Raw genomic sequence first — 282,350 nt, 5'->3', positions numbered from 1 at the left:
ATCCTTGCGTCTCCCTAAAATGGTGTGTGTCTTCACTCACGAGAGTATGTCAGAAAATAGCTCTACCAAATTGGCTTTTGAGATCCTGGTAGTTTGAATTGGTAATGTGTTCTTTTTCATTCTTTCCATGTATGTATGTATGTATGTATGTATGTATGTATGTATGTATATAGATGTTTTATCTGCATGTGTGTGTGTGTGTGTGTGTGTGTGTGTACAGTGTACATGACTGGTGTCTGCAGAGGCGAGAAGGTGTCAAATCTGGAGCTGGAGTTAAAGCCAGTTATGAGTGTAGTTAGTTGCTGGGAATTGAACCCTTGTCCTCTGGAAGAGCAATCAGTGCTCTTAACTGCTGAACTGTCTCCAGACCTTGTTCTTTTCTTTCTTTTTTTATTGTTTGTATTTTTGGCATGTAGTGTTTATATCCATGGTCCTGTGGGTGTGTACGCACTCTTGGGCAGATGCTTGTGTATGGATGTATATGGAATCCAGAAGACAAAGGAGTCAGCTGTCTTCCTCCTCAATTGTGCTCCACATTAATACTACTACTATTTATTATTATTATTATTATTATTATTATTATTTAAAAGATCTTACAGATTCAGTGAGACTGGCTGGCCAGTGAGCTCCAGGGATCCATTTGCCTCAACCTCCTCTGCACTGGGGATTTATAGACACACACTACTGGGTCTGTTTTTGTTTCTTTGTTGTTTGTTTTTTGTGAGTTCAGGAGAGCCAAATTCAGGGCCCCATGCTAAACTCAGCAAGTACTTCACCAGCTGGGCATTCACCCGCCCCGGAAGACTGTTCTCTAGCATGCTTTCCAAGAATTATTTTAAAACAAATACACACACACACACACACACACACACACACACACATACACACACACATATATACATATACATACACATATACATACACACACATATCACACACACACACACACACACACACACACACACACACACACACACGTCTCTCTGCTTAGCCCCGACTGTCCTGGAATGAGCTCTGCAGACCAGGCTGGCCTCAAACTCAGGATCTACCTGCCTCAGCCTCCTGAGTGCTGGGGTTAAAAGCGTGCACCACCAGGTTTGGCTAAAACTGGATATTTAAAACACTCATTTCAACAGCAGCTAGAGACGAGTTCATTCTTTATTGTGTAAGACAGGTTTGCATGTAGAGTCCTAAAATGCACTGTTGAAATAAAGCGATACATATATTCCCAGGATCACTGTGACCAGGATCAGAATTAAGAATGTCAGAAGACAGAGTGTTTGGGAATCCGAAAATATGGCTGTCTGCTCAGGTTAGCTTTGAGAGAGCAGCGAGGAGAGTCAATGTGTATGCAGTCTAAGTGGCCCTACAGCCGGAAATATCTAGGAATGCAGTCAGGGTGCAAGCGAAATCTCCAGAAACTGGAAGAATTAAACATTAAGTTGAACAAATAAATAAAGCAGGCAGAGAGATGCCTAAGTTTGGTTCTCAAGGCAAGAGAACAGTGCCCGGTGCCTCTCATAGACTTCCCAATAAAGGAAAGAAAGGGAGCCTGAGGGGAAGGGTTAGAGCTGTAGAGATGATTCATACTTCCCACCTCACCGTGGGCCCCAGGCTCCACAGTACTAACCATCCCAGAATCCCAGACTCTCCCCCAAACTCTGCCCAGGTGCCCCTTCCGCGTCAGTTCTTCCTGTTTGATAGCTTCCAGATCTGTCGAGGTCACTACCTGACTGCCAGCCCGCCCCACGGGCAGGCTGCTGATGTGTGGGGAAGAAAGGTCCCTTGGGATGGGAAGGAAACGTGGACCCCCGTGTTAGGGGGTCCAGCCTGATTCTAGTACATGGCAGTCCACCAACGCTGGCTTCCTTGGTTAGTGTCTCAGTCTCCTCTTCAGTAGAAAGACCAGGATCCCAGTCTGCCTCCCACAGGGCTGCATGAGGAGTAGGGGAGTAGATAATTAGTGAAGAGCTCACCAAGTAACAGCTCTGTGAACATTAGCTACTGTGGCCAGGAGGGCTCATTGTCTCTGCTCCCTCTCCTTCCCTCTTTCCCTCCCTCCTCCCCCCTTCCCTCTCTCCCTTCTTCCTTCCTTTTTCACTGCTGGACCAGGAACCCAGGGCTTAGTACTTGCTAATCAAGTCTTTGTAGCTGACTTACAGCCCCAGTCCCTTCTTTATTCTTTTCCTTCCTCCTGGAAATCCATTTTCCTAAAGCAGTTGATTTAAAGTCAGCTCTGCTTCTAATTCTTTCCCTCTGAAAAACCGCTTGCAAAATGCTTGCAGGTGGCTTTTAGGAGCAGCCCACGTCCCTTAAAAGGCCTCCAAGAATCCGCATCCTCCTTGGTCCAGCCTCTTTCCGTAGCCCCATCTTGTGCCATCTCTCCGACCCTGACTCCAGACTCTCTGACCTTTCAATTCTTCAGACTTGGAGCTTCCCTCCAGCGCTGGGCTTTACACAAGCCGCTTCCTCTGCCCGGAACACGCCAACTCATCCTTCCTGTCTGGACTGGAGCCGTACCACTTCCTCAAGGAGACTGCCCAGCTGCCCTAACTAGGCCAAACCTCTCTGGGTCACCAAGTACATCATGGCAGGACTCAGGGTTAAGATGTGACATAGACTCGGCAGTGATTAGGTTCCTGTGTCTCACTGCTACGGTGAATGAATGTCCACTGTCACAGCCCTGCACAGTGCCTAGTGTATAACACAGTAGGTACACAGTTAATAGCTTTGCAGCAAGGGATGGACTTTTCGATTGTCGTTGGTATTCTTAGGATACACTCCTGTGACGCTTGGCCACAGGCACAAGGAACCTTGTGGGTGGGTGGGTCCCCTAAGCCTGTCCCACTTTCTATTGCCTTTTGTTTATTGAGGTATTTCTTCCCAGGCTGTTGTTTTTTTTTTTTTTTTTTTTTTTCAGGAAAAGAGTCAATTATGTCAGTGTCGTGTAGCTTTGCTCTGGGTTGGGGATGCTCTTTAGCATCTTAAAACAGATCAACCGTGCTTACCGCCATGAGGCTGTAGTAACATTCTCTCCTGGAGCAAAGGGGACGTGCACAAATCTCCTTGGCTTGTGCGGGTTATGAATGACTTTTGGGGAGAAACAACTCTTCTGTAGCATGGCTGCCTGCCTGCGTGCTGCACAGGGAAGGCTGGAGTGACCCAGTTTCTCATAAGTGGCCAGTGCTGCAGGAGAGATTTGTCAGGGGTGTAACTGCCCATACGTTTGCTAGGGACTTCCGGGTCCTGTAAGCTACCTTGAAATCACCATGTTTCTGTAAATAACCCCAGTAAATGCACTGCTTCCTCAGGCTGGACTTGCCTGTCAGTGACCTTTCTGTTTATTATTTTAAGTTTTCCCAGAAAAAGCCACACAGTAGATGGCATTCTAGAGTAACCTTTGGGCATGGGTTCGAGGGTTTGTCTGCTTGTCTGTTTGGTGTTGGTTGGTGTCGGCACTGTCCCAAGAAAGGACAAGATAACAGGAATGACATTACAAGAGAAGGTTCCTACCCAGTCAAATCCAAATCGGATTCCTTGGCCATCAGATCAGCTTGCTCCCTGGTATTTCTGCTTCTAACTGAAGAAAGTTTACACGAGGAGCTCTGGCACCAGCCCAGGGCAAGGGATAGAAGGGACATGGGGACACAGCTACCCCGGGGCCATTATTTTCAGTTTTCTGGACAAGACACACAAAGAAAAGGTAGGAAATAAAGGACAAATGTCTTCCAAAGAAAACCGCCTAATTTGAACATTCCAGAGAAACCAGCAAAGAGAGGCTACTGAGGGCTGCTGAACGTGAGGGGGGTTGGTTTTGTTTTGTTTTGTTTTGTTTCCTGTTGATTTATATGTGTGTGTCTATACATATGTGTGTATGTATACATATGTGTGTATGTGTGTTTATGTATGCATATATATGTGTGTATGTGTATATATATGTGTGTATATATATATATGTATGTATATATATATATTATATGTATATATATCTATATTTGATTAGATTATTTATTTACTTTACATCTGGATTGAAGCTCCTCCCCCTCTTCTCCCAGTCTCCCTCCCCAACCCCACCCCATCCATCCCTCCTCCCCTTCTCCTCAGAAACACCTCTGCACATAGGTAACAGTCGTGCAGCTGGGTCTTCATGTGGGACCCCTAAAGCAGGAGCAGGGGCCTTCTCTGACTCTGGTGCCTGCCTTTGGATCCCTGTCCCCTAACTGGGCTGCCTTGTCTACGGTCAATAGAAAAACATAGGGTTTTATGGAGGTCGCCAAGAAGGGAGCTGGAGGCAAGGAACAGCTTTATCGAGTTGACTGTCCCTGTCCCTGGGAGCTCCTCCCCACAGTGTAGGTACTTTGCCCTCATTTCATCTTGGCATATCTGTGTGAAGTCAACTTCATTACCTATGTTCTAAGGACAAAGACTGGAATGCTCAGAAAGGCCTGGCACCAAGACGAAGAAAATGTCCAGTGGAAATCTGCCTTGGCTGACTCTGCTGGGTAGCTTGGCTCAGCCAGGCCTTGTACAAGCTGACATTATACCAGAGAGCACTTCTCTATAGAGTGGCCACTCACTCTGGCTTGCCACAGTTAGGTCTGGTTTATGCCGATGGCCCCAGTCCCATTAGTATCAAGCACCAAATTTCTCCCTCCAAAGCATTCCAACGGAGATAATGAGTTTATTGTATGGTTGTTTAACTGTCATAAAAATGGGGGTATTACTATTGCTGAGGTCATGGAGAGGGGCCACACAGAATTAGTGAGGCTTTGCACATAAAATTTATGATCCTCTGGTGTGTGCAGTAAGCACTCAATGAAAGCTCAGTGCTACCTTTCTTAGACTAGAAAACGCATCTAAGGAGGGGCAGCGAGGAGTGAGCCACGCCCCACGACAGTTCACCACTGTCTCTCTGGGTGTAATTCTGCAGGGCCAGCCTTAGTCCCTTCAGACTGAGCCAGTGTGAGGAGCACCCGCCACTTTAGATTAAAGCCATATGGGGGTCACTAGGCTTGCGGCTCCCGTCTCTGCACCAATCAAATGTACCACCTGCTCCTCCTGCCACACGGCTCAGAAGGAATCTTTTTTCTCTCTCTGACTGGGAAGGTCTAGAGCCCAGATTGCTTAAAGAGGAAAAATGTCAAACGCACAGAATCCTTCAGAGGACCAGTGGGGCCCTGCCCTGAGCCCAGGCTAATTAAGTGAGTGACTTAAGGGAGCTGCCTCCTCTTCAAGATTAAGAGGTGGGTGTGAATATTTTCCTCTGGCCCTGGTAAATGTTCTTGATGACAGTCATAAAAATGCTAAGCTCTGTTGCCTCTTTATTGGAATGAAGGCTGTCGGAAAACTCCCCGTTCCCTGAAGAAGCTAATTGTCGATGCTCGCACACCTAAACAGGTGTTCCTCAGATTGCTTTTTCTAATGCCTTTCCCTGAGAAGATCAATTTAAATGTTGCTTTGAGCTAATCAGTGATTGCTTCTGCATTCATCCAAATTTATACCTTTCATTCTGTGTGCTAGAGGACACACTGCTTTCAGAGTCTGTACACTGAGACAAGATTTTTAAAAGTTCTTTGTCCTCTTCTATGAATTCAGTGTTTCGTGTGTCATTAACATACAGCTTAGCAGCGGGATGACTTGGTGGGTAAAGCACCCAGGGTGTGGGCATAAGAACCTGAGCTGAGATCTCCAGCATCCGACAGAGAAAGCTGTTCACAGAGGCACAGTCTATAACCCTAGAGCTGGTAGGCAGAGATGGGCAGATCCCAGGAGCTCACTGATCAGCCACTCTAGTCAATTACCGACTTCCAAGTTCAGTGGGGACTCTGTCTTAAAGGAGTAGAGAGTGGCAGAAACAAACAATAGGCACGGCCTCTGGCCTCCACATACACACATGTAAGTATGTGTCCCTGCATGTACACGTACGTCTGCATGCCTATACTGCGCAAGGGAATATAAAACATGAATATGTACTTCTCTGATTATTGACAATGCTTAGTTCAAACCCGTATGAGGATGACTGTGCTGACACATCTCCACATGCTGTGCATCATTAGCCATGGCGTGTCATACGGGATAAGTGCATCCCAACCTGCATCACAGACAAGGTAGTTTTGTTGTCTTCAGGCATCTGGGTTCAGGAATTCCTCAAATGTCTGAAGTTTCTATCCTGGTATCTCTCTTTCTGTCTTCCTTCCTTTCCTTCCTTCCTTTCTTCCTTCCTTCCTTCCGTCCTTCCTTCCTCCCTCCTTCCTTCCTTCCTTCCTTCCTTCCTTCCTTCCTCCCTTTTTTTCTCTCTTTCCTACTTTCCTTCTACCTAGGAGAGTCCCTATGTTTCATCTTTCTCTTTCTCATCTCACCATTTGCTCAAGTCTCTCATCAAATGCCCCTTTCCCCATATAACCCAACCTATATTGTGTCTAAGAAGAAAAGATGGCGCGTATCTTAACTAGCATAGGCTATACCTAGTTTTCCAAGCCTTACCTTACTCTGGCTCTTGGTTACCTTCCCAGTGGGTATTTTTACTATGACTAGTCACCCAGTTACAGATTGTAGCCCTAACGAACATATTAGTAGTTTTGAAAATGATTGTTTCTAAAGTTGGATGTGTTCAGTCATAAATGACCAATGTGGGTTTTAAATTCAAGACTTCAAAATATGGGGTTTTAGAAACCAGAGGATATCCATTTGAACTCTCATTTATGAATGAGTTATCATCAGATCCGAGTCTGTTAGGGTTCTGAGGTCACCCAGTGGCGGAAGAGCAGGTCCCGTGCTATGGTAGATGTTTCTTCACTATTTCACACTGGTCAGCTCACCCTGGGATGGAAAGTGTCCCAGCTGGCTATGGATAACTATCTCTTCACACTGCCCCACCTCCCCATTTCTAAGTCGCAGAGTGTGGCTCAGTGAGTTCTGTCTGAACAATATGAAAACGAGCTGCCTAACCAATCTCAGTGAGCAAACCACATCCCTAGATTATCCTGCTTAATCAGAGCCCCAAACTCTGCGGTTCAGTGCATACCTTCATATGGGGGAGGGGGATGGGCGTATCATCAAATAGCGGAAGTTTATATTGCACATTGTCAAGCAGTGAAAAACTGTCATCCTTAGAAATGACTGACAGCCTCCCTGCCGCATTTCTGCTGCACTGAGCTAGGTGACGTGAGAGGAAAAAAAAAAGTCGTCTTCAGTCTTACACATCTCCTGCTGAAAACACGTGTGACGGGCCTGGAAACTGATGGGAGAACCTGTGCTTCACAAGCCCTGAAAGTCTTTGAAAAGAGTTCCAATTAACCGAATGTGGCTAACACCTCAGAGAGAAAGTCAACTGAACGTTGCAGTGGGAAAGAATGTTGCTGGGAGCTCTGGGCTGTTGGCTGATTGCCTGGGGAGAGAGAGAGTGGTGGTAGCGGCTCGCCAGCTGGCTGGGTGCACATCCATAAAGGATGCGGTCAGCTTACACCTTGGCAAACTATGTTCTGATGGAAATTGTAGAGGTCAGCAGACAGGCGCTTTCCCTGGTCAAGTATGCTAGCTCAGGCCACTGCTTTTATATGTGTGAAGGCATATCTAGTTGGCCAGGAGTAGTAGAACTAAGTCTGGACTCTGCACCAAACCAGAGTCCATTATTGGATCTGATAGACCTAGTCTCTAATGCAGACCCCGGATATAATTGAAGGTGGCACACTATGCCATCTAATGCCAATGAAGACAGCCTCAGGTCTAGTCTGAAATTGGGAGCCATTTAAAAACTGTGAGAGAGAGAGAGAAAGAGAGAGAGAGAGAGAGAGAGAGAGAGAGAGAGAGAGAGAGGAAAAAGGAAAAAGGAAAAAGGAAAAAGGAAAAGAAAATTGACAAAACAACCATTGGTTTTTCAAATGTATTGTTTTTTTAACATGTCAAAATTGAGTCAAGCGCTACTTGTATTTAAAAACAAACATTCAAAAATAGCCACAAAAATACTGCAAGTAAGTTAAAAGACAGTGGAAGAAATACTTGCAACACTGAATTCAAAGCCAACAGAAGGTCAGCATCCTTACTACCTGAACGTGGATGACAGAAATGATCTGGGGATTTAGAGAGGACGACATGTCATGCAGAAGCGCTGTCTGCATCACTAGAATCAAAAATGCTCACGGCAGGCAGACTCTCCTTGCATCTTTCAGAAAAACAGAACTATCCTGAACAGGTATTTGATGCCTCCATACACTTCCCATGGCAATGAAAAAAAAAACAATACCACTTTTCCTGGGTCAAAGCATGTGTGTGTGTGTGCGCACACACACATATATCTACATTTATGTAAGCATGTTTGACCCTTATGTATATACATGCTTACATAAGTGTACATAAATGTTTGCGTCTCATTTGTTCCTTTTCAAAGTTGTTCTCATTTGAAAAGATTGAATTTAGCTTTCTGGCAATAAAGATAAAGTCTTTATTGAAGCATACAAAGAATTCAAAAGCACAGATTTAAGGGAGTTGATACGAAGAGTAGACTTGAGTGTTTTGAATGAGATTTTACTAAAGCTTGCATGAGTCATATTAGATAATGAATTCAGTGATTTTCCTTCACCAGAAACCAGTCTGGGTTAGGTGTTAAGACTTAAATATTAGTGAGTTTGAAATATTGTTTTACATATTTTCATCTACTAACAGAGAGGTTGGGTTAGATAAAACATATCAGGACTTCTATGCTTCAGATCTACTACATTACAAACATATCTAGGTAATCCATGACTTACACCTTAATTCAATATGTTAGGATCATTATAACTAGAGTTCATTGTACAATTTCCAGTATATTCAGGAGGAGACACTGATGGCAGATACTAAAAGAGTAGTTGAGGAAAAAAAACTATAAAGGAAAAATTGTTTAGAGTTTTAAATGTTTTAAAGATTGTTGGTGTGCAATAGTTTAAAATTGCAAAAGTTAAATATAGTAAATCAAATTAGTGTTAATATTTTGTGAATAGATGACTGAAAGATGGGCTAAATGACTAGTTAACTGCCTTTTTAATAAGACTATTGGTAATAGAATCAATTATGGTTCATTATTAACTATATTAACAGAAAATTAGGCTTTCCTAGCTATTCCAAATACGCAATATTTTAATAGACCATGGTCCCTTGTCAGCCTGTGTGGAATGCAAAGGCTTATAAGCTGGTTCCTTCCCATGAACTAAACTAGATTAGATGAGCAACTAATGGTTAAAATGTTATTATATCTCTTTTTAATATTTCTTGTCAAAAACTTAAATATTCTTGATTCAACTTGTGCTTCAATGTGTGCAATATCATTTGGCCATAATTAGTTTCATTTCGATTTTCTTTACATTTGGGGTACTTATTATCTTTTCCCACATCCACTGGGAATGCCAAGTACCAATTTTTGCTATTTAGCAAGTCAGCGAGGAGCTTCCTACTGAGTCCTTTAATTATGGTTAATTGAATATTGTAAATGGTTTTCAGGATCGCCATCTTGGCAATCCACACAGCATTCTTCTTTGCAGAAGCTAAAGCATGAAGAATCTCTCCCACTCCTTCCCACAGAGTTACTGAGTCAACTATCAAGGGTGGTGAACTATTATACAAACCAGCATCCTTTATCCCAAATGTTCCGACAAAAACATGCTTTGTATGGGCCTGAGAATGTGGCAGCTCTTCACTGGGTATTGGACAACACCCATCTTCTAAGGAGACCGATTCAGGTCTGAGGGGCTTATTCTCCCCACCCCTACCACAGAGCATGTTATCCAGCACAGCCGGTTCACTTCTGTCCAGGAAAACTTTCTTATTGTTGTGCACCAGAACCAAGGTTCCAAGGACTTCTTGCTGCTCCATCATCAAAAGAAAGAAGGAGGAGGAGGAGGAGGAAGAGGAGGAGGAGGAGGGGGAAGAGGAGGAGGAGGAGGAGGGGGAGGGGGAGGAGGAGGAGGAGCAGGGGGAGGGGGAGCAGGAGGAGGGGGAGCAGGAGGAGGGGGAGGAGGAGGAGGAGGAGGAGGAGGAGGAGGAGGAGGAGGAGGAGGAGAAAGAAAGTAAATTAAGAGCCTCGGAAGATCTGAGGCTATCAGAACTGCTACCAGCAAAAACCAAGAAAGCAGAAAAATCACGGAGCCGGCTTTCCATGCACTTCATGAACAATAAACAAGAAATGAGGAATCTATGGTTTTAGTTACATAAAATGTTGCCTTCTTAATGACTGTTTCCTGCTTTAGTCAATCAATCTTGACTATTATTATGAACTTAAGACCAAAAGAAGCCTTGAAATTAGCATCTAGACACCCCCTTTCCTCCTTCCCTGTTAAGACTTTCTACAGAGCAAGGCATCTGTTGAGGGACAGGTTTCCACAGGCTTGCTCATGACCTATCCTACTCTAAATGACACTTTCTTCCAGGACTTTTCTATTTTATGAAGCCACTTGCTATTAAGTTTGGGGAATCTCGGATTAAAAGAAACAAACTCAAGGCTCACTCTCTTGGTTCCTACCTGCTCCTGCAAAAAAACTTTATACCTTAGGCTAAGTAATGCAAAACTAGAGAGGATTATGCCAGCCAGTTCTCAAGGACAGAAATTCAGTATCTGGTGAGACACCCTTCTCTCCTTCAAAGAGGATGCTTTGTTGAGCATCTTCCCAGGGCACAAGGGCCAAACAGGATCCCACATGATAGCACTAATTGCATTTGTGAGAACCCCCTAAAGAACCTCCTTCGTGATACTATCACATCTGGGAGCGTGCATACTTGTGAGATACAACTGGAGCATAACACTCACCTTTAGTAATTTTCCAAGGTTGGGTGGTAATATACTCTATATGATAATTTTCTCCTGTATCTTTTCTGCTCCCATTCAGTTTCTCCTTTGTTTGCTTGTATTTTCCCAACTATTTGATCATCAAATATTGGATACAGACTAGTACATCTCTTCAGATCTTTTGTAATAGGCGTTGTGTGGCGCAGTGGCTTCTCCTGTCCCTCGTGAATCAAGACTCTTCTGTTTCAGATCCCCCCCACCCCCCACCGACCCCCACCCACCCCCCACCTTCCTGCTGCATACACACCTGCAGATTACTGACTGCTAAGGTTTAAATCCTGGTTGGTTTGATTCCATCCCATTTTAAATGGCAGGATTCACTAAATTTTGACTTCTCTGGGAGACTCGCCTCTGGGAGACGACTTCTGTCTCTAGGCTTCGGCAGACTAGACACAAGTCTGTCTATCTGAAGAAAGGGGAAGATAGCAAATGTTTCCATGTGGGAGGAGGCCCATTGTCTTGCTACAGCTTTGGCTAGAAGTAGAATAGGATGGAAAAGACTCAAAACATGTGGCCATCCCACTTTCTACAGAAGAAAAGTTGGGTTCTGCCACAGTGGTGTGTCTTAGTGGTGTGTCAGCCATTCTCCTTCATGTATCAGAGCTGACTCTAGATTTAAACACGTCCAAACAGTTAAATGCCCAGAAACACATGCTAGCCTTACATATTTGGTACATTTGTAACTTTTGGGGTCTAGAATATCTGCTACAAAAACCCCATAACTTTTTAAAAAGCCATGAATGTATCAAGGTCTGGCTTCTTCTGTGGTCATCTTAATTGCAAAATTGACTATACAGCAAATCTAATCAACTGTGCATAATTCAATTCAGTCATCAACTGAAAATATCAAGACTTTTTCTTCGAATCCATGCGGCTGCCGATGTGCCAAGAAACATAACTCGGCGTCACGGTCTGCTACACATGGGCTGCGGTTAATTCCCAGCCGTGGTAGCTGGATTCGCCACATTAGGCTTCCAGGCAGGGTCAGCTTATTCTTCACGTTGTCAGCAGTTAACACCTACTGTATACAGGAGCTAGCTGTTACCCTCTCCGTCCATTTCCAATCTCACACCTAAGCTGCTTAATGCTATCCATATATAAAAACACTGCGTGCACAACACCGCTGTGGGTCCCAGCATGCTTTTTATTCTACTTGCTGGAATAGTCTCCCTTTGTGTGCGCACTGTTCAAAAGCCTATGTAAATGTCCCCTTTCTTCTGAATTTTTCTCTAATTTTCCCAGTCCTTCTTAGTGTTTAGTTCTAGATTCTTAAGCCTCATCCATCCATAGCAGCCACCTCTTTATTTTATTTATTTTTTTATTTGTAGTATTTTTTTATTTAGGCGTATGCATTTGCCTGTGTGAGTCTATGAGCATCACGTTTGTGCAGGTGCCCGCGGAGGTCAAAGGGCATCAGATTCCTTAGAACTGGAGGAAGAGGTGTTTGTTGCCTGATGTGGGTGCTGGGAGCCAAACTGGGATCCTCTGTTAGAGCAGGAAGCTTTCAAACACCGAGTCATCTCTGCAGCCCCGAACCTCTTTGTTATTAATATAAATGTTAGTGGGTTGCTTCCTGTCTTGCAGTCAGTAGCTCTTCCATCAGATCGCATGCTTTGGAATGGAACTGTAGTCGTGGCTTTTACCACGACTTTACGTTTTATGCATGTTGCACAAGCACAGCCATCTACGTGTGCTCCCACAGAGCAGGGATCAAGTGCAGTTCTGTTTTCTTTGCATGTCGAACATGACAGTCGCCACTTGTACTGTAGGAAAAGCTAGGGAGGGCAGAAACTTCTCAGTCCTTCTAGAGAAGAGGCCTCATTTCCTCTCCCCCTCCCTCCCCCAAACTGCACTGCAGGAAGGCAGGCTGAGCTGGGAGGACAGCGTCCCTGTTCTCCATCTCCTCCATTCCGTGTTCGGAGAATATGCTCAGATGTTCCAACATGGCTGCGTTCAGACAGAAGGATCTAAACTTGTACCACACTGAGGCCCGCATGCTTGGTCTCCTTGCCCTTCAGACAGCGGACAACTGAGCAGGGGCCACATTGGAATTCGTTATGACGAGCACTGTGCTGCCCTCCTAACTAACAGGAGGAAAATCGCTCCTTGGTAGAAAGGATCTGTCTGTAAAGATTCGAATTGCGGTGTTTCAAACTCCGCATCATCTGAATGTCACCGACTCAGCATTACTTGTATTGTCGCTGTTCGGCGACTCCATGGATTTTTACAGTTAAGAATTAAGACTTCTGTGGTGTTTGCTCACAACCGAGGAGGCTGGAGCTTGTAAGGCAAGCCCTATTAAGACTGGCTAATTTCCCTGAAGCCCCAGGACTGCAAATTAGGTTGCTGCCACCAGGGTTTCCACTTGACTCAACTGTTCTCCAGGCTTGCGCTCTCTCTCTCTCTCTCTCTCTCTCTCTCTCTCTGCCGAAGCAAAACATTTAGCACACAATGCTGTCAATACCTTCAAGTGAGATAATGAATGTTGAGCAGGCTCGGTAAGTGTCCCCCCCATGGCGCTGCAGGGAGCCAAAGGCCTGGCAGTGGAACTCAGACAGTTGCGGGTCTCAAGGACTCCAGGGGAGAGAATAACCCCAAGACCTTAGCGGTTCCTCTAGGTGTGTGTGTGTGTGTGTGTGTGTGTGTGTGTGTGTGTGTGTGTACCAGCTTGGGACCAAGACCACATTTTTGCACATGCTAGATAAGCCCTCTACAACTAGGACTTATCTCCAGCTGGGTTTCCTCTGGGCAGCAGGAGACAGTAGCTTTCGTGTGTAGAGAATGAGCAATCTCGAGTCACCTTGCCCACAAGTGGGGTGAACAGAGCCGAGGGAAGGAAGACCAGGGAAGGAGCCACGTCCTGGAAGAGCATAGCCAAGAATAAAACTGCAGGAGCAGCTCTGCTGAGAGCCACCAGACACACAGGCTAGAGGAGCGCAGGCTCTAACTGGCTGTGCCACTGCTGTCCTGATCCATGCGAACTCCTTTGAAGGCCTTCAGCATCACTAGCCCTGGGGCACATCTCTAGTTAAGAGAGCACACTTCAGAATAGCCTGCCTGCCACCACATGCCTGGAGCATACACATAGGAAGAACTAAAGAAACAAAGTCAGAAGTCTAGGATTGATGTTCCCATCACAAAGGCACAGGGGCTGGCTCATAAGAGCCACATATTCAGCAATGTCATATTTGGACCAGATACTGCTGGAATGCACCACAGAATAGGCAAACAAGAGGGAGCTGGCAGGATGAGTCAATGGGTAAAGACACTTGTCAAGGCTGAGGACCTGAGTTCAAATCCTATTCTCACTTGGTGGAGAAGAAAACTGAATCTTGGCAACTGTTCTCTGTGCGTGCACACACACACACACACACACACACACACACACACACACAGACACTTAAAAGATTAAAAATCTTTGTGGTTGGGTTTTCTCCTCCTGGAGAGGCACCATTGCATATCAACCACCTCAGCCCTTTGAGTTTTTCCAGTTATCCAATTCTTAGCTGATACTGTTTCACACAGTCATTGATGGAAATAAAGTAACAGGCATGGAGGTTCTCTGCAAATCCTAAAGGTTCTCCAGGTGGCTGTTCATAGGAGTTGAAGTGATAATGTTACGTATAAAGTTGCATTGTCTATTAAAGTTAAAACACGCAATAGCCACCTTAATCAGAAGCGTCAAGGACAAGACTTTAGAAAGCATGCACTCCGGAGGCCCTGTATTTACAGAAGCTGAAATCCTTACTGGAAAGTTTTCTAAACCCCAATGCCTGGTTTTCTTCAGAGTGCAGTGAGTTCACTGTCACCTGAGCTAAAACAGCCAGTTTAATCCAGAGCAGGGTCTTAACCCAGCAGTTCAGATGCTGGGACTGAGGCAAAGCGTAACCACACGCCCTGTTTGTGTAGAGCCGGCTGCTCCAGCATCCTGCCTGGGTTAGCTTTCATTCTGCTGTTCCGTTCCCCCAGCAGTCCTAGTTTAGAAGACAGATGATGTTTATTTGACCCAGGTCTGCTCTCTTTGCTCAGTCGTTCTGTGTTGGCAGCCATCACCCTAGGGCATCACATGATATCTCTTCCTTTCTAGCTCCTGAAAGATCCAGCCTCTTCCAGGGCATGTCACAAAATATCCGTATCGGCTCCAGATGTCATCCCCTTACACCACTTCATCCAGTGGGACAGAGACACTCCCACCAGCATCTCCAACGTGGCTTCTGCTCGCCTCCGGGCTCCCACTGGTGCCATGTGACCATTCCACTAGGGAGGCTGCATTAGATGACAGACTCAGTAATACGGGCTCCAATTGTAGGTGGGAGACACTTCTACACAAATTGCGCATGGAGAATGAGGAAGGGACAAATGTGCCATGGAAAAGTGAGTGTCTCTTGGCATCGGAAGAGCTAGGTAGATAATGGGAGGTACGAAATGGTTTACCGTATGGCGAGGCAACAAAAAGTGATGGAGTGGAAACTGGTGCACCTGGCTTTGAGCTCCTCCACGGATGTGTTTGAAGGGTAGACTGTCCCTTGCATAGTTTCTGCCTCAGTTTCCTTTTCAGGAGAGTGGAAAATTAGAACCTCAGGATTTTAGAGTCGGGTTCACTCTGAATGTTGGATGTACGGATATCCTCTGAGACTTCAGGGTTACCAAGTCCAGCCTCCCCTCCCCTGGGTTTTCTCTCTAAGTGGAAAGGCAACTTACCTTGGCTTTGTTTCTAATGTTAAAAGGCTTCCACCATCAGTGAGGATTTGAAATATTCCGTTGCTCCTATTATGTCATATTCTTTAACTAGCCAACTTTCCCTACAGTTTACAACTTGTGTCAGACCCCAGGAAGATTTGCTTTTAGATTTTTTTTTCCCTGTGAACAAAACAAGTCATAAAACTAGATTTATATTATGGTTTCCTTACAGTTGCATTTCACCCCAAGTTTCTTAAATCAAGGAATTGACTAACATAATGGCCAAATGAATAAAACAGGGCAGCAATGAATGACTGCCTTTAGCAAACCGAGAGGAGCCTGATTATTTAAATATTCCTGGGTATATTAAGTGGAGCGAAAGGCTTAGAATCAAAAGTGAGAGGAATAGGCGGCAGAGTAAAAAAAAAAAAATGCCACCAAGCTGTAAATAAAATATGAAACTGGCTCAGAAAGGAAGCCTTACTGCGAAGTCAAACAGTGATGTATGGTCCATAATTGTGGGACGTTTGTAAAAGGTGACATGACACCTGTCAATTATCCATAGCAGCCAGGAAATGTAGATTACATGAATAATTCAGGAACCCAGTGCCCTTTGTTGCTAAGCTGTCCAAGCCCAGATCCATAAAGCGACTACTGATATGAAAGAGAAAAGGATGTTTCAATGGCAAGGGCCTTACGTTTGCGCGGAGATGTCTTCAGGGCGGGTTCTTTAGACTGCTGTGTTCCAGTTTTGTACTGGTAGCTGAATAATTAACAGATGGGACTTTTTCATGTGTGACAAAAGCTGGGGTTTGGGCTCTAGAAACTTTGTATATCCTACGAGAATATGTAGGATCATAAATATATTATTATGTATCTTAATCATCTTACCTTCCCAAATAGCGTGTGCTCTTTTTAAAAAGAATATTTCAGGACTGGGTGTGATGTTATGTGCCTGTCATCCTATCACTGAAGATATGGAGGCAGGAGGATCAGAAGTTCAAGGTCACCTGGGCTGAGAGTGAACCTGTTTCAAAACAAACAAACAAACAAACATGCAAACAAACACACACAAATAACCATTAACTGTGTAAGATTATCGGGTATAAGTGATAACAATATTTGTATGTAACAGGTAATTATCACATAAAATCTCTGAAAAAGGCCAAGTCTGAGCTTTTACTATAGATTCATGGAATTGAAGAATATTATATTTGGAAGGTCACTTAGAGGCAGCCTAGCAGTGGTTCCCAGAAGCCAGTGAAAAAGGCTAATGGCATAGCCCAGTGTATCCAATGCACAGCAGCATGTGGAAAGGCAAAACAACTACACAAAGTATCTTGTCTGGAACTCATTGGAACCCTGTAAGGAAACCTTTTAAAAAGAGCACATGCTATTTGGGAAGGTAAGATGATTAAGATACATAATAATATATTTATGATCCTGCATATTCTCGTAGGATATACAAAGTTTCTAGAGCCCAAACCCCAGCTTTTGTCACACATGAAAAAGTCCCATCTGTTAATTATTCAGTGGCAACCCAAGCAGGGGAAAAAACTTCCTTTTTTATCTTCACTAACTTTTAGGGGTAGTAGTTAGGATTGTAGATGACTAGAGTCAGCCTATTTAGTAATCCCTACTCTGTATCTATATGATGCATCCATTTCAAAGATGAGGCAAACGAGGTTCCAGAGAGATGAAGGGACTTGCTGAAGCCACAGAACCTGGCAGTGGTGAAGCTTGAAGGCAGCCTCAGACTCACATGCAAGACATACACACACGTACAACTGTTCAAGACAGCTTGACTGCCCAGGCCCGTGAGCATCCAGGACTTAGAGAAATACCATGTCTGTGGCTCTCAGAACCTGACAAGATAGCTAGAGAAAGGGAAATTATTTCATGTGTGACTGGAGCCAGAAGCCTCCTCTTTTTCCATCTCCTCCACAGCCATGTTAAGCACAAGGCCAGGGTCATAGGTCAGAGTTCAGAGAGAAGGTGGGGCCTTGGGATGCCCAGGGGACCAGGCAGGGAGTCACAGGGAACTGGATGGGGCCACTCCTCTCCTTTCATCCGTCTGCTTCCCTGGGCTACTGTAGGAGAAGCCTCATTGAAGTCAACAACAGAGGTGGTAAATTTGGGTGCATGCCCAGCCAACACTCTGGGGACAATTTTCCCACCTCCACAAAGATTGTTGGTTCCTTGTAGCTTCTTTCCTGCAGAGAAAGAAAGCAAAAACCTGGTTCCATTTCAGAATTTAAACACAGGAAAGAATGTTTTGTTACTATGTAGAGCCTCCCCCCATTTCCCATAGACCCATGACTTTCTTTCTCAATTTAGGCTTATTTTCAGGTGACCTCTGACCCTCTCTGGGATGTGCTGTGTACATCCACTGCACAGCGTTGGCACAGGCTTTCTCTATTGCTTGCCATTTTCCTGTAAGCCGGTAGTTTAGAGCAGTTTGGCTTTTAAAAAGGCTAACCTATCAGGACATGCAACGGGAAGGGGACGACACACGACACAGAGTACAGGGCAGCTAAACCTGGAGCTTTCTGTCTTTGCTATCAATCATCATGCGTAGAATGGATATATAATGAATTCTGCATAGAGATAATAGGACATTTTGGGTTTATTGTAAAGAGCTGAGGTTGAAAGGTCTCTATTTTGATTCTGGCAGTCGCAACTAAAGTAAAGCAGAAGATAGCGGGACATCTTGATGCTAAGGCTGCTTTGAGACCGCTTCTCTCAGTCCATATGTCACAGTATCCCTTTGACTGCAAAGCTGGGAGTTTCTTCCAACAAATGGATGTAGTTATTAAATGAGCCAATGATGGTCTAAACTAATTAATGCCATTCTAATAATGCTTAAATGTCTCTCAAGAGAAACCTGGAAAGCTCTTTCATAGAAAGAAACTAGAGGAGCGTGAGTGGCGAATGAGTGTCTCAGTAAATGAATTTACCTTCCCGAACCACAGGTTCATTGGTTAGGATGTGAGTTTTACAATGAAGGAAACAGGGTCTGTCTACGGGATGTTCATGACTAAGAATTTACCTGTCTGCCTGGCAAAGCCCTGGACTTTCCAGAAAACTGGGATGAAACAAGGGCTTACTCATGAGGTCTTCACCAGTGCACACGAGACCAGAGCTGGATGAGAGGTGAGAAGCTGAGCACAGAGGAACACCCCGAGCAGGAGGAATGGCCAAGCCAATGCTGAGGACCACCACACTGAAGAAATAGAAACAAAACACTCACTTAACGTGTTGAATAGCTTTACATCAACTTGATCCCAGCCAAAGTCATCTGAGAGGGGGGAACCACAATTAAGAAGATGTCTCCATATAATTAGGCTGTAGGAAGCTTGTGGGGCATTTTCTTAATTAGTGATTGATGGGGGAGGGCCTAGCCCATTGTGGGAGGGGCCATCTTTGAGTCCTGGGTTGGCCTGGGTTCTATAAGATGGTCCCGGGTTCTATAAGAGAGTGAGATGTGAAGGACACAGGGAGCAAACCAGTAAGCAGCATCCCTCCATGGCCTCTGCATCAGTTTCTGTCTCCAGGTGCCTGCCCTGCTGAGTTCTTGTCCTGACCTCCTACAATGGTTGACAGTGACATGGAAGTGTGAGCCAAATAAACTCTTTCCTCCCCCAGTTTGATTTTTGGTCACGGTGTTTCATCGCAACAATGAGAGTCTCAGCAAAGCCTTGGAAACTGACTCAGAGGATCCCACAATTCATCACTGTAAGCACGGGCAGAGATGCTGTCTGTAACACCTGATGCCCAGTTAACTTGGATTTTCAGACAAACCATTAATACGCAGGCGGATTTCTGAGTTCGAGGCCAGCCTGGTCTACAGAGTGACTTCCAGGACAGGCAGGGCTACACAGAGAAATCCTGTCTCAAAAAACCAAAAAAAAAAAAAAAAAGAGTTAACTGTTTTAGCTAAGGTCTCTACTGCTGGATCAGAGAGCACTTGTCTATGGCTCCTTCAGGAGGCTGGCCAGCGTAGAGGCCATCCAGAGTAGATGGCTGACACAAGGGGGCAGAGTGGAGGCTGTAGCCACGAGCTTCCATCTTAGATCTGGGGTGTCCCAGCTTGAATCACACAGCTCTGCCACTATCAAAGGGCTCCGAGTCTTAGTCTACTTATTAAAAAGACAAATGGAGATTAAAAACAAAACAAAATAAATGAACAAAACCGTTCACAACATAGAATTCTGATGTGAATGAAAAGTACTTATATAAAGTTTTTAGAATGGCTCTTGGGACAGCCGGAATATCTGCTGTAGATATTCCAACCACGGAAGCTTGGCAGACGCATGTGCCTTCAACACCTGGCAACGGCACTGCCAGATTCTTCTGATTAGCTTGAAATGCATACATTTTCCCCATTGATAAGGCTCTGCTCTAGCAGCAGCTCCTTTATTCTGTTGTTTTTCAGCACCGATGAGAATCATGTTCTGCTTTGAAGCATGTCCTTTTATACGATCAGGGGGGAAATGTTTTCCACACTAAACATGTGGTTTCCCCCTTCAGAGACAGATAGATTCCCTGAGCTTCTGTCCTCCATCCATGGCCCACTCAGCTGGACACCACTGTTTGACCTAAAAGTCCTCCTGTGTGTGCATCCACAAAATAGCAAAACGAAAGTCTACTTGCTAAGGGGGCTATGAAGCCCACCACAGTGTCACAGAGTGTGCTTGTTCTCTGGCCCAATAACTTTTCAAGGGGCCTTCTGGAAATGCCCCTATTTGAAACACAGCCCCAAATCCCATAGTTTGGAAGATTCTGCTCACTGGAGGCATCCCCTTCATGTCTTGCTCTCCATGGCGTTAGGAGCTGACTCCTTGGTGCTCTTGCTGGGTCCATGACAGACTTCTGTTGTCTCTCCCCTCCCATCTTGTGTGTGTGTGTGTGTGTGTGTGTATGTTTGATGAAGAAAGAAGCCTGAGAAGGCATGTGCCTAAAGCCAATGGACATCTTAACATAGTCCTGATTTTGAAAGAATAAGTAAATAAATGGGTAAATTCACAATGACTGTTAAAAAGTGCTTCTCCGATGACAAAGTGCCATGAAAAATGTGGCTTATTACTGAAGGCTGACAATTTTATTGCTGTTGTACAATTCTCCTGCCCTGTAGGACACTGTACACGGAACGGTTTGCATTTATTTTTGCAGATGGAAAGATTCTCTCGGTCATGTTCATATTCCTTCTTCTTTTGAAATAGAACCTTCCAGTAGCTTTACCTGAAAAACGTGTTTGTGAGGATGAGAAGGGTGCAGTAAAAAAAAAACAAAAACAAAAACAAAAAAACCTACACAGAACATAAGAGCTTCAGGAAACCAAAGAAACATCCAGATAAGATGTATATCATAAACCTGCTCTATGAAAAGCTGGGTTTCCACAGAATGTATACCAAAGTGACCACTGTGAGTCATTTCAACACTTGGGCCTCCATGTTCTGTGGGTGCCTTCAGCTTGTCTGCCGATATAATTGTGAGAGATCTGAAGCCTGGAAAGAGAGATCAGTGGACAAAGAGGTTCCTATGGAAATGAGTTTGAATTTTCAGCACCCAGGTAGAATGCCAGGTTTGACCCCAAACATCTACAACCTCAGTTGTAGTTCCTTCTCACAGAGAAAGAGACAGGCGGATCCCTCGAGCTTGCTGGCTAGGCAGTTTAGCTGAAATGGCAAGATCTAGATTCATCAAAGAAACCTGTCTCCAAAAATAATACAGAGAGCAATAAAACACAACACAACAGAAACCAACCAACAAACAAACAACTGTGGAAAGAAATTGAAGAAGACATAGTGATATGTCAATATACATCTCAGCAAGCACATGTGAATTAACATAATATGTTCCTGTACACACTCCCCACACACGGGGCTGGGAGCAGAGAGAGTGGGGGCAGGGAGGGAGGTGGAGAGACTGGTAAAATGATGTGTGGCGCAGAGAAGAACCATTTGAAGAGAGGGAAAGGGGTCTGACTCTGTGCTTTGTGGTGTCAATGGATATAGCTTTCCAAGACACAGGAGAGAAAACAACTCAGAAAAAAACTAGGCAAGGCAAAGAGACCGAGCACAAGCGCGGCGGGTACTAAAAGTGAAAAGAAGATCAAACAAGGAGGCTGGTTAAGTGAGGGCCAAGCCTCCAGCTTCTAGAGGGCCAATGATGGGTGGGTGGTTCACGGCATGCCCAAGTCTGTCTGCTGTTGGTGCAGAGGACCACAGGCCCCAGCACCAGGCAGGCCCTTTCTCCACTCGGGTGACACAACACACATGTGAGGATTGTAAGACGAGGCCCTTAGGGCTCTGCTCACAATAAAAACATTGTTTGAGCCCTTGACACATGACTCAGGGTGCATTGTATGTCTGACTGAAAAAAAAAAAAAAACCCGATGAGCTGTACCTACAAGCACTAACGTGTTGGCCAAGTTGAAAGTGGTGTCCTGTTACATAAGAACTACAAATACCTGGGCGCAAGCACCTTGTATGGGGCAGGCTGAACCCCTGGAGAGAGAGTGCCAGCCTCTCCACTGCCAGCTGAGAATCACCGTGCTTGGACTGGGTGTTTCGTTTTTGTTTTTAACCCAAGCTTTTTGGCAATGAGTCCTGAATGCCAAGTGGGGCCCCTGAACCCTGCCTGGCACAGGACTGTATTTTATAACATTATTCCTGTTTCTTCTCTTTTTGAAAACAAACAAACAAAAAAAGAGGTGGATAACAAAATAGGGGAAAGGAAAGAGTAATTAAAACACGTTTGTGCAAAACACTTGTGTGCTAAGCCTGCAAGAGATTGTTAAAAAACAAAACAAAACAAAACAAACAAAGACCAAAAGAAAAAGAAAAGAGCTTCTACCTAAATATAGGTTCAAATCTTGGTTTCGTCATGCTTTAGCTGTGGGTTCCCTGATAATTGTTCAATGTTCCTGAGCCTTAATTTTTTCATCTGTAAAATGGGCACAACAACATTACCAACCCCCAAGAGTTCATGTGAGAGCATGTGAGATATTCACAAAAAATGGAGCTTGGCTTCACACGCAGTGCCTGGAGCCTTGAAGACATTAGCAAGGATTACCCATACAATAAGGGAGTTGCCCCCCTCCAGTTCCCTCCAGGGATGCTAAGACTGAAAGAAAATATCAGCAAGATAGCGTCTTGAACAATACCCATTCCCTGCTGGGGGTAGGGTAGTGTACTGTCTGACAACACTGAGCATGGGGTTGGAAGTTTAGACTCATCTCACTACTTAAGACTCGAGGAAGGTTAAATCCTGCCCAGTGTGTCTTCCCTTCCAGCCCAATAGATATTCCCCTTACTCCACTTTCTGCCTGCAGCAAGAAGGCTGAGACCCTCTATGGGTTGTGGGAGTAACTCCTGTTTCCACTGGTCTGCGATCCAGCAGACTGACTGAGCAAGGAAAAGAAAGATGGTGACACACTCCTGTTATCCCACACTTGGGAGGTTGAAGCACGAAGGTCAAGAGTTCAAAGCTAACTTAGGCTACATTTTAAGGCTGGGTCTCAAGGGAAAATGAAGAGTAAAGAAAAACAGAAACAAACAAACAAAGAAACATATTCACTTCTGCAGAGACCATGTCCCATATATACTAGAGGAAAACTGGACAAATTCCTCTACTGTTTGGCCTGAGGACTGTGAGCACAGTTTTAAAAAAATATTAAAAATAACTAAAATAAAAATAGTGTTGAAATTGTAAACAATCCAGAGGAAAATAAATAGAAAAGTTAATCAATTCTAACTTATAAGTATTATTATTAGCATTGTATTTTTCTTGTCTAATATTCTGCCTGTGTACATTAAGTAAAATATATGTATCTGTTTTTATAAAATACAACCAAACATGCATGCTGTCTTATGACTTCCGTCACGTGACAACCTTTTGTTTATATTTTTCCACATCATTAAAGTTTCCTCCATAATCTGCAGCTTGATTTTAATGGCTGCTTGTTTTTTCCACACTGTACAGAGCCAGCCTTCTATTGCTGCACATTTTGGCTGTTCCCGGTCCCCCCATTGTAAGTATTGACAGGCTTTTGGAGAATAATGAAAGGCTCAAATGTTTGGCTTGGTTTCTCTCTTTGGGTAGAGTCAGTCTTTTCTTCCTCTTTGTATCCTTTAGCTTTTGGGTGGAGGCCCAGAGAGCTCCGCAAGGGGTAGTGTGTGTTTAAGAAACTCAGCTAAGGAAACAAACTGATTGCAAAGAGCTCTGAACTCCGAGCTCTGGGAAAATGCTGAACATTGTAATTGGCCTAACGCTGCTGCTCCCGTGAGAGATGCCATCTCCCTTGGCCTCCAAAGTCCTGGCGGGGATTGTAACTTTTCGCATCCAGCTGATGACAGATAGCTATTCAGCACTTCAACAGTTAGGTGCAACCCTCAGTATATTCCCTCAAGCCTTTCAAGTACTCTTTGCATAGGCTCACCATGTTGTCCTTGGAGACGAAAAGCCAAGCAGGATGACACCAGCAGAACAGGACTGCTGGCTTGAGGTTTCATCTAAAACGATGGCCTCTTGGACAGGGCTGAAGCGGCCCTCCCTGAGCCAGGCTGTGGGTCAATGTTGACTCAGGAAAGCATGCCACTGATGAGCCACGGGCATGCCAGAGAACTGCGCAGTTCATGCCAACGAGTAACCTCATACGATAATCAAGCACGAGCCAATCTGTGGACGCTTTGCGTAACAGCATATTTGGATTTGGGGCTTAGCTTTCAGGGTTTTAAGTTTCACATTTGCCTGAGCATACTCCCAGCCTCCTGGGGCCCCTCCTGGGTGCCCTGTCTCTGCTTGCAAACGGAGAGAGCAGTTCTTCTAAGAGCAAGGACTTGGCTCTCCTCTGCAGGTAACACAGAGCTCAGCCAGGGTTCAGCTGTCTCTCTTTTGGCTGAGCCTCTTTCCGGCCTGCGCTACTTCTGCACACAACCTGATTCTTGCTGATGGGTCAGCAGTGTGGCCTTTTGTAATTCTTAATAGACAGCCTTGGCATTGTCATAACCTTGGATCCACCTTAACATTGAGATTTGTTGACTGGCATCTGCTAATATAACAAATTCTGTGTAGTCACCGCTCTAGTAACTGGCAAAGCATTACTGAACCAGCAAGCATGTGGTCTGCCAACAGCTCCCGAAAGGACAAAGAGGCTTACACATATTAAGGTCCCTGACTCCTCCACTGTGCTGATCTGCGTGGTGGTGATACCAGCCGTTCTCCTTCGAATAATGACTGCGGAACGACTGCCATGGTCTGGGTTCTCTTTGAGTTTGAGGTCAAAGACCTAGGTGGTTCACTCACCCATCCTGTCTGTACTGTCTCCCAGGTTGTGGGTGTTTGTATACTCAAGACGACAATAAACATGAGAGTTCAAACAGCAATAATTTTAGCAACAATGGCAAGCTAATGACTATTGAAGAGTCTTCCAGTGGAAGAACCATTTACTTGTATTCAAACCCTAAGTAAAAAGAAACTGTTCCCTTAAGGTAGGGCCCAGTGCTGAGCAGGGACTCTGCTCTTCCCCCAGGGACATAAGGTTGAAGACACAGACTGCTCAGGAGCACTAAAGCATCACTCAGCAATATTCATACTGGAGGGCCATATTTTTTTCAAAATAAAGAATAAACTACTTGCACCCTGTAAATTCAGGAGTAAAGTACACTTTTTTTTTCCACAGCATTTTATTGGTAGTTTTAATCTTCCAAAAACCTCAACAAGTTGACCCTACACCCTCCGTGTACAAAGACAAACTGCCGTCTTTGGTGGTAATAGAGAAATCAGAAGCATGGAAACTCTGCACTGCTCATTCTGGAGATCGGTCACCCCCAAGCCTCCAGCTGAATTTTAGAATTTTACATGATCTTTTACATGATAAAGACCATCGAAAGGGTTTGAAGACACACTGTCTGTTAACAAATCCTTCAAACTTGTTATCACCAGGAAGCTTGCCACGCTTGGCAAAGGGGTCAGCGTTTGCTCTCTGGTACTCCTTACCACGGCAAAGAGTCCTTCCCAGCACCCAGGAGAACATGGCAGCAGGGATCAATCAGTTCAGTTCAGCTCCAGAACACTGGCTGCTCAGCTTGGCCACCCCTGCCTCCCTTACACAAGGAACTCCAGCGGCAGCTGGGTCTGGGCATGTCTTTCATTGCAGCAGATCCCTATGGGTTTGAGACTGCCTTAAAGCAAGCTCCAGGACAACTCCAGGGCTATTACACCACCACCACCACCACCACCACCACCACCACCACCACCGTGAAATCCTGTTTACAAAACAAAACCACAAAGAGGGTGTAAGTGCCCAGGTCACCTCCCAGTCCTGGTTCTTCGTTTGCCTTGGGGACTTCTGTGAGGGTTCCTCAAGCAATCTCATTTCCAGCATCATAACCTTCCATTTAACCCTACACACATGCACTGCACTCTTACCAGAACCCGGTGATCTGCTGTGCATCTGCTGCTCGCTTCTGGATCCTTTGTGAGGATTGGGAAAACACCTTAGGTCTAGAAAGCCAGACTGTTTCACATGTTTCCTAGTGTACGCAGTCATAGACTCTGTCTTCCAGAGAGCATCAGGATGAACGTTTTCAACTCATCCTTGACTTATTCACAGACACACCAAGCAGCACACGCACACACAGAGCAGCACCTCATACCAAGACGGCCATGCTCTCTAAGGGTATGAACAGTGATGGAGTGGTTGCTTTGATCAACCTCTGGCTAGTCGATCGTATGGGAGAAAGCACCTGAGAGGCTGTATTACAACAGACCAGTGGTTCTCAACCTTCCTAAAGATGCCAGCCTTTAATCCAGTTCCTCTTGTTGTGGTGACCCTCCCAACCATAACATTGTTTTTGTTGCTACTTCATAACTATAATTTTACTGCTGTTGTGAATTGTAATGTAAATAAATATCTGATAGGATTCCCTGTGAAAGGGCTGTTTGACCCCAGGGGATCTGACCCGAGGGTTAAGAACCCCAGCAGTAGAACACTTGCTGGTTATCTTAAAATCCTGGATCACCTCGGTGATTTTCAGGCGTTGCTCACAGCAGCATGTTGCTGCCACTTCTTGACCGTTCTCTGTAGGGAAACTCACACATGTGGCTGGAATTTTGCTTCTTCCTTCTGCAGTGTCTCTCTGATCCCCAGATCTAAGATTTCTTTACTTGGTTAAGGTGAGTCTCTCCACAAGGGAGAATGAAAATCCTGGTCAAATAGGAAAAGGGATGAGGGAAAGTGAGTTTCATTAGTTAATTGTCAATTATTCTTCTCTTGAGTTGGCTGCCTTCTGTCTGAGCGACATTGAGGACATCTGTACTGCCATATTCCATCTACAGTGGGGAGGGTGATAGGGTTAGTCCCAGGAAGCTGAGGCCAGTAATAAGGTTATCACTGGTTATGAGTCCAGAGCACTGTTTGGCACAGTTAATGTTCTCTTAATGAATCCTCTCTTCTTCTTCTTCTTCTTCTTCTTCTTCTTCTCCTTCTCCTTCTCCTTCTCCTTCTCCTTCTCCTTCTCCTTCTCCTTCTCCTTCTCCTTCTCCTTCTCCTTCTCCTTCTCCTCCTCCTCCTCCTTCTTCGTTAATGTGTGTGGGTTTTGCCTTCGTGGTTTGTGCACCACATACATCCCTAGTGCCCAGGGAAGCCAGACAAGGGCATCAGATCCCCTGGAAATGAAGTTATCCATGGTTGTCAAATGCCATGTGGGTGCTGGGAATCGAACCAAGGTCCTCTGGAAGAATGAACACTGCTCTTCACCACTGAGCCATCTCTGTAGTCCCCACACCACTTCTTATTTATAGTCTTGTCACAGAGAGGAAGTCTTCCTATCTACATCACATTACCTTACAAAGAAGGTTGTGGTGTGAATGGGGATAACTGAAAGTTCCCCCCTCTGCTGCTATTATTATTATTATTATTATTTCCTTCCTCCTAGGCTCACTATCTATCTCCCTCTATCTCCCCCAAGCCACAGAACAGTTGTCACTTTACTGCTCTCTGGGGGCATTTGCATTTAAACAAGGATCGATCATGAACTAAAGTGTCTCTTTTTAAATAAAAAACATTTCTATAGGTAGGTGTAGAAGGGTGTTTTCTAGACCCCTGAAATCACACCCCATATCTGATTACTTCCTCCAACTATCAGTGACTCAGTCAAGCAGGGAGTCACTTGAACTGTCACAAACTGAGGTCCTGTTGTCACAGATCTTGCAATCTAAAAGAGAAGTCGGTTAGAACAACAGGGACAGAGGCAAATAGGGAAAGTCCAGCAATTCCTCTGCCCCAGGCACTAGGAGGAAGGTGTGGCACATACTTAAGCAGAACATGGCCTGATCTTTGTGAGCAGGTACTTAGTAGTTTAATGGAAGCCACAGAACACACCAGATGGCGGTAAGAAATGTGTGTGAAAAGAAGACCAAAGGCACCCTGAGGTGGTTAGAGAACAGGGGCCTTGCACTGGGACTTGAAAACCTTGGTTTTGAAAGGGCTAGGTGTCTTCGACCTACAGGTTTGGGTATGCGCATGGGAAAACAACAGGGACCAGCCCTTTCTGGCTGGGTGATGACCCCAAAGCCAAAGCAAAGGAAACTTCATTGGAAAGAAATAGGAGCCTGAGAATCAGGAACTTATTAGCATCCACTTGACACCATCTTTACACTTTCCTTGAACTTTTCCTTTCCGCATCAGACACCTCGATTCCTGGGTGGTCGGCCATGCTCCTTCCTGCCGAGTCCTAGCTGCTTTACTCTTGATGGAGGGCTGGAGCTATTGGATCTTATTTCAAAAGGAGAGGAGGAAATTGAAACCAGAAAGGCGTCCTGATAGACTTTTAAGAGTTGCTCTCTCTATCTGTGTGTACATCTCTGTCTGTCTCTCTGCTTCTGTCTTGGTCTCAAAGTGGTGGTGGTGGTGGTGGTGGTGGTGGTGGTGGTGATGGTGGTGGTGGTGGTGATGATGATGGTGGTGGTGGGAGCAGTAGCAATACTTCTTTCCCCTAACAGGTATTTCTAGCTGGGTGCTTGTTTATTGGTAGTGGTGGTGATGATGATGATTAATGGTAAAGATAGTGATGGTATTTGTGTATACACATGTGCGCACATGTATTCACCATTCAAAATGGAAGTCTTTTCATAATTCAATGTAGTTATGCAAACACAGCCCAGTGATGTTAACAAATAGAATCCAGATACAAATAACAGACTCAAATGTATAACATGGAAAAACTTGCCAGCGCTAAAGGGAACTCTTCTCACCACCCTATTACATCACAAGGATTCCTTCCATTTGGAAATAAACACTAGGAGAGGGCAGCGGGATCGGCACTATTGAGACATTTCAGGTGGTCTTCAACGACAGCTGTAATAGAACTGCTGGGTTGCAGGAAGACTGCCTTGGTAACAAGTGAAGTAATTTCACAGTATTGTGAAATGAGACATGAATCCCTCACAAACGTTAGGCACCTCCGGTCTCAGGAATGTGCACAACGGGTAGACATTAATTACAGCAGAAAATGATTCCACATGGAAGCCAATGAGTCTGTGACTCATAGCTGGGTGCTCCCAAGAGAACTTGGTTCTTCACAGCCTGTTGAATTGGGTGTCAATGAAGATGATGATTTTCGCGATGCTCCCTGGGGCACTGGGTGTTAACTCCTAGGCATAGACGTGCAGGCAGCTGTTGAGTGAGGTGTGGTGGGGAATCTAGAATGGCAGCGAGGCTGCTACTCTTGGTGGAATATGAAGTTCCAGTTGAGTCAAAGAAAACACGTAATGTGGTTAGCTCACAGGAAGTCTTCAGACCTTGAAGGCGTCCTCCCTTGCTGTCGTTTCCCAGAATGCTATTGCCTTGCGAAGGGCTAATCAAGAAACTGAAGAAGTCTTCACTTGTGTAGTGGACTTGATTTTTTCCACTGTTAAAATAATACATGATTTTTGGCAGATGGTGGTGGCGCACGCCTTTAATCCCAGCACTTGGGAGGCAGAGGCAGGCAGATCTCTGAGTTCAAGGCCAGCCTGGTCTATAGAAGGAGGAGTTCCAGGACAGCCAAGGCTTCACGGAGAAACCTTGTCCAAAAAAAAAAAAAAAAAAAAAAAAAAAAAAGTTAATACAAGCTGGGAAAGCCAGACTCTAGAGAAGAGTTTGGGGAAAGTGTTATGGTTTATTCTCGGGAGCATAAATAGGAGATGGGACATTCCTAGAAGGTACGCCTCCAACAATGATGGCATGCCTCTGAAACTTCTCCATGAGGGTGTCCAGTGAGGCTGTGCTGTTAACAGGAAGTTCTCCCTCAAGCCAACCACCCCAAGTTCCTTCTCCAGCAGCACAGCCTCATCATCCCCCGACTTCCTGCTGGAATCTAATGCTGCCATTCTTAACTCCTTATTAAGTTTGGATCATTAAGTTTACCACCCCCAATCTTCTATTTTATAAACTACATAACCCCCAATTTTGTAAGCTTTTTCTTAAAAAAAAAAAAAAGGAAATTTTACGAACATCTCGAGGTGTCAATCTTAAGTCACAGACTTTGAGGAATAACTTCCATATTACCATATAGATAAATACTGTACTTGGGTCATAAAGCTACCGCATCATACAGAAATCCCTGTGTCCTGGGCAGTCCTGGGCAGTCCGGTAACCTTCTCTCTGTCTCAGGAGTGTGGAAGGAGGTGATAGCTCATGGGCCAGACTAGTAAGATGCTCCCTTGTGCTGATTAGATGTCCATTCTCTCGCCGAGACGGCCGACAGGAGCAGGATGAAGTTGTATGGAAGTGTGCAGCAGTTTTACAAACGCGCCTCTACCACTGAGCTCCATGTGTGTGCTTGCAGCTATTATTAGCAAAACAATGACAGGGAAATGTATCTGAGAGAAAATTAAAAAGGAAATGTCACACTTTCTTTTTAAGAGAAGATTTTCTTTTTAAAAGTATTTTTTTTTTTTAATTTTCAAGATTTTCCTCTTGGGGAGAAGAAGAAAGTTTCAGGGTAGCAAGATGCTCCATCTCCTGGGTACCTGGGGAAAGAAAGTCAGCCTGTTGGCCTCCGTGTCAATGACAATGCCTGTATTAGTCAGGGCTCTCTACAGGAACAGAACTCTCTCCCTCTCTCTCTCTCTCCCTCTCTCTCTCTCCCTCCCTCTCTCTCCCTCTCTCTCTCCCTCTCTCTCTCTCCCTCTCTCTCTCCCCCCCTCTCCCCCTCTCTCTCTCCCTCTCTCTCTGTCCCTCTCTCTGTCCCTCTCTCTCTCTCCCTCTCTCTCTCCCTCTTTCTCTCTCTCTCTCTCTCCCTCTCCCTCTCCCCCCTCCCCCTCCCCCTCTCTCTCTCTTTCACACACACACACAATATGATTTATATGCTGACTTATTGGTTGTACTCTGAGTAGTCAACAACACTGTCTTGCAATGGAAAGACCGAGAACCTGGTAGTAGCTTAGTCACTGAGGCTAGATGTCTCAGCAATCCCAAATGGGTGCTGGGGTCCCAGGAGATACTGGGCATCTATATTGGAATCTGAAGACATGGGTTCTAATACAAGCGAAGGAATGTCTCACCAACAGCATAGATTAACTTGCCAGTGAGACTGAGAAGAAGCAGGCAAAAAGAGAAAGATCTTCCTTATTCCATATCCTATATGTGGGCTATCCATAAGAGTTGTAGCCTGTATTTAAGATGGGTCTTTCCCCCACTCAAACCACCAGGTCAAAAAATTCCATCCCAATCATGCCCTGCAGCTGAAGTTTTAGCTCATTCCAGATGTAGTTAACAACCAAGATGAGTGATTATAATAGCCAAGGCTAGACCGCAAGCTTAGGACCCTCTGCAGGGGACAAGGGCATTTAGTGAAACAGCCGAGTGGTCCAGCCTTAGGATCCCTAAGTCATCCACCAATATTGATATAAGTAGGTGCCTTAGGGAGAGGAAATGGTACCCAGGAGGGGAGTAGGGCTTAGAGAAAGATTTTCTCCTGCCTCCACTTCCAAGATTCTGTGGTTACAGCTGCAAGTCTGTATTCCTGGCTCCTTCTTGTCATCTTTCTCTGCACCCAGATTCCTTTACAAAATGTTCTCAGTCTTAGGCCTCATGGTACAGGCCTAATATCCCAAGCATTCGGAAGACAGAGGGAGAAGGATAGCTACGGGGTGAGTTCAAGATAAGGCTCTGCAGCTTGGCAAGGCCTTGTCTCAAAATAGTTTTTTTTTTTTTTTAAATGAGCTAAGAACATAGCTCAGTGGTACAGCACTTACTTAGTGTTGGGGGGATGGGGAGGGTACTTCGGGATCAATTCCCAGTGCTGGAAAAATAAAAATAAAACATCATCCCTCTTGCCCACCAAAACCTAGTCTTTCAAAGGACTTAGCTCAGTGCAGGCTGAGATAGAATGAAAGACTATCAGAAAGAACAGCTGGGGGTGGGGTGGGGTGGGGGTTAGGTAGGAGTGGCACAAGCCTGTAATCCCATTACTCTGGATGCAGAGGCAGAAAGATTGCCACATGTTTGAGGCCCGAGTTGTCTACATAGCAAGATGTAACATAGCACAGTCTCATAAAAACACAAGCACACTAAACCAAACAACAGGACTATCAAATAACAGAAAGGACTCTGGCTAGGGCTATGCTAGCCAGCATAGTAGCTACAAGTCATGTATAGTCCCAGAACACTTGAAATGCAGTTGGCTGAAGTCTAAAATACACACGGACCTGAAAACGTAATACATATAAAAAAAAAAGTGAAACACATCATTAATCATTTTCTTCTATTTTGACTACATGAAACAATAATATTTTGGATAGATTGGGCTAAATAAAATAACTTTATTGTAATTTATACCATACCATGAATAAACTTTGAAAACATTGTGCTAAGTGAAGGAAACCAGACACAGAAGGCCACACCTTGTATGATTCTATTTATATGAAGTGGCCAATGGACAAATTCACAGAGCCAGAAGGCGGGTTAGTGGCAGAGGGGGTTTTGGAAAGAAATTGGGAGTAAGTACTAATTATAACAGCTTCTTTTATTCTCTCTCTCTCTCTCTCTCTCTCTCTCTCTCTCTCTCTCTCTTTCTCTCTCATCTCCTCTGCCCTCTTTCTCCTCTTTTTTTGAGGCAATGTGACACTGCCCAGTATTTGTTGCATATACCTGTGATAAACTAAATTGCACATTTTTTATTATTTTTATCAGTACATATTATATTTTGTATTTCACATTTTAAAAAATATTTTACATTCATTTATTTATTTGTTTATTTATGTGTCCACACCAGAAGAGGGCATCAGATTCCATTGCACATTTTTATTGGTGAATTATATAGTATGAGAATTTGTTTTCCATAAATGTGGATGTAAAACACTAATTTTTCCTGCTTAAAAATATGTCCATTTGTGTGGGTCTGTGTCTGTCCCGCCACTAGGCATGGCTTCTTGGGGAGTTTGATTATGCTTATCCCACGCCAGCGCCGGGTGGTCCTGGGCATCAGAGAAGTGCGGGTACACTTCTCTAGGGTGGAAAAGTGCAGTCTGAGATGTGGGAAGATTGGAGCTGCTTTGGGGGGTCCCCAGACCTGTGTCGAGGTCAGGGCTGTGGGGTCCTCTGACTCTTGGACATCCAGGTGCCGCTTAGAAAAATTTAAATTATGTAAAGTGGCTGACATCATGTGTCTTCAAGACCTACGTGGCTAATCAGGACCAAGGATGGAGAAGCTTGGGAAAACCACAGCCAAGAGTGCCCAAAGCCAAAGCCAGGCAAGAGGGACAGCTGGAATTATTGGTCTTCTTTGCTGATCAAAAAGGGATGGAGGGTTGAGGATTTTGAGCACAAGTGACCAACTATCAGCGAGAATGCTGATGATAGACAGGAATTTATGCCTCCGAGCAAATAAGGGGGTTCTGTCTTCAACCAGCTCTAGAAGAACAATTATCAGTTCAACTAATGGAAGGTGAGGGAGAGCGACCTGCCTTCCACAGGTGGCTGCTCCCGGGCCTGGGGGGTGGGGGGGCTAGCACAGGCCTCTGAAACTGGAAGGATCTGTAGCTTAATCCACCTGTAGTATTTGCATACCTGTAACCCAGCCTTGTTGAGCTGCTCCCAATAAATCAGGAAGCTTGTACTTGTCCTGGGGAATGGAAAGGTCCTTAAGAATTCCTGGCCACTGGGGCTTGTCTGGCCTACTTATAAAGTGCAGTCATCAGACCATGGCATTAGTCAGAGCCCCACGCAAGAGGGACGCTCTGGGATTCTTCTTGTCATTGTCTCTACTTTATTTTAAATTCAATATTGTTTATTTTTAGCTGTGGTTTTGATCTGTTACACAACCAGGCTGGCCCAAAACTTACCATGCTACCCACCTTGGTCTAGAACTTGCAACTCTCCTCTCGCTTCAGCTTCCAAGGTTCTGTGGTTGCAGGCATGAGCCACTATATCTGGCTCCTTCTTGACAGCCTTCTCCTCACCCAGATTTCTTTCCAATTCAATTCTCAGCTAGGCTTTGCAACACAGGCCTGGAGCCTCAAGTGCTTGGAAGGCTCAGGGGGAACGAGAGCAAGTTCAAGTCCCGCTTAGGCTATGGAGTGGGGACAAGCTTACACAGCATGGCAAGACCTTGTCTCAAAAGAAAGTTTAAAGAAGAAGAAGAAGAAGAAGAAGGAGAAGGAGAAGGAGAAGAGAAGGAGAAGGAGAAGGAGAAGGAGAAGAGAAGGAGGAGGAGGAGGAGGAGGAGGAGGAGGAGGAGGAGGAGGAGGAGGAGAAGGAGAAGGAGAAGGAGAAGGAGAAGGAGAAGGAGAAGGAGAAGGAGAAGGAGAAGGAGAAGGAGAAGGAGAAGGAGAAGGAGAAGAAGAAGGAGAAGAAGAAGAAGAAGAAGAAGAAGAAGAAGAAGAAGAAGAAGAAGAAGAAGAAGAAGAAGCAGCAGCAGCAGCAGCTTAAGGACACAGTTCAGTGATAAAGCCCTTACTTAGAATGGGAAAAATAAAGAGTCCTCCACTTTCCCCAGCAAAACCTAGTCTTTTAAAAGATTTAGCTCAGTGGTTGCTGAATCAGAAGACCATGTTTAGGGTCTTTCAAAGAAAGATCAATGGCTGGTCTCTGGAGATCAGAAGGATGATTGGACTGGAGCGTAGATTGAGAGAATTAGTCACATGAGCTGTGAGCACTGACCTACGAAGAGGAGGGGGGGTCAGCATCCTACAAAGGAGAAAAGAAAATCAAACACAGCATGCTTGCCAATACTGGCTTAAATTTCAGAAACACAAAGTGAGCAGTTGACATTTTACCCTCCCTGTATCCTGGGATGCTTTCCCGGTATGGTAAAATGCTCGTTTTAATCTTGACTGACCATGTACCCAGTTTTAACAAAGAGAGCAGGTGGCAGAAACCCAGAAAAGGAGTTAGACAAAGTTCATGAACCGGAGGGTATTATCTGAGGCCTGTCTACATCCCCTGTCTTCTTGCCCTGGCGCAGGATCAAGAGAAAGCTGTGATCAGGCCAGGCATGGGCACGTGGAATAGAACACCTTCAGTATGATCCCAGAAGGGCAGTGGTCACAGAGACTCATCTCTTGGGGAATATTTGGAGTGTGAATAGATAGATAAACTGGGTAGCCGTGAGATTCTGGAAGACATTTTGTTAGCATTTATGTCATCCAGTGATTTAATGTTTTGAACGATAGATGATGAAGAGAATCTTGACAGGTTTCATGTTTGTAATAGAGAAATAAATTTGGGTAGGGGGTACCCCCAAGTAGGATAACAGCACATTGTCTTCTTGGTTTGTCTGTCTGTCTGTCTGTCTGTCTCTCTCTCTCTCTCTCTCACACACACACACACACACACATACACACACATACTCACAGTCCGTTTAAAGCAAACAATACTTAGCTAGCTATGCTGAGTAACAGTAAGGGTGGAAAAGAATACAGCCTCATACTCATCCTGGTGTGCCTCTCTCTGCGGACTAAGCTTATAAAATGCAAACCACTTTGGGGTGGATGGGTGACTTCATGATGATGTTATTATGACCCTCTGAATAAATACTGCATTTTCCAGTCCTACTATTGGTACCACATGGGGCAGTTGGCATATGGCTGAGCTCTCCATTCTGATCTTCTGAGGCAGACATCTCAAGATGATGAATGCTCTCTCAAAGGCTGCTTGGTTATTATAACTTGACTACCCAATTCCTTATGTCTACACTGTTTTCTGGAAGCTGAGACCCTACTAACTAGTAAGAAGGAGAGAAACATTGAATTCTACCCTAGCCAGTCTTTCCCTCTGCTGTAGTTTCAATGTACAATGTCCCTCAAAGGCCCATACATTAAAGGCTTTATCTACAGTTTGGTATCTTTGGCAGGTGATGGAAATGTCAAGAGGTAGGACCTAGTGGAAGGTCTCCTGATCTTCCAGGAGCATACCTTGGAAGGAAATTGTTGGGGCCACAACCTTTTTTCTTCTGCTCTTTGTTTTATTCTGGTCAATGAAGTGAGGATATTCGGCCACGGGCCATCACCGTCATGTTGTGCCTTGTCAAAAGCCCAGAGTTAGGGAGGCAAATGACCACACACTGAAACCTTGACAATCACAAGCCAAAACAAATCGTCTTACTCTATTATTTGATTATTCCAAGCATTTGTTGCAAGAACAGAAAGCTTACACACCCATTGAAGGCAAGTGGTGTGGTGTGGTTTGAAATGGTAGCCTCCTGACTGAGTCTCTTTTCCTAGGTCAAGCAATACTGATGGTACTCTTAATTGCTCATAAGCAAGGAACCTTGACATTAACTTCAGCTTCACGGTATCAGCTATCCAGAAAGACTACAAGGTCAAAGAATTACTCTGTGCAGTAAGACGTTAAACATGATTAAAAATCATTGATTGTGGGCAGGAGTGTGGTGTAGAATAGACAGCAAAGCAGTTCTTTCCAGAGAACCCCACGGAGTGAATGAACTGCCCTTCTATGTTTGGCAGCGAGCAACCCGTATTTTTAAGGCATTTAAAAGGTCTAGATGGAGAGAGAAGGAGTTTCTCCCTCCATCTAATTCTAAAACAGAGTTGGCAGGGCTCATCTGCAATATTAGAGGGCAGGGAAGTTCAAAGAAAGCAAAGACATGCTATTTTCAGGTCTAACTGAGGTCTCCAACATCTCTGTGTCATTCCCGTATGTGGCTGGCTGTGAGGCACACCAGCAACTGGGGTGGACATGGTACCACTTGGCTGAGCTAAGAAGCAGGACTCTGAAGGAAATAACTCTTGATGATATCACAGCCTGTGGGGGGACAGCCTGTGGGGGACGGCCAGGTGCAGCTGGGTGGGAACCCTTGGCACCAGGGTCCCTGTAATGGGTCCAAGTCTTCACTGCCCTCAATCACTAGCTCAAGTCACTCTTGCTCATGCCGTTGGGACTCTGACTCAAGTCTTTGACCAGCTGAAAGGAAGTGATGTGGTGGCCATATCCGAAGTCGAGTTAAACGCTAGAAACAGAAAAGAAAATCTATTTAAAACATACCATCGTTCTTAGAGACGGCTATGTGACATTTTAAAAGTATGTTTAGCATTCCAAGTATTTCTGCCTTTTGTGTCTTTAGAGATTGGCTCTGAGAGTGATGTTTTGTTTATTTAACATTTAATCAAAAGCGATTTGGACCCCGCAAGCCTTGGAGGAACAGACTCAGCAGCGCTGACTCTCCGAGTTGAGTCTGAAGAGAAAAACTTGAAGCATACGGGGAAGCTGATGTCTGTAATATGTTCTGATCAGCTGGCCTAACTTTACAGGGCTAATAAAAGGGGAGAATTTTCCCGTGCTCTGGCCTTTTATGAATTATAAATAACCATTCACTTTGGAAGATAGCACATCATAAAAATGTTTTCCACAAATATGCACAGATCCATTTTAAGACCCAGGAAAAAAGATGTTCCGAAGTCTCTGATGTGCTCAGTTTTGATTTCACGGGGAAGCGTGTTCTTTTACCATATGGATGCTTTTAAGGAGGCCTTCAGCTGGGGCTCAATAATAACACCCCAGTGGCTAAATAAGGGATTTCTTTCCTTCTAACATTATTTCTCTGTTATTAAAGGTGGAAAAACCTTCCACAAATAGCCTACTATTAGAGTGCTTTAGGGGGTACCCTGGGAGCCAAGGTTATGTGTCTGCTCCAGAAATACTGTCTGTAATTATCATTCCTCAGTGGCTCGGAGGATGCAGCCTTGAGGTTTCATTAATTTCTCGATTCTGCAAAGTCTGGAGTGAGCGCCTGCTCTTGATATTCAATAGTGTACGGGAGGAGCTTCGCGTTGTTGTTTTTAAGGTCGCAGGTCCTTTCCTCTACCTCCCCCACCCCCCCTTTCATAGTAACCATTGCTGGCTTCTTTTGTCCACGCAGATAAAAAGACCAGGTTTGAAAGAAAAGAAGTCAGATAGGAGAGTCTCCCAACCCCGGTCTTTGTCTTCTCTATAATCTGCTAACAATATAGCATTTAGAAATGGAGCATTCGGATCTAACAAATGACTGGAGCGGGTCTGCAGGTCACAAAGGCACATTGATTACCCTCCCATGCGCTCTATTGTGAGGGCTTTCAAATGTGCACCAACTGCGAAGAACTTTACAGTGAACAACCGTATGACTCCCACCTTCCTGTAGATGTTACCATTAAAATGTGACCGTTCTTGGGGTTGGAGAGATGGCTCAGTGGCTCAAAGCATCAGTTTTTCTTCCAGATGACCTAGGCTCAATTCCCAGCTCCAACATGGTGGCTCACAATGATCTGTAACTCCAGTTCTAGGGCGACCTGATGTCCTATTCTAGCATGAGGCCCACCTGGGATGCACACACATGCACACGCACACGAGTGCGCGCATGCACGCACACATACGGGGGGAGGTGGGAAGGGAGGTGCTGTGGGGAGCTAACCTTCATCAGTCCACCTTAAGTTTTCATTTACTTAAAAGTAAATTGTGGAGTGGAGGTATAATTCAGTGACATAATACTTGTCTTGTGTGTGTGAGGCCCTGAGTTCGAATCACAACAGCATTTAATATATATATGTGTGTGTGTGTGTATATATATATATATATATATATATATATATATATATATACAGCTAAGTGTAATGTAATAGAATATTTGGCTAGTATATATAGGGTCCCGAATTTAACCCCCCAACACTGAGAAGAAAACCAAATGATAAGCATCAATCCACCTCAGTATTCACATCAATCATCAGGGCAACCTTTGTGCTCCTCCTGTGATGTGCTCCTCGTGTGATGTGAGATGTTGTATTGTTGAAATGTGGGAATAGTAAGCTTGGGATTGTGGAAAATATTTACCTGTGTATCAAACCCTTACTAAGATACAGACATGGTCGGGGGGTGGTGGCCCAGGCCTCTACTCTCAGAACTCAGAGGCGGAGGCAGTTGGATCTCTGTTGAGTTTGAGGCCACTCAGGTATACGGAGTGAGTTCCAGGACGGTCAGAGCTACAAGAGAAACCCTGTCTCAGAAAACAAACAAACAAACAAACAAAACAAATAAAAAAAATAAAACAAAGAAACAAAAACAAAAAATGAAAACGAAAACGAAAACAAGAACAACAACACAAAACAAAAGAAAAAAGAAAAGAAAAGAAAGAAAGAAAGAAAGAAAGAAAGAAAGAAAGAAAGAAAGAAAGAAAAGATATGGAGCATTTTCGTCACCCCGAGCTCCCGCATGGCCTCTCTGCCAGTGCTTGCTGCTGTTCCTTGGTCCTGGATGTGTTCACCCTTCATTGCTGAGTAGGACTCCAGGTGAGGCTGTGCTCCACCAGTCTCGCTGTCTGCTCTTGAAACTCGCTAGGGTTCTCCAGTTGTGTCGATTAGGATTACAGCTGTTGTGTAGTATGCCAATCTTTTGATAGGCGTGGGGGATACCTACTGTGTTGTTGATGGGTCACAGCTGGTATGCTGTTCATTTTGAAAGAAACTAAACATTTTTTTCAAGGTGAATATTCCTTTTTGGAGGGTGGAGGTTGAAGACAGGATTTCTTTGTGCAGCTACTCACTGTCCTGGAACTCATCCTGTAGACCAGGCTGGCCTTGAACTCAGAGATGAGCCTGCCTCTGCCTCCTGAGTGCTGGGGTTAAAGGCCTGCACCGCCACCACCCAGCTGCGAGTATACATTTTTATGTTCCCAATAATGATATACAAGCATTCCAAGTGTTTTTTTTTTTTAAAATATAATGTGTAGTGTCATTAGTGTTTTTATTTTAAGCCATGCTGGTTACACATATACTGGTGTTTCGTTGTGGCTTTAATTTGTGTTTTTCTGGTGACCAAGGATATAGAGCCCACTGTCTTTATAAGTCCTTTATTTATTTTCTTCTATTTAAACCATATTTAACTGCCATTTTAACATGTTATATATTTTATGAATCTGTCTCTGTCTCTGTCACTCTGTCTGTCTCTCTCTCTCTCTCTCTGTGTGTGCTCACAAACTATGGTTAGAATGTGGAGCTCAGAAAACAACAAAAACGAGTTGGCTCTCTCCTTTTCTTTCCTCTTCCCCCTCCTCTTCTTCCTCTTTCGTCTTCTTTTCCGAGATAGGGATTTTCTGTGTCATCCTGGGCATTCCAAAGCTCTCTCTGAAGGCCAAACTGGCCTCAAACTCACAGCAATCTGCCTGCCTCTGCCTCCTGGGATTAAAAGCACGCACCACCATGTCTGGCTGTTTCTCTCTTTTTACCAGTCGGATTAGACTTGGTTTGTCAGGCCTGGTGACCTCTACCTGATGAGCCATCTGGCCCTCTGTCATAGATCTCCTTTGTGAGGCATCTGCTAAAATCTTTTGTCCACTCGTGATTTGTTGTCTTTATTAGTTAAGTCAGAAGGATTTCTGCTCGTCTTGAGACCAGTTCTCATTCGGTACAAGGACCAGTCTGGCCTTGAATCTGCAATGCTCTTCCTGCCTCTGCCACCTAAGTGCTGGGATTACACATTTGTGCCATCACTCCTGATGCCAGATGATCTTTGCTGAGCCTGGACATCAGTCTTCTGTCCAGTTTGTCCTATAATTCTTCTCTTCCAGTCCATGGCTTATCTATTCATTTTTAAATGATCCCCTTTGCTTAGAGGGCTCAGTATTTTTTTTTTAAAGAAATCTGTTATATCTAATTTTTCTTCAGTGGTTATTGTTGTTGATAACTGAATCAGAGCACTTGGGTTTTATTAAATGATATCTCTACAATCTGTCCCTGGGCTTAAGAAAATTCAAAGGTGCCCTGGGTCCTCTGTAATAAGTGGTTTTGCCTAGTGAAACATCCATTTTTTGAAATGGCTAATCTGTAAGCTTCTCTGGAATGAAGAATGGAGAATGAAGCCAACTGCAGATCTCTGTTTTATGATCTTCTATATGATGACTAGACAGAGTCACCACCGACAAGCCATGTTGTCATCACCTCAAACCAGTTTCATTCTTAGGGATATAATAAAAGAAATTCAAAGATAGCTGCAGTATGTGTGCAGATAGTGTCAGTACGATGATATGGGAAATGCAGGTGATGGTACGGGAATGAACAGGATATAGTCTGCTGTGAGAGAAACAGGACTTGGAATGACGGAGGCTGGATGCAGGGATGTGGCGATTCCTTTGGCCCATTCTTAGATGCCATACCAAAACCCTTCCCCGAGTTTTACTGGTCTGTTTGTCCATGAAGTTGGTTTCTCCCTGTTTTGTTTGGACTGGAGGGACACCCAACACAGATGTGATACTTTGAAAACGAAATCACATCTCTTTACCAGGTGTCCTTGCTGCTTGACCCACTTTCCTCCCAGTGATCCCGGGGTGGGAGTGGGGGTGCAAGCTGACTGTGAGCTTCTCCCCGTTGCTTTCTCCGGCGTCCTGGCTTCTCTTGGCTATAGCTCCCTGTGCTTCTTCAGCTATAGGTTAACCTGGGTCATTGACGCCTGCCTTTCTGTACTTCCTGACCACTAAAAAGGCCTCCCTGCTTGTTAGAAGCTGGTGGGTTCAGGAAAGGAAAGGGTTGAAATTTGAATGGATACACTTTACTGTTTGGTTGCAGGGTGAAATTTGCAATCAAGTTTTTATTTTTCATTGATCTGGTAGGCTTTTATAGATCGATGGATGATTTTCATCGGAAATTACCTTGAGATAGGGAATGTGGAGGAAGGACCAAGTCCCAAAGCCCTGGGCAGCTCTAACTCTAAAGAAGCCTGTGCGGTGACTGTGCCTTGTGCCAGGGAAGGAAACAAGGTAATGGTGACTTTAATAGCCCACCTTCTAGGTCTAGGTGTTTTTAATGGGGATGAAAGGTGAGTGGTAACTTTTCTACAGCTGTCCCTGAAGCAAAATGGTAGAGTCGGGATGATTCTGTGTTATAAATATCAAACAGGAGCCTGGCACGGTGGCACACATTCTAAACCCTGGCACTTGGAAACCAGAGAATCTCCAAGTCCAAAGTCGTCCTTGGCCCCATCATGGCCAACCTGGGCTCTGTGAGATCCTGTCTCAAGAACACCCAGACCAAAGTAGAATAAAACAAAAACAAATAGCCATCGAAATGCCATGATTTCTAAAATGAAGATAATGGTCCTAAGTAGTTAATAGACAAACATGATGGAATTACAGATGACAGATCGATGGAGCTGATCACATGACCACAGGACAGATGATGCCTGCTGTTCAAAAAGGACATGTTCTTCCCTAGTTCACGGCCTGTATTGGTTACTTTCTATTGCTGTGATCAAATACCAGGACGAAGGCACTTGAAGGTGCTTTTATTTTGGCTTACAGTTCCAGAGGGAGAGGAATTCTTTGCCATCACAGCAGGGAAGTGAGCCAAGCAGGCAGACATGGTGCTGCAAACATCGGAGAGCCCACATTTCAAACTGCAAACCATGGGCAGAGAGAGGGAGCTGGGAATGGCAAATGACTTTTGAAACTCCAGAGCCCCCTCCCCCCAACTGACATACTTTCTCCAGCAAAGCCACACCTCTTAATCCTACCCAAACAGTACCACAAACTGGGCATCCGGTATTCAAATGCCTGAGACTATGGAAATGTGTCTGTTATTCAAAAGACCATGAGGCCAATGGTGCGATAGCCACACTCAACCAAAGAATTAACTAAATGCTCTGTCTCTTCCCTTTCAGAAGAGTAATTCCCTCTATCAATAGCTCTTCCATTATGACACCGGAGGATCCCAGGAAAGTCCAATCAAGATGTGTACCAGCTACAACATTGGCATCAAGTGGACACCACCGCTTTGCTATCTGTTTATCTCTTCTGGCAGTTCTGGTACCGCCCCTCCCTGCCCCCCCCAAGTCACGTTCTGCCTGTGGACACTCTTTCTACGACAGAAGCGGAGAGGGGAACTGCCTGGCACTGGTACCTTCTATTCCTTCCCCTCTTTTTTGACCTATTCCTAAAGGTATCTGAAGCAATCCCACAGAACCCTGAGACATCCTTTCTACCTGAAGCTAAGCTGAAGTCTGCCAGCCTGACTGTGGGGTCTGCTGGGAAGCCCTGGGCTGGCTGGGGTAGTGGATAATAATGTGTAATGTGCGATGCGACAGAGAACACACTTCACTGTCCATTCCCCTCCCCGACCCCGCCCTTCCTTGCTACTTCCCTTCCTCTTCCCGGTCCTTCCCGCTGCTGTTCTTGAGTGGCGGCTCCAACATTCTGAGGCACAGGTCTGACAGCCAAGTGAGAGGCTTGGCAAGGGAGACTTAAACTTTTCTTATGACTGAATTAAAAACTGGCAATAAAAAACGTTCCAGCTTGGTGATTATGCTGATAATTGAATGAGAAGTCTGTATGCGATGAAGCGTGACGTTCTTTAGCTCTGATTTTGATGTGGCACCTGAGTTCAGTCAGAACATGTGTTCTGAGAACTAAGCTTTGTACAGGAGTGTCCAGTTCTCACCATGGTCAAGGGCTCTCCTCACTCTCGTTCTTCATTCTACCCTGTCTATTTCAATCTTCCACTATCTAAAATGATCTAAATTTTTCTTTCAAGCTGATTATTTGTCTTTCATTAATTTCATAATTACCATGAAGGTCTTACCATACAGTCAGAGGCCCACCGGTTCCCTCGGTAGCGACCCTTGTCACTGTTCTTAAATGAATTCGTAAGACCTGTCTGATTTTTTTTTTTCAGGTTGGCTTTGTGGTGCAAGGTCTGTGAATGTTTAGTTGACAATACAAGTGTGCCTCTCTCGTTTCCTGTTTTCAAGCGCTGTGCTTAAGTTATTTGAAAGGGTGGAATATTTCAAATGACAATTCAGCAGTTTTACTGAGGAAGGCTGTAAAACACAATGAGCAAGGAGTTTTACTTCCCCCTTCAGATAGCTACTCCCCTCTTTTGAAATCACGATAGCCTCCAATCAGCAGGGATGACTTTAACTCACACTGTAACATTTGGAGCAGCTACTAGGCCATGGCTGGAGCTGGGGAGATCATGGTACTCTTGCACACTAGAGTTCCAGACGTCTTATTAGTACATGGAATGCGTCTGCCTGTGCTGATATTGTTCTATCTTGTTAAGCTCCCCCCCTCCCCTCCCTCCCCCCAGGCACAGCCTTCAGATTGGCTAAGGTATACAGTCGCTTGACCAATCAACTGAAACTTTTCTCCTGCCACCCTAGCAACACCTGACAATGGTCATTGACAAATGTTAAGAGGAAACCCCTGACAAAGCTAAACAGCCCTTGCAGATGGGTCCTGCCAAGGGCATACAAGGCTAGTGCTATCTACAGAGTACTTTGTATGCTCAGAGGAGTTAGTGGTTTCTGTCAGCACTGCTCCCTTGTAACCAAACCTCCACACCCACCAGGATGTTTTCAGTGGTTGGAGAAAGAGTTCTCGTAAGATTCTCACGCTCTGCTCTTGTGCTGTCCCTGATGCTAGTTTGTTTTTAAGAGCGAGGCAAGAGGTGCATTTTCTGAGGGTGGTAGGACACCTGGCTGCATCCCCAGTGGCATCTTTTCCAGCCTGCTAGCTACGTAACTACTGCTTCCCAGTGCTACTCTGAGTCCTGATGGTGTGATGGGTAGACTCATCTGCAGGCACATGGAGGCAACTCCTCTCAGGGTGCTATAGACCTCACTGGCTCGTCCCACTCTGTGAGGCTTGGTGACTGAGGGATCTGAAGGCAAGCCCAGCAGAAACTGGGCGGAGTGCTAAAAAGAGACAAAGAAAGGAAACCTGCCAGAAACGTGCACTGACAGTTCATAGGCAAATATGTTTCCTTCAAAAGACATAATAGCGGTGTCTCTGTGATGCCTTCCCAAAGTCTCCCTAAATGGTCACTTCAGTTAGTCTAGCCACTTTGAAAGCATATTCAAACCCTGTCTGAGAAATCCATTGTTACCCCTCAGCTGCTAATGAAGCTGAGAATGCCCAAACCGTGCAACACATACTCTAGATGAACTTTTTATGATTACCAATGATACACATTGGTAGTCCAACAAAGACAGACCTGAGGATACAAATGCAGACATTTTACACCCAGAGCTATAAAATGTGCACACAGCTAATTACAGAGACAAGCCTAGACAAGGAGAACAGAGTAGGAGAATGTGTGTATGTGTCTGTGTTCATGTATTCATGTGTGTGTCTATGTGTGTGTGTATGTGTGTCCATGTATCCATGTGTATGTCTGTGTGTGTGTGTGTGTGTGTGTGTGTGTGTGTGTGTGTAGTGTTGGGGCAGGGAAACCTTCAAGGGACACCAGGGAATAAACGAGTGTGAAATCCAAGATGGTATTAGTTTTTATTGTCATCTCTTCTCATCAGCACCACCCTCCGGTGCCTGCCCTGATGTTCATTTTCCATAGAGGGTTGGCACTATGTCAGCTTAAGGAATCCCTTGGGAGTCTAAACTGATAATGACTTCCAGTCTAAGCCCTTCAAGGAATATTGATGGTTTTCAATGGGGATTTACAAACGTGAAAAGAATCAAATCTCTAGTGGGTGGATTGTAAATTAGGAAATATCTTTAGTCTGAGAACTTGGCTCTGCTCAAATATACTTTTTAGGTTGAGGTCTCTTGTGAGTATTCTTTTTAGAAAAATATTCATTTATTTATTTTGTGTATATGTGTATCTGAAGGCATACCACATACATGCAAGAGTTCACAGAGGTCAGAAAAGGACATTGGATCCCATGGAATATAGGCAGTTGTGGGGTGCATGTAGGTTCTGGGGACTGAACCTGGGTCTTCCACAAGAGTAGCTAAGTGTTTGCAACTGCTGAGAAATCCTGTTTTAGGGCTATTAAGGCTAGCATTAGCACTATGGGCAAGAAAAAGGATTTCAGGTAGAGGGTTTGCAATGAAGAACAATTCATGGAGGGTGGTGCCTCCTAGAGGGAGAGGCCGATGGACTAAATTTCCACGCAGAAACTAACTAGTAGTTAGTTTTAGAATGTTCAGTATCTGCTCTCCAGCGAACTTTTGAACTTTCTGGTGACATCAGATAAAGACTTTTAAACCAATGTATATTATAACATGGTAAAAAAAAAATCTTATACTGCCACCTGCATGCAATAAGGTTTTCAAGGCCAGAAAGAAACTACATCATTATATAAATATGTTGAATTGTGTTTGCCTATTAAGAGAGGTAGGTATTTTCTTTCCTAGCTCTTTCAGAAATTTCAATAACTTGTTCAAGTTTACAACAGATTTGAGAAACTATTAAGTTTTAAGATTACAGAACAGTAACAACCAAATGGTTTAACACCAGGTGTTATTTATTTGTTTATTGCCCTGGAGGTTGAGATATTTTATCTACCTGTAAAAAAAAAAAAAAAAAAAAAACAGAAAAAAAATTAACTTGACAATGTATGGTGTGGTTCCTTCCTTTATAATCCAGTTTTCCCAGGTTGACAAGAGGGGTTCAGAGGTTGAGGAAGGGGCCTAGAGGAAGAGGGAAAGGGGAAGGGCGAGTTTTCACTCTGCACTGAGACCATGGGCAGCTATTTGAACATCACTTGAGAGTAAAATCAAGAGCTGGCATCTGGGAGGGTATGATGATCTTCACAGAGAAGATTCAGCCGGTGTTGGTGGCACACACCTTTGATCCCTAAACTCAGGAAGCATAGGCAGGTGGATCTCTGTGAGTTCAAGTCCAGCCTGGTCTACAGAGTGAGTTCCAGGACAGTCAGGGCTGCAGAGAAAAACTCTGTCTCAAAACACACACACACACACACACACACACACAGAGAGAGAGAGAGAGACAGAGACAGAGACAGAGCAGAGAGAGACAGACAGAGAGACAGACAGAGAGACAGAGAGAGAGACAGAGAGAGAGAGAGAGACAGGGAGAGAGAGAGACAGAGAGACAGAGAGAGAGAAACAGACAAACAGAGAGGGGGGCAGTGGGGAGTGTTTGGAGATGGAGGGTTCCTGGCCAGAATAAAGCTCGGCACATAGTAGGCACAGAAATATTTGCTGACAAAGCTGCACAGCCTCCAAATCACTCTCTTGAAATCAAAAATAGCAAAAATCTAGAACCCTGATAGAGTAGATAGCTCCCCCCCACAAACTCAGAGATTGTTTTTTATTTCTATGGTAACAAGAAGACTTAAAATTGCCCAAATTTGAGAGACACTTGAGACGAAAGCCAGGATGAAAAAAAAAATAACAAAAGACAAATGCTACAAGCAGCATGTGTGACAGTGTGGTAAAGTTTTTGACATTTGTTTGGGGAGGTTGTCTTATTTCTTTGCTTGGAACGATGTGATGATTTCCAGAATGTAGCAGTAATAGCTTCACACCACGCTGCTGATCGTTCATGGAGTAGATTTTATTCTTTTCTTGAAAGGGAAAAAAAGAACAACCCATGAGCCTTGGTGGCAAATGAGTGTCTGTAAGCCCGTGGAAACTGCTCTCCTGGCATACTCCTGCATGCTAACTGCAATGAGAGGAGGTTTGCCGGGCAAACATGACTTCATTTTTTTTCCCTTCTTCGGGGTTAGTAAATACTTATTGAGCATCTACTATTTTCCCACATAATCTGCCCTATATGCAAACTAATGGAAAAATCGTAACTCTGATAAAGACACCTGGTACGTATAACTACTGGAGTGTGTAATAGGCAGAACTGATCAGCAGAGCAGCCAGGCTTTCCTACGGAAGTGTGATTAAGCTGAGTCTAGTAAAACAGCCATGGCTTCAGAGCCTGAAGGAGGAGAACGTCCAGGCAGTGGGAACTCTTGGGCAAAGGGCCCCCTGGAGAGAATGAGTGTTCAAGGAACTGAAAGCAGGCCTGAGCAGCCTGCTTTGGCAGAGGCCCAGAGTGTGAAAGGAACACACTTGGGACAAAACCAGTCAGGGAGGTGGGCAGGGCTAGCTCTTTCCTGTTCTGTTACACAGCCGTTTTTACACAGTGGAATTGTGAGGGATTTGGTCTCCAGCCTTTGGCATATGTACTGGCTGGCTTTGTGTGTCATCTTGACACAAGCTGGAGTTATCACAGAGAAAGGAACCTCCCTTGAGGAAATGCCTCCATGAGATCCAGCTCTAAGGCATTTTCTCAATTAGTGATCAAGGGGGAAGGGCCCATTGTGGGCGGTGCCATCTCTGGGCTGGTAGTCCTGGGTTCTATAAGAAAGCAAGCTGAGCAATCCAGGGGAAGCAAGCCAGTAAGGAACATCCCTCCATGGCCTCTGCATCAGCTCCTGCCTCCAAGTTCCTGCCCTGTGTGGGTTCCTGTCCTGACTTCCTTTGGTGATGAACAGCAATATGGAAGTGTAAGGTGAATAAACCCTTTTCTCCCCAACTTGCTTCTTGGTCATGATGTTTTGTGAAGGAATAGAAACCCTAAGACAGCATACTCCAGGGAGCCAAGGCTGTCACAGGAATGCGCAGCAAACTATTCTTGTGTGCACTCTAGTAATGGCAGCTTCGGGACCACCTAAAACCTGTCATGGCATTGCTATGGAGTCCAGAAGAGAACCACCAGACTCTAGCATTATAGCCTCATGACATTAAAACTAAAGCATGTTCAATGTATATTATTGGCACCTCAGGTCATCATGACTTTCATACATTAACTCCTCAGGAGTCATGGCTTGGACATTTAATGACCTCCCTCCTAGTTGGGAGCCATTGGAGATCCAGGAACACTTTAAGAAGTCAGTAAAAGAGACTAAGGGAACTTGATTTTTATTTTATATTGAATTCTAATATGCAGGCCTCGTGCTTTCTACGGCCACACAGAGTAGGAGTGATGGTTCAGGAAGGACAGAGTTATGAATAGGTGTGGGGTAAAGAATTGAAACTTATAGGGAGGCTGGAGAGATGGATTAGAGGTTAAGAGTACTGGCTGCTCTTCCAGAAGTCCTGAGTTCAATTTCCAGCAACCACATGGTGGCTCACAACCATCTGTAATGGGATCTGATCCTCTCTTCTGATGTGTCTGAAGACAGCAACAGTTTACTCACATACATTCAATAAATAAATAAATAAATAAATAAATCTTTTTTTAAAAAAAAAGGTATAGGGAACAGCGCTACTGTAAAGGCAGAGTCAAAAACAAGACTAGAAAGAAAGAAAAGGACATAAATTTGGGGGGAGGGTTAGAGAGATGGCTCAGAGGTAAAGATCATTTGCTATTCTTGCAAAGTACCCAGACTCAGGTCCCAATACTCATATGGCTGCTAAGAACTGTCTATAACTGCAGTTCTAGGGGTTCCAACAGTTTTCCAGCCTCCCCCCCCCCCCAACTTGGATACTAGGCATGTAGGTGACACACAAATATACATGCAGGCAAACCACTGTTGTGTAACGGTTTCCTCCCATATTGAAACATTCTATTCTTCAGGGCTGCTCTTTATACTGGAAGTAAAACGTGTGAAAGTAGCTTCAGGAAGTCCCTGAAACTGACTAGATTCACTAGGTCTCACGTTCCTCCAGAGCAAACTATAAAAGCTGAGTGTTCTAAACTTCAAAGTAGACTCAAGCCACTGCAAAGAAGATGCTGAGACCGTCTGCCTAGAAGATGCAGAAGCATCGGAGTTGCCTGGAAGGGTTTTTGACCTACAGAGTCTCTAGGGAAGGACACTCTTCAATCTGTTGAGATCCCTGTAGGCTGTGCAATGTGCTTCAGGTTCCCAGCTTTGTGAGCTGTCACCCGTGCTGGGGCAGGCTTTGATGAATTAGCTGTCTTTTAATTATTTTTGCTCCTGAAAATAACCTTTCACCCACATTCCTGTCAGTAACCTTAATAAAATTCATTGGTTTACCAAGTTGGACTTTGGTGGTATCTGCACTTTGGTCTGGCAAAGGTATTTGGTCTGGCTCCCTATTTGGAGTGAGTAGATGTGTATGTTATGTCTCTCCCAGAAAAAAAAAATTGTCATAAAACACACTCATACACAAAATAAAAATTTTTTAAAAACTAGAGATGGAGAATTGAAGCAAAAAATCTTAATAGAGCTTAAATAGTTTCATTGTATTTATAAGTCTTTATAATGGACTTATGAAGTTAAGAAAGTATATTACTATTTAGATTTCTAGTCTGTGGAGTTGAACATCCTAAGAGTTTCAGTGCTTAAGTAGATCCTGTGTTCTAGATAGCTCTCCTGAAACTTGTACTCTGTGGTCTGGAGGTGCAGGTGAGGGCAGATTCATATTGAAAAACTTTACATCCGGTTTTGCTGAAAACTGCATCTTTACAAGTTACTACTTGTGGGTTTTTTGAACATTTATTAGAAGTGACACTTTTCCTGTCTGCACCGTCACGATGCTATTCCTGACAGGAAGTGACTTCACAATGCTAAAAAAAAAATATTGTAGGTGATAACACACCCTTAGCAAATCCATTTTAAAGTTTGGTTTAGACATTTTAAACTGATTTTAAAAATGTTTTTAGTTGCTTATTTTATGTATGTGAGTGCTTTGCTGCATGTAAACCTGCAGGTTAGAAGAAGAGCATTCTATCCTGTTATAAATGGTTATGAGCTACCGTGTAGGTGCTGGGGATAGAACTCAGGACCTCTGGAAGGGCAGCCAGTACTCTTAACCACTGAGCCATCTCTCCAGCCCTTAAACTGACTTGTAAGTCTTTCTTAAATGGAAATACTCTTTTGTTTAGTAATAAGATACCCCCAAGAGATACCTGGTTGTCTAAATTCTACATCTAAATTCTACTGATGGGAATGAAAACTAATAAACTATTTGATCACTGTAGAAAATGCTTACGCTATGTGCTTGCAACATGACCTTTTGGTTATGATTATTATGTTGTTATTATTATTTCGAGACAGTATCTCTTTATGTAACTGACTGTCTTAGAACTCACTCTGTAGAACAGGCTGACCTCAGATATACAGAGATCCACCTCTACCCCCTGAGATCTGGGATTAAAGGTGCGTACCAACATGTCCTACCTTTTCTATTTTCCTTTCTGACACAGGGTCCCATGCTGGCTTGGAACTTGCTACATAGACCAAATGGGTCTTGAACTCACAAAAATCTTCCTGCCTCTGCCTCAGTGTTGGGATTAAAGGTGTGTGCCACCACTCCTGGCAAAAGGCGATTTCTAGAATGACATTTTTCTTTTAACTGATTTTTTTTTCACGATCATTTTTTATGTGTATGGGTATCTTGCCCGCATATGTCTGTGTACTGCCTGCTTTCAGTGCCCTTGGAGGTCAAAAGAGGGCATCAGATCCTCTGGAACTGGAGTTACAGATGGCTATCAAACCCAGGTGCCTTGTCAGTGTTCTTAACTGCTAAGCCATCCCTCCAGGCACATGGGAGGATATTTTCTACAAATGTGTCCTTCATACATGAGAGCCTTTGGTTCCATACTATCGTTCTTAGAATGTCCTAAATATGTCTGCCTTGTATCATATCACTTATCAGAGATGAAAAAAGAGTAAATTAATGGAAATTGGGGTTATTAATATTTTAAACTGTGATTCTTTTCTGCCTTTACAGTCTTTAAAAGTGGGAGCTCTGTCTTTCCTGGTTGACATGGGCAGAAACTGAAGTAAACGTCCTTATCCACTTAAATATTGAGTTATAACTGATCATGATCTTAAAATACTTAATGAAAAGTAAGTTTTCAAAGGCAAAAGTGAGAAGGTTGTAACTGTTTTTTGTTTTTGTTTTTGTTTTTGTTTTGTTTTGTTTTGTTTTCAAGACAGGGTTTCTCTGTGTAACCCTGGCTGTCCTGGAACTCACTCTGTAGACCAGAAATCTGCCTCCTTCTGCCTCCCAAGGGCTGGGATTAGAGGTGTGAGCCACCACAGCCCGGCTGAGGCTGTAACTGTGTGCAGCATTTCCTCCTTGGTAATCATTAGGCTTTCAGGCCGCTGTCAGGTCTCACAGACACACCAGTGCTGCGATGGTTCGCTACAAAAGAGCTTCACCTCACCATTATACTTTGAATTGGAAGGCAGACTAGTACCACCATAGTCGGGGCCACTTTCACAAGACCAAGACTGCACACACCCACTATATTCACAACTAAGTTTTCAACTTGACAATGAGACTACCCACTGAAGAAAGCAAATGCAATGCCTCTGGAGAGCTGATCGAGTCAAATTTTCAGAAACTTCAAAATACAAAGTAAACTTGTCAAGCGAATTGCTGACCTGAGTCCTTGGAATACGTTGAGTTGAGACGACAGATTTTTTTTTTTTTTTCCAGAACTCTGGAGTGTAACCAAAGTTTCCTGTTCCAACAGAACAGATTTTCTTAGGCTAGAGAGAGAGTGGCCACTCAGTACATGAACAATAGTCTCATGACAGACTTAGGGAGAAGATGGCAAGGACCAGAGGGTGACAGGGAAGCACAGCATGATTCCAGGCTTTTCCTATTCTGAGGAATCCGTGGCACGGGTTAAAAGGATCAAAAGGATCGGTTCTAGGCCTCACCACATCTTGGTGGAAAGTGAAATTCAAGAGAGCTGAGGGAAGTCTGTATTTCTAACAAGTGCTGGGGGGAGGGGGAGGGGGAGGGGGGGTTCTTAGGACCTGGCAAGTTTAAGAAATGCTGACTAACGCCATGAGCTCTGGCAATGAACTCAAGTTTGAGTCTTTGCTCGACTGGACCACATAATCGTTGGCAAAATTCTTTGTGCCTCAGTTTCCTTATTTGATTCTTAGGTAAAGTTGCTGGGGCACTGAGCTATCTGTAAAGGTCCCAAGCACTGTGTCTGTGGTCACTCTTGAAAACACAGGAAGACATTAGTGGCTTGATTCTTTGGGATTTAACAAAGAGAAAAAGAGTTTCCAAACTTTCTCCTCTTTGAAGATGGAGCAGTTGTTCTAAACTGGCTAGTTCTCCATCACTCCGCACTCTCTACTTTGGCCTGAGTTTATTTGGTAGAAACGACTGGGCTGGAAGATTCCCTGGGCATTTTCCCATTACAGGCATTTCTTATTGATGAATTGTCATCTCCAAGACCCTATTCTTCATCCCTTTTATCCACACAACATGGAATTATCTGTCATTCCATTGGAGGGGAGATTAATGCTTGGTTCAGAGGTTAACTATGCTATTTGAGGCTTTTATTTCCTTCTAAACAATTGAATTATATTCCATGGAACATTATTGACTTTGGTTATTATACAAAAAAAAAATATATCCCAGTATGAAAAATAGCATTAAAATGAGCATAGCTTTGTGTCTGTCTGCAAATGGCTTGAAGTTCCTTAGATGTAATCCAATTTCCATGTCTTGGAATCTTCCTGCTAATGGCAAATTATTATCTTAATTAGCTGAGATGACTAGTAATAATGAGGCAATGTGGTTTTCTTTTCCTGCAGTCCTAAATACTGGGACTGTGTGAAGTTCTGACTACCAAAGAGTAACTTTCAAAACTCACGTGTTAACTTCAGATCCCCTGTCCAAGGGTGTGGGCTTTACACACCTCTTCTATGTGTGCAGGAAAATTAGTGCTTTGGGGATTTGATCAACTGGTATCTAATTCGATTCAAAGATTTCAGTTTTCATTTCTTTGAAATTCATGCTGAATAGCCCAAGCTGGCCTTGCGTGCCTCATCCTCCTGCCTCTGCTTCCTGTGTGATTACAGGCTAAGAAGTGAGAGGAGCCCTGTTAGATCTCAGGCAAGGACTCCTTCCTTTCTTAGAGTCCTGTGTCTTCCTGCAGGCCTGCTATCCATCCAGCCATGCACCCAGTCACATGGGCCAGGTGCTGTTTTTGGTGCTTGGGAATAGATGGGGTTTTCTTCCTTGAGTTCATCGGTTCAGCTACGGGGAGAACTTTTTTTTTATGGAGTTGACCGGGGAGCCTATCTTCTGACCTCACTGTGATGTGGGGTTCTGTGATACCAGGATGAGTTATAGCCCTTTCAGCAGTCTGGTTCCCTACCGTTGCCTAATGGTAGACACCGGACATGGCTCCAATCCTGGTTTGGTCCCTTGGGTAGAGGCCTGGTAGGAAAGGGAAACTGTAAGTAATTTAGTAATAATTTATACGAGTAGCAGGAAAATAACAACCATGAATCCTTAAAATAGAGAAGCAGCAGAAGAAGCAGCAGAAGATGGCATACGTACAAGTCACCAAGTTCATGGGAGTAGCTAGCTATGGGGAGAAAGCTTGGTGTAGCAGGGGAAGGGGCTCTCAGAGGGTCTGGAGAAGCAGACATAATCCCAACGGCTCAGAGAACTTGTAACCTGGCAAGAAAGAGAAGACAGTAGCTCGGAGCGGGGTGATACTTGGCGCAATGGTCTAAATGTCTTAAGACAGAAAGTAGTAAGGGTGCTTAGAGAGAAGCCACACACCAAGGTGGGTTTTTCCAGAGGAAGTGGCCTTTAAAGCAAGTCCTTGAAGGAAGGGGAGGAATTTAACAAATTCCAAGAGGAAAGAGAGAGAGAGAGATTTCAGGCCTCAGGAATGTATTGAGCAAATGTGTGGGGCAGGCATGTCCTGTTGGGACATAACAGCATTCCTGTTGAGGAACTGGGGGGAAAAATTCAGTTGCATTTTCAAAGACAAGGCTGGAAAGTTGGGTTTGGTCGAGACAGATCATAGTCACTCTGGTCTCTTCCCAGTAGGCAGCATAAGAGCCATTTCAAGGGACTTGCGGGGGGGGGGGGGGGGGGAGAGGATAGGCTACACAGACACGCCAGTCAGCAACAAGGCCCTGCACAGCAAAAAGAAACACCTGTGAGCAGTGAGAGGGGCTGGGATAGTCAACACCGAAAGTGAATGGGGGCGGGGGGGGGGGGGGGCTGCATCAAAGAAGTTATCAAAGGGGGACTGCTGCAGCATGGGGGACCCTGATAGGTCACCCTGGGAGACAAGAAATGCAGCGGAAAGGGAGTACTTTAAGTTTGAAATAGGCACTCTGATGGTGAGCGCTGTGATCTGGACACTGAGAAGAGATGAGCCAAGGTTTTTGGGTTTGACTTTCCACGGGGTGTCATCAAAAGTCGATCATAATAGGCTGTAGGATGAGGGCACATTAAAGTTTGGAGGAAGAGAAACAACAAACAAATGAGGCAGAGAGGAAGAGACAGAAACAGAGTCCAGAACAGAAGAGACAACAGGATGCCAGAGAAACCCAAGAATGGGGGGAACCACTCAAAAGAAGAGTGGGCAGTGTTTGAGACCCCAGGGAGATCAAGTAGGGTTAGATCATCTTCAGTGGCCTTGGGCTTTCTTTGAATTAGAAAATGAAGCTGGATTGCCCCAGGGCTAGGGGGTATAGTTCAGCCCAAGAGCATTGACGCTGGAGGGCCTATGTTCCATTCCCAGAAAAAACTTAACAAAAAATGACTGGATCCCTCCAGGGAAGGTCCATGTCTTAGATCCAGCCTCTTTTAGTTCATTGCGATATCAAATTCTTTAAATGTTAGCCCCCTCTAAAGGTATGTATTTTCCGGTAACGGAAATTAATCCCTCCCACCAACACCGCATCTGACCCTGAATGAGTCATTAATTCTGTCCGAGGACATCAGTTCTGTCCTTTTTAACTTTCTAATTCAGAGACCCGTGTACACGGGTGGAAATGTTCAGCGACCTGTACTGCACACGCTTTTGTCGTGACTTTTTGAGGACAGACTAGGGCTCACCCTTCTTTCTGCTCCGATACTCTAAGTTTTAAAGTCTCTTAAAATTATTTCTTAAAGAGATATAGATATTAAACAACCGGAGGAAAGGGACTTCCTCTTCCGCTTGCCCATAAAGCTCTTCCAGTTTTCTGTCCGGCTTTTTCCTAGGCACCGAGGAGGTGCCTAGAAAAATACTGGATGAATATACAAAAACATGTCACCAAAATTTTCCTAACAAGCAGCTATGGAAAGTCTGCCAGCGTCCTGTCTCCAGGGACTTCTAGCCTGGGGCTCCCGATGCCCGACATGGATCACGTCCAATGTCTCGGGCGGCCTTCGCTTTGAGTGGGCAATTTTCTTTACAACGCCGACGCGCGTAGTTGCTTTAAATTCAGACCAGGTAGGCAGTGGGGAGTAGCCAATATGCGAAAGTGTCAGAGGAGCTAGGGCTTATCTCCAACAATAGGACAGTATCTCTAACACTGTTTACAGTAAAAACAGAAGGTGGAGCAAGAAGTCAGAGTGTCTAACGTGGTCATTAAGCCTGCGGCTTGGCTGAGATCTAACCAAGCTCTGCAGAGTGCGAAGAACAATGTCCGCAGGGTTCCCGGTTCAGACGGGGACTCGTTTCTCCGCCTCCGCTGGCGCCCGGGCACCGTCTCCCAGCGCTGCTCGCTCTCCTGCTGCCCTGCAGCGGGGAGGACCCGCCGGTCGGGCGCCGCCAATGCTGCAGGGAGCGCAGCGCGCGTCCGGAGCGCCAAGGACTCCAGGTCTCAGCCCCGCCGCAGATTCCAGAGCGCCCGCGGCTGTTGTCCGCCACCGGGCGGCCGTGAGCGACAACCGTCTCGCGTTGGAGAGTTTGCGCGATCCTCTCTGCCCGTGTGTGCGCTCTAAGTGAGCGGCCCGACCCCCTGGGTCTGCAGCAGGTCGCGGCAGAGGGCGACTGGGGCTCTGGGGTGAAGCCGGGCGGGCCGGCTTCTTGGCCCGAAGGACTGAAAGAGTGCGAGGGCGGGGCGGGGCAGGGCGGCGCGGCCGGCTCGGGACGCGCGTCCAGCGGCTGCGGGGCAGCATCCGAGCGCTGCGCGTGTCCGGGCGCTCGATCGACTCGGCTCCCTGGCGTGTCACCGGGCCGGAGCGAACCCGGGGCTCAGGGCTGGGTGCGCTGCAGTTACGCGGGGCAGCCGCGCCCCTTCCCCACCTGGGTCGGCGAAAAGTGAAGTGGAAAACAGTGGCTGAGCTCAGCCCTCCTCCCTTTCCCCCCTGCGCCGCAGCCACGGCCGAGGGTGGGGGAAGTTCGCTTCGCCGGGTTGGAAGGAAAGCAGGCGGCCTGGGCCGCGCCTCCCCCGCCTTCCTCTCGGCCGCGTCCCCGGGGCTTCACGCAGCATTTCTTTGTTTTGAAAGCGCCTCCTCCGCCCAGAGGCTTTTCCCCGCGGGGCCGGCTGACTGGGGGGTGGGGCATCGAGCAGTCGGCCCGCCCTCCATTTAGTCCGGAACCCTCCCCCCTCCCCGCCCCGCGGCGACCCACGAGGAGCGTCCACGCTCGGCGGACATCAAAAGGAGGCAGGGCGCTGGAGGGCTAAGTTGAGTAGACAGGGGGCGCAGAGACCCACCCACCCTTCCCCTTGGCAGACGGCCCGACCCCTCCCGCGGAAACCCCGCCTGAGCCCCGCCTCCCGCGTCACAGCAGCCTGACATTCTCACAGCCCACCGGGCACCCAACCCGGGTGCCCCCGCCACCCCCGTGTCCACGGAGCGCTCTATTTATGTTTCAGCCCAGTGATTTGCATAGGCCCCGCCCCCTCCCCTAGGTTCTCCCTATCGGCGCTCCTCCTCGGCGATGTCGTCACGGCCTAGGCCACACCTCCCGTGCCCCTACAAGGAGCGGCGGGCCCTAGATGGCAGCGTGGCGTCGCCACGGCGTGTGCGTGTCGCGCTTCCTTGTGCCGTTTATAGGGTCCCGGCACTTCCGCTGTCGGGTTAGAAGCGGCGCGGTCATGGCGGAGCGCGGACAGCAGCCTCCTCCCGCGAAACGGCTCTGCTGCCGGCCGGGCGGCGGCGGCGGCGGCGGCGGCGGTGGTGGGGGCAGCAGCGGCGGCGGCGCGGGTGGCGGCTACAGCTCTGCCTGTCGGCCCGGCCCGCGGGCGGGCGGTGCGGCGGCGGCGGCGGCGTGCGGGGGCGGCGCGGCACTGGGGCTGCTGCCGCCGGGCAAGACCCAAAGCCCCGAGTCTCTGCTGGACATCGCAGCGCGCAGGGTGGCGGAGAAGTGGCCGTTCCAGCGCGTGGAGGAGCGCTTCGAGCGCATCCCGGAGCCGGTGCAGCGCCGCATCGTCTACTGGTCCTTTCCCCGCAGTGAGCGGGAGATCTGCATGTACTCGTCCTTCAACACCGGCGGCGGCTCCGCGGGCGGCCCCGGCGACGACAGCGGCGGCGGCGGCGGGCGGCAGCACGGGCGCGGCGCGGCGGCGCGGCGGCTCCTCATCCTCGCCGGCCGCCACCTCAGCCGCCGCCGCCGCCGTCGCCGCGGGCACCGGGACCCCGTCGGTGGGGGCGGCCAGCGCTGCGGACGGCGGCGACGAGACGCGGCTGCCCTTCCGCCGGGGTATCGCGCTGCTGGAGAGTGGCTGCGTAGACAACGTCCTGCAAGTCGGTGAGTCACGGGGCTGCCGCGGGCCGTCGGTCCTTCGGTCTGTCCTCCTGTCCCTCGGGGGTGGGGGAGGGCAGGGTCTCCCCTCCGATCCCCTGGGCCGCCTCGGGTCGGGCGCGCGCGGTGCAGCAGCGGGCGACTCGGACGGTCCCCGGAGCGGAGCGCCCATTTCCTCCCGCTGGTCCCCGCCCCCGTCTCCCCGGACGGGCTAGCGCGAGTGGGAAATGAATCAGCAAGGACGCGCCCCTCGGTGGCGGGGTGGTGGGTGTCGGCGTCCCGGTCGTCTGTCCGGCAGGCTGAGTGCGGGTGTGCGGGGCGGGCGTGGACAAAGGCGCGGGTGGCCGCGGGGCTCGGGCTGGGGCGTGCGGCGCGGGGGAGGGGGCGCGGGCCGCAGACAATGCCGACCGGGGCGCTCGCTCTGCACTGCCCGGCTCGCGTCCTTTCTTCTGGCGCTGCTCCGCGCCCCGCGGTCCGAGGTGGGGTGGTGGCGATCCCTTCAACCCCGCTCGGCCACCGCTCCGCTCGGGGCTCCGACGGCCGGCCGGCTAGCCGGCCGGCCCCTCGTACTCAGGCTGCTTTAAGGTGTCTGCAACGAGCTCCGCGGCGTCCGCGTCCGGGTCCCCGAGCCACCCCGGCCGGCAGTGACGGCCGGCCGGGCCGCTGAGGGGCGCCGCTCTCGCTTCTCCGTCCCGTGAGGCACCCCGCCGCCCGACTTCTGCCTGAGCCCGGGGTTCGGGCGCGGTGCTGAGGGAGCGGGCAGCACCGCCGACGCTGTGACCCGCGGCCGGCGTCCGCACCGAGGGGCCCCGCGGCCCCTGCGCCCCTGCGCTGCTGCGCGCCCCGCACCTCCCGGCAGTTTGTTCTCCTTTCGGGTTTATTTGTGCCCCTTTCAATTTTCTGTCACCCTCCGAAAAGGGGAAAGCAAACAAAAGAGCCTCTTTATTTCTTTTCAGGGCTTGTAAAGTAGAAGATATTTGACAAAGGCGAGAGAAGGGCTTGTGATTTAAAGCTGCACAGCCCTTCTTTCTCTGACAGACCAGGAGAGTTTTCTCAAATCCCTCTGCCTTCCGCGGGGCTTTTCTTTTTCTTCTGATTAGATATCTTTTCCAGCCATAGTTACGGGAACGTTTGAACTGGATTGAAGTGAACAATGCTGCAGCGCAGCCTCCCTGTCCCCATATTTTTCCTCCGGATTGCTGAAGGCGTATTTTATAACCCCCCTCCCACACTGGTTGAAATTGTAGGGATGAACCCCGAAGCAAATGAATGAGGATTGATAGATTTGAAAGGCTGTGTCTGCCTCTGTCCGTCTCTCTCTCTCTCTCTCTCTCTCTCTCTCTCTCTCTCTCTTTTAACTTGTTCTTTTCTCTCTATGGTCCAATCTTTTTATCCTTTTCCTTGGGAGTGGAGTGGGGGTCTGGACAGTGGCCCCGACACAGAAGATTTGTTTTAATCCTGTTTGGTTAATTTGAATTCTAATGTAATCTGAAAACGTGATTTTCTGCATGGTCATTTATTTCCAAAGACAGCCCTCAGTGTTGCTCAGCACCGTTTCCCTCGAAGAGGGGGGTTGGTTTTTGAGGCTATCCATCCTTACCCCCACCTTTTCCCCTTTAAAATCTAATTAACATTCTTTCTAGTTACACTCCCCACCCCACCACCCCCACCCCCCGCCCACCTTCTCCTCTTTCCCTGCCGGTTTGAAGCCGATTGAATCAAATGCATGGTCTCTGAGTATAACTAACTGGAGTCTGAATTTTTATGGCTTGGCTGGCAATGTTGCGTCGTGGCCCCCGCCCCCCCCTTTCCCCTTGCTGTGTTTGACTCTGCTTGTGAGCAATGAGGAATGACAGGAGAGCACATAGGGAGGGTTTCTTGGCTGATTGCATTTAAGCCAGGAATTCACTGTGAAAATAAAGCCAAGGGGCGATAAATAAAAGATGCAATCTTCTCTAGGAGACAGACACACAGCGTGGGCTTTGCCTTCAGTGGAAGAGGCTAGGGTTAACAGCAAGTTGTAAAAGAAAATAGTAACTTTGTCAGTAGTCCCCAAAGGGGGAGGGCCGCCTCTTGAGTGAGTGCAGTTGGCCAGGTGGACTTGAAGAAGCAAGCATACTTCTAGTACTGTTTGAAGACTTGACCTCTTGGAAATACTTACAAATGTACTAAACAAATGCGGTACAAATTGTGTAAAAAACGTTTTTTCCCCCCTTTCTTCTCTAAGTTCTGCCAGTTTCTTTAACATCCTAGTTTTCTAACATGTGCCAGTGAGCATCGAGATGGAAGGCTGTTAAATAAATGTCTGGCAGCTGGCACTGTGAGCTAGAAAAGGTAGAATCAGGTTTTGACCACCTTTGATGAGTGGGGAGGCCAGCTAGATTAAATATCTAACTTAGCATCAAGTGGTGGCTGGAGTTAGTATACTTTAAGAAGCTTATATTTGTGAATTGCTGTAGAGTCACCCCTCCACTCCCCCAAGTCAAAACCAAACCAAAACCAAAACAACTCCAAAAACTAAGATGGAAAAGAACAGAATACTATATTGATGTCATTATAGACAGTTTTCTGCTGTTGACAATTTGGATTTGTACAGGAAGTGTTCCTGAAGGCTGGTCACATAGGAAGCCTAGTTGTTGGCCTTATCTTACAAAGCTTGTCCAAGGCTTGAGCGGTAGGGAATTGGGCTTGTTAAAAATGAAGCTTGGTGGGTAGATTTTCAGAAATACACTAAACCTTTGCACTGGCAAGTGCTATTGAATTATTAGATATAAATCATTGTATTTAATAATTGCTCTTTGGTGGATATAGGGAAGTTTTATAGAAACGTGTTTACTTATTTTTGCTAAATTAGGATGCTTTTTGTTAAGAAGGGTCTCTGTTGGTCTGTAATCTCGCTCGATCTCAGTTAAGCAAGAATTTCCGAGATAACACCTGAGCAGCTTCCCCCAGGTTTTTGTCCGACCCTCTTGTATATGACTTAAAATCAAAGGCAAAGACAGATTAATTGGAAAAAAATCTTTAAAAGTTTTCTGTTGGTCTGAAAACATCGTAAAGCAAGTAAAATCTTTGGAGTAGATATTTATGGCATGTTTGACCAAAGTTAGGCATTTATAAACTATAGGATTATAGATGATTGTGATAGTGGTGAATAAAAGTGTTCTGTATGAGAACGCCCACTGCATGTACTTTGCAGCAGTGAAAAGTTGGGCTCATTCTCGATTTCTGACAGATAGGATTTGGTCAAGAACTGATTGGAGTACTATGCAGCTATGAACAAAAGTAAATTTTAACAGAGTAGTTAGGTCAAGTGTGATGGCTCATGACTTTAATCCCAGCACTCAAGGTGGGGAGTCTCTTGAGTTTGAGGGTACTCTGTTCTACATTGTGAGTTCCAAGCCAGCTAGGACTATATATTAAGGTCTTGTTCCAGGAAAAAACAAAACCCAAAACAAAAACTACACACAGGTTTAAAAAAAACAAAAGACTGGTACAGCAGTGTCTGGAGAAAGGGGTTGAGTGGACCGGTAAGTTTTAGAGGATTTAGTTCTCTTTTAATGCAGCCACGTTTTCAGAACTAAAGATGATTAATCTTTGAGTTATAATGTATTTTTTTGGTGTTTTTGTCCTGTGAGTGTGTGTGTGTGAAGGGATGATTGTTCTTTCTGAGGGACGGGTATGTATTTTTTTCAAAGTTTATTTTGATTACAGTATTTATTTAGAACCAAGGCAAACTTAAGCACAACCAGAGCCCTGTGTGTGAGAAGGAAGGAGTTTGGCTATTTCTTTCTTTGGTAGTTGCTTTTGGGAGAGAAAAGTACTGCTTGCATTTTATTAATAGATTAGCTCATATATTCTTTTTTTTTTTTTTTTTTTTTTTTGCTGGGGGTGGTGGAGTGAAGACAGGAAAGCACAAGGAGAATATGTATTGAAATTAAAATGAGTAAAAATTTTAGTCAGTTAATATATTGGCCTTTACTAGAGTGTTTTTATTTTCTTTATTGACCAAAGATGACTGTATAAAGATGAGATTCTAAATTTACTTTCAGAGTTGTGTATTTTAGATGTCTTGTTTTATTGCACTCACTTTCAAGGGTGAAATAATAGGGAACAATTTTGTATAGCACTGTATGCTAATTTATTTCTGCTTTTCAGGGGGACTAAGCGCAGGGACATGGGAGGCAAATGCTCCACCACTGAACCCCACCCCAGCCTTTTGGCTACGGAGCAAGTGTATTGAGTGCAGAGAGGAGGACATTGTGGAAGCATTCACTTGTGTTTGTGTGTGACGTGAGAGGTTGGTTTGCAGTTTTTCAGTACCTGCTAGGTGAGGAGTGCTTGATGTTTAGAGATGCTTCCATGACAGCTGGTACTGGTCCAGTGAAGAACTCTCTCTCTGTTCAGTGGGCTCAGACACAGATCCAAGGAGGGAGGGAGGAGATGGCTCAGTCAGTAGAGTGCTTGGTGAACAAGCAGGAGGACATGAATTTGGACATTCAGTACCCCCTTAAGGAGGATACATTTCTTACCCCAGCAGGCAGAGGGCAAGAGCCAGGCGGATTGTTGGAGCTTATTGGACAGCCAGCCTTGCTGAACTGGTGAGCTCCAGGTTCAGTAATAAACCTTATTTCAAAAAATAATATGGAGAGTAATTGAGATGCATACTCATTGTTGACCTCTGGCCTCCACATAGGTATACTCAGACGTATATACATTCACATGAACAATGTATACATCCCATGGCTATACACAACGCGCGCGCGCGCACACACACACACACACACACACATCAACAATACTGGAAGATGGACTTGCAGACTTTGGTTAAGCAGTCATTTCTATTTTTGCTTCAGCCTTGCTGTTGTTTGTTTTTCCTGCTAGGGGTTGAATGGCGCGTCTCTTTGATGCTAGGCAAGTGTTCTACCATAGAGCCACATCTGCAGCCGGGCCTTGTAATTCCTTGCTAAATAGTTGTGTTATGAGTACACTCTTGGACTGCAGAGGCTGTCTCTTTTTTTTCCCTTTTGTGTTAAATTTCAGTTCTTTGGAAAGCGCTAGGCTTCGATGCTATTCTTTTGGAAACATCAGGATGCCTGTGAGCCATGGCCTTTAATGGAAGAGAATTACTGCAATTAATCAAACATTGGAGCTTCTTATTCTCTTAAGTATGTCCTTGTTGCATTTAAGATGCTCATTTTGTCATTGCCAGCTGCTTGCTGTCTCCTCCTTTGCTCTGATGTTTCATAAGGAGAAATGCTGGGCCAGGATCTCCCATCACACTCATGCTTAGCAGTTAGTTAGGGATGTGTGATTTCTGCTGGTAATATGTGCACAGAACAGGATGGCTTTTAAGAAAGCAATCCCTTTTAAAAGCTACATGATTGGCTTGGATCTTCACTCTTTCTGTTTTGTGTTAGACTGTAAATTTTCCTCAGTGCATCAGAATGAGTTTGGTATCTCGAAGAAGCCTACTTTAACATACATGTGATAAAACAACTCATTTAGTGTTAGGAAACCTCATAGGGGAGACATTCAACTCCAACTGCCATGACTTAAATTGTTAGGCTAAATGGGACATACAGTCTTATTAGGAAATGTGATTGTCTTAGAAATAAAGCAAATGACATTTTCATTACCTTTTAAATTACCATTGTATAACTAAAAAAATTGCTCAGTGAAAAGCCTAATTTATATCTATCTTGCTTTATTTCCTTTTGACTGTACACGTGTGCAGGTTACTACACATCTGAAAAGTGAGTTGAAGTAATTAAGCAGGATGACTTTGTCTCCTAAGAAATTAATATCAAATGATACTTTGGAGAAAAAGAATGTTATCTTGATTGATGGAAAAGCACTTCTGTTTTTCGGCTTAGCGATTCCTCAAACAGTAAAGTGTTGGTTAGATTTATTGAAAACGCCTGGGCATCTAATTTTAAATCAATGTCCTGTGTACTGCCGAATGTTTGCACATGGTTTTAATTTCTTTAAAAATAGGGTAATTTTCTTTCTTTCCACATCTAGGAAAGAGGGATAAAGTAAGCTTTGGAGAGAAAGCAGTGTGAATTCTGCTATTGTTTTAAGCAGACAGAAACACGGACTTTCTAACAAATAGTACGAGGCTGTTTGTTTGTAAAGGCTCTGGCAGAGATTTTCCGTCTTTGAAATGCTTGCCCGCCCTCCCTCCCTCCCTCTGACAGCATCTCACATAGTGGCGTTGATCTCAGGATTGTCCTGCCTAAACCTTCTAGGTGCTGAATTACAGGTGTGTAGTCCCATGCCTGGCCTATTTCTGTGGAACTGTGAAGTGAGAGTTTTGAGGTAAATATAAGTAGAAAAGGAGACAGGCCAGGGCATGGCCATCTCAAGTGACCCTGTGCAGTGTGCAGAAGCTTTCCTCTATCAAAAGATACAAAACACAGTAGAGCGTTATTTGTATCATTGTGTGCGTGCGTGCGTGCGTGCGTGCGTGAGAGAGAAAGGCTTTTAGAGATAGATACCATTTACTTCAGCTTCTCTTGATTTTCATTTTATTGAATATGTATTTCGAGACAAGAATCTTATTCTGTAGCCCAGGCTGGACCAGAACTCATTACGTACGTGGTTTGGGATGGCCTGGAGCTCCCAGCCATACTGTCTCAGCCTCTCTCCCAGGTGGTGGAATTATCCTTGTGAAACACCATGCTTGGCTTTCCTGATTTTTCTGTTCAGAGCAAGCCATATGTGGCAGAAAACAGTGACTTCTGGTTTCCACAGCTTCCACTCGCTTGGATCCCTGGGACCGTTGGGTAATCTCAGAAGGGACAGCAGCACTTTGTGAAGGTGAATTGATGCAAATGCTGGTGAAGTTACTTTATGGGAGTGTTGTAAACGTGTTCTATTTCAGGCTAAAGTCTAAGGGCTTCAGTTCAGTTAGTGTGCACATTAAGTGCTATTTATTGCTAAACAGTAGTAGCGGTTGGAGTTAGTAATGCTATGATATAAAAAAATCCATGAAAAGTTGTGTCTGCTATGGCACAAAACTTTTCCAGCTCTGTGCACAGGGAAAGTGCATGCAGACACGCATGTAATAGAGAATTTACTTAAAGTGGGCAGTGCTTACACACAGCACAGTCGTAACACAAGGAAGAAGTGTGGTGTGAATTTAATGTGTTTATAGTCGTACTCATATTTGAAAAAAACATTTGTACATAACTCCCTGCTCTCGTCGGCAAGCTGCCTCCTCCTCTGGGGAGGGAATATTCAAAGCTCTTCAGGATTATACCCATATATGCTTTTTTCTCCTTCCAGTCAAGTGTTGAACTTCTAAAAAGATTTTATTTTTTTCCCATGGTTTGGGGCAGTTCTTTGTTAAATCAGCATGTCTCACAAGAGTCTACTGTAACATTTTTATAAAGTAGTAAAAGCTAAATTTATAAAGATATTAGCAATGTGTACTAGGTCTTGTTCTCCTTATTCTTTTTGCTTTTATTTTGTGTTTCGAGACTGGATTTCTCTGTGTGGCCCTAGCTGCCCTGGAACTTGCTCTGTAGACCAGGCTGACCTCCTTGGCGAGTGCTTTGCTAGCCTACTCGGCCCTGCCTGTGGTGTGTCCTCAGTATGGCTACTGATTCTAGATTATTCTCAAGCTTACAGTCATTCGCTGCTTTTCAGAGGGCCTTCATGGAGATCTGAAGGTCAAATGTTAACTGTAGCTTGGATTCTAATGTCTGTCAGAGCCAGTCATCCCTTCTTCTCCCAAACCCTCTGGTTCCTGCCTACCACCAAGCTACATCTGCAGCTAAATGCGTCTTTTATTGTCTTTCTACTGAATTTCAGCTCGTATTAGGTGACTAATCAACTTCCAGGAGAAGCTCAACTGTTAAGGAGTAACTTGAAGATTGCGTTGGTCACGTGTGTGCTGCAGAGAGTGTTCTCAAAGTATATTTAAGGAATTACATTTTTCCTTTTCAGGCCCTTTAACAGTAACTGTGATTAGCAATGATACTTCCTAGTGCTGGCAGAGCAATCAACTTTCTTTGAATGAGATAATTTTATAGCTTCATCTGTACAGTTGTTGTGCCCAGATGTTAATTGGTAGGACACAGCAGAACCTTTCAGTACATTTAAACTCTTAAAACCCAATAAGTTGATCAGATAAATTGGAGGCTCATTAAGTGAATTAATGTGCTTAAAATTCAGGTGACTGTCTGCCTGATCTTGCCTTACTTAACAGTCTATTTGAAGGGTTTTCATTGTTAATTAATATTAGACCTTTACAAGAAGAAATATCCCTAAGACGATACTATAAAGATGATCCTTGAGAGCAGGTTTTAAATTCTTTTTGTTTGTTTGTTTGTTTTAAATAAAGGTTTAGTTGTTTATTTTATGTGTATGTGTGTTTGCCTGCACTTACGGGCATCTCATGCATGCAGAAGTCATTAGAGGTCAGAGGAAAACATTGCATTCCCTGGAATTGGACTTACAGGTGAGTGTGAGCTGCCATGTAGATGCTGGGAACTAAATCCAGGTTCTCTGCAAGAGCAGGAAGCATTCTTTAAAAATATTTTTATTTCAGTTTTATTTAATTTTATGTGTATGAGTGTTTTGGTTGCATATATGTGTATGTACCACATGCATGTAGTGCCCGCAGAAGCCAGAAGAGGGCATTTGATCCCCTGTTTTGGAGTTACAGGCAGTTGCAAGCCACAGTGTGGGTACTAAGAATCAATACCTAGTCTTTTGCAAGAATAGCCAGTGCTCTTAACCACTGGGCCCTCTCTCCAGTTCCACACCAAGCACTTTTTCAACTGCTGATCCGTCATGTTTGCCTCTGCATTTTTGATTCTTTATGTCAGCACAATTTAGAATACTGTACCTCATTTTACCCACTAAATATTTGCTGAGGCAACTAGCATTCCAATATCTTGATATGTGAAGGACAGTTGTTTCATAGTTTAGGTACAGAGGACAGTGCTTCTCTTAATAAAGACTTGGTCAGGTTGAAGGCTGCATTACTTCCTTTGTCCTCTCCTCCTTCCTTTCTTCCTTTTCTCTCCCCCCCACCCCCAGACAAGGTTTCTCTGTGTAACCCTGGCTGTCCTGGCACTCACTTTGTAGACCAGGCTGTCCTCAAACTCAGAGATCCACCTGCTCCGTCTCCCATGCACTGGGATCAGAGGTGCTCATCACCATGCCTAGCTCATTACCTGGTTTCTAAAAGAAATGCTCTGCTAAATACCCATTGTAAAATAAATCCTGTACCTCAGAGGTTAGAAACCTGTTGTCTGACTGTTTTATGTAAGTAATCTTCTAAACTTTGCCCTGTTCCTGAGGATTTTCTTTTTTTAAATAGCGTTCTTTTAAGCTGACTTCTATCTCTGATGGATCTTATTGCTTCCCTCTCTCCATCCCCAAATATCAATTGTGGAACTTTTATCAGCAACTCAGTCCTACAAAGATAATGGGCACATGCCTTCCCTGGACAGTTGGTGAAGCTGACAGTGGGACGACCAGTAGAGGCTGTGCGATGATGGAGCTGCAAGCGAGAGCCAGGGCATGCAGCTTCTGAGCCTAGCTTGCCCTGCAGTCTGTTTCCTTCTCTCCACATCTCTTCTCCTCCCCTCTGCTCCCCTCCTCCTTCCCACTTCTTCCAGACCTTCTGTTGCGCCCCTCCCCCCCCCCCCCCCCGATTTAGGGACATAAGTGACGTCAGAAGGACCTATGTGTTCCAGCTGCTGCTTAGCTGCTATTTTTAGCCTGGCCCTACATCAGGCTGGCACTAGGCCATGGTGGCATAGGGCCAGTACTTTGTGGGACTGGTGGCCAATGTCGGAAACTTAATTTTTCATCAGTCTAACTAAGTTTGAGATATACTCTGTCTACAACGTTCTGTTAGTTTGTACTTTTAAAAGAGAATAATTTTTTTAAAAAAATAAATGGCTTTTAAAAATAGTCATCATAAATAATAAATCTTGAAACATGTGCTATAGAGATTATTTTAGAGAGAAGAAAGATTTAAAAGTTGTTTTATCGGGTCGGACATATTTAGCTCAGTATTTGGGCGTTGTGGTGGCACCAAGAGGTGCAAAGTTTACGTGGCTCATTAAAGTGCCTCAGCATTTTTAAAATTGCCACTGTTGTTGAAGTTGTGGAGTCAGAGTTGAGTTATATAATTAGAGGTGTCATCAGACCCAAAACCAAAAAAAAACCAAAACCAGAAACAAAAAACCCCAAACCAAGAGCTTTTTCCTGCTGTACCCTTTGCTCATGCGTGTCTGTGGTTTCAGGTTTGTTAAATGGTCAAACACTTACTGTTCTTTAGAGAGCAGCAGGATTCTACCTGAAGGCCTGAGATCTGGGTCTAGATTCTACATACTTCCTAGCTGTATCCTGGAGCTCACATTTGCAAACCCAGCCCTACACTTTCAGATGCATCTGTACTTTTTTGTTTGTTTGTTTGTTTTCAAGACAGGGTTTCCCTATGTAGCCCTGCCTGTCCTGGAACTCACTCTGTAGACCAGGCTGGCCTCGAACTCAGAAATCTGCCTGCCTCTGCCTCCCGAGTGCTGGGATTGAAGGCATGCGCCACCACCTGGCTGCACCTGTACTTTTAAGAACCTACTTGACTATCTGCTGTATTGAAAATGGAAATTAGGATTTGTTTCTGAGTGATTTTGGGGAAGAGATAAAAAGTGTCACCATATGAAATGGCAGGGAGATCAGTAGGGAGGCTAAGACTTACTTTCCTGCAACGGCACACAGAAAGCTGAATGTGTTAGGGCTGAGCTGCGGTGTAGTTTAGATGACACTGTGGCTTCCAGTAGCAGCAGTGACGATTAGTCCCATATTCTCTAGAAAGTGGTCCAATGTGAGGCTAATGTTAGTGCGTTGACCTGACACGCCTTCCTAAGGCAGTACACCATAATGATATAAAATCAAATTGATTCCTTCCTTAAGGTTGTTCAGGACGAATTCTAGGAAATTCACTTTTTATGAAAAGTTCAGGTCTAATGGCTTAGTGAAAAGTGAATGTTTCAGAGATTGTATTATGGTTTTATAGTTTTAGTTTTCCTTCCTTCTTGAGGCAGTCTTGTATGTTGCCCAGGTTGGCCTTGAACTTGTGGCCTCGTGCCTTTACCACCTCAGTATTGAGATTGTCGGCATGCGCTGCTACGCTCAGCCCTATGTTCTCATATAGTAAATCAGAGATGCTTTTCAAAGCATGTGAATTATTTTTAGCCAGGGTCTGTCAGAGCAGTTCAGAATACCTCAGCATTTGCTGTCATCTTTGCCTCTTTCCCGAGTACTGGGTTTGCAGGTGAGTGCCACCGGGCCTGGCATCTTGGAAAAGAGCAAGGTGAGCACTTGGATGAGTTTATCTAAGAGTGTTTGATTTCTTTCATGGTGAAGGCAAATATTTGATCACAACTGAACGTCTTGAGGGTAGAGGATCAATTGCATTGACATATATCACATCGTAGTCATATTCCCATGTTGCATCTTTCTGCAGCTAGAGGCTATATGTTCTACAGATAGGTTTTCTTGAAATAACCTCGGAGAGTTATCTTGAGTGTAGCTTGGAGAGTGACCAGGTGGCATCAAGGGGTGTCTACAGAAGTGTGTCTGTGAGCCTTAACATGACTGATAGAAGATGATAACCTACTGCATGGTAGTTGATGAATGACTATTGTTTGGATTGTTAATTTAATTGAGATTTACTAGGTGAGTTACGTTGTGTCAGTTTTGCTTTCAGAAGCTTGATTAAAACCAAGGTTCTAGAGGTTAAACCAGTGGACCTCAGAACCCCTGGAAGAGGTTAGACCAGTGGACCTCGGAACCCCTGGAAGAGGTTAGACCAGTGGACCTCAGAACCCCTGGAAGAGGTTAGACCAGTGGACCTCAGAACCCCTGGAGGCAGTGTTTGATGACTGTGTTCCTTGGAACTTGCCAGAGCAGTTTCTTTTCAGTTTCCATGGATCCCTCTTAGCAGTGTATTCAAAAGGCATTTTGTTTAAGCCGTTTCACAAATAGCCAGGAACTCCAAAAGCCTGGGTCATATTACAGTTTTGTTTTTAGTAAGGATGCAGCAGTGAGAGACAAAAAACAAAACATAAACCTATTCACTTAACAATGCAACAGATTTCCGTTTCATTGAAGATTTTCATGTTTTTATAAAGTGCTTTTCGTTTTCAGGGATAAAGATGGACCACAAAGCCTTGAGCATGTGAGGCTAGGCTAGCTCTCTACTGTTGGCTTCTTCATCCTCTTTACAGTAACCCATTTTATTTTCACAGTTCAGACTTTCAGATATTTTTAAGAAGTTGGTGACAGAGCTAGTAGTGACTGAGTCTCTTTACATTTTAGTGTGAATTAGGTCAGGGTTTGTGTCAGTAATTTATTGCTTAGCAGTGATTCTTTGATTTTGAAATTATGAAACTTGTGGGGTTTATGCCTAAGAAATCTATTTTAAAGTTTTTCTTTGTCTCGGATTTTTAAATATGTATGGGTGTTTTGCATGCCCATGTCTGTACCCATGTGCGTATCTGATGGTCATGGAGGCCAGAAGAGAGCGTTGCATCCTCCTAGGGCTGCAGTTAGAGACTGGTGTGAGTTGCCCTTTGGGTGCTGGGAATTGAACCCAGGTCTTCCTGAGAAGCAACCAGTGCTCTTAACTGCTGAGCTGTTCCTCCCAGCCCCCTGCAATTTATTTTGGCAAAAGTGTATGGTTTGTAGTTTTTAAATGCCCCCCCCCCCAATGTGTGTGCCACCACCCCCCCCCCCCCCCCCCGTGTGTGTGTGTCTGTCTCTATGTGTGTCTGCTGGGGGCGAGGTGATAGTGATGGGTAAGTTCCAATAAGCACAAAACATTCAAGCAACTCTGGTCAGGGGTGGTAGGCACTCTCCTGGTTCCAGACATTTATAGTTTGTTAGGCTGCTTTGTAATGTTATTTAGGATCTTATTGTTGGAGCTGGGGATGATGGCCTATACCTCTAATCTCAGCATTCAGGAGACGGAGACAGTCTCATTTTAGGGAGTTCTGTCTGGGCCATGCTAGGCCTACAGAGGAGGTAGATTCTGTCTAAAACAAAGACAGACAGAATCCCAGGAATCTGAAAGTTTTTGTCTTTTCAGCCCCTGATTTCTTATCCAAGGCCGGGTGTCTTCTGCCTTGTGTGTATGTGTAAGTCTGACGTGCAACAATGTACCTTGATGTCTTTGTGGCAGTCTGTCTTATGATACCTTCTGTGGCGGTCTGTCTTATGATACCTTCTGTGACAGTGACTTTATGGCTGCTTTAGCAGTATCTGCTGCTGCATTTCTGCAGCCTGACTGCCCGTGTTGCCTTTTGCCTTTTAACTCTTTACAGTTGTTGGAGCAGTGTCTTTCAGCTTGCCCTCCGAACAGTTGAAATTTGAATTTCTGTTACGAAGCAATATTGAGCACATCTAAAACTTTAAATGTCTTTTAAAAATGTGTTTAAAATGGGCCTGACTGTAGTTCAGACTGCCCTCAAACTCAGTACTCCTGTCTTAGCTCCTGAGTGCTGGGATTACAGAGGTGCTCCCCCACTCTGGTGCCTGGCACTCGTTCTTGCTCCAGAGTACCTTTGTAGTACACAATCTGGTAGATTATGTAGGTGCAATGGGTTTCTACTGGGGGTGAAGCATGATCTCTCTGTCCAGTGAAGGTCAGTAGATCTGTAGGTTGTGAGATTCTACAGTTAGTGAAGAGATGAGCCGAACTTGAGAACTCAGCGATGGAATTCATTTTTAATGTGAAAGCTGCAGGAAACGAATGGCAGTTTCTTATGAGAAATCAGTATGCCTGCTCTTAAATCTCAGATTTCAGAGTTCTATGCATCTTTGATGAGGGGAGCGTCAGTTAGCTAATCAAATGGACTGAAAGGCAGGGTGCTAACAAATGTAAAAATATTCCACCACATGTGGTTCTGAGGTCGCCTGAGTTTGCCAGTTGTACAAAAATCTTCTTAGGAATGAATGATGAACCTGGTAGTCTGGGAAAAAAAATGTTGGTGAATTTTAAATCCAGGACAGCCAACTATCAATAGTATCAGTCCGTGTGTGTATTGCAGACATGGAAACTGTCATTTAAATGAATGATAGATGGTATGCCAGGCCCGGGGTATGTAAGTTCCAACTATTTATTTCTCTTCAATTTTCTGAGTATGTGTTGCTGTGACTTAGTAAGAATATGAATACTGGGTAGATGGTTGGGTTCTGGTACTAGACTGTTGTGTAAAGCCTCTTTGTTCCGTCTGGTTGGAAAGGTCTTTTCTCCTAGTTCTGACCCAAAACCTATTCTGAAAGCAGTTCATTTATTGGGTGGTTACACCTTTGAGTAGGTAAGCCTGGCTCATTCCCATGCAGAAAAGTCTTTGTGGGTTACCCAGGGGAGCCTTGGCAGTATGTGTACCTTTGTAGAGTTAAGAGAGCCCTTGCCCTTTTACTTGCTGTTTCACTTTTTGTAAAGACTCTGTCATACCTAGGTAGTCTGAAGCAGGAGAACTGAGTTTTGCAACAGCCACAAGGTTTGACCGAGTTCCCCTCAGCCCTCAAAGAAAACCCAAACCAAACTTGGAAAACTAAACTTAGTCTTTTGACAACTCCCTCCCAGCGACCACTTGCAAAAGCGCACAACTTCAAGACATCCATAAGATCTTGTACATTTTGAAGATACATTGGCTGGTTAACATAAATAGTTTGTTAAACTTATCTATAAAACACGGATGGCTTTCTCTTGAAACTTTTAGACTTAGTTTTGAAGTATAATAAGATTTACCAGAGGGGTTTTTTTCTTTTTTTTAATTCTATTTGAGCAAGAATTTAGCAGTATGGATGTATTTCCAAAGTTTGGCTCACAACAGGGTGGGTTATCCAGAAATGGACTGGTTGCCAGTTTTGTTTGCCCAGTCTGTCTTGGTTGTGCCCCTTCCATGGACCACTTTTGCTCTGGCAACTTCTTTCTCAGTTCTGTTGGGTGTTTTTTATGTGTCTGTGTCTTGGAAAGCCATGATGATGGAGCCTGGGATCTCACCTCCAGTCTTTCTAGCTGTATAATGTTAATGCATTTCCCCTTTGCTGCTATGTTAGTGGCTTTTCTCAATTATTTTATACCACAAAGCTCTTTAAAACTCGAGTTGCTCTGTACTTGGATTTATTCGTGATTATGTAAGAGCAGACCATACACACACATGCACCCACACCCACATACACACACACACACACACACACACACACACGCATGCACGCACGCACGCACATGCAATGAGTGTGCATATATAATCTTTGAACAGGTGGAGATCAGCTCTTAGATTCTGCACGTATCGTAGCCAGTAGGGTGCTGTTTGCATCAACCTTTTGTAGACCCTTCAGTGGCCTGCTTTTGCTCATAGGTCCACAGGTCACAGCATGGCCCTCCCCATGATCCTCATGTGCCTCTTGCATTAATATTTCTCTTGTCCTTGAGTGTGCCCAAGCTGCTCTGCCACTTAGGGCACCTTTCTTTGCATAGTTAGTACCTTGTTTAGTTATGGCAACAAACAAACAAATAAAAAACCTTTCCTTTGAAACCTTAATGATTTTTTTTTTTTTTTGGTGGTCTCTCCCCTCCCATTTCTCCTGTTAGATTGTAAGGCCCATGAGTGCAGTGTGTATATGTCTGTCTGTGTGTTTCTAGCCCTGGGTCCTAGGACAGCTACACATAGTTGGATATCTCAGTAAAAGCTTGTTGATTCAAAGAAAGAAGTGATATTTTGCCATAGAACTAGTTTTCCTGACTGTCCAGAAGGAGGCACTGCCTCATCTATCCTTACCCCACCCCTCTGACATGAATAACATGAAAGGTATTTCCGTGTTTTACATTTGTAGTCACTTGGAGCTACTCCCAAATTCCCCAGAAGGTATATTTGCATCCACCACTGTTAGACTGTCCTAGACAATGAGAGCTCCCTATTCTTTGTATATATTAAGTACCTTACCACACTGTTAGCTGCATTGGAATGTGGGTTTGGTTGATATGGGTTGAGAAACTGACACATTGGGAAAGAGCAACCAGTTTCCAGTTGTAGGTTGCAAGTGAATGGGAGGTCTGAGGGATGGGTGGCACTCTTGCCCAGAGCTCACTTCCTTTCTCTGTCCCGCAGTTCTGATGCAGTTCTGCTTGGTCAGAGTAGACACTGGCTTGCGATAGTGCCATTTGCAGGGGACAGTGTGGGCTAATTCCAGTCTGCATGGAGTAGTGTTTTTTCTTGCCTTTTCCTTTTCAGTCCCACCCCCAATCATTTTAATCTTTTCACCCTCATTAATCAAACAGAAAAGTAGCAGGCCAGAGTGATGGATGTAAGAAATCCTAGCCAAGCATCTGCTGTATAAAGTTCTTTCTGTTAGAAATTACTACTGTTAGAGGTAGTCTTGGAAGAACAGCCTCTTTTTCTAGTGTCTTATTGTATGTGGGGGTCAGGATTGGGTCAGCGTTTATTTGAAATTTGTATAAATCTCTCCACTTTTGGAGTGCCAGTTTTGTGTTACGAGCATGGTTTTTACGTTTCTACCCACTTGAGAAGGCATCTTACTCTGTGCGTGAGATGCCCGGATCCTTATGCAGCAGTAGCACCAGGCAGCCCGCTGTGGACCTGTACCCCAGGAGTCCCATGTGTCAGGTCGAGTTGTCTTTGAGCGTTGTCCCTAATGCTTATCATCTTACAGCTGCTTGAACAGTGTCTCCTGACTGCTGAATATGCTGTGGCAGCCATCTTTACACAAAGTAGGGGTTATATGGCCCATTCATGATGTAGTACCTTGTTGCTCCTTGGAGCTGATACTGTGCTTAGTTTAAGATATCTTCTGTTCTTTGTTAGACTTAACAGAAATATAGTAGTTACAGTTAACATTGGTGACACTGTGAATTTGGCTTGAAAAACGTCCCATGTCCTCGTTTTCATTAGAGCGTGGTTTTCAGGAGAAGACATGGTAGCAGTGTTTGGAGGAGATGCTTCAAGGCGCTCAGTGTAACAGAAGTGCTGGTGCCGCAGGAAAGGGAGGGGCTCTGGGCACTGTAGGTTGTGAGCAGTTCTGTGATGGAGGCTCATTGCCCCGTCACTCTATTGCTATCAGATTACCGCCTTAAAGGTCTGCCAAGCTCACACAAGCCAGCCTTGGGTTTCCCTTGTTTTTAGCAGATGTCCTTGAAGAGGAAGATTAGATGGGTCTTTCTAGGTAACGTCCAGTCTCAGCTTTTGCGCTTTCCCGTATCTTCTTAAATTAGTGAGTTGCCATTCTTTCAACTTAGCCATCTCCAGCGGGGGTTATTTGTGGCGGTTGCAGCTTTCGGTGTGGTCTGGTTACAAGTTAAAAAGCTTCAGAAGTCTATATAACTTGCCATAATTTTAACACTTTGCACTGTTTTGATGATCTGATTTACACAGGTACCGTATAAAATCCCACCTCTGCTGTACAGTCGCTGGAACAGCGAGTGAGCTCTGCTTTTTATGACCAAGTTATGGGATGAGTAATTACTCTCTAGAGTGAATGGCTCAAAATGAAATAACTGTATGCTTAAGGTGCGATGTGACACCAGATGTACTTAGGCCTCAGAGGTATGTAATTATCTCGCTACACCGACACATACACACAAGCATGTTTACGCTTGTGGCAGGAGTTTTACTTGCAGAGGAAACCCCACTTTCTGGTAAGTGAAAGAACAGTCCATTATCTTTGAGGGATTCAGAAATTGCTTTGCTTTACAGGAGCCATCTCAATCCCCTGCATTCTTTAGGGCATAATTTAAACAGTGCTCCATCAGTGGATCCTGGAATAAACAGGTATACTCCGGCCTTTAGATACTAAGGGAGGTTTAGGGATTTGCCCAGAGCGTCAGGCCTCTCCATCCCCGGCTGCTGCTTTCGCTAACTTGATCCATGCTTCATTCTTAGACTCGGTCTTGATTATCAGTTATATTCATTAAAGGCCACACCTGTATTTTGGCTTTCCACTGCAAGTAAGATCTTTTGTTAGGCTACTTAGATTTTAAGTTTTATATATTCTGTCTGGTCTCATGGATCACGAAGAATTAAAGGTGCTAGTACTTTAAATTCATTTGTTTTTCCTCCTTTTAATTGAGTGTTAAAGTAATCCTTGAGTCACATAAAAATGTGACTTTTTTTTTTTAATAAAAATTTCTGCTAGCTACACAGGCAAGTTTTCTGTGCTGTTATTGAATGGTATTAACTTGCTCAGCTGGCCCCACGTTCCCTACCATAGGACCAGATACTTGTCTTGGAGATTGAGGGTGGTGGTTAGGACCTAGCTAGCTCCCTGTTCACAAGCCCAGGAGATGAGAATTCCTTACCTAGGGAGCCACAGAGCCCTGTAGTGGCTGCTCACGCCTCCCCTGGGCTAGAGAAAGCAAGCAGAGGTGGGGCTTGGCCTTGGGACTGGGAGCGAAACTCACTGAAGGGACCTCACTTGTTTGTGGTGTGATGGTTACATGTGATCCTCCCGAGAGAAGTTAAAGAAGGACAGTAATAGGCTACAGATGCCACAGCCACAATGTCACCTGAGCTTTTTAAGCAATCTAGAAACATTAAGGATTCAAATTTTTTAAATTAGAATTCACAGATAATTTATGAAAAAACTAGTAAGTTGTTAGCTCTGTGCCGGTTATCGAAGCAGTGAGGAAAGAGACGTGGATGTCTGTGGCGTCGGTAGCCACTAGCCGTGTGCCACCATTGAGCATGCACATGCGCAGCACTTTCCATGTAGAACATGGGCATGTGGCCGGCTAGAATTGAGATAATACACACAGAAGATTTTGAAGACTTAAATGTGAAGACAACAAAAAGAATTAAATATATTATGACTTAATTAAATGAAGTAACATTTTGTGTTAAATGTATGATTAATTTCACATTTTAAACTTTAAAGTATGGCTAATAGAAGATTAAAATTACATCTGTGCATAATATCTAATTGTGCAGGTGTTTTGATCTAGTTTTAGTTTAGTTGTCATGGTTTTCTTATATATTTGAAGTTGACTTTTTAGCAGCTTAACACTTAAAACTTAGATCCAAGACACTGAGTCTTCATTTTGGTTTCCTTTCAGGTTGAGACAATTTTTTGTTCTACATTTCTAAGACTGATGAAGGGTGGGGGATGATCACTTTATTGGCCAAGTGTTTGCTAATAATCTGGACTTAGATATTACTTCTTATTATCATAGGAAGTTCAGTGAGTTAGTGTTTATAAAGTTTTTTATTTCTAGGCAGAATATAGAGTAAGTGCTAAAATGATATAAACTTATCCCTTTAAAACAAACTAGAATTCATGGTAATTAGAAGAAGCTGCCTCTAAGCTTCACCTCCTTCCCTTTCTCGCTCTTCTCTCCACCCCCACTTTCTCTTTGTTTGAAGACCGATAAATGGATTTCCCCTGAATTTAAAAGTGCATTTGGCATCGGATTAAACATAACAGGGAGACAGACCAGTGGGTAATTTCTTTTGTAATAGTTTTCATTGTGGTCCCTGGATCAGCAGGTTCGTCATCACCTGGGATTTGGTTAGACATGTGAGTATACTGACTGGAAAGTTGAAGCTAGGATCCAGCACCTTGGGATTTTAATGTCTTCCAAGTAATTTAAATATTAACATCACCATTGGCTTAGTATGCACTGTTCAGTGTCACACAGAGAAAGAGAACCTGGATCTTCAAGACAGATTCTAGAAACTAAATTTGATTGCGCACACAAAGAAGTCAAGATAAGATGATGGACTGGCCAAAGATCCACAGCAAGGTGATGACGTGCCCAGGAGGGAGGATTGTGGGAACCCTGCTGGAACTAGAGAAAGGGGAAAAAAGTCATTGTGGCTTCTCCGCTTTTCCTGCCAGCCTTCCCCCAGTGCCTCTCACAGGCTGAACCCCAGGAAAAGCCAGGTGACCCAGGAGTTCAGAGAGTGGTGTGTACCTTGGTAGTGATCAGGAGTCCTGAGATACAGTGTCACGGAGCCCAGGCTCTGTGGGCAAACAGGCTTAGAAGTGGCACATCTAGTTACTGCACTTTCAAATGAAGCGGTATTTTAATTAAAATATTTGAGAGGAATTTTTAATGTTAAAAAATCTGACTATAATAGTCTTCTTACTAGAGTACGTACATGTTTATGAAAACTAAAATGTTTTTTGAAATAATTTTACTGCATCCGGGGAATTCTTTACAGGGACTTGAGACCACAGGCGATGGCTTTTGTGGGTTTTTTGGAGTTTGATGCTTTCTTCCTGTTGTCGGTCTATTTTGACTCTTCCTAGTTGAGGGGTTACCAAGCTGCCCATGGTTGTTAGTGCCATCGGATGGCAGACCCAGGAAACACTGTCATTTCCCGTTTAGCAGCTTGCTCTCATCCCCTAGCTTAAGCAGTTCATAGAGTATGAAGTGTTAATATTTACATCCTCCTTTGAAGGTGCCAGGCAGCGGTCAGAAGTACTTTTAAAATTCATTGTATTAGAGCAATCTCCAATGATGTGTTAGTGGTGTCCACAGTCTGCTCATGAAAGAAGCACCAGGCGTTTTGAGCAGAAAGGGATTTAATACACAAAATTGGTTACAATGCATTTGGAAGGAGCTGAGGGCGAAAGTGTTGAGGTTAATGCTGGATCAGCGAATGGGTTTAAAGTAGGTTTATGTGTGTGAGCACATGGCATAGGTGAGTTCTGAAGGGACAAAGGGACAAAGTGAGGAGGAGATGCTACCCACTCCCTGGGTCAGACGAGGGCTGAGTGATCTGTTGCGTAGCTTAGATTCTGCTGCTTAGAAACCACACAGATGATGCGGGCCATGTTCAGCCCTTTGCTGCTGTGCCTGTGGGTACCACTTGAAACAGGAACCAAAGGTCTTTCCCTCCTCATCTTACAGTTTCCTGTTACTGTTCCCACGGGCAGAACCAAACTGGAAGACAAATGACACGGGAGTTTGGAATATGTAGTTGGTAGACTTTCAGTCCAAGTGCCACTTTTGTCATTACACATGCAGAGACTTGAGGCACGTCAGACAGGTATGTACGGCAGAGTTAGAACGCGGATTCAGGCAGTGTTATCGCAGCCTTTCCCTGAGCTCCTCCTTGGGTTGTGCTTCTGTGTCTGATGATTGGATCTTTATCCTTGTTGCTGAGCGCCCCAAATGAGTGGCTGTTTCTCTCTCTCTCTCTCATATATATATATATATATATATATATATATATATATATATACACACATACACACACATATATATAAATAATTTTTTTTCTTATTTAACACTTTTCTTTTGATTTCTCTGGAGCACTTCTCTTCACATCATCACTGATTTTGTAGCCAACACACGGGGACGTTTCGGCTTCTGTTTCACCTTGGTTTTTCCCTGACCTTTAATCCCTAGGAGTGTTTACGGTATGTTCTGGCCTTGAGCACTATAGAGCTGCACTGAGACACGATTCCCTCCTCTTATGAAGGTTCTTGCTTTTCTTCCTTTTCTCCCTTTCTTAAATATTGATCACTGTCTCGGATTGAGTTGGAATTTAGATATAATATGCTTTTAATGTTCATTTTTGTATTAAAGTGTAATAAAAACAGCAAGCAGACATTGTTGTGCCTTCTCCTACTGAAGAGACGGTACAGTCTCTGAGGAGTCTGCAGGCTCTCCTTGAGCAAGAGGAGGCCCAGGAACTGGAGAACACTCACTTTCCAGTGCCCAACATCTGCCCGCTCTGCAGTGTGTACGCTAAGTGCGACACCAGCCGTTGACTTACTTTAAAAAAGAAACACTTAACTAGGATAAGCAGTAGAACTGAGGGTGGACCCCCCAGCTGACTGGAGGCCAGGGCTTCCGTTAGATCACTTGGGGGAATGTCTCAACCTCTTACTTTTAAAATGAGGAGAATTGCCAAGATTTCCAAGAAGATAGTGAAAAAAATTAATAATAAAATAGAATTCACTATGAGATATTGTGACACCTAGAGAACAAATAGCCCTAAAATAAGTTGCCATAAAATAAGTTCTCCTACAGTATCTTCAGATGTGCAAATAGGTGATTTACATGGACATCCAACCCTGTTATAAAGTATCCACCATAAAATATCAAACACAGATTTCTAGGTCTGTATCAGTGGAGTGAAAATACTCCCAGGCTCTGTAGGAAGCTTTTCAACTCTTATTTCCTAGTATTCTCCAGTTCTTTACCTGCTCACACCTAACTTTGTAAAAATGGGAGGTTCATAAGATAGACCTCTTAACTTTGAGGTTATTTTTTGTTTTGTTTTGCTTTGCTTTGCTACACTAGAGAAAGTTTGAGGGAGAGTGTCAGCTCTTTGGTTTCCTGCTACCTCTCTGTGCCTCTCCTCCCTTGGTTTTTGTGGTTAATGTCAAGCCTTCCAGAATTTTCTGTGTCACTGTGGTAGTCACCTTCGAGTTGCTGTGAAAAGGGTTCCTGGAGATAATTACGAAGATGACAGATTAATTTTATCCTGCGTCTTTGGAGGTTCCAGTCTAAGATTGGCCATGTCTACCTGCTCCGGCCCTCTAGGCCTACTGGAGGGTCCTGTGGTGGAGCACACTGCTTAGGTCATGGCCCATGATGCTTGGTTTTACAAGCTCCAGTTCATGCGTGGTTGCTCTGTGGTTTTGGGCTGTGCAGGGATGTATGGTGGAGCAGACTCACCTAAAGTCAGATGAAAAAGAGAAAGACAGCTGGGAAAGAACTAGGGTCCTATAGTCCCCTGGAGCACAGCAGGCCTCCTGAGAGTGACCCAAGGCTTAGCAGTGGCCTTCATCTCCTGAAGGCTCTGCAGCCAGCAGGCGTGTCCCCCTAGGAAGCACACTTTAACCCAGGGACCTGAAGTGGTAGCAGCCGCCGAGTGATGCTGTCCTCTCAGGCTTTACCTCAGGTCTCAGGACTCTTTGTCTTTTATTGAAGTCTGCTTAGGTGTGGCAGTCATTTTAGACTGTTTTTAGACAGTCTTCTTTCAAAGTGAGAAAGTGAGACTATACATACAACACAGTACACACACACACACACACACACACACACACAAAACTATTAATTTAAAAAAAAAGCTTCGTAAGAAAAGACTTAATCCTTAAAACACGCCATGCTCACTGATGTTCTTAATAACGCTTCCTCAGTTCCATTAGAAAATGCTTTGTGTGACCGACCGCATTGATTTTTTGACCTGTGAGTGAATCACAACTGAATCACCATTTGCAAACCCTGTTTCTTAAGCCAGTGTAGTAGTTTTACAGATACCTTAGGTTAGGGGAGCTTCCTGTGCTCTTATCCAGAGACCATAAATATCTGAGGCAAACAAATAATTGCAGCGTAAAAAAAAAAAAGAGTGGGAAGATTCTTTGCCCTGCATTAGGAAGCCAGACTTCTTGGGTTGTACTCTGCTCTAGGTCACTGTTATTCTATGTTGTTACCTTTTTTTTCGATGTGTGACAAAGCTTTACAAATGGAATTACTAGTATATTTAAAAGATCATACAATAAACGGCACACACTTCCCGTATACTTTCCCTTCCATCACATTGATTCTAGTGAAGCTTCCAGAGATCCTGCTTATCACGCCATAGACATTTTAACTCACCCAAATGACTTAATGGCATTAATTGACTTGTAGATGTTGGGGAGAAAGCCAAGATATCAGGACAGACCTAAAAATGCTTAGTGTGGGCTAGGCATGCTGGTTGCACACCTCTAGTCCCAGTAATCACCAGGCTGAGACACGTGATCATGAGTTTGATTGAGACCAGCCTGGAATCCATAGCTCCTGCCACAGAAAACCAGACAAAGGGAAAAACAAGACTAAGCTACTGAGAGGTGCTAGTGTCTCAGCCGTCCTCGAAGGAAGCAAAATGTGTTTAAATATTATTTAAAAGACAAAGATTCATTTACAGTTTTTGCTATTAACTTTAGCAGCTAGGACTTTGGAATAGCCTATACAGCATAATTTCTATTTCTGAAGATACAAAAACAAGTGTTCCCTTTAGATTAGAAGATAATGTAATGATCACATTTGCAGTTGGTGTTTTATGCACTTTCATTTTTGAATATTAATTTGTATCCATTAGGATTCATAAAATTTGTGGTGCGTGGGGCAAATCTGGCCTGCCACCTGTTTTTGTGTAGCCTGAAAACCAAGAATGGTTCCTTCTTTTTTCTTTTTTTTTTTTTTTTAAGTGTTTAGAAAAATTATTTCAGAAACCTCTTTTCTGCTATGTGAAACTCATATGAAATTCAGTTTTGAGCCATGAGTAAGCTGTCTTGGAGCGTGTCCTGCTCAGCTCACTGGTTTGCAGCGTCGTCCCTTCAGGTTGCTTAACAAAATACTGAGGGACTGTTAGATAGGAGAAATGTGCCTCAGCTTTAGAGGTCAGGAAGGGCTTCCTTGGAAGTCTCAGGGTCAGTGTGCCTGCAGGCTTGGAGCCTGGGGAGGGGCATTTTAGCAGATAGTACTTTGTGAGAACTCTCACATGGCTGCAGATGTGCTGAGGGCTTTCTCTTGTGCCTTCTTGAGAAAGGGCACTAATTCCACTCGTGTAATGTTTGTACTCTGGAAGCCCTCAGTCTCATGCCATCACATTGGGGGGTACCTAGCATTCAGACCAAGGCAGTTTACAAAGTCTCCGTGACTGCTTTTATGTCAGTGAGTTAAGTAGTTGCCAGAGATTTCATTCCCTGCAAAACCTTAAATACTTACTTCTGGGTCCTATACAGAAAATTTGCTACCGATGGCCTACATGGTTTGTATTTTATCATGTCAACAAAATTATGTATAAAAGTTTCAATGTAAAATGCTATGCTCACAAAGCTAGATAATAAAAATGAATTGGAAGTTAAAAACATGAATTTTTTCCTCTCCTACGGTTTGTAGTCCAGCTTCTTGGGGGAATAATAGTGATAAATTTTGAAAAAATGGTATAGTTTCTGAAATGAGTGAGCACTGTAAAGGTTGTTCAGATTTGACAGCTTTTCTTCTATTTCTGTGTGCCCACCATCACTTCTCCCTCCATTGTGTGCTTCTTATTTTTCATCCATCCAGTGAATACTTGCCTTCACAGTAAACAGTGATCATATTCTCTTCTCCCACCCACTTAGTGGTTTTCAGTACTTAAGTTTGTCTTAATGGGTTCATCCCTAAAAGGTTGGAGTTGGTTTTCTCTGCTGATTTGCCAAAGAGTACATGCAAATAGCAAAGGGGGTGGATGGCCAACAGGAGGGCTCTGTCACATCTCCACATTTGTCCATAAGCTCAGTTGTTGTGTTTCAGATGAGGACATCTACTTGATATCCTACAGTACCCCAACCCTCAAACCTGCCTTGTGCTCGATGCCACTTCTAGTCAGTTGTGGCCCTTTGTGAATCAAGGGAGAAGCAGCTTTTTATTCTATGATTATTTGAGCAATCAAGTGTATCAGTCCCTGCTCACCATCTAGCCCTTCCTCGTGTGTAGCTGGTCTTGAAGAAGAAAAAATAGGAGTGCCACACTAGTGAGTTCCAGTGAGACCAAGGCTATCTCTAGGTCTGAGATTTTTTTTCATACCACTATCCATCTATATCTTTAGTATAGATATAAAGAAGCCTATGTGAGAAGCCATGTAAATAGAGAACTTTGAAAGGTAAAGATTAGGCGGCTAGTGCTTGCATGTTAAAAGTTTTCTTTTAATTACTTAAGAGGACGCAGAATCCTCTCTGAGAACTGGTATGTTCTTTGTAGAAGTCAGAAAGTCCAGCTTTGTGCTTTTCAAGTTTATAGTGCATTTGAAAGACCAGTAAAGGCAGAAGAGAAGGGGACCCAGTGCCTGATCAGGGCTTGATTAAGTGACAGCCTGAGAGTGGAGAACATTAAACAGTGAGGGAAAAAAAAAAAAAAAAAAAAGAGTCAGGAACTCACTGAGAGCAGTTCATGGCCACTTGGTATGGGGCCAAAGCCCCAAATATGTCACTGTCCCCTGAGGAGTCACTGCTATTGCAGACTGTGATCACTGAACTCTGTGGAAATCACTCAGTCGCTGCTTTCTAAGAATCGTGTTTGCTCCTCACCACCATTCCATGACGACTTAGAAACTGCCCATATTTATCTAACTTACTTCTTAAGTGTTTTATGGCACTGTTGAGACCGTCACCAGGACTTCAGATATGTTCTACCAAAGAGCTGCACCCCCATCCTTTGAAGGAGGGACTTGTTAGCTGAACGAGTTTGGCCTTAAACCCAAGAGTGCTTCTGCATCCTAGAGTGGCTGGGGTGACAGGTGGGAAGGTAGCGCTGGACACAGAAATGCTTGCGTGTCTGTTTAGGTGTTGAGAAAAGCAAGATCTATATTTTTTCAAGATCACTGACCTATGTAGTTAGGCCTGAGTCTGGATCAGTTCCAGAGTCTGAGCTTTTTCTGGCATCAAACCCTGAAAGAACAGAGGTCATGCTCGGACAGAGTGTAGTAGGTGACTTTCTGGCTTTAGGTCCCAGTGCCTTTTCTGATTGGCTGACCGATGTTTGGGTTCTTGTCCCCACACAGATAAGATGTAAAGTTGTTTGTACCAACTCCACAGGACCGTTGTGAGGAGTCGGTGAGACTGTATGTAGATAGCCTCCTGCTCAGCTGTGCATGGCAAGAACTCTGCTCTCTCTTATACTCCTAGCAGACAATTTTCCATAGTTTAAGAAAATATTTAATAAATTCTAGAAAAAAAAAACACCCTTTATATAGGTCCCAGGGATTGAACTCAGGTCATCCCAGTTTGCACAACAAGCCCCTCTGACTACTGAGGAATCTAGCCAACCAGGAATTTTTACCCTTAAAAGCTCATGTCATTAAATGATCATGGTTAATTTTAACCTTAGAGTCTGCCCTACTCATCTGATAGTCTTGAAGGCAGATAGCATGGTGTTTGGTTTTCATTCACGTACACTTGGGGATGTATACAATTGTAGAAACTTAACATCTCATTAGTCAAAATAATCACCAACTACCAGTCAAGAGAGCAGACAATACAGTGTGTCCAACATCAGAGATGCCTTGTAAGATACTGAAAATATTCCGGAGAGCTTCTTAAAGGGATCAATCCGAACATCCAAACGTGAGCTCAGGTCACCTAACACTAAAGTAGTCAGATCTAGGGAGTGATAGAGTATACATTTATTTATTGTAAAGGTTTATCAACTTCTAGTTCTATAAAATGGCGGATAGTACACAGTGCTCACTTACTGGAACAAAGAAAGGATGGATTTGACTTTGATCCAATGTTCCAGTCAGCTAACTCTGCAGTAGATAATTGTGATTGAACTAAAGGGTAAATTCTCTCACAGAATGCAGTGCTTGGCTCACCAAGAGCCAGCAGTTCCCATCAGGGTTAGAGGTCTTCGTGTCTTAGAATGAGCGGCAGAAGTACACCGTCTATATGGAAAACCCAGGGCGGTGACATTACATTGCTAAACCCTCCGCTCTATATGTGCTGGCTGCACAGTGCATCCCAGGTGACGTGCTGCTTGATGAGTACAATACAGTTAGGGTTTTCACTGTAGCTTTCTATCCTAGTTTCTCATGAGCATGCGCGCGCGCGCGCGCGCACACACACACACACACACACACACACACACACACACACGCACAGACGCACACCCCTTCACACTCAACAAGCCTTTGTGTGTAGAATATTGCTGCCTCAGAAGTGGAGCTGGATGAATTAGCTCAGGTGAGTTACTGAAGGTCAAGGCCAAGGCAGAAATTGTGCTTGTGAAGTGAGGACATTCACTCCCCTTTGCTTCTCCTGATGCCAGACCTCCAACAGAGAGCTGACTGCCTTGCAGCTCAGGCAACACAATGAGGTAGGGGGAGGGGGACGAGGGGGAGGGGTGTCCTTTGATTACAACCCAGCCTTTCTTGACAGCCAGGTGGTGATAAGAGCACTTACATCACTGTGACACAGAGCCAACTGATTACCCACAAGACTCCTGCTAAGCCAAACTCTCAAATGGAGGGGCTGGCATCATAAAGGAGAAACCCCCCTTTCCCCTTCCTCCCACATATACCCTCACCCATGGCTGGTGCCTGCCCCCACAATAATGATAAGTACAATAAAAGTCAAATTTTGTGGATATAGATCTCCAAGCCTCCTCCCCTTATGGGGAGGCCGTAGATAAACCAGCTAAGGAAACCTCATCTTAAAGCTTAAATGAATATCTAGTTCTATTCACAAGGAAATGAATTCCTAGATAACTTCTAAGGCCCAAGATGAGCTTCCAGCCAGGCGCATGTACTTTCCAAGGGAAGATCGCGGAGCCTGCACTGTGTGGAGTGCTTACGTGAGATGCCCTTGCTGCACCAAGACTTTGCTTTCTGTGGAAGGTTTCAAAGGACACACAAATTTCTGGCCTTCTCTAGGGTCTGAATATACCCAGTCTGGTCTGTTCTTGTGAACTGTTTTTTGAAAACTTCATTAAATTAGTAAAGATAAAGAACTCATGTTACAACACCTTCGCAAGACAGTGGGGAAAACGTTGTTCTAGGTCCTTGTTATCCGATCATAGTCACTGACGTAGCATTTCTTACGGTTATATTTTTCTATGCATTAAAGGGCTTTGTTACCTGTGCATTGTTACATCTGGCTGTTGGCTTAGAAACAGACTAAGAACTTTTTTTCTTATGTTATACATGCTGACATTATTTTAATGACCAATAAACAGTGGGCTTATCGTATTTTATGTAACCATCATCTTTGCCTTTAGCTGGCTTCCAAGTTTTCTCCCTGATGGCAGGCAGTGTTCCCTCTCGTTAGGCACCGCCTGGTGCTGTGTCTTAGGTTTCCAGGGTGGGCAGTGGGGCTAAATGGCATGTTGGGTGGTTTTTTTGTTTTTGTTTTTGTTTTTGTTTTTGTTTTGGAGACAAGGTTTCTCTGTGTAGCCCTGGCTGTCCTGGAACTCACTCTGTAGAACAGGCTGGCCTCAAACTCAGAAATCCACCTGCCTCTGCCTCCCAAGTGCTGGGATTAAAGGCATGCACCACCACCGCCCGGCACGTTGGATGTTTTTATGGCACTCCATACGCATTGCCAAGCTGCCTACTATACTAGTCTCTGCACTGACTACCACACTGGATTGTTTCCTGTTTTCGCCACATTAATAGCAAAAGTAAACTGTTAAGTTCACTGTGAAAATTTAGGGGTATTCATGAAAGCTAAAATGTTTGTGTATTTTTCACATTTTCTCTTTGATGGGTTTTGTTTATATTCTCCTTCCCACTGGTTGGTACAGGTTTGTAGAGGATTTCAACAGTGCTGAGTCAAAGTGGTACTGAGCAGGAGCTCAGCAGACCTTGGTGGCCTGAGTCCCCACCTCTGCCCTGCCCTGAGGGCCAGGAGAGAGTGTGAAGTATCTGCAGGTGCTGTCACCTGGAGGAGAGAGTGTGAAGTATCTGCAGGTGCTGTCACCTGGAGGAGAGAGTGTGAAGTATCTGCAGGTGCTGTCACCTGGAGGAGAGAGTGTGAAGTATCTGCAGGTGCTGTCACCTGGAGGAGAGAGTGTGAAGTATCTGCAGGTGCTGTCACCTGGAGGAGAGAGTGTGAAGTATCTGCAGGTGCTGTCACCTGGAGGAGAGAGTGTGAAGTATCTGCAGGTGCTGTCACCTGGAGGAGAGAGTGTGAAGTATCTGCAGGTGCTGTCACCTGGAGGAGAGAGTGTGAAGTATCTGCAGGTGCTGTCACCTGGAGGAGAGAGTGTGAAGTATCTGCAGGTGCTGTCACCTGGAGGAGAGAGTGTGAAGTATCTGCAGGTGCTGTCACCTGGAGGAGAGAGTGTGAAGTATCTGCAGGTGCTGTCACCTGGAGGAGAGAGTGTGAAGTATCTGCAGGTGCTGTCACCTGGAGGAGAGAGTGTGAAGTATCTGCAGGTGCTGTCACCTGGAGGAGAGAGTGTGAAGTATCTGCAGGTGCTGTCACCTGGAGGAGAGAGTGTGAAGTATCTGCAGGTGCTGTCACCTGGAGGAGAGAGTGTGAAGTATCTGCAGGTGCTGTCACCTGGAGGAGAGAGTGTGAAGTATCTGCAGGTGCTGTCACCTGGAGGAGAGAGTGTGAAGTATCTGCAGGTGCTGTCACCTGGAGGAGAGAGTGTGAAGTATCTGCAGGTGCTGTCACCTGGAGGAGAGAGTGTGAAGTATCTGCAGGTGCTGTCACCTGGAGGAGAGAGTGTGAAGTATCTGCAGGTGCTGTCACCTGGAGGAGAGAGTGTGAAGTATCTGCAGGTGCTGTCACCTGGAGGAGAGAGTGTGAAGTATCTGCAGGTGCTGTCACCTGGAGGAGAGAGTGTGAAGTATCTGCAGGTGCTGTCACCTGGAGGAGAGAGTGTGAAGTATCTGCAGGTGCTGTCACCTGGAGGAGAGAGTGTGAAGTATCTGCAGGTGCTGTCACCTGGAGGAGAGAGTGTGAAGTATCTGCAGGTGCTGTCACCTGGAGGAGAGAGTGTGAAGTATCTGCAGGTGCTGTCACCTGGAGGAGAGAGTGTGAAGTATCTGCAGGTGCTGTCACCTGGAGGAGAGAGTGTGAAGTATCTGCAGGTGCTGTCACCTGGAGGAGAGAGTGTGAAGTATCTGCAGGTGCTGTCACCTGGAGGAGAGAGTGTGAAGTATCTGCAGGTGCTGTCACCTGGAGGAGAGAGTGTGAAGTATCTGCAGGTGCTGTCACCTGGAGGAGAGAGTGTGAAGTATCTGCAGGTGCTGTCACCTGGAGGAGAGAGTGTGAAGTATCTGCAGGTGCTGTCACCTGGAGGAGAGAGTGTGAAGTATCTGCAGGTGCTGTCACCTGGAGGAGAGAGTGTGAAGTATCTGCAGGTGCTGTCACCTGGAGGAGAGAGTGTGAAGTATCTGCAGGTGCTGTCACCTGGAGGAGAGAGTGTGAAGTATCTGCAGGTGCTGTCACCTGGAGGAGAGAGTGTGAAGTATCTGCAGCTGCTGTCACCTGGAGGAGAGAGTGTGAAGTATCTGCAGGTGCTGTCACCTGGAGGAGAGAGTGTGAAGTATCTGCAGGTGCTGTCACCTGGAGGAGAGAGTGTGAAGTATCTGCAGGTGCTGTCACCTGGAGGAGAGAGTGTGAAGTATCTGCAGCTGCTGTCACCTGGAGGAGAGAGTGTGAAGTATCTGCAGCTGCTGTCACCTGGAGGAGTTTAGGACAGTGGAAAGATTTTACTGAGTGATTCAGTTTTTTTTGTTTTGTTTTGTTTTGTTTAGACTTATATCTAGATTTGTATAAATTTCCTTGCCGTTCCTGGATTTTATTTTTATTTAGTTTTTTGAGACTTTTTTTTTTTTTTTTTAAACATAGATAGCCAAAGATTGGTCTGGACTCCCGCTTGCTCTTCCTGTCTCAGTCTCCCAAGTAGTGAGGTGGCAGGTGTGAGCGCTGCACTTGGCGTCTGGAGTTCGCCGCCACCCCGTTCTGTATTTCTTTTAGTTTATAACATTTTCTTCTCTTTAAGCCACTGAGATGTCTCTTTTGTATTTTAGACTCTTAAAACTAATGATGGTTGTTCTAGCCTTCTGTGTTTATTATGAAGGTATAAAAACATTTCTCAGAAATAAAAATCCCACTTTTGGATTTGAAAGTTGACACGGTTTTATAGCACAACCAAAAGTTTACAATTCTATTGCACAGTGGTGTGTCAATAATTTGTTAACACTTTTACCTGCGGCTTTTATTCAGATTATTAGGACTGTTAGCTAGTACTTGTTAGTTGCCTTGTTAGCTCTTGGGTAATTACCAGCAGTTGTGTCTCGTTAGAAAAGATGGCCAGATGGTTATCATTTTCCTTTTAGGTGAGATTTCTATAGGAATCTGTATCTCAGGATCACGTGGTGTCAGAGTGTCCAGGGAGCAATTATCAGGGCGGTCTGTTAAACCTTTTGCCTCAAGACAAGACCGTTAGGTGTGCTCTATATGATCCTCAAGGGGTGCGAGTCACTAAGCCATCCATGCAGTCAGCTTTTTTTTTTTTTTTTTTTAATTTTTTTATTTCGAGGTATGTCTGAAACCTTTACTTCATAGACAGATCACAGGAAGTTAACCTACTGGAAGCACACATTAGTCTCATCTGATTATGTTGTGAAAGCGTATTACAGGTTAGTGAGCGAACATTGGCCCTGTGAACTTTCAATTCCACATTCTATTTCGATATGAGTGTCCTAAAAATTCCCTTGTGGGTCAGATGTGAGCAGATCTTCTAAGTGAACTCCCCTGTGTCTGCTGAAGAGGTGGAGCCTTAGTTCATGAGTTCACTGCATGATTGCTGTGCTTTTTCCACACCACTGCAAACCGTCCTTGTCCTTAGAACTCAGCACTGCCCGTTTGCTCCCCGTATTTCTAGGACATTGTTGAAAGGAGGATTATTTTTCTCTGTGTGTTGTTGGGCATGAATGATTTAAATGAATTAAATGACAAAAATCTCTTAGATTAGGCAGTCTTCTTTGGGCTGGGATGTAGCTCAAGGGTAGAGCATGTGCTTAACACAGAGGGTCATTTCTCAGTATTCACAGTTTTTTCTTTGACATTAGCCTTTCTAATCCCATTATTTTCTCTCAACATCCTGTTTTTATTTTCATTTCTGTATTTAAGTCTGACTTATCACACGCACCTCATATTCTCCATTCTGCTCTCCTGTTGTAGTCCACGTTCCTCTCCTCCTCTGACCCATAGACGTGCACTGGTGCTGGAGGTAGTGGGGCTTTCTCCGTTTAAGATCTTGCTGTGAGAAGCAGACAGGTCTCCGCAAGACTGACTGCAAGACCACTCTAGTAACATAGTCCTTCCTTGAATTTCCTAAACCCAAGCTTTCTGATTTTTATCTTACTTCCTGGCTACCCTAGCCTTCTCAGTAAGGCTCCCCCTTGGATACTTTCCTGGGCCCTTTTCAGCTCATCGCCTGTCAAGAAGCTGTGTGCCAGCTTCAAATGTTTACTTTCCCGAGGAACGGACTCACGGAGTCCAAAGCTGTTCACTGTGTTATCGTTCCTTACTTAGCCGTTTGTGATTCGTGCTTAACTCGGTTTCTCCCAAATCTGTCTTTCTCTGCTTGCTCTCTGGTTCTGTGAGCACTACCACCATCCCCTGAGTTATTCAAACCAGGAAGTTATCACTGCCTCACCACTTCTAATTTCCCCACCCCTGATAGCTTTTGTTGGTAACATCTCCCTTTGACATCAGTCTTGTTGCCTTCCCTAAGTCCAGTGGCGACAGAAGGGTCATTGTAGAGCCTTTTATTGCCCTTCCCGCTGCTCTTCAGTGAACTGTCTTCTGTCTGGACCAGGTCATCTAAAAAGCATGTAGGATGGTGTCCTTTCTCTGTTTAAGATCTTTTACTGATTTCTTACTATGTCTGAGGCCAACATTCTTACTGCTGCCTACCGGCCTTTCACAAGTTGGCCTTGTCTATTTTGAGTCTTAAGTTTCCCTACCCCGTCACCAGGTGCTGTGTTCCTGTTTTGAACTTAAGATGGTTTACTGTTAGAATTCTGGGAGATAGGTAAAATCAGTGTTTTGGTATTGTTTTAGTTGGTTTATATTGTCATGAAGAAACACCACGGTGGAAAAGCTGGTTGGGGAGGAGCAGGTTATTTGGCTTCCGCTTCCGCTTCCGTCGCTGTTCATCACTGAAGGAAGTTAGAATAGGAACTCAAGCAGAGCAGGAACCTGGAGGCAGGAGCTGATGTGGAGGCTATGAATGGAGAGCGGCTGCTTACCTGCTTGCTTCCCCTGGCCTGCTCAGCCTGCTTTCTTATAGAACCCAGGACCACCAGCCCAGGGATGGCCCCACCCACAATGGGCTGGATCCTCGCCATTGATCACTAATTAAGAAAATGCTTTACAGCTGGTTCTCATGGAGGAGGCAGTTTCTCAATTGAGGCACCTTCCTCTCTGATGACTCTAGCTTCTGTTAAGGTGATCTAAAACTAGCCAGTATACTGTTGAAATACTTTTTTTTTTTTTTTTTTTTAACTTTTAAGGAAGGAAACATTTTTTGGCTTATAATTTAAAAAAATTATCTTTTTATTTTTTAATATTATACTATAATTACATCATTTCCCCTTCCCTTTTCTTCCGGCCCTCTGTTTACACCTTTCCATATACCTCCTCTTGCTCTTTCAAATTCATGATCTTTCATTAATCACTGTTACATACATATATGTATACCTATATATGTGTATATATCTCTGTGTGTGTGTGTGTGTGTGTATAAATATATATAGTTATATACACATACAAGTACAACCTACTCAGTTGGTATGTTATTTGTATGTTTTCAGGGCTGACCTTTTGTATTAGGAAGCCAGCGTGTTTGCTCCTTGCTGGAAAGGGTATATTTCCTGTGTTAACATTCTGTAGTTGCCTGCAGTCTTTGTGTAGGCCTCTCTCACTTTAGCACGTCTGTTGTCCTTGCTCAGCTCCTGCTTAGGCAGTCCTGTTGGTGAGCCTTTATGGGTGTGGTTTCTGACATTCCTAGGAGACATAGTCTCACAGCAAACTCCTTGATCTTCTGGCTCTTAAAGTCCTTCTGCCCCCACTTAAGCAGAGGTGAGCCCGAGTCTTAGGTGAGGGTGTTGTGATGTAGCTCTATCTGTTGGAACTGGGCTCCACAAGCTGCCATTTTGATTGCTTGCGGTTTTCTGTGATGGTCTCGTTTTGTTGAAAAGTGAAGTTTCCTTGGTGAGGAATGAGGACTAACTACACTTCCCTGTGGGCATAAGGACAAATATTTAGAATGTAGTTAGGGAGTGTGCTGGTTTAGTAAAGTGGTAGTTGTAGATCTTCCTTCAAGATCCATGACTTCACTAGCACCGAGTGGTTGGCTAGGTTTCCATACCAGGCATGATTTCCTCCTTGTTGTGTAGGTCTTAAGTCTGATTAGAGAGCTGTTGGTTATTGTCAAGGCATTCGAGCCACTAATGTACCCTTAGGGTTACGATGCCGTCCTTGTGGTTCGCAGAGACGGACATTATTAGCTGGGTAGGACTGTTGGGTGGGTCCCTCCTTTAGAAGTTTGCATGACATCTTCTGTACCATAAAAATTAGTCCTCAGGGAGGAAGCTTTCAGCTTAGTTCTAGCTCAGGAGCCTCTGGGCCACCTTTCTAAAGTGTACAGTACCAATTGGGCCTTAATGGCTATCTTGGGGGGGGGGCAACCAAGGGCAGTAACAATAGCCTGTAGTAGTTGGGGAGTGTCTTGGACAGTTCTGACTAGCAACTGAAAAGATGGTCTCATGTCTGGTGTTGGGGTTTGGTTAGATGGCCTTTGGTTCTTAGAGGAAGCATTGTCCATCAAGATGAGAAAACGTTGAAGTAGTCTTCTTTATAAAAATGATTGTTCTTCTGGCAAGCTCAGTCTCCGAGAGCTTGTGTGACCGTGAAAAGCCTGTTATTACATTTTGTTTTCACACATGTTTACGCATGCCAAATATTCCTGTGAAACTGTTGATAACTAAATATATATAAATGTAGAATATGATTCCTCTCTTTCTCTTTTTGCTCCATCATTCCTTTTGCTTCCATTTCTCATGATAATTAAGGATGCTGTGCTGTATGAGTCTCCTTTCTGGAAAAGTGTAGCAACCACCCTGTATCAAAAAAGGCTCTCCTTTTAGCAAATTGAGATCATCACAGAAAAACACAATTAGACAATTGAATTGTGGGGACCCTAGCCCTAATGGATACATCTACATCACAGCTTCTGCAGAGATGTCACAGGAAACATAGAGTAAAAGGGGTGTGAAAGCATTGCAGGGTTCAGGGTACCAGGAGGTGTGCTATGAAAGTCCCTAGAAATGACGGCAGGAAACAAGGTTGGGACAGTGGCAGCATCAGTGGACATGTTAACAGGGAAGGGGGTTTAATCTGTGGGATCCCACACTTAGAGAACTACAGGGAATTAATGACTGACAGAAAGAGAATTGGCTCTTCCCAGGGCTGAGCCCCTGATTGATTCTCCAGTGCAGAATGGTCAGTTCCAGAACCATGTACACACAGACAACAGAGATGGACTCAGCACGTGGGGTTTATATATTTGTGCATACACATACATATATACAAATGTATGTGCATATAGGTATGTGTATGTCACAATAATGACCAAAGGAAGAGTAGAAGGAGCATGAGAGAGGTAGGAAAGAGAGGGTACTTGGAAGGAAAGGGAGGGGGAAGATGATGTAATTCTCTTTCAGTTAAAAATATATTAAAAAAACATTTATTAAAAAGGATGCTAAATATTTAATAATTGCATAGTAATATTGGAGTGACATGAACATGATTTCCCAATGTGCAGTGTCTTTTGAATGTAAAATTAGGAGACAGTCTATAAAATAGTCCACACCAATGGAACTGATACATGTGTAGAAGACTGGATTGTTCAGGACCTGTCTGGATCATCTGCACTCTATGCCATAGAGTTGCTACTGTGGCAAGAATGCAACTTAACTATCTAGAGATAAACTCAGATTTTACCAATGCTTTTGACATTTGTACACTCTTCATACAGCTCTTGGCAGTGCAGATTATTAGCTAATGCCAAATGCCACTGTTACCTTGGAGGAAGACTATCCGTTGTCATGTACTTGGAGACATGAATATGAAATAGGAGTACTTTAGCTAAGGTATGAATAGTTACCATTTGGCACAACAAAATTATCAGACATTAGGGTTGTTTCTTAAGTAATATTACCCTAACATTGCAAATTGGAAGTACCCCCAATAAAAAAAAATGCTGCTAGGCCCTTTTGGTTTTAGAAACTAATACCAAAATTCATACAGAATTACACATACAGTAGGAACTTCATTTAAAAAAAGGAAATGATCCAGCTTTGCAAGAGGCCAGTCAATATACTACAGTACTGCCTTTGTGAGGAAGGCATGCATATGGAATGGAATGGAGGACTGCAAGGGGCCCAGAAGCAAAACGGATAAATAGCATCTGGTTTATCTGGTAAATAAGGCAGTAGGATGACTAGGTAGACATGCAGGAAAAAAAACGTACCTCCATGATGATGACTTTTAAATGAGCCAGACTGGAAGCTCTAGACAGTTAATTATTTTTTATAACGTAGAAGGAAGCTTTTACTTTCTGTAATGTAATGTCTTGAAGCAATAGAAAAGATTCACAAATTAGACTGTGAAGATAAACAGTTTCTTTATATCCAAACTATCACAAGCAAAATCTAAAGACAAGTTGAAGAAATTTACAGCTTAATGGAGATTATGGACAGATTTATTCACCATATGAGCAGTAAGGAGACTTAGCAATTCAAGACTGGAGATAAACACTCACGCAATGTTGTTGGAAATAGAGAGTGGGTTCTGTATCCTGCAAGTTGTCCTTTGACCTCCACATATGTGGTGTGGTATGAGCCTTCATGCAAATACAAATAAATGTTATACATTTAAAAAAAAAAAGAATGAAGAAATTACTGACTTGGAACAGTGTATGAAAATCCTGGAAGGGAGGTACAGAATAATGGGTTTTGCTACCACTGGGTAGAAAGAAAGAACATTAAATGGTGCGTATGTGCACACGCAGTGTCTTTGGAAAGGTTCACAAGGAAGTGATTGTCTTAGGCTGCTTGGGAGAGGGTTGGGGGATCCCCATTCATACTGTTTCAGTGGTGAGCCACCAAATACAAAAACAAAACAACAGCAAAGAGCTTAACAGTGAATCTAAAGTTTATTCAGAAAGAAAATTTAAGTTTGTTTTCCAGGCTGGAACTTTCGAATGGAATTTTATCCTGAGAGCTGTATTTTGTGAAGTGTATTTTATTGCCTATCTAAACAGCTGCCCTGAAGTATACTGTCACCTTAAAATTACAGCCATTTACCTATGGCCGAGCAACCCATTGCCTTTCACAGTTTGTTTTTCCAAAGGGTCTTTTGGCTACTTTGAGTTGATAACTGTATGAAGACAAAGAACTTAAGAACCACAAGAAAGTGGCGTTGTTTTTACAGTGCACAGCCACAAACAGCTCTTTCAGGGGATGGTTTATTCCCAGTGTTTTGTGCGAGGCGGCCTTTTGGGAGGGACTTGCTCTTTATGCAGTCTCAAGTGAGAACCAGAACAAAGCAGAAAGAACCTTTCCAAGAAAGCTAGCAACCCCCTCTGCGGCATTTTCTGCTCTGGCGGTACAGGGAATGTGAAAATACTGCACTGATAATGTTAGCATGTCCTCATCCCCAGGGCAGGTTCCTTATTGCCACTCAGAAGAAACTTAAGAGTGTGAGAACGTTTGCAAGAGGACTGTTAGCTATGCAAATGCCAGGTGCCTCTGATAGGCAGTAGCAAAATGTTCCACCTGTTGGTATTGGTGCAACAGATGCAAGAAAAGCCTCTGCCTGCTTTGCACCATCTAGTGGCCCTGGGAGCCTCTGTTTTGTTCTGCATTCATTACTTTATCTCCACACTAGATTTTGCTATAGTTCTAGGTTATAGTAGTGACCCCGGGTGGTTTTCCTAACAATTAGCATCTGTAAATTGGTTTTCTCACTGGATTTTAATTTGTGTTCTGAAAATAGCTGTAATATAACATTCACAGCTCTTATTACTACAATATCTCGACAAAGTTACCAGTATCAAGTGTGTTATACCAGGGTGAGCAGCCATGAGTATTCAGAGGCCATCTTTGTGTCAGGTCAGTATAGACGGAGGAAACACTAAGCCATGTTGGATTGACACATAGTAGGTACTAAGGAAGTATATGTTAGGCCTGAAGAGGTGACTGGATGGTTTAAGAACATTAGGGATTTTGCCCAGGACCAGGGTTCAGTTCCCAGCACCTACATTTGACTGCTCACAACTGTTTGCTTCATGGGATGTGCTGTTTCTGGGCTCCATGGGCACCCATGTGAATGCATGCATCCAGACACACAGATAAAAAGAAATCTTTAAAAACATCTGCCTAGAGCAGGGAGATTATGCCTTGAACAGTGACCACCGAGTCTTCAGAGAGCACTTGCTCCATGTCACTTTGGTGTCAGTGGTTTCTAACCCCGGTTTAGAAGTGTTACTGTGAGCACAGGCACATCTGTTTGCTTAAGGCATTTGCTTGTTTATTTGTAGAAGGCGTCATTCTAAACCTGATTGTCTTAGACTGACTCCCTTGCAGATAAGGTGTGCTGCTGTAGTTCTGCCTCGTTGTTTGGGCTTGTGCTATGCGGCCCCTCTGCTAGGGAGAAGATGCAGAACATTGCCTTCCTGGTACCCAAGTGATACTTTCTTGTGTTGAGCTGAAAATCCATATAGACATCCCAGTTGGAGCCATGAGAAGGACTGTTTCCCCCTTGGTAACTGAGGCTTGTAGGCAGCGTGAGTAGACCCTTCTCAGTGCATTAGCTACCTACTGGCTTAGCTAACATTTGCTGTACTGGCAAAGGTCCCATGCTGAATGTTTCGTTCTCTGTTGAGAGGTAGATAGCCTGATATACAGCTGCGTGAGGGAATGAGACTGGAGTGCAGGCCAGAGCTGGTCCTGTTTAGATGCCTGCCTTAAAAACTCAGCAGCCTCTGTTCATCTGATAGATAGGCATCCTTGGTACCAGCTGGTCTGGAGTACTGTCTCCTGCTTGTTCCTTCTCTTTGCATGTGTCATTTGGTGGAACCAGAATTTACCTGTTAGCATTTCAGGGTGGAAAGCAAGGATTCTTTTCACTTCACTCTGTGCTCAAAGAAGTTAGTGGTGCACCGTGATTGTCTCTTGATGTTCCTATCAACTTAGATAGAGCCACATGGAAATCAGTTCCAAAATTCAGTGGATCTAATGCCAACAGTTCTCTTTGAGTGGTTTCTCAAAAACCATTCTGCCATTCGGCAGTAAAGGTAGGGTGCCTTAGGTGAGAAAGGAAAACAGGTGCCTGGGATATACGTAGGACATTACACAAGATGACTTGCGATAGATTAGAATACAGGGAATTGACGGCCAACAATCAGGATCAATTTAAATAGTATGTTTTACTTTCAAACGACATATTTAGCATGGTTTTCTTTAACCTTGAGACATGTCTCCAGGTGACATTTCTCTGGTTACAAAGCTAAATAATCAGTTTGTAACATGCAGGTAGTGTGACAGGACAGAGAGAGTCTGGGATGTCTGTCTGGGCACAGAGAATTTTGTGTTTGTTCAGTATCTTATGGATGTTACATTCTATTTAAAATGAAGTTGTCCTGGTTGTGTTTTCAGACACCCTGCACTGTGTTGCTTTTTATGATTTCTTTTCAAGTGTCAGGCATGGTGATAAAATAACTTTCTAGAGACAACAAAGAGACTTGGCAGATGACAGGCAGCCCCCCTCAGTCTGGTTAAGGAGCTGGAGGTGGGAGGATACTGGCAGGCGGGTGATAGAGAGCAGAGTGGGCGAGGCGGACTGGCCTGGTTTGCTGTTCGTCCGTCCGGCAGCTGAAGTTGCGCTAAGGCCTTGTTTTGAGTGAATGAAGACCTGGAGAGGTTGATGACTCCAGGGTAGACATACTGGGTTAACCTTTCTCACTTTCATTGAAATTCTGGGAACTTTTGTTTTTTTTTCTCATATGCTAAAGCCTTTTCCCGTTTTCTTAAGTAATAGGGCAAGAAAGAAAGGATGTTTTTAGTCGGTACTGTCTCTACTGAGGAAAACTTTTGGTTCTGCCAGATTAAAATGTTCTTTTTGCCAAAACAAAGTCTCCGATGTTTCTGCTAACAGGTCTTCCAGTTTGAGTAAAGGTGTTGAGAACAAGCACACAGCGGAAGCACACAGGGGAAGCGAGCTCCCCACCATAGTGCTAGGAACTGAACTCGGATCCTCTGGGAGAGGTCTTAACTGTCTCAAGCCAACTCTGCCATCCCTAAAATACTGGACTTTGCTTGTTGTTGTTTCTTTGTTTCTTTGTTTTTTAACTCTAGGATGAAAGTGCCGTGCTGTTCGAATGACTTAGCATTTAGATTTGGTATTGGGATTTTTGTGTGCCCAAAATGTCTCATGTATAGCTTAGATTCATGGGATCATGTGTAAATGGCTTTTATTTTGTACTTTAACAACCAATGACTGCAACGTGAAGAAATCTTAGGAAGAACCTTCTGCAGGCCAGCGGACACTCGGCGGGACTGCTTATCTGTTTCCCCTGAAGTGTGCGGCACACTCTGACTCAACATGGCAAACTCTACTGTCCTGCGCACACACCGTTACAGTTGGTCAAGAAAGGAAATTGTATTATGCTTTGCATCTCAAACGACGGGAGACACTTTCTTGCTTTTCAAGGATTTTCCAGAGATGGAGGACATGCTTGGGTCACTTGTGTCTTCAGGCACCTGTACTAGATGACAGTGACTAAGGAAAGCCTGGCACTCACTTCACAGCAGCTCTGTGATGAGAAAAATGAACCCTTGCTTTGTAGTTCCACAGGCCTGGGTTTGAATTCTCATTCTCTTTTGACTCCTTTGTGACCTTTGAGGAAGTTACATAACTCCCCTGGGTCTCAGTTAACCTTAATTGAGATAATATGTGCCTAGAATCGAGGTGACTGTGTAGGTACTGTCACCTCCAGGACCTAGAAGCTGCAGAACCCTGACAGACACGTCTGGCTTTTAAGGACCAGTGACCTGGAGCTGTGTCATTTGAGTATAGGCAAATACCCTGGTCAGTGGTGCCTGACTGGATTGCTTTGGACGATGGGGTTTTAGTGCCGTTTGTGCAGGCTCAAGGAAGAGCTTTCCTCAAAGCCACACTTTCTATCAGGCAGTGGTAAGAGATAGAGAGCCTCCGAGGCGCTGTTGCCGGGCGGTGGAACATGGCTGAAGATAGAACACACTAAGCCTGCTCTGCACTTATTTATGCATTGCATACTAATTAGGAGCGCACTTTGGTGCTTGGCAGTTGTGAGAAGTTGATGCCTATCTGTCCCTGCGATGCTGTTTCTTGTGAGTACTGGGGAAGCACAGACCTCAGCGACCCCTGGCTTATCCCCATGCCTCCATGGACGGTTTTCTTCTGGCTTCTCAGTGATTTTCCTTTGCCACCGTTCCTTGGCAAGTCTCCCTATTCTCTGTTTAAACAAGGATTAAAACATACTTCCTTTAGCTGCTCCGTGGCCGTGCTGCATGGGCGGGAGCTGAGTGTAAAGCCTTTCGGAGCAGGTGTGGAACAGTGAATGGTCTTTAATTTCATTTTTTTAAAATTTACATTTTTAACCTCTTTTGCAACAAATGGCGGGGCACCATGGCCACACTGTTTTCTGTCCAGAGTTAATGGTTTCTCCAGACCTCCCAGCTGCTTACCATGTGCACAGCTGACAAAGCCAGAAGCGCCTTTCCAGTAAGGTGAGCTGGGCTGGCGTTTGAGCAGGACAAAGGGCTTTGGTAGAAGTGGGGCTTTGACAAAAGGAACAAATGTAAGGCAGCTGGAAACTCGAGTGTTGCTAATCAGGAGTGTGTTTCAGGATCCGGAACTTTCCAAAACACGGGTGCACGGAAGAAAAAGGAGCCCACAAGTAGTGGGCTAATAGACTCGCCTGTGCTAAACCCTCTCCCTCTCTGTGTTGGTTTACCAAACAGGGTTCTCATACCTTTGAGCTGTTTGCTTTCTCAAGGAACATTTCTGGCTTTCATTTTCCTTTCAAGGCACTTTGCCCTTGCTCGCCTGCCAAATGCCCACTGCCCGGCTTACTCATTTACGGCAGGTTCCTTTCTCTTTACTTGCTAAATCAGATTCTTTTCAAGGGAGCATTTGGCTTGTGTTGAGTTCAAAGGGGCTTGTTCTGATTCTTGTGAGTGTATTTCTCTGCAGTTGGCTGCGTATGTTTGAAAGCAGCCTTTTAGAGAGGACCAGCCATCTGCTTTCAGGGAAAATCTACTTTCCTCAAGTCAACAAATGGATAATACCAGTAACAAGATACAGTAAATAATACTGCCCTATCAAGCAGCTAGTGACAAGAGTTTCCTGGTGACATGACAATCTAGTGTTGGTTCAGTCCATGTCCAGGCTAGAGATATCTATAATTGAGAGAAAATAATAGGATATTTTAAGTACAGGATACAGGGAACAAGGGTAAAATGGCTTTCCCGTTAAAAGTTACTTTGTAGGAAAGGACTGCTTGGAGTTAATTGAGTGGTTAGCAGCAGTCTGTAGTCTAGCATTGTAAGGCAGAAGCACTTAACGCAGCAAATGCTCGTACAAATGTGTTTAAAATTAGTTAGAATTAATGACATGTCAAAGCCATCCTCTGAAAAGCAAAATAACCCACAGACCTATGTCTTCTTTTTCCCCTTGAAAGCTGGAACCATTTACACTCAGAACCTTGCCTGTTCTGGTGAGGTCTATGGAAAAGGGCTAGGAGCCTAGACATTGTGATAGCCCAAGTGGCCCTCAGGCAATTTACACTGAGGCCAGTGCAAACATCTTAGGGATTCCAGGAGCAAGTGCGTGTGGAAGCTGCATTCACATGCAGGAACAAAGTAGTGCCATGTGCACGTCTAGGGATGCCCACTTCACATCGATTTAAACCCATGTATGTCTGTCTCCTCTGTCTGTTGGTCTTTCTGTGCAACTGTCAGAGTTTACAGCAGGACCCAATGTGTCTTGGTGAGGATATGGTCTTTTATAGTCTTCTGCAAAGCTTGCATTAACTTCAATGTCCAAAAAGGGTGCAACGATAGTTTGTATGATGTACGAACAAAGAAAGGGAGTCCTCTGGCTGGTGTGGGTGATTTCTATGAGGCAGTGCAGTTGATGGCTCTTCCTGAGGGGCACCTGTGACATGAGGCAGAGTGGAATTTTCCTTTCTCCCTGACTTAACTTGCTACAGTTTGCATTCTGTTTCATCGTCTTCCTGTGACACCTTTCTCTTCCCAGCTGACTTCCTGGGTTCAGTCTTCTTAACTCTGAGACCTCCCACCTTCTCCAGAGTCTTCCCAAGCTCGGCTGCTGCTAGGAGAGGCTATCTTTTTAGCCGGGTGGCCCTTTTTGTTTTGAGCCCTCTATGTATTTTGACTAAGAATTTCATTCTATATTATGCATTTCTTAATCGTTTATGCTTTTTATAAAGAGAAAAATTACTAGTGTTGAGAAATGATTTGATTGCTGTTGTGCTAAGCCCTGCCCCCACAGCAGTAGTTGGAGAACAGTGTGTGGCAGCCCGCACTAGGTATGCCTGTCTACTTGTCCACGAACTGATGTGTGAGACAGGCGTATTCTTTAATTTTTTTTTTTCTGATCATAAGAGAATTGTTTCATAGGAAATGCTGATGCTATAGAAAGTTGCGAAGAAGCAGAAATCAGTTCATTTCGGTAGTATGGAAGTCATGGCTGTTTATAGTCTGGCAATGTGCACATGCCAAAGCACTTAGACACACGTCACTGGGATAAGTAAGCGAAGCCCCGCATCATGTCACACTGTTGACCAGCTTTTATTTTTTTCACTCCCACCGTGGCTTTCTTCCTTTGCCAGTGAATGTGATCTTGAAAATGGCTGAGCCTGTTCCATTTAAAGGGTGTTTCTCTGCCCCCTTTAAAGATGCTTGCTTCCTTCATGGTTCTGAGTAATTCTATGCTAAACATATTGACATGACCTTCTTGTCCCTTAATATTTTGGGCACAAATTTTCATAAGTGAAGTAGCTTGTGTAATTTATTTTACATATAATTATATTTTAACTGTAGCAGTACACTAAGATATAGTACAGTCAACTGTGTCAGTAGGTCAGATACACTGATCATCCAGATACATAGGACAAAGTGAGCTTGCCGCACTGACGAGTGCTGTGTGGACATTTATAGTTCCTTCTTTTTGTATTCCCCTCTCCCTTTCTCAATCTTCAGAGCAGTTAGAAAACAAGTAAGTTGGTTATATATAAGGTATAAATAAAAGCAACCTCCAGTACAAAGCGTGTGAAATGTTCTGTTACAGGTGGGCTAGGGAAGTTCTTGGTTATGATTGGCCCAAGAAAGACTTGCTTTCCTTTGAAGAGTATTGTGTGGACCCTGGAAGGTTGTTACTTCTGCTTCATGGTAGCAGTTTACTGTCACCGGTGGAGTCAAGGCCATGAAGACCCAGATAAAAGACAGCCTGTCTGAGCTCCCTCAGGTTGTGGTCTCTCTGCTCAGGAACTTAGTGTTGGCACAGTGCCGGCTCCTCCCATCTGTGTGTCAGTCATCTACCTACCTACCTGATTCCCTTCCTTGCACTGGTTTGCCAGCTCTCCCTCAGTCTGTGTCTTCATCCCTCTTTACCCTCCCACGGAATTCCCTCTTCTCAACTCTTTGGAAATGATGAAATCCTAGTTTTCAATGGAGACTGTGCTAAGCGTAAGTAGCAGAGGGCGTTTGTTTCTCACGTGACTTAGCCCCCATCAGCAATGCTGTACCAAGGCTCAAACAGTGAGTAGAAAGAAGGCTGAATTTTGGGACACTGTTTCCTCAGACTGTAACTGCTCAGTGCTGAACTGTTTCTCTGCAGATAGTGTACTGGAGGAGGAGGCAGTCAGTATAGGGCATAGACAGGCTCAAGATAGGACAGACAGCAGGATATGTAAGGGCAGTCCTTGTGTGGAACAGGAGGGCCACTTGTATGTTTATCCCTCAGCCCATTGATATCTGCACTCAGCTAGGAATCTGGCAGGGTATCACCTTTGTATATTGAGTTAAGCTGTATCAGAGTTATAATTAAAATCAATGGGTTAATTGATGGAAGAAACACCGAGCTAGATATACGGTGATAGTTCAATAAATACTAAATTGATTTCTCAAAACCCAACTTCAAAACAGAGTGGACTTCAGATGTTGAAAAACACTTGATTAGAAATTCTGTTTCTTTTTGATGTGTCAGGGAATTGAGATTTCAAATCCCTCATTTATAAATTAAGGTATTTTATTCACTTGGCCTTTTAAGATAAGTTTTGTAACTAAGACAGAGCAGGCCATGGACTGTATTGGTAATTGGAAATTTAAGTGTTATAAGGTAATTTATTGCTCTATTAATTGTTCAGATGAAGTAAAGAAAATTGCTTTCCTCGGGGAGAGTGGGCTGTTGATTTTGAATGTCTACATATTTTTTTGAGGGAAGTTGATTTAAGACACCCTAACTTGGTATATTTCTTCGAAATTACAGTCTGGAAAGGTTGTGTTTCTCGCACATTTAACAGACTGTAATCATAGCTGCAGTGTGACATTTGGAGGCAGAGTAATGTTGGGCAGGGTGGGGCAGAGGTTCAGCTTTGCTTTCCCGTTGTCTCTGCTAGCTCCGCTGTGCCTGGGGTGGGCAGCTGTTTGCTTTGGTGTTATGTCCAGCAAACCCCATGGCTAAGCTAAAAGTTCGCTTAGTATGCAATCTGCTTAGCAACACAGGACCCCATGGGATTCCTGTCCTTTACTCTGGTGACAGTGTGGCCTTGTAGGCTGTAGCTACTACCAGAAGTACTGTGCCACAGTACTTCTTCCCAAGGAACGACGAGACCAGGAGGCAGGATTTCTCCTGAGGGGCTGCCGCATTCACCCCTCTGAACAGCCGATGCATAGTGAAGGGCCATGGCTGACTTGAGTCGGTCACCTTTCCCGTCCTCGTTTGAGCAGTTACCCCTGCTACTGTAACTTGCCTGGCCTTACTGGTTTCTTTTGAGAACTGGATGATTTCATTCAAATGCCAGCAAACCTTTCATGTAGCCTGTGTTATACTATGCAAATGGCAATGCTGGTATCAGAAATGTTTTAGGGATATAGTGTACTCTTTAAAGTGGCCTGGCTTGGGCAAGTTTAAAAAGGAAGAGGGAAGCTAGATCACAAGTACAGTAAATATTTTGAAACATTGTAAATAAGGGACAGGGGAGACATAAATGAGTTGTCTTTTAATTTCTTCTACATAGTCAACTTTACTCAATTGTCAGACTAGAAAATTCTCTTAGGAGTACTGTAAACATATAATACCAATGAGCTTGTCCTTTATAGTTTTAAAAACTGTTTCGAGTGTACAAACTAGGGAACTGCATCTCGGGGAGACTGGCTCCATGACTCTTTCCCTGGTGCAGAGCGAAGGCGACCTTGAGTTACAACTTCTGCCTCGTTGTTGAGTCTGCCTGCCTGCCTGAGTTTTTTTTTTTTTTTAATTGTATAAAAGAAACAGGCTGTTCACTTTGGGATATTGATTTGTATGCAGTCTAAAAATATAATATTTCAAATGTATCCCCTTCTAGAAGCCACCTTATCTCTGCTGTAACACAGCTTCAGCATCATACAGAAAATGTATTTTAGACAATCAAAATAACTTTCCTTAACTGCTTTGAATCCACCACTAACTAATTTGATCTTAATCAAGTTTACCTCAAGTGTTCTGTTAGGATGCCAGGAAATGTCCTGGGCACTGGTGGCCTTCATTTCTGGAGAAAAATGACAGTTTAGCTTTCTGTCTGTGGGTATTGTGGGCTCCTTCGGGAGCTATAGCATAGGCGGTTTATCATCTAAGCTATTTTGAGGCGACTTCTGCAGGGGACACAGACTGCTCACCTTTTTAATTCACTAAGACCTGTGGTCTGAAAGTATGGTGGACATTCTGCCACATTGAGGGAAAGGTGAGGGAGTTTGAGCACAGAAGGAAACTTAACCATTACTGTCATACACGCCAGGCAGCCCCTCCTGCCATTTACCCTCTGACCCCAGAGCAGCAGTTCTGTAGGCACTGGTGAGATGATGTCTTGCTGTCGGGAACTGTGAAACCCGTGCGTGAGCTTGGATCCCACACCTCACTGTGGTTCTGGTCCGTGACGGGGTCTTACATCAGGATTCTTGCGCAGCCCGTCAGGCCATGCTGTGCCATGGTTTCGAGATATTGGAGTTTGTGGCTTCACCTTTGGATTGGAATTCTGAGAGTTAATACCTTTTGACCTTGCCAAATAAATGATTCTCTCAGAGCCTTGTTTTCTTTGGTAAATAGGAATAGTATTTACTTTGTCAGCTTTGCTTTTGAAGTTCTCAACACAGTGACTGGCTCAGTTAATATGGCGGTCTTCATGATGAAAGCAGCCATTGTGTGATATCATTTTCTAGAATCTTCTCCGAGTTAGAAGACAAACTGAATCTGTGAGCTAGTGCCACGGGAGAGCGTGTTATGCCACAAGGAAAGGTGACTGAGTTTAAGGTTGAGTTGTAGGCTGTGGTACTGTAAAAACACTCAAAGACTAATGTTTGAAAATAGTTTGAAGATGGACATTCTGATGCATGCCTGTAATCCCAACACCTGAGGGCAGAGACAGAGGGACGACCACTGGGAGGTCAACACTAACATGATCCATGTGTGGCCCTGTCTCAACAACAAGAATGTATTTTGATCGAACACATTGAGTTTCTCTGGTATATTGGGTTGAGAAATTTACTGTCTCATGCCAGGTTCTTGTACACATGAAAATTTGCTTTGCCAGTGAACCCATCTTTTTTTGACAGGGGGAAACAATAAGATCTTTTTGTTTTCTAGATCTCTTCCCTTACTGAGTTGGTTGGAAGGTGTGAGCAAGACTTGAAAGCATGTCCTTTGTGGCTGAGGGCCCGAGTCTCCGGTTGCAAAGCCTTTAGAACTGACTTATAAGAGAAACTTGGATGCTGTCAGCATGTACTAAGGAGTGGGGGTTTGTGGGCAGTTTCAGCACTTTTGGACATTACACGAAGAACTGAAAAACAAAACCTCTTGTTCCGTACAAGGTGATTGGTTCCTGACTTCTCCCCCAAATCTGAAAGGACTCTTGGGAAGCTCACATGTCCTGTGAGAGTGAGGACTGAAGTGGCACAGTGTTTGGAGGTAGAAGAGCGCACAGGTGGGAGCTTGAAAAGCTGGCCTCGGATGCCAGCTCGCTGGTTCATGGTGATGTGCCTAAGGGTGGCAGCTCCCTGCGATGGCTTCAGTGTCTCCCCTGTCTTCAGGTGAGCCCCAGATTATGGAACATGGCGTCAGCAACAGCTTGTGTGAGTGTCCATGCAAGGCTCATTTCACTGGTAGACGTTTTGCTTCCGCTGGAGATGGGGCACCCTCTGTTTTCAGAGTTTCGGTTGTAAGTGGTTCTCCCTATTGTGTGGGCTCCTTGCCGCTTCCTGGGCCTCAGTGTGTCTGTTTCGGAGCTTACGCGATTCGTCATCAGGTTCTGGGTAAGGATTATGTCTGCTCATTTCCCGGCTCTGCGCCCAAAGCTTTGCTTCTGCTCCTCAGACTCCAAATAATCATGCTGGCTCCCCCCGAGACTCCAATTTCTCTCTGTCATTTTCAAAATGTGACCCTCAGAAAATCATGAAGAACCCTACACAAAACAGACTCAGTGAGTGCAGGACACACTAAGTGTGCCTCAGTCTGCACTAAACAGACTCAGTGAGTGCAGGACACACTAAGTGTGCCTCAGTCTGCACAAAACAGACTCCGTGAGTGCAGGACACACTAAGTGTGCCTCAGTCTGCACTAAACAGACTCCGTGAGTGCAGGACACACTAAGTGTGCCTCAGTCTGCACTAAACAGACTCAGTGAGTGCAGGACACACTAAGTGTGCCTCAGTCTGCACAAAACAGACTCCGTGAGTGCAGGACACACTAAGTGTGCCTCAGTCTGCACTAAACAGACTCCGTGAGTGCAGGACACACTAAGTGTGCCTCAGTCTGCACTAAACAGACTCAGTGAGTGCAGGACACACTAAGTGTGCCTCAGTCTGCACAAAACAGACTCAGTGAGTGCAGGACACACTAAGTGTGCCTCAGTCTGCACTAAACAGACTCCGTGAGTGCAGGACACACTAAGTGTGCCTCAGTCTGCACAAAACAGACTCAGTGAGTGCAGGACACACTAAGTGTGCCTCAGTCTGCACAAAACAGACTCCTTGAGTGCAGGACACACTAAGTGTGCCTCAGTCTGCACAAAACAGACTCCGTGAGTGCAGGACACACTAAGTGTGCCTCAGTCTGCACTAAACAGACTCCGTGAGTGCAGGACACACTAAGTGTGCCTCAGTCTGCACTAAACAGACTCAGTGAGTGCAGGACACACTAAGTGTGCCTCAGTCTGCACAAAACAGACTCAGTGAGTGCAGGACACACTAAGTGTGCCTCAGTCTGCACTAAACAGACTCCGTGAGTGCAGGACACACTAAGTGTGCCTCAGTCTGCACAAAACAGACTCAGTGAGTGCAGGACACACTAAGTGTGCCTCAGTCTGCACAAAACAGACTCCTTGAGTGCAGGACACACTAAGTGTGCCTCAGTCTGCACTAAACAGACTCAGTGAGTGCAGGACACACTAAGTGTGCCTCAGAGCTGGGATCAGTGAGTGTAGGACACACTAAGTGTGCCTCAGAGCTGGGATTGCCTCTCAGAGCCTGAGGGTTATTTTTAAGCAGACAGCATCTCTGTGTGGAGCCTCTCCAGGGTTGCCTTGTAGGTGAGCTGCTCATGAACAGGGCCTCCTGTGGTAGACGGACAGCCCATGTTTTTAGCCCCTAAAGAGTATTTCATGTTTATTTTTCTCTTTGTGGGTTATATCTGTCACTTGTTCTGGCCTGTGGAATTTTTATGACCCTCTCTTCTGGGTATTATTAAGTTCCACTGGTTACCTCCTCATTGCCTTTTAAAAAAGAATACTTTTAATTAATTTTGAACAAATTATATATATGTATGTATGTGTGTATGTATATATGTGTGTGTATATATACATATATGTGTATATATAGTATGTGTATGTTTGTATGTAAACAGTACACATTGATTATATGCACCCTAAACTCCCTCCAGGAACCCCAACTTCTACCTCCCACTCCTTGGGTATCCCCAACATATCCCCTTCACCCTTTTATGTCACTTCCTTTTTGTTATTAACTTGCTGAATCCAGTTTGTGCTGCCCGTTGGAACATTGGTTAATTGCAGCCGCAGAACGAATGCTCTTGTGAGCGAGAGCCTTGTCGTGCCCAGGAGGCAGCAGTTCACAGCAGCTCCCCACCCTCTGACCCTTACATCCTTTCTGTCTGTCTTCACAGTGCTCTCGGGGTAATCTTAGGGATGGCCTTAGATAGAGATGGCTCACTCAGGTCCAAGCATTCACTAGACTCACTGACCACTTAGGAGTCTGCGTTAATGTCTGACCACTGCAGGGAGGAGCTCCGCCAAGGCTAGGGCAGCACCCATCTATGCCACTTCCTCATTCTTGCCAGTCACGCCTGTGAGTTCCTCCCAAGTGGTAAATGGAAATGCTTACTAGGGCACAGTCTAATAGAGGCTTTGGGCAAATAGCTGGTGTCTTTGTACTGTTGTGTGTGTGACTGGTAGAGATCCCTGACAGTGGTTTTTGGGCTCTGTTACCCATGTATTTTTAACTGGGTTTATGTATCACTTGTCTTGGTTTGAAGCTTTAACTTAGTTTTCTGATCAATGTATTTATTGTCTTGTATCTTGCAAATTCTATGCCAGTTTTGACTTCTTGCTATATTAGGCTACAGATAGGAGGTTCACCCTCTGCCATGTTTGTCTAGCCTTTAGTTAGTGATTTCTGCTCCCTTCTCTTTTTCTTTGTATTCAGTCTCCATGGTTTCTAGTCCCAGAATGCATGATATTGAGAGTTAAAAATGGACCATCTACAGAGGAAGTTGTGAACGTGAAGAAACTTTGCAGTGCTCCCCACAGGAGCCACTGCAAGCACACAGCAAGGTTCCCTAGAAGGCTGAACCTGGACAGTCTGAGACTGTTCCGGAGTCAGCTCCATACATGGCCTGTAGGAAGGCCTCTCGAGGTGTTTTGAGTATGTTCTCTGGTGAGAGAGGATCTTTCAGAAAGCAGAGGAAATGTGGGCATTGCTGAAATGGCTTTGAATTATGAGTAGAATGTAATGGAAAAGCAGCTGGTTAAAAACCATGTAGGAGGCTGGTGCTGTTATCAGAAGCCTTGGTGTCAGACTCTGACTTGGAGCTAGAGCCTGCCACACCCTTCCTTTTAGCTTGTACTTCTTAATTCAAGTCCCCTGTGTGCACCAGCAGAGGTTCATTAAAACTGCCACTGCTCACCTGCTGTCCCGAGCCAAGTCCCAGTTCCTGCTGCTTCTCATCGTCTCCCTCTTTGTTCTCTGAGAGTTCCTGTGTGCTTCAGCATGCATCCACACAGAGTATTCACCCACATCCTCTGTGTGTGTGTGTGTGTGTGTGTGTGTGTGTTCAAAGGCATGTGTTCACACTGAGCCCCCATTGTCTCTCTCCTTCCCCCCTTTCTGCTGTGGTATACTTAGGAGTTATTTTCTAGATGATTCCATGGATTTTTGAATTTTAATATATTTTTAGTTGCAATAGATTTAAAAATTACAGCAAGATTTGTCTATATCACTTATGAGAAGTGGAATTTTACTTGACTTAGATCTGTCTCATAATATACAAAAATTTTATCATTTGAAAATAAACTTGTTATGGATTTTATAGCATAGATTATTGTGATTTTATTTTTTTCCACTTAGAAGATATAGGAAATATTCATCCAGAGGCTCTCCAAATGAAGGTGTTTTAAATGAAGTCTCTTTCCCCCAACACTCCCCCCAAGAACAGGATTAGGATTCTCTGTAGTTTCTAGCTTGTCGTACACTTCGGCTGTAGGTGGAACTTAGAATTCTAGTGGCGTTCAGCTTTGTTAAGTACATAAAGTTTATACCTGAAGGTTAAGGCTCCAGCCAGATCTAATGTAGGAACTCAGTTATTATTCCTATAGCTGCCATTACAGAGTCTCATGTGAAGATTGAGTATTTGCCTTGTAGGACATAATATATAATTTATATTTTAATGTATGTGCAATTGAACCTTATATCTAATTGAGAAAATAACTGTTTTTACATATGGGGTAATTGTGGGGCAGCAGTCAGTCAGTAGTGATTTGCTCATAAGCTATGAAGTAGGCCCTGCAGACAATAGAAGCCAACAAATGAAATAAAAAAATCTGTCTTTATGATACACTTGTACTACCGGGGAAGTGCATGTTTGTGACTCTGACTCTGTGATAAACTCGGGGAATAAACAATGCACGGAACCATGCCAACCACAGTGTGCTGCTCACAGACCGTGGAACTGGCCACATGTATACACCTGACCTAGAGCAAACCAAGATTTCCGATACAGCTCGGGAAACGCGCCTTGGATATCGTTCTTGGATTAGTAACTCTTTCTAGAACTTAGATAATTTTGAAACTGTTAGTGGGACAATTGAGACAGTCATTGAATAATTATCTCTCTACCCACAGCTGTTATAGTATTCAGACCTAGATGTGGGGGAGGGGCAGCCCATTCAGAATCCTTTTGGGTTGCTAAAGCCACACTGCTTCAAAAACACCAGATTATTTAAAAAAGAAAAAAAAGTGGTGTGTGAATCCCCATGAAGCCAGAAGACTTAGCCTTTCACAGAGCAAGGAGCGCTTGCCTGTGTGCTTCATCACACAGAGATCAGGGAAGACAGAGCCAGCAAGTGGAACACTTGTCTCCAGTGTTAGAAAGTAGACCTGGCAGCCGGGGAGATGTCAGTGGTTAAGAGCACTGGCTACTCTTCCGGAGGACCTGAGTTTAACTCCCTGCATCCACATGACAGCTCACAACACTCTGTGACTCCAGTTCCAGGGCTTCTGACACCCTCACACCCTCACACTGACAAAAAAACCAGTATACATTAAAAAAAATTATATATGTGTATGTGTGTATATGTATATAGACATATATATATATAAAGAATAATTTTTAAAAAGAAGACTTGGAAAGAAAATCTTGTGAATAAAGCCAGAAGTAATAACATCCATGCAAACAAGATTCTGGGGTTATAAAAACTTGCACATGCTTAGGTTAAAAAACAAAAACAAAACTGTTTTGGCCAGTGTAGATTTTTGTCATGATGCTGGGTTCTTAGTTTCCAGTCTTGTGAGCTTCTGGATAATTGATATTGTCAGTGAGGAAATGAAGTTATGCAGACGTTCAGTCCCTGAAGTATGCTTTCAAGTCTCTTTCCCTGGATAGTTTAACTGTAGCCTTGTCTCTGGGAGGTCAAATAGGTGACCTTTTCCTGCTCACTTTTTAACAGCTACCCTTGGAGGATTAAAGTGGGTTTTGTTGTTTGTTTTATTATTTTTGAAATGCTACAGGAAAATGTGTTTCCATTGAGGCAGATGGAAAACTTGGAGTGTTAGCATGCCTTCCTTGTGTCTCTAGATCCTCTCACCTGTGGCTGCTGCCTCTCCTCTCCTCGGGTTCATGCTCACTGGCAGTCCGCAAGCCTTCCTGGAAAGCATGGCGGATGAGCTCTTGATAGTTCTCTTCAGCAGGTTGTGTGTGTGTGTGTGGGGGGGGGGGGGTGTGGGGTGGACATCTCAGTGAATGAGTCCAGGACAGGAGAGAAGGCATTTTACTGCCATCTTTTGCTGAACTTACACCTTCACAGCTCCATCGCTGTGTGTTTTTCATACCATGTCTAAGCACCTCATTCACTTGGGCAGGGTTGCCTCTGCCTGAGATCTCAGGACCTCAGTTGTAAGGTCTCCGTCAGACTGAGACCTAAGACCATGATTAATACTTGACTCGTGCAGCTGATTGTGAGGCTCAGGTTTGAGAACTGCAGTTAGATGCCTTGTCCTAAGCTTTGGTGTCCGGTCTTAAGTGAGGGGAGGCTATACCAGTATGTAAAATGGTGAAATGTCTGTGACTAAAAGGACTGTAGGTTAGGGATTCTGGAAATGACAGGCGTTGCTTTGTGTTCTATAGTGTTCACCCAGTTGAGGTTGGTTTCTGTAATATCCTATGTATGTTGTGTTAGCTTTTGTCTCTTTATATTTATTATAATTTGTAATTGACAGGGACTTATGCTTTAAGGTATTATAAGCTGATTAGTCTATGATGATGATGATAGATATGCTGTAGATACCAAAGTGGATATTTAAAAGTAAATAAAAATAAATGAGGATATTTATAAATAAAGTTATTCTTGTTTATATTTGTCATCTAGAACTCATTTCCTCAGTTTCTTGGATCTTTGTGTTAATAGAAACCATGTAAACACATTCGTTGCATTTCTCTTTTGCATTCTGTTCTACCTCCACCATCACCCTAGCCATGGGAGGCATGGGATGCCAAGGGGCTGGCATCTCAGCTGTGACTTTGTAAGACGGGAGAAACGTCTTTAAGTTTGGAAACTGGTGTTCTCTGTTGGTGGGAGAACAGTCTAAGCGAAGAACCCGAGAGCAACGTCAAACTTGTGTTCAGAAACTGCAGGGCTCCATGCCATGGGGACACAGCATAGGCGAGGAAGTACAAGAAGAGAGCAGACTGAGCTTTAAACTAACGTCTGTTGAGACTTTAGTCTCTGTGTCATAGTTTATAGAAAAACGTGTGTAGTGTTTAAAATGGTGCTTTAGAACTGTAATGAGAGGGCCAGCTCTCCCTTAAACGAGTAAGGTCTTTTGGGTCCTGGTTCAGAACCTTAAAATATGCAAGTGTTGGTTATTCACATCACACAAGGAAACTACTACATGTCTGTGCTCCTATGAGATCTGGTCATTGGACTCCTGTGAAATACAATGATGGCCTAGTCATTCAAGACTGCATGCCTTTAGGGCCTTCTGCATCTCCCAGTGTTTGAGGCATCTTGCTTTGGCAGAATTCCTTCTTCCTATCCTTGCCCTTTCTTATCTCAACACTCAAGTACTTAGAAACTCATGTCTGAAGATATGGCACTGGGCTGTACTGTAGGAAACACCTTCCTGACTTTGAGTTCATACTCAAAACAGTAGTTTGCTGTTCTCAGCAGCCGATTGATATTGTCTGTACTGCCTTTTAACATCTGCTTAGAGTTCAAAACACGTATGTACTCAGTTACACGTGTACTTATGATATCTGTCAATATGTTTTACATAAGTGTTCAGGTAGGAGCTTCAGAGGGACCTGGCATAGTAATTAATTACTAAGAGATATCATAAGAATGAGAAAACTTAGTTGACAGGACTAGTTTATCCTCATTCCTTGTTTATTTAAAAAATTTTAGATTTACGTATTTTATGTGTGTGTTTGTGTGAATTTATGTGTTCCACCTACATGTGTGGGGCCTGTAGAGCCAGGAGAGGGTACTGGGCTCTCTAGAATTGGGCTTATGGACGAGTGTGAGCTGCCATGTGGGTTCTGGAAATCGAAATGGGTCCAGTGTAAGAGCAGGGAATACTCTTAACTGCTGAGCCATCTGGCCAATCTCTGCATTATTTTTTTCTCTTTAAAAAAAAAAATCCCTAAAGAATATATTGAAAGGCATAGTATGTGTCTTAGTTAAGGGTTTTATTGCTTTGAAGCAACACCATTACCACAAGAACTCTTACAAAAGAAAACATTTAATAGGGGCTGGCTTACAGTTCAGAGATTTAGTCCATCATTGTCACAGTGGGAAGTCCACCCCTGTGACACACTTCCTCCAACAACCACAAGACTATAACAAGGCCACATGTTCAGTAATGTCACTTCTTATGAGTTTATGGGCCACTTTCACTCAGACCACCCCAGTATGACACGATGGCTCAGCAGGAGAAGACAACTGCCACCAAGTCTAATGGCTTGAGTTGGATCCCTAGGATGCATATGGTGGACACACATGGGGAAAACCAATTCTCTGAGGATGTCTTCTGACCTGTACATGTATGCTGTGCACACACACTCATGTATATGTAAAATTTTTTGAAGATTTATTCAGGTCTTTTATGTATATTTGTGTGTGCCTAAGTATATGTATGTCTAGGTGCCTGGAAGGTCAGAAGAGGGTGTCAGATCCCCTGCGGTTGGAGTTTTAGGCAGTTGTGAGCCTGTATTGTGGGTACCGAGAACAAAACCTCGATCCCCTTCCAAGAGCTCAGGTGCGCTTAGCTGCTGAGCCACCTCTTCAGCCTGTTGAAAAACAAAAACAAAATAAAAATGAATTTTAAGTAAAGCAACTACACATTAGGAAGACTGAAAGACCAATAGAAAATTGAACAAAGGGTATGGTGGGATCGTCTACAAAGAAGCAATCTGCTCTTAAAGGGTAAACATGCCCTGCTGCATCCCAAGGATGAACAGTGTGCATTAAAGTACTGAAATCTGTTCTCCAAAAAGAATTTTGGTAACAGCGGCTGAGCAAAGACTCTGCAGTCGTGTGTCACAAAGGGAACACACAGTACAAAATGCAGAGCTCGAGAGATGCTCGAGAAGATGTGCAGCTTCAGGTAGCAGCAGCGAGAGGGTGCTAGACAGCCTCTGTGAAGGAGGTGTGCACACACTCAATGTCCAGTGCAGGTGTTGCCTGGGATCCAGTGATGCTCCATGGAGGTGTTGTAATTAAAGATGGTTTAATGTAGTCCAGGCTGACCTTAAACTTGCTGTCTAGCTGTGGAGTTAGTCCCTACTGAGCACCATGCTGCCAGAGATAGGGCTGGGTAGCTATTCTGCCACTGTATGCCCTTTGCTCTGCAGTGTGACCTATTTGAAGCTACTCTATATATACACAAAAAAGTTTCTGAAAGCATAAATTATGAAGGGTCTTGAGAATATTAGAATATTTAGTGCTGCAGTGTAGCTCAGCGATAGCGTTCCCATGCATAGCCTGCTCAGGGTCCTAGTTTATTCTTCAGTATTATTATCATTAGGAAAAAAAAGGCTTAAGAATTAATAAAATGTTTTTATGCTTAAAAATTAACGTTATTTTCAGAAGCAAAATTTGGGTACTTTAGTTAGGTAGTGGGGAGCATGTGTGTTTAATTAAATTCCGTCTTCAGCAGTATTAAAAGTCAATCAGTTGTGATTTGGTGAGAACATATTACAGACTCATGGGAAGACTGAGTTGCAAGGAATGTTTTGGACCCAGAAAAGAAGGGGTTAAAGGTGAGATGCAGGTAAGAAAGGGTTAAGGGCATTATGCAAGCTGTTAAGTAAAAAGGAAGTGCATTACAAAATGCTGAGCTCAGGAGTCTGGCTGCCAGCCAAGCCCTTGCTTCCCTCACTACAGCTGAGGGCTTTCGAAGCTTCCCACCACTGGGTTTGTCTGAACTGTTTAGGAATGCGGCCGCGGTCGCCAGCTGACGTCAGCGCCACCGGTTCAGCCCCAGGCCAGAGCGGTGCTCAGACTCTGCTTGCTGGAGTGGGCGGGGAGGGGCGGGGCAGGGCGGGATCCGTAAGTGATTGACAACGAGAGGGTCGGATCGCTTTGGGTGCCGGAGAGGGTTACAGAAACCTTGGGGTGAGGGAGCAGGTTAGGAGTTTTTAATACTAAGATTGTCGATAATGATACTTTGTAGTAAAAGACAACAACTTTCTTTTTTGTAAGTTCGGTACGGCTTCTGTTTAATTTTAAACAAAACCAAATATAACTTACATATTAACTTGGATATTTCAAACTCTATTTCCCCTCTTTTGAGAAAGGAAGAGACTGTAAAGTCTTGCAGATTTTTCGGATGAAGGAACAGAAAGGTGGTTTTTGCTGGATACTGAGACCTTTGACTTTTGTTACTAAAATCCATTTTTATTTTTGACTTGGCACAGGAAAGAAATCTAAGAAGCTCTCATGCAGTGTAAAGCAGAGATCAAAAAATAGGGAAATATAAGTGAAAAAGAGTCAAATTCGAAAATATCTGCATGAAAACCATCCTGGACACGATAGCTCTGGGTTATTGAGGCTGACACATTAGCCTTTGAAGAAAAATGTTGGCTTTAACCATGATGGCATCTTTACTAGGCTTAGAGCTGTTTTTCTCTTAAATCTGTCCCTTTTCTGTGCCTGTTAACAGTTAACTTCACCGTTCACATTTGTTTTTCTTGACTTAATTAAATCATTTTGCTTAGTCATAGCTGAGAGTTTTGTTCGTCTTCTAGCTCTTGGTTAATGTGAGTGAGAATCACAAATTTATTAGCTATTTTTGTGTGTAGGGTGTTTAGGCAACTTGAGGTGTGGGTAGTGGACCTGGGACAGTCCTGGATGAAGGCTCTGAAAAGGGGTCACTGAACTTCCTGGAAAACTTCAGTGACTTGACTAGGTTAACAAAGAAAGGCTGCTTTGATTGGCTGCTGAAGTTACCTCTGCTGTTCATTTTAATTGACTGTTAAGAAACATCTTCTGGAGCTAGAGAGAGATGGCTCAGCAGTTAAGAGCACTGACTGCTCTTCCAGAGGTCCTGAGTTCAGCTCCCAGCAACCACATGGTGGCTCACAACCATCAGTAATGGGATCTGATGCCCTCTTCTGGTGTGTTTGAAGACAGCTACAGTGTACTCACATAATAAGTAAATAAGTAATTCTTTAAAAAAAAAAATCCAACTTCTTCTGCGTGATCTTGATCATTCCATTAGGCGTCGTGGTCACCCATCCTGTGAGTCACGAGGGTTTAATTATGTGAAGAGGCTTATAGACTAAGAAAAAATACACCACACAAACTTGGACTTTGCAAGTTTGGCAGAGGCAAAATGGTCAGTCACAAATTACCCAAGGGCTTCTGAGGGCAGTGCTAAACTGACAGAATTTAAGGGTGTTCTGAGTTTTTATAGCAGTATTGTAATAATTGGAGTGTTTTCTTCTCAAAGTGTGCATGTGTGTGTTTTATGGCAATATTTAGGATAAAAACATGCACTTGTATGTAACAATATAAGATGATTGTGATTGGCCATGTGAGTTTCCAGACCCCTTTTCTGCACAAAGGTCACAGTTAAAGACATCATCACTAGTTTTTTAAAAACCTGTCTTTCGGTATCTGCTTTTGGGTCAGCTAGGGTTATGATGTGTGTATGTTACCATTCTTTAAAACTTCTTTGCCGGGTGGTGGCGCACGCCTTTAATCCCAGCACTCGGGAGGCAGAGGCAGGCGGATTTCTGAGATCGAGGCCAGCCTGGTCTACAGAGTAAGTTCCAAGACAGCCAGGGCTACACAGAGAAACCCTGTCTCGAAAACAAACAAACAAACAAACAAACAAAACTAAGACATGGATGTATGGGGGGTGGGCTGCTGCTGCTGCTGCTGCTGCTGCTGCTTCTGCTGCTGCTGCTGCTGCTGCTGCTGCTTCTTCTTCTTCTTCTTCTTCTTCTTCTTCTTCTTCTTCTTCTTCTTCTTCTTCTTCTTTCTTCCTTCTTCCTTCTTCCTTCTTCCTTCTTCCTTCTTCTTCCTTCTTCTTCCTCTTCCTCTTCCTCCTCCTCCTCCTCCTCCTCCTCCTCCTCTTCTTCAAGTGAGGACAAAGACTTCATAAAGTATTTATCAGTGAAAGGTACTGAGAGCTTCAGTTATTCAGGTGCCTTTAACAGGGCTTGGACTTTCAGCAATCAGAGTTTTCTGTCAAAACAAAGTCCCAGATCATTGTCTATGTAAGGTTGTCTTACAGGTCAGGTGGGTAAATGAAGTAAGGTGGTCCTAGGAATCACTAGAGACAAAAGAGGCCAGATGTCTGCACAACAAAAGGCATTCATAGGCTGCTCAGGTAACCAAATTCTGCAAAGGAATAAAGAGGAAGGATACAAAAGTAGTAAGTTACCATAGTGCTGCCTCCTCCTAACAACCTGTTCAGTGGAAACGACTTGCCCTGTGTCATGGTAGGTTTCCTATGGAGGAGCTGTTGGTCAGGTTCTCCAGAGGAACAGGGTCAGATGACTGGAATATATTATTGCAAAGAGGCTTGTTAGAATGGCCTACAGCACATGTGCTTGGGAATCCAACAGTGCTAAGCTGCACACGGAAAAAACTGAGAGCAGGCTAGCTGGACAGTCCATGAGGCTAGATAGCTAAGTAGTCCCAAGCTAGCATTGAAGGCCTGGAGGATTTCTGGAGAGCCACTGAACTTCAGTCCACGATGAAAGTCTGTAAAACTGGATTCTGATGTCAGTGAAGGATGGTGGTGGTAGTGACAGAGGCCATAGAGTAGATGCACCTACAAGCAGGGACAAAGACAGAGGCACAAAAGCCCTGTTTCCCACCCTACCCCCCAAGACCTCTTTATATTTGGGTTATGTGGGGAAGGTTTCTTCCAGTGTGGGGAAGAGGGGCTGTCTCCCCTCAGTTAATTCTTTTAACAAGTATCCTCACAGACCCACCTAGAGGTGGTATGTTTCTTAGCTGATCCTAGATCAACTCCAGTTGACAGCCAAGATGACCACACCCACTGTTGAAGCTTCTCTTCACAGAGAGAGCTTCATACCTTCTCCCTGGAAACCATGAGGCTTCTTGAATATTTTAATAAGAATTTTAGAAATTCCAGTAGTAGTTTCCAGGAGCCCTTGCATCAGATACCGGGCTGCTTTTGATCTTCCTTCTAGCTGATTGTATGCCTGTCAGAGCGTATACAACTCTGATTCCTAGGGGTGTGTTAGCGGTCTTCTCATGGATTCTCTCAGAAGTGACTAGCAGATGAGGCTTTTTAGGCAAGTGATTAGGACCTCATCGCTCATAAGCTATGAATCATGCATTTGATTCTTGTAGTTCCATCTTTTGAGAATGATTTAGTGAAGCTTTTCCCCCCTCCTCTGACCTCCAGTAGTCTACATATACCTGAGCCAGCTGCCTTGTCGGGTATTGCTTGTGTGTGTGTGTGTGTGTGTGTGTGTGTGTGTATACGCTCTGACTGGCCTAGCTTGTGTGTGGGTGCTGGGGTCTGAACTCGGGTCCTCTTGCTTATTCAGCAAGCGCTCTTAACCTACCGAGCCTTCTCTCCAAGCCTCTATTTATTTACTTTTGTTCATTTCTGTTTTGAGGCAGGATCTCACTATGATATATAGCCCTAGGCTGCTCTAAAATTTGAAGTCTTCATGCCTTGCTTCCTAAGTGCCTGGGGGTTATAGGCATGTGCCAACATGCTCAGCTAGGACTTTGATTTTGAAACACTATAAATGCATGCATATCTTTTCTCTATTCATAAACTAATGGTCTACATTTTGGAGAATGGATTGACTGAAGCAGATCAGCATAATTGGTTCTGCTACATAAATTACTATGTGCATGCATGTCTGTACGTGTAAAGAAATAGATCAATTAATTGTAATTAGGAAGCTAAAAAGAAAAAAAAAAAAAAAGACCTGCAATGATGGGATTGTCACAAAATGGAAGTTTCGGAATTGAAAGACACTTGAGGAATAATTTAAGCATACCATCAATATATACACAAATAACCTGTGGCGGTACAGAGTCAAATCACTTTCAAAGCTTTAAATAGTGGGTGAAGAATCAGAACCAAGAATGTAGGTTTGTGGTCATGTCCAATCCTGTTCTTAGCAGGAGTGAGGTGCTTTGAAGGTGGACTGTAACTAAACTAAAGCAATAGGACATGACATCTGCTTTTGTTCATGGTATTTATCAAACCTCCCGAAGGAGTTTTGAAAGGCTCAATAATTTTAACCCAAAGAAGAATTTGCTGTAAAACTCTCGTTTTTATTTAAGTGAAATCTAGTGCCTTGCCAGGTGAAGGTAGGGGGAGAAGTCAGAAGCACCATACTGGGATACGGGGTGGATGGTCTGCCCCAGAAATGGGAAAGAGGGCGTGGCTTTGAAGACACTGCTTTGAATTCTTAAGCACAGGCACAGCGTTGACTAGTTCTTTAAGAGTAGTCTGCCTTTCACATCTCTCAGCCAGGGTTCATTATTGTTTGGAGGTACTTCCCATTGCAGAGTGAATATTCTACAAAGAAAGCCACTGTGGTCTGTGGGATGGAATCAACTTTTTCCTTTAGAGATGATCCTGTCAGCAGCAGGTCTTGGCTTCTGCAGTTAGTCACTGGCTTTAGCTGCCCAGAGGAGTTTACAAAGATCACAAGATAACTGCACCGTTATCTTGGTGGTTGTGTTACTCTGATGGTATCGCAGCCACGCCAGTTCCATGAACCTCCCGAGTAAACCAGTGCTACGTCTGGGCTCACCAGGAAGTTGATGCTTTTTTTGTTTGTTTGTGCTCACAGATTCATTGCAACATTTCGATGTTGAGATTAAGGCCGGCTTCCAGGCTTCCAGGTATAGAATTGCATTACCCAGCAAAATAAGCACTAGCTGCGAGTGATTATTTCAATTTTAACTAATTCTTTTAAATAATATTAAACATTTGGTTCCCACTTTTGCATTGCATGTGGTTAATGTATTGAATAGCTCAGGTATGGAATGTTTCATCATTGGAGAGATGTCTGCTAGACAAGACTTGTTTAGAATCACATTCCTTGTCCATCAGTGCAAGTCTCTGATAGACTTTTGATCTGACAGATAGGCCTTTTAGAACAATGATAGGGTGTAGCCCTTACCTTCTGGTTGTATTACAAAAGAGAACATGCCAACAGATAATGAAGTGGTCTAGGCTGGTGTCAGATGAACAACTGGGCTGGAGGTAGCCACGGTTTTATTACATGGAGGAGCTTGGAGACCATACTCAGAGGTCTGATTGAGGCCTGATTCTACCACTTACACCCAATAGACATCTGTGTTTATTCTTTGTCTTTTCCTTTTAGTTTCTTCACTTGTAAAATAATAAAAGGTTGGTGTACTAAATAATTGGGAAATGCCTTGTTTGTTTACGTAGACTTTCTAAAAATGAGAGGGCTTGCTTAAGTATTTGTGCTCAGGCTAGCTGAGCATTTCCTGTCGATGACGTCATACTGATTGATGTATAAGGAAGGCTGCTTTATTAGTTTTCTTTTTTGAAATAACTAACACGCTGAGAATTGTCCTTGTATTTATTAAGAATTTATGGCAACACCAAGAAAAAATACCACAGAAGAGACCATCTCCTTGATGGACAGAGAAGAAGACAGGGCTGAGACCTGGGCCATGCCTGGGGAGAGTGGATGCTGATAAAGACAAATTAGTCCAGTGCTTCTCAACCAATGGGGTTGAACAGCCCTTTCACAGGGCTCGAATGTCTGATATCCTGCATATCAGATATTTACATTATGATGCACAACAGTAGCAAAATTACAGGTAGGAAGTAGCAATGAAAACAATTTTATGGTTGGGGTCACCATGACGTAAGGAACTGTAGGGTCACAGCAGTAGGAAAGCCCTAGGCTTTCCCCCAGGTGTTTGAATGCTCTCTGTGGTTTCCTGCACAGTTTGTGGTTTCTCAGGATGCTGCTTCCCTCCCTGCTGGCCTGGTGCCAGTCAGTAGCCCACCCAAGCAGGAGGGTCATTCTTGGTGGGGAGACAGTATCATATTGTGGCTTAAGAATTTGGGTTCTCAGGGTTGGCGTGGTGGCCCAGGAGATGGGAGCTCATCTTGCTCTTACAGAGGACTTGAGCATGGCTCCTAGGACCCATGTTGTTTGGGTCATAACTGTCACAACTCCAGTTCCAGGAGATCCAATGCTTCTGGTTACTGCAGGTGCCTGCACTCAGGCATGTGACCCCTCCCCCAATACAGATTGTAAAAGCAATAATGATAGAGTTTGTGTCTTGTTTTTTTATACCATTATTTACTGTAGCTCTGTAGTTACCAAATTAAGTGCCAAAACCTTGGTGTGTGCGCGCACACACGTGTATGTGTGTGTAAGGATTATACTTAATTTTTGTATTTTGAGATTCATTTGTGGGTCTAGTTGTACCACAGCATGTTACGGAGATCAGAGGACACCTTGCAAGAGTTGGTTCCCTCCTTGCAGTGTATGGGCTCCAGTTATCAAATCCAGATTGACAAACTTGGTAGCAGGCACCTTTACCTACGGAGCTGTCTCACAATCCCTAGATCTTTTTAAAGTTGTAACCATTTCAAGCTTGCAGAAAAGGTGAGGTTGAGAATACTGCGGACATCTTACTCTTAACAACATTGATTTTTGTTCCGGATGAGAGCACAGCAGACATACCTATACACACAAATATTTTAAAACGCACATTCTCTATGAATCTTCTCTTCAGAAAACATCGACAGAACAGTAGTCATCTTCAGTAGATTTAATGTGGACAGGTTTTAAATAATCCACTGCCATATTTCCGTCTGTCAGTTGGTTCAGTAATACTCTTTACAAAGGCCTTTCCACACTCGGTCAGGAGTGGCTTCAGGTTGGGCATTGCATCTGGCGCTCACATCTCTTTAGCCTCCTTATTTGGAGAATTTCCAGACTTGTGCCTGCTGTGACACTTAGCATTTGGAAGAATAGAAGACTTACTCTTTTAAATGGAACGTTCCTTACTCAGGTTTTGGATGGTGTTCTCTTCTGGTTAGGTTAAGGTTGCATTTTCCTTACTAATGCTACATCAGCAATGTATCCTTCCCAAGCATTACCGTGATGAATAAGAAGTCTGTCTGCCCCTTGATGGTAGTGCTAATTGTGATCATTAGTCAAAATGTTTTCCAATTGCTTCACTAATTAGCTATTATTTTTTTTCTCTTGGAACTAATAAGGGATCTATGTGGGGATACCTGAGCCCACAGAAACCTTGCTCCTCATCAGGATTTCCCTCCAGACTTGAACTCTACAGGGGATCATGTCCAGTCTCATTTTTACTAAAATGGTTGCAAAATGATTAAATGGCCTACTTCTAGATTTTGTTATATATTGCTGGTTTTGTTTTTACTCATCAAACATTGCATTTTAATAAAATTCTTACAAATTCTCAAACATATTTAAATGATTTTTCAAACCCCACCCATAAAAGTACCCATGCCTTAATTCACTCTGAAAGCCCCCACCCAACAGGTGGCCTCCCTGTTCCTCCCTAACGTGACGCTGGCTCCTTGACACATTAACTGCTGGATTTCAGCATTAATTGTGTGTCGGGGGTGGAGATCATGGAGGACTTTCTGTCTAGTGAGCAGCACCTTAGGGAGCTATCATTTATTCAGAGTTGTCTTTTTAGTTGGAGAGAAGACAGACACTTTGTTTTGACTCAAATGTTAGGAAATGTCACATCTTTTTTTTTTTTTTTTTTTTTTTGTCTAAGGCATAGGAATGACTGAGTGCTGATTTGAGATAAATCACTTGGCCTTGTTTGTTTCTTCTAAGTGAAGTTAGTCTAAACTTAAAAGGCTCTTCTAGTGGCATATTTTCTTTCTTTTTGAGACAGGGTCTTGCTCTGTAGCCCTGACTGGTCTAGAAGTTCCCTCTCCCCTCCCTACTGCTGTGATAAGGAGTATGCTTGGCTTTATTTTTGTCTGTTTATCTGTTTGTGTTTTGTTGTTGTTCTGTTTTTTGTTTGTTTGTTTGGCTACTTTATTTTTTTAAAATTACAAAGATGGAAGAGACACTTGATTACAAAACGGAAGAATTACAAAAACAGAAGAAACACTTGAAAGGCCAGAAAACATGGTCACATTTCATTGGGTATGTTCATACTGTATTGTTCTCACTTTTAGTGTTTGCAATTTTGTTTTCCTATCCTTTCTGACACTCTGGGCAGCTCAGTGCTTTAAACTATGTCAAATAGTTGCTTAGTCATGAAGAAGAAAAAAAGGCAACATTATTAATAGTCTACTGTAGTCCATTTCAAAATTCTCAGTTATTCAGAGAAAAATGTACTTCAAATTCATGGGCCCACTGCATCTTTATTATATTGTTTTGAACTATTAGGAAAATCTCAGTTAAAAACTGTATGTGAGAGGGACAATCAGATGTTGCCAGCTGAATTAATTAATTTCTTCCTTCCTTCCTTCCTTCCTTCCTTCCTTCCTTCCTTCCTTCCTTCCTGTCTGTCTTTCTGTCTTTCTTTCTGCCTGCCTGCCTGCCTTCCTTCCTTCCTTCCTTCCTTCCTTCCTTCCTTCCTTCCTTCCTTCCTTCCTTTTTATTTTTATAGTTTTAATTTTTTTCTTTCATTGGATATTTTCTTCATTTACATTTCAAATGCTATCCCAAAAGTCCTCTATACCCTCCCCCCACCCTGCTCCCCTATCCACTCACTCCCACTTCTTGGCCCTGGCTTTCCCCTGAACTGGGGCATATAAAGTTTGCTAGACCAAGGGGCCTCTCTTCCTGCCAGTTGAATTTCTGACATACTTACTGAGTGCCTACACATTTGTGGCCTGCCTTCTCCCAGAGGCCTTGTTGCAGAGAACGTGATAGGCTTCTTGCTTTTCACCAGCTTCATGTGACAGTGTTGTAATAGGCTGTTACTGGGGGGAGTGGGCTCAATGGATGAAAACTAGAGTTCTCTAGCTTTGATTTAAACAGATAGTGACAACTGTGGGTGGCCATGTGTACTTAGAAAGTAGAAATAGGAAAATAGAGCAGCAGTAAGAGAGGTGGGGCAAGGATGCCGGGCCCCCAGTGTTCTTCCAGAATGTAGTTGGATCTCTGGGAGCGCAAATGCTAGTGTTCCTCTATGCTTTCCTGAGAGGGCTAGAGTTGAGCACAAGATGCTTGGACAGAGGTCCCATTTGTTTAAGATGAGGAGTGAGGCCTAATGTAGAGAACGACATTGGAAATGGATAAAAAGGCAGTCGGTAAGAGTGAGTTTGGGAGAATACGTGGCTAGATCTGCTGTGGCCATAAGAGAAGAAACGGAGGCTGACACAGTGCATTCTTTGGCAGGGATAGTCAGCCTTGTGCCATGTGCCATTCAGGTGTGAGGTGTTTAGATAGGGTGCGTGGTGAGCACAAGTCTATATGGAGGAGGCTGGCAAAGACTTGATCAGGGAGAATCAAAAAGAAAAGAGGAATGAGCAGCTGTGTGCATGAGGGTAAAAATGGTGGTGATCTGTGTGTCTTGGTGGAGAGAGGGGAATAGAGACTAGTGGCTAGGGAAGGGACGCATTATGTGTGCCAAGGCTTGAGGTTAGTCCAGGGATAGGACTGTTGGTTACTGTGCTCTGCTGGGCACTAATCCCCTTATCATTTGTGTGGCTGACATCTTAGGACATGCTTAGTGGACTAGATCTGCAGGCAGGGCAGGCAGAAGCTCCAGAAGAAAGTCACAGCTGTGTGGTGTAGTCTCAGATGCTGTAGAGATGCTCAGGAGGGCCCACCAAGAGTTTCTATACCATGAATTCAGTGGTAAGTCTTGAGAGAACCCTGATAATGGGTCCTTAGGATAGAACGTGGACTTTAGCCTGGCTGTGCAGGAGGAGAGGAGGTGGGAAGTAGCTTGAGAAAACTGTGGAAGTAAGACACGATTTTAGTTACTGACTTTAATAACATCATGGCACATCGTTAGAGGAGTATTTGCACCAAGTGAGCGTGGTTTTTGGAGTTGATATTGCTTAATCACAGTCAACACACACTATAAAGTTATGGGGTACCATGATAATTGCAATTCATGTATACTCCATAATGTTCAAATCAGAATAACATAACTGTTTCCAGACATCATATCTTATGGTGAAAATACTCAAAATTCTTACAGTGTTTTAAAATACACAATTCTTTAAAATACAGAAACTTTCTGTAGTTTGAGTGCATCGTGCAATTGGACACCAGAGTTTCTTCGTCCTAGCTAAGTGTAACTTGGACAGCCTCTCCCTTCTCTGTCCCTTCCCCTCCTCTTAGTGTCTGGTAAGTACTGTTGAGCCCCCAGCTTTGTCAGTTCAATATTTCAGCTCCCTCCTTCCATGAGATGGAGCACTGCTTGGCTTTCTGTGCCGCTTGCCATAATGGCATCCGGCTGCTTTTATGCTGTTGCGCATGACAGGATTTAACTTTTTTAAATGGAAGAGAAGTACTGTATTGTGTGTACGTGCCAGCTTTTCCTGCTATCTTCACTGTGATGGACACTTTGGTTGTCTCTGTTTCTTAGCTCTTGTGAAGTGGGGCAATAAGATGCAAATGCACTCATCTCCTCAATTGAAAATAATACTTGATTACTGTCAATATTTTGAGCCATTAATAAGATTTTCATTATTATGTGTGTGTGTGTGGTGTGTAAGCATGTTTGCACATGTTTGAGATGCACATCCATGTGTGTACATGTGGTTCAGAGCTCAGAGGCTTGTGTCTAGTGCCTTGCTCAACTACTCTCTCCACCTTATCTATTGAGATAGCAACTCTGTGTAACCCAGAGCCCACTCGTTCTGCTAGTCTAGCTATCTAGCTTCTAGGCGACCACATGCAAGATTACAGGTGGGCCACCATTCCTCCTGGGCATTTACATAGGTGCAGAAAACTGCTTATGTGGCCAGCACCTCTGCCGATGAGCCATCTCCCTAGCACCTACTCTTGTTTTTAGTTGTATGTTTACTTTAAGTCTTCCATTTTCCAAAATGTTATTATTTGTTCTTTTGAGGGCCATACTATATAGTCCAGGCTATCCTGGAACTCACTGTACAGCCCAGGCTGACCATGGTATTCTCCTTAGTGTTGGAATTCCAGGTCTGACTGTACAGTACTGAATTGTGGAGTGCTTCCCTGTTATTCATAATGTAGATGATATCTGTTAATCATAATGTAGATTATTATTCATAATATAGATGGTTTCTAGTATATATGTGTAAGTAAAAATGACTTTCCTAAAATGTACAGTAATTTCTGTCATCATGATAGTTCTGTGTAACTGAAGCATTTGAATTAATATTTGTGCCATTAGTAATGATGACATACAGTTAAAAAATAGAGGAACATAGACCCGACCTGTGCAAATAGGAATTTAAGGAAAACGTGCCATGTTTGAACAGGATAATACTGAATAAACTGTGAGTTTATCCTGTGTAACTATTACTGATGTTAGGGCCCTTAATCAGTGTTTTTGGTCATGTATCCGACACCATCTTATGATAAGTAACTAGATTCTTTTCCATCTCTCTGGGTCAGACTTTGACCCTGCAGCTGCCTTGTTAGATCTTCTGTTGGAGAATGGTGCTGCATCACGGCGTGGTGTATGTTGAAGTAAGACCCGTGTTGAGTTTGTCCGAGGAAAAGCAGGAGCTTTTTGCCTTTTCTTCCTTCCTTCCCTCCTTCCTTCAGATAGTAGTGAATTTTTTTTTCTGTTCTCTATATTAGCCATTCACAGAACAGAAGCAAATAGCCATTTTTAAAATTCATGTCTTCAAATGTTAATTTGATGCTTTAAGGCATAAGTGACCTTTCTAGCCAGCCCAGACTTGTCAAACAAAGGACCAATATGAACAAGCTGCTATTTGTTTTAATACAACAGGTTGGTTTTTTTTTTTTTCAGAGAATCTCAAAACAATTTTGTTTCACTTTTCTCCCAAACATTAAACTTCACCCTGTGCTCCACTTGAATTTAGAAAGAACTGAAGTTGTTGAATAAAAACCCCTGCCTGCCTATACAGAAAACAGTAGGGTTTCATTCATAAGCTAGACCATCAAGTTGGTAAGAGTGTGAGAAAAACAAAGAAGGGAACAAACGCAGAGCGAAGCCTTTCACAGAGTGCTTGACTGGACCATGGCAGCCAAAATAAAGATCGATGGGGCCCAGAAGCTCGGTGAGCTTTGATGTTCCATCCCTGAGTACTGAGACTGTGGGAGTGAACTGCCATGGTGCTGCGGGCCATCACTGGGCTGCCCTGGCATCACAGACTTATTCACTTCCACCTCTGATGTGTGGTGTGACCTCAAGCTTCATTCTGTCAGGTGTGAGCAACACTGCTTGCATTTATCTCCGTAGGTTTTGGTGTGAAATTATCCTTAGCTGTGTTCTAGATCTAGTCCACCTAGAAAAACTAAGTTTCTGCTGCACCTTCACCTCCAAGTAATCCAACCACTGTTTTGCCAGTGTCAGACATTTATAAAATGTGTTGTGATCATATTCACCCCCATTACACTCTCACCCCACTTCCACTCCTCCAGACCCCCTTCTTTTTTCCAACTGCTCCCACTTTCATGTCTCTGTGTGTGTGTGTGTGTGTGTGTGTGTGTGTCGGGGTGGGAGGCAGAGGGCAGCCACAGCTGTTGTGTGTCCTTGATTCTAATGACGGTGTTCTACTCAGAGGACGGTATTTCACAACCCTCCTTTCCACCCTCGTGCCCTTGCAGTCTTTCCATCCCTTCTTCCTTGGTGTTCCCTGGAACTTGGAGGGTATCTAGCTATAGGGCTGAGAACTCAGTAGCCACTTGCTGTAGGTACCAAGATCTCTTAAAAGTAACTCACTACAAAAAGAATGGCTTTCGTAATGACCATGTTCCCCCCTTGAAGTTGAGTGCTTCACTTAGAATGTAACACGTTTAGTTTTGATGGGTTGTTTACCTTGGTTTTTTAATTCTTAGAAATTATGCAGAAGGAAGAAAGAAACGGAATTCATTTTGGTCAAAGCAAGGATGATTAACACAAATAAGCTTAAAATACTCATTTTGTAAATTTGTTTTTCTTAAGCCTTATTAGAGTAATTTTTAATAACAAAAGATTTCTATATAGTTCCTTTGGCCTTGTTGCTTTTTATTCCCCCTCCCAAGCATGGAAAAGATATATTTGCATTTGGGGATTGGATTTTGTTTCTTAGGAAAGATGCCATTTGAAAAGTTTGATAGTTCTAGTTAGGTAAAAGCTTTCTGTTCAGAAGAAAGCATGCAGTATGGTGTTCACAGTTTTCTCTCTTCTCTCCGAGCTAAGACTAACATTGGTTTGAAGTAGCAGCCTAGTCGCTTGTGGACTTGCAGGAAGGTTTACATGAAAAACTTGACAGCTAGGCTCATGACCTCCGCTGTATGCTGGGACCCAGCATTATTAACGCTAAGGGAAGAGCTGACGTCAGCATGCTGACCATTTACTCTTCCATCCGTGCGTGGGCCATGCACCCACACACGCACATGGGCAGTAAATAAGTACATGTTAAAAAATCATAACTACTGCTTAGTCTTTTGACCACAGAGATAGGATTGATATACAGAGTTAGTTTTGTTGGAATGTTTTTGGGGGTAAAATGTGGAAAAGGACAGTGATTATAAAATTAACAAAATTTGCAGAATGCTTTCAGCTTTTATGAAACACAACTTGATTTTTTAATCTTTGATAAGTTAATATTTGATGGAAATGTTATATTCTCTTATAATACCTGGGACTTATATTTCCACAAGTGTTATCCCAATTATTGTTTCAACTCCTGGACTCCAGTATTCAGATAATGATTCTCCCAGTATTGCATACTCGGAGACACTGTTGTCCTGGACAGAGAGTCTAGCTAATAGTTGTCAGATCTTGGACAAATCATTTGACTTCTGTACATGTTCTATCATTTGATAAATGGTTGAGCACGTGAAGATGTTTCAAACATAACTTATGTTCTTATTAATTTTGTCTTTGGGCAAGGATATGAGGACCAGTAATAGAATTTATTTTGAATATATATTCTAAATACTATATTTATTTTTCCCTCGAAGAGTTTTTACTTAGCCAATGAATTGATTTAAAGTTTTTGACCACAGCTGCTACAGAAATGTGTGCCCAGCCACTGTTTTGGTAAACACAGACTAGTGACCAGATGGTAGTAATACTTTAAAAAGTTGAGCTTTATGGGCTAGAAACCATCCAAATGGGCTGTTCAGTGTTTTGCCTAGGTACCTTGGATTTAGTACACAGTAAATGGGTTTGAGGGTGTTTTATTACTGCGGTGGCTACAAGGAACAAATAGTATTATGTAGAATACAAATAATGCTTATTAAGCTTGCGGTTGGTTTCTTCTGCCAGTCTGCACTCGTGAACAGATGTTCCTTTGCTTTAAATCAGAGGCACTGCTCCGAACCTAGTTATGCACATTTAAACAACTGTTAGGAATTGTTTAAAACTCAGGGTTGATTAAATAGGATATGGATTTATGATATTTTCTCAAGTTGTTAGTTTGTGGTGGTGATTCTAAATAGCAAGGGAGTTAATTTGTATTTGTTTTTTGGTTTTTTTTTTTTTTTTTTTGAAATTTAATTAAAGATGGTATCCCATCAGTTAAAAGTGACTTTAAGAGTAATTGTCTGGAGTTTAGGTTGTAGTTGGGTGATTGAGCACTTAACCTGGTAACTGTGTTGCGTGAGTTCTTTTCCTGGGGAGACGCTACACATGTGTACTAACCCCAACTAACAGACGTACAGATACCACTAAAGTCCAACTTGGTGAACCAGTGGGTTTCGTTGGGGTTACTAAAAGGAGCAGAAATGACTCAAAGACAGCTAGCTGCATCACCAAAGTCCACCCCAGCATGGGTGACAGCTCCTAAAAGCTGGGAACCTGGAGCACATGGCACAGCCTGCAGGCAGCCCAACAGGTTGAAGAATGTCCTTTCTGAGGGACTCAGTTTGTCTAAACCTCTTCCTGGTAGCTTGCTTTTTTTCTGAGAGTCGTCTTTGTAGCTTTGCTTGCCTAAAAGTATCTTAATAGTCTTTACTGAGGAGGAGAGTTTATCTTTCCTGTGTGAAGAAGGGGTCTAGTGAATCTGGTCAGTTTCAGGGACTTCCTGAAGCTGTTTTCAGTTGTTCACCATCCTGCAGGGTCTCAGAGGATCTTGTTGAAACTGTGAAGGTCTGGGTTCTAGTTTTAGCACTCTAAAGGAGCAACTAATTGTCCCATTGTCTTAGCCAGTAATGATGAACAAGTTAGATGTCAGCCATGTGGTATCAGCTGGGCTGTGTTCTGACAAAATAATCTAGTAGTAGTATCCGTGTGTTAAATGTTTAGGGTGTTAGTGTTGGAGCTATTTCTTTTAGATGTATTATAATTTACTCATTAAGATCTTTTCCAGTTGGGCCATACTATTCATTAACTATATAAACCTTCCATGTTCTACAGATTCTGACACTGGGCTAGCTTGATTCTTCATGGTATCCTTACCCAGTACTGACTTCTGGCCTGTTGTACTTGAACAGTCTGTGTGAATATTCTCACCACCTCTTAGATTACACCTAGCATTCACATTTATGTGTTTTCATGACAGGTTTTTATCGAATCATTATAAATATTGTACATGATGCTAGAACACATGGGTGATCCCAACCTTCTAGATGGAAGATAAAGATGAATGGTTTAGCTGGGCAGTGATTGAGCTTGCCTTTAATCCCAGCACTCAAGAGGTAGAGGCAGGCGGATCTCTGTGAGTATGAGGACAGCCAAGGCTACACAGAGAAACTCTGTCTCAAAAAAACAAAGTAAGACAAAAAACAAAAAAAAAACAAAAAAAAAACAAAAAAGGTTGACAGATAAAACTTGTAGTTGTGCTAAAAGTACCAGAAGGTAGAGAGCCCTCTATAGTTCCTCTTCTCTGAGTACAGACTGCATCAGTACTGAAGGGCTGCCAAGGGTCTCTAAGAGATGGTGTGTCAACGGTTGGGTGGGTGTGATGAACATGTATTTGTAGAGCTGTTGACTTATATTGACAACCAAACTTCTGAATCTTAAAATAGAGTAACTTTTTTTTTTTTTTTTTTTAGTTTATAGGATTCATGAGTTATGGGTTTGTGAGTAAGAGCTGAATGCCGATTATTTACTGCAGTACCCACAATGGTTACTGATAGAAAACAAGGCCCCAGTAACCTTATACCTAAAGGCGGTATCTGATAAAAAATGTGGATGGGACTGGGGAAATGGCTCAGTTGGTAACACAGTTGTGACACACACATGAAAACCCAGTTCTGATCCCAGCATTTAAGTCAAAGTTGAGTGTGGTCCTATAACTGTAATCCCAGCACTGGGAACTCAGAACCTGGCAGATCCCGGGCTTGCTGTCATTCTCTGAGTTGATGAGCTCTAGGTTCATCGAGAGACCCTGTCTCAACAAATGAGCAGGAGATGTTGAGGAACATACCTGGTGTTGTTCGTTGGTCTATATACATGCACATATATACAAATTAATGTGCACATGCACACATATACAAACATACACAGAATAAGAATTTTAAATAAAAGAATGTGAATGAAGTCAGAATACTGACCCAAGTTAGAGAGCATCGTCACTACAGCTCAGCAGTCCAGATGATTCTCCCACTATGGCAGTCTTGGCTCTATTTACACAGGCACTAGTCGATTGTTTTCCATTAATTTACTAGCTCTTAAATCTTAATAGTCTCGTCCAGGATGGTTCGTGTTTGCTTTGTAGTGGAAGTGCAGAACTCACTGTCACTTTGCCTTAGCCAACACATGATGTGATCAACTTAAGGGTTTTTGGTTGTGGTAGGGTGTTTCACTGGGTTGTGGCAGGCTGCTCTCAACCTCTTTTGCTTAAGCAATTCTTTTGCTTCATGGCTTAGCCTAGGTGGACCTTAATTATTAAATTGTGTTTCCTGCTGAAGTATGCAGGCTGATTTACACCACGAGAAGGTACTGTCTTGAATACTATTTCTTTACTCAGACTCCCTGTTCTGTCTCTTCCCTATCTGTAGTTTATTCAGTGACGTATATTATCACAACTTGGAGAGGGGAGTGACATCCTTTATGCGGAACAGATTGCTTATGGACATTGTCGAATACAACTTTTAACACAAGTGTTCAGATTTTCTCGGAAAAGAACAGTTGTAGTTCAGTTGTAGTTGTAGATTCAGCAGCTGTTGAAGAGTCCCCCCCCCCCCCCCCCCCCGCCGGCGTGTGCTTTAATTCCTTGCATCATAGAAGGCTGATGAAAGTGTATTCAGAAGTAGGAGTCTGGAAGACAAAGCAAACTGCATTCGTGGCTGCCAGTCAGACAGCGTTCATGATTCTACTTTGAGTCACCATTCACTGTGCCTCTTTTCACGGACGTCACCAACAAAGAGGCGTAATAAAAATCCTGTGTTTTTCCAAGAGAACAACTGAGAATACTACTACCTAGGAGTATGTGGTATCAGGACAGACAGGCAGTGAGCAGCATGTAATCCTGTACACTGTGCAGAGACACATTTGTACATGTTAGTAAGAGAGCAGATACATTGGTACTGAAATGGACATACACTAGCACTCTTTCTCTGCAGGGCTTTGTCCCAGCCAACACTCCTTCACATATAATGAATAACTAATTCAGCACAATAGCCTATGGTCCATAGGAGACTGGTAGGGAGCTGGGAGGAAGGCACTTCAAGCCCTAGAGCCAGCAGGATGTGCTTATTAATAGAGAAACATTCTATAACTCTTGGGGTAAAGTCACCAAGAAGATAGCATTTGGTTTTGCATTACATTGAGGAATCATTAAGACTGTTAGACAACTAAGAGTCTGGCATCCACATTGCAATGGGGAAAGAAAGGCAACTGAACTGAGCTCAGGTGCATTTGAGAAAACGTAGTAAAATTATCCTGTGTTAAACAGAGCGCCTTGTTAGATGTGGGCCTGTGAAACTGTAGTTAGCTAACTGAAAGGGGGGGTGCTTTTTTAAATCGTTCTTTTCTGTGTGTGCGGAAAGGCAAGTGACTTGTGTCCTTCTGCTTTATGGAGACTCAGTTGCTATTTGGGATCTCCATTTGTCCATAATTCATTCATCTGTCTATCCAGCCAGTATTTGCTGAACACTTGTTACATACTATGATGTTCTGGGAGCCTCAAAATGAATAAAATCAACTTTTACCCTTAAGCAGTTTGTAGTTTGGTGGAAAGGCCTTTGAAAGGGGTGGCAGGAGACTTTGTGTGGAAGCTCGAGACTTTAAAAAGCTGCTGTTTATTGGGAACCACACAGCTCACGTGGTTCATGGACCATAGGACTACAGTTGGAGAGATGGGGATGGGACTGCCTCGTGCTTGTTGCTTTTACCCATATTGTATGCTCATCTATGTTGCTTGGAACCTCTCCTTTGCTGTTTAATACTATCTTAGTTCTACTGTGTTGTTTATTCAGTGCACTGCTGGGAGACACTTGAGTTGGTTTCCTTTGGTGCTCTCATTGGGAATAGTACTAAATTAAAGCATTGTGGTTGTATCACGGTCTATGTGTACACGTACTTAGGAATATTTATTTAGGGATGGGATTCAAGGCTCATGGATAGAATACATAGCATTTTGGCTAGGTAAGGATAAACTTTTTCTGAGTCATTGTTCTAATTTAAAAGGTCTGTGACAGGTTATCCAATGTTTATTTGTTTGTTTGTTTAAGTCATGTACTTTTGGGGTTTTTGTTGTTGTTTTGTTTTGTTTTATTTTCACTTACATATCCAGTATAGAGATTAAATGCCTATCTGCCCTGGACTCCTGGTCATTGCTCTGTAACTGGAATAGTTGTTCTCAAATCAGGAAGCCTGGGAAGGAAGGAGAGATGTCTGCGGGTAGACACTATGCTCCGGATTTGTTTATTGCTGGGGGAAAATGAAAGGGAAAAAAAGCTAGTATATATTAAAGACACAAAAAGCTTAGTGGCTTTTAACATGCTGTGCTCACGTTTGAAAGTGTAATTCTATTTTAATCTCGTTCCTAATGGAAGAAGCAAGATGACTGACTTGGTAGGGTAATCTTGTTTGAAAATTGACAACTCTTTGGCACAGCTCCCGGATTTCTTTTCAGATTTTTGAGAAATAAAAAAGCAGACTCTTACATGCTGTTCACTGGTGTAAGAAAAAGAAAAAGGATGAAATAAAAAAGAAAAGTTTTGTGCATAGGGTGAAGAGAGTTATGGCTCTAGGAAATGTGTGTAGGCCACCCTCTCTGACATCCTTAGGCTGGAAGAAGTTTGTCATTGATGTTCTAGCCATCAGCAGCGTGCTTACCACGTGGAGAACGTTCAGGTTCTTCTCTCTTGGCCCCAAGGTCATAAGAAAGGAGAACTTAAGCTACTTTTAAAATTCCTTTCCCTGTAGATCTCAGAGTATAAAGGGTTGCCTGATGTCACTTTTGCTGTCTAAAACATGTCCCATCACGAATGCTCAGCGTGTTCAGACCCAAAGCTATGTTGGGTGAGTAAATGGGAATTTTTTTACTGTATTCAATTCAGTTGAGAGAATATTTACTGTGTACCAGCCATGTGCCTGGTCCTGGTAGGTACTGCGGACACAAAGATGAATGAGCCAGCTTACTGCCCACTGAACCAGGCAGGCGCATAAACAATTCACTATAGTGTTTGTGCTAACAGTGGTAAGAAGAATGTGCAAAAAGTGCGTTGGTGCACAGAAGAGAATGAATACTTTTGTGTGTGTGAGGGGCAGTGGAGTCTAGGTAACTGTGTTTTAGAGAGGTCGTGAATGGGATTAACAGAGAGGGCCGTATTTGGCAGAGGAATGAAGAGAAAGGTTAAGGCCATAGGTAGAAATTGAAACTCATTGATGCTTGCTTTGGCTAGAGATACTAAAGTAACTTGAGAAAACTACAACATCAATAGGAATAGAGAGTAGCAGGTATAGACAGGATATTGTGGCATTCTCTGTTTGAAATGCCACCTGCAGAGAAGCACACAGGGAACTCATGGAATCCTCTAACACTGGTCCCTGGGCCTGGAGCATCTATGTTACATTTTCCTTCCTCAAAGCCTGGGAGGGGTGGAATAGGAATTATTGCCATGTCGGAAAGGGAGCACCGAGGGGGTGTTTTAACACATGTTGATAAGCTTATGAATGTTTGAGCTTCATAACCATTTGATTGTTTTTGCTAAATATTTACAGGACTCCCAAAGGGCGAGCAAACAGTGCTCTGACCACTGTGGAGGGAGCAGAATGCAGCGCAAAGCCTGGGGCCAGGGCGAAACGTGCATTCCTGGGAGAACCGAGTGCAGCAGGGAGGAGCTCCAGGACCGTTTGGCCTTGGCCATTTTGGGAAAACTTGAGTGGCAGGGTGTATTTCTTACGGCTATCTGTAATTTTATTTATTGAGTTGAAGTTTGTTTGTTTAAGGATAATGTGGTTCCAAGAAGTCCATTTCCAGGCTCCATGGTTGGAAGCTCCTGCCACTCTAGACTGCCCTGCTTCCCTGACCGAGGCTGAGCATCTGCCTAGTAGTGCAGGGTTTTCATTGTGATCAATAAGGAGGACTTTGGCTTACGAGTGACTTAGCCTGCTCACAACTGCACAGTGGAGGGGCTTTGGGGCTCGGTTCCTGTTTAGGGCAAACCTGAGCTTCCTTAAGGCCTTTCAGAAAGAAACTTGGCATTGTGGCAGAAATGTCTTAGAATCAGGAAGTGAGAGTACCAGACGTGGAGTAACTTACTGGATGGTCTGCATTGTTACTTAGAAGCCAAACTGAGTTTTGCTTAAAAGTTTGTTCCTTTCATTTCAGGAGATCTGTAGGAAGGGCTGAAGCTCTTTAAAACTTGTTACGGCTTGGTTTTGCTGTCTCCATTGGCCTTAGTTCTTCAGTTTTATACAGCTATTTACTACAGTCCTTTTATCAAAATGCAAGCAATTACCTTGGCACAATGATGTAGTCAACTCAGACTCTGTTCTAAGTTCCCCATTGCTTTTACTAATTCCTCTATGCACTTGAAGAACAAGCTCGGGGTTCTATATTGCATAGTCTTCATGTCTCCTAAACCTCTTGCACGGACCTAGAACTTGGCTCTGAAGGCCAGACCAGATAGTCCTGTAGCTCCCCAGGACCCGTCTGTCTGTGCTTTCCATCTTCACCATTCCTGATCTGCATGCCCGTGCTTCCTTGCCCAGCCTTTTAGGTGTGTGCTGGGAATCCCAGTTCAGCTCCTCCCACTTGTGGAGCAACCCCGATCCTGACACTGACTGGTTACATGTTTTGAAAGTGATCTCTCAATTTATCTAATCCTTTTATATTGGATTGAGGCACTTTTTTTTTTGTAAACATACAATAGAATTTAAATTTGTATACTTCTGACTATGTCAGGGTGTGGATGATACCAAAAAGACTTCTTGATACATCATTTATCCATGCCAGGGTTTTCCACCTTAGAGTTAACTACATTTCCCCTTTCATGTTTTCTTTAAAGTCTTTTTAAAAAGATTATGACATTGTAAAGTATATGTATATTGTTAAATGACTCAATCTGGGTACCTGACAAATATTACCTCACATAGTTATTGTTTTCTAGTGAAAATAGTGCACATCTGCTTTCTTAGTAATTTTTAAGAATATTTATGCTTCTATAATAGAAGAGTCCAGCCACACCCAAGTGAAGGGGGAAATTAAGTTCTCCCTACAAGTGGGAGGATTACCAAAGCCTTTGTAGATATGTGCTGAAATCGATAGATGTCCACAAATATTTGGAGAGGGAATACTCTGAGGTTATTTGAATGTTATACTTCCTCACTCAGTAATTTTATCGTCAGCTTCATGCCGGCACCAGTTTGCTTTGGTGTCCTTGTGATCTTACCCACGCCCCCAAGTCTCTCTGCCCAATCGAAATGTTTTGTAAGGAAGACATGTCCACTCTCCCCTGTTCATTTATTCAGTAGTTTGGTTAGGTCAGTACGGACCCATAGATTACTTAATTTTTTTATTTAGAATCTGTTATTTTTGCTGTCTTGCTTTTCAGATAGTTGTAGCTTGGTCATGGGGTGGTGGTGGTGGGGCTTTCCCATGTTGTAACAGTTTCCTAATTTTTTTTTAACTTTATTTCTGGTACTAAATTTTCCATGTTCTTTGTTCTAGCCCTTTCTCCAAGAAACTTTGGTCTGTTTTTTTTTTTTTTCTTGAAAATAATTATTTAGAATCTGAGATGACTTGGGTGTTGTCTTGTTTTATACGATGGTACTTGACATGGATGAAAAACAAAAGGTAACTTCACATACATCTTCAAAGTCATTTTTCTGCTGTCTGGAAACAAAATGAGATTTACGTGGTGGCAGGTAAAGACATTCGTTTCTTCTCAGCACAGACAGTAGCCGTTAATCAGACATGTTATTGCACCATCTCGCACTTGTAATAATGGGGGGTGAGTTTAGAATTTGTCCTTTTGGAATCATTGCATTTTTGTGGGAAACTTGAGAAGCAGTTGTTTTCCGTTTGGGGACCTAACAGGTAGCAGTGAATTGATGACAAAGGAGAGGGTCCCTGAAACCCCCAAGTTAAGTTTACCAGTAACCCCTGGCTAGGTTTTCTATGCCTTAATTCCTAGAATAAAACCTTAGGCATTTTCCTTTTTCTATTTTCTCTTTACTTACACACAACTCTAGAAATGTTGGCTAACTAACTTTCTTTCTTAGTGTCTAAAAGACTTAAGCCAGTGCTTTAAAAGAATCACAAGGGTCTCAACAATAAGGGTGAGCAGTGTTCATGACCTCTGAGGAAGGAGAAAGCAGAGACAGGCACTTGTCTCAGAGGTGACCCACCCAGAGCTTCAGCTGAGTGAGGCTGTGGCCACATTGCTGAAAAGACATAATACAATATGTTTTCTGATACTGACAATCCTGAGTGACCAAGCAAGTGCTCCATTAGACTTTCCTTTGCACTCTTCCTTTGCAGTCCTCCCTTGCCATTTCTAAGTCCTCCTCTGAACGCCTCCTTGCTCTCCTTCAAGTACATGCCTTCTGGCCTCTGTTTTCATTACATCTTATTAAATGCATATGTGCTCATACATACATACATGTATTCCAAAACATAATCTGCTTAATCTGTATAGTGTTTCTTGTATGTATGTATGTATGTATGTATGTATGTATGTATGAAGACTAGCATCCTTTAGGACTAATTTCCATGAAATAGGTGCCATGTGAACTTCCAAAGAAAAGAATCAACAGTCTTGCCCAGCTATCATACCCAAGAAGCACCAATAAACTTTAAAATATTGCTTAAGTCTCTTAAGCTAAAGGCATGTTTGCGATTCCATGGGTAGTTTCATCAGTGTGATAAAATTAAAATACTGTTTGAGGAGTAAACTTTTTTTTAGTTATTCAGGCTAAAACTTTGGTTCTTCGGTATTACTGAGGGACAGTTTGTGACTACAGAAGACTGCTGTTTAGTTAAAGTCATGATCATGAATTTTAGATCTTCATTTTATCTGATTATATTAGCTTGATTTCCCTTCAGGAGTGAGCCTTTTGGTTCTAGTTTTCTCTCTCAGAATTTGTAGTAGTATATACTGTCATGTTAGACCAGTATTCATTTTCACTAAAAGATTGCATGTTATCAGAGGTATTCTCAAAACAAATGTAAATATAATGTTAACATTTTAATCTAGAAGAAAACCAAGTTGTTTGTTGCTGGAGCATCGTTGATGAGAGTGGGTGCAAGGTTCCCCTCCCCCCCACCCCCCGCCCATTTTTCCTGGAAATGTTTTAAGGCTAGTATTTCTCTTTAGATAGATTTTTTTACACTGTTATATAAAATGATGATTTAATACTTAAACATTTTTTTGATAAAGCCTACCTAGACTTGCCTTTTCAGTCTGCAGCTGCCCATGAGACACTAATGCTCTAGGTTTGGAGTTGTTGAGGGGGTGGGTGCAGCTGCAGCAGGAGAAGCTGCATACACATCTCTAATGAGCTTCTAGCTACTGAGCGCGTGTGTAAAGGTAACTCTGAGGGTGCAGAGGAGGGGAAGGGAAAGAACCCAGAGGTGCTTTATAGAACTGGAAGTGTTGGGAATCAGACAAATGTTAGGGGAGCGGGGAAGGAGGAACACTCAAACTGGCAGAAGAAGGGGCCTGGCTGTCACTTGCTTCTACTCTTGTGGACCACGTTGTTATCCTGTATGCTCAGAGGTGTCTGAAGCAGGGGACTACCTTCTATTGGAGACGAGAGCTTTTCTCATACTGCTTCCCTCCCTACCTTAGAAGAGACAGACCAGTTTCTCCCTCAAGTAGAAGGGTTCTCCTCTGCTCTGATGAGATACTGTTGAACTAATGTACTTGAGTATAAATATGGGAGCATTGGCCTTTTTTCTTCCAAGTTGCAGAGCCTGAAAGCTAGACTTATAGTTCAGTTCTCCGGTAAGTTTTTGCTTTTCACTCAGATTTTGACAATATGGCCAGAGCATTTAAATGTTATGCAATTGAAGTCACTTTCTAAAATAGCTATTTTAATTGATTAAAAAGATGTTACCAAGTACCTTTTAACTGCTCTCGTGATTTTTGAAATGTATTTTATTCGCATTTACTCAGCACTTCATTGTAGTTTTGTGATGAACTAGGACAGTGATTAATCATACACATTACAGCAGGTACCTCTGTGGCTTTTCACTTCCCATTAGAAATGGATTCTAGAATTATCTCTTTTCACTATCTGATGCCCTCTTGTAGGTTCTCAACAGTGGGTAATACAATCCCTGAGCTACTGGGTTTCTGCTGCTGACAAAATGCCTAGGAAAACCAACTTTTGGCTTCTGGCTCCATCCATGCACACTTAGCTGTGTTGGTCATGGCCCTATGGTGAGGCGGGGACACCATGGTGGGTCGGGGGGAGACAAGTGGTAGAGCAGAGGTTCCTGAGGTGGAAGCACAGGGAAGAGAGAACGCAGATGAGGGGCTATGGGTAAATTTACCCCAAGAGCATGCCCCTCAGTGCTTCCTCCACCTAGGCCCCCATAGTTATTAAGCTCTAAGTCCATAAATGTATGCGTGCACTCATGAAGCCAGGCTTCCTCATTCCCTCGTCTCCCACCCCACCTCTGACATCTGCTTCTTTTGTTTGGAACCCAGTCTTCAAAATGAGGTTTATGAGGACGTTAACATTTAAAGCATAAAGGCCAGGAAACGTGTATTTACTTTTACCACACAGGAATCTGGATGGGTATTCATGTTGGCATTGTGAGTGACTTGGAAATAAACTAGATATTTTAAAATTAAAAATCTTGCCGGGCGTGGTGGCACACGCCTTTAATCCCAGCACTCGGGAGGCAGAGGCAGGCAGATTTCTGAGTTTGAGGCCAGCCTGGTCTACAAAGTGAGCTCCAGGACAGCCAGGGCTATACAGAGAAACCCTGTCTCGAAAACAAACAAACAAAAAACAACAACAACAAAAAAAAATTTAAAAATCTTAAAATCAAGAAAAATAGCATGAGTCAAAAGCCTGGGCTTTGACCATGTATTCTGAATGTATGTATAATTTTGGTGCTTTGGACTTTTAGACTCTGAAAGTTTTAGATTTTGAGAGTCTTCAAGAAGAGCCATAAGGTTGAGTTTACCCCTAATAATAGGTCTCTGAGGTAGCCTTCAGAATTTTATACATGTTTTGGGCGAGGGACATCTATTGCTCTTTATCACATACTCCACTATCTATGACCTCATTGCTGCCTGCCCTCCCTCCCCAGGGAAGGAGGGAATCCCTTTAGTTTTCTTTTCCAGATATGAATATAAAACCAAAAGATATGAATTCAATAGCTAACTATAGTGAGGCTAGGATTAAAGATATACGACGTTCACTAACTCACTGTAATGAAGCTAGGATTAAACTTGTCTCTTTTTGGGTCCGTGTTCTTCCTTGTTGTATCACTATTTCTTAGATACAGATTTTGATTCTGAAATGTAAGCTACCATGTATGTAACTTGATACTTAATTTGCACCCTTTCAGATTTGAAATTATTTCCATTTCCATTTTTTGTTAAATTTTTATGCCATTTTTGTAACCTTAAAATATAGCAACATGAAACCACTATTCATAAATAACCACTATTCATATATAACTCGATTTGATGTTGAAAAGAAAGTTGTAGTTTGATCTTGGTGCAGCATCTGAATTTTTCTGAATTATCAGCAGTATCCACTGGTAAGCTCTCCTATGTTAAAATAGAGTATATCTGTTCATTTCCATAACAGACACTTGGTTTTCAGAAGAAACAAAAGCAAATTGTTACATACAGGTACGTGCTGCAGTAGTGTACATGGTGGTGACATTTAAGAGTTTGTAGCAATCACCCTAAGGGCTCTTTTCTATTAACATTGCGTTAATTCCTGATCACTGCTCCATCCCAGCATGCTTCCTGGATGAGGCTTATAAATAATTTGTTTTCAGGTTTTCTCTTCTCACTCCCCACTGTGGAGCAGTCTAACTTATTGGTTTGCATTTAGCTTCTTATTAAGTTGGAAGTTTGATGTTGGACAGAAGACTCATCAATGACTGGTACCTGCTGCTCTTCCAGAGGACCTGACTTTGGTTCCCATATCAGCTGGCTCACAGCCAATTGCAACTGCAGCTTCAGGGGATTTGCTGCCCTCTTCTGGCTTCTGGACATACCCAGACAGACTAACAGATACATACATGTGATATTTAATTCACTTACATAACAAATGCTGCTTGTGTATGGTATGGCAGGTGCTGTTGTAGATACTTACTTCGCTTTTGAAGCAGGCTCTCCTGCAGCCAGGGCTGACTTCAGACTCACTGTGTAGTGGAGGATGACCCTCAGTGTTCACTCCTTCTGTCCGTACCTCTCTCAGGTCTCAGATTGTAGGCATTTACCACCATGCCAGCTGTTTGGGCTACTTTAAGTACCACCTGGATCTTAACTTTAGCCAACCGTAGTTAGGACCATGAGTCTCATTCTGTGGAACAGATCCTAATGCAACATCTTAGACTTGTTACAACCCTCCTACAGAGTCGTGTCAGAGCCACAAAGAGAGCTTGACCTTTGGCTTTTAAGGATTTGGATATAAAATACTTATATACTTATAAACACATTTATATACTTATAAGCACATTTCTTGACCATTGTGGATAAAGAGTATATGATATTCAGCTTAACTAAAAATTCATTGATATTTCTAACTCAGGGTATGCTACATGAACTCTTGACTAATTGGGATGCAGATAATAACAACATCGATGTGCTTGATTAGGGACAAGATGGTCAGTTTTCAGCAACAAGCTTATCTTTCTGGATGCTGGTTGGGGGTGTTGAAGGCCGCCCAGCATGTAAAGACCCATAACCTGGGCTCAGGTCTGGGCTTTCAAATGGCTTCCGCGGGTTATGATTTCTGAACTCTCAGCTGAGCCCAGGGTTGTCTTTAGCAGTTTATGGCTTGCTCATCCTGGGGTTTTCATGCCATAGGTTCAGTGTCCTAGGCCCCTCACTACCATCCGTCTTTAGGGATGTAGTAAACGGTATTGAATCAGGATCTCTGCTGTGTAAGTCCTTGGCTCTATTAACATTTCCGTGTGCTTTCCGAGTCTCTATGGGACTGAGGCCACAGGACAGTTCAATCCAAGCCCACCTGACCTTGGAGATGCCTTTCTCCTCCTGAAACATGGAAGGGACATAGTGTGGGAAACAGATCTGTACTAAAGAGATAGTTCTGGAAGAATTCAGCTGACTTCTTAGCTGTCAAGAAATTGTCCTTATATTGTCTTAATTGTTCTTTATATTGTCCAGTAATCCAGTGACTTAGAATTGGAACCTTTATGCTGTTCATGAATGCATCTTCTTCAGCCTGGGTCATTGCCTCTTACCAAACAGTGGATTATGGATGTGGCTGTTAAATAGTATGGCCACACATGGTCATAACGGTTTTGTGGGAGTTGGGGGGGGGGGGCACCTATTGAGTGTGCAGGTAGTCAAGGTGCTCCATGGGTTCGTTCCCTCTTTAGTGAGATGTTAAAAGAACGCTGCTGTATTATTTGTTCAGTATTATAGGTAGTTTGTGTAGATAGTACTCATACCATGCGAGTTTTGTCACCTACCTTGGGCACAATAAAACAAAAACCATACCGTAATGTTTACTGCTTAACAAGTATGGGTAAAAATTATTTAAGTGAAAACTCAATATTTACTTGATTTAATATTTCTTCCAAATCTTAAAAATTGCCAGTGCCACATATGTGACCCTATTATAAAATGTATCCTTCACTTCGTCCTCTTCTTTGACGAGAAGTTGTAAAATCATTTAAGCTGACTGTTAGTGACCAGAGCCGATCAGAGGTCTTGTGCCATTTCTCTGTGAGTGTCGTCTGCCTGTTGTGGGTATCACAGTTTCTGCTGCTTACCCCTGTGATGTGTGGAAATTGCCTTAATATCTGTTTCTCATCATGAGAAGAGGGAGCAAGAAATAGGTAGATTAGCTGCTCTTGGTGCTTAAGTTAGGTAGCAGCAGAAATGACAGTCAGGAGCTCCAGCCTTCTTTGCTTCCTTCACCTTTGGTCCATTCAGTCCATCTTCTCTAGACCTTGTAAACCACCTGCAAGGCAAGCCTCACTCAGTGTTAAGGAGAACTTTGGGGAAAGCTGGCAAAACTTTATGATTACCATCATCAGTATGTGTGTCATTACCAGGCTGCCAGAGCATGTTCTGGGAACCATTTGTACGTCAAATCCTTCACTCAGAAATATCTTGAACATTTTTATGGTTATAGTTAAAGCATTTTTTTCTTATAACTGATAAATGTGCAAAAGTTGCCCCATACCAGCTAAAACAGGGAAACTATAAAGCAGTTTCACTGTAGGTTGGAATGCCTTAGAAATTTTATCCACATACTGAACAAATTTGTTTCGGCATCTCTTTTATCACTATGCTTAGTATAAAAAATCCCACACCCAAGGAGTAACTATATCCACCTTAGTGGTCCTGCACCGCGGACACCCAGAGCAGAAGCTGGCGTTCTTTGTATCTTCCAAGTGAGGAGGGCCTCTGGTTTGTCTGGACACAAATTACCGGTAATTCAAAGCCGCTCGTTGTGTTTAGATACTCATTCTTCTGAAAGGCAGCTCTGCTGGTCTGCACTGTAGCACTGTGGCCACTGTTTGATGACCACCGCTCGTATCTTAACTGTAGCATCCAATCTTTTATTAGTCTGTGACTCAGTTATGGGACAGATTTGAACTGTGAAAATAATTCCATTCTTCATGAGAAGTTGGAGATAAAAGGGCACTTTATATTTTAGTAGAAATATCTTTAAATAAAAAAGTAGCGCACTTACTGAAGTTGATAGTTATTTGGAGTCAAAATCAAGTCTTAAGTCCCCCTTTCCCCTTGTTTGGGACAGATCACATTGTATTTATGTGATATAGTGTGCTATAAAAATACAAAAAGGGGAGAAAGGGTGGCTCTGTTAACTGGAGTTTGGAGTATGCTGAGCATTGAGTCACTGAAATAGCCAGCCCTGGTCTGCTTGTGTAACAGAATTGTGTGTGTTCTTGGGCACATGGCATTTCTAGCAGCAAATGTGCTCACCTACGGCATAGGCTGGGTGGGGTTTCAGTGCAGGTGTGGAAGACGCCGAGCTCCCCAGAGCATGTGGCACTGTTTTAAGTAATGATGGTGGCAGGCCTTCCACGAGAGGACTTATGTGCCTTACATACATGTCAGCTCCCATTCCATCCTTACAGCAGGCATGTGTTGCTATTCCTCTCTTTGCAGGTGAGACCGACCTAGGCCAAGTGACTTTCCTAAGGTTCCAGAGGTTAGACGCCAGAGCTCGAAGGCTTGCTGCTTGTGCTTAGAGGCTCATTCTTCCAAACTGCAGCGCTATATAGCACAGCCTCAACTCTGTCTTTCTCATGTGCTGGAGACTTCGCCTTAGGCAAAAAATGTGTTACCAGGAGTTGCTGGTATTTTTCATTAATTGAATTGTTTCTAATATATAAAACCCCTCCAATTAAGGGGCATCCCATGGGCATTGTAAAACAATCTCTTTGTAAAAGTACAGATTCTGATTAATAACGGTTTAATTTTTTTATATTTTGACTTATATTTAGCGAACGTCTTATTTAAGGTGGCACAGCAATAAGTATTTGATTATACTGATAACATGTGCTACTAGAGAGTACTTGTTCCTCACCGCCCTCCCCCCACCCCTATTTCTATCCCACACCTGACAAAGTGGGAACATTTGGTTGCACAATAAGTTACAAATTGTGTAGGATTTTAGTTCTGAGAGTTTCCCCGGTGGCTCTGTGCTTGCTAGCCATGTGCTTTTCCAGTGATCCACACACCCAACCCACCTATGAATTCTTTGTGTAAAGAATTATGTATTCTTCCTGTGTCCCATTTGCTATGTATCCTCCAGTATTTTGAAGAGAATAGCCTTCTTTGGGCTGTAATTAGAGTCATTTGGTTCAGTGGTTCTGGTTCTCAACTCAGCAGCAATGAGCATCATTGGGTGTGGATCAGAGAGACTCACGATGTGTGGGCCTGGTCATCTACGTTGTTATCATTAGTTCTCCACATGATTCACATGCACTCCAGTTGAGGACCACCAGTCTGTGTATTTTACATGCCAAGAATGTTCTTCTGTTCTTTTCGTCTTGTAGGCTCTTCTAACCTAGTATCTTTTCTGAGGAGGTCCTCTGTGATGTGGCTGTCACAGACCTCTGCTGTGTTCAAGGTTCCAGTTTAATTTGGAGTATAAGAAAGGGCTGGAATCTTAAAATAGCCTTCAGTTCATTTAAATGTGGGGAGACCAACACATTTAGTTATTGGTAACTTAATGATGTGGGGCAGGCATTGCTTGGAAGACCCCAGTAAGTTCTTTTATGTGATACTTTGTCCAATGCCTAACCTGTTCTGAGAGCTGTATCACACACATCCTTGGACATTTAGAAATGAAACTGTGACACCATTTCCAAGAGTGCTAACCCTTGGTAATGTTTATGTACAAAGGATCTGCATCTGTTAGTCTCCTCTCCACTCTGAACACCGTTCGTTGGTGCAGAAAAGCTGTATTTGTGGAGGCTTACGGAAACTCCTCTTTAAATCCTTAAAGGGCCTGCTTCATCTAAGCAGTGGCTCTCAGCCTTCCTGGTGCTGTGACCCGTTAAGTAGTTTCTCATGTACTGGTGTGCCCTCAACCATAAAATTATTTTTGTTGCTATTTCTTAACTAATTCTGCTACTGTTCGGAACCGTAAAGTAAATGCAGGGTATCTGATATTTGACCCCTGTGAAAAGGTCATTGGATCCCCAAAGGGGTCGTGAGCCACAGGCTGAGAACCTTTGGTCTAAAGTATGCTAATCCACTGGCTCTCAGCACCTCCGTTTCTTTTCAAATAGCTCATCTCAAAAGGAATCGTACACGTGCATTTTATGCTGATTATGAAACTGATAAATAGGATTAGAGCCTGGGTTAGATCCAAACCATAGAGCCTCGTGCGGAGGTTGAAGGTAGGCCAGAACTTTGGGAAAGGGAATTTGGCTTGCATCCTCTGTTCTCCCTTTGAGACCACATTCTCCCTTAACTCTTGGCTTGCTAAGTAGAACTGACTCCAGGGTTTCCCCTCTCCCCTCTCCCGCTGGCGCTGAAGGAAACAGTCAAACATTTCTGAGGGCTGTAATGAAAACCGGAAACAAACAGGTTAGGGTCTTCTGTGACCTCCTTGGTGAGCCTCTGGGTCCTGGGAGAAGACAAAGGTGTGAAGATGTGCTGAGACTTGTTGTTTGGGCAACAAAGGCACTAATAAACCCATCTGCACTTCAGAAGTTGGAGATCCAGGAGCAGGGCCTGCGTGAGGCCTAGAGACTGGGGTGATGAAGGGCGTGCAGGGCTGTGAAGCCTCTGTAGGTGGTGCTGGGACTTGGAGGCAGAGGGCAAGAGGTTAGAAGCGCTTTGCTTGTATTAGGAAAGTTTGCCTCAGAGGAAAGATCACATTTATGTTGCTAAGCACCTTGCAGTGTAGGAAGTCTGACTCCCGATTTGTTTATTAGAGCCCCCTCCCTCCCGGCTGCCCAGCTCTTGGTGTCCCTCAGATACCCCTGAAAAAGTACTCGATAGAGGCAGCCTCTGTGCTTCGGGGTCAGGCTAGCACAGGCTGATGCCGTTTCGTAGTTTTGTCTTGTCTCTGCACCTCTCTGATTAAACTCCTGCCTCCTCTTTGTGCCAAATATAGCCAAGTTGGTGTGTTTCTTCTCTGAAGAAAGAGTTTTAAGTAACTAATGCCAGACCTGGCTAACATATAGGTGTTCTGATTGACTGGATCTTTGTATGAAATCATGTAAGAATTCACATTAATGAGGAAACAAAACCAATAATGCACAGAGCACTGCTGGAACTCTTGGTTAGGGCAGTCTAGGGCATGCTCTTTAAGTTTTTATGTGGTCTATATGATGTGCTGTGTCTTACAGTCTGGCCTTTGCATTAATTTGCCATTGTCTTTCTCAGATATTAATGAAGTGTACGAGTGAGTCTTGTTTCAAACAGCCATTCTTAAGTTGGACTAAAATAAAGCTTTTCCTTTAAAAAAATAATTTTTCAAAAAGATGGAAAGTACTTGATTAGCAATTACCAGCAAGGTCTCCTAATGTCTTTCTATAAGCTGTTTAAGCTTAGTATTAGAAATTAGGGCTAGAGGATTTAATTAGGCAGCTCACAGGATGCAGTCTCTTTAATTTGGGATTTCCCTTTGAGAAAATTATGTGGTTAAAGAAGGAATATGATATTTCAGATAAGTTGGCTTTAAAATTGCATTTATTGCCTTCATCTTGGGCCCCATAGTCTCTGTAGTGCTGATCTGGAGACTGTGTGATCGGAATGAAAACAATTTGGTTTCAGTCTGAGCGGTGCAGTGCGGGCTACTGGACTGTGTGCAATAGTTTTGCGTGGGAAAGGTTTCCTGTTAGATTTGGTGATTAAGGATTGCCTCATCTATTTTACCAGTTATGAATCAATACTGGTTCTGACACATTTAGCCTGACTAGTGTGCCGAGTAACAAACAGGTACACTGTTATGAGACCGCTTCACACCAACACTCGTGTGTTTAGACCTAGGTTTTAAGAAGACAGAAAAAAACCCTCTCCCAACCCTGGCCACCCTTTCAGCCATAACATTGCATTGCCTTGCTTCCTGCCTTTAATTTCCCTGGGGGTATTTTTTTTTTGTTTTTTTGGTATTTTGTTTTTTGTTTTTTGTTTTTTTCTTTTAGGAAAAGGGTGAAAGATGTATTTGTGTAAGTACTACACCCTGGCTTCTGTTCAATTCTCTAACAAAGAATATGTTCCTTGAGCACCTCATGCACGGGGCTCATATTTTTTGTAAAAGAATGTGCCATGAAAGGAATGCTTTCAGGCCTGTGTGTTGATTTCATGTCTGCCAGTTTATTCTAGCTTAGAAAATTTCTAATGCTTCAAGTTCATAACCATTTTTTAGCTGAGAAGGTATACTCAGATGCTCAAAAGGGCCAGCCTTTAGAGCTTACTGGTGTGTTTGAAAACAGCTGTCCTTTTGTGATATTACAGCTCTCTGTCCCTTATAAAACCTAACTTAATACTTATCCTCACACACGAAAACAGTCTTTTTTTCAAAATATAAAGCTCATTTTTTGTCAGTGAAGAATAAAGTTTTCTCAAAGACATAACGTAGCTGACTTCACTGTGTTCATGTGAAAATCTTGCTGCTTCTGTTTCTCTGCTGAGTGTACTGTTGGTCTGTCACTTTAAGGTCCTAGTACTGGGGCTGGAGAGATGGCTCAGTAAGAGCACTTATTGCTCTGCCACAGGATTTGGGCTCAGGTCCTGGGGCATCCATGCCTGGTGGTTCACAGCCTCCTACAACTTCAGCTTCAGGTGAGCTTGATGCTCTCTGACTCCCGTGAGCATCTGCTGACACACAGGCACACACTCTCACAGACACAACCTCAACAATGAAAAGAAAGCTTGAAAAAAATAATCTGAATGCAAATTATGTTGCACAAAGTACAGTTGAGCTGCTTCTTCAGAGCAGTGTAATGATAGTTCTAGAACTTTTGGGTCTCTTAGGGAAAATTCCTTAGTGCTATTGTTTATGGGGGTTTATAGCTATTGGCACTTGATTTGTGATGGTTGGCTTGGGTTTTTGTTTGCTTATTTGTTTGTTTTGCCAACTTGATCGCTAAAGTCATCTGAGAAGAGGGAACTTCAGTTGAGAAACATCTTCCATAAGATTGGCTCTAGGCAACCCTGTGGGGCTCTTTCATAATTGATGATTGATGTGGAAGGGTCCTGCCCACCATGGGAGGTGCCACCCCTGGGAAGGTGATCCACATATTGTATATAAGAAAACACACTGAGCAAGCCATTAGAATCAAGCTTGTAGCCGGGCAGTGGTGGCACATGCCTTTAATCCCAGCACTCGGGAGGCAGAGGCAGGTGGATTTCTGAGTTCGAGGCCAGCCTGGTCTACAAGTGAGTTCCAGGACAGCCAGGGCTGTACAGAGAAACCCTGTCTCAAAAAACAAACAAGCTAAAAAAAGAATCAAGCTTGTAGGTGAGTGTTCTTTCATGGCCTTTGCTTCTGTCCCCACCTCCAGGCTCCTGCCTTAAGTTTCTGCTCTGACTTTTCCCAGTGATAGAGCTTGATCGAAGAGTTTTAGATCTAAGAGTTGGTAAGATGGAATAAACTCTCTTCAAGTTGGTTTTGTTTGGGCATGGTGTGGTGTTATTCCAATAATAAACTGTGTTTCAAGGTAAAACCTATAAGTAATTGCAATACATGTTTATTCTTTAATAGCAGTAAGTATATCTTAATAGAAATAAAATATTTGTATAAGAAAACTTCTGTAACTCCTAATAAAAATGCTTTGCTGAAGCAAGTAACATTATCTGTTTGTGCACATCTCTTTAATGTTTGTCCACCTCCTGTTTATCTGTCTCTGCTACAGTAAGTGGTCTGCATCATGTCAGCCTCCTGAAACTAAATATGCATTCAGGAGAAGTGGGGTAAAAGGTCAGGAGTAAGATTTTATTATCATGTTTGCTCTGAAAGGCACTTGATTGGGGGGGGGGGGGAGAAATTAATTCCCCCCAATTAATAGCAAGCTTTAAAAATCAGTGTATTACAACATTTGCAAACTTACAGTTTTAAAAATGCTATACATAGTATTTTTCTTAGTTTATCTGCATATGAAATTGACACAGTGCTAAATAGGAAAATGGGGGAAGAGCTGGGAGGAGCTGTGACTTAAGATTTTCAGGTTTGTTCTCAAATCAGAATGATTCTTCTAATGTTTTCCTAGCCACTCGCCTCCAAAAACAAAACCTTTGTGATTGTTCTTTATTTACCAAGCTACCCCACCAGAGCAACCTCCCCCCACCCCCCAAATTCCAGTAGCTTAGAAAAAGAAAGTGTTCTGGATGAAGGGAAAGCGCCCCACCCCTCTTGTTTCTCCAGCTGGGAGGGAAGGAAAGGGAAATAAAATTTAATGAGCACTTTTACTATGTGCCAGGTGCTTTGCACATGGTATTTCATTTTAATCCCCCAAACAACCTTGCAACATGCTTCTAGCCACGTACTTGCACAAATAAAGTGAGACTTCAGAAGTCTGAATAATACGTCCAAGGCACACAGCATCTAAGAAGCAGAACACACATGGGGCCAAAGTCTCTATTCCAAGGCCTGCATGATGGATGCTACAGTGCCTTACACGATTTCCCGTCTGTTCTTGGGGTTAAACTGTAGAGACCAATGTGATGCTGGGATAAGAGCGCCATTTGCTCGGTGAGCGTTGCTTTCGGAATTAACTTCCCAGTAGATTAAACAAACATTTTTATGTATTTTAAAAATGTTCATGCATGCATATATTCATATAGATAGATCATCATCGCCTACAACCATCCTCCCACCCTCTCTTGCTGGCCTTCACCTGCCCACAAAAGAAGTCTCCCTTGTACTCTAATATGGAACCTCTTCTGTTCCTGTCACTTCCCCCGTGTTCCTCCCTTAATATTGATTATGTATGCACACACACTCCCTGTCTCTGCCTCCCTCCATTCTGTGGATACGAGCTAAAGCCCACAGTCAGCCCAGCACAGCAACCACTTGTGAAACTTTCTCTCTGAAGGTCTTCCTTCACTAATCGTGATCGCCGGCTCCATCCAGCCATTTCCCCACAAATGCCTTGATGTCTTTTGGGTTTTGATACAGGGTTTCTCTATGTTGCCCAGACTGTCCCAAAACTCACTCTGTAGACCAGGCTGTCCCAAAACTCACTCTGTAGACCAGGCAGTCCCAAAGCTCACTCTGTAGACCAGGCTGGCCTCAACTGTCTCTGCTTCCTGAGTGTTGGGTTTAAAGGCCACCACTGCCAGGCTGGTTTCTTTTTTTTTTTTTTTTTTTTTTTTTAATGGCCAAATAAAAGTCTATTGCATACACATAGCACTTTTTCTGTAGCCATTTCCCTGCCGATGACCTAGAGATCTGCTCTGTTCCTTGTTTCTATTGTGAATATCACAGAAAGAAGCATAGCTGTGCAAGGGTCTGTTGTGCCGTGTTGGCTTCGAGTGTGACCCCAGGGCTACTCTAGCTAGGTCGTCATATGGTAGGCAGTTCATTTTTGTCTTTTGAGGAGTCTTCGTACTGTCTTCTGCGATGGCTGCACCAGGGTACAGTTCCACCAGCTGTGTGCAGAGGTTGCTTTTACCTCATGTCCCTGCCAGCTTATTTGGGGTCATGTGTTCCCTTGATGAAAACAGTTCTGACTGGGGGAGAAAGATATTTAAAGTGGTTTCTCTAACCATGTTTGTCTCATGGTTAATGGTGGTGTTCAGGTATTGTCATTCCTACATTTTGTCTGTCTCTCTCTCCTTCCCTCCCTCCCTCTTTCCCTCCCTCCCTCTCTGTTAGAAGTGTCATTTCAGTTCCTTAGCCTATTTTGATTGAATTGTTTAGTTTTTGTGGTTCCAAAAATATTCTGTTAATCCTCTGTCTCATGACAGGAAAATTTCCCCATTCTACAAACTGATTCTTCTTCCTGGTGGATACTTAAGTAACCGTTTAGTTTAGGGGCCCTTTGCTTTTGTCTAGTCTCATTTGTTAGTCCTTGGGGTTATTTCTTGCACTGGAGTTCTTGTCTATGCTTATCTTGAAGTGTTTTCCTCTAGCACTTTCAACGTTTTTAGATATAACAATTAGGGTCCGCCTTGACTCCCCGATGTTGGCCTTAACCCGAGGGGGTGTGTGTGTAAAGTGAAGAGACAATGAAGACAGGCAGACTCGCAGGCACTGGCTGAGCTGGGAGCTCTGACGGACATGCTCCGGCAGCCCAGCAGCCCCTCAGCCCAGCAGCCCCACAGCCCAGCAGCCCAGCAGCCCCGCAGCCCCGCAGCCCCGCAGCCCCGCAGCCCAGCAGCCCAGCAGCCCAGCAGCCCAGCAGCCCAGCAGCCCAGGGCATTTACTGATTACATGCTGAAGAAGGGGTGTGTACAAACATGGAGTTAGGTTGGTAATACCAGTAGCTGGTCTCTGTAGGAAGGCAGTTTCAAGTTGTACTCATCGGGAGGAGGAGACGGTGGCTGGGTTGTCATCTGTGTCACTGGTGAGGGTAAAGGTCAGCCTTCTGTAACATTGGAGGAGGAGGCTCTGCCCTTGCTCTGAGCCTGACCCAGGGCAGGCTCTGCGTCCCGTTCCCATGCTGAGGAGGAATGGGGTCCTTAACATGATGAGCATGTCAGTAATGCACGCTCACGCCGGGCTTCACCCACTCCCCAGGAAAGGCTGCGTCGTGGTGGTGGTGGTGGCGGTGGTGGTGGTGGTGGCGGTGGTGGTGGTGGTGGTGGTGGTATGTGTATGTGTGTGTTTGTGTACTAAGTGAGAGAAATGGAAGCCATTCCATTCTTTTACATGTAAGTTTCTAGTTTGCCAAGTGCCATTTCTGTTAGAGAGGCTGTCTTTTTTTCTGATGTATATTTTTGACATCCCAAATCAGATGGCTGTGGACCTATTTCTAGATCTTTCTTCCATTTGTCTACATGTCTTTTTCTAGCACCATACAGTTTTTGTAACTTGGCTCAGTAGTACAACTTGAAGTCAAATGTTGTGATATCTTCAGCTGAAGTAAAAATACTATTAGAAAGAACACCGAGGGGAAACACAGTGGGAAGAAGAGGAGGAAAGATCGCAATACTGGAAAACACACACGCAGTTAGATGAACAAGTGAAGGAATAAAGACATGAACAGAATCTCCTAGCACAGTTGTATGTTTAAAATACACTGTAGTGAAAATAATACTAAAAGTGCAATAGAAAGAAAAGAGAGGAAGTTTTTTGAAGTAGATTCTTTCCTTGAAAATCAGAGATGCCGGTGTAAGCGGTGTGAGGACTCCATTTGCTAGGTGTGTGTGGCATGAGGAGGTTGTTTGCTAGGTGTGTGTGGTGTGAAGGGGAGTCTGGGCCTGAGCAGCTCTTAGCTTTGTCTCTGCTTTGTCTGGTGCAGAAAGAGGACGGGACACACCTGCCATCTGCCAGAGCTGTCTGCCTGTTACCCGCTTCCTTTGCCTATCAAGGGTCTTGGCATTTTCAAGTGTGGACTGGGCATGTCTCCTCCCGGCCCCTACCCTCTGTGGCCATGCTACTTAATTTTCCTTTCACATTGTTTACTGCTGTAGTATTTGTATGGATTGAATGTAGGATGTTGTCAGTCTCATTCTCCCTCCCTGGCCTTCAGTCTGGTTAGTCAGGCTTCCTATTATGTTGTCTATTTAGTTCGCAGACTTTTCTCACTCCTAGAATTTCTCTCCAAAGAGCTACACCCTTGAGAGGCCGGGGTTCTGGCTGGGCTGGTTCCCAAGTGCTTTATAAGCCTGGGAAGCGGTGGCAGCGCTGAGTTGAGGAGGGGTAAAGATCCACCTACGTATTGGGTCCCCCCCCCCCCCCCCCCGGTCAACTGTGGGGTGAGGTAGTCCACAAAATTCAGAGTTCTGAGAACCTAAAGTACCAAAAAGGTATATGCCTCCAGAGACATCTGCCCACCTACCCCAGGCTTCAGGCTCTCCAGAATTGATAAGCTTGGCTCCCTATCATTGAGGGCCCTGTCTGTCCCTGTGCACGCTCTGTGTGAACCATGCCTCTGATGCCTGCGTTTTTGACCTGCCAAGAGTCCGGTCCTCTCACTCTCTACCACTGTCTCACATCTGTGCCTCAGTCTGGGCTATGGAAGGTTAAAGTCAGACTCCAGGATGCGGTCCCTATCATCAGGTCTTCCGGGTAGCTTAGTACTGAATAAGTTCATTCACAGAGCAGCGCTCAATGCTCTCTTAGTCATAGACAAAGACAACATGGGATTCTGATAGCGCTGGAGGAATCACTGACCAGGCACAAGCTAGGTGCAGTAGAGACTTAGTGATCTTAGGCTAGGCCAGCCAGTCTCTTTTCTTAATCGCTGGCCGGTTTGCCTTTCAAATAAGGTTTCCATTTGCCCTTCTGCTTGCCGCAGAGGCACCCAGTCACCCAGTCGCTAATTGGCTTCCTGCTCAGCTTGGATGGCTGGGGTTTGGTTTGTCTTCCGTCTCCTTAGTGCTTCTTAACTGGTTTGTCACCACCTTTGTGACTTTCAGAAGTCCTTCCTTGGCCCCATTGAATAGTGCCTGTGCTTACCCTGGCTTCTCCTTACAGATTACCCAGTGTGTGATCCACCATATCGGGAGCTCTCAAGCCAACTTTGTGGGGGTTGTTGTTGTTGTTGTTTTGTTTTTTTTGTTTTTTTGAGACAAGGTCCCACTATAGCCTGGACACTCTTGAACTTAAAAATAACTGTCTGCCTCTGCCTCTGGAGTGGAGTGTTGGAATTAAAGGCATGTGTCACTACACCCAGGCCCAAACATATTTTAGAAGGCAGCTTATAGTAATTTCTTCAGTTTAATGATTTAACATTGTTTCACCAGGTAATAATAGTACAGGATTGTCCCCTTTTCTGTGCCCTCAGTGCTTGTCCGAAAACAGGTAGTCGTGGTTTGTCAGAGCCCCAGAAAGACAAAAGCCATTCTTGGATTGTTGTCTTGAGTTCATTCGGCACCTAAGAGATGCCACGGTGGAGAGAAGGACGCAGGTGAGGTGGGATGTCTTCCTGGCCCTCTTGCTGTGATGGAGGGACACACAGCCTCCTCGCTCCTCTTCTGTGTGCATTGGCGTGATCTTAGGACACACAGATGTTAGTGGAATACCAAAAGTTGCTCAGACTGAAGAGGTCCAAACACCATTCTACCGTCCTGAGGTCGGTGTAGTGGGAGTTCTTCATCCCGACTCCCTGTGTCATGCTCTTAGAAACTTGTCCAGAGCTATCTTTTCCATATGAATGTGTGATCTGCTTGTGCTTGAGGTAAAGCCTTGCACCTCATAACCCTCACCTGAAGGCAGAGAGAAAATTGCCCCACATTAGATCAGCCTCAGTGTGTGAAATAACTGCTGTAACATCAGTTTGGAGTCAGCTGGATAGCGTGGCCAGGCATAAGGCACAAGCAGCAATTGACTGCTAGTTACTATTTAGAAATATTTCCATCAGATAAGGCTGGAATTCTTAAAGGGATTTGGGCACTCGAAAGGTGATGTTTGAATTGGGGAAAAAATATAAAATACTTTAATCTTTGATGAGCACAGATTAATGAAGTTTTGTGACCTATTTTGTGTTTGAAACCTCATATCTTTTGGGTTAAGTTGTTTTGAGAGTCAAAATATTTAAAAGTTTGATTTAAAAAGCTGAATAGACGAATAATCAGTGCTGGTTGTAGCAGTTGGAAACCCCCCTTTCAGCATTAGTGGTACTGTATCTTTATCCAGTATCTGACTTGTAGTGTGGCGCTTACTTGACAAGGGACGTTTTTTTTGCACTAGCTGCCTGAGGGCTCCATCAGTTTTCTTCAGGACTGTTTTTCTTTAATGGTAATTAGTATTGTTTAGAATACCTATTCTATTATCACCTTGTTGGCTCTTGATTATGATGCTGATTGCGTGTGTAGTTGTGTCTGTGTGCTTGCGTGCATGTGTGCATGTGTGTACTCCCCACACGTGTTGCTGAAGATTGATCTCGGGGCCTGTACCATGCTAGGAATGTGTTCTCCGCCCAGCCCATATGGTGAGCTGTCGAGGACAGGTTAGTCTTGCTCTTCTGAGCCCTCCGTTATGGGCTTCATCCATGTTTAGAATTCTCCAATGTCATTTTTATGGAGGGACAAAGTCTCTCATGAGGTGGACAAGGAGAAAGGTGATCGTGGGAAGTGGGAAGATGTTCATTTTATAAATGCCAGTTTACAGCTCTTAACCTGCTGTGGTGTCTGACTTCTATACATGCACGTGTATGACATATGGAAACAATTTTCCTTGCACTAAATATCTAGAATGTGGTTGGAGCCTTTCTTCTGAGATAGACACTTTTTTTTATCTTATCTTTGCCTATTCCATGCGTGTTTTTATTAGTACATATATTACATCTGGCATGTACTGGCTCAGGCAGGATCACCGGAATTTCTCACTTTTTGGCATGTTTCAGGTATTTACTTTGTCTATTAACATTTTTAGTAGTAAAAATGTAATAGTGCTTATTTAATAGTGCTTTCTCTCCATAGAGAACTTTTTATCAGAGGGATAAAGGAAACTAGAATGTCAATTTTTTAAAAAATAAGTATTTTATATATGTGAGTACACTGTAGCTGTCTTCAGACACACCAGAAGAGAGCTTCGGATCCCATTACAGATGGTTGTCAGCCACCATGTGGTTGCTGGGAATTGAACTCAGGTCCTCTGGAAGAGCAGCCAGTGTTCTTAACCACCGAGCCATCTCTCCATTTCATAGAATGTCTATTTTTAAATAGATTATATTTGTGAAGGAAACCCCCAAATATCTATTATATGACAATTTTCAAATTTTCCTACTGTGAACCAATAATTTGTGTTTATGGAATACCCTTTTAAAATTGATTTATTTGGTTAAAAAATGTTACAACACATTTATCTTGTCAAGATGAAATTACCTTTCTCTGGGAGGTTTTTGTTCTTTGGGGTAACTCAGAAGAGGCAGTAAGAGGGGTGCCAATGTCATCTCTGTGAATCCTTGCCATGGGCTGCCAATCATTCTCAAGCCACGTGCAGTGCTTCTCCAGTTTTCACGTGGGTTATGAAGAGGAATTCAGTCACCATCTTGATGATTATTTTTTTTTTTTTTTGACGTAGCATAAATAGCAAATGGCCAAGAAAACGCAGAGGGCCTCCTGATTTCAGGTTTGTCCCTCACCTGTAAAGGTGGCTTGGGGGTGGGTGGCTGGCTGAATGGATGCTTGCTTATCTCTTCCTCTACCCAGCACCCCCAAACTTCACGGTAGCTTTCCCATGCATTTAGGGAAGAAGTAGAGGTTTGCTGGCCAAATAGGAACTGCTTGTTACTCAGTGGTTATCGGAGGCATTTGCCTTAGCTAGAACTCTCCAAGGGCAATCAGCCTCCTCAGCGGGGCAGGCATTCCACTTCCAGATTGTTGTATGTAGTGTATAGCCGGCCATCGATGATGGAACGTGTGAAAGATTCCTGTCTGCTTCTGAACTGAAGGGGTGTTGCCTTCAGTGCCCTTTTCTTAGTGGTGATATCACACCGTGGGGCAGGTTGTATAGCCTCGTATTTAAGCTTTCCTCTGTGCAGGGTTAAAAACATAATCACAGGAGTGACTCGGACTGTGACATGCATGAACAGCTCTCCCTGTAGCTACTGTTGAGAGATACTGGTCAGAGGCTGTGAAAAGGGCGTCTGCTACATTGCTGGGTCACTGCTTGCTTCGTGGCAGACCAGAACAAATGTTCGGGGGTGGGTGGGGGCACAGTTTGGCTGAGAAAAAATGATAAATAAGCCAGGTGATGTATACTTGACATTTTACACATATAAGAGGGAAGACGAGAACTAGATCTTGGTCATGTATCCCACGTGTGATCACTGTAGTGATGCTGTAAAGTAACTGTTTGCTTGGGTGACCAGGGTGAACTGCACTGCAGTCTGCTGTACCAAGCACCTTGGTGCTGTTGATTGACACTTGTCTTCTCCCTGTTAGAGAAAGCCATGGTTATCATTGGCTTGAATGTGTCCTTGCTTCGCTGTCCAGAGTCACCTGTTTCCAGAGTGAGGACTTGCTGTGACATCTGTGTGCAGAAGCTGACCTCTTCTTTTCTTGTCACCTAGGTTTCCACTTGAGTGGCACAGTGACAGAACCTGCAATACAACCGGAGCCAGAAACCGTTTGCAACGTGGCCATCAGCTTTGATCGTTGCAAGATTACCTCAGTGACCTGCAGCTGTGGAAACAAGGACATATTTTATTGTGCCCATGTTGTGGCACTGTCTTTATACCGCATCCGCAAGCCAGAGCAGGTCAAACTGCATCTTCCCATTTCAGAGACTCTCTTTCAGATGAACAGAGACCAGCTACAAAAGTTTGTTCAGTATTTGATCACAGTGCACCACACAGAAGTCTTGCCAACTGCACAGAAGCTAGCAGATGAAATTCTCTCCCAGAATTCAGAAATCAACCAAGTTCATGGTGAGTATGACAGATGATGTCATTTTTCTCTAGATTATTTTTCATTTACCAGTCCAATTATGCATAAAATGAAGTGTTAGAAGTGGGACCTCAGTAATGCTGATAGAGAGATTAGCTTAGCATGATAGCCTACAGCACTTCTTAGGAAGCGGTTTATGCTGGAAGGCAAGCCCTTTTGGGGAGAGCTAGGAAATAGAGTATTGTTAGGTGTGGCTTTGAACTCAAGATTGTCCCTCCTCAGCCTCCTGCCTCTGCCTCCCACCTACCTGGAATAACATGTATGCCACAGCACATCTGACTGGTTTTTTGTTTGGTGGGTTGGTTGGTTGTTGGTTTGCTTTGCTTTGCTTTGCTTTGCTTTGCTTTGGTTTGGTTTGGTTTGGTTTTTTTTTTTTTTTTTTTTGTGCTCAGAAAGATCTCATTTGTTAAAAAAAATGTGTCTTACACTTCATTTAGTTAGTTACATTTCAGATAACATTCGATATTAGTTATATAAAACACTTGTCATTTAATTTATACTTTTCAGCAAATGCATATGTACATACTTATTTTTTCACTTTCAAATTTACTTCCTAGTGTAGGAAAACTTTTATGTAGTACTTTATAAAAGAAAATAAACTTTAGAAAAAATTACAACCTAGAGTTTATGGTATGTGTAGGCTAAAAAAAAAAAAACACTTTTAAATTAGCTCAAAAGAATATATGAAACAGTTCAGAAATAATATCCACCAACATTTTCTCATGCAACATACTAATAAAATGTAAATAATGCTAGCCTGGGGAGACGGCTCATCTACTGAAAGTGCTGGCTTTGCAAGCAGGAGGGCCTGACTTGTAGCCCAGAACCCATGTTTAAAAGGCCAGGCATGTTGGCACCCCTGGAAATGGTGTGCTGGCAGGGCAAAGACAGAGGATCCATGGGGCTTGCTATTCAGCCTGCATAGTGTACTTACCAAGTTTCAGGTCAGTGTCTTAAATCAAACACACACACACACACACACACACACACACACACACCCCAAAGCCTGGTGCAAGGCACCCAAGGAGTAACACCGGTGGCTTTAACTTCTGGCCGCCACATACACAACACAGGCTGCCTGTGCTTTTAAAATATTTAGAAATAATTTTGTAAGACAAATACATTGCATAAAGTGTCAGAGTCTTGGCTAAGCAGCATGGGGACCTAATATTATTGGATTTATTCTAGTTACATTATTTTGAGGTATGGGACAAGACATTCAACCTCATTCATTTAGTTTTGTGAGTTTCTTCAAAGCCATTACTTCATAGCACAGGTAGACATGTTTATGGAAAGCAGTGCTATGCCATTTAAAAGCTGTAAGATGGTACTCTGATGGTATATGAAGTCTGAACACTGCTAACAAATACTGCAAACCAGACCCAGGCTAAGCAGGAGGCGGCTCTGAGCTCTTGTGAGGTCTCCATGCCCTGCCCCATACGCTCCTCCTTGATTTGTGTTGCAATCATATCCTGGTTAGTGGTGGCATTTTTATATCATTAAATGCTGGTTTAACTTGATCTATTCTATCTTACTTAAAGTCTCAATAGTAGAATTTGTCCATCTTTCATGTGCCTGTAATTCATTTGTTTTCTTGTATTGGGTGTTACCTGTCTAATCTAGGGAAATACAGTGTGACCCACATATACATATAAATGTAAATATTCTAATAGATACAATTTAAAAAATAAAAAGCAAAACTAATTTTATGCCATTTCCTCATACATGTAATAAATACTGCTTCAAAAAATATTTATATAGTTTATATTTTTATATCACTCCTATTCTTGGGTTTTCAATTTTTTTTGTTTGTTTGGTTTTGGTTTTTTTGAGACAGGGTTTCTGTGTGTAGTCCTGGCTGTCCTGGAACTCACTCTGTAGACCAGGCTGGCCTCAAACTCAGAAATCCGCCTGCCTCTGCCTCCCAAGTGCTGGGATTAAAGGCGTGCGCCACCACACCCGGCTATGGTTTTCAGTATTTTGTAAGTAAAATTCAGTATATCCCTCTCAATGAATCTGCAAGATTTTATACTGTTATGATGAGGTATAAAACAGCAAGCAATATCAATAGCTTACAATGGTTACATTTGTGTGTCAGTAAATAGTATATGCATGCAGCGTATATTTATGTGTGTGCATATAATCATTTAGGGAAGTTTATAATTTTTCATGTGAAGTTTGAAATTTGGTGCCTGTTTCATGCTTATAACACCCCAAGTCACACGAGAGCCACCTGCAAGTCTGCAGCTGTGTGTGATAGCAAACAGTACCATGTTGCTGTGGAATGCTCAGGGTATGACAGTGCCCCTGGTTTTTGGTCCATTTCCACTGTCGATGGGCCTTGTTTACAACAGAGATGCTATGAACATTCTTTTAGAAGTCTCTTGGTACTGTGCCGTGTGTGGTTTTTATGTCAGGCAAACTCATTCGGACACATTTCTTCTGCTGCTCCCCATGTCAGGCCCTGCTTCATTTACATAGCTATCGTAAGGGGTGTGAAGCATTTCACTTGGAAGGGGCTGCCCCTGTTAAATAGCAGGGGGATAAACAACTGTGCTGCAAAGGAGCCTTTGGCCTACAGAAAGGAAGGGCTTGCACGTAGGAGCTTCTCTCTGTAGAAGGTGTCTGCTCTGTAGGATCCTCTTAGTCAGCCCCTGCTGCCTTGGGAAAAGTCACACCATCCTACAGTCATCCCAGAGATTTCTCAAGAGCATTTAGGGCAGGGGTTCTCAACATGTAGGTCACAATTCCCTTTAGGGTCACATATGAGATAGTTACATTTCATAACAGCAAAATTACAGTTACGAAGTAGCAATGAAATAGATTTATGGCTGGGGTCACCACAACATGAGGAACTGTATTAAAGGGTCGCAGTATTAGGAAGGTTGAGAACCACTGATTTGGGACTTATTAAATGTTTCAGTGGACAAATTGGATATAGTTCGTCCGTCCGTCCGTCCTTCCGTCCTTCCTTCTCTCTCTCTCTCTCTCTCTCTCTCTCTCTCTCTCTCTCTTAGTTCAAATAACCCATTAAGGTCACTTTGTTCTGAATTTTAATTTAACTGAAGGTGTCATCAATAATTATATATTCGATGAATTTACCCTAACTTTGGAGGTTAAGAGTTCCCAAAGATTATCTAAGAAAACTTGTTTTAGTCCATTATCATGTTGAAAATACACTGATTGTTTACAGGAACGAGTTCACATAACATTCTTTCAGAATCTCTCAGCTTGAAAAGGCAGTGTTTAAGGGAACTGTGATGAATAGCGCAGGCTAGCCTGGAATCTGAACTGCTGTGATGAGCAGCGCAGGCTAGCCTGGACTGTGATTTTCAGAGCGTGTCCATGAGAAGAGCTGCTTGAGAGCAGAGAAGCTGCCGGCTTTCTCGCTACTTAATTCCTCCCCAGGTTTGGGCCTGGACACGGGCCCTTTACACAAGCTGTCTACTGCCTTCCACACCAGTAGGACAGTGGTCAGGAGGGGCAGCAAACAGGCGTGGCCTTACAAGATGAAGTGGGAAGTATCTTCCCTGGAGGGCCTCACGTCAACTGTTAGATTAATGACACGGTGAAGAGCAGGGCTAAGTGTACAACAGGCATTTGACCACGTGCCTTCAAACACCTGTAAATAAAACATTCTTTTTTTAAAATTAGGTCTGTTTTCAAAAATAGTGCTTTCTTGTACGATGTTAGGTTGTTGTTTTTGTTTTAGAAAATCAAGAAAAATTAATTCCATTAATTTTTATATTAATCCTCCCACTGTGCACTTGGCATTGTAAGTGTACAGTTGCAGTAGCATGCATACCTTGATTCCTCTACTCACAGACACAGTGAAGGCTGGGTGGATACAGACTGCATTGTGAATACAGTGTATCATAACAGCCGTCTTGGTCAGCTCTTTCTTTATTTCATTGTGTTTCATACAGTTTTCTATGACTTTATGAAAAAATTAAATCACTGTTATTGTTAATATCCTACCAAGGAGATTGCAGCTGTGTATCTTTTAAAGCAATCTCTTTGCTTTTATCTTTATATCCTAATAAAACTTTTCTACCTTTGATTCTGTTTTTTTTTTTTTTTAAAGAGGCGAGCATCTTTGCTAAGTACTTGCCAATAGATTTATTGATTTCCAAGTACTGACTTCACTCCTTAGTCAAGTGAATTGGTGCTTATCTGGCTTTGCTTCCTATTAAAGGTGATGCTCTAGCCAGGTGTGATGGTGTGTGCTGTAATTTCAGTTCTCTAGGGAGGCAGAAGCAGAACTCGGACTTTGAGGCCAGCCTGGTTTATATATATAGGAAGACCCAGTCTCAAAGTACACCCCAAAGGAGATGGCATTCTAAGTTGGCAAATTGTGGCTTAGAGATGGAATATTGAACTTGAACACTGGAGTCCAGGATTGTCAGTGGATATGTGAAACACATTTTCTCTCATATTTAAAATGCTCACCTCTTTTATGATAGCTTTAGAAAAAATGATGCTATGGATATATATGGTAATGCTAAGAACAAAGTCAGCCTTATCTCCTTGGCCCTCACACCCTAGTTTGAGAAGATAACAGAAGGCTAGCAGAGTGGCTTAGCAGCCAAGGGTACCTGCCACCCTCCACCATTGGAAAGAGAACTGATTCCCACAGGCTGCCCTCTGACCTCCCTTATGCATGCTATGGCTCCTGTACACCCAAAAGGCCCCTCCCACATAGCAAATCAAGAACTGGCCATGAAAATGAAAGCCAGAGGGAGTCTGCTTTCCCCAGACTCTGTGACAGCCACCCCCACCCCACCCTGAGCCTTTGGTTTTACTGCGCTTTCTTATACTGGGCTAGCTACAACAAAGGAACAGGTTAAAGGGAAACCTTATTGACCTTGACCTTAAGTGAAGGAGGAGGTCATTTAGTGACCCTTTCAATCCTAGGCCCTGGACCACTTCCCAAAGTGTGCCAGTGCTCTTGCACATACCCTGATACCATCTCAGTAAGTGCACTGCAGAGCACATTCACTGGTGTGTCAGAGAAGGGGTGACTGGACTTCTAAAGGCCAACTCAGTTCTAACCCATCTGCGGTAACAGAAGACAACCAGGATCCACACTTAAAGGTCCCATCTCCTGTTGTTTCTCCCCAGTGTGCATTGGATATTACTGTATTTCTTTTTAAAAATTAATTTATTTTTATTGAAAATTATGGTTTTTCATATAAGATTTTGATCATTTTTCTTTTTATATAACTAATACTATAAATCCACTTTGCCTGCCTATTCGTCTTCTTAGTTTAGCCTTCAAATATTTCTTTGTCTGGATCATTTTATTCATCAGTGTTCATAAGCCTCCCAGTTACTATCAAACTAGTCCACACACACACACACACACACACACACACACACATACATACACACACACACATATACACACACACACAAACACACACACACATACACACACACACACATACACACACATTCCCTTTACACTCAGCTGTAAACATGGAGACTTGTATGACCTGCGTATGTTGGGAGCATGTCTGAACACAACGCATAATAAGCACCCCCTCATGTTTTTTAAAACAATCCCCCTTAAATTCTGTCTTATTCTTAGTAGGAAGTTGGTGATTTATTTCATAATAACACGTAAACACGTTTGAAATCCACTGGTGAGTGACAGTTGGGGTGTCACCTGATGCCGGGCTGCATGTGAAGTTTCCCTTCCCTTTATCTCCCTGTGGGTGGTCACATTCACTGTACTTAGACTTGTGTTAGCAAACAGCCTTTGGAAGTATCCCAGGGAGGTCTTTGATTACTACTAACCTGTTTTTACTGTGGCGCACTCTAATGTTGACAGTTGGCACAGTCCATGTATGATCTACTGGTGGTCAACACAATAATCAATACGCCGCAGGAGCGGAAGTCTCTGTAACTGCACTATCTCGGAAAAGTAGTGCTGGGAAACCTATAGGAAACTCGGAAGAATGGATTCTAGAAGTATGTGAAGATAAAAGTACAAGTCCTCATTGGCTCTGTGCTCCCAACTCCAGTGTCCCACGGTAGCATCCCGTGAAGACAGCATTGTCTATGCCCTATAAAATAGGCTTTCCTTTGTGAACATACATACACACATCTGCAATTCAACTTGAAGTTTCCTAAATGGGCATAGTTTAGTTTTAGTGTTATAAGTTATGCAGTTGTCCCTTGCATGGGTATAGTTAATTATTAACCTCATGAGTGATGTACAGGAGGTATTGCCCAGCTTGTCCTATCTAGAAGTGTTGCTGTTGGGACCATTATGTGAGTTTAGTTAGTATGTGAGGTTTTTGGGTTTTTTTAATTATTTTTTTTTTAGTTTTTAATTTTTGAAGTAATAGAGTTCCAGTATTATAAATGCCAGAATAAATGATATATGCATTTTGGATTTTATAATTAGTACCAAAACTCTCTCAAAATGATATTTTACCCTAAATTATAACCAAAATGGACTCTGTGGCCCACAGCTGTCCATTTGTAGATATGGACATCCACACCCATATGTGTAGGTTATAGTATATCTTTCCTTCACACAGAGCCTCAGCACTTTCATTTAGCAAAAGAAGTCGTCTTGAAGTTGAATGTCTCTTAATTTGGAGGAATTATAAATTCTTCCACCCATGAGGGATTTTCTTTGGTGTAATGCGGAGATCTGCACTCTACAGCCTCTAGATGCAGCTCAGCTAACACATCACAGTGATGGTGATAACTATGAGTACTTGAGCTCAGCAGCCTTCATCATGTCCTACTCACTTCATCCGCATGTGCCTTCCCCCTCATCCTGCAGGCATCTCTGATGCCCTGAGCCTGCATCTGTGGAGAAACCACTAGCCACAACCAGTCTCTTTTGTTATTCTTTCTCTTTCAGTTGATCCTCAGATCTCTGTGTGTTAGCTAGGTGAGCTGACTTTCTCATTGCCTGCCATGGGTTACTTACACCTCCCTGTGTGGCCTGTTCAGTAGTTAATAAGTAGTTAATAAGTCTTTGAAGTACTCAGAATGAGGCTCTAGCCGCTGGTCCCTGTGCTTTCAAAGTAGTTACTGGGGGCAAGGAATCTCCTTAGGCCTAAGTTTTCTGAGTACCTATTCCATAAGATGGGGAAAGTTCAAAGGGTGAACATCACTAGACCCTGTTATCACTGTCACTATGATGTGAGCTGAGCTGCATCTATAGGCTAGAGAGTCAGTAGTAAATAATGAAGGAAAATATTTGCTGACTCTTTTTTGTTTTATTGTATTATTTTGCTTGCTGGTTGTTTTTTTGTTTTTGTTGCTTTTTTTGGGAAACAGTGCTCCACCTCCTGAGACGACAGGTGTGTGCCACCATACCGAGGTCACAAACCAGCATTTTAAAGCATCATTTAAAATAAGCAGAGCAGACTATTATTGCTAGGGCTTGCCAAGTATGGAATAGCCCCTTCTAATAAAGGCTGAGGCTTTTGATTTAAAAAGAAAACCTTCAGAGAACTTGGCATAAATATTTATATTTATGTACCAAGTCATTGTTAGGACATTTTATCAGAGAAATAATGGAAAATGACTTACCTGTTACTATGTAGCTTTTTTTTAATGCTGTTTGTATGCTACATTTTTAATGAGTGTTGGAAAACATACACACACTTTATTGCTTTTTACCCATAAAAGATACATGGATAAACTCCTGAAGACTGAAGTAAATGAAATGATATTAAGAGCTGAGGGATGGTCAGAAGAGGGAACCTGGTGGAGGAGGGTCTGAGAACTGACAGCTCTGTCTGAAGCCAAGACACATCCATTGGCACGCGCCACTCATTTCCTTCCTTGGCCTCTAGCTGAAGAAAGGTAATTGGTTAGAACATCAGTGGGCACGCCGTCAGCTAAGAAACCAGGCTGCTCTCTCTACAGCTTCTGGAGAAGCCACCACATCCTCTCCCAGTGGTAGACTGACTGGAATGGCTGTAGAGGAACTGAGGGAGGGTCTTGCTGCTTGAACTACAGCAGAATTGTAAACTGAAATAAAAGCACTAGTCAGACACTATCTTAAAATGGGAATTAAAGAATGGAATATGAGTCTTTTCTAAAGAACATGACTATTCAGTACATGTTACCATATGTTTTTTAAAGTGTTCTAGTTTTCTTTCTGCTCTAAAGAAAGACTTTTTTTTTTTAATCTTACAACACTAAAACTTGGCTGTTTTGCCCTTTCTCCTCAGAGCTACTGGTTGATGTCATGGTTTTGCCCTGTTTGTAAGACAGGCCATACCCATTGACTTAATGTCTTCTAGCATGAACAGTAGGCACTGAAGCTGTATGTTAGCCTCCTCCATAGGTCCCCAAGAGACTAACCACCTCTGCAGTGTAGTATCTGTTGTCTGCATCCTGCCCAAGTAGAGGAAATTTGATAATTTTGACAAAGGAGAGCATTACTTCTAAGTATAAATGGCTCAAAGCATTCTCTAGGGGGACAGTGAGAAGGTTCAGTGGATGAGGCACCACCAAGTCTGAGGACCTGAGTTCAAGTCCCAGTGCTCACTTGACGTGCTCACCACACTAAGTAAATGTAGAAAAATGAGCGCCTGGAGAGACAAGCTCCTGGAAGCAGTTGGTCACAGTAGTCAGAGAAGAGAGAGAGTCACCGTCTCATCCTGCATTAGCCCTCAAAATACACCACACGCCCGCAGCGACTGTGTCTTCATGGCTCAGTTTATAATGTACACGGTGAGTCAGTGCTATCTAATGCCGAGGAGAGACGGTCGTTTCAATAAACATCTTAAAAAGTGCTTCCTTTGGAACCGGGAGAGGTGCCTGAGTGGTACCTCGGGATCCCGAGTACTTTCCTCTGTTATTAAGATCCACGACATGCCAAGACACTTAGCATTCTCTCTAGTGGCAGAATCCTTGTTCTTTCCTACTTGAAGGAGAAAAATCTGATTGAGTAGATCTGAAGTGGAGCCAAAGCATCTGGTATAGCCTAGGAACTTTCATAGGTTTTAATAGCGGGAACTAAGTAGTAGACTTCGACTAGACAGAGGTTCTTCGTGTCCACGAATTCTCCTTTGCTTCCTCTGCTGTCACAGTACGAAGGTGGAAGATGAGTCAGACTCACATACCTGTCTGGAGGCAAGGAACTGTTTCCTGCTGACCACCCCAACTCCCACCCCGGGGACCACCCATCACTCCCACCCTGTGGACAGTTTTCTTTTCCCCAAAGGCTTGGAACTGAAGAATTGAAATTTAGTAACAAAATACCCACCGTGTTTGACTATACACTGTAAATATTATAGCACTTATGAGTAAGAACAAAAATCGCCATAACTTTTAAAAGCATTTAATGTATGGATGTAGTGATTCTGGTTCCTGCCTAATTCAGGATATTTAATATAGTAAATATATATATAAATGAACTGTTTTTCTTTGCATTTTTCTTTTCAAAGATAAATGCTTAGAGGGTTTTCTCTGATTATAGATAACCATTAATAAGTAGAAATAGATCCTGCAGCTCTTACATTTTTATATAATGGCAAGTCAGAGCATTCTAAAGTGTACAATCAAGACACATTGGGGTTCAAATAGTTAACCCTCAGATTTAAAGTTTATCTTTAAATATTTATTTGTTATCGAACAGGCTAACTGGTCAACTGTGCTGAAGATGGAACCTGTGGTCTTACTTATGGTGGGCAGACAGTTTACCAGAGTTGTACCCCCATTCTAGCATTAAAGCTTAATATATGCATTTATACATTAGGGATAAAGTTGTAGTAATTAATAAGATACTTAGTCTTTTGGTCTATCATGTATGTGGTGCATACCTTTATATATAAAGTATATCAAATAAAATATTTTATCCATTAGTTATGTTTGCTTTCATTGTTATAACTAAATAACCAAATTTTCCTACAGTGTATCAGCAATTTTTATCGCCTGATTGGTGTTTTTACTCCGGTAATGTAGAATATTGCATCAAGATGGAAGCCTGAGAAACATAAGGATAAATATTCTTTCTAAACTATTCCTTGAACCTGGATTCTAATGCAGGCTTAGAACCTTGCTTACTGTTGAGTTCACGGCCTCCTCCCCACACTACTCTTACAAAGCAGGCTGATTCTGGTAGAAACCAAAATACCCCCCAAACACGCAGAGGCAAACCAAGTGGAGTTGTTTCTCCAATTGGGCAATAACCAGAGTCAGTCTGTCTATCTGTCTCTCTCCTTCTCCCTCCCCACATGTCTGTCTGTCTGCCTCTCTCTCCCTCTCCCTCTCTTTCCTTTCCCTTCTCCCCCGATGTGTGTATGTGTGTGTGTAACTGATTCCTTAAAGTTTTAAACTGTAATATATTTTAAAGCTGTTACTTTTAAATTGGGGGAGGTATCTTTGATCATTATTTAATTCAAGTCAAGAATAATTCCCTGATTATAATATCATTTGTTACTCTTTGCTTCAGATAATTAAGAATTGAGTATAGTCTGCAATTTTTAGAGGGTCTCTTAACATAGATCACTTTGCCAGCTCAGGCCTTAGAAAATAACTTTGTTACCTCCAATTTAAGTTCATACCTACTTAAAATCCTACTTGGATGACTGAACCCTGCATTTCTCTCAGGGTTCAGGACCCCGCAACTGAGAGAGCCCTTACTTGGAACACAGCACAGCCAGCCTCTGGTCAAGGAGGCTCAGGTGTAGATGAGAACTCTGTGTCGAGGAGGGAGTTCCAAGGGAACACACCCACAAGAAATGACCAGGCAGCCATTCTGAGAGTAGATGGTGGATGGTAGTCCAAATCATCCAGAGGAAGAGTAGAAAGGAATGATAAGTAGCCGACGTGAGCTGCCCCTGTGATGTCCAGGGGCGGGGGGAGGGGGTGTTCAGTAAGATATTGGAGAGAACTTAGAAGTTGAGACCCTGTAGTTTAGTGATTTGGAGAGTGTCTTCTGAAAACATTTCCATAAAGAATCTATAGCTGTCTTTGCACAGAGGGTGTTATGAGAAGGTCCCTCTGAATTCCTCTGAGATACTCTGATATCTCAGATAGTCTTCAGCCTTTCAAAAGGAGTCCTTCGAGAGAAAGGTTACTTTTGGGGGTTCCTCCTCTTTAAGATACTTTCCCGGAAGTGCTTTCCAGATTGTTTGGGCAGTAGGGACAGACAAAAATCCGCACTCTTAGAGGCGGGCCAGAAGCCTAATGGCCCAGCCCCCAGTTAGAACAGCTCTTTCCTCTTCTGGGAAAGACTCCGACTCCGGCTCTTCTGAGAGACCACCCATTCCCACTGTGCTCCCTGCCTTTGCTCTAGCAGTTACGTGGGCTTCCCTGGGCTCTATCCTGGCTGCCTTCCTAAAGCTGCGCTGTCTCCCATAGCATGCCCTCCTTCCTGCTCTCTTTTTGTCCTGTCTCCAAGGTATTCCGTATTCCAGACTCACTATATTTAAAATTGATCTCCCACATCTACGCATTCTGTTTCAGTGAAGTGTCCCGCATTCTGTCTAGTAGTTTAGTCTAGAAACCAGTGCTCTGCCCGTGCCCCGATCTTACCCTCCCTCACGCTCACGTCTTCACCAAGTCTTCCTGCATCTGCGTTACCTTTCCCAGTTTGTGTAAGGAGATGATAATGCATGGTCTTTTTAAAAGCCTCCTTGTCGCCGTAAACTTAGTGTGCTTACGTATATTTTTCTTCCTTTGTTATTTTCATTCAACAATATTTTTAGATGTGTTTCCATGGTAGTCCACGGAGATTATCCCCATTCATTCTCATGGCTACCTAATTAATATTTCATGATAGAATGTTGCGATTGATGCGCATCGGGGTGAAGAGCATTCCATTCTTCTACCTCAGAGAGCACCCTTCATGAGTGTCCACCCATTGTCCCTAGGGAAGAGAACCTGGGCTGCTCAGCGAACAGCCCGGTGTCTTTCTGTCCTCCAGGGCTGTCTGTGCTGCTCCGTCCTGGGCCTCAGCTCTCAGGTTGGGCAAACTTGTCTTCCTCCCGTACACCATGCTTCTTTCTGCCCACGCTCTTTTTTTAGCCCCTCACGTGACCCATCCCTCTTTTCCCTGCCTATAGATGACTTCTAATTAGCTTCAGATCTTCTTAAGACAGCTCTCTCAGCTCCTTGCCATTTCCTCAAGGCATTGTATTCTAGCAATCTATGGCCAACTTGGCGTTCTGGTAAGTCTTCAGAACTCTGACTTATCTTTAAAGAGCGCTCACCATTCAGTACTACACATAAACATACATTTGTATTTATTATTATTTCACCGATTTTCCTCCTACTCAATACCATGCTTTCCTAATAGTGTGTTCAATTCAACTATAGTATGGTATAAAATTAATGTAAAGGACTAGACACACACACACACACACACACACACACACACACACGAAACAGAATAGCAAATATCACACCATTTCATTTATGCTAAGGTTGTTACTTTCCAGTCAGACTTTTCAGTAATATATACCTGTGATCATATATAAGCACATTAATGCATAACCATTGTATAAATTGCATTTATTATTGTAGGTACAAGTTTTTTAAAAAAACAGGCTTTAAATGAGTTAAGAACAGGAATTCTGTGTGTTTTGGAATGTCATTATATCTCCACGGCTTGCCAAGAGGCAGTTCACCAGAGTTGACAGCTGTGGACATACCGACCGACTGACTGAATGAATAAATGTCACTTTTTGGGGTGGCTCTTACCCCACTGTACCCTTTCTCCTAGAGTCAAGCAGACCCAGTTGTTGGGAGCCGCCCCCACATTCGCCGTCACAAGATGGCGCTGACAGCTGTGTTCTAAGTGGTAAACAAATAATCTGCGCATGTGCCAAGGGTATTTTTCCACTACATGTACTCTGCCTTTCCCGTGACGTCAACTCGGCCATGGGCTACAGCCAATCAGAGAGTGATATGTCCTAGACAAAAGATAATTCTCCTTAAAGGGGACGGGGTTTCCGCCATTCGCTCTCTTGCTTGCGCTCTTGCGCTTTTGCTCTCTGGCTCTGGCTCTTGCTCGCTTGCTCCTAAAGATGTAAACAATAGAGCCCTTGCTCTGCGCTCTGGCGCTCTGGCGCTCTGGCGCTCTAGCTCCTAAAGATGTAAGCAGGGGGCTTTCGTTTTTGGGGCTTGGGGCTTGCGCTCCTGCTCCTAAAGATGTAAACAATAAAGTTTTGCCACAAAAGATTCTGGTTTGTTGTGTTCTTCCTGGCCGGTCGTGAGAACGCGTTTAAGACCCAGTTCCTATGGAGACACAGTGATTATCTCCTTGGTCAGTTAATTTCAAATTCAATCATTAAATGACAAGTAACATAGACTCATATCTATTGAATAAAATGTTCTCATATTTAAAATCTTATTTATAGATCTTAGCCCTTAACATGCCTTTGTTTTGTTTTCTTAACAAATAATGAGGCTTCAATTTTTTTCCCCTAAGTATCTGGGTAACTTTTAAATTTCTCTGGTAGCCTTCACTTGCTGGGCTTATTACATAGCTGTTATCTTTTGTGTGTACTTCAGCAATAAAATATTTATGCAGTTTGGCAAGGTAATACTACAACCTGAGTTAGTACAACAGCTGCAGTGCCTGCTCCCTTGTGTCTTGATTTCCCTTTTTAATCTTTGCTTTCTTCAAGTAAAGACTTGCGTCAGCATGTTGTTGCTACAGTAGCAGATAATGGTGAGGCTTCTTGAGTTATCATAGGGAAGGGTGAAGGACTCTGCCGAGGTGACTTGTTCCATATTTCTGGGTGTCTTTGAGAAATATTTTTCTGCTATGTCCTACGTAGATCTTCCTACATCATGCATTTCCGATAAGACACTTTTTCTGTGGCTCTTCAACTCTTTAGAGAACTTGTAAACCTCTCTTTAAAAACAAAGAGGCTCTGCTCTTTTAACATGGAAGTACTTGGGTCCGACAGTAAGCTGCACTTCACTAAGCATAGAATAGGAACGGCTTGGAACTCCACAGTGATTTGCATTTATTTCAGGCATAAATTGGTAGGTGTAATTGAAACTAAGATAAACTTTACACGTGTCTAGGCAGAAACAGAGTCTGACTTCTTTCCAAACTTTTTCTCAAGATCTCTGCGTACAGTCTTCATCCAGTGTGTTTGTTTTCCCTTGGCTTTTCAGGTGCTCCTGATCCTACGGCGGGTGCTAGTATTGACGATGAGAACTGCTGGCACTTGGATGAAGAGCAGGTGCAAGAACAGGTGAAAGTGTTCCTCTCCCAGGGAGGGTACCACGGGTCAGGAAAGCAGCTCAACATGCTCTTTGCAAAGGTAAGGCTGTCAGGTTTGAAGACATATTCCAAGTATAGGGGCAGATAGATGGTGACTGTGTAAGACCCTGTGTGGACTGGGATGGGGATTTTAAGCTAATGGACCAGTGAGAAACGTATGTTACAATGCAAGGTTTAACTTGTTTAATTGACTTTCGGCAGCATAGGAGGCCATTTTTGCCTCTCTCAGTTAGTATAAAGTGATGCTAATTTGTTACATTTTAAAGAGAAAATTTCTTTCAATATCAAAAGCAGTGTAAATCGTTTTTAATGTTATTTGACATCCTTTCAAGTGTTTTTTTTTTCTTTCTAGTTTTCCCACATGGAGAATAACCATAAACATAACACTTCTTCTACACATACAGCTTAATAATTTTAGTGATACTTAATGTTAGTTTCAGTCTGTAAATTAGTTTCCTAGACTTGAGAGTTCTAATTTCACTAAGTGTATAAACTTAAAACTTCAGAAATTTGTCAGCTATAAAGCTTTGAGGTGAAGTCTATAACTGATAAATTCCTCATCTATAAAACCTACAGTAACCTATCTCTTTCCATTGTTTTGATAGTAGGGCTAAAGAATGGTGTTATGTTTATTTCACTACTAAAAACAAGTGACCCAAGAACTAGCTGGGATCCTTAAGACAAGTTCCCTGGGTCAGAAGCATCGCAGAGCATTTGCTGCCATGAAAGCATTGCAAATACTGGATAAAATGCTTTTCAAAAGTAACACTTAGGGCTGGCAAGATGGCTTGGCGCGTAAAGAGCTCCCTGCATGAACATGAGAAGCCCAGAGCCCAGAAAGCTGGGTGTGGTGGCATGCGTGCATTCTCAGCCTTAGGGAGTGGAGTCCAAAAGCCCAGCCAATGGGTTAGTTACAGACGTCCAGGTTCAGTTATAGACATCACCAAAAAGAACAGGTGGAAAGTGATAGGAGCCCTCCGTCAGCCTCTGACCTACATGCTTGATAACCTGTACATGGACGCATACATATGCCCCTCCTCCCCAAACACACACACTAAACCAATGCTCAACCATTATATTCCCCTTGAGGATAGAGTCATTGTTGTAGATAATGGACTAACATTATTTTTAGGAGAACAGTTAATTTTATTAGTTGATCCTTTTGTTAAATAGCTTCTCTGGTATTCACAAAAATTGAAAGTTGTGCTTTAATGTTTTGTGTTCATTCATTTTCGATTCAGAAAGACTAACATGAATTTTCTTATTAAATATGGCTAGAGACTAGTGTGCTCCATTAACAAGATTTATAGGCTATATGTAGATTGTCAGGTTTACAAAAGTTTGTCTATACTATAATGCATTGAAATCTATCGAGAATTCACACATAATTTCAATCTTACATGTTACACAGGTACTTCATGTTCTTTAAAGTTATTAGTTTGGAATTACATTAGCTGTAAGCAATAGATGTACTTGAGATGATGACTATACAGTCTGGGTTTGTATGCTCAACAATTAAGCATTTGTTTCATGACCGGTGCTGACTACTCGCTTAGAGATGTGTCAGTATAAGAAATAAATCACATCCATTAGATTTGCAGAGGAAGCCCTTCATGTGGATTCATGTCTGCACAGCACCTTGTGGCCAAATGAAAACAAGGTAGAATGTGGATTTTTAAGCCAGTATACAGTTGTCACTTTTGTCCCTATGTGTTACATATGTATTAGATATACATGTGAAGTAATAGAAGTAGCTAAGTTTGGAGTTGTATAGATGTGTATAGTGTCTTTAACCTTAGGCAAATGAGGACTCTGATTCCAGCTGTTATTTTTGTCATTGGACAGTTGCTTAGTTTCTCCGAGGCTTGGTTTTATAGAATTCATGAAGTGGGGGTTATGATCTGGTCTAGTCTACACATTTTTTTTTTGGAAATTCGGTGGTGAACATAAACATCCATCAAACTCTTTAGGTGTCGTGTCCAGCAAATGACAGCTCCCTTCCCTCCAAGGCACCACCATTTGTGACTTTCTGCTCCCTCCATACTGGGAATAAGCTTTTAGGACAGCCTTTGGGTTCAGGGAAGCCGTGCTTGCAGGTGCTTTACCAGACTCAAACGCACAAGGAGCTGAGGGAGGGCAGTACTTACGCTAGCCCAAGCCGAAGGTAGAGGACCTGTGGTCTGTGGAGGCTGCTATATTGCAGATGAGCCCATTTTTTTCCTTGCCTTGCCTTTCATTCATGTCAGATCCTGAACAAAGAGCCCCCTTTCCCACACCCCACCCATAGGACCCTGTTCCAGTCAGTAATTTACCACACGGACAACTGGTGATAGGGTTCTCACATGATGAATACGAACTGAGAGTCATACACTTCCAGGTTGTATGTGCTCATTAATGGTTTCTTCTAGAGAGACTAATCTTGGTGGGTTTTTTTTCCTTTTCTTTGGGAAATTTAGCACAGAGAAATGGGCAGTTTAGAATTTTAGTTTTGACAGTCTGACTTCAGTTAAGCCAGAGACTGGTTTTGTCGTTTTGGTGCGTTGTGGAGCATTGACATAGAGTGAACATTCTTAAACCCTCAAGTTCTGTCCAGTTCCTCCTCTTGTTGCTAAAACCTCAGCTGAGTGAGTGTCCACAGCCCATTGTGACTACAGGTTCTGTACTGACAAATCAGACCATCCATAGGCTGAACATAAGGACCATTTCCATTGACCATGTACAGATTTTTCCTCTTTGTCACCCTTGGGTACCCCGAGTATTAGCAAAGCATCCCATGTATTAACAACACAGTATCGTGTTATATTGAATCATAGCTTAATGTGGAGATGATTTAAAGTGTCCATGTAGAAATATTAGAAATTAGGCAACTGAAGATTATAGTGCTTCCATGAAGGTCTGGAACCCACAGATTACAGTATGCTAGTGCTCTCGTTTGAAATAATTCAGCAAGAAAGAACATCCCGAATTATTAATATATCTGAGAAAGTAAACTTTTAGCATGATTTTGTGAAAATAATAAGAAACCTTGAGTTCCGGGGTAAAATTGATGAATTGTGTGATATGTGACTTTACTATCAGATCAATTTACAGAAGTCCTAAGCCACAGTGGAGTGCCTTGGGTTCTACTGCTCTCGTGGTAAGCATAGTCAGTAGGACAGTCAGGAGCATGTGAGACTGTAATTGAGTGTGTGTGTCCCCTTATGGTGTTTCTGTGGTCCAGCAATAGTGTGTCATCGCACCCTTATGAAGCACCAACACCTTGCTAAAACCACTTTCTATGAGCTTGCCAGTTTCAGATACCTTTTTCTGTGTACTTCATCTACTTTGTTAAATATAGGCTGACCACAGGCTAGGTTTGGGTTAGATAAAAGGCACACTCTGAGGGAAACCTTAAAAACTGAAGGCAGAAGCCAGGTGCTATGTATGGTACAATCCTGTAATGTCAGCAGTCAAGAGGCTGAAACAAGAAGATCATGAATTAGAGGTCAAATTGAGCTGTATAGAAAGACCCTATCATAAGACTCTACATATGTACATGCATGTGTGTGATGCAGGATTGCTTTTCATACTTTTGTGTGCCTAAGAGGACTTGTGAAATCATCTCGTTCATACACACATACAAACACAGAAGTAAGTTGTTTGTCTCTTGTGTTATTTATTTACTTACAAAGTTTAATGTTTTTTGTTCGTTTCCCCCTCTAGGTGCGGGAGATGTTGAAGATGAGAGACTCCAATGGGGCCCGTATGTTGACCTTGATCACAGAGCAGTTCATGGCTGACCCTCGCCTGTCACTTTGGAGGCAGCAAGGCACTGCAATGACTGACAAGTATAGGCAGCTCTGGGATGAGCTTGGTAAATGAGTTTCCTGTCAAACTGCATTGAGCTGTGTGTAGATAAGACTGCAGTTGGATATTTAAGAGCATGGTCCAAAGGATGCAGGAGAGAGCAGCTCTGTGCTAGCCTGTGCCAGGGTGCTCTGGGCAGTTGATTGGGCAAAGCTCAGGCCACTGTTTGAAGCAAGCAGCTGTGGCAGGGTTAGGGTGTTGAGTAGAGTGAGCACAGGAATCTCCCTTTAGGTACTTGGCGAAAGGTTCTGTATGTTTGCAATGAATGGTTTCCATCATAGGACTGGTCAGTGACTATTTAATCTCAGTTTTTGAGTCTGCCTTCCTTTTTTCCTTCATTGAAATTCTCAAAAACGATTTGCATAGCTCACTTTTTCCCAGCCAATACAGACCTAGGTCAACCATTGTTCTTGAGAATGGAAAAGATAGGGCAAGCTCTAAAATTTATTGTCTAAAATCTCTGGTCATTACAGATATAAATATAGCAGGTAGTTGAACAAGATGAGGCCTTTTCTTGTGTTAACCGTGAAAATACTGGGTGTGAGTTTCCTTGTCCAATGCTCATTGCTACACAAATTAAAAAAAAAAAAAATTGACATTCATTTCAAGAGAGGAAAATGCTTGCTGTACGTGTAGAGTTAGTGACATTTCTGTTGACAAGTGGCAAACCACTATTTGATTCATTTTGATCCTAGGCCTAGATAGCTCAAAGAGGAACAGTTGGCTGTGAAGGTTCTGTCTGACCACACGGAAAGCACTTTCGGGAGCAACTATTTGGAGACAAACTGAACCTCAGGGAGAGCCTAGAATTTGATGGTGTGGAGTCTTTAGGATTGTATGACAAGCTCCTAAAAACCTGAAGTCAGGGTTTCTTTCCTGCTTCTCCAGGAACGTGACTCTTGGTAGATACTCTGGTGGGTTTGTTTCTATACAAGTAGGTCTGCTACTTGCCAAATATTAAAGTGTATCTGTGAATGTTTTTCTCCAGTGTTTCTTAAAAATAGCGTATTGTGTCCCGTACTTTACTTGATCTCCTGAAAATCTGATAGTAGCTGCCCCCACCCCAGTCAAATGTAAGTCGATCTGTGAACAGTAAGCAGCTTCCATGTGTTGCCTGGAGGTTTGAGGCACAGTGTGGAATTGAAGAAGAAAGGGTAATACGTGGTTTAAGTAAACAAAGTGAATGATTTAGCTTTCCAAATGAGGCCTTTTTAGCTTGTGACTCTGTTGTACATGTTGGATTCACTCGTTGGTTCATAAAGGTGAAAAAGGACTAGCATTGAAAACCAATAACGAAGGGGATCGTGTAGGGAAAATACTGGATTACTATGAAGTGTATAAAATTTTAAGCTGTGGTACTCAGAAATATGAAAGCATAAATAACTGGTTAGGAAAACAAGTGCCACTTGAATATTTTCAAAGTGCCAAGAAAAGAGAAAAAAAAAAAGAAAAAAGAAAGAAAGAATACAAATGATAATGTAGAGTGAAGTTTGCATGATTCACATTTAATCTGTAGTCACATCTCACCTTTCCATGCTGGCTTTGGAAAATGTATGCCGAGACCATCAGTCAGCAGTAGGACTTCTCACTGGGCCGAAGTTTTTGGCAGCTGATACATATTCCCAAGACAGGACTGCTCTACAGAGACCCAGGCTTTACTCAAGATGTTTGATTGCAGACAAGGATCAAGAACACAACTACAAACACACACACACATACTCACACAAAAACCCACACGCGCGCTCTCTCACCTCCTCCCTCCCCCAAGCCCCTCCCTGAAATCATTGGTAGACTAGTGAACTCTGCCTGTGTACTCTGATGCCAAGTGGAGGTCACAGGCCGTTGTTGTGGGATCTAAAGTTTGTGAGGAATCCCCCACAGAAGTCATAGTAGCGATCACATCCTAGTATCTGTTCACCAAAAAATTAACTCAAAGTTCCTTCTAGACTCCAAAAGGAAAGGCTTTTGCTTCTTAATAAAATGGGGGAATTTGACTTTGTGCCCCTACACAGGGCTCACATTGCTTCAAGGCGCTGCTTTGGAATTAAATGCTGAGCACTGCCAGATGCCAGACATTGAAGAGAGGCTGAGTTTTGTCGGCAAATGGGATCTGCAAGTTAATTGGTGTTTTCTGCAGGCTTCTGGCTGTGAAATGAAATTGGAAGCCCTTTAGCCACATGGATAATACAGGACCTGAATACAAATGTCACATGTCACCATCAGGACCCACTGTGAGACAATAGTGTTCCCACTCCAACATTGCACCATTACAGATCATTTAAATATGGGGATTACATTTAAACTAAAAGCCCCATTTGCCTTTTACTGCAATTTAAATGTCCTCTTAGCAAAAGCTAAGTGACAAATTAAATGGAAAAAGTGCCCACATTTTTAAAGCTGTAATGCAAAACAACCTTTTATTGCTTCTCATGTGCCACGGATGAATCATTACACTTGTCAACCCTAAACCAAGCCGTAATTGGAGTAGCTCCTGCTATCAACGTGGGGCCGCTCCCTCCGTGACAGCTTAATAAAGCCGAAACTGTTAAATTAAATCTCAGATGCTTAACTCCTTAGCACCAGTGGATTCGATGGGTCCATGTCTGGCAGTGGCCAATGCACCAAGAAAGGAAAAAAAAAAAGATTCCTGGCACGAGAGCTTCCGTGGGCTAAGAGTGAACCGGCACCCTAGCCAAGTAGCTCTGCTTCTTGGCAAAGGACTTGGAGCCATCAGGTTGTCAGCCAGGAGATGACAGAATCTTTTTCAGAGGACCAGATAGCCCCCTTCCCAAGATTCGTAACTTTCTGCTTAGATGTGATTTATGAAGTTTCACACTGTTGATGCTTCAGAAGTAGTTGAAAGTAACACATTCATTTTTTTAAACTTTTCCTTTTCATATAAATATGCAAAGTTGGTTGCAGTAGCCCATTTCTTCCCCCGTTCTCCAGCTCCCAGAGAGGCTCCTTGTTCCTAGGATTTCCTGTGCCTGTGATACTCATTCTGTCTGGGTAATCTTTGTGACTCTCTCCCTGATGCTCATACTGTGGGACAGAATAGATACAGATGCACTCTGTTACGACCTTCTGTTACACCTCATTTGCACATGCATTTATCTTGGGCATGAATCAGTCTCTCAAATATTAATATTACTCTCTGTGTGTGATGCTCATTTTCCAAAACACACAACAGTATTCTGAAGATGAGCAACTTTGCATCCTCAGCAGCTGTCGGGGAAAGAAAGGACTGCAATCTTAAGACAGAGAAGAAAGCCCTTGGTGCTGGTGGAACGGCTGCAGGTTTGATAAGGGCCTTGCCTTTGGCAGTCTATGGAAGATGTACGTCTGCACTTACAGGCTTCATTAGTGACACAGGTAGTCTCTGGAAAGCAGATCTTAGAAATAACTTGTGGCTTGAAAGAGCAGCCCCGTGCTGACTTGTGGCAGGCACACCTAACATTAACCCTAAGAGCTGCCTGTTCCCTGGACTTAATTACCATGCCAGTCTTTAGGGTGTGAAGGGGAATAGTGTACCTCTCATAGGCTTCAGTGGGTCTCTTTCTGTAAATGTTTTATAAGACTATAATTTTACTTTGCATCATAAAGCTATAGATTGTGGCGACCAGTCTATTAACACCTAATTAAAATGGATGTCATTTAGAGGAAACAGTTAAATGCAGTTTAATTACAGTTTTGTCACGGGGAGAATTCTTAGTTTCATTGTCAAGTGTTGTGTAAGACCTTTGCCCACATTTGTTAGCTTTCTCTGGAGGAAAACCATTAGCTTTGCAGTCTTGGGACTTGGAGCCTTCTCATAGGGAGAAGATGGGTGGCAAGGGCAGAACCAACCCATCCCAAGCTTGTTCAGGTATTGCCGAGAGCAAGGTGGTGATAGCCCTTGGCACCCCTTCCACATCTTCTCTTCTGGGGATCCATTTCTTTGTGAGCACAAATAGGCAGAGTTAAGTGTTTCTTTCTCATTCTAATTCCATTTGAAGAATAAGGCAACCGCTACCTTGTTCCAGAGTCAGGTGTGAGACCAAGTGGTAGTTACCTATACCTGGGACACTTGGAGTCAGGGTAAACCTACAGTCACCAGTAGAAAACTCAACCCACCAATTGCAGCCGTATTTATGGAAAAACAGTAAAAAACTGACCTGCTTCCTCGACCCAAATGTTCTCTCATTTGCATCCCAGACACAAAAAACAGTTCATCTGCACCTACCTTGTTATTCTTGAAGTCACACATTCAGAAAATAACCTCTTAATTTAGGATACTCTTTGTTCACAGACAGAAATAAAAATCTATAACCGTTCTGTACTGGGAAACATCATCTTACATGTCTGAATGCAGCAGTCTTAATAAGTACCACCCTAACTTTCTGTGGTACATGCAGACTTTGACACATATTGAAGTCAGGGGTGATGCAAACCGAATTGAGGAGTCACTTGTTTTGCGTCAGGAGCTAGAGAGCAGCCCAGAAATGGCTGGTTGTGTACAGGCTTACTTTGTCAGGGCTGTGCAGCAAACAGCAATCCCAGAATGCCCTACAGCAGCAGAAGGGTGTCAGCACAGACTGGGGAACATCCATACCGCTGAACCCAGGGCAGAACTCAAGCCATCTCTCTTATCGGTCTGTCTTCTCCTGGGCACACAAAGAATACAGCTTTACTACGGCGTGTGCTCCCGGCACCCCCTTCCCTTCCCAGAAGCTTTATTTCAAGGGACACAGAGCACGATACCCAGAAGAGCAGAGGCACTGGATCTAGATTTCCTCTGTAGCAATGGTTCTGATAATAAGGGGGGAGTCCACCTCTCAGGCCTCAGGAGACACGTAAATTAACAGTTATAATGAGCCAGGAAGCCGTTGATGGTAGAACCTGACCCATGAGTGTGGTTTGTAAGGTGTGGATGGGAAGGATTTACAGGGGAGAAGTAGTACTAAGGTTCCAGGAAGGAGAAGCAGTGTGGACCAGGACAAGGGTAGGCTTAGTGGGAAAGGTATTTACTGTCAACAATGGCTGGAAGGTGTCCAGTCTAGCTTTGCTCATTGTTTCGTAACCTAAAAGAGGAGGGGAGGGAGACAGAAAGATGGCGGAGGACCTTGGTGGTGCTGGTGGTGCTGGTGGTGCTGGTTGTGATGGTTGTTGTTGTTGCTATGTTAAGTTTCCATTTTGGTCTAGCTACTACTATTGGCAGCACAGTTGTCCACACTTGTTTTCAAGCACTACACTCAGCAGTCTTTTGTATACATCACATTACTTACTCCTCAAAACAGCACTGTGATGTAGGTATAACTTTTTAGTGCTAATGTTACAAACAAGAAAACGGAAGCATAAGAAGGCCGGAGAGTTGCCTAGATAACATTATCAGTTAGATGTCTCTGTCAAGCATTTACACTCTGCAAAGGCAAAATGGCAGTGACCGAGTGGCCATGAGTCTTGGCAAAGGGCCTGTTTGCCTGTCCTCAGTGCCACCATCCTGGCTGAACTTGCTCTAGGCAGTCTCGCTGTCTATCAGCAGCCGTGTTTCCAAGGACTCTAACTTCAGGCCCTCTGGAAAGACAAACACATTGGTGAAAAATAGCTTTATGCTGCTTTTGAGAGCAATAGTGATGACAGTAAGCTGATCACAAGCACAGAACAAGCTTACAGAGTTGGGATCCAGTGACATTTTGGCAACAGGATGCTAAAGATCTTTTGTCAATGTCTTTGCCCTGGCCTGTACCCAGTCCTGATGGCAGCCCTGGAGTTGGCAACACTACTTGATCTCATGCAGTCTATAGGTTCTGTGAGCCGCCTGCTCATAGGCAGGATGGAGTGGTCTCTCTTGGTCACTGTTTCTTCCTGTGGTATAATTCAGAGCTCTTTCTGGACACCTGGCCCTGTGCATGTGTCCTCCTACAGGCCTGGGCTCTATAGCTGTGTGACTCTGTGCTCTTTGGTCACAGGCCTATGAATTCTCTTGCTGTGGGGTTCAGGGGAAGGGAGATTTTCTCTGCTTCACAGAGTAATTTGTAGTTTAAATCAGAAGTTAGAAAATGAAGAACATGGACTTTACAGTGAACAAACCTATGATAAATACCTCGAGTGTAATTATCCGAACTGTCTTTCTTTTGACTGCTGTTTCTAGGGTTTAATTATCCATTTAATACCCCATGTAGGAAGGAGAAAACTGTAAATATGTATTAATAGGAAGTAATAGACTCTGGGGATTAAATGAGGTCATTAAAGGTCACTTGGTTTCATTACAGAACAAATTGGAGATTCTTAAAGATACTGTAGCCTTAGTTATCTGCATGTACAATTAAATCATTTATAACAAATTAAATGGTTTAGAATAATTTCACTTTTGTGGTTTTATAAACCTCTAGTCTAAATACAGACTGTAGTAGTTTGGCTAGATGTTAAGATAGGGTTTGCCGTAGTAAAGCCATGAATACGTACATTATTTATACCAAAAATAGACTCCTTCCTTTGTTTAATGTTGTTGATCTATAACAGATCATTGATAATCCACATTCTTCTTACATTAGTGGCTAATGGGGATCTCAGAGTTGGTATTAGATGTCTGTTTTCTCCTTAAAACAGTTCCTAATAAACTTCTGCCCTCACTTCCTCATCTTCCTAAGAATTATTACTGTACTTTTCACCAAGAAACAGCCACCAAGGGGTAATGCAGCCAAGATGTCACCACTGGGTTGCGGACCTAAGACAGTGTTGTCGTGGTGTAGGATCCAGATGCAGTGGTTCTCAACCTTCCCAATGCTGCAACCCTCCCCATGATGTAGTGACCCCAACCATAAGACTATTCTCCTTACTATTTCATAACTAATTTTGCTATTGTTATGAATCGTAACATAAGTATTTCTGGAGATAGTCTGGTGCCAAAGGGATCTCAACCCATGGGTTGAGAAACGCTGAGACAGAAGTGAGGGTAGGCATGAAGTAAGAAAGGCTGCAGGGCATTTCTTCCCTTGGCGTAGCAGCATACAGATTATTGAGGCCTGAAAGGCCCCGTGTTAAGCCATTTGGAATTTGCAGTGGCTTTGCAGAGAACCAGGCATGCCACTGGCTAAATCGTAAGAAGGGGTATGGGAAGGTAGGCCAGAAGCAGCAAGAGCCACGGTGGCTCTTGGTGTGAGCTAGCACAGGGCAAGGCGCGTCACAGATGCCGTTATTGCATTAAGTGGTGGGCCACAAGGAGGGTGAATCCAAGGATATAGGCCATGCTTGCCCTCCTTGGGAGGTTTCAGCCACTGCCCAGTAAGGCCTCACGGCTAGAAGGGGGGCCGGAGAAGGCAGGAGGCAGGTCCCACTCAGGGACAGCGCTGTGACTTCTTTATTAGATGCCAGGCTTCCTAGGAACAGTTCTGTGGAATACAAAGTTCTAAGATTAGAAATGTATCTATCTTCAATGGTGATTTCTTAAAAGAGTGACTTTTCTTGAGATACAACAAAGAGTTAGTTTGATTTAATAGGCAACTTTCGCATATAGTTTGGTGGCAGAAAGAATGCAAAATAGTTAACAGCAAGTGAATTTTTGTGACACTGTCATAAGCTTGTCTGATAATTTTGTAACATCTTAATGACTTTCTTTGGAATTCTGAAATTCACATTTAAACCACACCACTGGAGTAAGAGACGGCTGCTGTTCTCACTAGCTTACTGGAGTGAGCAGATCGCCCTGCTGGGGGCTGAGCCTTTTCCTCTGACCTGCTGATAAAGCAACGAGGAAGGGAGGGCGTGTCAGAATAGAATATGGTAACTCCAGGGCTTTCTCCTGCACAGGTAACCTTTGAGGTGTAAAGGCCAATCTCGTTTTGACAGTGACAGTGACAGTTACTCGCTGTTGACTCCTTTCGTTCTGGAGTAGATTAGTAAACTTCAGATTTTTGCATCAGCAGACCTTGAGAAGAGTATAAAAACAGTCACAGAGTAGAAATCAGAACAGGTCCCTTGAAATGGCTTAGATTGGGAGCACAGCTTCAATGGGCCAGGATAGTCCCAGTCAGGTCCCAATTGAAGCTGAAAGTCATGCTGGAGTCATTGACTATACTGCTAAGAGCTCAAAAATCCCTCCATAACATGTCACCAGTATACTCAGCATGTGTGTGTGTATGTGCGTATACATATACATACGTGTGTGTGTGTGTGTGTGTGTGTGTGTAGCCAGCCTCTGGTGAACAGATTGATCATAAGCAGAGCATGTTCTTTCCTAGCTGTATAGACCAAATCATATAAAGGGTATTCCTGAAACTTTTAAACTACTTAGTATACTTAATATTAATAGTCAATTGTCATTGATCTTTATTAAGACATGAAACTTTATTTATTAAGATATGAAATATCTATTTTTTTAAAAAAATTTTTAATCTCTTTTTTTTAAATTATACATCTTTTCCCCTTCTATTCAAGTAACATTAAAGTCATACATGTTGTTCGCTGCTTTCCTGTAAAAGGGAGAAATGTGTCTGGTGTGTAGTTGGTGCTCAGTAAGTGTTTGTGAAGATGAAGGTAAGGAAAACTTGGTGCACAATGCCATCTCCCTTCTTGGAAGCCTTAAGGAGCAAATTTCTGATATAAACCCTTGAGAAACATTACTCTGCCTGGACCATCGGTTCTCTGGTCTCCCACATTTTGGTTGACGTAACCTTCCCTGCCCAGGATATTCATGGGTGCCCATGTGTGCATGTGTACACATGCGCATCCTGAAATGCAAACTGTTTAGAGTACAGAAGGGCACCGATTCCCCCTTGCCCTCCGTGCTGCAGGTAATCTATTGCATTAATCATGTAGCCTGTGGGAAATGCATGGGGAGTGATTATACTATCATACACAATGCAATCAGCATGGAGCACTTGTCAAGACCAATACATCAAAGTTTAATTCAGTAATAGGACGAATTAGAGCAAAACGAAACATTCTGCTCTCTAGGAAACCCAGCACCCACCGTAAGCTCTCTTTGCACTCAATAGAAAAGTAAGTGCATTCCGAAATTGTTTTTTTGAACAAGTTGGCGTTCCAGTTAGACAGATGCTCCCCCCCCCACACACACACACCCCTTCCTTGATATCTCACACAAGTGTGCTGCTAAAATGTTGACTTGACCAAAAGTACTCTAGAATGCTCAGCACTGGTAAATTTGATCACTTCTTAGTCCAGCTTTTGGTGGGTTTCTGTCCTAATTGGCTCTCAATGCCCAGCAAAAGGAAAAGGATTTGCTCAGAGGTGCAGTCAGCTTAAATATGGGTCAGGAATAGCAGGCCGATTAACAGGAACCTACTTGTGTGTCTTGTAGTTCTGTGTGCCCGAGTTGTGTATATGTGCTGCAGTAACGTATTGGGGAGCTAGCTCCCTGCCTTACAGTCTAGTCAGGGCACAGAATAAATAAATAAATAAGTGAGAAATTAAAAACAACCCAAGACAACCGCAGAAGCATTATATAATATAGAGCATGCTGCAGTTTGAGGATCGATCTCATACATTCCCTATGTTAAAATGAAGTCACTGTTGTAAGAACTTACAACTTGCCAAGCGACTCCTTTCAGAAATAGATTTATATGGAGTTGGAGTCATGACCATTGAATGAACCCTGGAACTGTTTATAAAGATGGCTGTCATATAGCCAGTACAGAACCCCTGAAACTGTTCTTTCCAGTCCCCAAGTTCACACTCCTTTACCTTACCTGTTGGCTGTTTGCTCTCTGTCTCAGGGTAAGAAACCATCTGCCTGCCCCTGCCACTGTGCATTTCTCTCTTCATTTCTGATTTTTTTTTCCCGTGTCTTTCCTTTTCTCCCTCCCTCCCTTGAAAAGGAGAGGGATGTTCAGGGTGTGGAAAAGCTCTCCTCTGATCGCCTACAGAATGACGCTGCTGTTGAAGGCAAGCTCACAGCACTGACAGGTCAGATGCAAAGGGGAAGCTTGTTTATCAGATGATGAACATGATTCAGGACGCCAGTTAACTCCTCTTAACTATTTTCCTTCTTGACAAAAAAAAAAAATCCCTTTATTTAAAAGTTTTCTGGGAGCCCAGCTATATCCCAACTAAGCACATGCCATTTAACAGGAAGTTTGGTGGTGCATAACCCAGGTAGTCGGTAAAACTGGTCTCACTGTATCCCTTGGGTCTGATTTTGGAATTTTTCCAGAGATGTTTTAATAAATTAAAAGCTAGCGTATCAAATTTAAAGACGAATGTTTTGCCAGTTAAACGTAACTTTCCAAACAGGGAGTGACTGATGTATTAAAACTTCATTATGCCGATAATAACAGTGTCATAATTAGGGTCACGGTTTTCATGTGGTCTGACCCATGAAGTTTTGTGACTGTAGTTTTGCTAGCACAACTAATTATGCCCATGATCTGTTGGTGACTGCAATTAGATATTTCATGGCCTCTCAATAAATACGATTAGATAATTGGGCCATGCGTGAAATTTATACTATTATAATAGCCTCTGAGAACAAAAATAAATACTGTGAATTATTTTATAATTATTGAACCCTTGGAAGTACTAAAAGCGATTGCTTTTCCTGGCCTGCTACTTCCTGGTAAGGCTTTACCTGGCACTAGGATGTGGCCATTGGCCTTTCCGTCTCACAGGACTCATGCTTATGGATGTGGAACAAGGGAAAGTGAACCTTGGACACACACGCTCTCTGTGAGAGAGTGGGATGGCACTTGTCTTGCTCCTCTGCCCTGTACTGGCCTGGCCCTTTTCCCAGTTGCACCCATCTTTGCTTTCTGGTATCATGCACACTAGTTAATTATGCTAGAAATTAGAGAAAAGAGAACATTTATAAGTGATTCCAAAGAAGATGAACAGCTTTATTTTAATTAATCCGCCTCCTTTCCCCTCTAAAAAAAAAAACACCCCACAAAAATCTATGACCTTTAATCACTGAATTGATTTGATATTAAGGACAGCAACCAAACAGAAAACAGGAAATGCAGTGAGAGCCTGCCCCTGATTTATTTGCTGCTAATTCATAACGCCATCCGCGGCAGTATACTCCACCAGGCAGAGTGGGTCCTCGGTCACATGCGTCACATGCGTCACATGCGTCACCCCAGAAATGCTGATGCAGACTTCACTCTAACCAAGCTGACCATAGTGTTTCCAGACAAAGCAGATTTCATCTGACTTGAATAATCAGCCGTGAATCTTACGTTTAGCTGCTGTTTGCCCATGTACTGTTTTAATCTGAAATTACTTTCTATGCCTGTCAGTTCTGAAAAATGCAGTTCCGTGTTGTTGAATTGGGCTTTTATTTAGATAGACCTGTGGTTCTTGTTGGGTGTACTTTCCTTTATATGATCTGAGTATATAAGACCTAGCTGAAGGTGGGTAGAGATGGCTTACTGGCTTACAGCACTGGCTGCTCTTAAAGAGAACCCAGACTTGGTTCCTAGCACTCACACAGTGGTTCACAGCCACCTATAACTCCTGTTCCAAAGGGTCAGTACCTTCACATGGACCATACACACACACACACACACACACACACACACACACACACATACATGCATGCAGCCAAAACAGTCATACAATAAAAATAAAGATACACTTTCAAAACAAAGCGGTTAGGGCACAGGGCTACTAGATGTAAGGATTTCAGAATGTTAGCTAATAAAATGTTTATACTTCCAAAATACAAAGGATGGAATGATTCCGTCAAAAGACTAAAATCATTAGTTTTGGAATTTGCATAAATCCAAACTTTAAAAGAAAACAACTTTTGGTTATCTAGCTGGACTAAGGGCTAAATCGCCGTAGTGTTTAAATACGCTGTCTCTCTGATGGAACATGAACTTTGGACAGGGTTCCTGCTCCTTCCTTCAGTAGCATCTACACACTTTAGTTTCTTTGTCTACAAAGTAATGCTTGTTGTTTGTTTTTTGGTAGGGTAGTGTGATAATTATGTAAATATTTAAAACAGGGTTAATGTGTTATTTAAAGCAAGGTTAATGTGAGGTAAAGACTCAGTAAAATGACAGCAATTATTGTCAGGTAAATAAGTATAGATGCCATTCACTTTTAGAAATTCTAGTTGAATTAGACAGAACAATCTTTGTACCCTAAAGATAGACATTTAAGAACGTTAAATGTAGAATCTAATTAGAAACCCAACATGTGTAACTTGATATTGTTAGGATTCTCCTTGAAGGGATGAGAATTTGCATACAAAGGAGCATGTAATAACAACGCGCTGTGTTTGGATGCCTCCTGTTTTGTTACATTTGTATAACGGCTGCTTGTTTGGCTTACAGCTCTTTCATCTGTTGAGTGATTTATGTGAATTTGATTATTTGAGCTGATGATATTCACACACAAGTTCTCGGTTGTGGAGGCTCATCCTGTGTACTGTAGGATGGAGCAGTGTCTCTGGGATTTATTTTCTATGACCAAAATAACACCTCCTAGCAGAGCATAGAATCTTCCCTGGTTGAGAGCCATACTGAATGTTGGGTTGCATGTTAAAGAGAAGAACGCAGCAGTAAGGGAGGTTAATGCCCTGTACCTGTTCGTGGCATTTCTATGTGAAGTATAGCAGCCTGAGGCTTGGTGCCGTCCACGGTGGTAGAAACTTGAGTGTAAATCTCCTATGAATTAACTAGAAAGTATTGTCCCTTTGTTGCAGTTAGGGAACTGGGCCCACAGAGGCTCAGTGGATCCCTTCGGAGTTCTGTGGCATCTCATCCACGTGCTGTCCTTTAAGATCAGTGCTTTCTTGGTGGAAAAAAACATTTTGTTGTTGTTGAAAATGTAAACAGTGAGTGTTTGAGGTGGAGCAAAATGGTGTTGATAATCCACATGTCTCAATGTTTTCTAGAAAAGCTGGTGGGGGTGGGTACAATTAATTCTTGTCACCCACTTTTACTGAGAGTAGCCCGGGGTTCACTAGTATTGTTACCGGCTGGATACAGAAGTAGTCGAAAAGACTTTCAGAACAGCCTGTATTCTCTGACTGGTTGTAGTCAGATACAGAATGTGGGCGGGCCTAAGACTGCTAAGTAGACAGAACTATTTCCTTTAGGGAGAAAGTTTTTGTACTTCTCCTTGGGTGACGGACTTAGCTTCCCTAGTTTGGGTTATTTTCCTTGCTGTTGTCTGGCTAAAATCACTGACTAAGACTGGACTGGGCGCTAGAGGAAAGAATGCATTCTGGGCGCTTCTGTTAGTGACTCTGCTGTATGCTGATGACAAGACCCCGTGAGCACAGGAACTTGGAGGAGAGTTCCTTTTGTCTTACAGTCTCAGAGGAATAATAGACAGGCATGGTGACAGATGCAGAGAGCTTGAGCATCCATCTTCCAACCCAAGCACAAATATATAATCTATATATTGAGGCTATATAATCTCAAAGCCATGGTGCACTTCCTGAGACTTCCCAAACAGCACCAGCAACTGGGAACCAGATACCAAATATCTGAGCCTGCCAGCTGTGGTAGTGCACACCTTTAATCCCAGCACCAGAGAGGCAGAGGCAAGCGGATCTTTGAATTTGCGGCTAGAGAGTTCCAGGACAGCCAAGGCTACACACACACACACACACACACACACACACACACACACACACACACACACACAGTGTCTGTGATGATTTGTATATGCTTGGCCCAGGGGGAGGCACTATTAGAAGCTGTGGCCTTGTTGGAGTAGGTGTGTCACTGTAGATGTGGGCTTTAAAACCCTCATTCTACCTACCTGGATGTCAGTAATCTGCTAGCAGCCTTCAGATGAAGATGTAGAGCTCTCAGCTCTGCCTGTACCATGCCTGCCTGCACACTGCTCTGTTCCTGCCTTGATGGAAGTGGACTGAACTTCTGAACCTGTAAGCCAGCCCTAATTAAATGTTGTCCTTATGAGAGTTGCCTTGGTCATGGTATCTGTCCACAGCAGTAAAACCCTAACTAAGACACTATCTTAAAACAAAACAAAACCAAAAAAAAACCCCACAAAAACTAATGTGGTGTTCTGAATGTGCCTGGCCCAGAGAGTGGCACTATTAGGAGGTGTGGCCTTGTTGGAATAGGTATTTCATTGTGGGCTTGTGCTTTAAGACCCTCGTCCTAGCTGCCTTTCGAACAAGAGGTGTAACTCTCAGCTCATCCAGACCCATGCCTGCCTGGATGCTGCCATGCTCCCACCTTAGTGATAATGAACTTAATCTCTAAGCCTGTGAGCCAGTCCCAATTAAATGTTGTCCTTCATAGGAGTTGCCTTGGTCAGTACAACCCTAACTAAGACCACAAACAGAAGACTTGGGATTCAAATTCCTGAGCCTACGGGGTGCAAATCTCTCTTGAATCACCACATTCCACACCCTGGGCACCATAGGTTCATGGCCATATCATAATACAAAAACACATTATAGTCCAACTTCAAACAAACCCATGGTCTGCCACATCCTCAACACAGTTTAAATATTCAAAGGCTCTCTGGAGACTCAAGATGCTCTAAGCTATAGCCCACCCTGCAGCAAATCACGTAACTCTGTGTTCAGGGTCTGGGTCTTTACTTTCAAAGGTCTTGAATGGCTGTGCCCCTCAAGCTTTGCTGCCTGCAACATACGCTCCTTGGGCTGTTTCTGCTTCAAGTATGATGCTCTCCTTAGCAGATGGCTCACAGCTCACAGCTCCAGCATCTTGGATCTCCACTGCAAGCCCAGCTTTACCTGAACAGCCTCACTTAATGGCCTCCCCTAGCCTCTTGCCCTCTCAGGACCTTCATCCAGGGACTCCTCTACCACATGAAAGAAAAAAAAAATTGGCTCATGGTTCCAGAGGGCCAAGAGTCCACATAACAGCAAGTGTCAGGCATGGTGGCGGAGCAGGGTACTAAAGCTCACTCCTAACCCAAGCACAAAGCAGAGTGTAAACTGGAAGTTAGACAAGGCTATCCCCTCTCAAAGCCCACCGCTAGTGAGCATTAGGCTATACCACCTAAGCCACCCAAACAGTTAGGGCAGCTGGGACTCAGGATTCAGATGCCCGAGGGAACATTTCTAATTTAGATCACCACAGTGGAGCAAGGGCTGGAGCTGGGTGAGACCTGGATAAGCCTGGGTGACATACACTGGATTTGGTACTGGCATTGTTTACTTGGAGTAACTGAACCTAGGAAAACTGGAAATGTATGGAGTTGTTTTCATTCTCACCCATAACAAGCATGCATCCTATTACAAAACCCACACGTTCCTTACCGAACGTGCAGTTCCTTACTGCAGTGCCCTGGAAATGCTGGCTTCTAACCGAATCTCACCACTTTCCCCCACTGAATCCCTGAAAGAGTTAGCATTTCGGAGAAGCCATAGAGTGGGGTTTCATCATTAAAGAACTTGACTCTCAAAGCTATAAATACTTCAGGCACACTGGAGGGAAAGGAGATGAATGCTCAGGGTGGGACCCTGAATTAATAAAATTTGGGGAATGACTTATTCAGTTTGGTTAATTTGGTTATTAAAGCTAATTACAACCTTTGTGGTGATGACTGTTAAGATAAAAAGCCCATAGCTCGCGTGGCACTAAACTTGAGTCTGGCATTAAGGATGAAACCTCTCTTTAAGGAGGTGAGCAATGAAAGGATGTTTCAAGCAAATTAATAAAGACTTAGGGTTTTGAAAAAAAGAATGTCTCCTGTAAAATGGAAATTTTCTAGTTGGGGAAATGCAAGCATGAAAACCCAAGGCGAGTTTTTATGAATTTCTCTCTTCCTTGGGTCATATAGAAACCCTTGCTGAAATGAGCCAAGAATACTTAGCACCTTGTGCTAAGGGCTCCCAGGCTGTCTGGGTTTGAGCCTTCACAGTCTGGATATCTGTAACCATCGTCCCAGCTGCACCTGTTGACATCCTAACTCTTAGGTACTAAGAAGCTGAGCCCTTGGAGGTAATTAGACCGTGAGATCTCCTGGATAGAATGAATGCCTTTCGAAAGAACCCTGGCCAAGGTGTGCCAGTGTGCCTTGTGGAGATGCCTCAGGAAGGTGTTGCCTATCAGAAAGGGTCAGTCCTTCAGGAAGGTCCAGTCACTGAATGCCCAAGTTGCTCCTGCTCTTTGGCCTCTTGTTCTCCTGGCTATGAAATGTAGTTAAAGCAACCAAATTGACTTAGGACATTCAACATGGAAATCGTAATAATTTTGGAGAGACTAACTATAATGAGTTAATGGGATATGCTTGCAGGGTTTTAAATAATGTACCTTGCAGCATATGGTGGGCATCCAGCAAACAGCAACTTGCTTGGTTTTTCCTTTGGGTGGTAGGAACCAGATTCAGGACCCTGTGTCACAAATGTTAACCGTTCTATACAGTGAAGCCTACAGAAACATCGTTAAACTATGGTTATCACTGACCAGAGCGCATTTGCATCCATGCATCCAGATTAGTTTGTTGTTTTATATGGCTATATAAAACATAGTGTCTTTTGATCAATTCTCTAGTTGAAGGGCATTCAGATTGTCAGTTGTTGCTGTTGCTGTTGTTGTTGTTGCTGTTGTTCTCAGAGTGCCATAATCGTATCTTTCCAGGTGTGTTTTTAATTCTGCTGGGCAGATGTATAGGAATGTGTTCTGGATCCTGTTGTCAAGTGTCCTGCTGTCCACTGTGTTAGGCGCCCTCTGCAGTTCCCCTGGGTTCCGGGAGTTCTGCCTCTGCCTGCAGTTGTTACTGCCTTGTCTCAATGTGATTGTAACTTATATTGTCCTAGCCATTAATGATGTTGAGCTTGTTTGTTTGTTTGTTTGTTTGTTTCTGCAGACTGCCCTATTTTTTCTTTTAATAAAATATCTTTCTACAGTTCTTTTACACTTTTTAAAAAACACTTCCCAGAATGTTGGTGTGGAAAATTCCTGTCCACGAGTGGCTTTCCTCTTCTCCAGTGCTCTCTACACCAGTGGTGTATTGGTTCAACTACTGAACTTACACTGACATGTTTTCGTTTTTTTTTACTCACCGCTCATGGTTTTTCAGGAGAGTTGACGCTAAGAGCTGTGTATTTCATGGGGTTGGATGACATAGTGGCATATGCCTGCCTCTGAAGGCTCCTACTCTTGAGTAGTTTCACCATCTTAAATGTTTTCTGTCCTCTTCCCATTTTGATGCCTTTATTTCCCCCTAACTCTCAGAGCAACCACTGATATCCCTCCTCCATCTCCATGAGCTTGTCTGTTGCAGATGTCCCCTGACTTGAATGCTGTCATAGGGAGCCTTTTGGATTGGTGTCCCTTAATCAGCGATGGCTCGCTCTCATACACGTGGCCACTTGCTTGGCTCACTGTGTTGGTTTGTACAGTTTTCTTCATGACTGTTGAGAAGGCTGGATGTATTTGGATTGTTGCACATTGTCATTCTCCCATCTTTGTAGAGCAAAGTTTTTAATTTGGTCGAGCCCATTTCATCAGTTTTTCTTTCATGTACCACGCTTTTGGTGCTCTGGCTAATACTTTTTACCTAGCTCAAGATATTTTACTGGAAACTTTCAGGCCTTAAGCTTGCTATTTATTTAGGTGTGAGGTCCACTTTGATTGATTTTACTTGGTTGATAGTGTTAGGATAGTTGCTAATTTTCTGTCCACATGTTCTGTCACTTACTAGGAGAGGAGTATGGAAGTCTACAGATAAGCTGAAATGTTTAACAGTTCTGATTATTTTTGCTGGGATGTTAAAGCCTTAAGTACAGCTTAGGGTTCTCTCTAGGAAGAACATTTACCATCTGTAATATCTGACTCCATGCCTGTCCTCAAGTCTACAGTAAAGTCCCTCCACCTTTATTTTGACAGTCTTTCTTTTTAATCCTTTTACATTGATGGGCATACTTTACAGATACCATAATGTTGATTCTTAGCCTTAAATCTGGCTTGATTGCCCCTTTTAATTGGTGATGAGAACATTGATATATTATACATATGTATATGAGTATTTGCTAGAGCGAAGAATTGAATCCACGGCCTTGCGCATGTAAGTCAGTCACTGAATTAAATGACTAGTTCAAGACCACTTGTAGCTCATGAAGTCATTGGTGTGGTTGAATATAGTTATTGTTTTATTTCCTTTGTTTCTCTTCTCTCTGTACTGACTTGTTTTATGTAGCTATTTTTGTGAACTTTATCTTAATTCGGGGTTTGCTTAATTTGACGTTGGTTATCCTTTTGACTTGTAATTTTTTAAAGTGGCATTATAGCAAATATGCCTACACCTAATACTGAATTAACCTTTACTACATTAAATGAAATATAACGTCTAATAATCATAGATCCCTTATTTCTCTCTATGTTATAGTTATTAATATATATTTATTTCATGCATGTACAAATTCATAAGACAGTGTTTGTGAACTTTTTGTTTTGAACATTCATACATATTTCCAAAAATCAAAAATGGCAAAAATAGTTTATTTCCTCAGAATCATTTCTGGTATTCGTTATTCTCAGACAGTCAGCTTTCGTTTTGGTGGCATTTCTCTCATATTTCTCTCTCATATTTCTCATTTCTCTCATATTTCTCTTTAGTTGGAATACTTGGCTTTAGCGTCTTTCTAAAATCATCATTTAGCAATGAATGCTGTGGTTTCCTTGTTCTGAGAATGCCTGGGCTCTCCCTGTGTTTCCTGTCACTGACCATAGAATTCAGCATTGGCTTTCTAGTTGCATTTAATGCTTAACTGATATCATTCATTGTGTCCTGTCCTGTGTGGTTTCTGGTGATAAATTTGTTATTTGAACCAGTATTCTATAGGTGGTTTTCATTTTTGGTTGTTGGTTTGGTTTGGCTTTGGTGTTTTGTTTTGTTTGTTTGGTTGGTTTGGTTTGGTTTGGTTTGGTTGGTTTGGTTTGGTTTGGTTTGGTTTGGTTTGGTTTGGTTTGGTTTGGTTTGGTTTGGTTTGGTTTATTTTTCTATTTTGCTTTCCAGCAGTTTGAGTACGCTACGGTTGGTCATGGTCAGTCAAGCTGACCGACTCTCTTGAGGTTGACTAAGCTGCTTAGATCTGTAAGTTAGCATCATTCTGCACATCTGAACAGGTTTTAGTAATTATTTCTTCCAAAGTTTTCTACTTCTCATCTTCTTGTAATCCAGTGGCACATGTTGACCAACCTTTGCCATTTGCCCACCTGTGTAAGAGTTCATTGAAGACCATCTGGTTGGTCATCTGTTTGTCCCGTGAGGTTGCTTCTCCCCAAGTTCACTCTCCTATGTCATCGCTCTTCAACTTTTGGCCCCATTCGATAAATTTATTTCACTACTGTCTCTACTTACAGGATTTCTGTTTAGTTCTTTTTCTTACTGAGGATGATGTTACATTTTTTTTTCTTAATTGCTTTTACCTTCATCTAGCAGAACACAGTTACTGTTGCTATCAAATCTCAAATTCTGACATCTTGCTCATCCTACTTGACATCTGTTGGGAGCTGACATACTTTCCTGTTTCTTTGTAGACATTTTAAATATTGTAAATGACAGAAGTCAATTAAAACTCCCTAGAGAGTGAAAAACTGAAAGCAACCAACCAAGGTGATGAGACCATAGCTTGTCACGACACTGTGGATGAGAGTTGCAGTGTCAGCAGATTGAGCCTTGGCCCTTGAGCCTTGCTCCTGTCCCGTGTGCATGCTGTGCCGGGATAGCCCCTCTCACCATCTCTGAGCTGCATTTTCTCCTTTCCCAATACTTGCTGGGGGGGGGGGGGTCAACTTTCAGGTTTTTCTTGCATTTGCCCCTGTAGAGTGAGAATGCTTTGAGTGGAGAAGGGGGGGGTGGCGTGTAATGGAAAAGAACAGTCCTGGGGGCCTCTTGCTGTCGGGGTCCTCTCCTGGGCCCGCTCACCTCTGCTCATTTTTCAGAGTCCTTAGATTACTGCTTTCCTCTTCCAGAGGTTCCCTTGTAGTCACTGGGAGGAAGGGACACTGTGGTGAGCTTACTTGGCTGGCCATGTCATGTTTATAACTGGCAATTTGAAAATTTTAAAATGTAGATTGTAAATACCTGTGGCTTGGACAAGCAGAAGCTGGGTTTGTTTTTGTTTTGTTTCTTTAACTTTATATATTTTATTTTACAGTTGTACATTTTTAAGCTGTTTTACATTGACAGTACCGGGTTCAGGAAGTACGAAAGACTGTTTAGCATTGCTTTTGGGCAAAGAAAACAGCACCTGTCTGGTTCATTCCTACCTTTCTTACCCAGCTAACAGAGTGAACAAAACACAGCCAGCCACACGGGTCTTGCTAGAGAGAAAACACTGTGAATAGGGGGCATTGGGATCACCTTATTTAAAAAATTAATATTTTAAAAGTGTGAAATATTTGTGTTAAACTACCTTTTAAAACTATGCAGAAAGCATAACAAATTCACCATTATCTTATTTAAATTATGAGGTATTTCTTTCCCTTGAATTCATCTGTACTTTTCTTCTGAAAAAACTGGTGAAAGTTTTATTTGTATATCTCTTAGCATTTAGTGGTTATATGAACACTGGTACCTGTGAGATGGCTTAGAAAAGTGTGCTTAATGGAACTTATTTTTTATTTTGTTTTGTTTTGTTGTCTCTGACACCGTATTTCACTGGTCTGGAACTCACTCTGTACCACAAGTGAATCTCCTGCCTTAGCTTTCCAAGTGACAGCTGTGTGTCATCTTACCTGCCTTTTAGTTTTATTTGTAAACAATTTATTTCACTGACTTCTAAACTTAAACTCTTACTCCATTTACATATGTGTATGTGTATGTGCATGTATGAGAATTATGGATACTAATTAATAAGCATAATGTTTGAAATTCTTGTAAGGAGGCTAAGAAATTGTATCCATAGTATAATCTTATTCTTTAATTATACAAAGATATTCTTTGAAGGTAAATTTGATTTGGGAGAAGAATAATATGGAGTAGCGTATTGCGGTACAAGTGTGCACAGAGTTTCAATTGAACCCTGCGATTGTTGATGTTACTGGCTTTAATATGTAAAGTATAATGAAAGTAAGAAGGTAATGACAGAACTTGTGAAGTATGTGTTTGTGTGTAACAACTCTTTGGCCTTCCGTTGAAACTTGGACTCTGTGATGTCTTCTATCAGGGAAACTTGGACCCTGTGATGTCCTCTATCAGGGAAACTGCAGACTCGGCTCCACCTTGAAGTGATTCAGATTTTTTTTCTGTTGTGAACATTTTTATAATTTTTGAAATGTATTTCTTTGTCCTCTTTAAATTAGGTGCTCTGTGGATGTGTATCGTTTTAAACCCCCACTGTAAGTTGGAGCAAAAAGCCAGTTGGCTAAAGCAACTGAAAAAATGGAACAGTGTTGATGTCTGTCCGTGGGAAGATGGAAATCATGGCAGTGAATTACCCAACCTAACCAATGCTCTGCCTCAGGGTGCAAATGCCAACCAAGGTGAGTCCACAGTGGTAGCCTGCCCATCCTCACCCACTTCTTTGTGCACACGTGTGTAATGTTAACAGATTACGTACTTACTTAATTCAAGGACAACCCATGTTACTTTTAAATGTGTGCATGTATTTTAATTTTAGCTGGGAACATTGTATTCTTTTAAAAATAGTTACACAATGCAGGTAGATATAATATATTAGTGTGGATTTAAATGATCCACTAATGATTTAGTTTGAATTTTACTTTTTAATTAAAAATACAGAGTGGGGCAGTATGAGTTACTGTGTAAAACAGTGTTGAGAGACTTCAGGCACATATTTTCTGACTCTTTTGGGCTAGTGTGTACTTAATTGCTTTAGAAGACAGCACACCTTTGTGAACTATGGGCCTTGTGTTACTGTTGGCACTTGCATCAAGGAACTTCTTTATTGTGAAAAGATTGTGTAGTTTTTTTTGGTCCCACCCGGAGGTGAACGATGCCCTCAGTCTGAGACAACCAAGAAATGTTCCGGCATGTTTCCGGAATAACCCATTATTTTATCCTGTAGTTTCAGTTTCTCTTCTGTCCTTTAAAAGCCAACTACTCCTTGGCTTCACTTTGGTTTGTGAGATGCTGCTGAATTTTCTGGTCTTTTTCAGAATCACATTCTTAACAAATCTACTGTTAGTCTTCAATTTGTACTAATATTCTGGAATGATTTTTATGCTTGATGGGGGATTTGAAAGTGATTTAAATCACATGATAGCAGCAGGGTTGGAATTAACATTGGAAGGATCCAGAATCAAGCATTCTTTGCTGATCAACAGAGGAGTTGCTGTTCCTAAAGAGAATGCTATGCAGTGTGTCAAGGTCGCATGTGATGTTAGCAGAGTGTTCCAGTCTTTACAGTGGACGTCCACAGGGACTTGACCGTCAGAAAGAGGTTTCAAGACCTAGGATGGTCGTCAGGCTGTGTTTTAACTGGAGATACTTGCCTTGGGAATTCAGTATTTGAAGTCCATCCTGTCTGTATCATGTTCATGATGATGTCACTTAATAATTAAACATAGCCCTCAGATCTCCATTTTTTTCCCAAGTTGTCAAGTTTAATTGGTCAGCGTTTATTCTTTTCATTGCTGGGGGAAGGTTCTTTGATGTCTACCTAGGTGATATCTTTAATCTTCTGAGTTTTGGTTGCTGCTACTTTGATATCCTACACTTTGCATTTTACTTTCTGGTTCTAATGTTACTTTTAGTTTACTATGGAAATTCTGTATACCTTAGAAACTGGGTGGCAGCTAGAGAGATGGCTCAGTAGTTAGTTAGGAGCAGCGCTCTTTCAGAGGACATGCCCTTGGTGCCCAGCACTCACATGGTAGCTTACAACCATCTGTAACTCTAGAGCTGTGAGATCTAATGCCCTCTTCTGGCCTCTGTGGATACCAGACATGTGCACAGTACATAAGCACACAAGGAGGTAAAACACCAGTGTACATTTAAAGAAGAAATGATCTAGCTTTCAGGACAACACAGTTCATTTCCCTTACAGTTTGACTTGTGCAGGATAAAGCCAGATCTGCATTTATTCCAAATAAATGCAGTGCTTATGTCTTTCGTTTCTAAAGGTATCTATCTGCTTTTGAGCAGACACTCAGAGTCGAGCCATTGCTTTCAAAGGGTGGCGGTTATCATACCTACAGAGGGTGTGGTTGTTCCTACCTAGAACCACCACCTCAGTGTTCTCTCTAGAGGAGAGGCTGGGGACAGAGAGGCTCAACCCCATAGCCAAGGCATCACACTGAGCTCACGGCATCTGGGAGAGACGCACGTGTTAGAGTGCACGCACAGGCTTTCTGACGTCCACCATGGCTAGGGTGACTAGTGAGGCTTAGTGAAGAGCCTCTGGATCCTACTCTGTCAGGAGGATTTTTAAAAGATTATAGAGTGAAAGCCAGTTTTCTTTCCTTCCTTCCTTCCTCCCTCACTCCCTCCTTTCCTTCCTTCCTTTTTTCCTTTCTTCCTTTTTTTTGTTTTTTTAGTAAGACTTCTTCACCTTTTACTATCCCAATTTTCCCAAATTTTTTTGTTATACACTTTATTTTTTAAATGCTTATAACTTTGTGTATATCAATTTTTGTGCTCATCATGGTCATTTAAATACAATTTTATGAGCATTTATCAGTTCTGTTGGTGTCTTGGAGCAAAGCTCTGTGTGTGCTCTCTGCTTCTTTCTCTCTGCGCTGCCACGAAACAGAAACAGTTCAGTTGATTCTCTAATGAAACCACACTGCATGCTTGGATTAGAATCCTAGATAGAGAGCCGAGTCAGTGCTTGAACACTGAACTCACTGTCACATCATGTACCATAGCAAGTTGCTATTCTGTAGTCTCTTCCGTTTTAAGTTTTACCTTTGTAACTTGAAGTAAAGAAAATAAATACTAAGACCACACTTTAAAATACCTAGGAAAATCCCTTAAAAGAAAAAAAAAAGTAAAAATTCAAAGAAACTTGAATTTGGGGGTATTTAATTATGAGAGGTCATAAAACTTTTTCCCCCTGGGAATAGCACATTTATTCTGCTTGACAAAAGGCAGTTAAGAGTTGGGCCCATCCTTCCAGTTTTGCAGAATGGTCACCCATTTGCTGCTAGCAAGGATCTTAGTCAGGAGTCACAGCAGACAGTCACCTGCACCTCTTTATCTGTCATCTGTGCACTTCAATATGTTTTCCCTCTAGATATGGATAACTAAGTTGATATGAGACCACTCCAAAGAAATGTCTTTGTAGACTTACCGACAGCCGTTGCAAATGGCTGGCTGCATTAGCTAAATTAAGGGGTGTGTTTGACTCTCGGCAGTACTTGGCTGTGAGACTGCTACAAGTCATGGTGTCTCTGTTGCTGCTTAGTTCCCTCAGCAGGACAGAGCCGGGGGTAGATGAAGCCACCAGGCTGCTCTTCTCAGCACAGTTGTGCTCGCTGTTGGTGGTTTGCCTTCTGTCTGCTCAGACAGAAGTCCAATGACAGGAAGATAAAGCCTTTCCTCATTTTGCTGCTTCTTTGGTTGAGTCTCCGAGAGCAGTGAAGGGGACTGTCCTTGAGCACTATTAGGTATATGTAAATGAATTGTTCATTGCCCCACGGTTCAGCTGAAAGTTAGTTTAGAGTTGGGGCCCAAGGGGCGGGAGTTCCTGTAGTAGTCTCTTTAGGAATTGAACAACCCAAGGAGCCGAGGTGAGAATATCCTTTATTCCCCAAACATTTCTTTTCTTCGTCAGGTCCTGAACCTTGAACCCCCTTCGGACTGTATGCTTCTGCTCTCTTGTGATGCCCCGGCATACACTATGCTGGGGACATCACACCAGCCATGGAACCTGTCCAGGAGTCAGGAGACAGCCTATAGGGGCAAGGTAAGTGCGCTGGTTTGTTTTGTAGCTATGTTGTGTGGCTTTGTGAAATGTTAAACAGATGCATTTATGCCCTTTGGGATATAAAGTGGCATTTAACCATTATATCCCAAGAAGCATAATAGTTTTAATTGTGCAAAACCGCACAATATAGTTAAAAAATACAACCAAAAGCACAACCCTTACGCATAGTTTTAAGGCTGACTGCGTCTTCCTGAAAGGTTCCATGGCTGGTGTCGCATCTCTTGCATAGTGTTTGTGAGAGCTGTTGATCCCATCAGGGGCAGCCCAACACTACCTCAGAAGTGGGGAGCAGTGAGTTTTCATGGGATTTTTTTTTTTTAAAAGACAAGTGCCTCTTTAGCGTATCTTCGACATGGAGACTAGACATGACAATTCTTTTTGCAGGATGCCTTTAACAATAGCTTTAATGGCTGCAGAATGTTTGTGTTTGATACAACAAGTAAATGTCTGGAAACTCTTTAGGCTAACTGCCATCGAGCATTTAGGATGTGAGACTATCCATTCACCCTGCGCCCTTCTGCTTAGTGGGTGCAGGGCAGTGTGTGTGGGTTCATGAACATCTGGCCGCAGAGTGGTATGACTGATTTATTCACATGTGAATAATAGCTGACACGGCTTTCTGAATTGTGGAAAAAACAGATTCATCGAACAGGCCTCATCGGACAGTGTTCACGAGAGCCATCGAGGCATGTGATCTCCACTGGCAGGATAGCCACTTGCAGCACATTATCAGCAGTGACCTGTACACCAACTACTGTTACCATGACGACACTGAAAACTCCCTCTTTGACTCCCGGGGGTGGCCCCTCTGGCATGGTAAGTGGCCAAACCGGAAAGACTTTTCCATGACTTACTCCTTTGTTTAGTTTCTATAGCATTATTGGAGTGGGAGGTAGAGGAGCGAGGTATTCAATGGGCAACGCATGAATGCTTGGCACAGGGGGCTGAAATTTCCATTCAGATCCAAGTTCAGAAATGGTTTCTTATATCTTCTTCTATGGCTCTTGGGGAGGAACATCTTACTGTAGTAGCCCGCTTTTATGGATGGATCTAACAGCGGCCACTTTGCCCCCTTACTGGGTTTCTGTTTGTAGAACACGTCCCTACAGCCTGTGCAAGAGTGGATGCGTTGCGTTCTCACGGGTACCCCAGAGAAGCACTGAGACTAGCAATAGCTATTGTGAACACATTACGACGACAACAGCAGAAACAGTTGGAAATGTTCCGGACTCAAAAAAAAGGTGATTATGAAAGAGATTGTCTATTGGAATGGGATTCCTGGTGTGGATGGAACTTGGTTTCACGTTCTGCTGGAAGAGATGGAGTTTTGAAAGTACAGCCATGGAAATGGCCTTTATTCACCATTCCTAAAAGTGTTTGACAATGCACTCATGTGGAACACAGCCATACGTGCAATCAGACACCCATACACATAAGCTAAAGATGAATGAATTTTTTTTTTAATTTGATAACATATCTGTAAAAATAAAATCCAAGTTGTTTTGGTTGAATGTTGAAAAAAAACAAATTCCTACCTAATTATGGAGATTTTTATTTTTTGAACAGCTGATGATCTGTCTGGATCATCTAAAATGGAAGCTGGATACCTTCCTGGTGTTCTAATGTAAACACTAAGGACTTCACAGTGGCTGCCCATCCTTAAATCCCAGCAGCTCGTCTCGGGTGGGCGCCCTCAGCTGATGGCTACTGTCTCAGTTTCTGAGGTCCCTCTTCTGCACAGCCGGTCTCAACAGAGGGGCTGTCTCTAAGAGCTGCTGAGATGGACCCACTAATCCCTAGAAAGTCTGAAACAAGGCCTGGCACTCTATACTTTTATAGCCATAATAGTCTGTGTTGGAGGACTTGTTATCTATTCAAAGTGATCAGAGCAGAACCCCTGCTTGCTGAGGTAGCGGTTCGGTTGGTTTTTCAAGGTCTACAAATGACTTTTGATGAGTGAGCAACCGACAGGACACCTGACCTTGTCTTTATCTCAGTTTGTTAGTTTTCTCATTTTGGATAAATACTGTAGTAGTAACAACAAGTCTGTTACTGGTTCTCAGCTGCTGATTGGACAGTGTCTCAGTTAGGGTTTTGCTGCTGTGAACAGACACCATGGCCAAGGCAAGTCTTATAAAAACAACATTTAATTGGGGCTGGCTTACAGGTTCAGAGGTTCAGTCCATTATCATCAAGGTGGGAGCATGGCAGCATCCAGGCAGGCATGGTGCAGAAGGAGCTGAGAGTTCTACGTCTTCATCCAAAGGCTGCTAGTGGAAGACTGACTCCTAGGCAACTAGGGTGAGGATCTTAAGCTCACACGCACAGAGGCAAACCTACTCCAACCAGGTCACAGCTCCAAATGGCCCAAGAATATAGAAACCATCGCAGATAGTGTGAGAGATGTACCTGCCTTTCCTGGTTGCACACTGGTTCCTTCCGTAAGCACACATTCCTGGGATGGCTTGCTTTACTGTAATTTTTTTTTTTAATAATTATGAGCAGTTTTAGTTACTGTTGGCTTTTGTTGTTAGTTGTGTTTTTAATCCTTTCATACTTACATATACTCACCTTAAATACAAATAAATAATGAAAAGTTGCTGGAATAAGCTGGAGGGTAGAAGTGCTGGCTGTGACTTTCAGTTTCCTTTATGATGAAACCAGTAGGAGTGTGGACCAGCACTGTCACTCACAGTGCACATCATTCCAGAGTTACAGTCCGGGCCACAGGAAGGGCAGCCCAGATGGGGCTGGATGTCAGTGGCCTTGATCTGGAATGACTCTGCTCAGCCTCCCTAAATGTATTGCAGGCCCTGTAGAAAGCTTTTCTGAAACCCACTTCCTCTAAACACAGGGGCTGTGCCTGGTCCAAGGTGTTGCTTCTCAGCTGTGCAGAGGGTGCTGTGCTTTTGAGCTGAGAGCATGCATAGAACTTGGTTTAACGTCAAAAGAATTGGCTCTTGAATCATGTCTAGTTTTTGGTTTGGGTTTTTTGTTTTGTTTTGTTTTTGTTTTAGAAAACATAAAATTTTCTGAGTAATTTTAGTTTTTAAATTCTGTTTTGTTCCATTTAAGAAATATAAAGTAAAAATGATGAATATATTCAGAATCACGTTGGGTTAGACTGCTATGATTTGCCTTGGACTCGGGTGTACTGTAGCCCAGGCCTGGGTATCTCAGACACATTGTGTCGTCCTGCAGGAGATGAAATGTGTGTCTGGTGGTTCTTGATTATTGTTAGGACTGTGTATCTGTCCCTGAGCTGCTGCTGTCTGTCCCAATGTTGAAGTGGATGTTAGTAGTAGGTGTGCCGCACAGGGACAGTAAATGGACCAAGGTTAGTGGGTGGAGCTCTGGATATTTCAGCTCCCAATGGCCTGATTGTCAGCTTTATGATTCTGAAAGAAAGGAGCCCCCTCCCTCTCTTTAAAGGTGTGTTTCTAGAAATCTCTGACCTGCCTGTAGATTTGTCTACACACGCTTCTCTTAACCTTACACAATTTTTAAATCAAACACCCAGAGTTAGCTGTACCAGAGAGTGACGCTCTCCTCGTGCTTGCTATGCGGATGAAAGCCAGTGGCCAAAACCAAGGGAAGGACGGCCTTTCTGAGGACTCTAGAACACAACTTGAATAAGATTTCATGTGCTGTTCTTACGTGCTGAGAGTTAGTGATGTAAAATCAGAAGGCTTCTAAAGAAATGGTGAAGTCATGGACTAAGGCTTTGGCCAGCTGTAAGTCAGTTTGTTAATCTCTGCTCCGGATAACTGGATTTTATTCTTTTAAAAGGGAGGCGCTGCTTTTTTATTATTTTGGTAAGCAGCTTTAAATAGCATTTGATAGTAGATCATACTATAAACCATTTGCAAGGGTTTTTTTCAGCACTTTAACACAAAAGAGCTAACATTCTGTAAAGAAAATGAAAAAAACAGTTTTTTTTTCCTCAGAATCTACATCTACCTTGTGCTATAGCTCACTCTTGCTGAAGGTCCACTCTTAGCCCCTCTAACGGCAGGCACGGCTGTTGTGGAGTGATTAACAGTGCTCCTGTGAGGGATGGAGTCAACCCCAGAGCTTCATTGCTCCACTCCTCATTGAGATGACCCAGTGGGCGCAGCCGTGGCAGGATGAGGGTGACGGGCCTGTGAAGGTTAGCACATGATGCTGTGACACAGATGTGGGGAGCCATTCTTGGACTTGAGTGCCTTTCAGATTGACTGATTGATAGATGAACCATTACAACTCATAAGATGGACGTTATAGTACCTCTCAGCGGATAGTTTTTTAACTAACAAGGGGCTTTCCATCTGAATTAATTACTAATTATTCTGAGAGCTGCTATCACAGTCTGTGTTACCCATGTTTCTCTCCCTTTTCTCCATTCCTTTTTTAAACAGAGCTGCCCCATAAAAGCATAACTTCAATAACCAATCTGGAAGGCTGGGTTGGACACCCCCTGGACCCTGTGGGCACTCTCTTCAGTAGCCTTATGGAAGCTTGCCACACTGACGGTGACGCCTTCTCTGGCTTCTCCGATTGTACAGGTAAACCCATTGGCATTTGTTTGCTCTTGCCCTTTTCTAACCTCAGAATGGTGTTAGTTAGTCCTTGGTTTTCTTTATAGTACGTATTTTAAACAATATATTTATGTTTACTTTACGTATATTGGTGTTTTGCCTGCATGCGTATCTGTATGGCAGTGTCGGATCCCCTGGAACTGGAGTTACAGAGTGTTGTGAGCTGCCCTGTGGGAACTTGGAATTGAACTCAGGTCCTTTGGAAAAGCAGTCAGGACTCTTTAACAACTGAGCCATCTCTCCAGCCCCTACAGTCTGATTTGTGAAGCCATGTGGTCAGCAGAGTCTGTGGTTAGCGTTGGTGAGAGCTAGGAGATAGGCACTCAAGCCTCAGGGGGTCCCCCGTGGGAGCATCTTCACAATCGACATCTGGCCGTGTTTGTCAGTGACCCAAACAGTACTCTCTGCTGGCACATGATCCTGCACTAAGAAATTAATAACATTTATGGCGTGTTCAACCTTGATTATGATAAACAAACAAACAGCTGTGTCCCGTAGCTTTCAGAACTAGAATATTTAGTTGCTTTTCTTTGCATGAGAAGCCACTTAAATATTTTAAGTCTGATTTAACTATCAGATATGTTTCAAATGTTTGACACCATACATTCCATAACAGAGATTTCTCTTGGCTCCCCCTGGAAACTCAGAATCGCCCCTCAGAAGCTTCCCTGAGGCAGAGCTGAGGAGGGTAAGGGCTTCCTTAGTTAGGCCTTGGGTGAGGTGGGACAGCTTTGATATTTTGTCCGTCTCAGTCTCGCCCTTAGTGGTTGCCTTCCTGAGTTGGGGTGACCCAAGTTCTGTCGGGGGGAGGGGGGGCGACAGGTAGGAGTCTGAATTCTCGTTTCCCTGGGACTTGGACAACTGAAGTTACAATTTTACACTGACACTCTTGAACTGAGACAAGAGAAGGCTTCTCTGGCATTGACTGACCCTGAAGTTGAGTTGCCTATGCTGTATTCTTTACTGATCTCACTGGAAATGTTAGTATTACAGAAAAAGTATGAAAACGCTTTTCATGCACATCTTAAAATGTAGCATTATAGTCATGTAATTTTTAACATCAACTTTTTATTGTTAGCATTTATTGGTTATACAATATGAGTCTTATAACTCTGATGGCATGTAATTTTATTTTTGTTTGAAATCTTTTTCCACTCTTTAAGATCCTCAGTAACCCACAAAACATACACTTTATCATCCTTAGTCATGGTTTAAAATATACTAAACTTTAAGCCGGGCGTGGTGGCGCACACCTTTAATCCCAGCACTTGGGAGGCAGAGGCAGATGAATTTCTGGGTTCAAGGCCAGCCTGGTCTACAGAGTGAGTTCCAGGACAGCCAGGGCTATACAGAAAATCCCTGTCTCAAAAAAACGAACAAACAAACAAAAATTCTAAACTTTAACGTAAAAATTTGAAACGTGAAACTTTGTGTTTTAATGTAAAAATTTGATGTTCTGACTTTCTCAGAGTTAAGAGAATTCAGGCCCTAGTACTGATTAGAACATGTAATTAGTGCCTGACAGTATTGAATGTAACTTAGATAACCTCTTTGTGGCATTTTATAGACAACATGGGACAATGCAAGTCCCTGGAGTACCACCATCTGCCTGCACACAAGTTCTTAGAAGAAGGGGAATCCTATGTAACCCTGGCTGTGGAGGTGGCCCTGATCGGACTGGGACAGCAGCGGATCATGCCTGACGGGCTGTACACACAAGAGAAGGTTTGCCGGAACGAGGAGCAGCTCATCTCTAAGCTTCAGGAAATCGAATTGGATGACACACTGGTGAAAATTTTTCGAAAGCAAGCAGTCTTCCTATTAGAAGGTAACATGCTAAAAGGGTCTGGTCTATATACTAATCTTTGCTCTGTTAAGAGCATAGTATGGATACATTGGATATGGTAGGATAGATTCACAGACCACCTGAGGCATGCTCACTAAGAAACCTGTCAACCGACTTAAAATATACGTGTTTAGGTTTTTATCAGTTGATTTAGGTTGTCATATAGGATAGCTTGTTTGAAATCAGGTCACTTGCTTTGTCATGGGCTATTTTTATTTCGGCTGGGAGGCTCCTGAGATAAATGCAATGTTGATGCTTGGTGAGATGTTCTTGGCATCTATGTTCCCATTTGCTTGGTCAAGTAAATAGAAAGTAGACACTGATTGGCACGCCTGTAGATTTATTGGCTCTCACAACATCTGGCCTTGTAGTGTCATGCTAATTGCCAACAAAGAACTAAGATCTGCACAAGTGGTTTCTACTGTTCTTTAATAATGTCACGGCGTTTATTAGGCATAGGTTCAGCAAGGAAAAGGCTTCATAGATGAGCTGAAGCAATGGGGGATTTTCTTGACCTTGCAAGGTCTAGGTTTTGGCTGGCGCTGTTGTTGAGGTATGTTTTCTCAGAGATGTAAGTGTAGTTAGTATAACTTACAGTGTGCAAATTTAGTTGTCTTATTCGTAGACATCTCTTTGAGATGTGTGCTGCAGGATTTTTCTGTGATTGATGGTAAAATGTGTTCACATTTTATATCATGGACTGCTACATACTTTAGAGGAAACACTGATTTTTAAGACCTCTTTAATTTTTCCAAAACTAAGGATCTATTCGAGAGATAGATTTTTTCAAATATATTATACATTTATACATTTTAAAAGGGAAATGTTCTTAAAGCAAGTCTTAATATGATTCTTCATTTGGGGTGGGGGGAAAATAAAATCCCATTTTTAATTTTAAAGTATTCTCCTGTAGCTTGTCATTGTTAACTGTTATTCATTTATTAATATATAAAGGTAAAAGCCTGTCCTGGCTATTTTCAAGACTAATCCTGATTATTTAACTACTTCTGTTATTTTTCAGTTTCCTTCCACATAATCCCTTTTGCTATCTAAGCAACATCATTGGCCCCAAGTCTTTGCAGTGTGGCTGTGATTTATCCTGGCCTTTGATTGCCATTATATTGAAGTTCTGGAAGAGGACATGGGATTTTTCAAAGCTGATAGTTAGTGTGTGGTATCTTTATCATTTACCTTTTTTTCTTCTAACTGTGTCTCTCTATGTTTGGTTATTTATGGTTCTGGGTTGTTTGGTTTTCTTAACTCTTGGTTTTCAATTAATTCACTCTCATTAAACTTTTTTTTAAAATATATATATGAGGGCTGTCTAAGGAAGGTCTCTGACTCTTCTGTGCCTCCTTCCCTTCTCTGGCCCTCTAGAGCCCAGAGGTAGCTCGTACAGAACTAGGGAAGTCACAGGAGGCTGAGGGCCATTTCTGTAAATCCTGAAGAGAGCAGGCTGCGGTAGTGACTCGAGTCCGTGAGCTCGTGGGGTTCTCCATGCACTCATAGTCTTATAGGAGTCAGGAGTCCTAACCTACCCGACACTGAGAAGAGGGAGCAGTAGGTACTGTTGCCAGGTGTGACTCTTCTGCTGGCCATGGCACTGGTGGCTTAGTCACACATTAGAGAAGTGCCTTTGGGGAAAACTTGTGCCAGACGTCAGGGTTTTGTAATTTAGTACACTTGAATTCTGGGATTATAGTCCTTATTAATATAAAAGTAAATTTGTACTGCCTGACGTGGTGTTTGTTATTCTTGTTGATTCTTCATTTTGGCTTTCTCTGAATGATAAGAAGATAATGTGGTGTGTTTAAAGGGAGCCTTTGAGAGGGAATGGAGAAAGTGAGGAAGAAGGGTCGCCTGCAGTACAGATTGCTAGCATCTGTCCTGCAGTAAAATGGACTGGAGGATTCATTCAGTCGCCTGGGCGCTGTGTGGTAGCCAGGTGGGATCACTAGGAGGTTTTTATTTCTCTCGGTGTTTTAGGAATTCACAGAGCCTGGAATCCAAGGCCAAGGGCTTGGCTAACTGTGCTTCTTTCTGTCCTTCCTTGACAGAGGGAAAGCAAGCTTTGACATCCTTTTTTCCCCCTCTCTCCTCAGAAAAATGAGTTCTTGGAGAATTTTGAATCCTCCTTACCTCCTCTTCCAGCTCCTCCCAGGTCCTTGCCCTACTTCCCTACCCACCCAATTCTTAACAATTAAGTCTACTTTGTACTGCCCAAGTATACTCTTGGGTGTGTAACATTTCACTGGAGCACAGGGAGCCTACCCTGGAGGAAATGGAGGCTGCCTCTCCAAGCAGCTGTGACTTGCTAATAGCATTTTAGTCAGGGATAGAACTAAATACTACTCTTCTCTTCTGCATGCCATGCTGGAATTCTATCTGGCTTGAACTTAGTAAGTTCTTCTGCATGCCTGCATAGCTGCTATGAGCTCCTATGCACAGCTGCCCTGCTGTTTCCAGAAAGCTAAGCTGTTTCTTTATAGTTATCACCACCTCCAGCCTTCAGCCTTGCTGTTCCCTCTTCACAGTGGCCTCTAATCCCTTGGGAGGATGAGAAGTGATAAATATTGCTGATCATCCCAGCCCTTTATTCTCTCCACTTGGGCCAGTTGTGGGCCACTGTTAATTGCCATCTACTTCAAAAAGAAGCTTCTGGGGTGAGGGGTGAGGGGTGAGGGGTGAGGGGTGCACTCATCTATGGTTGGAATGATAGGTCATCAGGCTCATCTAGCTGCGTGATGGTAGTAGGTTCTCCCTTGAGGCCTATGACTTGCATAGGCACAGGTTCTAAGACGAAGGTTTGGTTTTGACTTGTGCAGCAGGCCTCAAATCTAACCAGAAAGTGGTTGTTGACTCCACGATATCGCTACCGTGTTTGCACCACATATGGGCGTATTTTGCCAGGCTTATTGTTACTGTAGCGTGAAGAGTTCATGGCAGAGTGAAAAGGCACTAATCTTATTTCAGTGTGCTGCTCTATCACCTCATTTAAGCATAATTCTCTCATAGTGTGTGTCTGAAAATATATTCATATTGTGGTACAACTTTTGCTATTTGGAGATTCTTACACATTTAGTTTATCAGTGGTGCAACTTATTTTGTGAACAAAAGGTGCATGTAGAACACTACTTTTCATACTGTATTACTAAGTATTTTGAAATGTCTTACAAAGATTAGTAGATTTGGCAAAATTAGAAATTCATCAGGGATTATAATTAAGGCTAAAATATGGATTGTGTATGATTTTCAAAATATTTAAATAGTGAATAACTTAATAACTTAAAAAATACTAACCTGAAAATTGAATCACAAAATGACTTTTAGATCATTCTAGAATGGTCTAAAATGTACCATGCTCCTACTCAAAGCTGAGTTCAGTAAACCTGTCTCACCATTTCTTCTGAACTGCATTTCTTGCATTCTAAATTCTTTTCCAGGGTGGTTTTTCTCATGGAAAACAAATGTGTTGTGTTCTCTGAGCAGTAGTGTCATGGCTCATAATTCTAGAAATCATGAAACAAATGTTACCCAAAGGTGACATGGAAACCAATTTATTAAACGCTTTACAGTAACTAAACCTCGGAGCACCTAAGTGCTGAGTGTTAGAACTAAGCGCTGTGGTTTCCTTTCAAAGCCAAGGCTGGACTTCCTCTGAGAGAAGCGTTTGGGGAGCTCACAGGGGGCCAGAGCTGCCACCGCACCTGTCAGAATTTACTAAGAAATGAGTTTTGACAGCTTAAATGCAATTTTTGCTTTCAAAATTGGCCTGTTGGAGCCCAGAAGAGTACTTTCTCATTATTTTAATGTTTTTCCTTTGCTTATAGTGAATGCCAAATGAGTAACCTATTAATCACTTTATGGAATTACTGTTTCTGCTTATTAGAAACATTAGCATCCTGAGCCTGTGCTGAGGCCTCAGTGTCCTCCCAGATGGGAGACTGAGCTCTTTTCTGGACATGGCGCGTCTGTCGGTCAGAACTCAGGGGCCATCGCATGGCGTGTCCGTCAGTCAGAACGCAGGGGCAGAGCTAAGCAGCCTTCTGTGCATTTCCATGTGCTCATTGAACATACACTAAGAAAGAACTTTCTCAGATTCTGCAAAGAGTGTGCTTCTGAGGGCTGCTTTATGGGAGGTTCTTGTGTGAGCTCTGTTCCTGGGTTCCCTGGTTCCTGGTTTAGCAGTGGAACACTTGGGGAACTGTTGGTGACTTAAAGCCTAAACTGGGTACTGTGTCTTCGGGAGCATTTTGACTAAGGTTTTTTGTTTTTTGTTTTTTTTTCCTTTCTCCTGTTACTTAGTTCAAATTCTTAACTCTATTAGCTGTACATTTGCATAAAGAATTTAAAGTACAGTTCATAAGGGCTATTCGTTTGTTTCTTTGGAAGGTAAACGCTGTATGTTCTCTTCCACAGCTGGACCATATAGTGGCTTAGGTGAAATAATCCATCGGGAGAGTGTTCCAATGCACACATTTGCCAAGTATCTCTTCACCTCTCTCCTACCTCATGATGCTGAATTAGCATACAAAATTGCACTGAGAGCAATGCGGTACGTATCTCCAGCCCCGCCCTGCGAGGCAGTCCACAGTCCCCTCAGGGAGAGATGGTCATTAGCTGACCTCATACTCAGTCACGTCTCTCACAGGCAACAGAGAAGCTAAAGATACTGTGTATTTGCTCCCTGGGTTGTTGTAAGGCAATGAGTTTGCTATGTTTAAGGGGCGCATCCTTTTCTTAGCTGTGGTTAGACTATGGCCATCATAGCCTCTTCTTAATGGAATTTGAGAGTAAAATAACCAACGCTCTAGAGCAAGTGTGACAGTGAGGAAACCCTTCAAGACCCCCGTGGCAGCATCAGTACAGCTACTAGGATGCAGTGGGGCACAGCTGGAAACCAGGCGGGATGTGTCTGGTGTGCAAGGCGTCCATGCCAGGCATCCCTCGGGTCTGTTCACTTTAGCTCCACTGCTCCCATCCCCTCCTCAGTATTTTTGGTCATGGCAGTGAGAATAATCTCTGCCAGCTCACTTCTTCTTCTCACGTCCTCACCAAATGACTGCCTTTATCATGGACTTGCTCAAAGTTGATACTTTCTGACGAGTCCCTAAGAGCCTGCTTTTAAATCTTGTATGTAACCTATTCAACTTGCAGAGCCTGAAGGGACATCTGCCATTCTTAAGGCTTTAACCTTACCCTTCTGCCTTTTTAAATAATAAATCACTCTTGTGTCTTTAATGGAAAGTTCATATTATATATTATTATAATAGACTAAAGCCAAGCCCTGTATAGATCTAAAAGCCTGAGAATGTTTGATTTCATAAAAAGAAACTTTTCATCCTTGTCTGTAATGCAAATAAGATAGGCACATGTATCTGCCTAAGAATTACTGGTGTCACCAAGGGTGCTCTTACAGCTCTCTAATGTTTGTGTAAGAACCATGTGCTAGTCGATTAGCCATTAATTATATTTGTGCAGGGTTAGGGTAGTGTGTGTCTGTCTGTCTCTCTCTCTCTCTCTCTCTCTCCCTCTCTCTCTCTCTCTCTCTGTGTGTGTGTGTGTGTGTGTGTGTGTGTGTGTGTGTACACCTCTGTAATAGAGGATTCAAGGCTGGTATGTAATTCATACGCACTTTTGATCACAGGAAACATCTGTAATGTACTAGAGGAATTTTCTAATACTCTCTTGATCTTTAAATTGCCAAAAAGTAAATAAGTAACTAACATGAGCAACAGTCCCCTCCCAAAAAATTGCTTTATAACACTTGGACAATAGTTTAGAATATACTTTCATAAGTAGATATAAATTCCCAATTTTTTGAAGCTGAAATAGAAGTCTTCGGGGTGCGGGTGGGGGGCAGATGTTCACCTGTCTACTTACTCTAATCCAAAGAATTCCACGCGGAAGAAACTTAATATTATGAAATATTATGATGCCTCCAGATACTGCTGCTACTACCAGGCTAAAGTTGAAGTGAAATGGGGGCTTGGCCCTGTGTTCTGGCTTAGGGCAAGGAATCTGCTGCCCTGATGAATGCCTGGGGTACAGCAGGGCACAGGGAACAGTGTCCCCTCTGCCCTCTCTTACCTGCCCCTCGTACCCTATAGAAGGCAGAGCACCAGATCATTGCAGGATGCCAGGAACCTTGCAAGGGAAGGGGAGATAGAGCTGCACCCATGCTCCCTACATCTGAGAGAGAGGGGTCAAGAAAGGACAGCTCCTGTGCACTTTCTCATCTTCCCAGAACTGTTGACTACTTTGTAGCAACTCCAGCGAGGATCTGGCTAGGGAGACCAGCATTCTTGAATTCTTTTAAAAGCTGAATAACAACCCTGCTGAAATTCTCACTTCTTGATCCTCTACTTTGCCCACCGCATTTTCCAAAGTAACATCTCGTTGTCCCTAGATAAAAACCGAATGAGTGAGTCATTTGGCTTCTCTGAACCTTGCGGGCTACGTTCTCTGACTCTGCAAACTTTCAGGGGTCCCTAGCTCTTATTTCATAGTTCCTGAACTAGTAGGCTGGATGAAGCCAGTGTGTTGATAATTCTTAAGGCATTATTCTAGTTAGAACTAAGCTGCTGATCTCTTTGGTACTTTCTATTAGAAGAAGTCACTAATGTGATTTGTTTTCAAGAATTGTTTATTGTCAACATAATTGAAGTTAGAAATCATATTAAATTCATGTTCAGTTCCGTTCAGCCTCTGGTTGATGAAATACAAGTTAACTTTAGATTCCTGAGGTCACAGGAATAAATCCTGTTAGAACTTTAAAATGTAGGAAGAGGAGCCCATTTTAGTTTTAACAAGTTAAAGACTTTTTATCTACTGCTCTCTATTGCAGACTCCATCCTAAATACCCATTTTTATCTTGTTTTATTTTTTGATGGGCGATAAGATTAAAAACTAGTTCGTGGAGATTAAAGCTCATCTTTCATAATTCTGTGTCTGGGTTCTGGGTGTCCCTGAATGTCATGTGTCATGTGTCATTTTCTCAGTGATGCTGCTTAGGATGTAAGGAGGAGAGCTGTACAGTTCCCCGAACTCATGCCCCAAACAGCACCCATCTCCGTAAGCATGGCTTCTTGTGGCCAGGGTAATGGACCAATAATAACCGGATGGTCTTCTTCCTTTCTGCTTACAGGTTACTAGTATTGGAATCTACTGCTCCGACAGGAGACCTCTCCCGCCCCCACCACATTGCGTCAGTCGTCCCCAACCGATACCCTCGCTGGTTCACTTTGAGCCACATTGAGTCCCAGCAGTGTGAGCTGGCATCCACCATGCTAACTGCAGCCAAAGGTAGTGTGATATTGAGAAACCATGTCATTTTGATGGTTTGCACTCCTTTTCCCCCAGAAGATCTTTATATTATTGTTGTGTTTAACTCAATTTCTCCACAGTAGTATCGCTATCAAATATGTTCCAAAGAATCTTTTTAAAGATGCTAACTTCATGCTTTACTCCTGAGGCAAATGGGTGCCAGTCATTTGAGCCTGGTATCATCTTTATTTATATCATGTTACCTATTGTGCAGCACCCTGCCCCCAATCGGAACAAAAGTAAATCATTGTTATTTAGGAATAGAACAAAAGATTGGGCTAGTTTTGTTGTTCTTGAAATATTCACTACAATACATACACAGAAGCTAGAAGAGCTGTTTGTTCTCCGGTGTTAGTTGGTTCCAGATTATGTGTGCTTTTAGTCACTGTTTGGGGGGACGGGGGAGTAGTGTGATTGGCCAATCATCACGTGAAGCTGAGATGTGTATAGTCTTCAATGGCTATGGGACATTGAGTCATAGCACCTGTACCGGCTGGGAGCCTCCCAGGGAAGTGAACATGTGCTTTGTGTTTCAAGTTCTTTGGTCCTCTGTGTGTGATTGCATGGCTTTTGCCTTATTTACGTTGCTTCGCCTACATTGGACTCGGTTTGATTTGTTTTTCCTTGGTCCTTGCAGGCGATGTTCGGAGGCTGGAGACAGTATTAGAATCCATCCAGAAAAACATCCACTCCTCATCACACATCTTCAAGCTTGCCCAAGATGCATTTAAAATAGCAACTCTCATGGACAGCTTGCCAGACATCACTCTTTTGAAAGTGTCTCTGGAGCTGGGCCTGCAGGTACTACTGGTTCTTTCTGGGGTGCTAAAGACTGTTGCTAAGCAGCCCTCATAGGGAAGTTCATTTTAGTTTTTCAGTGACTCTTTAGAGCCCAAGTGTGTTGGACTTTTTGACAGCGCCATCTTGCAGAGCTCTGGTCACTTTAGCTCAGCCAAAGTTTAGTCCCAGCGAAGGCAACAGTACAGTCAGAATCCTTATGTGTGTTCCTCAACTTTAGAAACAGTTTTTCCTGACTTACAGCTTTACGATTTCTATTTCTCTTGTGAATGAGTGGAAAGATACTGCCGACCAGAGACCTGAATGATGCTAGCACATGCAGGGAAGATTCGATTGTAAGGGTTGACTTTTTAAAAGCAGTCTGAATTTTTATTGATGTTTGCATTGGACAGTTCTGTCTCCTTTTTATAACATCAAGAGAACTGGGTAAAAGACAGGGCGGTCAGCCTGGTTTCTGCTTGAGATTGCTGCAGCACACAAATGCAGGAGCATTTGGAATCTGTCACCCAGGTGATGTTGTCCTTACAGTCCCTGCACGGGGTACGCTGCAAACCAGGAACTGTTTGGGCTTTCTTTGTGAAGCCTGTGCTAACATTTGTGTTCTCACTCATTAAAAAGTAGTTATGCCCTACCTAAGCATGGGAATTAGAATGCCCTGATTAGATTATTGACTTGTTTTCTAGGTTATCGATTCTTCCTTTCAGTGATGTATTAATAATGTTTAGTGCAGTGGGAAAATGCATATGCCACTAGTAGCATGAGATACTGTATAAACCAAGGTGCAGAGATTGCTTTTAAATGTGGTTCAAAATTTATTTTCTTAAACATAAATTCTTGTTATTTGATTTATTTTGTTATAAATTGTTGAGGGTGTTATACAGAAAGGAGCATTAATATCATTTTTCTGTGCTCTTGAAATTCTGGGTTAATGGCAAATTGGTGAAAACTCACCTGCTTTGCCTCATTCTTTCTAGAACCCAAGAAAGAATTTCATGGGTTCTTTGTAAGGCTTTCAAGTGTTCAAATAGTTGTGAACATAAGGAGACAGATAAGTTTATCTTGGAAAGTCTTAGTAGAATGTAGGAGAGGGAGGGAGAGATCAGCAGTGATGCCAAAGATGGCTTCTTCCAGTTGATCTGAGTGACATCCCGGAGAGATGGAAGGAGGAACCAGAGTTACTGTTGTACAGCAATCTTTACCCACACATGCCCCCCCCCCATGAATTCATAAGAAACCTCAGAAATGGTGTCTTAGAATACTAACGCTAGGAAGGAGAAGACAGCCAGGCTCTGCTGGATTCTCAGCCCCATCCTGTGACTCACACAAGAAAAGACATTGAATGGCTTTGCCACGTGCCACATGTGGCTAGTGGACCCGCCAGAGGTGCTGAGCGGGCTTCCTATAGGCCTCGCAGGCCAGGGCAAGACCAACTGGGGAAGCCAAGTTTTACTCTAACCTCAAGTGCTTTCTGGCCCCCTGGAAGTAGAGTCTACCTAGTAGTTTACACTGTGAATTGGGTTTTTTTCCCGTTGACATAAAATTATCTTGAAAACATTTTGTTGCCCTGCTCTTCTAGGTCATGCGAATGACCCTGTCAACCCTCAATTGGCGACGTCGAGAAATGGTGCGGTGGCTGGTGACATGTGCTACTGAAGTGGGTAGGTAACTTGGAGGGCAAGTTTGTAATAGGATCTCAACTCGCATTATGAGAAGCCCCTGTGCCCTCAAGCACACACTGGGGACTCTCTTATCCAAACCTCAGCCTTCGCTGCACAGAGCTGCTAAGCAGTCCCAGCGGGCAGCTCCAGCCCCCTACTTTAAATGGAGGGACTTGGTGAATGCGCTGTCCATTCAGTTCCTATATCCACCTCATCCCTCCAAGGGCCCTAGGGAGAGGGTGGCCACCTTGTATGACTTGGATGGACTTGGAAGTGTGTGAGAAATTGTAGTGGGGGGCCATAAGAGAATCATCTGGCTGGCTGTCAGCTGTGACTTAGGGGCCCTTGAGGCCTAAGGTTTCCCTTTGCAGGACAGAAAGAGCACAGACACTGGTGGCCATGGCTGCTTAAAACAGCCTTTCTTCCTGCTTGTGTCACAGAAGGAAGCACAGCTCTTAGTGAGAAGACGCTGCCTTGAGATTCTGACAGGAGACACTGTGAAATACACTTACTGTCCTTCCCTCATATGACATGCTATTCCAACAACCGTGAATTTGATCTCAGTATGAGAATATCTTTAGATTATTAAAGTGCTCTGTTGCTGAAACATTACAAAGGTATTAGGGCTTTGAGAAGTGCCCACACCCCTGCCGCTGTGCTAGGGCCGACTCCTACTTTGTGTAGGTGAGTTCTGTGTACAGGCACTTAAAAGACTACAGGACGTTTGTTTCCAGCGCCTATGTCATCGGCAGAGTTCTATTCTGTTCACTCTTTTCTCTCCTGAGTCTGGGTGATATTTTCATAATTGTAGGTCTTAAAGTTTTGTGTTGTATATTTTTTAAACTTAAACATACCACGCCACATATATTAAATCCCTATTTGTGGGAAGGTTGCCCTTTGTTTTGTTTTGTTTTTTATTTTGTTGGCCTCCAGTTCTACAGTGAATGACTGGCAAGAGGTTCCAGCGAACAAGTCCTCATTAGTAACAAACCATTGTCTGAAATGGCAAGAGGCGCAGTGCAAATACCAGCCACCAAGAGACTTGTTTCTTTATTATAGGGAGTTCGTGCTCCTTTCGGGCATTTCACAGAATACCAATGCAGGTAGCCTTATTCTGAAAGGCTGCTCCCTGGCACGGTACCTTCAGTGTTCCCGGTCTAGCTCCTGTTCTGCGATGGCTAACAGTGCGAGCAAGCATCAGTTGTGAACGTGCAAACAGAACCTTATCCAGACTTCCTGTTAGCAGTAATAAGGTTTGTTTATGTTCCTTGCAGGCGTTTATGCCCTGGACAGCATCATGCAGAGCTGGTTTACACTTTTCACTCCCACGGAGGCCACGAGTATTGTTGCGACTACCGTGATGTCCAACAGCACCATAGTCCGCCTCCACCTGGACTGCCATCAACAGGAAAAGCTGGCCAGCAGTGCCCGGACGCTGGCATTGCAGTGCGCCATGAAGGACCCGCAGAACTGCGCCCTCTCTGCACTGACCCTCTGTGAAAAGGACCACATAGCTTTTGAGACGGCGTACCAAATCGTCCTTGATGCTGCTACCACCGGCATGAGCTACACACAGCTCTTTACAATAGCACGGTACATGGAGCACCGTGGGTACCCGATGAGGGCCTACAAGCTGGCCACGCTGGCCATGACCCATCTCAACCTGAGCTACAATCAGGACACACACCCTGCCATTAATGACGTTCTGTGGGCCTGTGCGCTTAGTCACTCCCTCGGTAAGAATGAGCTAGCAGCTATAATACCTCTGGTGGTTAAGAGCGTCAAATGCGCAACGGTACTGTCGGACATTTTGCGCAGGTGCACCCTGACCACCCCGGGCATGGTGGGACTTCATGGAAGGAGGAACTCTGGCAAGCTCATGTCACTGGACAAAGCCCCCTTGCGGCAGCTCTTGGATGCCACGATCGGGGCCTATATCAACACAACGCACTCACGCCTCACACACATCAGTCCTCGGCACTATAGCGAGTTTATCGAGTTCCTCAGCAAGGCCCGAGAGACCTTCCTAATGGCACACGATGGACACATTCAGTTTACACAGTTTATCGACAACCTGAAACAAATCTACAAAGGCAAAAAGAAGCTGATGATGTTGGTTCGGGAGAGGTTTGGTTGATAGAACTTGTATGAATGGGGTGGGGGTGGGGCGGGAGGGGCGGTTTGTTTTTACTTGAGCCTGCCTTTGTACCCTTTTTAACTTAAAGAACAGAGCCACACCGGTATTATATGTGTATAGTTATATTGCGTTTGCAGACTAAATTGTCATGTTGTGAAAGTTTGTGTGTTTTTATGTTTTTCCCTTTTTCTTTCCTTTTGTTTTTAATTCCTTTTATTATTATTATTATTATTATTGGTTTGTGTGAGAGAGGTTGAGAAGGTTTGGTTTACACTGAGTATATGTTGTCAAGTGGCGAAAGTCCACATAGCTCTCCTGTTTTCTGTATACGTTCACAGCCTCAAAAAAAAAAAATAATTGAAATGGCTTTAAAAACCAAACAGAACACCTCCATCCTGTGATAAGTACCTCGAATGGATTCAGCTTTACTCCTTTGTAACTCATCCTCACATTTTCAGCATATGTAACAAACCAACAAAATGAAATACTAGTAGTGAAAAGGCTGACCCACGTGGCTTTGCAGTGCTCTTCGTCCAGAAGCATGGCACACGATGCTTGTGCATGTGGAAACTTAGCGACTGTCAACATACATTCTCAGGGATTTATCCAAAAAAAATTAAAAAAAAAAGAATGAGAGCATTTATTGTACTGTATATATATTATAGTATATGTCTGAATATTGAAAATATAACATTAACTAATTTATAAAAAATATTCTATGTAATGCAAAAATACTTGAAGCTGCAGTAGCTTGGTTTTAAACAAAAACAAAAAATGGAGAGGAAACGTATCAGAAGGACAGAAAGTACGCCTTGCTTCGGGGTTGGCTCAGGCCATGAACCTTCATGCCGGGCGGTGACGCACAGCCACCTACCGACTGCGTGGCTGGACTGAGATCTATCGGGAAGATTCTATACGTATATATATCTATACAGCTTCTGTATACATATGTATATGTAGACACACAGACACCAACAACCACTACACCACACATGCTTGTAACAGGCACTCGAATAGAGAGGGGCAACACACAGCAAGCCTTAGCATTAAGAACATACAGTGTGCCAGAACCGGGGTTCGTGCCTCCTAGCCTAGGAAACTTAAAATATCCTTTTGACACAAAACGCAAAATGTTTTCCAAGACAATTGACATGATACATTACGCCTTTGCAGTGAGCTAATAAGCTAACATTTGTGCACAGATAACATTATATATATTATATATCTATTCTGCATAGGGATTTTGACTGTGCAGGACAGAAAGTTGTGTAGGTCTGACTGTTCTACTTTTCAGTTCTCTCTCTCTCTCTTTAATATATTTTATTTTCTCTAGAATTACTCAAACAGAAGCAGCCTTCTATCTTGCCTTTGTCTTAATGCTTTAAAATAACCAAACTGGAGATCTAACTACCAAACTGTTCATTATATTATTAAAATACCAACCTTGGTTACAGTGTAGTGTCTTTACTTTAGCTGATGGTTCTGTAACCTTGTGCTTTTTAAAGCAACCTTATGTTTTGGTGCAAAAGTCGTCCTGTGTCTCTTGTTCCCTTCATTAGAAAACATGCTAGAGGTATGTTTGTAGGTATTTTTGTTTAGAAGAACTATTTCATGCGCTCCATTTTATTTATTATAATAGGTAAAAAGAAAAAAAAAAGGTTGTACTTCTTCACTCATGTAAACATGCTCATGAAGTTGAAAGTAATTAAGATTTGATACACTGATATCAATTTATTTATGTAACTAAATCACTGTTTTATAAACTTGTTAATGATCAACAATTTTTGTTTTGATTAAAATTAGTTTTTTGAAAGTTGATTCTGCCTCGTTTATATCTACCTTGTGATACTTGAATTGTGTGTTCAGTAACTATTACTGAATCTAAATGTTTAATAGCAGTTATATTCATCCTCCAAATATCTATGCACTGTATTCTAGGTACTTTCTTAGGCCCTAGAGATAAAGACAACAGCAAGCAGAATGAGAGCTGGAGCTTGCTGTCTATTTGGTATCGAAGACAGGTATAAATGAGAGGACCTCAAAGATAAGAACGAGGCAGTAGCTGAATTGGTTTCAACCGTACAGTACAGTTCGTCATCTCTCCCTGATTAATGACTATAATTTAGGGTGCTAAGTACTTCTTATATTTAATAAATGCTAAGATTGTAAGGCTTTGGGTGTGTGGTTTTAAGGAAAATTATAAGACAAATTCTATAGATTATGGGTCTGCACTACACTACCTCTACCAAAGATCTGTGTTCAGAAAGGTGAATATGTGATGTATGTATGTATGCATTTTAGAGTACCACAAAATGTACTGCAAAGTGCACAGTTCAGTGCAATATTTTAACGTTTCTGTACAGCAGATCACCAGAGGTTTCTCAAGCTTGCAGAGTGGAACAAGTAACAACAACTTCCTCTGGTGCCTGATAAATACCAATCTATTCTTTTGCTACCAGTTAGCTGCTTTGGAGGCTTCCTCTGAGTAAATCTATGCAGTGATTTGTCTTCTTGCAGCCAGCCTATTTCTCTTAGTGTGCTGTCTTCCCGCTTCATCCATGTTGGAGCATGTGCCAAAATTCCCAGTTTTTAAGGCCGCACTCCTTCCGACATACAGATCTCCCACATTGTTTACTTATCCGTCCATCGGTGGACATTGGACTAGGATGCTTCTACTTTTGGCTGTTGTCAACAATGCTGCTTTTAATTGGGGAGAAATTTTTTGGAAAGATTTCCAGTTGTGTGAATGTGGGTACGTACCCAGAAATAGGAATTTAAAAGGGGGGGGGGTGCTTTCTTATGGTTTTATTGTTGTGAGGATCTTCACTTTCAGGAGACGTTTCCTCTTAAAATATTCTTAGTTTAACATCTGGTCTTAAAGGTAGATTACAAATGTCAAGAAGTTAAGCCAGTAAGAAGTGAAGATAAATGAATCTCTGGTGACCTCAGAAGTACAATTATTGTCTAGTAGAAATAAAACCTATGTGGTGGTATGGAAGCAAACCTATGCAGTGGTCCACAACTGCCTCTTTTATTGTAAGCTTACTCAGTTTTGTAATCCTTCATATTGCTGAGGGCAGATATAAGTTTATGTAAGCGCTGGAACATTCCATATGAGGTAGGCTGCCAGAAGGCAGCTGTGGCATCAGAGGAAGATGATACATGCATGACTTCCAGCTGCCAGGAAGTGACCTATTCCCTGGTGGAAATTGGTCTTGTTTTCACAGACCATCTCTACAGGGAGTGCTTAGATGTCTCATGGAGCTTTTTGGAAAAATGATGGGGAGTCATGTGCTGGTCCTCCAGCCCCTCAGTTGTTTAGTGACAGCAGTCCTGCAGACAAGCTGATCCGTGTACATGTGTCTGGTGCTGAGAAACACTCTGAGACTTAAGTCTGAATATCAGGAAGGAGAAATGGAAGTAATGTATTTAGATCGTCAGGAGGCAAAAGAGTTGACTCCTAATTGGAGCTTTTATTGGGTCTGTTATTTGAGGATAAGAGCTATAGTTTGGGATGGCAAGTATTTCATGACCTTCAAATACTGGTTGTCAGCTGAATAGAAACTGGGGCCTCTGTAGTCATATGTTATAATAGTATAACAAAATTAATGAAGGAGAATTGAATTTTCTATATTGCTGAAAAACTTAAAGGGTAATAAATGGTCAGAGTATGGAAAGAAAATCATTTAACCTGATACGCTTTAATAAAAGACATGTGACCAGGTAAAAGTATTCACCAATATGGACGAATTCAGTGTAGTTCAGGCCAAAAACAAAAACAAAGGCACTATGTTGGGAAAGTTGTGGCTGGTCCATTCAGTAAGCTTTCTACTGTATGATGGGGAAGCTTCAGGTCCAGGGTTGAAGCACCTGCAGAACATAGGTCCCACAGAGGGAGGTGTGCAAGCTGCATTGGTGGCACATGTCACAGAGGAAAGAGGAAGGTATAATTTTAGGAAGACCTGATGGGAGGGAGACACAAACATTCCCAGGGGAAAATGAAGGAGCTGGCCATTCAGATGTATGAGGCACCATGTTCCATGTGGTGGAAGTATGGAACGGGCTAGAGTGTCAGCAAAGGCAGATTGGGGGGAGTGATGAGGTGGGCAGAGGGGTTCAAGGCAGAGCTGGAGTGGTGGACACATTATTCCCAGAGAAAGGAGCAGGGCGAGGAGTTAGGAGGTCGTTATACACAAACCATTTGAGTTTGGACCCGCTGGGCTCAACAGAGAGGGTGACCAGCGTTTAGTCTTCATGTTGGAGAAAAGTTGAGCCGTGTCCTGGTTTTAGATGTGGCGTGTCAGGAACCACCAGAAATGACTCCCTAGTTTCAATCTTGAGCTGCTGGGAGATGTTCCATTAACTAAAACAGAGACCCTGCTAGGGAACAAGTTCCTCAGAAGAACAGGAGTTCGGTGCCGCCCACTTTAAAAGCTGAATCCTGTAAGACCCACGAGCAGCTGTCAGTGGGCGGGTCAGGGAGAACTCAAGAGCTAATTGGATACCTACATTACCCCACCCCAACCGGGTCTCAGTGTCTTGACTTCTAAAGGGTGGTTCCGGTGGTTCCGGTCCTGCACCAGGCCCTCGGAGCACGTCTTTACTGTCTAACTGGTTTTCCATATGCGGAAACCACGCTTCCGATCCTCATCCCATCTTCTGGGAAGTTCCCATTTGGAAAAAGCCAAGGAGGCCCTGTTTGGACTGGGTCATGGCAGGTAGAGGGACGCTAGTTACTGAGAGATGTGATTCCCAGAAAGCCTATCGCAGCTGAGAAACCCTTTATGTCTTATGTACCGACAGCAACCGGAGCCTTAGCAATCGTTTGCACTGATTTCATAGTTTCTACATTTTGAAGAATATTAGTTGCTTAAAATTCAACTAAAGAAGCTATAGGCCCCGTACCTCTGTTCTTTCTGCCATTCCTACCACCCCCTTACTTCCTACTGTGAAATTTCAAACCCACGGGAGGATTGAAAGAGTGACAAAGGAAAAGCTGCAGCGTGCTAACAGTCCATGAGAGCTGTTAGTGAGCTCCTGTGACCCACATTTATAGCTCGGCCTGGGCTCCAGGCCCTGTCTGTGTGAAGGACCAGGCTCAGCTGAGAGACATGACTGCTCCCTGGGGCACCAAAGTCCAAAGTGAGAAAGAAGAAAACTTCCTCTTCTCAGAGCCAAACTGGAGACACCTTTCTAGTGGAGATAGAAAGAACTAGGAAGCAGGAAAGAAAAAGCACTTAAAAAAAATTGCCCTACATAGATGTGTATTAACATTCAGTCAGGGAAGTGGGTGTGAAGCAGGAAACCCTTGGCTCCCTTGACAGATCCTCCCTGGAAGACATAGGCCTGTTTGGAAGGATCTGCTTTTCCTCTGTGCAAGGCTCTTCACTGGGCCGCTGCATTGTAAATATGTGCCTTTGAGAAATGCAGTGTTGAGCGGATGAAATATCCTCTAGAAGAGTTAGATCATTACTTCCGCTTTAGAATAAACAGTGTGCTGCCCGGGTCCACATACACTAAAAGGATGCTCAGGATTAGTATCCAACCATAGAGTTTGGATCCACTCGCATCACTGTCATGACCAAGCAATAGTGCCGGGGAACCTTTCGTGCTTAGCACATGAGACACCGTCCTTGCTGTTTGCATCGGTGAGTGCATCCGTTTAGTCGTGCATGTGTGACTACCATCCCAAGTTAACTCAGGAAGGTCCACAAACACGAGGTATCCACGATCACCCAGTCCCAGACAGCAAACAGCTCCAAGCCCTGGCAACTGTCTCCATAGCCACTCCTAAGTGGTTCATGGTCGGTCGCTTCTTATGGAATTGCATTTATTGATCACATACTGTGCCCGAGCACTGTAGAGCCCAAAGGAATATATTACATAGTTCCAACCCTCAAGAGAATTTGCTAAGATGAACTTAAAAATGGGTGAGCAAGATGACAGGGAGAAGCTATCCTGAGTTTTCCAATTTTTGCTTAGTGGAGCTGCATGACATGTGGCATCACTTTTTCCACTTTCCAAGTCATGCCTTCCCCTCTTCTCTTTCCCCTCTCTCCTCTGTGGGGGGTGTGTGTGTGTGTGTGTGTGTGTGTGTGTTTGTGTGTGTCTGTCTGTCTGTCTGTCTGCCTGTCTGCCTAAACTCACACCAACTCACCTAACACTCCAGAGAGAACCCTAAGCATAAGTCTATTTTCCATTTCTGGATCTGATTGCCTAGTTTGGATGTGGGCACCGAATCTACATCTTAGTCACTGCAAAAACAAAAACGGGGGCGGGGCCAAGAGGAAGAGCAAGCCCATTCATTTTCACATTAGCAGGATCTATCTGATCACCTCAGTATCTGCACTGTCCCATCACCAAGGTTTGTTTATTGGACTGTGGTTCATGAACCACCTGCATTAGAGCCATCAGAAGCCCAGTCAGACATACCTATATCTGATGCACTCCCAAGATTGAGTTATTAGGGACACAGGACTGTATATAATGAAGCTAAGTTTAAAAAAAGATTTTTTTTTTTGCTTGTTATATTCAACATACATTCATGTTACACAAGGACTGGGTTGAACAAGATGGTTTGGAAAAGCAGGTGTGTAGAGTAGCCTCTGGGCAAGACTAGGCCCCAGGCCTCTCAATGGAGCACAGACACCTTCTCTGTACCTACCCTCTTGCCACTCAGAGAAGTAATAGCTGCCAAAGGGCAGGCAGCAGGTTTCCACAGAAGCCAAATGTAGCCAGGAGAGATTGGCTGCAGGGTGAACCCAGGCAGGCTTTCTCCTGAAGGAAAATTGGAGTGGAACCCAGGGCATTCAGCAAAAGTTCTATTGAAACATCTTGTACAGTGTGGCCCCCCTGGGAAAATCCATACATTCGCTTGAGCTCACAGCATCTTAAAAAACAAACAAGCAAACAAACAACAAAAAAAACGCAGGAGCCTCCCTAGAAATTGCACAGCCGAGTCCCAGAGCAGCCCCGCCCAGTCTGGCTCACAGCTGAAGCGCATCTGTAGCCCCTGCTTTAAGCTATTCCATCATGCCAGATGATCAAAAGCCTCTTTGTTTTGTCTTTTCCAAGTCGTGCCTCAAACCCTCCCATCTCCTCTCTGGCAAAGTCACTGAGCATCTGTACTGGGGACTGGTAAATTTAATCTGTGGGTGAGATTCCCCAAATCCATTTTGATTGCTGTCACTCGGAGAGATCTGGAGGACTCATAACCAGCCATGATGTGTGAGGGACGTTTCTTGAAACTGCCTAGCGGAGAATTCTCATTCGAGGTTTACTTGCCCTTCAGGTCTGAGTGGGTTTTCTTCGACTGCCTGGTGGCTCAGGGAAGACAGAGGTGGGGGAGGGGGTGTTCAATCTTCGTTTCTCAAGCGCCTCTGTTTGCAGTTTCTTTGACAGCCACATGGTTTATAAAGAAGTGACTTTGAGGCAGGGATTTGCTTCCTCTAAAGCCGTCCTGGGACACAACTAGAACTTCTGTAGAGAAAGAGGATTCTTGGATTTGCAAAGCAGGTCCTCACATTGGGTATAAATGTCTCTGTACACTCTGTGGGTGACTTGGATAATTGATTGGCATGGTTGGGTACAGTAAAGAAGAGCCTGTCTGGCATTTGTCTTTTCTTTCAGCGTGGGACTACACACGGGGTGGGACCAGGGGCAGGCGGGGGTGGGGGGGATGGATAGATGTCAACTGACTCGTCATTCCTTGGAGGTTATACATGTCAACTTTGTTTTTGGAATGACCTAGAGCTCAAAGACTAGCCAGTAAGTCCGGCCTTGGGATCCATCTGTGTCTGCCACCTGAATGCTGGAATTACAAGCCAACACCACCGTGGTGGCTCTTCTGCATGGGTCCCAGGGATGAAACCCAGATTCTCATGTGTGCACTGTAAGCCCTTATCAATTGAGCCATCTCCCTCATCACCTGTCTTGTTTGTTTTCATTAGGGAGACATTTAAACATTCCTAGTCTGATTGTTACCTGGCCCACTGGTGCTTCCTGGTCTGACAACACAAGGCTCTTGGTCTCCTGGTCAATAAGGGAACATTTGCTTTCAACCATTAGTCATCTAAGGTGCCTGACTCATCTTGACTCTTCCATTGAAGCCGGGATGCTTTTGGTTGCACATGTGAAGTCTACAAGCCCATTAAAGAGCCCGTAAAATGGTTTACTTCAACTTGAGTAGGATAGGAAGCTCAGAATGTATAGGTAAAACCAGGACGCCATGAACTTTGCTCTGCAAGGAAGGTAGCTTTACTAGTGATGGGCATCTCTCAGTTGCCTCTCAGGAAGCCCTAAGCCTCCTTTGTCAATGGAGTTGTAACGTGGGGTCTGAGATCTCATTAATACTACTGAGAACTACCGTATTAGATGGGTTCTGCCCTCTCACAAAGCTGGATGGTCACCAAAAGCAAAGAAGGAAGCTGAGAAGCAGTGGCTGGGCACAGAGCTCAGTGCTGGAGTGCTTGCCTAGCAGGCACAAGGTCCTGAGTTTGATCACCAGTTACACACCTCCACCCATGCAAAACAACCTTTAAGTGGGTGCGGTAGTACATGCGTGTAACCCTAGCACTTAGGAGGCTAAAGTAGAGGAACTGAGTTCAAGGCCACTCTGGACCAGGTGGCAAGATGTTTGTAGGGGGGGTGGGGGCGGGAGAGGGGCAGAGAGAAAGGAAAGCAGGAGGGAGGAATGGAAAAAAAATGGGGAAGAGAGGGAGAGGAAGAGGGAGGGAAGAAGGGAAGGGGAAAGAGGTAAGGAAGGAAGAAAAAGGAAGGGAGAAAGTACGACAGGGGTGGTCTGCCATTTGATATCAGCAAGTGACAGATATCTAAGAATAAATGAAAAATCACTGTCTTTGAATTGGGCCACATATCGAAGAGGATGAGGAAGAAAGGCTCCATACAGTCCCTAATCTGTAACTGCTGATTTCTAAAATAACACAGGGCCAAGATCACACAGAGAATTTTTGCTCGACTGAAACTCAGGCTGGCCTGGCCCAGGGTTATCTCTTGCAAAAGGCTGGTCCAGGGACGCGAGCCTCATTGAAAGAGAACAATCAAGTAAGGAGTAGTAATCAAAAACGGAATCAGCCCGGGCTCTATTCAAATATGTTACAAGAAACATATGAAAGAAATGCTAAGAAAAAGAAATGGTTAAAGAAGAAAACTCAGGCATAAGAAAAATGTGGTCAAGTAGATAAAAGCCTTGATCCTATTTAAAAAAATAAATGAATTCAAACAATGTGGCACCTCAATCTAAAAGCTCAAAGCAGAGAATTAAAAGCAGGAGGAAAAGCAGCTATTATCAGCATTATTCTCGCCTTTTGTCAATTCACAAACAGACCTTAACATGTGCCCAACGGGACTCAGAGCAATTTTCTGTCTTAACTCACCCATCCTTGCAACAGCCTGTAGGTGAGTGGGCGAGTGCTCTCCTTCACTCACCCTAAAGATGAAGAACCCAAAGTCAGATAACTTAACCAGCACTACATCCCGGCAGCCGTGACTCAGGAGCCCTTGCTCTAACCGGCATTGGCAGGGTGCTGAGAGAAACCATAGAACAGGCCTAAGACGCTCACAAGGGAACAGTGACTGCGGAAAATGGGAACAGGCAAGGCAGGAAGGAAGGGGTGGAAAAGCAGCAGAAGGAATGGAAATGGAGAAGAGTCTGGCAATAAAGAATTGAAAATACTAGCAGGAGATGTCAGTCCAATGAGCTCTCCAAACACTATTTCTACAGCCAAGCTCCTGCAAATAGAAGAGATTAAATTCTGGGATCACTCAGGAGTGTTTACAGAATAGAGTCATTGGATCGAAGTGCATACCCTGTCCAAGGAGAGCTCACATCCTCAGATCACAGCACAGCACCTAATCTGCAAAGATGAGGAGAATCCCAAAGGCATTTGTACAAGGAGAAAATCAAGTCCACGCTAAACTTCATGGTAATAACACATTGGAATCACAAAAAAGACAACATAGGCAATCTAAAAATGTCATACCCAGAAAACAAAGGAACTATAAAGGCAGCTGAGGGGCTGAGATGGCTCAGTGGTTAAGCTTGTTGTACTGTTACAGAGGACCCAAGTTCAGTTCCCAGTACTAACATTAGGAAGCTAACAACTGCATGTAAGTCCAGCTCCATGAGATCCAATGCCCTCCTCCATGGCTTTCACTGCCATTGCCCTCATGTGCACATACACATGTCAAACACATACATACATGGAAAAACTCACATACACATGGAAAAACACACATACACACAGACAAACACACATACACATAGACAAGCTCACATGCACATGGACAAGCTCACATGCACATGGACAAGCACACACATACACATGGACAAACACACATAGACAAATGTATAGTTAGAAAGAAAGCACCAACAACAAAGCGCAGGTGACGAGCCTTTTCAAATACTCCAGGAGAAGCACTGCTGACCAGTTTGCAAAGAAGCTACAAGGTCAATTTTTAGCCAACCAGGAGAAATTTTGGCTAGAGAAACGGTGGTGACCATCAATCATTGAGCTTCGACCTAGAGATAAAGGTATCCCTAGCGGTGGGAACTGTGGTCGGGTGGTAGGTGTGGTGTACCTTCTGTGTCTAAAGACAAGATTCTGAAAGGGAGAAAAACAGACAAGCAGCCTGTGGTAGTTTGAATAAGAATGGCCCCCAGAGACTCCCAGATTTGATTACTTGGTCACTAGGGAGTGGCACTATTTGAAAGGATGGGGAGGTGTGACCTTGTTGAAGTGGGTATGGTCTCCTTGGAAGAATTGTCCACTGAGGGATGAGCTTTGATTTTTTTAAAAGCCTAAATAGACCCAGTGGCTCTCTCTCTTTCTCTCTCTCTCTTTCTGCTGCCCGTGGATCCAGACGCAGAACTAGCAACTTCTCCAGCACCATGTCTGCCTCCATGCCACCATGCTTCCCGCCAAGACAGTAATGAACCAATCCTCTGGAACTGTAAGCAAATTCCAATGAAATGCTTTCTTTTATAAGAGTTGCAATGGTCGTGGTGTCTCTTCACAGCAGGAGAACAGTGTCTAAGACACAGCAGTTTTCAAATATTTTTAGATCTGGAAGTCAAAGAATAGATTTTTTTTTAAGCAAATGCATGACAATAATGTAAGTACATCTAATTGTGAGCAATTGGTTAGTTGCTGAAAAACTAAGATATACTGTTAAGTGGAAAAAAAGCAAATCATATATATCATACATATGTATTATATATATTAGCATTTAATGAGTGAAAAGATTATGTGTATAATGTGCTTATAAATGCATATTGTCTATTGAAAGCTATATGATCATTTTCCCTACGGAGAAGAAATCTGCTTGGTTATGGTACAAGTTTAGGAGAAGACTTCATTTTTCACTTTTATCTTTGGAATCTTCTACCACTATACCTCCTTCTTACCCAAACTAATCAATGGTTATTTTTAACGCAGGCTTTGACACATGTTCCCAAGCCTCAGGTCTATACTGTTTTGTCCTGTTCACCCCCTTTGTTGGGCATATTTGCCTCAGCTATGAATTCCCTTTATTTAACTCCAGGCGATTCACTTGAGCCCGCCTGAAGAAGCATGTGCCACCACCTTGTCACAAGCCTCTTGCCAGGGACCCTGCCCTCACATGGAAGCCTCTACTGGCCTCTCAGATGGATGTGCACAACTGGAGAGAAAGACATCTGTCCCAAGAAGGCTAGGGAAATTGATGTGGCCCACAAAAGGGCTTAATACAATTGTGTGTCTTTTTTATTCTATACAGAAAACCTGCAACCCACTGAGGCCAGGGCACTGTGCACAAAAGAGCTGAGCTATAGGCAATGGCCTCTTTCTTGACTATTGAATTCAGTGACCCAGTGGAATCCTCAGACTGCGACAACAACGGAGAGTTGGTGATGAATTGTCCCAAACGACTGCAGTTCTATGCATCTCACAGAATCCTGGGCTTCCTGAATGGGCTGCTGGAGCACCTGATGCCCAGCAAGGTCAAAAATGGCTGCCCACTGCTGGGTGATTAGCTGCCTCTTAAATCTCTAAGTACACATGTCAAGGTGCCCCCCTGTGTCTGGCTTCACCTCCCTCTTCAGGCCAGGCAAACCAGTTCCCTCCAATGGAGCCGAGCTCTTGGCATCTGCCTGAATGTTCTCTGGGAGTGATGTTTTATCTGGCTTCCAGCCAGGCCAAAAACTGACTCAGTTCTGAGGTCTGAAGTCAGAGTTCCCTTGGCATGAGATGGTCAGATGACTGTGCCAACAACTGTGGAGATGGCACTTGTCTTAGTTAGGGTTTTACTGCTATGAACAGGCACCATGACCAAGGCAACTCTTATAAGGACAACATTTAATTGGGACTGGCTAACAAGTTCTAAGGTTCAGTCCATTATCATCAAGGCAGGAGCATGGCAGCATCTAGGCAGGCAAGGTGCAGGAGGAGCTGAGAGTTCTATAGCTTCATCTGAAGGCTGCTAGCAGAATACTAGCTTCCAGGCAGCTAGGATGAGGGTCTTAAAGCCCACACCCACAGTGATACACCTACTCCATCAAGACCACACCTCCTAATAGTGGCACTCCTTGGGCCAAGCATATACATGACATTTATACAAACCATGACAGCAGTTTCCTGGCTTCTTCTGGAGCACTTTAAGTCTGCCACACCATCCTTACTGTCTAAACTGTTCATCTCTGGGATCCACAACTGTGCAAAGTGCCCAGCTTTTCCCATCCATTACCAAGGCATCTTTTCCTAGGGCAGATGCTGCACAAGGAGCTTTGTGGCAAATCTCCTAACAGCTTCTGGGGCTGATGTTTGTGGTTTAAAGATTTAGTCTTGTGCCTGTCTCTACCTGAGCCCAAATGTACAATTTGTTCAACTGGGTCTCTGTCTCATTCTTCCTATGCTGCAAGCCTTTCCGGTGCTTATCATTACCTGCATCTCTAGGTCCTGCATCTCTAAGCTTGCTACCATTCTTGAATTGTAAGTGGGCTGGATGAATTGAAAAGCAGGAGCTGACATTTGAATCATACAACTGTGTATTTCGCTCTTCTTTCCCTGTCTCTCTTACAGAATCGAAACAAGTGTAAAAAAGACAACACAGACTCCAGCGCTGTGGACAGGATGGAGGAGCAGATCATATCCCCTTTGCCCTTTACGGCCTGGGAGACAGAGCTTAGAGGGCACTGAGAAAGTAAATCTTTGCAACGAATTGGGACCCGTGAAATATTCGAAGCAAGACCACCTCATTTCTCCCAACTTTGTGGCTTAGGTTCTATTCCCCCTTGAGGGGTGGGGGAGATGGCTCAGTGGGTAAAGCATTTGTTGTGTAAATTTGAAGACAACGGTTGGGGACTTCAGGATTCACACAAATCATGGTGGGAATGGGATAATTACAACTCTTGGAAGTGGAGACCAGGGAATAATCTCCAGAATAAGATAGTAGCTAGGCTAGCTGTATTGGGGAGTTCTTGATTCAACCAAGAGATTCTGCCTCAAAGGATAAGGCAGAGAGCAAACAAGGAAGACTTCTGATGTCAGGTACACATGTGAACATCCATCCATGCACATGCACTATACACAAAAAAAGGAGCCCAGCGTGGTGGTGCACACCTTTAATCCCAGCACTTGGGAGGCAGAGGCAGGTGGATTTCTGAGTTCAAGGCCAGCCTGGTCTACAGAGTGAGTTCCAGGACAGCCAGGGCTATACAGAGAAACCCTGTCTCAAATAACCAAAAAAAAGGAGGAAATTATTTTAATAATAATGTACTATATCTCTATAGATTCAGGTGGCTTATTTGGGACATGGCAGCAATCTTTAAAGGAACTGCTTTTACTCTAGGAGGCTGGCTTTGAAAGTGCCCCACCTTTAGTCTTGTTTCTGACGTCCTCACCCTCTGCAGTTGGAGCCCATATAACCTCCTTATCTGCCACGTATTGCTGAGCAAGGTTTAGTCAGGGCACAGTATAACTGTGTGTCACCCGGGTGGGAAGCAGAAGGTTTCTGTGACAACTCTCGGTAGCTCTTAATTTATTTATTTTTCTCCCAGGCGGTGTCCAGCAGAGTGATGCTCTTTGCACTGGCTCGGTTGGGATGGAGTCTGTGGATTACCGGGTTGAAGGGATGACTTGTCATAGGGCTCCTGAGCGTCCATGAAGGTTGTCCACCAGCACATTCTTCCCACTGTTGGGCTTGGAGAACCACATCTGCTTTGATCTCTACTCAGAAAACCTGGCACCGAGTAACTCATAGAACCCAGCAATGTATCTCACTTGGAGGCAGGGACGCCTAAGATCGAGGCATCAGCATACTTGTTGTCTGCTAAGGGCTGCCGCTCTTCACTTCTGAGATGGACCTTGAGTGGATCTGATTTAGAGGGAAGAATGTCACACCCTCACAGGACAGATGGTAGAATGGCTGAAAGGCTGCCTAGGTCAAACCTTTTTTTTTTTACAAGGCATCTAGTCTAATTCTGAGGGATGGGCCCTCTTGTCCTAACCACTTTTTTTTTGGAGGCTCCACATCTTATTATTATCACAGTGGGAACTGCTGGATTTTGGAAAGGACACTGACCATCCAGAGTGTGTTGCTATGCACAGCAGCACCTAGTGATGTGTGTGTTATCCTGGCCCAGCACAGGAAGCACCGTGGGAGGAGGTCTGATAGTTGGTGAGCCCAAGACTTTCTACAGAAGCCATGGACATGCCTGTGGTAAGGAATTTGCCTGTTGCTGCAATGTGACAAGAATCATACTCCATTACCACCAGCTGAGCTCAGGCAGATGACCCAGGACCAAGGTGAACCTCTTTGGACTCTGACCTAAATTCTCACATTTATGGTCTTGAAATTCCTCTTTGGCAGCACCTCCCTGGTTTACAGGTATAGAAAACCCAGAGGATATTTACTTAAACACAGCCACGGTGCCAAAACCATGCCTGACTCAGAGACCACAGTTGTGCTGCTAGCAGGTGGAGCCAGACCTTTGCATGGAATCTTTCTAAGTGGCAAACCATTACAGGCCTCGGGAGACTGGGATGTGTAATATTGCTCGGTCCTCAGATAGTTCTTAGAGGTGATAAAGGCTAAACTAATTAAATCAATAAATAACAAGAGGATCCTGGGGTCTTCTCAGGTCCTGGAAACACCTATTTCACGATGGCACAGTCAGCACATCAGCGCATTTGATGAAGGCATGGAGGAGGGCAGATGTGGTCTGCCTCTGCAGAGGAACTCAGAGAGATGGCCACCTTGGGAAAGAAATGGCAGTGTGGCCTCCCTGAGCAGTGGAGAGAATGTCTTGAAATTGGGGACATCAGAACCCATGACCTTGGAAAGAGACATCGTCATGGAGAAGGGTCACTGAGGATAGAAATGAAGATTAGCAGCTTATGTAGGAGGTCTAATTTTGACTATGGACCTTTGGGAGATGGCTGTGCTGCCAGCAGTCTGCTCTGACACCTTATACCTGGCCACGGGCTCTTCCTGACACCCACACAAGGTCTTTGGAGAGGAGCCATAAGCATGACAAGCTGGTGGGCAAGCAGGTACAAAGTTGGTTACTGGGGAAAGGAAATATGCCTCTTGGGTTTACGTTTAAGCTAACAACACTCAGTGAAAACCTTTGATGTGCCTGCACTGACTGTCTTAGCCATTTCTGTATTATTTTCTTATTTACATCCCACATTGTGAGTTTTACATGTTTCTCTCGCTTATAGAAATGTAGAGAGGAAAGGACCCAGATTCAGATATGGGAGGTCAGCTCTCCACAGCTACACTGGGGGAGTCATAATAAGAGCCTGGCCTATTGATTATGTTGACGCAGGTCTGGGCCTGTTAGAGCTGTGATTTGGGCTCCTCCTCTGTGTCCTTGACTTCCTAGACCAAGTCCTCTGCATCACGTGGTAACCGCCTACAGACTTTCTACCCTGCCAGGCCACCCCCCACCCCCCCCAGCATTCAGCTGGTTCCTTCCTGCTGTGGGGACAAACTGGCCTCAGGCATTGTTCCCAAAACACCCAGAAGGGACAGGCTCAGAGAAGACAGGTGGCATCAACTTCTCTGCCCCAAGGCAAGGAATTCATCTGGGAAGGCTCAGTGTCTTAGTTGGGGTTTCTATTGCTGTGAAGAGACACCCTGACCATGGCAACTCTTATAAAGGACACATTTAATTGGGGCTGGCTTACCAGAGGTTCAGTCCATCACTATCACAATGGGAAGCATGGTGGCACGAAGGCAGACATGTTGCTGGAGAGGTAGCTGAGAGTTCTACATATGAATCTCCAGGCAGCAGGAAAAGAACTGTGTGTCACTGAGCCTGGGCTTGAGCTTCTGAGACCTCAAAACCCAGCTCCACTAACCCACTTCCTCCATCAAAGCCCTGCCCACTCCAACAAGGCCATACCCACTCCATCAAGACCACACCTCCTAACAGTGTCATTCCCTAAGGGTCAAGTATTTAAAAATATAAAGGCCACACCTATTCAAACCATCACTCTCAAGCGTCCTTGAGGGGAATAAAAACTTGGCCTAAAAGGCTCCTATGCTAATCTCCCTAGCCAAGGGAAAGCAGAGACCTTTGCACATCTAAGGCCACCACAGGGATGAGGGAAGCAGGGACAGGAGCCTGTGGTGAGGGGCTCCTGGTGCACAGAGGCTTGGTTCTGAGACTAGAATCTTCTTTGTGAAGAGTGGAGCCCTGGTTGTCCCCAGTACCCAGAGAGGCTACTGTGTGTCCCAGCATGCAGGCCTGGCTGGCATTAACGGTTTCTTCCTTAAAACTGCCACTGCATCCACACTAGCTAGAGCTTCAGAATCATGCAATGGCCTGGCATTGTCTCTCAGGTGACAGGCTGACTGACTGAAGCAGACTGGGTAAGGTGTAAGTGTCTTCAGTGTCGCCTACCCTTCCCTTAACAAGTTTGAACAGTCACGTGATGATCATGTGGCTTGTTACTCCACAGTGACAACATTCAAAGTGATCGAGGTATTCATAGGTGGTAAAAATCTAGTATGCATGAATTGAAGTGCCACTCACCCCCAGGCTTAAATCTTCATTCCTGCTTGATTCTCACAAGCATACACACACACACACACACACACACACACACACGCACGCACATGCACACAATCACACATACACACACTCAACCCCAGGTTTAAATCTTCATTCCTGCTTGATTCTCACAAGCACACACACACAAGCACTCACACTTGCAAGTTCAAGCAAGTACACACCTGCTCACAAGTATGCATGCACACACATGCATACTCACACATATGCACACATATACACACACCCCTGCAGATACATACCCACTCACAAGTATGCATGTACACACATGCACATTCACACATATGCACACACACTTGTAGTGAGTGGTCTCACCTCCTTGTTCATTCTTTCTATTGCTCACCTTTTTACCACTTTTTCTGCTTTTCAGGATCTAAAGGGAAGGGGCTATGCAAGGAAAAGTACGCTCCCAGGCAGGATCTGCTTCCTGGGTGGCTTCATTCTCTCATGGAGACCTCATTTTCCTGTTATGATCTCAGTGTTGGGGATGAGGCAAAGGGGAATTGAATTGCTTCCCAATCCACTTAGCCCAGGCTGCACTGTCCACTGGTTTGCACTGCCTCAATTTAGGCACTGAAGTGGAGAGCCGGAAGACGGGACTCTGTCTTTGCTCTTTTACATGCTAAAGGCTGGGGGCTTGGAACTAGTTTTGTCTATGTCACTAGCTAGCTGAGCATCCTGGGAAAGGTCACCCACCCCCTGTGACCACAGGGGCTTCTCTTATAAAATGGAGTCAGTCTTTACCCTTTAGGGCTTGTCTAGCTAGAAATAACAGATTGGAAGTAGTTAAGCTTCAGTGGATAAAGGCTGCTCCATCTCGTGGCTGCCACTTTATTACTATGGGATGTGGGGACCACATGGCACATGCAGTTGTCTCTTGCAGGTCTAATGGTACAATTCTGAGGCTTTAGTTTCTCCTTCATCAATCTCTGTCCATCTTGCTTTGGTCACTATCACCAATACATTGCCTAGACTCAAGAGGTAATCTCTAACAAGACTATGAAGTCCCATAATTCTGCCCTCCCCCAATTTATCATCTTATCTATACTTGGCTCAGTGAAGACTCAACAGATCTCTTGCCTGGACCGTTCATCTTAAATTTCTCTTCCTGAAAGCTTCCTAGGTCAGCTCTTCCTAATACCATTGTCATCAACAATGATTGGCAGCTACTTCTATTGCCCTGCGGTCCCTGCCAGAGTAAGGCTGTGGGATTATTCAGGTGCCTGTTTTCTCTCTTCTGTACTCACTGTAAAACCCCCAACGATAGGGACAGGATCTGTTCTATTCATCAGTGACCCACACAGTGACCCACACAGAAAACAGTCATGGGCTCATACGAGATGCTCACTAAACAATGAACAACCCCCATACAAACAGACAACCCCTGTGGGGGAAAAAAAAAAACCAACTCTGACCCCAGGCACAGCTCACTCTAAACCATTCTTGTGCTTTCTTATCAAGTCTAGATTCTGAAACCCATAGGGAAATATCAAAGCTCTGAGTCTGGCCTTTCAAAATTTAGCTTCAATTTACTTGTTTACAATTTCCATCCCTCCAACCCTTATCAGGGTTTCTCAGTGTTGGCAAGACTGAAAATTTGGACTTGATCAAGTTTTATTGTATGGTCTACCCAATGAATGATAGGATTCTGACCTGCGTTACTGACTGTGGTTGATGCCATCAGCACTGCCCCTGTATCTGACCGAAATGTCTCTAGACCTTGCAAATGTCCCCTGGGAGGACCTGTTCCCAGTTAAGAAGCAGCACTCCAGCATATCCAAAGCTCTCGCCAGTTACTCCAGCTGCAAGAGCAGGATGCTCCAGCTCTCCCTAATTCGGATCTCCTAACCTAGGCTGCGGTCCTACTCTGTGAAAGAAGACTTTGACTCATTGTTTTAGCACCAAGCCAAGGTCCCCTTTTCTTCTGAAACCTTCCCTGATTTCCATAGCGAAAAATATTTGAAAAACTGAATGATTCTATGTACATGAAAAAAGCTTGGGCAGCAAACTACAAAGGTGACATTTATCTAATGAATGGACAAATGTTCGTGTATGGTGCCTATATAAAGAAACAGAATGCCTTCAAATAGTAGAATGTCATTTCTCCCAGAAAATTCATAGTAACTTATCATTAGGAAGGTCTGATTCAGTTGTGAATCCTACTAAGAAAAACCTTAACACCCTAAGCAATATCTACCCACCTGTGTAAGAGTAGCATAATTGTTTGGAGAATAGCCATCTACTGTCTGATTGGCCCTAAGGCCTGCTTCACTGGAAAGAACCCATATCTGGTGTTGGTATCTACAACTGTAGTTAACACCCCATGTCTCTGAAGGTTTAAAGCTCGAATAGGCTAACTACATTGAAATAGCATCAAACTGCCTTCTAAATACACATTTATACTCATGAACAAAGAACTATCCTCAGCCTTAATCAAAAAATGTTTCTCTTGACAGTGAATGACAGTGAACACAGAGGCTCATGGATGTTCAAGATGCTAAGAATAAGTTCCTATTGAAGGGCTTAGCCCTAAACAAGACATGCATACCACCTCCTCGAAGGCTTAGAGAATACTAAGTGGGAAAAGTGACAAGAACATGGAAAAGCCAGAAGATGGGACAAAAGGCTGAGGCATGATGTACATATTACTTTTGTTTTGTTGCTGTGATAAAACACCATGACTAAAATCTACTTACAGGAGATTATGGTTTGAGAGAGAGTCTATAATGGTGGGAGAGGCTTGGCAACAGGCAGTCAAAGCAGGAAGTAGAGAGATCACATCTACACACACACACACATACACACACACACACACACACACACACACACACACACACACACACACACACGTGAAACAGAGGGCAAACTGGGAAATGGAACAAGGCTATAAACTCTCAAAGCCCATCCGCAGTAATAGACTTCCAACAAGACTTCAGCCCTGCCAGGCAGTGGTGGCGCATGCCTTTAATCCCAGCACTTGGGAGGCAGAGGCAGGCAGATTTCTGAGTTTGAGGCCAGCCTGGTCTACCGAGTGAGTTCCAGAACAGCCATGACTACACAGAGAAACCCTGTCTCGAAAAAAAAAAAAAAAAAAGACTTCAGCCCTTAAAGGTCCGTAACCAACCAAACAGTATCACAACCAGGCACACACTGTTCAAATAGGGGAGCCTCTGGGAGCATCACTCATTCAAATAATCAGACCATCCTCTGGATCCCATATAACCATTGTGATAACAAACCCACAACAACTTTGATTAGTTGCTCTGTGTGGGAACAAGACAGGCTCTGTCAACAATTAGTCATGAGGGGAACAGGGGTTCATGAGGCCAGACCCCATTACTGTTAACCTATTGACTATCCATAGTTGCTGGGAGCAGGGGGAGGGAGTCCATTGTCTCCAGTTTCATATCTACCACGGAACCCACCAGACTCTGATTGTTAGCTCCCAAACCAGGCTCACTCACACGGCCTTGGTTAAACTCGATGGATTTTAAATAGAACAAAACATACAGCCAATGAGAAATATTCGTAGAAAAGCAGGGGTAGATCGGGACTGTAGGGGATGAGAGAGGGTGAGAGTGTGAGAGGTGTTGGTATATATTATATAAGTGTGTGAGAAACCATCAAAAATTAGTAAAAAGTTTTTTTTTAAGAAAAAAAAATAGAAATAACAACCTTATAGTAAGTAAGGGGAACCCATCCTAACTCTAGAGTGCGAACACTCAGGCAGAGTCTGAGACCTCAACTCAGATGCCTTGAGGGTCTTGTCCAAGGTGAAAACCTCTTAATTCTGTTCTGACTAGTGGAGTCTGCAATTTGAATTCTCTCCACTGTTTGCCGATGACTTGGGTAAATGGTACATGTTTGTAGTAGTCAGGGTTCTCTAGAGTCACAGAACTTATGGAATGTCTCTCTATATTGAGGGAATTTATTGTGATGACTTACGGTCTGTAGTCCAACTCCCCAACAACAGGCAGCTATGAATGTGAAGTCCAAGAATCTAGTAGTTGCTCAGTTCCACGAGGCTAAATTGTTTTAGTTGGTCTCCCATAGAAGTAGGCTCTGACAGATGTGCTGGCAAGTAAATGCAAGCAGGTGAAGAAGAGAGAATTTTCTCCCAATCTTCTTACGTAGGCTGCCAACAGAAGGTGTGGCCCAGATTAAAGGTGTGTACCACCACGCCTCAAAGATCTCCTTGCCTCAATCTCCTGGGATTAAAGGGGTGCACTACCGTGCCTGGGCCTAAACTTTTCAGGCCACTATGCCTCAAGATCTCCATGCCAAGATCCAGGTCAGAAATGTGTTTTCCAGCATCAAGATCAGGATCACAGGTATGCCCTCCAATTCTGGATTGTAGTTCATTCCAGACATAGTCTAGTTGGCAACCAGGAATAGCCATTACAATGCTCCTAGATACAGTGCTAGGCTCATGCCCGAGTAGTACCCTGGCCAATACAGAACTCCTTGTATTTTTGACATTGTTGTTGTTTTTGTTGTGTACTGTATGCCAAAGAGACCCTGCTCTGGGTATTGATTGTGTAACTCTGCCCCAGTGAGCATACAGCTCTCTCATCTTTGGGAATACAACTCCAGAAAGTCCCCCATCTTATGTGCCAGTTGATCTGCCTCCCAAGTACTTCGCAGTGCTTCATGCAGATCAAAGCCCTGAGAATCATGGCTCTTAAAATGTCCTAAATTCTCAGTAGCTCGTAGTGAGCTATGGAAATGAAGGGGTTTTAGTATGTATCTCAGTGGTCATAAAGCTCCTGGTCTGTCTGACAAACCCTTGTTGGCCCTGCTTGGGGAATTAGAAGGTTGCTGGAGCTTTCTTGTAGACTCCTTTATCCATCAAATCCCCAAGCTCTGGGCAGTAGAACAACATGGCAATGCGTGAACTCTCAGAACCCTAGGATGTTTCCACAAATGCAGAGGCAGGAGCATTGCTAGGGGTTCATGGGGTGTGGCAAGCTATAGCAGATTTCCCAGACAACTTATGTAGGAACTGGGGAAGTTCTACTTGAATTTATAAATAGTTCAACTGATTCTAAAGCCACTGAATAAGATTTGGGGTTGGCAAGAGGGAGGCTCATTTCCAGATTAGAAAGGAGTTTAGGTAGAGGCACCCCCATCCCTAAATCTATGCAAAGGTGAGTTTTCTCTAACTTCCTCAGTCTTTTAAGCCTTGACATCTAGCAAGGATGTAGAGAAACCCTGATCCAAGCTCTGACCTTCAGCGCCCTCCCACTGCCTCTCCATCTCCTTTCCAGGAGCTTCCTCCTTCTCTCTGCCAACTCTGCCTTCACTAAATTGCATTTATTCAAATGATGGGTCTCAGAAGGATGCCAGACCCAGCAGAAACCCCTCAGGGATTAGAACCTGCCGGTTCCCCAGAGCGGAAGTATTTCAACCCCGAGGCTCTGGTCACTGAGCCAAGCCCCTGAGGGGACAGGATGCAAATTTTGTACTTTAAAAGTCTTGGGATGGGAGAAAAGGTGTCACAGACTCACTCTCCCCACTGAGAGTGCCAGTACCCTCACAGCTCTGCCTCTGGCCTCCAGCTGCAGCGGGCTCAGGGTGCAGAAGACAAAATCAGCTTCCAGCTCGAGAGAGATGCTCGCACAACCCTCACCATCTCATCTTCAGCCAACACCCACCTGCTTTGCATTTTATGAGACCCTACTATGTGCAAGAAACATAACTATCCTCAGAGCCGGCAATGAAGAAAAGATATATGCTATTCTAGGTGGTCCTGGGAAATCAGGGCTCAGGCTTCATGGACATCACACACCTGGGCTTACATCATTGGGTCTCAGTATTCCCATTTTAGTTTTGGTTCAGGCAGCCATGTGTTAGAACAACAGCCGCATATTCATTAGTGTGCTTTTGGGGAACACATGTACCTGGATTACAGGGTAAAACCTGGGTGGGGATGTAAAAGGGTCCAAGCCCCACCAGCTTGCTGCTGGAACTGGGAACTGGGAACTGGGATCCTGATGACAGACCCTGGGTACTGATGCTGGAAAGCAGTTCTGTAATAAATCCCACCGAGGCCTCTAAAGACCTGCGTGCATTTTGGAGAGGATGTATCTGATGCTTCTTGAGGCAAATCCTGTCATTTCTACTTCCCTAAGTGTTGGCACCAGGTGCCCTAGTTACCTTCTCGGACTCATGGGGGACTCCTATCTATTCCCAGAACGGTAGTGACATGTGATATTTGAGTGCACCTTCTTAAGTCCCCATTGCCTGCATAGGTTGTTTTTTTCCCCCAGCTTATCCTGGAGCCTGAGATTTCAGATTCACTAGGGAATACCATGGGGACATAGCTGTCCCAACCAGTGAGGGACTAAAGCTAGATTCGAAAGAGCCAGCAACTGCCTTTCCTGGTTAATCCAGTTCCAATATAGCAGAGAGGGCTGAACAATCCAGAGGCCCAGAATGTACAGGTCCTCAAACTTAGACATCTGCCTGCCTCTGCTGCTCAAGCTCTGGGATTAGAGGGGTGCACCACAACCACCCAGCTCAGGCCAACAATCTTATATAAACTGCTCAAGCCTCGTGTCTCTAGAATATGACCTTATTTGGAAGAAGGACCACTGCTGATGTAATTAGTTAAGATGCTCTCCTCAGGGGGACTTCAATCCAAGATGACTGATGTCTTTATCAAAAGGGGGAGATTTGGAACCAGGCATGCATGTAGGAAAGACACCATATGAAGCTGGAAGCAAGGGTGAATGAGACCCTTATGAACAAGGGAATCTCAAAAACTGACAGCAAGTCACAGGGCAAACTATCATTGTCCAGAAGGCCTGTCCATACTGTGACCCAAGACCTCTAGCCTCTAGAACTATGGGAAGCCAGGTGGTCCAGGCGAAGTAACACAGTGTACTGTGCAGCTCGGCCTTTGGATCTTATGAACTATTCCTTGCAGAGCCAGCTCCCAGGTGGATCACTGTCCTTGCGAATGATCCTGTAGTGGAAATGACAGTAGTGGCAATATTTAAATTATTGGGTTTTTTTTTGTTTGTTTGAGCATCTATTTATTTACCTGGCCTGTTTAAGTGCTGACAGTACCATAAAAAAGGATAGTTCTTGGAGAACTACATACCAGAGACCAGGGTCAGCAAAGTAAATGTGTGAGTAACAGACAATAATCAGACTGTGACAAGTGTCATTGGGGAAAATAAAATGTGACAGAGAATAAGGAAACTAAAATGGGACTAATATGTGGGCATGGTGGGGGGGTCATTTTAGGAGAGAGTTCTGGAAGAGAGTGACATTGCAGTCACCCCTGAATGAGGGGAAGCAGTGCCACAAGCACTCTGGAGAAACACACCCAGATACAGAGCACACGTGTCAAGACTGGGGCCAAGAGGATGCCTGCCAGGAGGGTGGATCTACCGGAGTCTGGGGCACTGGAACAGAGAGCAATGAAGGACCAAAAGGACCAGACACTGTCTTCTACCAGTGCCACAACCCAGGTCCCCTGCTGTCCTGGTCATAAACCTGAGGTGTGGAAGAAGCTGACAGAAATACTTCCCGGAAATACACTGAGGTGGTTTCTGGAGACACACAGGAAATGGATTCTCTACTAGAAACTCAGGTCAGTGCTAGTCCAATGCCACCAGATTAAGGTCCCAAGTCCTCCTGTTCAGTCAGGAAGCCATTTTGTGTGGGTATCTGCTTTCCCCTTGGAGGAAGTCCTACACGGAAGTTCCATAGAGCCCTCACTTCTACCTCATGCTAACTCCCATACATCCCAGGACAATCACAGGGAACTTCTAATGTCATTACCTAGCAGCGGCAAAAGAGGGATTGATATTTCATTCCTTGGTAATTGTTACCAGCCTCAGTGCCTTTGATGGTTTTCCCCAGAAACAGGAGGACCTGGAGAGAGGGACGAGAAGGTGGTAGGTGACTCTGGCATGCCTTTATTTTGCTCTGTGCTCACAGCTGAAAGCACACAGTGTAGCGGCAGCAAAAACCTCCAGAACTGGCCGCAGGGTTGGGGGTGACTGGACCTTATCAACACCTAGTTTTGTAAAGTGCAGAAAGAAAAGGAATCCTTCCATACTAAACCAGACCCGCTAGTCAAATACTCATTAAAACCTGTCTGTGTGAGGCATCGTGCAAGAGGCCATGGGCACTGAAGGGAGAGATGTTTGAGCCCTTGTCCCCAGAAGCTTCCAGTCCCACTGTGGGATCTAAGAAAGACCCTGTGTGCATACACAGGTGGACCAAGAGATGATTAGCAAGCCATTAGGAGAGGAAGAGACGCTCAAGTGTTTAGGTTAACTTCTTATTTTTTTTCAGGGTAGAGGGTCTGGTCCCAGGTTGAGATCTGAGGAAGGAGAGGATGGAGGTGGCATGAGCCACCCCGGTCTGGCAGCTCAGCCCCCTCATAGAGTCTGGACCCTGGCTTTAAATGCCACTGTGAGGCTCTGCAAGGGAGGAACCGGGGTGTATGGTTTGAGCTGCTGAGTCAGAACACCTCCCAAACCCCCAGCACTTGGGGCTGTTTTTTTTTTTTTCCAGGACTGGTTTTGTCTGCTACGTGAGCCCATTTTGTCTTTGTGCCTCCTAACACAGTCTGTAGAACTCCCAGACTGCTTGATGCACAGTCATGCATAAAACATGTGCTACAGCAAGCACACACACACACACACACACACACACACACACACACACACGTCACTTTGACTTTTCAATGCTTTGTGCTAAGGGAAAAAGAAACAAGGTTAGCTTTCCAGCTTCCCACCCCCAAATTGTCCCCAGAATGGATAGACACAGCCTTCCTTTGTGCCGTTTGCCAAGGGCTCAGCGTGCCATGTGTGGCTGCTGTTGTCCTGACTCCTCTGGCTAAGGAGGAGCCTGCCCTCCCTCAAACCTAGGAATCTAGCTCATTTCCTGTATCTTCTATTTCACCGGACATGTGGCGCCCAGTTCCTGTAAGTGGCATGATGCAAGCCCAGTGGTTGGGGATGTGGCTGCTCAGGCAGATCTCTGTACCTTCTGCTGAGCTACAGGGCACATTCCCTCTCTCAGCCCCTCGTGTCTAGAGCAGCCTGGGGTGGGGTTGGGGCATCTCACTGGTGAGCACCTTGGACTCCAAGGAGCAGGAGAGGACGTGTGGAGAAAGCCACAAACAAGAACTGGACTCTTTCCGCAGTGAGATGTACAGATTCCTTGGGGGGACCCAGACTTTAGCAAATCAGAAGACTAAACACAGAAGAAAGTGAGAGGGCATTGGGGTCACAGGAGTCTTTGAAGAATACTTGCCTGGGCCTTGATTTTCAATGCAGTGAGGCTTCCCAGGCAAAAGGGAGTCACACTCTGCTAGTCAAGGCACACCCGACCTACATTTGATCTTGGAGAAACACTTTTAAATCGATCCAGTGCAGGGTCAGTTCGGTTTCCCAGGGGACCTTGTGTTTGACCAGGGCATGGAGAAATGATTTCCAAGGTGAGGCTGCCTAAAACTTAAGTCTAAATTTTCAAATGGAAAAGCCTTTCTGTCTTATTTCCTGGGTAGAAGCAAAATCTATTATCCACGAGTGTGGTTCAGGAAGCACATACAAAGCGCCTTGTACTAGTTTAAACTTGAACTCAGTTGTTGTGAGGCAGATGTGAGGTAGCCCCAGCAGAAGGCATTTCTTGGTGGAGGCTGACAGTGCTGCTGGTGAGGAAACCACCGTCCCCCACCCCCCCACATGCAGTCTGAGACGAGTGCCCTTTCTCCTCCAACCTCCATGCTCTACATAGACCAACCTGACTGGCTAGCACATCTGCATTCCAGGTGGGGAAAAGGAGGGTGAAGAAGGAGAGAATGAGACTCAGAGCTACATGTGCCATCTGGTCCACCTCCTGTTGGCCCAGAACTCAGGCTTAAAAAACAGAGCTAGCTAGCATCGGAAAGGCTAGGACATGTAGCCTTTGCCAGGAAGCCCTGTCCTTGGTTTGAAAGATGCAAAGTGGATATGAGTGGACGGTTCACCGTTTTTGTCTCGCATGCTCAGTGTGGAAGATCCTGTGCCAGAATAAACCAGGCAGGGCCCATCCACAACAAATCCACTGAGCTCTACAGAACTACAATCCTGCACACATCATTTCAAATACACAGGGCAGACTTTGAGAAAGGCACCTGAAGGACAGAGGCAAAGAATCCCAGGCTGACAAGAAAGTGTTGGAATTTGTTCTGGATCTGGCAGGGGTGGAGGAGGGGCAGCGCCAGGCAGAGGGACTAAACTGAGGCCCCTGGTGTGGAGAATAGAGCCAGAGACAGGAGTGTGGAAGGTGCGGGTGGGTAGAAAGTGAGTTTAGAAACAGTCGCCTAGATCATCCTGACGCTGGAAGCATCTCCAAACAGAGGGAGATCACATCTAGGGATGGAGAAGGGGTGTGGCCATTGGATGGGCTGTGAGTATGTGTGTCACCTGTACACACACAGGTGATGAGGGTGTGGTGGGGACAGAATTGTGCTAAGGCTATGTCCCAGGGAACAAATCAACAAAAGGACATCCTTAGCCACACGAGGGAGAGTGAATCCAGCCTGGGCTACAGATGATTTTGATTCAAACCAAACCAAACCAATGAAATAAACCACCCCATGGGTGTGAGGGTGGAGAATTAAGGGAGGAGGAGTTTGTTCAAATACAGAGACAGCTATTTCTCAGGGAAGGAAGCCAAAGAGGAAAAAGCCCTCTTAGGTCCCACTTCATTTTCCCTGGGTGAGTCAAACAGCTTTGTTCATGGACCCAAACCCACAGGGAGCCTTGCCCAACCAGCCCTGAGTCCTGACATAGCTACCGTCACTGAGGCCCACTCGCAGTCGGTCTCTGTGACTCCTGGCCCGTTTTCAGGGGAAACCACGCACCTAAAAGTGTTTCATGGACACATCTTGAGTTCTTTGGAGCCATATGTTCACCCTCTGCACGATCCAAAGAAACTTTAACTCTCTAACTACAAAATACATTCACATTTTTCAAAGTTTCAAAATCACGAAAAACAGCTCAGTACTTACACTCACAGTCCCTCTGTCCCATGTCTGTCCAACCCCCTCCGGTATCTATCTATAGGTGTAATCACTTTATTACCAATATGTCAAGTTTCATGTCACTTTTGCTGTGATTTTTTTTAAAATGTGTATGAATGTTTTGCCTGCATGTATGCACGCATATCATATGCATGTCTGGTACCCACAGAGGCCAGAAGAGGGCATTGGAATCCCTGGAACTGGGTTTACAGTCAGTTGTGAGCTGCCATGTAGGTGCTGAAAACTGGACCCAGGTCTTCTGCCAGTGCCTCCCCTGCTCTTAACCACTGAACATCTGTCCAGCCCCCCTTTTGGTAATCTTCATTTATAATATTAAAGCTGTTTCATTTGCTTGAACTATCTGAAAGGAAAAGTATTGGACCCAGGACACCCCAAGACTAAGTTCTCAGCATAAAGGAGATTTAATTGTCCCGCGGGGACAAAGGACAGGAAATAAGAGACAAAGACAGGAGATGGAAAGACGAGAAGGAGAGGAGGGGAGGAGAGGAGGAGAGGAGAAGGAGAAAGGGGAGGAAGAGGACAGGGAACAGGGGACAGGGAGAAGAAATATTTGCCCTGTCCTGGAGTGGAACAAAGGACTGCCTCTTGAGAGAGAGACAGACATGATCCATAGGCAAATGGGGGGGTTGGAAGAATAAAGGGGGAAACCCCATATAAGGGTGAGGTGTTTCTTTTTTATTGGACATATTAATTAGGTGAGCTAAAAGGGACTTTTGCTTGCTGGACTTGAACACTTTTGATAGCTGGACCTTGGTAGTCAGCTTCAGGAGGAGGAATTGGCCAAAAAAGGGAGTGGACCTTGGGGGCTAGCTTTAGGAATGTAATCTAATGGTTTTTAGCAAGGCAGAGGGAGTCAGAAGAAGGACAAGGCCTGCCAGAGTCGTGCTCCCCAGCTGACCAGAGGGCCTTCAGTCTCCCATGTTTATTGTGCTCCTTCCATTGGCTCTGCCACCGTGCTTAATTAAGTCTGTGGTCTCATGTCTCTTCTCCCTACAATCTTATCAAGTATACTTGACCACTGCTCCAGCATGTTTGTGTCTACATGGTCACACACACTCACAGATACATGCTCACACACACTCACAGACACATGCTCACACACAGCTGCCCACCTCGTACAAAGACCACACTGCTTCCTGAGTGACCTTCATCAGATACAGCCTGGGCAAAATCGCCTTGTGACCAGAGGATGTTGCCAGAGTCAAGCTGACCCCAGTATGGTCTTTGAACTCAGCCTAGAACCACTTCCTGCTACCAACAGGTTTTTCCTGACATATTCAGAGTTTCAGTTATCTCTCTCTCTGCCTTGGATTGCTCGTAGCCCCCCCTTTTCCATGCATGAATCCAGATCAAATTCCAGCCCTTCCGTGGAATCATCAATGGGGATTTCTGTATCTCTGTTTTCCAGTGCCCTCTTCAAAGTCTGCTCTGCACATTTGTGATAGTATGTATTACATGACACATTGATTAACAGCAAGATGGAAGAGGTGTTTGATCTTAAGTAGGGTGCTTTTATTTTAAAATAAAAGAAACATCCCAGGGTGAGTTTCTTTGGCTGAGATGAGAGGCTTTTCACTTGGGGGAATTGAGACTCCTTCCAGTACAGGACACCGTCACAGCCTGGAAGCTAGGACCAGCCCAGCAGAGTGCTAGACCTGTTTCATTTTCCCAGAGCTTCAAGCCTAGTGCCTCTTCCTGATTCCTCCCTTGGTAAGGCCAGCCTGGGTATTTGAAATTGGCCATGGCAAAGCTCTCATATTCCAGAATTGGTATAAATTCATCTATTTCTTACGGCCATGAGGCCAGTCACTAAAGAGCTGTTAGCACACTGCTGTGGACATGGATGCAGACTGGTTATTTCTGGTCGTTAAGACCTGCCTGGGTCTTAGAGGGTTCCTTTGTTCAGCTAATGGTTCTGGTCACTTTAGGTCACACATTTTCCTCTTGTCCCCTTCTCTCTATGTTATCAATTTATAGTTAACTAATAGGCAAACCCAGCTGCCGTCTCTTGGCTTTGAAAGGTTATTCACTATTCTTGTCTTGAATCTGCTAATAGAGATTTTTTTTTACATGAAAAGAAGTCACAATTTACCAGCAATAAGTAATAATTACTTCTGTATTTGTCTCAATCCATCCTAAAATAGATTAGTCAATCTTACTACTTAAAGTTTTATTGCTGTGTTGAGATGACCATGGCAAGTCTTCTAAGAGAAAGCGTGTAATTGGAGCTGGCTTATCGTTCAGAGGTTTAGTCCATTATCATCATGGCAGGAAGCATGGCGGCACACAGGCAAGCATGATGCTGTGGTGAGCAGCTCAGAGGTTACGTCCATTGTCATGGTGGGAAGCATGGCGATGCACAGGGCAGACATGGTGCTGCTGGAGAAGAAGTGGAGAGCTCTACATCCTGATTATAGGCAGCAGGCAGAGAATGAGCCACTAGGGCTGGCTTGAGCATTTGATACCTCAAGGTCTGTCCCCACAGTGATACACCTCCTCCCATGAGGCCACATCTACTCCAACAAGGCCACACCTCCTAATAGTACCATTCCCTATGAGCCTATTCAAGCCCTTTTCTTGCAAACCACCACACTCATCAAGTTTGCTTTTGGGCTGTGTATGCAGAATACGACCTGTTGTTGTGGCCCTTTGCTTTAAAGGTGATGATGACCACTGTTGCAAACCTTGGATGAGCTTTTGAGATGGAAAAACGAGTGATCTCTCTTTTGGATACCATAAGGACAATAGGTAGAGTGTTAAAGAAAGGAAGATACAAGGATGTTTGCTTTGAAATATTAAATGAAAGGGGTGTGTTGGCTGATGTTGTGAATTGAAATAAAGAATTAAAGGAGACTTTCTTTTTATGTATGTGAGTACATGGTCACTGTCCTCAGACACACCAGGCATCAAATCTCATTGCAGGTGGTTGCGAGCCATCATGTGGTTGCTGGGAATTGAACTCAGAACCTCTAGAAAAGCAGTCAGTGCCCTTAACTGCTGAGTCATCTCTCCAATCCTAAAAGAGGCTTTCTTAAGTGTGCCCTGATTTGGGATATGCTTACTCTGAGTCAGTCACTGTGGGATAGAGGAAAAGCACCTGCCCAGAACGCCTGAGGTAGAAAGTCAACGATACAAAGACACATTTAAAGAAGTGTGTTCAGTCTGTGGTTCCTTTTTTGAAATAGGCTATTTCAAGGCTATGTTTGTTATTTCATTTAATGAATTCCCCCACCATCCCTGATCATAGCTAAAGGGATTAGGAGTGATTACCTTATATGAGCTGTGCTATTGAGAATATCTTCTATGGACATTTAGAATTAATAGACCCAAACTGGGGTAGTGCTTGTGGGTATTAGATGTGAAGGGTGTTGGAGTCTCGGGGAACAGGAACAAGGAAACCATTCTGGAACTATCACATCTTTTCATGGATCATGATAAGAAAGAGGAGAAAGCCAGGCTGCAGATCGAGAGGAAGAGGAGACAGAGAAGGTGGTCAGAGAGAAGCTGTGATGACAGATGTCTGTATGAAGGAAGGAACAACCAGCTGCCTTGGTCTGAGGCTTTCTAGCCTAGTTCTAGTGTACCCTTGACCCCACTGTGTGTGTGTGTGTGTGTGTGTGTGTGTGTGTGTGTGTGTGTGTGTGTGTACGAGCTCGCGCGTGTGCACACACGCACGTGAGCACGCGTCTATGCATGGGTTTTACTAGGAAATTGAATTCAGGGCTCTAGGTATGCAATGCAAATGCTCTACCACTGAGATATTTCTCCAGTTCTCCAAATACTTCATATTTTGAGGCAAATTCTTACCAGGTTGTCCAACCTGGCCTTGAACTCACTTTGTAGTCCAGGCAGGCCTTGCACTTGTAATTCTTGGGTCTCACCCTCCTCGGTAGCTGGGATTACAGGCCTATATTAACAGACATGGCTAGTATAGCTTTCTCTGAGACTAACCTATAGCTCCTATTCCTTACTCCTAGGGCACACCCAAGTTGCCATGTAGTGAATCTACCTTTCTTTGTTTCAAGTCACCGAACTTGCTCAGCCCTGACTTTGAGTGACCACCGTCTACAGTCGAGTATCTGAAATCATTTTGCAGATGGAGCCTTTTTGTGTGTAAACTGGGGGACTCGCATTTATCTTTAGAGCTATCTGAAGATTAGGAAGCATCCAGAAAAATACTTAGATCTTAGTAATCATTAAGTGGATGGGAGGTGATATTTTGTGAAACCATGGAGCTTGGCACCTACATTTAGGGGGAACCGCAAGTGCTCGTTGGCCAATGTTTAGTTCGTCAGTCCTCATACCCTTGATCTTCTCTCTACCTGAGATGCCTTTGCTGTCATGTGTGCTGGGCAATACTCCACTTAGCCTTCCCCTGGAGTCTCTAAGAGAGCTGGCCTCTATAGTGTCAGTGGTTGTCCTGCATTACTATACCTTTGTATCATGCATCAGTGTACTTTTGATTTCTCCTCTGAACTTTGCTTTCCCTAAAAGAAGCTATATTTGCCTATTTGATTTTTAGCAACAGGCTTCATACATGACAAAATTAATAAATGGCCAAATGGAGAGTTCTAATTGAGACTGTGGAGTCAAAAGACAAATGACACACAGAGATAATTTACAAAAGGTAGATACTTGAGATTATATCTCTGAACGACATTACTAGGGGAGTGAGGCAGGAGAAGGAAAGGGGGAGGGGGAGCTCTGAGGATGCAGCAGACCTGAAGAAACAGAGAGGAGGGACAAGGTGTGGGAAGAAGCAGGCGCATATAGAGGAATCACACAGAAGGGGAGGGAACTTGGGGAGTGGACAGAAATGTTAATAAGATGATTTACACAGAGACTAGACAAGGAACTTCGGAATCCATTCATGAGATATTTGAAGGCAGAGCCAGAAAGCTGGTCAAGGGGGGAAGCCAGATAATCAGGTTTACCGAGTTAGTGGCTAGTATGCACTGTTTGGTTAAGAACTCACCAAAGGAAGATAAGGAAGAGAGGAGGATAATAAAGATGTGCACTAGGGTAGGGCCCTGCCCTACCTCAGAGTGAGTGGGCCACCTCGGCTTTCTTTGTGCTATGTAACGTCAACTTCTTCTCTTCCTTGTTTGCCATTTCCATGAAGCCTCTCAGACTTAACAACTTTGTCAACCAACTTTTAGTAACTGTTGTCTCTACTCTTTCCGATTATTTATAACATAGCAATTCTCTCTCTGTAGTGTTTTTCTATGGAAGTTCATCCATCCATCATCCTTGTATCCACCCACCCATTCATCCATCAGTCTCTCCATACAATAAATATTTATTTGGCCACGATTAAGGTCTAGATGCTCGACTTTAGGAGTTACCTATAGAGAACAAAGATGGCTCTAAGGAGTTGTTAGTCTCATTACAAAGAGTAGAACTGACTGGCTGCCTCGTCTGGGGTTTTCTAGTTTCAATTTTGGGAGTTGCAACCACCTGTTCGTATTTGAGATTTCCTGGTGCTGGTCTTGACTCCAAGGATAAATAGGAAGCGATCAACCTCCAGCTTATTCAACTCATCAGAAGCCAGCCTTCACTGAGCAATTGTCCCAAAACCAAGCCAGAGTCCAAAGGAAACAGGCTGTGTGGTTTAGAAGCCTCCACAAGAGTCTTGTGTGTATTATTCATGGCTTGTCATTTGCAGTCAAAGACATAGGCTGCCCTCTAACATCTCTGAGGAAGTTCATGATTTATTGGAGGCACCAGAAGAAATATAAAGCTAAATAGTAATCTAACCCCTCTGGGGGAGTCTTGCTTCTGTCTTTTACATAATATTAGGACCTCAGCAAATAGTTTCTCCGAGATTAAAAAAAACTTCAGCAAACATTCAACTGGAATGTTTGAGAACTGAAACCATTCATGCTTTTTATGTTGTAAGACTTGAGTCTCATCCAAAGTTCTTTTTAGATATCAAGTTTTGAAAAATCCCCCAGTACAAAGGAATAGGAAGTCTGTGGTGTAAGCAGCACAGTACAAGCCACTCTAGCCCCACTCTTAGAAACCGAGGGCAAGCTCGAACTCTTCCTCTTTGATCCTTTCTGTAGACCGTCAAAACAAGGCTTAAAGACACATTATTTCATGGTTCTTCAGGGACAGAAGGAAAGAAATATATCAAATGCCCAGTGTTTCTGAGGGATCCCCCTTGTATAATTTAAGAACAAGTTTTGTTACAGACAACAGCAAATTCAACTATAAGAGACTTAAGCTGCTGAGCCCGACTTCATTTTTCTCAAATAATGAGAAGTGCGCGGGCCAACAGCCGGGGGCTGGCACAGTTACTGGTTGGTGCTGTCAGGTCCTCTGTGTCTTTCTGTCCCATCATTCTTCATGTGAAGCTCTGAGCTTCCTGTTTTCAAGTCAGCTTCCAGGCAGGAATAATGTGGATGCCAAAGCCTTCCCCTGGAGAAGAAAGGGACATGGTTCATGTGGCTCCTACTGGCACTGTCTTGACTCCAACATAGCCATTCCTATCTGAAGGGTGACTAAGGAATCCAAAGACACTAGTAGCTTTTCAGACCCTGTATTAAAGGTAAAGGAGGTGGCACTGGGATTAGATGTCGACTAAGCCACTCTGCAGTATCTGCTGTGACACTCTGAAAATGATCTTAAGAGTTTTTGAAGACACAAAGACTTATTACAGGGGGGTGGTGGTTGTTTGTTTTAAGTCAGTGAAAGCAACAAACTAACAGCCAAACCCCAAGAGTTACGCTCTGCATATCATGGTATCTCCATAGGATTCTTCATAACATTTGATCAAGAAGCATGATGCTGGGATACGGGTACGGCTCAGTGGCAGAACACCTGCCTAGCATATGTGCAGCCCAGAGTCTGATGCCTAACCCTCGAGGAATAAAAATAAAAGTGTAACGCTTCATGACATATCAATCTGAAATGCCAAGAGGGAGAGAGGAGGATGGTGGGAAGGGGAGAGAGTGGAAACTCTTGTCTTCTCAAGAATGTGAAACAGCTTCTGCTTTCAGTGCTTCCAAGTGATAGACTTTGGGCTAACGGAGGGAACTGAAGTGCCACTCCAGTTGGGAGCCATAAACTACCAGAGAGTTGTCCTCAAAGTAGTAGACATCGGTGCAAGCCCCTCTGGAAGCTGTCTGTATGCTTTGGATGACATTTATCATGAAAGTAGAATGTCCAGTGTAGTTGCCAAGACAACATGTTGCCTTGCTCCAAACACTTCTGTACCTCTTGCATGACAATCTGCTTAGCTGCCTTTGGGTGATGGGTGTGCAGGGTCCTATGGAAATTTACAATTTCACACTTTCCACGCTCTTCCCATGGGCACATGTGGTGGCGGTAGGCACAGGTATATGTGTGTACATTCATGTAGAAGCTACCCAGGAACATCAGCTGACTTCTTCTATTTCATTCTGCCTTGTTGCCTCAGACAGGGTCTCTCACGGATCCAAAAGCTTGCTGTTACTGCTAGGCTGCCTGGTCAGCAGGCTCAGGACCCAACTGTCTCAGGAGCCAATCCTGGGTCTTCATACTTGCAGAGAAAACACTCTGACTCACTGGCAGCCGCCCCCGCCCCCCACCCCTCATATCCTCCACTGTTGATTAAGGAGTTAATTTAACATATGTCATAAGTCTAATTACTAAAATAAAAGTTTTCTCTGCCATACATGATCAAATATGCCCTCCTGACTCCCCTCTTTTCCAATTGTGATGCTTGAGACAGTAGTAGTTCTGAGCATCCCTTAAAAATGGGTTTTCAGAGCCATACAAGAAATTGTCTTATTTTGCCTTGTTAAAAAGAATGTTCAGAGATAGTGTTGAATAGCACCCATACACACACACAAACACACACACACACACACACACACACACACACTCGGTGCGGGGAGACAGAGACAGAGAGACAGAGACAAAGACTGAGAGGCTCAGTCATGGCCAGGAGACTGACTTGTAAGGCCCAGTAGAACAAAACATCAGGATTGGTGGCACTGGGACTGAGTGAGGGATAAAGCAAGAAAAGGAGAGAAATCAAAGTCTTTAAGTCAACTCACATTCTTGTTTGCTTATTTGTCTTACAAAGTCCCAAGGATAATGTATCCAAGAAGCCAACAAACCAACAACCAACCAATCATCCAACTAACCAACCAACGAACCAACCAAACAACCAACCAATCAAACAAACAAACAAGCAAACCGAGTTCTAGGTGAATGAGTACCTTAAAGCTTACTGCAGCTTGTCCATGGGCAGCCTCTCTCTGAGGAAGCAAAAGAAGCTGATGGCTTGCAGAAGCCGCGTGCTTTAATATTCCTGATAAATCTAGAAGGCTGCTGAAGAAGGTGAGAGCTGGGGAGGCTGCCCTCTACCTGCACATCTGTGGAGGGGTAAGTCAGGTGTGAACCCTGGCTCATGAGACAGTAACTCAAGCTCCCCTACAAGATAAACTGCTAGAGTCCTACCCTCTGGCCCTGTCTGAAGTTCCTCGGCTTGGACTGTAAAGCAGTCTCTCAGTCAGCTTTTGGAGACAGAGAGGGGGTGGGGTGCACTTTGTCTCCCATCGCAAAGGCTCACGTTGGCAGCTCCTTCAGGAGAGAACATTGGATGCTGACCAAAATGGCTGCAGAGTTCAGTAAAGTTGCTTCCTTAGTTCTATCTGGAAGCTCTTCAGAGGCATAATTTCATTCCAGCCAAATGTAATTAGGAATGTGATTTGATTTAAAAAAAAAAAAAAAACAAATCGAAGGAGAGAAATGAGGCTTCTCCTCCCTCCCTCCCTTTCTTCACTCGTTAACAGGGTTTATATATGTGACCTTAAGGGTCGGCTTCCCTCTGACCCTGGCCAGGCACCCTAAAGGAACCATGGCCCCAGGAGGTGAATGGGGGGAGAGGCACAGTTCCTGCAAGAGAATCCTAAGGATCTTTAAAATTCTGATCTCGAGATCCTGGGAAAGCACAGCAGCTGTATGCCCTCCGTGGGAATGAGATGTCCACTTAATTAAAGCAGGGCAAGGCAGTGGGTGAGCAACTCTCTGGGAGGAAAGCCGGGGTTCTTATCTCACCAGGGCCTTAGTCAAGAGAATTAGCAGCAGGGAAGCAGCTCTGGCTTCCAGGGAGCATGGGCGCCTCAGCCAAGTTTGGTGGAAGAGACAAGGAGAAAAGTAGGAGAGGAGAGGACCCTTGACTCCCTGTATTATTGGCCATGACCCAAAGTAATCTCTCTCTGACCTACTCCATCTTATCGCCAAGGCTCTAATGAGAATTGTGTGGTGAGTTTTTGATAAAGGGCAGTTCAAAATGAGACAGAGAGGTCAAACATTGCAGGCTGCGGCTGTCAGTTTCTGTCTGCACGCACTGTCTTGTGACTCTCTCTTGTTTGTGGGAACGTCCCTTTATCCATTTTCTGAATCTGTTTTCTGCCTTCTTGGGAGAAGCCTTGCGTGCACCTGAAAACAGCTAATGGGAGCTGGAGAGCAGTGTCCAGTGTTCCTGGGTGGACAAATTAAGCCGGAAGTTACTGCAAAAGAACTGAGTTCAAGGAAAGTCCTGGGGATTCCTACAGCTATGGTAGGGATGGCACTGAAAGATGGACTGGGAAGGCTAAACTGGTCCCATGGTGTGCATCTCACGCCCATGTTCGACAGAACACCAATGTTCTGTTTCCACTGCATCATTTCTAGAGGATCCCCCTTTGATTCTCAAGTTTGTTGACTCGTGGATGCAAAGAGGCTGCTGCAGGTCCCAGCATCACACATTTATGCAAAATAGAAAAAGAGTATAACCGGTGGCTCCATTCCTATCTGTTTCATCTTACCAGGAAAGAAAACAGTTCCCTCTAAGTCCCAGAAAACTCCTTATTTCCTTGGCCAAAATTGTCACGTAGTTACCCGGGAAGTACAAAGAGACTGGGAATTTAAGGGTTGGGAAATATTGTTAATCTAATTCAAATTGGAGTTCATAAGAGAGACAGAGTAGCTGGCTACCAAGTAGGCAGAGAATGGGGCATCCTAGGGGTGTTTTGATCTACAAACTGCCAGCAGTTTTGTAAAGAAAACTAAAGCAGGGGAAAGCCAGGTCCAAGAAGTGGGAGTGAGTGGGTAGGGGAGCAGGTGAGGGGGGTATAGGGGACTTTTGGGATAGCATTTGAAATGTAAATGAAGAAAATACCTAATAAAATTTTTTTAAAAGAACAACAAAAAAACTAAAGCTTCTCTAAGTAAACCAAACAGAAGAAATTCGATGCAGCAATTTGTTATCAATCTGGGAAGTGTCAGGAAGGCCAAAGAAAGAGGAAGGGAGGGAGGGAAGGAGGAAGGGAGAGAAAGAGAAGAAAGGGAAAGGGAAGAAAGAGAGAAGATGAATTTATTCAGACATTAGGGACTGAGCTACAATTATATAGAGAAAATCTTATAACCCCCCCAACCAGGGTTGCTGTATTCCTGGACAGTTGGTATATGGACTGGGAAGTTGGTATATGGACTGGGAAGTTGGTATATGGACAAGATTCAAGAAGCCAGAAGCCTGTGCTAGCGCTTACAAAGACATAATACTCTGACATGTGTGCTATAAATGTATGAAAAGCATTAAGGTGCTCAGGTTTCCCATAAGCCCAGAACTGCCTCTTGCATCTTCCGGGTGCCAGGAGGAACCTAAGACTGCACCCCCTTTTCCAGCACCCCATTCTCCTAGTCCTCATCACTGATGGAATCTAGATGGCGACTAGCTGGTGTGAGAATTGACCTGGGAACTCTTTGCCGACTTCCAGCCCCTGTATGAGCCATCCTCCAGACAGCACAGGTCAGAATGGTGCGGGGGTGTGGAGATCAACCTCATGAAGGAAAGTGTGGGATGGAGAGCGAGGCGCCACAAGCTCGCCACAAGCTCCTGCGACTCCTCGAAGCGTCCTCATTAGATCTAAGATGTCTCCCAGAACACCCGTGAGACAGCAGGAAGGAACTGCTTACCCCGGAAGTCCTAACGGCCCAGTTCCTTCTGAGTTACCTCATCAGGCACAGCTTTCATTGGGGCACAGTGACAGTGTGGTGAGATATGATTGGCTGAGGATTTAGGGGCTTGGGATTGGCTCAAACACTGTATATAAGTTTATGCATTGTGCAATAAACTCAGATCTGCACCCTGATGCTGGTCTCTGGAGTCTGATTCCTGGGATTCATCGTGTGACTCCGTCCCCTCTCCTTCCCCATCCTCAGTCCTGTTCCCACAGGATGATTCAAGACAAATGATGGCCCAGGCATGGTCCCCTGAAAAGATAGGGAGAGGCCGGGCTTGATCCTCCTGGACTTGTGAAACGGCGACGATGATGCTTTGTCTTCTGTCTATGTTAACTGGTCAAGGAAACAGGGAGAGAGCATGCCTTTAATCCCAGCACTTGGGAGGCAGAGGCAGGAGGATTTCTGAGTTCAAGGCCAGCCTGGTCTACAGAGTGAGTTCCAGGACAGCCAGGACTACACAGAGAAACCATGTTTCGAAAAACAAACAAACAAACAAACAAACAAACAAAAGAGAGAGCGAGAGAAAGAAAGAAAAAGAAAAAAGAAAAACCCAACTTCAAACACTATTCAGGGGTGTGAGGGTGGGGGTGACATCCAGAGATACTTTAAATTGTATGTCCAGATAGCTAGATTCTCCATCAAAGTTTCTTTCATTTATTTCTGTTTTAGAAGACAAAGAAATTTGAACCGTTGGATAGATATTTTAAAAAGCATGCGATGTCACCTTTCAGGCTTGATATAATAATGAAAGTATTGAAAAAGATAAAGATTTCTACTGTTGATGGTTTGGGCTGGAAGGTCCTGCTCTGTGATTTAACTCTGTTAGAGAATTAGTTTCCTAATTTTTATTTTATTTTGGTATATGTGTATGTGTGTGTTTGTGTGCATTCATATATGTGCAGGTTCTCACATAAGGAAGTGTGTGCGTGTGCACAAATGTATGGAGGGCATAGGGTATCCTCAGGCATCATCCCTAAGTCTGTTTAAGGCTGGGTATCTCAATTTCCTGGAGCTTGTCAGCTAGCAAGTCCCAGACCTATTTGACTCTGCCTCCCTAGTGTTGGCATTACAAATGCCACCGTACTTGGCTTTTTCAATATGGGCTCTGGGGATTGACTTAGGTCCTTGTGTTTGCAAAAGGCAAGCACTTTACCAACTGAGCCAGCTCCTTAGTGTAAGTCTCATAGTTCTTTTTTAGCAGTGAGTTTGTTTAGGTCATTAAAAAGAAGCCACAGTAAGCTTGCTCTGGTCGTATTTTCTCTCTGTGGTCACTGTGACCTGCCATTTTTAATGCAAGACCCTGTGCACTGTGGTGGTAGACAATTGTCTGCAAGAGACATTTGCAAATATTTTGGCTGGGGAATGTTTGCTTCCAGGACAATTAGGAACATCCATTACCAAGGACACATGTGGATACCTCTTTCCATATAGGAGTGTGCAGTGAAAACCTGGGATTTGAAATTCACCTATACACAGATTTATGAAGGAGGATCATCATGCAGATGAAGACCCTTGCTTAGGCAAACCCAGAGGCCTCTTGGCCTCACATAAAACCTCACCTGGAAAATATAAAACTTCATGCACAGAGCCAAAGCAGAAAGCTGCCTGAGACAAGAGCCCAAATTTGGCTGAAACAAAAGGCCAGGCGATGAGTTTTTTGGAAAGAACTGGAAGAGCGTAGCAAAACTTGTGACATTAACAGTGAGACTTTATATTTGTGGAGCAATTCAGGGCTTATGAGATACATTTTTATAATCTTTTCAGTCTCCTGTGTTCTTCATTCCTCATGCTGCAGAAGTTAGGTGTTCCAGTGATCCACTACTGTGTACCAAGCTTGCCCAAGGTCAAAGATTGCTCATGTTTTCAAGGCTGGCCGGGGATGCTGGTGTTGGTGTGGAGCTCTGCCAGGATGCTTGCCTGAATGTTTGCAGGTGGCCTTCCCTAGTGGCTTGGGATTCTCAGAACCTGGTACTAAGTTTAAAGAGAGAGACACACAGACAGACAGACAGACAGACAGACAGACACGTGCACATGTGCACACACACACACACACACACGTAGAAAAACAGAGACAGAGAGAGGAAGAGAGGCAGAGACACACACAGAGACAGACAGAGACTGAAAAGGAATGAATATTTCAAACATGGCAAGTTTAAGACTGAATACAATTTGTACACAGCAGATAAGGTGGTTCATTTTTTCTCTTGTCTTTTGACCACAGAAGTTGGAAGTTGGACAGAGGGGAGGGGAGAGTAGCCCCTCCTCAGATTTTGAAATTGAGTTTTTAGCATTGAATACTTCAAGGAGGCTCCTGAGCCCTACTTGGCATGAAGAGTCTGTCACCTTAAGTGTCAGACCCAGAGGGACCTTTGAGCACACTGAATCACAGAGAACAGGACGTGGGGATAAACAGTTGCCTCAAGATCCATAGCTAAGTCAGAGATGGGATAAGTCTGAGTCTAATGTCCCTGAGCCACACACAGCCAACTGCCCCTTTGAGGAGTCTGGTCTGTTCCATGTTTTCTACTCTTCCTTGCTAGCTACTGCTACTGATCCCGTGCTAGAAGCAGCAGAGTGTGGCAGACAATGGTTTAAAAACAAAACAACTAATGAACTCACCCAAACCTGGAACTCTTCTGCTTTGTCTTTGGGTGCAGGGGGTGAACATTTACATGTGCTACTAATGAACCCAGTCTGGGTCCTGTCTTCTAATATCCCAAATCGACAGCCAAGCCGCTATCTGTCAGAGGCCTGACTGCAGCTCATTAAAGCAGTGAGGAAGGGGGCTGTCATTAGAACCTGGAGACAGGCCTTGGTTCAGCTTGTCTCTTGACTTGGGGTCTACAGCCACTCACAGCAGAGCCCTAGAGGTGAGTGGGGGAGGGGAACCTTCTGTCTGTCTGTCTGTCTGTCTGTTTGTCTGTCTGTCTGTTACTCTGCCCTCACTCATCCTTCCCCCTCCTCTCCGAGACCTTAGGTTGTTTCTCCATCCCCTTCTCCTCCTCACGCCAAGGTAAAGATCTGATTGTATAAGGTGGGGTCTTCAGAGAGACATGCGGTCCCTTCGTAAGTGTACACAAGGTTTATGAAAAGGGATTAGTTTATGCAGCTATGGAGGCTGGCAAACCTGGAGATCTGCAGGATGAGTCAGCACCCTGGAGACCCAGGACAGCTGTCCTTTGAGCTATAATAGGATGGCTTTGAGGCTCAGCCCTTTGTTTTCTTCAGACCCTCCTCCCTTAGCTGGCTTAGGCCCACCCCCACACTGGAGAGCAATCAGCCTCATTCAGTTTTAGTCTCTCTCATACAGAAACATCTACAGAGACACCCACAACCCCCAAAATATATGACCAAGCAGCAGAGAAGCTATAAGCTAGTCATTACTTATAATCAATGGTCACAACAGACACTGGGCACTGCCAGGGGTAGCTATGGGCTGTAGAAATGTTGCCATGAACACAGCGAGATACCTGTGTCCCTGAGCTGGCTGCTAAGACATGAAATCTGAAGCATGGACTGGCCTTCCCATCACCTCTCAACCTCTCCAGCCTGTATCTTAACACATCTCCTGGCCCTTCCCTAACCATGCCTTGCCTGCTGTGAACTGGTGATTTTGTCCTAGGGCTTCACAGCTCAGAGCATTTGCATGTCCTGTTTTCTCTGCCTGGGACACCCTTACCTCCATCCTGTGCCTGGAAACTTCTATTTGCCTCTTCACGACTCAGCTGAAATGTTATTAAGGACGTTAATAATTCAGACACATGGAGGGCTGTGCCTGATGCTTGCACTGCCTGAATGTTTGATATAACCAGTGGTAGCATTTGTATTTGTATCAACTCATTTCTTTGGCCAGCCAATGAATATTTTAAAGACACCAAGCACATGTCAGGCTCTGGAGTAATTGCTGAGATACAGGGAACCAAACAAGATCGGTGGAGTACGTATTTCAAAAGAGAGGAGATGCACAGAGATCCAAGTCAGATAAATACACACACACACACACACACACACACACACACACACACACACACACACACACACACGATAAAACTGACAGCCTTTTGAAAGGAGCATTTAGCAACCAACACAGAACACAGCAGAGTGGCCATCCTTTGGCTGAGAGTTGGTGATGATCTGATGAATACATTTAACTGAGGCGGGACTGATGACAAGAAAGACCCTTGTCCATAAAATTGGGCGGGGGGGTGGGGGGGGGGAGGAGGTCATCCAGGGAGAAAGAATGGCAGAGGCTGTGAGTCTAGAAAGAGCTTGGGGAATCTGAGGGACAGTAGGAAGGCACAAAGGCTGGAGAGAGTTGGGGGAGCAAGGGAGCAAGGCAAGGACCAGGCAGAGAGAAGACCCTGGCTTGGATCTGTTGCCCCTGTCATCCTGGGTACTCACAGTTCTTGTCCTCGTGTGGTGTAGCCTAGCGTTATAGCTGTCTGAGGTTTCCTGAGGAAGGCTGGCTGTCTACTCCAGAAGCAGAGTAGGCTTTGCTGCCTGGATGTCACTCTTTGCTGAAAGACTTATCACAGCCCTGTGACTCATGAGACTGTGGACCCCTGGAGATTGGGAATCCCATCCATTTCTTCTTCCTTGCATTGCCAACTCCCATCCCAGACTGAGTCATAGTGGGTACTCCTTACCACGAGTAAATTTTGCTCCTTCATGGGTTTAGGAACAGAGCTGGGGACAGAAGAGTGGACCAATGCACACTGAGTATGCAGTGGACTGTGATCAGCCCACATCGAGGTAGACTTATGCTTTACCTCTTGAGGTGAAGACGGTCGAGCTGAACAGGTGTGAAGGCTGAGGGCACAGGGGACTGCAATGTTCCCAATAGTTTTTAAAAGTTATGTACTATACTGTTTCCTGACTTCAGCAAATGTCTGTGCGTCTGCTTTGGGGACTCTTCTGTTGTGCTATATTCTAAGATTAACCCTTTGCACACTCGGGTCTGTTTAGCTATAACCCGTTTTATTTATGTATGCATGGGACTGGTCTCACTTGAAGGGAACCCAGCCTTAGGTTCCTTCGGTACGTTTCTTTTTCTTTCCAAATGATGCACTTATATAAGCAGATTGTCTTTGCTTCTGCCTTAAAGACAATATGCTTTTCTAAACTGTTTCTGGAAAACACAACCACAGCTTTGGTTTGTTTCACAGATCATTTAAACAACAACAGCAACGAGAAACTTAGTATCCTTTTAGCCTGACCACCCAGCAAATTGCAGAAGAGTGGTTCACTGTGGTTTGGAGTTTGTTCTTTAGGTCTCTGGTGGATGCACAGATGTTGGGAAAAGTGATAGGAAGTGGGGATGTCCCCCAATAAGTGAAGAGGGAGGAGGGTTCCGACTGAGAGGAGACAGGTGGCTTAACAGGAAGGAGAGGAGAGAATCAAAGAGGAAGCAGATAGTAGCAGGCTGGAGAAGCACGCTGCTCTCAAGTCCTCAGGGCCAAAGAGCAGGGAAAACATAAGCAACAAACAAACAAATGATTACCCATGGTTGCCAAGGCTGTAAGTGAGCTGTTAGGAGCGTGGTGTTGTCTAGGGCTACATTTTATTTATCGCCCCACGTTTTTTCCAGGGAGGCTTCTGGGACCCCCTTGTGGGACTCACAAGCTCCTGGAGAACTAAAGGGATGGTTGGTCCCATCGGATGACCTGATGCCACCGGTCAGGTGAGCACCCTGGACGTCTGGAATGTTCCCAAGGTCCCCCAGGTGGTTCTGAACTGCAGCCAACTCTACAGGCCATGGAGTTTAACGATGTATAAAAATAGAGCTCGAAAAGGCAAAATAGGATTAGTGGCAAATGAGCGAGGACATTAAGACAGTAAGGAGATCCAGGCAAGAGTAAGCGGGGAATGAGGCGGTCTCATCAGGCCGCATGTCTGTGTTCGAATGCAAGTGAGTTTCTCAGGAAGAGTTCCTTAATGTCAGGTCCTAAGGTGACAAGAAACTCCTCTAGTAACTGCCACAGACAGAATATTCTGTGCAAAGAGCTTTCAGGCTGCAAGCTAACCATCAGCCGGAAAAGCTGGATGCTTCCTTGAGTTATTAATTAGCTTTCAGTTTTTTGTTTTTTGTTTGTTTTTTTAAATCAATGGCACATTCAAGAGTCACTCTGTAGGCATTTTTGGCACAAATCGAGAAAAGTCAGGCTCCAGACCTCGCTCTGCAGTGGAGATGTAAGGTTCTTCGGCCAGTTCTTGCCTTGCATAACCGGAAGCTGGAGAAAGCACGGTGATGAAGAACGTGGGCTTCCATGTGTGGGATCCCAAATCTGTCACTTACAGCATAACACTGTCCACAATTCTCTACATTACCAAACCCCGGTTCTCTCGCCTCTGAACCGCACACAGGAATGAGGCCTCTGATAATGATGCTGCTGCCGCAGTGAGGGAGCCAGGAGAGTAGGTGTGAAGAATTTGATGTACTACCATCGGTGTGATGGATATTCTCAGCCATGATTGATAGGCTTCTCTCCTGATGAGGCTAAACTCAGTTTTTCTCCTATAGAATTTTCTAGAAGGTATAAACTTATTAAAATGAAATTTAAATTTCATACAGCCCTGGGTGATTGACTGGGTTATTTAGTTAGCATGAGGTGGCACGGTAACCTACATATTGACTACAATGACAACAAGAACAGTGCCCTTCCCAGATTCTTGTGGGCTTGGTGTTTGGTTTGATTTTAGCTGCCCTCATGGTAACTTCCTGTGAATTTCTTAAGAAATCTAGTGTCCAAGGTGTCAAGGCATCTCTTAGAACCACTTCACAATTGCTCTGATCTCCCTCCCCTCTGTGTATGTGTGTGTGTGTGTGTGTGTGTGTTTGGGGTAAAAATTATCCTGCTATTTTTATTTAGTTGTTTCTTTTAATTCCATTTCCCCCTGCTCTCCCCAAAACCCCAAAGAAAAAACCTCCTCTTTAGAGGGCTAGAGTGTCTCAGCAGTTCAGAACACTTCATGATTTTTTTCAGAGGACCAGAGTTAAGGTCCTAGCACCTATATCAGGTGGGTCACAATTCCCTTTGATTCAGGTTCCAGGGATCCTATACCTTCTTCCTTCAGCCCTCATTCCTGTGCATGGTTCAGAGGTGAGAGAATAGAGATTTGGTAATGTAAAGTATTGTGGACAGTGTTTTTGTAAGTGACAGATTTGCTATCCTACACAAAGAAGCCCATGTCTTCTATAGGCAGTCGCAGTCTCTCTCTCTCTCTCTCTCTCTCTCTCTCTCTCTCTCTCTCTCTCTCTCTCCTTTTCCCTCCCTTCCTTTCTTACCCTTAAACATACACAGACACAGACACACACAGACACACACAGACACACAGACACAGACACACACACACACAGGAAAAAGACACACCCAAACCGGTTCACTTGAATCCACCCAGAGAAAGATAATAACAAATAGTACATGCTATCTAACCTTTCTTCCCCCATGTGTCTATAAGTTAAACTTTTAAAATCCTCATCTTAGTTCTAAAATCTACATCCTTTTGCTTGCCTTTGTGTCAAATGAGAGCGTACACACTTTTCTTCAACGTCATCCTGCTGTGTCTTACTATCCTCAGCAGTATCAGTTAGCTCAAGTGACGGTAACACAGCACAATGGCTTAAAGCAACACAGATCTTTTCTGTCGAAGTCCTGATGGTAGGGTGTGAACTTCTGGCTTCTGCTGGAAGCTCTGAGAGAGCAATCAGCTCTGTGGTGGTCACTGGTCAAACTAAGAGGTGACACCTCTTAGTTTGTAGGTCCCTTAAAATCTACCCCTCTGTGTGTGATACTTTCTTTATGGTCCCATGTCTCTGTGTCCAGATTCCCTCTTCTTACAAAGACATTGGCCACTAGTGAGGAATCATCCCAGCTCAGCATGACCCTTCTCTTGACTACATTTACAGCGCCATCTTTAAATAAGGCCACTCCCAGGCCCAGGGAATTAGGAACTGAACTTTGGCAACACAATTGGACAACACAATTCAATCCAAGAACCGTAACTATTTCTATGTCTGTCTACCTTTATTTAAAGGAGCAATACAGATATTAAGCTTGTTGCTTCTTCTTTGTTTCACTGCAGTTAGCCTTCCATTCAACCACAGACCCAGACAGGTGCTGAGCCAGGTCAAAGGGAGAGTGCAGGAGGAGGGGTCAGCTAAGATCCTTTCAGATCCCCAGAGCAATCAAGCTGGCTGCATTATACTGGTACCAGAGAAAGGGGGCCAGATGAGGAAGGGACAGAAGCCACAGGTGGCAGCAGAAACAGAGCTGAGGGCTTCCTGCAGCTGCTTAGCCACCTGGCTGGACAGCTGTTTTCCCTCTCAGGGAGCTATGTAAAGCAAGGACTGCCTGGCTTACAGAAGCCTCTCCAGAGTTACAGGATGCCAGAATGCCTGCTCAAATCCATCAATTCCAGTGAGCAACTGTTTGGGGTGGGTGTGATGGACCTGGTGTTAGGGAGTCACCAGCCTGTTTGGTTACCAAAAAATGCTTAGTGTAGACAAGAACTGACCCATGTGTACCTCCAGTGTCCATCCTGATCGTCTAGAATTAGAGGGCTTGCTTACTGCAGGCGGGTTAACATCAAATATGCATCTACAGTTAATTTGATGCTAGATAATAATAACTCTGACCTCCAGTCAAGGCAAATGATTCCTCCCAGATGAGTTTAAACCTTTTCATTATTAAATTCGTGCAAAGTGATCATCCTCATGATTATTATCAAATGTTGGCTTTCATCAATAAGAACTATGACCATTTCTTTTCTATCTTGAGTGCAAATGCCCAATTTTCTCTGTCGATCAGTGAAGTCCAAGCTTTTTTTCTATCTTTCCTTTAGTCCATTTTGTTTTCCTAAAGCTGGATGCATGATGCTGGAGAATGGAGAAAATAGAGACCTAGGTGCTGGAAAGGACCCAGCATTCCATGGGGCATCTTATAACCATCTTTAACTCCAGCTCCTGGGGATCCAGTGACCTCTTCTGGCACTGGGCACACATATGTACATACAAACAAAAGACTCATGCTTGTGCAAGAAAAAGACATCTTTTTGTAAGAAACAAAGAAAGGGGGGTTAATTTGGCTCAATAGTTTTAGATGCTAGAAGCTGAATATTGATTGGCCTTATGTTTGGCCTCCAGGATGAGGGTACTGCAGATACAGTTTGTTGATTGGCATCTGGGAGCACAATAGGGTGTGTGGGAGGAGAACGAATGCAGGGGGATGACACTGGTGGAAGAGAAGACAGGGAAATAGCCACATGTAGAAGGGGCCAAACACATTGGGCAGACCCACTTCAGAACAGCCTGCTCTCTTGCCATCTGACTCCTTCCATGAGGCTCACATTAGTCCCCTTAAGACTGGTCACCTAATTACCTTGCCCCAGGTCCCTGGAGCTTCTGTTTAAGGAAATCTGGGATAGGTCCCAAGAATCTGTATTTTTTAAAAAAATTTTTTTAAATTTTTTTCGAGACAGGGTTTCTCTGTATAGCCCTGGCTATCCTGGAACTCACTTTGTAGACCAGGTTGGCCTGAACTCAGAAATCTGCCTGCCTCTGTCTCCGGAGTGCTGGGATTAAAGGCGTGTGCCACCACCGCCCGGCTGAATCTGTATTTCTTTCTTTTTTTTTTTTTTTTAGTTTCAATATTAAATTTATTTTTCATAGCATGCATTTTAACTGTGAAATTTCTGCCAGAAGAATACAGAAGACATACTGAAATGAAATAGTTAAAAGACAGTATGTTAAAATGGAGTACAGCTTGTGCAGAGGATCTATTCTTTGGTCACATCCACCATGAGCTGTTATGGGCACACTATTAACTAATTTCTATGAGCCTGGAAAGGTAAATTGTGCATTCGTACAAAATGATACATAGTAATAATACTGAACTAGGACTTTGTGAATCTGTATTTCTAACGACTTGAGTGTCCACTAATTTATTACCAGACCCTGATCTACCAGCATTTTCACAGCATTGGCAAGAATCAAAGCTGGGCCACGACTCAAGCCTGTTGCTGGCCCCACGCCCACCCCATGATCCTGAGTATGTCGTTTACATTCCAGACCCTTCACTTCCTCATTTGCAAAATGGGGATAATGAAAGCATCTTACATGGGTTATGAAGATTTAAATACAACTAAGCCTGTGAAATTCGCGCATACTGGCTGTGCTTTAAATCCTCTCCACCAAGAATGTATAATGGAGGCCTGGGAGACCCGGCTGAGTGAACAGTAGGTGACTAAGGGCTGTAAGCAGGAAGCTCAAAGCAACCATTCCAGGGGATTTCCAGCAGGAAGTGGGGTGGGAGCTGAGTATGAGAAGCATGGAAGGCCAAAGGGACACACAGCACAGGGCCTTGGAGATGGAGCAGCACCAGCGTGCTCATTGGTCAGAGAAGAATGCAGACTTCCTGTTCGGTAGGAAGCTCTGCCAAGTGGCAAAGGAATTTTGCATCGGCTCCTGGAGACCCTGTGTGGGGGCCTGGAGACCTCAAACCCGCTCTTGAGATTCCTTAACACTGGGGGAAATTGCAACACCGGGTTTCTCACCCCCCCCTCCTCCCCGTCCTCCCCCCCTCCCCAGCTTGTTGGGGCTGCTCAGTGGGAGGGCCTCACGCCCTCTCTGTTTTGTTTACCCCACACATTCCTGCTGCTTGGTAAGAGCCGCTGCCTGGTCTTGGGAAGCTTGCTCTGACTTCTAAGAAACAGGAAGTGATTATTTGCCCAAAGCAAACAAACTCACAAACTACAGGGTTCATGTTCAGTCCAAAGCTGGAGTCCCAGGAGGTGCTAGTGTAGGCTGAGGATGTGAGGGCCCAGCAGAGAGTCTTCCCCTTCCCACTTCCCTGCCAAGTCAGCACTGCAGTGACCAGCGGGAAGCCTGAGCTTAGCAAGCCCTGGTCTGGAGGGCTGCATCCCTGGACCAGGCAGCATCCTTTCCCAGTGAGGACCCACTTCCCATGACATCAGCAAAACTGCTTCTGTTTCTCCTGGAAGTGGAAGATCAGTTAACCTTCCTCATGCCCTGGCTTTCCTCCAGGAAGACAAAGAAAGAGAACATTTATTGGAAGCCCTTCGGAGGTCGTAACTTGAACTTGGCATCCGCCTTCCGTGGCCTGTTTCACTCTGCTCTTGCCACAGCGTCAGTGAAATAGACGCATTTGCGGGTGAGAGAGGGGACCTTTCTCAACAGAATCCCTGCAAATGCCTCTTTCTGCCCTGAAAAGGGGTTTGCCTTTATCTCTTGGACGCTGAGCATTTTTGTGCAGTATATGCAGTTCCTAGGGCTATGGGACAGAATGCCCGTATTTCAGACCCAGATCTGGCTTATGGAGAGAGAACCGTGGGAGAAGAGGGGAGTCTTGAAAGACTGTCCCAGACATGATGGCTCAGCCTTGGGGGGTCGGGGCGGGGAGGAGGAGCAGCAGGCAGGATGGGACTGACTAGAGGAGAAACGAGCAATCTCCTGGCTGGATGAAGTGAACCCGACAGTGACCTGGACACCATGTTTGAAAATGTTGGGCCACAGGGCTCCGCTTTTCTATTCATTAGCTTCTGCACTTTCGGCGCCTCTGTTTCTTCCTATTTCAAATGGCCGCTGTCATCAGTTTAGGAAAGTGTTCACAAAAAGCATGTAGGACACATAGCCTGGAACTCAGGCATGGTAGCATGCAGGCAGACTGGGAGAAACAGCCCAAATCCACATGCCTCCCCCTTCCCAACTCCTGATCCACAGCAAGACACCAGCAGATCAATTACTCACCTGATCCCCTAGCCTTCTCCTTGACAGGGGGTGTTTGTACCACCAGAGTGAGGCTCTCAGGACAAACTCTTGAAGAAAGCATTACTTATTCTAACCAGTTGGTTATTAATAAGTCAGTCTTCAATATCCTTCAATATCCTTCAATATCCACACAGGCCTTAAGAAATAAGACTGGAGGGCTGGTGAGATGGCTCAGCAGGTAAAAGCACAAATTGTTCTTCCAAAGGTCCCGAGTTCAAATCCCAAGGTCCTGAGTTCAAATTCCTGCAACCACATGGTGGCTCTCAACCACCCGTCATGAGATCTGATGCCCCCTTCTGGTGCATCTGAAGACAGCTACAGTGTACTTATATACAATAATAAATACATCTTTTAAAAAAAGAAAAAGAAATGACTGGAAAATTAAAAGGAAAAGCAAAAAGGTTTGCTTCTGCATTGTTACTTTTTGCTTTGTGTCTTGACTTCTCTAACCAGCCTGCTGCCTGCTCACCATGCTCTTCTCTGTTCTTGCTGAGGGAGTCTGATGACAGGTGACTCCCCCCCCCCCCCCCCAGACAGGGTTTCTCTATATAGCTCTGGCTGTCCTGGTCCTGGAACTCACTTTGTAGACCAGGCTGGCCTCGAACTCAGAAATCCGCCTGCCTCTGCCTCCCGAGTGCTGGCTTTAAAGGCGTGTGCCACCACGCCCAGCTGACAGGTGACTCTTGAAGGGACCCTGAGTCCCGGTTGCCCTGGCACCTCTGCTGCAGAGAGGGTCTAGCAGATGTGTGGAGTTCCCTGAGGTGGGCTTGTGCGAATGTCTGAGAAACTGGGCCATCTAGATACCCCTTCACCTCCATGTAAAGAGGTCTTTGGTGAGAAAACCAAACCAAACCAAACAGACAGATACACACCACAGGTAATGGAGAGCATGCTGGACTGCTCCTCCATGCAGACTGCTGCTGGTGCAGTGATGCTGCATCTGTGATTGACGGTGATGATGGTGTCTCCAGCTAGAACTAGTGATGCTCTGTGCTGCAACAGATGGTGACCTAAGTACAAGTACATCGATACTCTCCACTTTTGTGTTTTATAAAAAAGAAAGGGAAGCCAGGGATGTGTTTGGTAGAGGCACAGTATAGTGAGGTAGAAAGAGGGTGCCTCTGTGGGCCTGTGCTGAGACATCCCTTCCCTCTGAGGGACCAGCCATACGATGGATATAGTATGGGATAGAATTTATTTAGGACATGGGGAGGGGAGTTGAGGAAGTAGAGACAGAGAAAGGGTGTGTGTGTGTGGGGGGGGGAGAGAGTAGAGGAGGAGAGTCTGCCATGAACAGGTGGAGAGAGAGAGAGATGGGTAGGGAATGGGGAGTGAAGGGACAGAGAGAGTGAGAGAGTGGAAGAGTAGGAGAGTGAGGAGGGGGCAAACAGCTCCTTTTATTCAGTCAGGCATACCTGGTTGTTGCCAGGTAACTGTGGGGCGGAGTCTAGAAGGAATGTTAACACCCACCCTGCCTGCTTGCTCCGGGTTTTTGTATCTGACCCTTTGGCTTCCAGCTTTAACTCTTTCAGGACCTTTTCTGGAGGCAGAGTCTACTCTGCCAGTGCTGGGGTCAGCCCACAGCTGCCAAGAAGGAGAATCCTTCATCCCTGCTCAATTGCTGCCTTCATCCGCAGACAGGTAGAAGCTGGTGGCTAAAACCCCATCCCCTTTTGTCCCAGGTCTTCCTTTCACAGGTCTGCTGAACTCCTTAGAGAATGTCCTTTTGCTACCTTGGCTCATGTTTTCATCTTCCTGGGCTCATCTCTCAAATCACCTCCGTGGTTTTGTCCTCAGGAAGCTGCCATGACAAGGAAGTGGTTCTGTCTTGTAGTAGAAAAGTCTGGGGGGCTGGAGAGATGGCTCAGCGGTTAAGAGCACTGCCTGCTCTTCTGAAGCTCCTGAGTTCAAATCCCAGCAACCACATGGTGGCTCACAACCATCTGTAATGAGATCTGATGCTCTCTTCTAGTGCATCTGAAGACAGCTATGGTGTACTTATATATAATAATAAATAAACCTTAAAAAAAAAAAGAAAAAAAAGGTTGACTTCAGGATTGGCTTGATCCAGGATTCAAATGGTGCCCTTCATTCCCTGCCTACACGGCTCATTCTTGGCATCACTTCCCCCTGACTCTTCTAGATTGTTCTCCAGATTGTCAGCTGCAGGGACACAGCCACACCTGCTGTGCAAGGGGAAGAGAGAAGTAACTGCCCGATAACTGGTGGTCCTGGGGATCAGGTCTTAGGGTCCCCAGAGTCCATATTTGGACCTGGTGATAGCCTTGAAGGAATGCTAGGACCCAGCAGGTCATATGGAGGAGTGTTCATGACAACTCCTCTGTTTTGAACTGGGAAAACCTCAGACAGGTGTTGTCAAGAAACGGAGAAAGGTCCAGACAGAGCCAATAAGGGCTGCCTGCACACAACAGATGACCTCTCCACCCCATTTTCCACTGGGAGTTTGGCACCTGCAGCTTTCTCTCCCAGGTGAGGAGCCTGAGGGTCAGATGGTTATTTGTCTAGATTGCTCAGTTGGAAAGGGACAACGCGACCTGGGTACCCCGGCTTAGTCTTTATCGACTACTCTTTCTGCTGTGTTCATTGACTGAGGTACATTTCTAAGTATTATCCCTCGCCCTTTGATTGGGGACCAAACCTTGGTTCTCAGATGCAGATCTGGGTAGCTCTGGGTCCCATGTCCTTCTGGCACAGACCATTCCCATAGTGTCATTTCTCCTATTTCTACCTTGAGCATCTCTCAAGGGTGAATGTTTGATGGTGGATACTCTTATGAGCAGGGACGGTTACTCACATTCCTTCTTGTTTGTTCTCACACATCTCTGCCCTGTCTAACTCGATAGAGATCTTTTATTGCAAACCTACCTTCACCGAACGTCTTCAAAGCCGGCAACCTAACTTTCATAGAGATTAAAAACTTGCCTTTTGTGTTTAACCAGTTACAAGATAGTTAATTAAGTGATCTGGTTCCTGTGCTTTGCACAGCTGGTGTCAGGATGTTCTGGAGCCTGGGTAGCTGACTCTTGGTCCCCACCTGCTTCAGGATGCCTGTGTTTGCCTCCCGGTAACAAGTGTTCAGCTGGCAGAAGGCAAGGTGCGCATCCTAGAGGGGCCATCTGCCAGCCCTGAGGGTCAGCCTGCTGTGGACAGCAGATGGAAGGCTTTGGGAGGAAGGGAGTATTTGCTGGCCAGGCTAGTGGCTAAGGGGAAGTGGCCTGCGTGTGCCACTCCCCCCACCCCAGCCCCACCCCCCGCTGGAGTGCCAACGGGCAAGGCATTCCTGAGAGCATGGCTAGCAGTTGGCACACAAATTAGCTACAAACCATTCCTTCTGTGCCACATCCCTGCCTGGTGACCTGAAGCAGTCAAAGAAACAACAGGAACCTGCTTGGTGATTCTTAGGGCCTTGTCTTTAGTCTAACAGAGCCACCGTGTGAACCAAGAACTAAGGATACCAGCCTTTCCCCGCTCCTTCCTGAATATCCAAAAACTCCTGGGAAACCTGTGACTTTTCAAGGGCTCCTGGAATAGGTACACATTTGATGCCCTGCTGTTTAAACTGGTGGACACAGGAACAATTATTTAAAGCCACCACTGCCTGTGCGTGCTTTAGTGATGTGAGGTAGTAGTCCGTCCTTGGAGTTCGTTACGTTCTAAAGGCCCCCTCCAGAACCTCAAGTCCCCTTTCTGGCAAAAGCTCACAGTCACATACCTTTGGACAGTGTACGAAATGCTCCACACATAAGCCAGGCCTTTTCTGTTTCCTCCACTACCCCGACCCCTTTTTTTGAGATGTGGTCTCAGTATTGTAGCTCTGGCTGTCCTGGGACTCATTGTGTAGACCAGGCTGGCCTTGAACTTACAGAGATCTGCCAAGGCAGACCTTTATAATGTTTTAACTCCTCACTACTTCTTGGAGTTCCATGCTGAAGGGCAGAGTGGAACAATAAAACCCTGAACATCTCAACAATGTTCCCTGTCAGCAACAGTAGCAACAGCCCTGGGAACTCACAGCAAGGGCAAATATATAGGCTTCTCTGCCCCAGACCTGATGGGTCAGAACTTCTAGGCATGGGCCCATGCACCTGGATTTAAACAGCCCTCCCAGTCTATCTGATGTTTGCTAAGGCAGAGGAATACTGTGGTAGTCAACTGCTCCAGCCCTCCTGTTCTTGCTGCCCAAACACTCTGTGGGGCCATGAAAGGCAGCCTGCTTTAGTTGAACGAGGCTTGCTCCTGAGACCCAGGAGAAAACTCTGCAAGGGGCGAAACAGTGAGCCATGTCCCCAGAGACCGGTGCCTGACACCACAGAGCCCCCAACTCCATAATTCTGTGACTATCAGTCATACAGACAAAGCCCCAAGCTCCTGGCATTCTAGCTAGACTCCCACCCTCACAGTTACTGGACTATAGCCAGGTATGCTCCTCCCCACAGTTACCTGGCAACAACAAGGTAGCCCAGCCCACTATAAAAGGAGCTGCCTGGCCCCTCCTCTCACTCTGAAACTCTCACCTTTCTTACTCTCCTCTCTAGCCCTCCTCTCCCTCCCTTACCCCTCTGTCCACGTGGCCATGGCCTGTCTCCCTCTCTCTATCTTTGTTGTTGTTGTTTTTTGAGACAGGGTTTCTCTGTATAGCCCTGGCTGTCCTGGAGCTCACTCTGTAGACCAGGCTGGCCTCGAACTCAGAAATCTGCCTGCCTCTGCCTTCCAAGTGCTGGGATTAAAGGAAGGCGTGCACCACCACACCCAGCTTCTATATTCTCTCTTTCTCCCTGCCTTTCTACAATAAAGCTCTAAAACCATAGACTGTCTCTGCTCATCAAGGCCCACCATGCTTGAACAATGGGATAGGCGTTCCCCTTAAGAGCCGTGTCTAACCTCCCACCAGAAGGCCTTCCTACACTCCAGCCATGAACCGGACCAAAGACTGTCAGCCGTGTGGGAACCACCCCAGTGCCCCCTCTCTCCCTGCCCTCTCCTCTCTTTAGCTCCAGGGTTGACCCAGCTGTCCCTGGGGACCCCACTTTGTTCTCTGCTCTTCCGCGGTGTCCAGCAATGTCTGGGATGCCCAGGACTGAGAATCTGTTATCTCTGGCCTCTCTGAAGCCCAGAGACCTCGGGCTGCCCCTTGTCCACCCCTGCAGGCTGGGTCCCAGGCTTCCCACAGCCAGACACCCAATCAGGGCCGTGTGGAAAGTGTGTGGCAGTCCTCCTGCGTCTGCCTGCCCAGAGCACCGAAACTCTGGTGGGACACAGGTTTTCTCCCACTCTCTTTATTCCTCCATGCCTGATGCCCTACAACATTCAGCATGGCCTGGCCTGCCATTTCCTCCCCAGTGGCAGGTTGAGTCCACAGAGTTAGGCTCCTGCCCTCTGGGAGCTTCCATTTGTGCTAGCTCTGGCCTGGCCTTGCATAGCACACCCAGAATTTCCACTCCGTAGAAGGAGAGGAGATATCTCCTTCCTGAAGCACAGGAGTCCCTGTCAGTGCACTGACGGGACTTGGGCCTTAGATGGCTGGCTAAGAGCCCCTTCAGAGTGGAGTTGGAAGGATAGGTGAGCCAGAGAGTCTCAGGGATGTGAGAGGCCAGTCCCACACAAGGAACTTGATCCCACTGGTGGTTAACCTTGAGCCAAGGTGAGGTCTGGGGGAACTCAGCTTCTCTACCACCCCAAGCAGCAGCAGCCTGTTAGCTTTCTCTGCTTAGTGTGATATCCTAGATAACCATCCTTCCCACCTTCCTGAACCACGTGGAAAGGGTGCACGCCGTCCGTCCATTTAATCTCCGTTGCCCTGTGCACATCTGATCTCTTAATCTTCCTTCCCTCATGGAGAGGACTCCATCTTGCTGCCGCCTTTTTTCTAAGCTGGTGCCTGTTGCAGAAGATGCTGTGACCCCTCATCTGTCTGAGGTTCTAGGCCTTCTTCAGGGAGGGGATGCCTCCAAGAGGCAGAGAACACAGTGTTTGAGTTTAGAATGCTGGAAGCCTGTGTGAGAACTAGAGTGAATTTTGGTGTTTTAAAGCAATAAAAATTAGAGGCATAAAAATTGAAAAATTCAAAAGAGACAGACCTGAAAAAAAATGAAAATTTGGTCACTTTGTCTTCTATTCAACTCCTATGAGAGAAGCTTTGAAAGGAGTTGATCATGTAGCCAAAAGTCAGAGAATATTCTGCGTTTCTAAAGGGTTGGGCTAATCTACACAGCCTACTACCCGTGAGTAGTGAATGCTATGCAGAAAAGAGGGCTTCATTATTAGAGAGCTCCAGATTTGATCAGGACCAGCATTTGCTTGCTGTATGACCTTGGGTAAACATCCTAGTCTTAGTTTCTCTGATCCTGTCATGCAAACTAAGTCAACTTACTGCATAGTTCTATGAACCAGTTATATGGTACGGAATGTGTAAAAAATACATAAGATTTGTTCACAGGAGTGGGCAGAAGTGAACAGTCAGATGTCAGCCATGCCTTCACTCATCACCGGTTTATAAAGCACTCATTTTTGTTAGGTCAAGACAGAGAGAAGAAGGGAGGGTATTGCTCATGGGTACTGCGGTTAGAGCAAGCCTGCCTTCCTCTCCCCTCCCCTCCCCTCCCCTCCCCTCCTCCCCTCCTCCCCGCTCTCCCCCCCCCCCCCCCCCCCCAGTGAGCACTGGTGTTGAGTTGTTTAGTTTCTCAAAACCTGTTTTGTCCTCTAACAGTGGAGATGCCTAAGCACTTACCTTGACTGATTATTGAGAGGGAGAGCCAGGCCAGCACGCTCAGAACAATACTTAGAACAGCAGCTGCCTGCCCGCCCAGCAGCTGCTGTCCTGGTGGGGTTTGTGTCAGATGCTGCCACAGGAAGATGGAAGAGTGGCCAGACCATTTGGGGCTGCAGGGATCTTACCATCTAGTGACAGCACAGGGTTTGTGGTGATTCATTATCAACTTGGCACAATGTAACATTACTTGGGAGGCAAACTTCTAGGCGTGTCAGTGAGAACGTTTCTAGATTAGTTTAACTGAGGTAGGAAAACCCACCCTGAAAGTGGGTAGCCATGTCTAACGGGCTGAAGTTTGAACAGAATAAAACAGAGTGTGATGAGCACTAATATTCATCTCTCTGAGCTTCCTGATAGCGGATGCAGTGTGGCCAGCTGTCTCGTGCCAGCATGTCCTTTCCGCCATGATGGGGATCCTTTATTATGAGCCCAATAAACCCTTCCCTTTGTCCCTCCGTCCCTCCCTCCCTCCTTCCCTTTCTCCCTCCCTTCTTCCCTCTTTTCCTCCCTCCCTCCCTTCCTTTTGATGCTTTTGTTAGGTGTTTGCTACGGCAAGGGCAGACAACCCACTCAGGGAGCTATAAGGGTTGTCTCATAGTGGGACAGGTCAGAACTGAGAGCAGATCATGGTGGGAGGGAGGGCCCTGAGGGATGGGTAGGAAGAAGGGGTTAGGACAACGGTGAACAGAGCAATGCCCGGAGGCTGTAGCGAGTAGACAGGTTGGGGGCTTTGGAGGCTGCAGGGTGTAGCTGGAGAGACTGGACGTTGTTTAGAGCTGAAGACATGGGATAGAGGGACAACAAGAAACTAAGCCATCAGCCCCACGAAGGTAAGCGTTTCTGTGCTTGGTGAATTTTTGTCTGCATCCTGAGCCTATCACATATTGGGTCATGACTAGCAATATCATTGATAACAAATGACTGACCGACTAAAGAAAACTGAAGCAAGAGGTTGAGAGAGGAGGCGAGGCAAGGTAAGAAGAGCCTTCCCTGAGGCTCACCTGGTAAAGTGGCTTGTGGGTGGGTAGGCTGGAGGGAGAAGAGCTGGGAGGGCTGGTCTGGGACAGGCACAGGGCAGACATTGAAGCAGGGACACCCGCATCATTTTGGTCTCACTTGGGAGGTGTGGAGGCAGAGGAGGGGCAGGAAGCTCACCAGTCCACAGAGGGCTTCTGGGTGGGTGTCATGGAGCAGAGCAATGGCTGAACCTCAGAACCTTGGCTGAGGTGGGGAGGGAAAGGGAGGAAGAGGAAAGATTCCAAGAGAGATGAGGCAGAAGTCGGAGGTCAGAACTTGGATGAGGTAGGCACCATTGCTCTTTAAGGGTGGAGCTTTCTCTTTCTCTCTTGAGCCAGGATTTTCTTCCCCAATAGCCCCTCTATGACACAGTTTTCTTGTCTCCTAGGGCATCTCTCAAATGCCCTTTGAGCATTCGAGGAGCTGAGATGCCCTCTGTTGAGTTCCCATCTGCTATAGAGCTGTAATTATTTGGCCCAGGCAACTAGTCTTTCTCATGAGAATGTGAGACTTGAAGACCAGGGGAGGTTTCAGCTTCATGATCTCCCCAGACTCCACTCAAGTCTTCCTTGTGAGCAGGTATTTGTAAAATGAATGATCTGTTATCACAGAGGGAAAGAAACAGATAGGCAAATGGATCAAGCATTTATTAACCAGAATAATCAATCCTGCTGGCATCGATTCTGTTTCTCTGTTGTATCCCTGGAATTAAAATAATACCAATGCTTCTGTGTAGGGTCTCTCTGTGGAGAGGCAGCATGGCCTGCAAGAAGGGAAAGCAGGTGCCAAGCCAGAGAAACTAGTGTCTCTTTATTGGTGAAAAGCACGGATACCCTAGGGACCAGAAATAAGTGTCAACACTCAACATGTCCACAAGCTCAGCCAAGAAGCCACTACACAAAGGTGCCCTTTGCTCTGGGTCAGCGCAGTCTCAAGGACAAAGGATTTGCAAGTGGAATTGAGTTCCCCATGTACTTTTAGCTGAAATCTTTCATGAAGGTTACAGTTGTACATGTGGCCTTGGCCTAATGTCTGGCACATAGTAGGCATTAGATGGAAGTAGCAATTATAGTTATGGTTATTATTAACACATCATTATTATTATGCACGGTGCCCACCTGGCACTACAGGCAGACAGATCCTCTGATTAATATTCCTCTGCGGTTGAAAAATTTCTATTTTAAAGATTCAAGTCATAGACACACAGTAGCGAGTCTGTCTCAAAGAAGAAAAATGAAAGGGTACGGGGAACAGCGCTCTGAGAATTAGACTTTCCTCATTACAGAGGTAATGCGACCTTGCTTTGGCTCCAAGCTCCCAGTACGGCTGAACTGTAAAAGATGGGGCCTAGACGAGGGCCCTGGAGCCACGGGAACGATTGCAGGAAGCCATATAAATGGATTTGATCTCTTGTTAGTGGTCCTTATTGTCTTGGTGGGGCTCGAGAAACCAACTTATCATCAATAAAAAAGAATAAACACTTTATAGGAAGCCATTTTCTCTGTCACCAAACATTTTATATACCTGCCAATAATTGTAACTGTTAAATATGATATATTGACGGAAACAGCGGGACAAAAGGATTTTTTTGGTCCTGATTAGGGTGAACGAATTTTATAGTCTGTATTTTATGGATGGAGGTAATCTAACTCACAAACTTCAGCTATCTATAATCCTCTCTGGGGAAGCAATAAAAGAAGGAATTCCTAAAAGGAGCTCCTTTGGCCAAGATCCCAGAGCTGTAGACCCTGCCCTTCTTACACTAGGCTCAGAAAGCTGCCTCATGACGTTTAGCGCTAGAACAGCAAAGTCCTTGTAGAATTAGTCGGGCAGAGGAACCCTGCTATTGGAGAGAAGGGCCTCCTTACCAAGGGTGTGTCTCCTGGACATGAACTTTGCTCTCCAAATGTCTATGGATGAAGAGAAAAAAAGACAATCTCCTGAATTTTATTCCTTGAGGAACAGAGAGAAACACATCTGGAGATGACCTCATGTGAACATCTGTTTAGAGGCAGCAGCTTTTCCCTGACCCCTGCATTTCTCTGCCTTCTCCTTGCACTGTGAGGGTCTACCCATGTTCCTCTGTGTGCACTTGAATCTCTAGTGCGGCCATAGATGGTGTCTCCTGGTTCCAGCAAGAGCTGAACTTTGTCCCCAGCTTTTCTCCCTATGGCTTTGGCTACCCAGATCGCAGCTACCTCTTTTTCTCATGCCTTTGTGGAGAAATCCTAGAGGATTCTTGAAGCACAAGGACCCAGTATCTCATTGGCCATCTCTGATTGGTCTGCTGGTGACATGAGGCCCCTGCAGAATCTGCGCTGGTCCTCCTTCCTGGGTGTTTGTAATCTGCTGCTGTCTTTCCTGGACCCACTCGCTTCCTCTCCCTTTAGGCCTTTAGCATAAGTGTCTCCATCTGGGGTTCGGCTAGCCTCTCTTCTCCTCCCCAGTTAGGGTCCTGGGAGGGAATATCGGTACTTTGTTACACACCAAGTTGGGAAAGAGCCATTGTCTTCACAGTGGTACT

General features: G+C 44.1%; 1 protein-coding gene and 4 long non-coding RNA genes across 5 annotated transcripts in view; 3 read left to right on the top strand and 2 right to left on the bottom strand.

Annotated features, from left to right (window-relative positions):
• The window catches only part of Gm38557, an 11,210-nt gene extending 8,501 nt beyond the window's left edge, over positions 1–2,709 (top strand). The window contains exon 3 of the long non-coding RNA XR_873937.2: positions 2,426–2,709. This is a non-coding gene — a long non-coding RNA (predicted gene, 38557). The remainder of the gene's footprint in view (positions 1–2,425) is intronic.
• Positions 2,710–17,499: 14,790 nt separating this feature from the next.
• On the bottom strand, positions 17,500–24,136 carry Gm41053. The gene is made up of 3 exons (XR_873936.1): positions 23,940–24,136; positions 18,604–18,719; positions 17,500–17,709 (listed from the first exon to the last, which is right to left on the bottom strand). It is a non-coding gene; the product is annotated as a predicted gene, 41053 (long non-coding RNA).
• Positions 24,137–57,482: 33,346 nt separating this feature from the next.
• Zswim6 (zinc finger SWIM-type containing 6) lies at positions 57,483–222,930 on the top strand. Its single transcript, NM_145456.3, is given in 18 exon segments — positions 57,483–57,943; positions 57,945–57,953; positions 57,956–57,961; positions 57,964–57,966; positions 57,969–58,150; positions 159,538–159,894; positions 174,026–174,174; positions 177,837–177,987; positions 199,184–199,363; positions 203,410–203,586; positions 203,865–204,011; positions 207,168–207,314; positions 208,915–209,175; positions 213,613–213,748; positions 216,341–216,498; positions 217,157–217,320; positions 218,894–218,975; positions 220,250–222,930. Coding segments are annotated over 18 exon segments (3,618 nt in total). The 5' UTR covers positions 57,483–57,497; the 3' UTR covers positions 221,113–222,930.
• A 32,448-nt stretch (positions 222,931–255,378) lies between these two features.
• 1700006H21Rik (RIKEN cDNA 1700006H21 gene) lies at positions 255,379–260,150 on the bottom strand. The gene is made up of 3 exons (NR_045900.2): positions 259,963–260,150; positions 257,444–257,599; positions 255,379–255,656 (listed from the first exon to the last, which is right to left on the bottom strand). It is a non-coding gene; the product is annotated as an RIKEN cDNA 1700006H21 gene (long non-coding RNA).
• On the top strand, positions 258,167–260,362 carry Gm52061. The gene is made up of 2 exons (XR_003950694.1): positions 258,167–258,242; positions 259,896–260,362. It is a non-coding gene; the product is annotated as a predicted gene, 52061 (long non-coding RNA).
• Positions 260,363–282,350: the final 21,988 nt, after the last annotated feature.

This window comes from Mus musculus, chromosome 13 (assembly GCF_000001635.26).
Source record: "Mus musculus strain C57BL/6J chromosome 13, GRCm38.p6 C57BL/6J".
Classification (NCBI taxonomy): Eukaryota; Metazoa; Chordata; class Mammalia; order Rodentia; family Muridae; genus Mus; species Mus musculus.
This window is presented reverse-complemented; position numbering and strand designations above follow the sequence as displayed.